Here is a 284,790-nt window from a genome sequence, read left to right on the forward strand (position 1 = left end):
TTAAAACATATGTTTATTATTCTTATTCTTAACCCAGAAATCAGATAGTTGGGGCCATGATCCAGTTAGCACCTGCAAACCTCACAGATTCCAATGGGAAACCACGGAGCTTAACTTTCTTCTATGGGCATCAATAAGACTTAAAAGTGTTTTACTTAGTTCTGCACTTATCTGTTCAGAAGCAGGTCTAACTGAGTTCAATGGGAAGCATGTAGAGAACTGCAGACTAACAGGAGCTGGATCAAGCCCCCTGACCTGCTGGGTGTCATAACGTAAATCTGAGCCAAAAACTTGTTTTGTGTTCTTTTAAGAAAAAGCTGGGTGGGAGGCAGAAAATGTCTCTGCAATGCTTTGAAGGCAAATGAATTTTTCTTAATGTGATCATTTGTATTACTGGGTTCCGTGAGGGTGTTCTAAAGGCCTTTGGGGAATATAAAAATTAATTTAACGGATAGTGCAGGAAATGGTATGCTCAGGTTGAAGAGCTGCTTAGCACATCAGCGTGCCTCAGTCGATCGCTCCACCCTCAACGGCTCACAGCTGAAGCCCTGCTCAGAGGTTTGGGTTGCCCTCCATGCCTTCAATGGGTACAGTGTGGGGCAACAGGCTCTGCTCTCCCTGCCCACATCTGCTAAATACATGGAGAAGAACCCAGATTTATGAAAAGGGCTTGGATGTGCGAGCAGTTTTCCCTTAAAAAGCAAGGGGGCATACGAATATCCTTTTCTATGGGAATTGCACTATGATGGCAAGTTGATATGCACAGGCTATGACTTCATGGTGCACTCACTGAGAAATTTGCATGCAAGTGGAAGCTGAGCCACAGTGTATGGGGGGGGCATTTCCCAACAGCAGTTCACCTTCTGCAAAATTGGGGTGGCTATTTTTGCTCAGAGAGGCTATACCAGGGGTCGGCAAGGCTTACCGGCCATGGACTGGATCACTCCCGTGGAGATCCTCCATGGGCCGGGCCGGCACAGCACGACACCGGAAATCACATCTGCACATGCCCAGATGCTGAAAATCGCACCTGCACAGAAGCGTTTTTCAGTGTCTGGGCATGTGCAGATGCGATTTCCGGTATCTGCTTGTGCGCAGATGAGATTTCCAGCACTGTTTGGCAAGTCCCCATGCTGTGCTGTGCCGGTTTAGCTCAGCGTGCAGGGGACTCACCAAGTGGGCAGCTCGGTTCGGGGGCAGCTCGTGGGCCAGTAAACGGTCTTCATGGGCCGCACGAAGCACCTCTGCCGCCGCATGGGTTTGTTTTAACGTGGTTTGCAAAGTGGAGATGCCTCTTTGCATTTTGCAAAGATCAAAGCCCGTTTCTGGTGGCTGCAGCTGCCCGGCTTGTTGGTGCTGTTGCTGCTCCGATGCACTTTTGTAAAACTGTCAAATATTGAAACTGTGGAGTCAGTCTGCACGGGAAGAGGGAAACTTTGAGCGTGAAGCCTTCTGCGTCATGTCATTTAGCACGTGGCGCTATCCGAACGAAGTGAAAGGTACGCCTCTGCCATTTGCGGCATGGGATCTGCTTCTAAGATCCAGGGCTGGCTCAAGCATTGGCCAGTGGGAGCACATGGCTTAAGCACCAACACCAGACGAGGAGGAGAAGGAGGAGGGAGCAGTTTATGGGCAAGGATCATAGGTTGGCGGTAGAGGATCTTGCTTGCATGCGGAAGGCCACAATGTAGATCTGGAAGAGATCCCTGCCTGAGACTGCAAAGTCACTGCCAGTCAGGGTATTGAGCTGCATTGAACTTTGGCCAAGTCCTATGTAACTAGCTTGGATTTTGAGTATGGGTGGAAGAAAGTTCCCTGAATGCCACAGTCGGCTACTAAGGGGAAGAGTGTCAGACCAGATCCATGGTGGAAGTTTACGCAGCCAGTGCAGGAGATGGGAAATGCCAGAGGGATGTGGTCAGTGCGCATCTTGGGTCCATGGCATCAGCTGCTGTCCCAGAAAAAATGAAAACTGTCTACTGATCAGGATCATGGCCGCAGAGGAGCCTATGAGCAGGGCATGAGGGTAGCAGCCATTTCTCGCTGTTGCTTCTCCCATTAACTGGTATTCAGAGGTAGACTGCTCCTGCTCATAGATGCTCCATTCTGTTGTTAGACCTATTCCTCGATGTATTTGCCCACACTTCTTTTAAAGCCAAGCTTTCTTTTCTTCCTTCACCTGCAAATGTCATCACCCCTTGGGCCAATTTCAAGGCATCTGTAAAGCTTCCATCTGCGTTCCTTCCATCTTTCTGCAGTTTCTTTGCTTGTTTCATAAAATGTATATGCCACTTGACTGTAGGGAAAAAGCTCAACGCAGTTGATACCTCCAAGGTGGGCCCTGACTGCTGAGGGCAGAATTGTCTTTCTGCAGATTCCCAAAGTGTAGAGAATATCGCAGTTCTGTTGAGCAGGGCTGGAAAATTCTCCAGAGCTTTTTCTGTTTCCTTGCTCATTCCGGAGTTGAGGGTGCGCGCTTGTCTGCGTCCCAATCCAGTAAGGATAAATGACCATCCATATCCCCATATTACCTTTCTATACAGCCTCCAGATTGTGAGGGGCCCCCAATCTGCGAGCTGGGAGAAATTGCAGGAGTGCAAGCATGCACCCTGGGTTTGAGCTTCCTTGGTGGTGTTTTGGTGATATAGGTAAAGGGACCCCTGACCATTAGGTCCAGTTGTGGCCGACTCTGGGGTTGCGGCGCTCATCTCGCTTTATTGGCCGAGGGAGCCGGCGTACAGCTTCTGGGTCATGTGGCCAGCATGACTAAGCCGCTTCTGGCGAACCAGAGCAGTGTACGGAAACACCGTTTACCTTCCCACCGGAGTGGTGCCTATTTATCTACTTGCACTTTGACGTGCTTTTGAACTGCTAGGTTGGCAGGAGCAGGGACCGAGCAACGGGAGCTCACCCCGTTGCGGGGATTCGAACCGCCAACCTTCTGATTGGCAACTCCTAGGCTCTGTGGTTTAACCCACAGCGCCACACGTGTCCCCAGTTTTGGTGATATAGATAGTTTTATTTGCACATATCTGTACAGACCGAGCATCAGATTAGAAGGGCTTGAAACATTAACTAACAAGAGATCTTGCTACTTCACTGGGTTCCTAAGGAAAAGCCCCCCCGAGCGATAGTGTCGGTTTCTGCGCAAAGAGCAAGTCAAGTCTCTGTCTCCCAGTTGCAGCTCAACAGGGGACAAAACATGACAGACCCCTGGCCTAATTGCTCTACTACAACCGCCAACATGGGGTGGGGAAAACATTTTATGGCAACGCACCTGCACTTGGCCAATTCTGCAGTTGTGCCAAGAGAAGCTGAACAGATTTGGACAGGGCCGCTGCCTTGTTTTATTTATTTATTTTATAAAATTTTATATAGCACTTGATTGTAAAACGAAAACGAAAACCCTCAAAGTGGTTTACCTAAATGGTAAGGCTAAGAAAAATGTGCAGTAATTGAAGGCATGAGAAAAACTGCAAAATTGCAGGCTAAAAACACCAACTTTCTAAACCTCTGAATTGGCTTGTCTGAACACACACACAAAAATGAGCAGGCACCGAAAAGAATAATAATAATACAGTGGAGCCTTGGTTGTCGAATGCTTCGGAAGCTGAAAAATTCGAAATCCAAACGCCGACAACCCGGAAGTGAATGCTTCCATTTTCAAACGTTTCTCCATTTTTTAAAAGGAATTTGCCAACCGGCAATTGTGCCTCGGTTGTCAAACCTTTCGGAAGTCGAACAGATTATGTCCAACAACCGAGGTTCCGCTCTAATAATTTATTACTTATACCTTGCCCATCTGACTGGGTTGCCCCAGCCACAAGGAAGCTTCCAACATAATAAGAGTAATTTTAAAAAGAGTACAGTGAAGGCAGCTGCCTAATATCAAGCAGCAGGGAGTTCCAAAGGGTAGGTGCTGCCACGGTAAAAGATTGAGAATGTGGAATGGGTCTTTTGTGGCCTCTGGGATACTTCCAATTCCGCTGATCCAAGTGGCTGAGTGGCATCATTGCAGGGGAAAGGTGGTCTCTTGGGCAAACTGGCCCCAAGTGGCTCAGAGCTTTGAATAGTAGCAGGAATGCCTTGAACTTGGCCCATTGTCTCTCACAAAGGTTACTGGCTTGACCACCTCAGCCGTCTCTTCCTCTACGAAATTCAACCTTAGAGATCTAATACCACAGGGCTGCAGGGGACCCAAAAGAGACGTTCTGAAAAGATGCTGTAATTTGAGTTAGGCGCCCAGGCAGCACATGTGTGATGCTGTTGGATTCTGGAGCTGATGATTTAACGGTGCTGATCCAACAAATTGTGGGGGGCTGCTTCTGTTCCCCCCACACACAGAGAGAGACACCATAGCTGCATCTCTTTAGGGGAAGGAGAGTTTTCCCCGCACAACTGTATGCAGGGCTCTCTGGAGAGTGGCATCATCTCTTTCATTGCTGCCATGGAGACATTTATTAAAAGATATGAAATCTTGTCAGCAGCAAGATCAATTGGTTGGGGTTGTCAAATCTTCTGCAGGCTTTCGGTGGCCTTTCTTCCTTAACAAAAGGGGTGGGGTGGGAAACGGATTTGCCTGTCAGCGCCATCAGATAATCCGCAGCAAAGGTGCAGAAAGAGAAACCCAGATATGTAAAGAAGATCCCTTTACACAACCTCCGCTTCAGATGAGCATTTGGCAACCGGTCTTGCCGACGTCTCAGATAAAGCAGCGGCAGGCTGTGAGAAACTGACTCTTGGAAAGTTAAAATTCTATAACCCTGCCAACTGGGTTCTGTGAGCTGCATAAATTAGGCAAATTTGCAACTGCGCCTCACGTTCCCATCCCGTGGACTTAATTCTGCGGTGTTATTATCGTGCATCATTTATTCTGGTTCCAATATCTTGTGCAAAGGACAGAGAGAGGTATTGCAAGCAGTTTGGGCCCAGACCTTGACATCGTTTTCTTGATTCTGAGAATCCATCCCAATGACCGCTCCCCACATTAAATGGGGGGCGCCCTTTGCATGGTCGCGTGCAGCCCCTGGGACCCTGTGCGGCCTCATTAGCACAGGCTTGGCTTCACCTTCCCCAGGTGGGATACCTGGAGGTCTCCACCTACCTCAGCCAGTTGCCCAATCCCACCTGCTGAGGTGTTGCCAAAGTGATCAGGCCAGGTAGAGGGAGGGACCACCCAAGATCCTCCCCCTATTGTGTGGGCAGGTGGTCCCTCCCCCTACCTGGCCTGATCACCTTGGCAACGCCTCCCCAGGTGGGATTGGGCAACTGGCTGAGGTAGGCAGAGACCTCCAGGTATCCCACCTGGGGAAGGCCAAGCCAAGCCTGGGCTAATGATGCCGCATAGGGTCCAGGGGGCTGCGCGCGACCACGCAAAGGGCGCCCCCCCATTTAATGTGGGGAGCGTCATTACGTGTTAAGCAAATCAAATAATGGATACTAACTATGCTTTCCAGGGGGCTATAAACTTGGTGTCAAAAAAAATTTAAAAGCTGAAAGTTTCAGGAAGTTGAATTCTGCACTCCATTCTGTGCTTTCTTTTGCTCCTGCAAAAATAAAAATAAAAATTAATCACAGTGTATGCACATAAATTCTATCCCTAAATATATGTCTATTTGCTCTGTCTGGCACGCCTCTCCAGCTGCTCCCGCTCCAAGCCTGTTCATCTTCCCTAAATTTGGGGGTCGAGTTGTGAATTAGGGTTTCTAGAAGGCCACCTTTGTTAAAGCTTATCTGTTTTTTGGCTTGGCGCCGCCTTTCGCCTTGTGTTCTCATGACAATGGGTTAAAAGAGCCTGCTTGCAGGAATTGCCTCAGGATCAGCCTTTCTCAACCTTGGGTCCTCAGATGTTGTTGGACTACAAGTCCCATCATCCCTAACTAGCAGGACCAGCAGTTAGGGACGATGGGATTTGTAGTCCAACAACACCTGAGGACCCAAGGTTGAGAAAGGCTACTCTGAATGGACACCATTGGTAGACAGCCTGCCAGACGAGATGGGCCATGGATCTGGCCCTGATCATCTTCCTCACAAAGCGGGGCATCCAGAGAAGGTCCAGAAAACCCAATTCCCATCTCTTCACACCAGAAGTCACACCGGATCCTCCAAACATCCTATTTATTGAGCGTTCCTCTTGATCCGCTTTGCAAAACACCTACGCAGAGGTAATATTGCATCCAGTCTTTATTGCGCATTCTGATTTGTTTGCAGAGAGGTCACACCATTATAATACAGTTATATAATGTGCATTAATCCTGATTTGCTTGCTGGGTATCTATACGTCTTCCCGTTAATCTTTCGTTTGTCCTTTTCTTAACCGCATTTCTTCATCGCTTCCCCAACTGCAAAAAGTCAGCTTCTTTTTAAACATGATTTTGGTGTGCTTGAATCCATTTTAGTGGCACATAGCTAAATTCCTGGTGGAATGAATCCATGACACTCTGGAGACACCTGTGCTCTCTTTAATCCGGAATAAATCCATTATGGCAAAGGGCACCTCCCTCCTAAGGATTTAAACCACTTCAACAGCCATGGCTTCCCTCTAAAGCAGTACTGTAGTGAGATGACTATTGGTCTGAAAACTCCCATCAGCCCTTCAAGGGACTACAGTTCCCAGGATGCCTTGAGGAAAACCAAGACAGCTGAAGTGACAGAAATCCAAAGGATAACATTATCTTTAAAATATGACCAGATGAAGTGGAAAGGGATTCTGTGGGAGCGGAACACTGATAATAGTTGAATATTGGAGCGCTAAGGAGAAATAATCCAGTTTGTTGGTGAAACAGAATCTTGAGACCCAACTTAGATGAGATCTCTTTGGCAGATTCCCAAGACAGGGGGTACGTAATGGATGGAGACCCTGGTTCTCCGGTCATTGTTGAATGCCAACTCCCCCTCTTCATCCCTGACCATTGGACATGCTGGCTGGGGCCACTGGGAGCTGGAATTCAACAACCTCTTCAGGGCCACAGATATCCCCATCTCTGATATAGGGTGCAAAAGTGTTGTCAGAATGGCAGAGAAGCGGACTTGACTCCGCCAGTGCCTCGTGAGCTTTTGGACAATCTTTGTTCACAAAATAGCTAGGAGATAAGGAGATCTTCCCCTCCGCATGCAAAAATGAAGAAGAGTCCTGCTGGGTCAGGCCAGTGGCCCATCTAGACCAGCATCCTGTTCTCACAGTGGCCCACCAGATGCTTGCTGGAAACCAGCAATCAGGATTCGAACACAAGACCACCCTGTGGTTTTCAGAAACTGGTCTTGAGAAGCATTGCTGACTCCATCTGTGGAAGCAGAGCCGAGCCATTCTGGCTAGCAACCATTGATAGCCCTCTTCTCCATGAATTTATACAATCCTTTTAATCCTGTGGGAGAGAGTTCCATAGGCTAACAATGTTTTGCATGAAGCAGGGTTTTCTTTACTGCATTATTTTGGGCCACCGAAACAACCTCATGATGGTCACGCTTTCTGGACATCCTGTTTGCATCGTTGGGTGCAGAGTGCCGCAAAAGAAGAAAAAAGGGGTTTCGAAAGCTAGCCTAGCATCTCGTTCCACCGCAATTTTCCTCCCAGAACAGGTTTTACATCCAGAATTAATTGCAACCCGTCATGGGGGGTCGAGGGCAAGGCATGAGAGGGACCCGAAGATAACCGAGGGAACCGTGTGGGGGGAACTCGTTTCTCAAAGCACTTGTGACTTTCTGCATCAATCATTATAAGAAAATGTGTTAGTGTGCCAGAAAGAAAGAAAGAAAGAAAGAAAGAAAGAAAGAAAGAGTCCAGCAATTAAGCTATTTTTTTAATTATATAAATATATGTATATTTTAGTCTTTAGAGGAAATGTACCAGTGTTCTGAGAACCAAAATGTTTGTTTCCCCCTGTGTCTCGAGACAGATCCCAAATACCAAGTGGGAAAATGGCTTTATGGGAGGGGGAAAGCTGTGAAGGGGGGGGAGAGAGGAGGGCACGGAGGGGGTGGGGGGGAGACACGACATGGCAATCAACAGGTTAAATCTCAGCCAGTTCCCTGAATGGCTGGTGGTTCTCAAACGCTGGAGTCTTTCCCTTGCAATCAAATTTTGAGCCTCGTTCAGCTAGATGCTTTCAGGATTGCGATAGGATGCTGAGGAGCGTGTGTCATTTTAGGAAGCAGGGTGTGATTTGTTTCTCGGAGTCCAAAGAGATTTCATTCCTCACAGCAAATCTGAAACATGCAGATTCAATTCTCTGCCCACCCGCCCCTCCAAAAAATCACCACCACCACCAGACTGAGTGGTGGAAGATTTCAGCACAAAATGTGGATCTCAAATTTTGGGCATCCCGCAAAATGCCAAATTTTGTCTCCAAAAATCCAGAATTTGAAAAATTCTCTTTGATTTCAGGAATATGAATTTTTGTTCCACTGCCATCAGGTTTTTCGCGTCCTGAACACCTGTACTCAGAGCCATCTCTGGGCCGTATTTCCCAAAAAGCTGCTTTCATACTACAACTCCCATCATCCCTAGCTAGCAAGGCCAGCGGTCAGGGATGATGGGGATTGTAGTCTGAAAACAGCTGGAGAAGTTTGGGAAACACCAGACCACAGCCGAGCTACTGCATTAGATCCCTTTGCTTAACTAATGCAGAACATGCTCAGGCCATGGGATGTAGCATTTGCCAGAGGAAAAGGGAGAGAGCTTTGCTGCAGCTCAGCCTGATTTTGTTTTCCACATTTGGCTAGGTGTGCAGCCATAGAATCACAGAACAGTAGATTTGGAAGAGACTCCAGAGTTCATCTATCCAGCCCCCTGCAGTGCTAAAGAATCCTACACTGGTGTTCAGAAGTGTGTGTGTGTTGCACAATCAAAATGAGGCAAAAGGTTCACAAGATGTCGAATTTGAATCTCATCTCAAACTACATCGTGGACAATATCCAGGGATGCAATCGCATTCCACGTAGAAATCGTAGCAGCCACAAAAGCATTGTTTGGGGAAAGCAAATCCTCCCCCTAAAAAAGGGGGGGAATAGAAAGTTCACACTTTCTTTTGTAGCTTCTCCAAGAGATGACGAGGACACATGCAGAGTTATTCTCAAAAAGAAAGATCCTTGTTTAAGAACCACCACAGTTCAGGAGCCTGGAGATTTGCCTGTGTGGGACTGGGAGGAAAAACCTTTGCACTGCAGACGGGAAGTTAAGTTTTCTTTCGTTATCAGCCTTGGCTCGGTTGGGGCCCATCGGACGTCCGGGACTACAAATCCCATCAGCCACAGCCAGCGCGAGCTCTTTCTATGGCTGATGGGTTTTGTAGTTCAAGATGTCCAGAGGGCCTTAGCTGGGCCAAGCCTGCACTAGAGGGTGAATTGGCAAAGGGCAAAGCAAGAACAGTGAAGCTTTAAGGTGCAGCAAGAAGATGGGAACTGAGACTGGCCGAGGGAGAGACTTGCAAACCTGCCGCCTTTACGTTAATCCCGGTGACTCTCTTGAGGCCTCTCCTCCCATCAAGAGACCGTCATACTTTTTTGTTCGACATTTGGGGGGCAGAACTGTCATCTGTAAAACGCACTTTGATGTTGTTGCTTTGAAACTTTGCCGAATGTAAACAATGCGTATTTAAAATTAAAAAACCAACAAAAACCAACTCTGTGTTCTAAGAGCTATTTTATGATTCAGTGGTGAATAAAAGTTCTTGAAATTAACAGGGCGTGATTATTTTACCCCATTCAAGGTGCCCAGTTAACAGACAGAGCCATTTCGGCTGAAAAGGGAGGAAGACACCCTCGCTTTTTCCCAACAGGATTCATGGCTTAAATAACATTTTCACACATTAAAAAAAGCAAAGCGTCCTTTCAGACCTTGAGACTCTTTACAGTGATCTCTCAAATAGGTTAAAAAGTTATTCCAGTCTTTTTTTTAAAAAAACTTGGTCTTCCTGATTTCTGACCTTTCCCATCCGTCTTGCCATTTCCGCATATTCCATCAGCTTGATCTGCCATTATTCTCTGGTCGGTAGTTCTTCTTTTCATCTCTGGGCAAGAAGCATCCTTGCTGCTGTCGTTACACACAGGTTACAATTCTGGCCATCATAGGTAAAGGTAAAGGTACCCCTGCCCGTACAGGCCAGTCTTGACAGACTCTAGGGTTGTGCGCTCATCTCACTCTATAGGCCGGGAGCCAGCGCTGTCCGCAGACACTTCCGGGTCACGTGGCCAGCGTGACGAAGCTGCTCTGGCGAACCGGCCCCAGAGCAGCATACGGAAACGCCGTTTACCTTCCCTCCAGTAAGCGACTATTTATCTACTTGCACCCGGGGGTGCTTTCGAACTGCTAGGTTGGCAGGTGCTGGAACCGAGCGACATATAAGCAAAATCACGTGGAGCCAGGTCCCCTAGAAAAACACTTTTTAAAATAATAAAAAGAGCAAATCCAGCCTCCTCTGGTGACTCTCCAAACTCCTCCACAGCTCTCTATCTGGCCTTCTCCAATCTACAGTATTTTTCACTCCATAAGACGCACCTGACCATAAGACACACCTAGTTTTTAGAGGAGGAAAACAAGAAAAAAAATATTCTGAACGAAACAGTGGATGTTTGATTTTTGTGGTTCATGCTGTGGCAGCCTCCTTTGTCGCTAGAGTCCCATATCTCCCCTCCCGATCGCTTGCTGATCAGCTGCTAAGCAGCTTTGTTTCAACACCCCCTTCCCTCTTTCTAAAAATAAAAAGCACAATCTGCTTTTCGCCCCTGGGCAATTCGGCTCCAGGGACCACGCATTCACTCCATAAGACGCACAGACATTTCCCCTTACTTTTTAGGAGGAAAAAAGTGCGTCTTATGGAGCAAAAAATACGGTGTTTCCAAAGTCCTTCAAAACTCTCCGCAACATCCTTTGCACTCTCTTCCTCCTCTCCGCCAACACTCTCCCAACGTCTGGCAGATTGCAAGCCATTTCCACACAACACACACTGCACACACACTCTCTAGTTTATACCTTTTTAATAATAATAAATTTTATTTATACCCCGCCCTCCCCGGCCAGAGCCAGGCTCAGGGCAGCTAACACCAATAAAATAAAATCACAGTAAAAACATAATAGGGGAAAAAGAGAGGGAGAAAAAAAACCCAATTTAAAATACAGGTTAAAATGCAATTTAAAATGCAGCCTCATTTTAAAGTAGCTGATAAATCAAGACCATAAGGGGAGGGAAACATGAGGGTCAGACTGAGTCCAAACCAAAGGCCAGGCGGAACAGCTCTGTCTTGCAGGCCCTGCAGAAAGATGTCAAGTCCCGCAGGGCCCTGGTCTCTTGTGACAGAGCGTTCCACCAAGTCGGGGCCAGTACTGAAAAGGCCCTGGCCCTAGTGGAGACCAATCTAACCACCTTGCGACCTGGGACCTCCAAGGTGTTGTCATTTGTGGACCTTAAGGTCCTCCACGGGGCATACCAGGAGAGGCAGTCCCGTATAAATGAAATCTGTATGAGATCGTATAAGTGAAATCTGCTGAGAAGGTGATATCTGTCAGGTTGGGCTAGATGACCTTTGGGGTCCCTCTACAACTACAACTCTATTATTCTTTTATGCTTGCTTGTATTTGCCACACCAGACACGCTGTGTTGGCTCCAAAGGTTGCCTTTTTGCGTTGCGGCGTCTTCCTTTCACCAAAGGAGCTGGAAAAGGGTTGTGACACGCCACTCCAATCTCTGAGCAGCAACAGGCTCCAGGGGTCCCAAGAGCTTCCCCCAGAATACATATCCCTTGGGACAAAGGCCAGCCGCTAAATAACTGAACCAATAACTGATAAATGGACGCACAAGGGTTTTGCGGGCAATGTTGCAGCTGGAACAAAATCTAGGTCGCAGGAGGTTGAAGGAGCTGAATCCAGTATGCAAATAATATTTCTAGGGAACTCCAGAGAACGCCTTGGGGCAGCCTCCGTTTTTAATTAACAGACCCACAAACAGGATGAAAAACAACACATGTCAAAATCTGGGCCGAATCTCTGCAATTCACCAGACTGTTTTATGTCTAATAATAATTCTTATTCTCTAGAGGCACTGTGGAATACAGTGGTACCTCGGGTTACATACACTTCAGGTTACAGACTCCGCTAACCCAGAAATAGTACCTCGGGTTAAGAACTTTGCTTCAGGATGAGAACAGAAATCGTGGAGCAGCGGCGGCAGCCGGAGGCCCCATTAGCTAAAGTGGTCTTCAGGTTAAGAACAGTTTCAGGTTAAGAACGGACCTCCAAAATGAATTACCATATTTTTCGCCCCATAAGACGCACTTTTTTCCTCCTAAAAAGTAAGGGGAAATGTCTGTGCGTCTTATGGAGCGAATGTGTGGTCGGTCGCTGGCTCCCTTGCCCAGGCCTCCATTGCTGAATGTTCTGCAGATGGAGGCTGGTTTTTTCCCCAGCGACATGTGACTGGCTGATTAAATTATCTGTCTGGAAACTGTAGAAACAGCTCCCTTTCCTTTCCTAAAGAAGCTGCAGAACTGTGAGTTGAACCCCATAAAAACAGGATTTTTTCCCTTTGCAAAGTAAGCTCAACAACTTTGAGCTGATCCTCAAAAAAACGGGGCTGTTCCCCTTTGCAAAAGAAGCTGCACAACTGTGAGCTGATTCCCCCAAAAATGGGCTTTCCCCCTTTCCTCCTCTAAAAACTAGGTGCGTCTTATGGAGAGAAAAATAAGGTAAGTTCTTAACCCGAGGTACCACTGTATCTCTCTACCAGCATCAAGTAACTTGAGAGATTTCCCCGACATCCCATGTGCTCTGTGTAGCTTGGGATCCCCCAATGCAGCCCCCAAGGGGGCCACCACCCCTAGACTCTCCCAATTATTATTATTATTATGCAATTATTTTGCTCATGGCATTTGGCAAAGGCACTTGTCTTCAGCTGCTGGGCTGCAGCCTGATCCAAAGAGGGTCTCAACAGGAATGTAAAAGGAGCTTTCAACCTGTTCTCAACAGTAGCCTTCCACATGCCGACACGGAAAAGCCTCGAGCAGGATCCAACCCCAAGAGCAAATCCCCACTCCTGCCAGGGATGATTTAGCCGTGATTCCCACATTGCAAGGGGTTCCCTTCCAGCTCTTCAGCTCTATGATTCTCTGGGAGAATCCCATCCTCACTGGGCTTGTCGGGCAAAGCCATAGGACTGCAGACCCTCCGAGTGCCCCTGTTTTCCAGGGACAGTCCCAGATTTACAGAAGCCGCCGACACAGGGAGCTTCATAAGCTTTCTTCAGCCTGAACATCACAGCGACCGATGCCAACCAACACCAGCACACTTTGGGAGCCACAGAGTCTTCGCAGCTTTGCGTAACAGACCTCAGCAACTCAGCATTTTGGCTAATCTACTTTATTTACATATAAACACACACGGAGCGCTGCAACATGGCTCCCTCTCTCTCTAGCATCAGACAGCACAGAGAAAAAACAAAGGACAATAGTCCCACTTCACGGAACACAGTAACACAAACATCCTGTCTCCGTCACTTCCCACTCTGTGGAGTCAAAACATACACCGTCATGTGACAGACAGCAATCCCATGACTGCAGTCATAGAGCAGGAATTCTAACATTTTCTGACTTGAGCCCAGAATGCCCCACATTTGCTTAAGACGCCCCTGTTTTCGTCAAAGAAATGTTGGAGAGTTTACAACCCTCGAGCCAAGGAGATAAGTTAACTATATACCATTTAAAAGACATCAGAAGGCAGCCCTGTATATCAGGCACAGGCAAACTCGGCCCTCCAGATGTTTTGGGACTACAACTCCCATCACCCCTGACCACTGGTCCTGTTAGCTAGGGATGATGGGAGTTGTAGTCCCAAAACATCTGGAGGGCAGAGTTTGCCTATGCCTGCTGTAGAGGGAAGTTTTTCAGCTTTTAATGCTTTGTTGTGGTTTTTATATATGTGGGAAGCCGCTCAGAGTGGCTGGGGCAACCATGTCAGATGGGTGGGGTATCAATAATAAAATTATTATCATGAACATTATTATAATGGAATAGGGTGTCCCTATTTTCATCGGAGAAATGTATGGGGTTGACCCAGCCCATCTGTTAAGGCAGCTCTGATCGCAGCTCCAGCTGCATGTTTGCTTTTAAGCTAGTTTAAATATTCAACAGGGGAACGGAGCGCGTGGTAAAAAAACAGCCCACAATTGAAAGGGGCGGGGGACAGGCATGCAAGATCTCCCAGTGCACAGAAAGTCCTGAGTAAGCACCAGGTTGCTCCCCGCAGGCAGAAGTCAAGCTCCGCCAAGCCTTGCCACACCATGTCAAGCGAAATCTCCCTCGCATTTTGACATGCAGATGTAGGTCAGCTGTTTCCAAGAGCAACCGGAACCGAGGAAGAGAACCCAGGCAGAAGGAAAAATTCCCCCAGGATGTGCTCCCACCCTTCTTTTCCCATCAGAAACTCCGATTGCAATTTTGAAAGTGGTTTTTTTTGGGGGGGGCAGGAAGCCTGGAGGGGTTCCCCAATAAGCTTCCTAAATCGCCTAAACAAAGTTCACTGGTGGCTTAGAGTGAAATAAAAAAATTAAAGTCATATATATATATATGTGTGTGTGTGTGTGTGTGTTCATAAATGTACCAAGCAAACACGTACATAAATATATAAACCACGTGTCTGAAGCAGCACAGGAAAACAGCCCTGAAACCATTTTGACTCCCAAACTGACCAAATGTTTTCTCTGCAAAGTCAAATGGAAAAGCCTCCCCATTGTCTTTTCCTTCACAAATCCTGTCTTAAGGGTATGTCTTTGTAGGAATAGGGTAAGCCTGTGACCTGGCTCAGGAACTAAGTATTTATCATTACAAAAGACTGGCCAGGCTCCCCAGGGTATCCAATCAAGTCAGCATTAACAGGTAACCTGCCAGACAGGAGGTAAACAACACACTCAGATTTCTGTTGTAGACTGCCTTTCAGTGATGTAGGTATGATGTTTCTGGGGGTGGTCTTGGACTCCAGGGCGGGCAAATTAAAATGTCTACATAAGGGCGGCCACACCTTGGTTCTGTGTCCTCCTCCTCTCTCCTGCGTGTGAGGGGAGCACCCTGTTGCAACAGATCAATAACGATCAGGCTTACGAGCTGCTTTGCTTCTCAATATTCTCTGGTTGGCCTCTGTTCTTTTCTCCTACCAATAGGGAACCCATGTAAGGACTCTATACGGGCTCTTGTGTCCCCCATAAGGGAATAAGGGCAGATTTTTGTTTATTACAGAGGCTTCCCGGAACATGTCCGGCATGACGGATATTCTTCATGACAACTCTGCAGGGGAGGCGTCTTGTGGCTTCATATAGGGCAGGGGAGGCCTGAGGACACGGAGAAGGGCTTTGGCTTGGGGACGCAGAAAGCATCTGCTTTGAATGCAGAAGGTGCTCATGTTCAATTCTTTGTATCTCCAGGTAAGGCACAAGAGCAACTCTGGAAAGCTCTGGCCTAAACGTCGACGAAAATGGCTTCGCCTGGTGTCAAAATGGGGGCAAGGTCAATGTCAGGCAGGCCTCCCTGGGGAGAACATTTGACATAGATAGGGAGCCACCACTAAAAAGGCCCTTTCTCTTGACACCACCCTCCAGACCTCTCTCAAAAGTGATATATAGAGATTAGCCTCAGATAAGGATATTGGGGTCGAGGCCACTTTCTATAGGGAAAGTTGTCTGTATTCACATGAAATCAATCTAGCTTTAACAAGGAAGGAAAGGGGTATCTCTCCGTTGGTCCAGACCGCTCCCAAATTTTGCTAAATTCAAAGCAAAATTGACGGTCCGTCGATGAGAATCTAAGGATTTAAATCAAGGATTCACAAACTTGGGACTCCAACTGTTTTGAACTAGAGTTCCCATCATCCCTGACCACTGGTCCTGCTAGCTAGGGAGTTGTAGTCCCAAAACAGCTGGATACCCAAGTTTGGGAAATGCTGATTTAAATCAAGAAAGAGCAGGCTGCTGCTCTGTTGGCATGGAGAGGGTGTCACAAAACCAAGCACCTCTTAGGGAAAACTAAGCTTACTTTTTAAAAGGAATGTCAAGAGAAGTATGGATTTTCTTAGCTGATGGGCCGTTCCCTTGGTTACATTCTCCCTTGGCTGAGCATCACACCACACGCACCCGAGCTGAACGGCAATCGATCTAAGTGTGCTGCTTTGGGGAGCTGTTAAAATCGCAAATGCATGCAACCACCTGCAAATGCATGCAACCAGCCATAAAGAAGGCTGATCACCGAAGAATTGATGCTTTTGAATGATGGTGCTGGAGGAGACTCTTGAGAGTCCCATGGACTGCAAGAAGATCAGATCTATCCATTCTGAAGGAAATCAACCCTGAGTGCTCACTGGAAGGACAGATCCTGAAGCTGAGGCTCCAGGACTTTGGCCACCTCATGAGAAGAGAAGACTCCCTGGAAAAGACCCTGATGTTGGGAAAGATGGAGGGCACAAGGAGAAGGGGACGACGGAGGACGAGATGGTGGGACAGTGTTCTCGAAGCTACCAGCATGAGTTTGACCAAACTGCGGGAGGCAGTGGAAGACAGGAGTGCCTGGCGTGCTCTGGTCCAGGGGGTCACAAAGAGTCGGACACGACTAAACGACTACACAACAACAAAATTGTCACTCGAGTCACCACTCTGGGTGTCCTAAAGAGTTGTTTTTACCAATAATTTTGTTCCAGTCTCTGCAAGCCTCCACATTGAGGTTGAGTTTGTTTGGGTTTTTAAGAACAAAGCAGTGTATACATTTTATGAAATAAAGTTGTTGCTGTTGTTGTTGTTTTGTTGTTGTTGTTGTTGTTTTCAACTTATACACTGCCCTGTACTCGGAGGTCTCTAGGTGGTTCACAACAAGACCACAACATATAAAATCAAACCAAAAGCAGTAATCTAATATGTTGGGATCCAAGCCATAATCAGAGGAATTGGCCACTCTCCAGGTGCCCGGCATGGATTCCTTGTTGACCTCCCCGTCAGCGACTCCCGGCAAGACAAGGCGAGGTCTCTATCGGTCGATCCTCCTCAAACGTGAGAAGAACACAACCACTCCTCCCCCATCCCCAGGGAGGGGAGAGAGACAGACAGAAATGTATTTACATGCCTTTATTTCTGTCTTTCCAGCAGTGCAGAGGAAACATGTCTGCACCCTCTTTACAGCAATAGCAGAGAGAGAATAACTCCACCCATGTACTTCTGGTACAGGGTCATGTGACACTCAGAGCTAACATCCGGTGCTCAGTGCACATAATAGACTGTTCCTTGTTCCCACGGTACAGTCCCATAACATCAACATCCTGTTTGGCTTTCCAGCCAACTGGAGCACTCAGCAGCATTGCTCCTTTTTCGTAACATAATACCCCCCCAAAGCCACATTCTAAAAGGATGTCAATAAGATCAACCAAAGGCCTGGTTATATATATATACTGAGGACCTAGAGATGTTCATGTTAAGGTATGCAAGCTTTCACGTTTACACAGAACGCTTTGCTGAGTTCTCAGTGGACAGTAAGCTTTTTCCTGGACTGGCAGGTTGGGGGTCACATAATGGAATAGTCTCCTCTGTCCCCATCCAAATTCCTGCATGTAGAAAGCCAGGCTAAAGTATTTTCCGCCAGCTAGCTTTCTACGTGTGGGGAACTGTTTCTGTATGTGTTTGAACAAACCCTGTTTGTACTCCATCATCCAAGCCCTTACCTGCCCTCTGATGCTACAGGCAGAACCTTTCATGCCTTCTTCCATTGCCCCCAGCACAAAGGTTCTCAATAAGGACTGCAACCTTTACAACACAGTCCCATCCTTTGCCACACAGCAGTCTTCGCCGTTGGCTTTAGCGAGACTCACTCCCAGGGATCTTGGTACGGGAAATTTGCCTGAAGCAATTAGACAGAAGTCTTTCCAGCCTCCCAGAAAGGCATCCCTAATTAATCTGGCAAAACGCTCTTTTAACAAAATCAGTTCTAATTATTCCTAACAGGTATGCTAATATTTATAAAATACTTTAGAAGCCTGCAGATGGCGGGCAGCGTTTCAAAGGGAAGCGAGGAGAGCAGTGCTGGATCAGGCCAGAGATTCAGGAACAGGATTTGAGATTGGGGGGATGATGATGATGATTTATTTATTATTATCCGCAGTCTTTACAACCCTGGACAGGTTTGTTTTTTCCCTGACCGTGCAACTCCCAAACCACACACAGAGACCATACTGTGGAGAGTGTATTAACTTATGGTTTGTGTGTGGTTTGGGAGCTGCACGGTCAGGGGAAAAACAATGCTGTCCAGGGTTGTAAAGACTGCAGAGAGAATAATTGGGTGCGCTCTTCCCACCTTGGATCAAATCTATGCTTCCAGGTGCCATAAGAAAGCTGCAGAGATAGCGCAGGATAGTGCGCACCCCGGAAATGATCTCTTTCAGCTTCTGCCTTCTGGAAGAAGGTACAGGGTTATAAAGACTAGGACTAGCCGCCTGAGAAACAGTTTCTATCCAAATGCGATTTTGGTTTTAAATGCAGTCAAGGTAGTCTCTGTGGGAGTATATTGTATTTAAAAATGGAGTCTCAGAGTTTTTAGGGGGCTAACCAGGCTGGGATAGCTGAGATAGCAGGCTTGTTGGTTTCTGAATGTCTGATGTAGTTTTTTCCAATTTCATTGTTCTGTATGGGACAATGACAATAAAGATTATCTTAAATCATAAATAAATTTGTAAATTATTTATACCCCGCCCATCTGGCTGGGTTTCCCCAGCTACTCTGGGTGGCTCCTAACAGAGGACTAAAAACAGAAAAAAAACTTCAAACATTAAAAACTTCCCTGTACTGGGCTGCCTTCAGATGCCTTCTAAAAGTCAGATAGTTGTTTATTTCCTTGACATCTGATGGGAGGGCGTTCCACAGGGCGGGTGCCACCACCGAGAAGGCCCTCTGCCTGGTTCCCTGTAGCTTTGCTTCTCACAATGAGGGAACCGCCAGAAGGCCCTTGGCTCTGGACCTCAGTGTCCGGGCAGAACGATGGGGGTGGAGACGCTCCTTCAGGTCTACTGCTGCCGAGGCAAAACTCAAGTTATTCTGTGTACTAGCAACTTCGTGTTGTCGTTGTTTTTAAGTATCATCACTTCAGGGAGCAAAACCTGGGCAGGGTTTTTATGGAGGACAGGTAAGGGGGGCCCGAGAGCACCTGCCGCTTTGCATCTTAGCAGGAGGGATCTCTTCTTGCGGCGCCGCAATCGTTCATCTCCTGCGCCCCTGCAGGAGTTTCACGCGCAATCACGCCCACTCCCAGGAGCCGAGGACGACAAGCCGCAAGAGCAGAATCTAAATGGAGCTTCATTAGCCGGAATGCGCAATTTTAATGACCTGCTAAATAAGCCAGGCCTTCAAAGGAACCGGGGAAAGAAGCTGGAAATGATTCGGTACAAATTGACAATTAGCACAGGCAATTTGCTTCCTGAATAATAAAAAAACAAAAAACGAGGAACAGAGGGAAAAGAACACCTCGTACCAGCTCAAGACCTAAGGCAGGTTTTCGGGGGAAAGGCATTCAGTCCGGCTGTCGAAACAGCGAGTTCCTGCAGAATACAGAAAAGCGTGCTTTGCGTTATACGTAGGGCTGCGTCTGAAGACTGTTCGGAAACTTCAGCTGGTGCAGAATTCACCAGGACAAGACGGGTTGAGTATCTTACACCAGAGGTTGGCAAGGTTTATCTTGCCTGGGCTGGTTCACTCCCACGGAGATTGTTCTGTGGGCTGGATCGTGTCTGCACAGAAGCTATTTTTGGCGCCATGGAAGCAGGTCCCTGCTCCGTGCTGCACCGATTTAGTGCAGCACACAGGGACTTACTGAGTGGGTGGCTCATGGGCCGTTTAAATGACCCCTGTGGACCGCAGGTTGCAGACCCCTGATCTTCCACCGATCCTGGTCCGACTGCACTGGCTACCAATTAGTTTCTGGGCCCAATTCAAAGTGCTGATTTTATAAAGCCTTAAATGGCTCAGGATGGCGATACCTCAAGGACTGCCTCTTTCCATGTGAACAAACCCAGACCCTGAGATCATCTTCTGAGGCCCTCCTTCGTGTGCCTCCTCCTTGAGAGGTCTGGAGGGTGGCAACACGAGAACAGGGCCTTCTCTGCAGTGGCTCCCCACCTGTGGAACACTCTCCCCAGGAAAGTTCGCCTGGCGCTTTCATTATATAACTTTAGGCGCCAGGCAAAAACGTTCCCTTTTTAACCAGGCCTTTGGTTGATCTGATTGACATCCAACACACTTTTAGAATGTGGCTTTCTTGTGGGGGGGGGGGGAGTTATTAGGTTACTGCTTTTGGTTTGATTTTTTGTTGTGAACTGCCCTGGGACTTCCGGGTATAGGGTGGTGTATAAATTGAAATAACAACTTTATTTCATAAAATGTACACACTGCTTCATTTTTAAAAACCCAAACAACCTCAACCTCAATGTGTAGGCTTACAGAGACTGGAACAATAAAATTAATGGTAAAAACGTTTAGTTGTGTCCGCCTCTTTGTGACCCCATGGACCAGAGCACGCCAGGCACTCCTGTCTTCCTCTGCCTCCTGTAGTTTGGTCAAACTCATGCTGGTAGCTTCGACAACACTGTCCAGCCATCTTGTCCTCTGTTGTCCCCTTCTCCTTGTGCCCTCCATCTTTCTCAACATCAGGGTCTTTTCCAGGGAGTCTTCTCTTCTCATGAGGTGGCCAAAGTATTGGAGCCTCAGCTTCAGGAACTGTCCTTCCAGTGAGCACTCAGGGCTGATTTCCTTCAGAATGGATTGGTTGGATCTTCTTGCAGTCCATGGGACTCTCAAGAGTCTCCTCCAGCACCATAATTCAAAAGCATCTATTCTTCGGCGATCAGCCTTCTTGATGGTCCAGCTCTCACTTCCATACATCACTACTGGGAAAACCATAGCTTTAACTATATGGACCTTTGTTGGCAAGGTGATGTCTCTGCTTTTTAAGATGCTGCCTAGGCTTGTAATGACAATTTATTGGTACTCTTTGACCCACAAGGTAAGAAGAGACCTGCAGGATCCGGCCCATGTTCCATCTACTCCAGCAGCCTGTCCTCACAGTGGCTGAACAGATGCCTGTGGGACACTGGCAGGCAGGATCCAAGCGCAAGAGCAACTCTCCCTTCCTGTGGATCCAGTGACGTGCATTCAGAAGCATTGCTGCCTTCAACTATGAGGACAAGGGCATAGCCATGATGGGAAATAGCCTTGGATAGCTCTCTCGTCCCTCACCGCCCCTCCTTAGGGGCACACTCCTGCTGCGCTTACAAACATGCTCACATCCCAGTTGTTCTTTCACCAGCTCCACCTACACAGCCAGACAAAAATAAAAATTTCGGAGGAGCAATTGCAAGTTTGGAAAATGACACACGCCCTCTTTATGCAACCCAAATCAATGTGCATGCAAACTGCTCCTGTGTACACACAGCTGTGTTATGTCGTGATTCTGTACAACACGCAGAGATTCTCTGGGGCTGGGCTGCCCGAGAAACTCCGCTTGCTTTATTTATTTGAATGCAAATGTTTCTAGTCGGAAAGATGCGCTCAGAAAACGCCAAGATCGTGGCAGCTAATGGGAGGTTTGAAATGGGAGTTTGGGAGAGCAGTCTGAAGATTTCTGAAGGAAGGGGTCAGTGCCTACCAACTCCTCTTCTTCACAGAAACTCAGAATTGTATAAAGCAGTAAAAATGGCAGAGGTAATGCGAAGTATGGAAATCTGCTAAATTTATGTGTTTTGCAGGCTGCAGAATTTAGAGTCGCGCTGCAGGAATTCATTCTTGTGTCAGCAGATGTACAGGTGAATATACTCAATGTTATGAGCTGGCTCAGTTGATACCATTATTAATCACACATCCCCTCCTTGCATGTATCCAGGAATTACACAACTTATATTTGAGATATCCCTCCACAAGCCAGTTTTCCTTCTACATGGGCTACCTTCCCAGATTAATGCAGCTGTTTGACTTCATCCCTCGAGGCACGCTCCATTGTCTCGAGACGGAAGGATGCAAACAATTTTAAAAGGACTAGCAATGAACCACACACAGGAGAATAAGCAGGGCTGGCCTAAGAGGTCGAAGACTCTGTTCCTCTTCTGAACCCCACCACCACCAGCAGCAGCAAGGCCATATGTGTAGCCATCCACTTGTCAATCATCATGAGATTGACACCTGCCCAAGTTCAAAGGAGCCTGCTGTATACCTGGCAGTACAAACTGCCCAAGCCTAGTGAGGTACATCTTCCTCCATCATTAGTAACTTTCAGGAGGGATTTAAAAGCCTTCATGTTCACCCAGGAGGTTGAAGAATACCATCCTAGCAACTGCAAGATTACCGGGTGGAAGAAAACGTAAATTTAACTGTAACTGCTTTTGGGTGAATCATGATTCAGGAACCCGGAGCCACAGAGAAGCGTTCTTGGTTCCATCTGCAGGATTTTAAACAAGCTGTCACACCAGGCAAATGCCCAGGTGTGTACTCTTTCTCTCATGGGCCACAAATTACATTTCAAAACCTCCACCTTTCGACAGTTTTCCCCAAGGAAGGTTCGAGTAACGGCAAAAGAGTGCGGTACAGAAGACAGGCAATGAACTGTGGGTTTTTTAAATTGTTTATTGTGTTCATGGCTGGGTTTGAACCCCCAGTAGAAAAAAACCCCAATAAATACAACACATTCCTAGCTCCTTTAGCAGACAAGCGCTGTGCCAGCAATGCAGAGATCCAGGGGGGCCCCTTGAGAGTAGAAGTTGAAGGATATGGAGAAACCCAGGAGGGGAGAAAGGTCTGGAACCTGAAGGATGCCTGGACCTGAATGTTGGAGGGCGCACCATCTGGGATTTCCCAGAGTTTTCTCCCGTTTCATAGACTACGGAAGGAGGAGACCCACTGGGAGCAGAGCAGAAATACTGCGAGCGCCTCACTCCCCCTTCCCCCCAGTGTGTAGGTTGTTTGAGGACTGCCAATGGGGAAAGCATTGCTCTAAGGGGTCCTGGGGCAGGGTCTTGTTAAGAGAGGGGCTCCCCGTGTCTTGCGCTGCTGGCGACGCCTGCCCCTCAGTGGTTATGGGGCCGGCCTCGCCCTCTGCCGCGACCCGGAGGAGGGGCGTCCACCGTGGAGCGGGGGTTCTTGATGGTCTCGTCCACGGACACGATAAGGCAGGCGGCCTCGGAGGCTGCGGTCAGGGCGTTGATGCGCACCACCGCCGGCTCCCACACGCAGGCCACAAAGTTGTCGGCGATGTCTTCGTTGTTCACATCCACGCCGTACCACTTGCCGCCCTGAGGGGCAGACAGAAAACACCCGGTGAGGCGGTCAAGCGGCGACCCCTTAACTCTGCCCCCACTAACCTGGCTCCCCCCTCCAGCCCAATGGCACCATAACTGTAATGTCTGTACAGGCAACTTCCCATTTATGCACATTCCCAAGGCGTTCGTGCATCGCCATGAACATAGGAGAGGCACGAAAAGGGGACGAACCAGCCCTAAAAGAGCACGGAAACACCAAAAGGGGTGCAAAAACAGCACATTGTAATCCGATTCGGATGGTCCGCCCCCGCCACTTAATGGATCCAAATGGTTTCCAGAGAGTGGTAGGGGATGCTTTATCCCATGTTGATGGCCTTTCAGCCGATTCCCTGGTGGCCCGCTGGAATGTGGAGTTAACCAGGGCTATTGACTGTTTGGCTCCGAAGCGCCCTCTCCGATTGCATGGAGCCCAGACAGCCCCGTGGTTTTCCACGGATCTGAGGGCAACGAAACAATCGTTGAGACGGCTAGAGCGCCGGTGGCGGATGACCCATTCTGAAGCTGACCGGACACGGGTTAGAGCTCAACGTCGAGCCTACCAAGTGGCGATAGCGACGGCGAAGAAGACTTTCTTCGCCGCCTCTATTGCATCTGCAGAAAACAGCAGCAGGAGACTTTTTCAGGTGGTTCACAATTTAGCAGAACCACCTGCAACATCGGGGCCCAGTACGGGCCACATGATCTCCTGCAATGATTTTGCAAAGTTTTTTGCAGATAAAATTGCTCAGATTCGGGAAGAAGTAGACTCCACTGTGGGAGCAGGGCCAGGGCGGGAGAGTGCTAGAGTCCTGTCTACTCAAGTTGTGTGGGATCAATTCCAATCTGTTACCTCCGAGGATGTGGACAGGCTGCTTGGACGAGTGAAGCCAACCACCTGTCTCCTTGATTCTTGCCCATCCTGGCTAATAAAAGCAAGCCGGGAAGGACTGGGCGATGGGCTCTGCAGGGTGGTGAATGCTTCCCTCTGTGAGGGAACATTCCCAGATCCGCTGAAAGAGGCGGTCATTAAACCGCTTCTTAAAAAACCATCTTTAGACCCGGCCAGTATGGCCAACTATCGCCCAGTCTCAAATCTTCCATTCTTGGGCAAGGTGATTGAGCGTGTGGTTGCTGAACAACTCCAGGCACGCCTGGAAGAAGCAGACCATTTGGATCCCTTCCAGTCGGGATTCAGGCCTCATCATGGGACTGAAACTGCCTTGGTCGCACTGGTTGATGATTTCCGGCGGGCTAGGGACAAAGGTGAGAGCTGTTTCCTAGTTCTGCTGGATCTCTCAGCGGCGTTTGATACCATCGACCATAACATCCTTCTGGACCGTCTTGAGGGGCTGGGAGCACTGTCATACAGTGGTTCCGCTCCTTCCTCCTGGGCCGTGTTCAGAAAGTGGTGGGGGGGATGAGTGTTCAGACCCCTGGGCTCTCACTTGTGGGGTGCCTCAGGGTTCTGTCCTCTCCCCCATGCTTTTCAACATTTACATGCAGCCACTGGGAGAGATCATCAGGAGGTTTGGGATGGGTATTCATCAGTATGCGGATGATACCCAGCTCTACCTCTTTTAAATCAGAACCAGTGAAGGCGGTGAAGGTCCTGTGTGAGTGTCTGGAGGCGGTTGGAGGATGGATGGCGGCTAACAGATTGAGGTTGAATCCTGACAAGACAGAAGTACTGTTTTTGGGGGACAGGAGGCGGGCAGGTGTGGAGGATTCCCTGGTCCTGAATGGGGTAACTGTGCCCCTGAAAGACCAGGTGAGCAGCCTGGGAGTCATTTTGGACTCACAGCTGTCCATGGAGGCACAGGTCAAATCTGTGTCCAGGGCAGCTATTTACCAGCTCCATCTGGTACGTAGGCTGAGACCCTATCTGCCTGCAGACTGTCTTGCCAGTGGTGCATGCTCTGGTTATCTCCCGCTTGGACTACTGCAATGCGCTCTACGTGGGGCTACCTTTGAAGGTGACCCGGAAACTACAACTAATCCAGAACGCGGCAGCTAGACTGGTGACTGGGAGCAGCCGCCGAGACCACGTATCACCGGTCTTGAAAGACCTACATTGGCTCCCAGTATGTTTCCGAGCACAATTCAAAGTGTTGGTGCTGACCTCTAAAGCCCTAAACGGCCTCGGTCCAGTATACCTGAAGGAGCGTCTCCTCCCGCATCGTTCTGCCCGGACACTGAGGTCCAGCTCCGAGGGCCTTCTGGCGGTTCCCTCACTGCGAGAGGCCAAGTTACAGGGAACCAGGCAGAGGGCCTTCTCGGTAGTGGCGCCCGCCCTGTGGAACGCCCTCCCATCAGATGTCAAAGCGATAAACAACTACCTGACATTCAGAAGACATCCGAAGGCAGCCCTGTTCAGGGAAGTTTTTAATATGTGGCATTTTAGTGCATTTTTCATCTTTGTTGGAAGCCGCCCAGAGTGGCTGGGGAAACCCAGATGGGCGGGGTTCAAATAAATAATAATAATAATAATAATAATAATAATAATAATTATTATTATTATTATTATTATTGTTGTTGTTGTTGTTGTTGTTGTTGTAAGGGCAACCCTGGGAGCCCTTGCACCCACCTTTGTGGCTGGTGGAGAGCTGGGAGTTTGAGCAAGGTTTGGAGGGAGAATGTGGTGTTTGCAGGCTTTTTCAAGGGTGTTCCCAATATACATGGTTTCACTTAAAACACGTGGTGCTTCGAAAAGTAACCCTCGCGTAAATGGGGAGTTGCCTATACAGTGGTAGCCCAGGTTACAGACGCTTCAGGTTACAGACTCCGCTAAACCAGAAATAGTATCTCGGGTTAAGAACTTTGCTACAGGATGAGAACAGAAATCGCGCTCCGGCCGCGCAGCAGGCCCCATTAGCTAAATTGGTGCTTCAGGTTAAGAACAGTTTCAGGTTAAGAACGGACCTCCGGAACGAATTAAGTACTTAACCCGAGGTACCACTGTATATTATACAACATATATTGTGCTATTGCTTTGTCCATATCAAGTTTTATTTCAAGTTGCTCTACACCAGTGTTTCCCAAACTTGGCTCTCCAGTTGCTCTTGGACTACAACTCCCATCATCCCTAGCTAGCAGGGATGGTGGGAATTGTAGTACAAAAACAAATTGAGACCCATGTTTAGGAAACTGGCGTAGAAATTTATATATATATATATTCCACATTCTTTGTAACCCACTGATGAGTTGAAGCAGCATGCAAATTTCATTAAGTAAATAAAAAGAAAACACTGTGGACCTTGACTTTTGTGTTTGCATGCAATGAGAAGAGGAGCAGCATGTAGTTCCTATCTATCCTGAGCAGAACCACCAAGAAGCCTGCCATGAAGATGCAGCAGTATCCAACATGCCTACTGCTGGGAAGTGATAGAAGTGGAATCTGCTGCCCTGCAAAGGCTGCAGAACCACCCCTCCAAGCCTGGCTAAGGTCGCTCACCTGGGCGTGCTTGGCTCGGAGTTTGTTGAGGATGTTGGTGGCATCAAAACCGGCGTTGTCGCAGAGCTGCCGCGGAATGATCTCCAGGGCTTTGGCATAGGCTCCAATCAGCAGCTGCTGCTTGCCTGGAATGGTCCTGGAATAGTCTCGAAGGTACTTGGAGATCTCCATCTCTATAGCTCCACCACCAGCGACAACAGAGTCATTCTGGAAACACACAATTGAGCGGGGAAAGGTCACCTATCTCTCTCTCTCTCTCTAAAAAAAAAGTCAGTTATCGCAACAGGTCTAATTTATGCTGTTCTCATAGACGCCACTGGCAGTTTGCCTCGCACGGATCTGGCTGACACCGTTTGGAAGGAGCGACGGCACGTCTGTCGAGTTCACACAAGCCAATGCTATCCACCAGCCTGCTGGCAGTGAGAGGGAGGCACAGCTGGCGTGTAATCCAAAGCTAAAGAAATCTGAAATCCATGCAGAGAATGATATGCAAAACTAGCTCACGTTTTGCATACTTTAAAAGCAGACATGGAGTATTTACTGTACTCCTTAGTACATTTAATAAACAATTCCCTAAGCCACGTACATCAAATCAAAAAACAAAACAACAAAATAACCTTCAGTAAGACTGCTAATTCAGCATGGGAAGACCTCTAAGCAAAGACTAGGGATAGATTCATGGTTAGCAATCCACAAAGATGGATTATTGCTAGCGTGTTCTAAAAATATGTGGCATTGCCAGGACTCCCTGTATATTATTTTAGCAAAGGATGTCGGATCCCAGCTGAACTTCTTGAGCTCTGGGAGCTCCCTGGACTGCAGACGTTAGGCTGCATCGAAAAGAACATGGGAAGAGCACACCTGACCCAGAGTTAAGGGAACTCTGTTAGCAGAAGTCCCTTTACAATACCACTGGAGAGTCCATTCACACACTAAGCGGCAGTCAGCGTCTTCAGGAGAAAGCTGGAATCGTGGTTCCCTCGCACGCTGTGCCTGCAGGATTTCATGTTTTTAGGTGAGTGCTGAAGTCACGCATAAAGCCTGCCCAAGACGCAGCAACAGACTGACAGCTTTGCTGCTCTCCTTAGATGAGACGTGGGGCCAACAGGCTGCGGTTCCAGCATCCTCTGGCATGTGGCAGGCACGAACAGAGAGGCTGCTTTGGGGGACGCCAGTAGCCAGAAGGCAGCCACTCTCATTGAAGGGCTCTTTGGTTGTTTGATCGCTTGGCCATGTCTCGCTTGCTTCAGCAAACAACAGACCGAGGTGCTGCTGGGAGGAGCAGATGGCTCTCAAGAAGGTCCAGGTGGCCAGACTTTCATCTGCAGAGAGCCTCGTTTTGATGCCACAGCTGGTCCTTTGGGTCCCAGCACAGGGCTCTGTGCTCCCGCCACACAGGATCCTTTGGAGTCCTGTTTCCAAGGATACGTGTTTCCAGCTCTTGAGGTAGGGATGTGTGAGAAGAGCTGTTTGCCAAAGCTCAGAGATGAGAGGAGCTATGTGTGTGTGTGGATTTCTATGCATGTCACACAACAGCTTCCCTGCAGCTCATACGCACGCACGCCTGCCTTCTCCTGCCCCATTTACAACCCCAATTCTCATGGCAATACAAAGCCCAGAAATCTACCCACCCCCAGTTACCCCAAAAAACCTTCTACCACAAATACAAGCTATTCAAAGGTTCCACATGCCACATATGCGTTAAGTGCAAGTGGCAGAATTTTGGAAGAGGCTTTCTGGAACAGCCAAGGAATCAGAGAATTGTAGAGTTGGAAGGGAACCAAGGGTCATCTAGTCCAACCCCCTGAAATGTTGAAATCTTAGCTAAAGCACCCCTGACAGATGGCCATTGATCCTCTGCTGAAAACCCTCCAAGGAAGGAGAGTCCACCACCTTCTACGGGAGACCATTCCGGAGTCCAACAGCTCTTACAGTCAGAAAGGTCTGCCTTATGTTTAGTCAGAATCATCTTTCTGGCATCTCGAATCAATTGGTTCAGGTCCAACCCTCCAGAGAAGCAGAAAACAAGTTTGCTCCATCTTCCATGGGACAGCCTTTTAGAGATTTGAAGATGGCTATCATATCTCTTCTTGGTCCCTTCTATTCCAGGCTAAACATACAGTCATACATTGGGTTACAGAAGCTTCAGGTTGCGTTTTTTCGGGTTACGGACCCGCCAAAACCCAAAGTCCCGGAACGGGTTACTTCTGGGCTTTGTGCATGCGCGGAAGCGCTAAATCGCGCTTTCTGCATGCGCCGAAGTGCCGAAGCACAACCCACACATGCACAGACACGCCGCTGTGGGTTGTGAACATGCATCCCGCATGGATCAAGTCTACTGTACCCAGCTCCTTTATCATCTTCTCCTCTGCATACATTCCAGCTTGTCAATACCCTTCTTACAACTGTGGCATCAAGAACTGGACGGTGTTCCAGGTGAGGTCCAAAAGGTAGCACTGCTGCTTGATCAGCTGCTCACACAGTGACCAAGCAGAACTCAACTCCCAGTGCATCAGCTGACATGCAGGAAATTCAATCCTGCTCTCTGGTGAATTTGACTATCTCCCGCCTCCCCCACCCGCATCACTATGATGTCAGATGATTGACAGGCAGGTGGTCCTGCACCTTAAGCTGTGGCACATCTGAACTGGGAAGGCAGAGGAGAGACACTCCCAGTTTACAGGAGCCCCTCTGGCTGGGCCATGATCTATGGTTGATCAAGACATCCAGGAGGGCTACGGACCCCGAAGTCAGCCTAGCTGCTCAACCCGCACCTTGATTGCTCTCCTAACAATCATGATGGCATCATGCAGAGAGCGCTCCGTCTCCTCCATGAACTGCTCCGCCCCTCCACGCAGGATTATCGTGCAGGTCTTGGCCTTCGGGCAGCCTGTGAAGAAGTTGTACCTGCCAGAGAAAGGGGGAAGCGTGTCTTAGTGTCAATGGGGGTCACAGCCGCGCCACGCCTTAGCTGAGATGCCCTCTGAGGAAAGGGCAGATTCAGACCCATATTTACGTCCAACCACCTCAAGAAACCCCCCAAATGTGTGTAAATTAAAAGCAAGCAAGGCAACGCCAAAGCTTGTCCCGTGCCTCCGCCATCCTGGCCAGGCTGCCTTTACCTGTCGCCTCCAATCTGAGTCTCCTCGAAGAGGTCGCAACGCCCAAGGACCTCATCGGTCAGGGAATTTACGCTGGTCTGAATGGATCCACCGCAGGCCTACAGGGCATGGGGAAAGAGCACCCTTTTAGAGAACTACTGATCTAGCTTCAAACAAGCGAAAACCGAGCTCTGTTGACTAGGTTTGCTGCTCCGCTCCCTCCACTCCCATTACGAGAATGTCATTTTCATATATAAGTATCACTACAAAACAACAGTCTGCCTATTGCGTTGACTTATTCATTCCACATCAATGGCCTGGGGTGCTTTGGGAGGAAGGTCAGGATATAAATTCAATAAATACCATATTGGCCCCAAATACAAGCCACACCCGCAAATAAGCTGCACCTTTAAAATTCAAGGGGGGAGGAGAAAAAAGACAATACCCGAATATAAGCCACTCCCTTAAAATTCCGCAGACACTCACACCTGTAAATGGCAAATGTTCCGTTTTACCATATGTCTGTTTCAGCAACGATATCGTAAAAGCCAATTTTTGTAAGGTCGCAAGTTTAAGTCGTGCTTTAAATTTTTATGGTCAGAATTTGGGGGGGAAAGTGTGGCTAATATTTGGGCCAATATGGTAATAACAAAGCACTCTTTACCCCTTTAACAAAGCAGTGTTGCAAAATTCTTTATCAGAATTAAACAGGGAGTTCCAAAGTGTTGGTGATGCCACACTAAAAGATCTATTTCTTATAAATGCAGAGCAAGTACTGTGAGGCACCTGTGAGAGCGCCAGCTCTGCAGATCGAAGCGGTCGAGTGAGCATATAGCCTGTTAAGGTGATCCTGCAAGTAAACTGGTCCCAAGCTTTATATTAAAAACGGCATCCCTCAATGTCCTAGGATTAATCAAGGCAATAAACCCTAAACAAATGGCAGGGGATAGCAAGAGCAGCCATTGCAAATTGCAATAAAGGAACAGAAATGTTGAGAGGCACGCACCCACACACACGCCCCTCACAATTTCAAGCACAAAAAATGGGCAGTGGAAGACATTCCATTCCACGGTAACAGAGAATCGCATACAGTCATACCTCATGTTACGTTTGCTTCAGGTTGAGCGTTTTCAGGTTGTGTCCCGTGGCGACCCGGATGTAACGGAACGGGTTACTTCCGGGTTTCACCGCTCGCGCATGTGCAGACATGCAAAATGACGTCACGCACATGCGCAGAAGCAGGTTGCATTCTGTTCAGGTTGCGAACGGGCCTCCAGAACGGATCCCGTTCGCAACCAGAGGTACCACTGTACAGGCATTTTGCTGCTCTCTGCAGCTGCGCTCAATGTCCAAGAACTGAGCTCAGCAACTAGCGACCTGCAAGGGGTCCAGGCCCACCTCTCTCTCTCCTGTGCTGCTTCACCAGTTCCTCTAACAGGGCTGCCCCCCAAGGCAACTGCTCAGGCTGATTGCATAGGCAGGGCAGCCCCAAGCGCTGGGAAAGCCTCAACCTGGGTAAGTGAACAGGGGAAACCTCACCATCATGGTCCTCTTGAGATCTTCTTCAGGGACTCGGCCGGCACAGAACATGTCCCGGTCAGCAAAGTACTGGGTAGCCACGTCGCCAATCGGAAGCTTGGAGAGGATGACTTTGGCCCCTGACTTGTGGAGCTTATCAAGCTTGTCGTACAAGATGTTCCACTCGGCGTCCACGATGGCCTGGTAATCCTGCAGAGGGAGATTTAGGCAAGAAGCTATCGGTGCTGTTTCTTTAGCCAAGGGGGGGGGGGACCTGTTTGGCTTAAAATAAAATAAAAACAAGGGTGGGGTACGGTGCCAATGTACCGTATTTTTCGCCCTATAGGACGCACTTTTTCCCCTCCAAAAATGAAGGGGAAATGTGTGTGCGTCCTATGGGGCGAATGCAGGCTTTCGCTGAAGCCTGGAGAGCGAGAAGGGTCGGTGCGCACCGACCCCTCTCGCTCTCCAGGCTTCAGGAAGCTCTCCGCAAGCCTTGGGAGCCCGGCGCGACTTCCCGTCGGGCTCCCAAGGCTTGCGGACAGTAGCCTATTCTGGGGGCTGGGGGCAGGGCAAGCCTATAGGTGCACCCTATAGGGCGAAAAATACGGTAGTTGTCTACTGCAAAGGGCGTTATGAGAATGACAACTCTGCCAAGACAGTAAATCTAGATATGGAAACAGGATCAGGGGCACCAATGTTCATCCAAGGTGTGCACGTTTAGAAGCGTTCCCCAACCACTGGTTTTAGATCTTCCGTCACAGAGGTGGCACCAGTTAGCTGCTGGAAGGTGGGTGCCCACATCAGCACACATGTGAAGACCACCTGGTGGAAACCCTCACACATATGGTTCTCAATTATATGCTGATCTCCGCCAGTAATTTCTAGATCAATTCTGTATCCCCAAATGGAAACCAGAGTCAGAGGTCATACATTTTCTACTACTGGGGAATGATCAGGAGCTCACCAAGTTAGTGGCTAAATATCTCTATTTGGTTTTTTGTGGTCGAAATACACTGCAGATATCTGATCTCCCTGGAGACCAAGAGATGTGACAATAGACTGCTCTGCCTCCTTTCTTTTAGCAAATGTTTTGTGCCACTGGGGAAGTGGTAATTCTGTATTGATTTGTTTTGGATGTTGTATGTGATGCCAATAAAAGGTATATCTATCTGTCTTATCTATCAATTACAGCAGCAGCCTTCTCCATTGCTCTTGCCCACCCAAGAAGCTGCCTTGTTGGACAGCTGCCACCCTATGGGGACAGGGTGAAGGCAGAAGAGAAAGGATGGGAAGGGACAAAACTCAGTGGCAGAGAGTCTGCTTTGCCTGCAAAATGCCCCAGGTTCAATCCCTGGCATCTGCAGGTGGGGCCAGGAGAAAACCCTGCCTGAAACCCTGGAGAGCAGCTGCCGGTCAGTGTAGACCGTACTGAACTAGATGGGCCAATGGTTTGATTCAGTATAAGGCAGCTTCCTTTGTCCAAGGCGGCTGCAACCATTCTGCAGTCCTCTGCTGTGCTCACATTCCCTTGAACTGAGGTGCTTCTTACAGAAGAGCTTTCCAACCTTTTCATGTTGGTGACACACTTTTTATACACGCATCATTTCATGACACAGTTTTACTAGCAAACTGCAGATTAAACCAGTCCCGGGAAGAGTGTGGGGAGCATTCGTGCAGCAAACCCTCACACTGCAGCCAACACATTAACATATCGTGACAAAGTTTGGAAAGCTCTGGGTTAGGTAATGAGGTTCCAACTGTCAACTTGGCCAAATGCCACATGGAAGTCAAAGATTACCCCGCAGGGCACACGGCTCTTTTGGCAAGACGTTACATTTTCACAGCTTCTCTCCCCAAGCGGTTCTGAGCCTTTACCTGCACAGTGTGGACTCTGACTTCAGCATTGTCCTTCTCTGCCTTCAGCTCCAGCTCAATGTTGAGCAGAGCGATCCTGGGGGACTCATACTTCTTGGGCTGCATCTCAAAGCCGGCGTAGGAGAAGGTCTTCTTGAAGGCAACTCCTGCCACCAGTTGGGAATCCTGCAGGAAAGGCAAGGTCATTTCACTCCTCACGCCCGCTCTTGGATGGCAGGGAACCCTCCATTGGTTCCTACTTAGGTCTTACTCTTATTTACTCAAGAGGAAGCCTCGCTGAGTTCAATGGGGCTTACTTTCAATTACATGCATACAGGAATGCAGCCTTAGTGCATCCAACTAAATTGCACCATAGACCCTGTCCATTAATTTCAAAGGGTGTGCTCTATGAAGCAGGCAAGGCCTTCACTGTCCTCTATCTGGTGCCTGCAAAAAAAAATTATTGTTTAGACAAGACTACCTAGATGCTTAGAAAGCTGAGGCAATTTTAATCTATTTCCGTATTTTAACTTTCATATGTTTTAAAAAGTATGACTGTGAATTTTTCTTGATTTTAGTTATAACTTTTGTAAATGACCTTTAGGTTTTTTACAATAAAGCAGTGTATAAATTCTGTGATCATTATTCTTTTTTAAGTACAACAGCCTGGCTTCTTGGAAGGAGGAAAAGATAGATAGTATTTTTGAAAGTCACATGATGTGCAATGATGGGCCTGTTAAAGAAATCTGGGGTGGGGGAGTGGGGCAGTTGTTCTTGTTTTTATTATGTATTTTGTGTTTTTAATATTCTATTTTTATGTTGTGAACCACCCTGAGATCTACAGATGAAGGATGGTATAATCATCACCATCATCATCTATTACTAACACTGGACACCACCCAAAGTGATTTTATCCTCTTTCATTTTCCTCCTCGCACTCCCATGATCTGCTTTCATTCCCTTTCTTCGCCCCTACAGTTGGGCAACCAAGACAATTGCTCTGACTTTGCCAACAGCTCCCAGTTCGCTCGCTACCCGAACAGCGGTCTTGAAGGGTCAGATTGCAGGGTTTCCCACAGACACCTGGTTGGCCAGGGCAAGAACAAGACAGGCCACCGGCCTGATCCAGCAGCCTCATCTTATGTTCTCCGCCCTTTTTAGACTTGGAAAGGAATTCCAGCCTAGATTCCTCTGAGCCAAAGGGAACTTTAGGAGGCCAGGGGCTTTACCTCCAGGGCTCCTCCCTGCACCTTCTTGATCCCAATCATTTTGATCTGCAGCAACTCGTCCAGCATCATGACGGCATCCACCACCATCTTGGCAAAGAACTCTTTCTGGTGGGAAATCAGCTTCGAGCTCAAGGCTGTGCTTGCACACTTCTCCAGCAGGCTCCGCAGCTCCCTGCAGAGAAGGAAAAGATGGAGCCATTTCTTGCCTGCTCTGGAGCAATAGCCAGCCCCGAGGCTAAAGAAGCAACACACACAGCACAAGTCTAAAATAATGAGCTCATTAGGCTACAAAAAAAGAAACGCTGCACTTAGTTAAGTGATTCTCACGATTGCTTTGGAAATGGATCGCTTTCTGTTTTTACGCATTAGGCCAGCCGCTGGCTGTAGTGCGGGGGGCACAAACAAAACAACAACTTTCCTGCTTATTGCTGCTTCTCATGAACTACTATGAACATCATATAATGCCTAAGGAAAGTAACATTTCCATCAGGCATGGTTTCTGAACGCCTGAGAAAGACAGCATGCCCGTAACAGAGGAACATTTCTTTTTTAAAAAAGAAGTCAATTATATGGAAGTGTTGTTAATTACAGTTCCTTCATTTAAAGATTAACCGGCATTTGCCTGAAGATTTAATTGCATCACCAAAACATGTATCTTCTTAGCTGGAATTTATCAGCTCAGGCAATGTCCTCCACGCAATCATTAATCATGGGGGGGGGGGGGACAGAAACGAGCCAGCAATCTAACCCAACACATCAACTGTGCCTCCTGACTGGGCACTGGAGGGGAGGAGTGAAGAGGGGAGGCTTACCCTATGCAGAGGCCTCCCTTTGATTTACAACTCTGTGCAATCGGGATTCTAAACTCCCAGGCCTTTGGGCTAATTAAAACACCTATGACCTTTAAAACTGTGGCAGGGGTGGTATGATTTTCGTTGCTACGGTACGCATTCTTGCGTTTTTATATTGCAAACTGCCTTGTGGTCCTCACATAGAAACATAATCGATAACAGCAATGATAAACCACAGGCAGAGCCCCATCAATGCAGAGAGCCCCCCCTTCTCACATCTTCCCCACACCCACCTGCACATGCATCGCAGGAGGGACAGGACCCAGACCCACCTCTCTCCCTCCGCATGATTCTAATTGCACGGAGGATAACAGTCAAAAAGGGCTGATGTCAACCAGCATTAAAGTTCTGTGCATTAAATTTTTGCTGCTGCAATTTACAAAAGGTGAGAAATTGTCAAACAGCTGTTTCTTACACAAATATTTTTTCATAGCCTGCTTTTTTCTAGGAAAGGTAACATATCCCCCCCTGTATACATAAAACAACAACTGCATAGCCCTCCACCTGCTCATGAGTTGCATCCATCAATCATGTTGGGATTAAGAATGCATGTAAAAAAAGAGAGCCCAAATAGGGCTATCCAAACATTCATTTCCAAATTTTAGGCAGCAAAACTTTTGAAAAGACTTTCCAAAGGACAACATTATCAACGGAGAGCCTGGCTGCCAACCATATCCTGAACGAAGCAAGGTGGCGAGGGGTCTATACTGGCTCTACCCATCAGCTAAGCCCCATATAAGACAAAACACAGGAAATGGGTTGCTTAAGCCCATTCCTCCCTCCATCCCACATGTAAGCTCCAATGTTTCCTTTTCTGATGGCAATTGCCTCCTGTCATGTTTGTGACTTGGCATGAGCCTTGGACTGAACATCTCACACAGAGACAAGGAAGGATTCTGGCAGGGCCTCTGTTGATGTTTGCACTGAGATGGGTGAAGGGTAAACTGCCCTTTCTCAACCTGAAACTGTATGGGGGGGAGATAAGGAGCTATACTGGAAGACTTTGGGGGAGGGCAGATTTTGCACCCAGGCTTCCAGTTACCTATTGCTACATGATAGGGACAGATGTGCACAGAAATGCAATGTTGTTTTCCATTTTGTTGCATTCCTGCTTTTTTTTTTTGCAATATATCCATCCAGAGCTTACTGCTGAATCCATGGTACTTAAATTTAACGAGCAGGATGCTTTTGATGCTTTTGAATTCTGGTGCTGGAGGAGACTTTTGAGAGTCCCATGGACTGCAAGAAGATCAAACCGATCCATTCTTAAGGAAATCAGCCCTGAGGGCTCACTGGAAGGACAGATCCTGAAGCTGAGGCTCCAAGACTTTGGCCACCTCATGAGAAGAGAAGACCCTGATGTTGGGAAAGACCCTGATGTTGGGAAAGATGGAGGGCACAAGGAGAAGGGGACGACAGAAGACGAGATGGTTGGATAGTGTTCTCGAAGCTACCAGCATGAGTTTGACCAAACTGCAGGAGGCAGTGGAAGACAGGCGTGCCTGGCATGCTCTAGTCCATGGGGTCACAAAGAGTCGGACACAACTAAACAACAACAACAAAACATGCTGCCAATGCCCCAACTGCAGAGGGGCACTGCATGCACCCAATCCATTTAAGAACCACTTGCACACACGTAGGTGCACACATTTGTGCAGAGCGTCAATAAAAACATGCACCCAACTGAGCCAGCAATGAAGGGAGGTTGTGGATTTAACCTTTCCAATTGAGGCATGAAGGAAACTTACTCTTGGTCGGTCTTCTTGATCGTAACGGCAATCTTTCTGATCTTATTCACTGCCTGCCAAAACAAAACAAGAACCAGAATTAACCTTTGCTCTCAACCCCTGCCAAGCTCCTGCGCCAGTGCGGCGATGATTCAGCCGCCATGTGCAATTATCCAGCCTGAAGTCTTCACCATTTACGGCAGACATAGGCAAACTCCAGCCCTCCAGATGTTTGGGACTACAATTCCCATCATCCCTAGCTAACAGGACCAGTGGTCAGGGATGGGAATTGTAGGTCCAAACATCTGGAGGGCTGGAGTTTGCCTATGCCTGATTTACGGCAACCCCTTTCTGTGCCAGCCTCACCAACATGGACACAAGCATAGTGTCCTATTGCCACCTTGAGTTATGTATTTTGACTTTTTTATTACTTGTTGTCAAAGCAAGAAGGAGGTGGAAGCACAGAAGTGGGACAATGATCTGCCTTAAAGGCATGTATTTGATTCCAGGCTCCACGTAAACAGGATTAGTGCGAGTCTCTGCCCCAAGCAGTGTTTGGTGTGATAGGCACCACAGCAGATGGCAGTCTTATAACACTTCTGGAGATGCAAGGGGGTTACTGGGAGGCCGGAGGGACATTGCTGGAACAACTCTTGGGTTGGGGAAACTGGCTAAAATGTCTTTAAAGGTTTTAATTTTGGTTCCCATTTTGTTTTTGTTGGATTGGTTAAATGTTTAGTTGGTGTGGTGGTGATTTTAATTTGGGTACAACTGTAAACTGATTATGATTATTAATACACTCGACTCAGAGATGCAGAACGCCCAGTGGCTGGGACTGTTTACATGAGCCTTTGCCAACATGGTGCCCTCCAGATCTTTGGAACTTCAACTCCCATGATGGGAGTTCTGGTTAAAAAAACACCTGGAGGGCACTAGCCAGGCCTGACTAGAACCCATTGGTAAATATTGTTTCTTGTTCTTTCACTCCCCAGGTATAAAAGAGCTTCCACAAAGGCAGGAAGGTTCAGCAGATTCCCTTACCAGCTGGGTTGCAGTGCGGAAGGCACGGATGATGATCTGGGGATGCAGCCCTTCTTCCACATAGGGCTTGATCTGCTTTAGGAATTCAGCAGCTAGAAGTGTAACAGAAGTGGTGCCATCACCAACCTGCAGGAAAAGAGAAGGGAAAATGACGGGTGCCTGAAAACCAGAAATCTCTGAGGAGGGAAGTTCACAAAGCAGCGGCAAGTGCCCCAACTTCCCACGGAGTAAATTGCACTCCATTCTAACCACCTCATCCTGCCATCTCTCGTCCAAAATCACAAGCGCTACAAATCCAACATCTGGCACAAAACTCTCCCTTCAAAGGAGCGGATCTGTGGATTACCACAAGATGGGGCGCTGGAAAAATCAATGGCAGCTTGCCACTATGACAGAGGAAAAGATGTTGGATCCCAGCTATAGACGTTGTAAAGCTCAGACGTTGTAAAGCTCAGGCATGAGCAGGAATACCAACATCTACCTACCACTGAAAAATATCAAACCTCCCACACCCACCTCCGCATCCTGTGACTTGGCGATGTCCACAAGTGTCTTTGCAGCAGGGTGTATCACATCAAGAAGCTTCAGGATGGTGGCGCCATCATTAGAAATGGTTGCTTTGCCTGCAAAGATTAACAGAGACAAAGTTCATCAACAAAGTTGATTCCTGCACTGCAGGGGGTTGTTCTAAGCATCCCAGCCAGATGCACCTGCAACATCTGAGCAGGTCAATCAGGACTCTGAAGTTAGGAAGAGAAAGATGAGCCCTACAGGATCAGACCAAGGAGAGTCCCACGTAGTCCAGCACTTTGTTTTGAGCCGTGCTCTGCCAGATACCCTCAGAACCTTCCTGTGGGTTTCCTAGAGGCAACAGCCCTCCCTCTTCAATAGTCTCCTCCCACAAGCCCACACATTTTGGCATGGAAGCCATCCAAATACAGTGGTACCTTGGGTTAAGAACTTAATTCGTTCTGGAGATCCCTTCTTAACCCAAAATTGTTCTTAACCTGAGGTACCACTTTAGCTAATGGGGCCTCCCGCTGCCGCCGTGCCACCACCACGCGATTTCTGTTCTCATCCTGAAGCAAAGTTCTTAACCCAAGATACTATTTCTGGGTTAGCGGAGTCTGTAACCTGAAGTGTCTGTAACCTCCAACCCATCCAGTCCCCCGAAGCGGGCAGAGAGGCTTTCCTGTGACAGCACAGTGAGCTTCAGAGGCACTCCATGCAATTCCAAGACCCAGAACAAGGTGGGAGGAAGGGGAGAAGCCACCACATAGCTTCCATTCCCACACTGGGCCTGCTAGCAAACTGGCGCCCCTAGATGTTTAAGTGCAAGCCCTTGCCCTTCTCTGGAGCTCAGAAAGTGGCAAATCTCCATGGCTTTACACTGAGCTTCAAACAGACTTTACCAGCTTATGCCTTGACAGAGTGTCATACCAAATCAGATGACAAGCTGCCCAGGAGGATGTGGCAACTCATTCCCTCGCAAACCATGAAGGGGGTGGTGATCCCGCTGCTGAAGGAGAACCACCACAAACACTTCCATTCCAACCAGGCACTCAGGTAGTTAGCATAGGTCTTTGCCTCCCATAGATGGAGGAGGCCCTGGGACTACACACACTGGTACATTTGGACTTACTAAAAATTCTGCAGTAAGTGGCAACTGAAGAGGATCCAGAAATAAAGTCACCTTGCCCTTTCATGACCAGGAGGACAGGGGCAGAGGCATTGTGGGAGCCTGGGAAGACTTCAAGGGTGCCACTGCCACACTCTGGATTCAGGGAAATTAATGTCTTTAGGGTCTTCACATTAACAAAAAAGTTAGGCAGCAAAGATGTACAGTGGTACCTTGGGTTAAGAACTTTGTTCTGGAGGTCTGTTCTTAACCTGAAACTGTTCTTAACCTGAGGTACCACTTTAGCTAATGGGGCCGCCACGCCGCCAGAGCACGATTTCTGTTCTCATCCTGAAGCAAAGTTCTTAACCCGAGGTACTATTTCTGGGTTAGCAGAGTCTGTAACCTGAAGCGTCTGTAACCCTAGGTACCACTGTACAGGAAATTTCCAAAACACCTTGATATGAAGGGTTACTCTTTCACATAGCTATCCTTGTCCAGTATTCCAGTCTCAGGTGAACAGTGGCATGGGGGGGGCGGTCTTCTGTCTTCAAAATGGACAGCGGTGCATGGACAGTTGCTCATTCCCCTCCCTTCAATGTCACCTGCCATTTCTTTGTAGGACAAAACCTCCCCAAAGAGCTGTGCCACTGACTGATTAAGATGCTTAGAGAGTAACTAGAGAAAGGTTGCCATACAGAGACACCAGAGGCAGAGCAACTCAGGTTCACAGATGGCAGCAGGCTCACCTCTGTCATCAACAATGAGCTTGTCCATGCCCCGAGGGCCGAGAGTGGTCCGGACCGCCTCTGCGATGACTTGGCAGGCATTGATGTTACTCACAAGCTGAGGGACCCCCTGGGAAGTGTCTGTGCCTTCCTTCAGTAAGATAACAGGCGTGGGCTGCAAGTAAAACAAACTGTCAGACAAAAGACCCTCCAGGACAGTGACAAAAAAAATTTGTCATAGAAAAGGCAGCGCCGAACAGCACAACACAATATTTTCACTAGAAAAATCAGCATTGTTAGCCAGACTTCCTATACACAGATGCAGAAACACTAAAGCAGGAAACAGCTGAATTGGAGAGTAGATTCCATCCTTAAATGCTTCAGGAATGCATTTGTTGGGATCCACAAGGTGCCAAGAACTATCACCTACGAGCCCACTGCAAGTTGCTGGCCAAGCTGGCATGATGTGACAGAACATTCATAGGCACTCTTTAACGGCTCAGGTGCACTCTGCACCACCTCAGAGACAGAAGCAAATGATCGGTTTGGGTTGGACACAGCATCCTGTTGTTGTTGTTATTTATTTTTTAATCAATTCTTTTTATACACTTTTAAAACTCTATTAGTATTTAACTACTTTTTAATGATTATGTTTTCTATGTTACAGGTAAGTCCTGCAAGGCAGCTTACACATTTAAGTTCTTGAATTCTGGTCTGGGGAAAAGGCAATACTGTATACAAATATAATCACCATCATTCTCTTTTGATGACCCAGACCTGCAATCCTATGTGCATGAACCTGGGAGCAAGCCATGCTGAAGGTACCATACAACTACAACAACTGCAGAAAAGGCACCGCCCCGCATGCAAGATTTATGGGGCAGCTACGAGGAAGGAAAGCAGGGTCCTTTCTGCCCTTTACAGAAACAAAAGAGGACATTGTCTCTGCCATACAGCTTAATATAACCAAGCCAGTGTTGGGGAACCTCCAGTCCCCTAATGTAAAAAGAGCTCTGTTGGATCAGGCCAATGGCCCATCTAGTCCAGTATTCTCTTCTCACAGCGGCTGACCAAATACCTGTGAGAACCCCACTGGGAGGATTCACAGACTCACAGAATCACAGAGTTGGAAGGGAGCAGTGTTCAAAACTCCCACTGTTCTTGGCGCATTTTGCGACAGAGAATTTCATTAGCGCGAGCTGTTTCTGAGCTCTGGGTGCATGATTTCAGATTAAAACTGCAGAGTGGAAGGAAAGGAGGACCTTTTTCTGCCTCCTCACTTGCATCTACTCTCTGAAGACTGGAGAAGAGACCCTCTGAAGAATATCAAGGGGGTGGGTGGGCAGGGGAGGGACTAGAGCATAATATTTTAGCTGCAGTTCATTTTCAGCTTTGCATTCTTGTTATTCAAAAAGCGCGCCTAGACATTCAGTTGTTACACCCATAACCTAGGTCTAAGGTGCCATTTATCTCCTAGCTTTCATATCTGAGTTTCTAACACTGGAAGGGACCACGTTGGTCACCAACGCCCTGAAATGTTGTTATTATTCATGCAGCTCAGAGTTCAGCTATGGAACTCCCTCCCACAGGAAGCAGTGAGAGCCACCAAGCCGGCACCCTCCCACTCATACCAGTGCCAGATTTACAGATAAGCTAAACAAGCTATAGATTTGGGCCCCAGTCTCTTGGGGGGCCCCCAAAAAAATTAACCAAAAAAAATGGATGTACATTTCCAAAATATAAAAATTGTATTTCAGTTCAACAATTACTTTGATAATATACGTATTTAGTTATGTGCAAATGGCTTTAGATACCTATTAGGTCCATAGATTACCATATATGGCGGCTAACAAATTGAGGTTGAATCCTGACAAGACAGAATTACTGTTTTTTGGGGGGGAAGGAGGTGGGCGGGTGTGGGGGGCTCCCTGGTCTTCAATGGAGTAACTGTGTCCCTGAAGGACCAGGTGCGCAGCCTGGGAGTCATTCTGGACTCACATGGAGGCACAGGTCAATTCTGTCCATGGAGGCACAGGTCAATTCTGTGTCCAGGGCAGCTGTTTACCAGCTCCAACTGGTACGCAGGATGAGACCCTACCTGCCCGCAGACTGTCTCGCCAGAGTGGTGCATGCTCTGGTTATCTCCCGCTTGGACTACTGCAACATGCTCTACGTGGGGGTACCTTGGAAGGTGACTCGGAAACTACAACTAATCCAGAATGCGGCAGCTAGACTGGTGACTGGGGGCGGCCGCCGAGACCACATAACACCGGTCTTGAAAGACCTACATTGGCTCCCAGTACGTTTCCAAGCACAATTCAAAGTGTTGGTGCTGACCTTTAAAGCCCTAAACGGCCTCGGCCCAGTATACCTGAAGGAGCGTCTCCACCTCCATCATTCAGCCCGGACGCTGAGGTTCAGTGCAGAGGGCCTTCTGGCGGTTCCCTCACTGCAAGAAGCGAGGTTACAGGGAACCAGGCAAAGAGAAGAACAACTACCAGACTTTTAGAAGACATCTGAAGGCAGCCCTCTTTAGGGAAGCTTTTAATGTTTAATAGGTTACTGTATTTTACTGTTTTGTTGGAAGCAGCCCAGAGTGGCTAGGGAAACCCAGCCATATGGGCGTGGTATAAATAATAAATTTATTATTATTATTATTATTATTATTATTATTATTATGCCCAGTGGCTAGGACTGTTTACATGAGCCTTTGCCAACCTGGTGCCCTCCAGATCTTTGGAACTCCAGCTCCCATGATGGGGGCGTTCTGGTAAAAAAACACCTGGAGGGCACTAGCCAGGCCTGACTAGAAACCATTTGTAAATATTGTTGGGGAAATATGGCTGGGGAAACCCAGCCAGATGAGCAGGGTGTAAATAATAAATTATTATTACTATATAGCATATATTCAACACAAAAAAACAGCGACGGTTTGTTGCTGACAAAGGACAGCTGGACATAGAAAGGGACCCATTACCTTCAGGAGCCGAGGGCCTCGTCAAACCTAAATCCGCCCTGGTTCATACAAAGCAACTCCTAAGGGCCGGCAAAGCGGGACAGCGCCATGCGATACGCGGGACTACAACTCCCAGAACACCCCGCGCGGACAAGGGCCTCCGCTTCGGAGGAGCCGGCTCCCGAACGGCCTGACGGGACTGGTAGTCCCAGAGGCTTCCCGCGGACTCTCGCTGCGGGAGAAAGCCCGGCCTGGCCTCACAAGCGGCGAGGAGGCCTTGGCCTTGGCCTCGCCCCCGGGCAGCTCCGGCCGCTCAGCTGCCCCGGGCCCCGCCAATACCGCCCCGTCCTCGCAGGCCAGGCTTTCCTGAGGGCCGGCGAACCGCCGCTGAGGGGAGCGGAACCGTCCTGGCGGCGGATGGCGGCGGATAAGCGCGGCTCCCCCACCCGACAAGCGTCGATTCATTCACTCACCATCATCTTGGCGGCAGCCCTGTTGCTAACGGTCCCTCCCCACAATGCACCGCGCCCGTCCAGAAGGTTCTCCCGCGCCTGCGCAGTGGGGCCAAAGGGCGGGGTTTTAATGGGATGCGAAAGGCTGTTGGTTGAAGGCTTCGTAGAGGTACGAAAAATAAAGACGCTCTCTTGCGTGCAAATTAGAAGACTTCCGGGTTTATATGGAGGGATTTGTTTATGCGGTGAGAACCGCTCGTGGGAACCGATGGGAAAACACGGGGTTTTTAGGTGCGGGGGAGAGAAAAGGCAGGGATTCCCGTTCTTTGGAACTCAGGCCTTTATCATTTTAAAAAAACAAGGTATTAAATTGGGAAAGGAGTACGACAAGGCTGTATATTGTCTCCCTGGTTATTTAACTTATATGCAGAATTCATCATGCGAAAGGCTGGGCTGGATGAATCCCAAGCCGGAATTAAGATTGCCAGAAGAAATATCAACAACCTTAGATATGCAGATGACACAACCTTGATGGCAGAAAGTGAGGAGGAATTAAATAACATTTTAATGGGGGTGAAAGAGGAAAGCACAAAATATGGTCTGAAGCTCAACATCAAAAAAACGAAGATCATGGCCACTGGTCTCATCACCTCCTGGCAAATAGAAGGGGAAGAAATGGAGGCAGTGAGAGATTTTACTTTCTTGGGCTCCATGATCACTGCAGATGGTGACAGCAGTCACGAAATTAAAAGACACCTGCTTCTTGGGAGGAAAGCAATGACAAACCTAGACAGCATCTTAAAAAGTAGAGACATCACCTTGCCAACAAAGGTCCATATAGTAAAAGCTATGGTTTTCCAGTAGTGATGTATGGAAGTGAGAGCTGGACCATAAAGAAGGCTGAGCGCCAAAGAATTGATGCTTTTGAATTGTGGTGCTGGAGGAGACTCTGGAGAGTCCCATGGACTGCAAGAAGATCAAACCTCTCCATTCTGAAGGAAATCAGCCCTGAGTCCTCACTGGAAGGACAGATTCTGAAGCTGAGGCTCCAAGACTTTGGCCACCTCATGAGAAGAGAAGACTCCCTGGAAAAGACCCTGATGTTGGGAAAGATGGAGGGCACAAGGAGAAGGGGACGACAGAGGACGAGATGGTGGGACAGTGTTCTCGAAGCTAGCAACATGAGTCTGACCAAACTACGGGAGGCAGTGGAAGACAGGAGTGCCTGGCGTGCTCTGGTCCATGGGGTCATGAAGAGGCGGACACGACTAAACGACTAAACAACAACAACAATACAGTAGATTTCTATGGGCAGTCATCATTCCACTCCCAGAAAGTGATCTAGGGTGTCCCGGAAATTCTATTATCGATGTGAATCTCTGTTATTAGGTTTATGGTTCATGTCCTGTGAGCTCTATGGAAAGAGTGGCTCCCATGAGCTGGAGCCCTTCCTCAGGGCCTTACCATAGAGAGAGGGAGGCATTCCCTAGCCAGACTGCAGGCAATCCTGTGTGCAATCCTATGAGCAGGAATGGGAGGGCCAGGTGCCCTGCAGATAGGACTCCATTTCCCAGCAGCCCCCGCCACCAGCAGCATGGTCAAGGATGATGGGACTTGTAGTACTTCAGGAACACCTGGAGGAACCACAGCTTATCCCCATCAGTGCTAAACGCGCCTTACATGTCCCGTTTAACCTAGAGCTTCTTTCTGAACCATGTAGGACAATGGTGCCTAACAGCGGGTTGGGCTAGATGACCTTTGGGGGTCCCATTCCGACTCTTCTAATTTACAATTCTAACTGGAGTTGTTTTTTCCCTTGCTAGGAACCATTGGCTTAGTAAGAAGGTTGTGCAGTTTGAGTGAAAGCCATTTCTGGAGGTCAGAACTGCCCCATTCCAGTGATGTGCAGAAATTCTTTTTTTTTTTTAAGAAATATTTATTAAGATTTTACAAAAACAAATATACAAAAACACGAAAAAATAAAAAATAAAAAGATAAATAAAACATACAGAAACAACAAGAAAAATTAAAAACAATTATTTTTCATAACATAAAACTCGTTTGCTTATTTCTTTGACTTCCTCACACCTCCCCTTCTTGTATTCCCATTTAAATAATCAAATCAGCAAATCCTTACCCTCTTTCATTTATCTTATCTCTATAACTTAACATTTTCTAACTCAGTATTTTCATACATTATCAATTCATTTTTACATCTTCTTTTTAACTTTGTTGCCAATACCACTTATTTCCAATCCAACACCATTTTAGTTATTTTTTTTTTACCTATTTATACCCTTCTTCCATATTCTTAAAGCATTACAGCTGGAAACCACTTAATTTCTATCCAACATCATTCTAACATTCATTAATTTTGCAATATTTCTGTAAATAGTCTTTAAATTTCTTCCAATCTTCTTCCACCGCCTCTTCTCCCTGGTCCCGGATTCTGCCAGTCATTTCTGCCAGTCCCATATAGTCCATCATCTTCATCTGCCATTCTTCCAAAGTGGGTAAATCTTGTGTCTTCCAATACTTTGCAATAAGTATTCTTGCTGCTGTTGTAGCGTACATAAAAAAAGTTCTGTCCTTCTTTGGCACCAATTGGCCGACAATGCCCAGGAGGAAGGCCTCTGGTTTCTTCAGGAAGGTATATTTAAATACCTTTTTCATTTCATTATAGATCATCTCCCAGAAAGCCTTAATCCTTGGGCACATCCACCAAAGGTGAAAGAATGTACCTTCAGTTTCTTTACATTTCCAACATTTATTGAAAATACATATTCCAACATTTATTTATGTGCAGAAATTCAAGAGGTGAAGCTTTTGCTGAGATGCTTCACCTGGGCAACCATCACCTGCTGAATCGCTGTTTCAGTTGCAGGGATAGTAAAGCAGGATGTTTTCCCCACCACACAGGATTTCCCCCGCAGGTTAATCTGCAGCTCTAATATATTCTCACTACTTGGGAGTAAAGCCATGCAGACTGACTTCTGTCAGGGATTTCTCTAGCTGTGATTCCTGTATTGCAGGATTTTGAACTAGATGACCATTTCCAAGGCTAGGATTATATAATACGAATCCTTGTTTTCCTGGAACGTGAACTACACTTTAATCTTTAACATCACCCCCTTGATATTCTTCAGAAAGTCTCTTTTAATTTATATTTCTCAGGCTCTGATGACTCCAAACCATAGCTGTCAATTTCCCCCTTTTCTTGCGAGGAATACTATTCAGAATAAGGGAATTTCCCTTTTAAAAAGGACAACGTTGACAGCTATGCGGATGACTCCAAACCCTCGATCTTTACAAAAAGGAAGTAAATTAACCTCTCGCTGTTCTTTTCCCCCCTATTAGGAGCTTGTTGGTAGGATCTCCCCCCCCCAAAAAAAAACACCAATATGGGTGGCAGCTGATGGATTCGAACCCTCCACCAATGGCATCATGAAGAGCTTGGTCTCCTCCAATGAGAGGAAGCTGGAGGGCGGGTTTTTCCCTTATCAGCGAATGTCAGCGTGAAGAGTGTTGCACAGCTGATGCTCAGAGAGCGCTTGCAAGAGGCGGCCCTTGGCAGGCGCTGTTGCGGCTCCCCCCCCTCCCAAGCAATGCTCCCCATTTGGCCCAGATGTTTGTGCATCTTGCTCTGCTTCGGCCCCTTCGCTCACAGTGAGTATCCCCTCGGCTTCCTAACCTGGGGCTGGCGCATTCATCGGGGCCGGTAGATTCTGGCTGACAGCTGGCATGGCAGAAACTCTCCCTCTCACCCAGGCTGCAGATGCTCAAGTCGCCCTGATCTTCCTTCCTCTTTTGACATTCATGTGTTTGCCTTGTCTAGCCTTAGTAAGTTGCATGGGTCATTTTATAAAGAGGTTCCTTTCTCAAGATCTTGCAACGCTTTTTAATAATAGTAATACAGTGGCACCTTGGGTTAAGTACTTAATTCGTTCCGGAGGTCCGTTCTTAACCTGAAACTGTTCTTAACCTGAAGCACCACTTCAGCTAATGGGGCCTCCTGCTGCTGCCGCGGCCCCGGAGCACAATTTCTGTTCTCATCCTGAAGCAAAGTTCTTAACCCAAGGTACTATTTCTGGGTTAGCGGAGTCTGTAACCTGAAGTGTCTGTAACCTGAAGCGTATGTAACCTGAGGTACCACTGTAATAATAATAATAATTTATTATTTGTACCCTGCCCATCTGGCTGGGTTTCCCCAGCCACTCTGGGCGGCTTCCAACAAAGATTAAAAATACATTAAAATGTCACACATTAAAAACTTCCCTAAACAGGGCTGCCTTCAGATGTCTTCTAAAAGTCAGATACAGTGGTACCTCGGGTTAAGTACTTAATTCATTCCGGTCCGTTCTTAACCTGAAACTCTTCTTAACCTGAAGCACCACTTTAGCTAATGGGGCCTCCAGCTGCTGCCGCGCCGCCGGAGCACAATTTCTGTTCTCATCCTGAAGCAAAGTTCTCAACCCGAGGTACTATTTCTGGGTTAGCGGAGTCTGTAACCTGAAGCATCTGTAACCTGAAGCGTATATAACCTGAAGTGTATGTAACCCGAGGTACCACTGTAGTTGTTTATCTCTTTGACATCTGATGGGAGGGTGTTCCACAGAGCGGGCGCCACCACCGAGAAGGCCCTCTGCCTGGTTCCCTGTAACCTCACTTCTCACAGGGAGGGAACTGCCAGAAGGCCCTCGGAGGTGGACCTCAGTGTCCGGGCAGAACGATGGGGGTGGAGATGCTCCTTCAGGTATACTGGGCTGAGGCTCTCCCTTCCTGCAGTTTCCAGCAACGGATATTGATAAACGTTGCTGCCTACAACTGTGACCTTGTCCATTTAAAAGCACATTATCTCCCCACCCACCCAAAGGATCCTCAGAACAGTAATTTTCTTACGGGTGCTGGGAATTGTAGTTCTGTGGGGTAAACTATAGTTCCCGAGATTTTGACGGTGAGGTTTGGGGAGGATCCAAACGATGGATTCAAATTGCAAAAGGGAAATTCCAACATCAGGAAGAACTTTCTGGCAGTAAGAGCTGTTCAACAGTGGGACAGACGTCCTCAAAAGGTGACAGACAGGTCAGGGATTATTCAGCTACGTGGCGTGGAAGGTTGACATTGGCAAGACACCGGTTTCCAGAGCAGCCCACGTGCTTCTTGCAACTGCTCCAGAGTATATGGTGTGTGGGCTTTGCAATCTCAAGCCTATTTATAATTCCTTGCTTCCCCCCCCCAACACGCCTCCTATTTGCAGCATGGCAACAGCCGGTTGCATGGAATGCGGCCAGGCAAATTGTTTCCATTCTTCCTCTTCCTCTCGCAGTTATGGGCCGGCTTGAAAAACGTGGTCTCCCAGGATTGGCATAGAACATTCCAGGGGGCCGAAAATGGAGGTGGTTATATATTCAGATATCAACTCCCCTCTTTTTTCCTCCAATAATCATCCTATCCAGTGTTTCTCCTATAGAAGTGTGAAGCACCAGGGAACGTTGCTTCCTGTCCACAGACCCTTCCTTGATTTCCAAAGCTGCTCTGAGATTCTCTTCGCAATCCCACAGACCCACAAAATCCCAGCCGCTGTCATAAATTTGTCTTGGTTGGCAGCTTCAGGTTGGCGTTTCTGCCGGAGGTGGCATTCAGCTAATTTCCTTTCGGGTTTGGACCCTGGAATGCAATTGTGGATAGGGCGATTGTGCTGGAGAAAAGTAGATAAGCCTGCCACCTGATTATACATATATATATATATATATATATATATATATACCCTTCCAGTTTAGTTAGTTCAGCCTTTGCCAGCCTGATGCCCTGCAGGTGTGTTGGACTACAAATCCCATCAGCCACAGCCAGCTGATGGGATTTGTAGTCCAAAACAACCGAAGGGCACCAAGCTGGCAAAGGCTGAGTTACTCCATGTTTCCTCCCTGATCATCATGTCAAAGGAGGAAAGGTGTTATTCCACAACAGACTTAAACTGGTTTGAAAGGCATTCCCTGTTGCTGAGGTGACCTTGGCTATGGGAAGAGCACCTCACAAAAGCACAGGTATAAAACTGATATAAGTTTGTTGTATAGCCACACCCTTAGCCCAGCAACAGCTGGAGGCAGTTTTCTTCTGGATGAAAAGGTCTCTTCACTTTAGATGTTCATTTGAACCTATCTTCAGTTCTTGCTTTTGTATTTAAAAAAACAACAACTATTGTCTAGATGTTTTGATGGTAAGTTTGCAAATCACCATGGGACAGAAATGCAAAAGCAGATTCATAAATAGGTATATGCAGTACGAACGCATTTTGTGCAGGGGTTCAGTTCCAAGGGTTCCATGTCAAACCTCGGTTCTCGAACGGTTCCGTTTTTGAACATTTTGACTCTCGAATGCTGAGAACCTTTGAAATAAAAAATTTAAGGTCTTATATATGTAATAAATGTTCATAAATGTACAGAAAATAACAGAGGTCATCCAGAGAATATTGAGAAGCAAAGCAGATCGTAAGCCTGATCTTTATTGAACTGTTGCAACAGGGTGCCCCCTTCACACACAGGAGAAGGAGGACCCCAAACAAAGGTGTGCCCCCCCCTTATATAGACATTTTAAATTGCCCGCCCTGGAGTCCAAGATGGAGGAGTGTTAACGTATATAAAATTGTACATGTGGTTGATTTGAATATGTTATTATTGATTATGTATACTCAATGTATCAGCCGCCTTGGGGGTTTCACTGTTTGTATTTGGTTGTTGGTAAAAAAAAAATTAAACTAAAAAAAAATGCACTTAAGATGCGACTGTGCTGCAATGAAAATAGTCAGTGTATCCCAGTGCTCCCTTCATCTCTGTTTTCTTCAAGACTCTTTTGGCACAATCTGCCCCAAGAGTTCATGCTCTCTTTCTCTCTTGGCACTGCAGGCTTACGTATCCAGGAATACCTCTACTTCCAGGTATTGAGCCCTGGCGATATCCGCTACATCTTCACTGCCACCCCGGCCAAGGATTTTGGAGGGGTGTTTGTAAGTATGGGAACCAGGCTCCCATCCCCTCCCAGCAGTGCCTAACATCGTTTTATTTTTTTATTTTTATTAATTACATTTATATACCGCCTTTATCTTCTGAGGATCTCAAGGTGGTGTATATGGCTCTCCTCCTCCTCCTCCTCCCCATTTCATCCTCACAACAACCTTGTGAGGTAGGGCTAGGCTAAGAGATGGTGACCGACTCCAAGGTCACCCAGTGAGCTTCATGGCCGGGTGGGGATTCGAACCCTTCTCTCCCAGGTCTGAGTCCAGCGCTCTAACCACTACGCCACACTGACTGCAAAGCAGTCTTCATTTTTTGGAGGGAGGGTTTAAAATGTAACTGAAGCGTTCCCAAAGCCAGGAAGGATTGGACTCTGATTAATAAAATACAGACGAGGCTTGACCAGCAAGACTCTAGGAGGAGTGCCAATAATAATTCCCTCCACCCCTTGGCCCAGGTCGTTTTATTCACAAAAGAACTTTTTACAGTGTTCGTAAGAACCAATCAGATTTCCTCTGAGCATTTTAAAAACCCCACGTGGGACAAAGTCAGATCAGAAGAAATTCTTTTAACTACAAAGAAACTTTTTCCTACTTGAGCATGCATATGTAGTTCAGAGTAAATAAAATAGGAATAAAAGGAGGAATGCAATCAGCAAAACCCCAGAGGTCATAAACAGGAATAAACAGGAGAGGAAGGATGGCAGTATTTACCATCTCCTTGTGAACTCTCTTCCTGGCCCTTAAGATCTATCTAAAGATTAACAAACTACATCAAAGTAACCTACTCTCTTTATGTACTGAGGATGCCTGATGAAGCAACTGGCCTGTGTTTTTAGAATGCTTATACGTGCCTGTCAGGCGTAGAGAAAGCAAATGGCAGAGGTGGAGAGGCTATGGGATTCGATCAGAAATTATTGTCAGTGAATCAAACCCAGTCAACACAATGCTTTCATTGCTGACACAATGGCTTGCTCCATATTTCATAATTCCTCATAGCAATCCCACCTGACCCCCACAGTAACAGAGAGGATAACAAATTTATTAGGACGTAAGCTTCCATTAACAATAGCTCATTTCATCCAATACCTGAAGTGTTATCCTGAGTCACTGGTACATTTTCACATGATTGGATGTGTGTAAGATGAGTCATAAGCTAATAATGGCGAAAATTGCTTTAAAAAAGAGGGATAATTTGCAAAAACAGAAACAACACACCAGTAGCTGATAACACAGGCGTCCTGGCATTGATATGCTAGTTCACCACTGTGCTACACTGGCTTCTCATGGCGCCAGAAGGAGAAAGCAAGAAGCCCTGGCGCTTCTGTCTGAGATATTCAGCAAGTTTTAATTTTGCTCTGCTTTCTTTCTGCCTCTCTTTCGCCTGCCCAAGAACACGAGGTACCAGCAGATCTACCTCGTCCCAGCAGACCCTCCGGAGGCTTGCGGGGCTCTGAACAACGGGGTCTTCATCGAAGGCCAGATCGCCTTGGTGGAGCGTGGGTGAGTTTCCTCGCATGGGAAGAGGGCCGGGCTGTTTTCAAGGGCTACGTTTTTAATTAATGGGATTGCTTTCATATGCATTTTGATTAAACTTCCCGTGAGTCGCTTGTTCGCCCGCACACTTTTTGACGCATTTCCCTGTCTCTTTCCAAAAGTCTGCACACAAAGCCCTTAACAACTCAGGACCCAGTTTGCCTGCCATAGGCCCTAACTGGTGACACCAGTCACGAGATTAAAAGACACCTGCTTCTTGGGAGAAAAGCAATGGCAAACCTAGGCAGCATCTTAAAAAGCAGTGACATCACCTTTTGAATTATGGTGCTGGAGGAGACTCTTGAGAGTCCCATGGACTGCAAGAAGATCCAACTAATCCATTCTGAAGGAAATCAGCCCTGAGAGCTCACTGGAAGGACAGATCCTGAAGCTGAGGCTCCAAGACTTTGGCCACCTCATGAGAAGAGAAGACTCCCTGATGTTGGGAGAGTCCATGGGACTCTCAAGAGTCTCCTCCAGCACCATAATTCAAAAGCATCTTCGGTGATCGGCCTTCTTTATGGTCCAGCTGTCACTTCCATACATCACTAATGGGAAAACCATAGCTTTAACTATACGAACCTTTGTTGGCAAGATGATGTCTCTGCTTTTTAAGCTGCTGTCTAGGTTTGTCATTGCTTTTCTCCCAAGAAGCAGGTGTCTTTTAACTTCGTGGCTGCTGTCACCATCTGCAGTGATCATGGAGCCCAAGAAAGTAAAACCTCTCACTGCCTCCATTTCTTCCCCTTCTATTTGCCAGGAGGTGATGGGCCCAGTGGCCATGATCTTCGTTTTTTTGATGTTGAGCTTCAGACCATATTTTGCGCTCTCCTCTTTCACCCAATGATGATGATGATACCAATCGCAATAGTACTCTTCCCATCTTACTGGGTTTCCCCAGCCACTCAGGGCGGCTTCAAACAGTTATAAAAACATAATAAAGCACCATACATTACAAACTTCCCTATACAGGGAACAATACCTGTCTAGTTTGGATCTGAGTGTCTTTGGGGGCGCAGGACTTGAAACTCTCTTGCCGCCTTTCCGGCAGGGGCTGCTCATTCCTGTCCAAGACTCGCATCGTCCAGGAACTCGGCGGCCGTGCAGTGATCATCGCGGACAACGCCTATGACAACGACAGCTCCTACGTGGAGATGATCCAGGACAGCACCAGGCGGACGGCGGACATCCCTGCTCTCTTCCTGCTCGGGAGGGACGGGTAAGTGGCTTGGAGCTGGCGTCGGCAGAGGCTTCCGGGAGCAGGCAAAATCCCCTCCGTGGCTGGATCTACACTCAGTTTTTAAACGTTATTAGAACGATATCGGAAAGATCATTCTAAAACATTGGGGCACTAAAAGTCCCTTTTGCTTTCTTTCTCTGCCGTCTCCCTGGTTTCTGGTTGCTCTCGTGTCACATTTTAATTACGCACCATGGACATTAAAACATAACGCCACGTGGCTATATGGTTAACAGAATCTTCCCTTGACTTTTTCTTAGCGTTAAAAACCATGAGTGTAGATCTGCCCTGCATCTTGTAAAAATAGAAGACAATCTTGGAAATGAAACAAAATAAAAAAAATTCCTTCCAGTAGCACCTTAGAAAGGTAAAGGGAGCCCTGACCATTAGGTGCAGTCGTGACTGACTCTGGGGTTGCGGCGCTCATCTCACATTATTGGCCGAGGGAGCCGGCGTACAGCTTCCAGGTCATGCGGCCAGCATGACTAAGCCGCTTCTGGCGAACCAGAGCAGCGCACGGAAATGCCGTTTACCTTCCCACTGGAGCGGTACCTATTTATCTACCTGCACTTTGACGTGCTTTTGAACTGCTAGGTTGGCAGGAGCAGGGATCGAGCAACGTGAGCTCACCCCGTCGCAGGGATTCAAACCGCTGACCTTCTGATTGGCAAGTCCTAGGCTCTGTGGTTTAACCCACAGCGCCACCCGCGTCCCAGTAGCACCTTAGAGACCAACTTAAGTTTGTTATTAGTATGAGCTTTCGTGTGCATGCACACTTCTTCAGATGTGAAAGCACACAAAAGCTCATACCGATAACAAACTTAGTTGGTCTCTAAGGTGCTACTGGAAGGAATTTTATAATTTTGTTTCGACTACAGCAGACCAACATGGCTACCTACCTGTAACTAGATTCTTGGAAATGGTAAAGAAATGGGGGGTTTTATCAGTGCTGGCTCTGTTGGAGGGAATCGCCCCTTGAGTACCTGTTTGCTGGAAATCACAAGTGGAGAGAGAGGACGGTTGAGCTCAGGTCCTGTTACTGGCTTCCTGTAGACACCTGGTCAGTTACTGTAAGAAACAGGAAGCTGGACAGATGTAGCCAGACCAGTTATGTGGCTTCCCTTAAGTGCATAGTATTAAATTTGAGTGCAGTAACTATTGGGTTATGGTTATGATATAAAAAGAGTGAAGATTGGGTGCAGCAATGAGATTTAAAAAAGAAAGCCACAGAAAAGGGGATGAGAAGTCGATAAAACAGAATAAACATTGGGATTTTATGTGAAATTTGTGGAAAGTTTAATAAACTATATTATAAGAAATAAATAAATTTGAGTGCAGAGAGCTGGTGTGCAAATCTGCTGGCAGCAGTAAGAACCTTTGCAACAGCAACAACAAAATCTAACAATGGGAGAATGGAGGAGAGCTTGCCAAATTTTAGGAATGCAGAAATTTACCCGTTTTAAAAGTGCATTGGCACACAGAAGCAGCAAAACCAGTTCCTTTTTTAAAAATGGAAAACTGAGTGAGTGGTTGGCAGGTTCCGGAACAGGATCAAAGCTCTGGAAAACATCAGCCCAAAACTATTGAGTGATGTGGAGATAGAACACGTTTGTTTATGTCACGAGTCCAACTTGGAATAAGGACGCTTACTGGGGATACCTGGAACGGAGTGGGCCAAAAGGGAAATTGCAGACCACTTGGAGACGGCTGGCCACTTTAGTGTGGCCCCACGGGTTTCCGCCCGACTCCTGCAAACGTTGGTCGGACCTTGACAGGCCGCTGGGATCCTGGCTGGTTGGTTGGCTTGGGGAAATGTAGATGGGGCAAAGGCAAACCCATCGCTGATCCAAAATAGAAATTGATCAGCTGTACTGTGCTGGCACTGTGGGTTAAACCACAGAGCCTAGGACTTGCCGATCAGAAGGTCGGCAGTTTGAATCCCCGCCACGGGGTGAGCTTCCCTTGCTCAGTCCCTGCTCCTGCCAACCTAGAAGTTCGAAAGCACATCAAAGTGCAAGTAGATAAATAGGTGGTGACAGTTGGGAGTCACCAATGCTTCTGAATCTCCAGAGATTCAGGAACAGGATTTGAGATCGGGGGGATGATGATGATGATTTATTTATCATTATCCGCGGTCTTTACAACCCTGGACAGGTTTGTTTTTTCCCTGACCGTGCAACTCCCAAACCACACACAGAGACCATACTGTGGAGAGTGTATTAACTTATGGTCTGTGTGTGTGGTTTGGGAGCTGCACGGTCAGGGAACAAACAATGCTGTCCAGGGTTGTAAAGACTGCAGAGAGAATAATTGGGTGCACTCTTCCCACCTTGGATCAAATCTACGCTTCCAGGTGTAACAAGAAAGCTGCAGAGATAGTGCAAGATAGTGCGCACTCCAGAAATTATCTCTTTCAGCTTCTGCCTTCTGGAAAAAGGTACAGGGTTATAGAGACTAGGATTAGCCACATGAGAAACAGTTTCTATCCAAATGCAATTTTGGTTTTAAACGCAGTGTAAGGTAGTCTCTGGGGACGCGGGTGGCGCTGTCGGTTAAACCACAGAGCCTAGGACTTGCTGATCAGAAGGTCGCCACTTCGAATCCCCGCGACAGGGTGAGCGCTCGTTGCTCAGTCCCTGCTCCTGCCAACCTAGCAGTTTGAAAGTACCTCAAAATGCAAGTAGATAAATAGGTACCGCTCCGGCGGGAAGGTAAACGGCGTTTCTATGCGCTGCTCTGGTTCACCAGAAGCGGCTTAGTCCTGCTGGCCACATGACCCAGAAGCTGTACGCTGGCTCCCTCGGCCAATAAAGCGAGATGAGCGCCGCAACCCCAGAGTCGGCCACAACTGGACCTAATGGTTAGGGGTCCCTTTACTGCGCTATGGAACATTAGGGCAACATTTGAAGAGAAAGCAGATTGTTGTTAGCTTTAATCCATCTGTATCAGGAGCAAAGAACGGCTTTTTCAGCCCCAGATCTGCACTCCCTGCAGCGCAGGAATCTCAGCTAAAGCATCTGTGGCAGGCAGCCATTCAACCTCTTTCCTCGTTTGCTGGGCAAGGTGGGCTCCGGGAGACTAGAGTTGTTCTTGCCGGAACCCAAACAGCCCTGCAAGATATTGCGAGAGCATCTCAGCGCTGTCACGCAGAGCAAGCCTCTAAAGCTCTATATGTGCTGGGTACAAAACGAATCAGGTACAAAAAGAGCTGCCCGACTCTCTGCCTTGCTTGGATTTAACTTGCACAATTTTAAGCATCCTGCCTTAAACTGTGCATGGCTGAAATTGTGCACGTTACAGGCACAAAACATGAGATTGGTGATTGTGCTGTAATACCATCGCATAATAAAACGCCTTAACCACCCAGGGGTCCTTTACCTTTTTCTTCAACTGTAATAAAAATAGGAAAGTGCTTCTATTTCTGTCTCCCCTTTTCTGTTTTCACCAAATGCCCAGTAGTGGTTGGAGCAGATACGATTCTTACCTGGCAACTTTCCAGACACCCAGAAGTCTGAGGTTTCTATGCTACTCCCACATCTCTGTAACTTCCCCTCCAGGCAAGGAAAAAGCAATGTTGCAGTTCAAGAATGCATCCCAGCCAGGCCAAAGAGCAGGGCTGGGGCAAGGAGAGTATTTTGGGCAGAGTCCCAAGGTCCAGGTAGAGAGGCCTGGACAGAGCATTACACTTCTCTTACCCCGTTCTGTATTTTGAACAGGATATTGTTTTAGTGAAAACTTACTTTGTTCAATCTGCTAGTCCATAAGAACCTCAGAAAAGCCTGCCAGATCAGGGCAATGGTTCATCCAGCCCAACATCCTGTTCTCACAATGCCCAACCAGACTGGGACAGACAGAAGTACTGTTTTGGGGGGACAGGAGGCGGGGTGTGTGTGGAGGACTCCCTGGTCCTGCATGGCGTAACTGTGCCCCTGAAGGACCAGGTGCGCAGCCTGGGAGTCATTCTGGACTCACAGCTGTCCATGGAGGCGCAGGTTAATTCTGTGTCCAGGCCAGCTGTTTACCAGCTCCATCTGGTACGCAGGCTAAGACCCTTCCTGCCTGCAGACTGTCTTGCCAGAGTGGTGCATGCTCTGGTTTTCTCCTGCTTGGACTACTGCAATGCGCTCTATGTGGGGCTACCTTTGAAGGTGACCCGGAAACTACAACTAATCCAGAATGCGGCAGCTAGACTGGTGACTGTGAGTGGCCGCCCAGACCACATAATACTGGTCTTGAAAGACCTACACTGGCTCCTAGTACGTTTCCGATTACAATTCAAAGTGTTGGTGCTGGCCTTGAAAGCCCTAAACAGCCTTGGCTCAGTATACATGAAGGAGTGTCTCCACCCCCATTGTTCTGCCCGGACACTGAGATTCAGCTCCGAGGGCCTTCTGGCGGTTCCCTCATTGCAAGAAGTGAGGTTACAGGGAACCAGGCAGAGGGCCTTCTCGGTAGTGGCGCCCACCCTGTGGAAAACCCTCCCATCAGATGTCAAGGAAATAAACAACTCTCTGACTTTTAGAAGACATCTGAAGGCAGCCCTGTTTAGGGAAGCTTTTAATGTTTTTAATGTCCCTGCTCCTGCCAACCTAGCAGTTCAAAAACTTTTAATGTTTAATAGGTTATTGTATTTTAATATTCCATTGGAAGCCGCCCAGTGGGCGGGGTATAAATAATAAATTATTATTGTTATCATAATCCCGCAAGCAGGATTCGAACACAAGAGCCCTCTCCTCTCCTATGGTTTCCAGCAACTGGGATTCAGAAGCATCGCTGCCTCAGACTGTGGAGGCAGAGCAGAGCCATTGGGCCATTGATTTCCTCCATGAGTTTGTGCCATCCTCTTTTAAAGCCAGCCACTGGCCATCACTGCCTCCTGTGGGAGTTCCGTAGTTTTACTATGCGGTGCGTCCACCGGCCAAAGTCACTATGGCTTTGCCCCCCTCTTTCCAGGTACATGATCCGCCGGTCCTTGGAGCAGCACGGCCTCCCCTGGGCAGTCATCTCCATCCCCGTAAACGTCACCAGCATCTCGACCTATGAACTGATGCAGCCTCCGTGGACCTTTTGGTAGCAGAGAGCAAGCAGGGCGAAGGATGCTGGCGAGGACGGACCACAGACTGGCTGGCCGGCCCTTCCGAAAGGAGCCGGGCTGGGGCCTTATGAACTAGAAACCTTCTGGATGTTCCATCATCTTGCCTCTTTCAAGAATTGGAGCCACCATTTTTGGGTGGCTTTCGTAGGTCGAAGGAGCTGCCTGCAGCGACTCAGCCCTATGGGCTACGTAATAAGCGTGGCACTGGCTTCCCCGCCTGGCACAACTCTCCAGGGGCGCGGCCAGAAGTCAGTCCTGGACCCGTGGGCACCAGGTACCACCCGTGGACTGTTCCAGCAAAATAACCTGTGATTCAAAAGAGGCAGTTTGCTCTTTCTTGTGCTGTTCCCACTGGGCTCAGGAGCGTGCCCCGATTTCACTGGCTGCCAGGAAGGGGCACCTGTGCTGCTTTCTGTTTGGAAGAGAGAGGCAGAGTGCGTCTCTCTTGGAGGACTGGGGCCGTGGATGATTTAGGTTACCTTTTTCCATCGATGAGGGAGCATCCCCACAGTAGTTTTGCGGTCCTGCTTCTTGTTCCGTTTTTTGTTTGGCGATGCCACGGTCTTCCACGGCACCCTCTCAGAATTTCAAATGTGCCCGTTAGCAAACTCTGTTTAAACTGGGGAAGGGAGCGCCTGATGCGGAGACCTCTGGGACGCAAATCGCGTGTGGCTCCTGCATCCCGCACGGATCACGTTCGCAACCCAAGTGTCCACTGTACCTTGGTTTTCGAACAGAATGCATTCCAGCAGTCCATTCGACTCCTGAAACCGTTCGAAAACCAAAGCATGGCTTCCGATTGGCTGCAGGAGCTTCCTGCAGCCAATCGGAAGCCGCACCGGACGTTTGGCTTCCAAAAACCGTTCAAAAACTGGAACCCTCGTTTCTGGTTTTCAATCATTCAGGAGCCGAGACGTATGAGTTCCAAGGCATTCGGCAACCAAGGTACGACTGTAGTCCTTTCATGGAAGAAAAAAACAGAGGTGCTCAGACCCTCCTGAAATAAACCTAAGACGAAAGGAAAGCAGAATTTGCCTCCAAAATTTCCCCCAAGCAAACAAAAAGCACAACCTCCATCCCCACAAAAGTAGGCAGAGCACTCTCTACCTGGTGCACAGAAGCATTTGGAAGAAATAGAGGATGGGTAGGCAAACTAAGGCCCAGGGGTCGGATCCGGCCCAATCGCCTTCTCAATCCGGCCCACGGACGGTCCAGGAATCAGCGTGTTTTTACATGAGTAGAATGCGTGCTTTTATTTAAAATGCATCTCTGGGTTATTTGTGGGGCATAGGAATTTGTTCATTACCCCCCCAAAAAATATAGTCTGGCCCACCACAAGGTCTGAGGGACAGTGGACCAGCCCCCTGCTGAAAAAGTTTGCTGACCCCTGAAATAGAGGATGGCTGGATTTTGCATTCTCGCCACTTCTGCTTGCAGAAAGAAAACCCTCAAATTTAAAGTAAATAAATGGGAAGAGGAGGAGGAGGAGGAGGAGGTTCTCCACAGCTGCCAAGGCATGGTGGTCATAGAATCTTAGTTGGAAGGGACCCCATCGGGTCATCTAGTCCAATCCTGCCGCCCGGTGCCCTCACAGTGATGTCCGAAGGCACCATATTCTCAAATCCGAGAGAATAATGGCAAGAAAGATTTGGGAAATGATATTGGCTCCACCACATCAAGAAGTGAGTGAAGGACCTGAGAAGAGACCAGTTGCCAGCTGATCACCCAGAGTTAAGGGTTATTGGAGAGGACACGGCGTAAATAATTTGTTCATGCGCTGGATCTAGCAGCTATAGGTCCTGTTGGGGGTCATGAAACTTTTCATAAAGCCCCTGACAAAGGAGACTGAAACACGGCAAGCTATGGCTTGTAACCAGATGTGCCGGAGCTTGCCTCCTTTTCTCCCTCAATGAGGACTAGAAACTTGGTTTTGAAAAGAAACGAAAATTGGGACACACCAGAATTGTCACGTCCTATCGTGGGTGGCGCTGTGGGTTAAACCACAGAGCCTAGGACTTGCCGATCCGAAGGTCGGCGGTTTGAATCCCCACGACAGGGTGAGCTCCCATTGCTCGGTCCCTGCTCCTGCCATCCTAGCAGTTTGAGAGCACTTCAAAGTGCAAGTAGATAAATAGATACCGCTCCGGCGGGAAGGTAAACAGCGTTTCCGTGCGCTGCTCTGGTTCGCCAGAAGCGGCTTAGTCATGCTGGCCACATGACCCAGAAGCTGTACGCTGGCTCCCTCGGCCAATAAAGCGAGATGAGCGCCGCAACCCGAGTCGGTCACGACTGGACCTAATGGTCAGGGGTCCCTTTACCTTTTATGAAATCACAGCGCCCCACAAATAATACGATCCATCACTCCCACAAACCTGCTTCATGGGTCTCAGTTTACCCCAGGTAGACTCATAGAATAAGAGAATTAGAAGGGACCACGAGGGTCATCTAGTCCTACCCTCCTGCAGTGCAGGAATCTTTTGTCCAACGTGGGATTCAAACCCACAACTCTTGAGATAAAGTGTCTCAGGCTGTACCCACTGAGCTATCCCAGGGGATATACTCCACCCCCCCCACCAACACACAAAAAAACCCCTTGCAAAACTAGCTTCTTATGGCTCTGTTCAAATAGCAAAGAACTATTCCCGCATTGCTGGAGGTTGGACTAGATGACCTTTGGCTCCCTCCCAACTCTAAAACTCTACGATTATTTTCCGGACTGAACATACCCAGCTCCTTCAACCATTTCTCATACGGCTTGGCTCCCCGACCCTTGATCATCTTGGTCACCTTCCTCTGCACATTTTCCACCTTGTCAACATCCTTTCTAAATTGTGGTGCCCAGAACTTAAATTGTGCAGCCCTGTTTAGGGAAGTTTTTAATGACTGATGTTTTAATGTATTTTTAATATTCTGTTGGGAGCCGCCCAGAGTGGCTGGGGAAACCCAGCCAGATGGGCAGGGTAGAAATAATAAATTATTATTATTAATAATAATAACTGGACACAGTATTCCAGGTGTGGTCTGACCAAGGCAGAATGGAGCGGTACTATTCCTTCCCTTGATGTGGACACTAGACTTCTGTTGATGCAGCCTGGAATAACATTAGCTTTTTCTGCTGTTGCATCACACTGTGGACTCATGTTCAGCTTGTGGTCCACTAAGACCCCTAGATCCTTTTCATATTTGACCACTGGTAAACCAGGTGCCTCCCATCTTATATTTGTGCATCTGGTTCTTCCCAGCTAAGTGCAGAACATGACATTTGCCCCTGTGGAAACACATTTCCTTAGTTTTAGCCCAGAACAAAAGGCAAGAACAGGGGTAGGAAAACTAAGGACCAGGGGCCGGATCTGGCCCAATCGCCTTCTAAATCCGACCTGCGGACGGTCCGGGAATCAGCGTGTTTTTACATGAGTAGATTGTGTCCTTTTATTTAAAATTCATATCTGGCTTATTTGTGGGGCCTGCCTGGTGTTTTCACATAAGTAGAATGTGTGCTTTTATTTAAAATGCATCTCTGCGCTATTTATGGGGCATAGGAATGTGTTCATTTTTTTTTTCTTTTCAAAATACAGTGGTACCTTGGGTTACAGATGCTTCAGGTTACAGACGCCGCTAACCCAGAAATATTACCTCGGGTTAAGAACTTTGCTTCAGGATGAGAACAGAAATCGTGCTCCGGCAGCGCAGCGGCAACGGGAGGCCCCATTAGCTAAAGTGGTGCTTCAGGTTAAGAACAGTTTCAGGTTAAGAACAGACCTCCGGAACAAATTAATTCCTTAACCCGAGGTACCACTATATAGTCCGGCCCCCGACAAGGTCTGAGGGACAGTGGACTGGCCCCCTGCTGAAAAAGTTTGCTGACCCCTGGGCAAGATCCTCTCCCTTATTCCCCTCTCCCATCGCTTAAACACAAAAGCCGCTCTTTGCGTTGCAAATCGTTTTACTGTACCCAGGCAAGTGGGAAAATGGTGATCAAGGGGTTTCTTCTCCCTGTGCCCCTCTGCCCCATGGGCTTGGGGGGGGGGTTGCATGTTGGGGAACTGCCCCGTGGCAATTGGCGGGGAAGATCCGGCCCTCTTTGGGGGTGGGCTAACACCTCTGATACAATGCAGAGAGGGGAGGCGTCAGTAAATGGGGCACGTTTTCCCAAAGGGACAGACTCTTCACATCGCGTCCTGGCGAAATCTCTGCCCTTCGCTCGGCTGCCGGCACTGGCCGCTCACGAGTCCACGAATCTCCTTTCCAAGCCGATGCCGCCATCTCCAGAGAGAAACCCCCAGCCCAGCCCCCAGGGTCAAACGTCCGTCATCTCGTCCTCCAGTTCTGCGTCGTCCGGCTCCCCTTCGACTTCTTCCTCCTCCTCGTCTTCCTCCTCCGACGTCACGTCCGGGTCGTTGGCTTGAGACAGGCACTTGGGGCAGGAGCAAACAAACAGGTAGTTTTCCCTGGAAGGGGGCAGAGAAGGGGGAGAAAGGGGTGGGTGGCGGTTACGACGGCGGTGATTTCAGTTTGTTATCCTCCCGACACGTAGTAATAATAATAATAATAATAATAATAATAATAATAATAATAATAACAATAAATTTTTATTTATACCCCGCCCTTCCCGGTTCAGAAAACCGGGCTCAGGGCGGCAAACAACAAATTTAAAACACTTAATTGATGCAAAAAAACCAGCATAAAATACAATATAAAACCTGAATAACAATACAGTGGTACCTCAGTTTACATATGCTTCAGGTTACAGACTCCGCTAACCCAGAAATAGTACCTCGGGTTAAGAACTTTGCTTCAGGATGAGAACAGAAATCGTGCTCCGGCGGCGCAGCAGCAGCGGGAGGCCCCATTAACTAAAGTGTTACCTCAGGTTAAGAACAGTTTCAGGTTAAGAACAGACCTCCAGAACGAATTAAGTACATAACCAGAGGTACCACTGTAAATTCAGAATTCAAAATCAATTTAGGGGGGAAATCCATCTATTAAACATTAGATGATCACCAGGGCTAGCTGGCTAAATTAGTCCTGTTTGGGCCTCTTGCTCCCCCCTGCCCAGGGCCTCTCCCAATATTATGTTGGCATCCATTGGCATCAAACTTTGCTGCCCAGGCTTACCGGAGGGTCTTGTTGCGGCTGTGGCGGCTTCGCTCCCGTTGGCAACAGTCTAAGTAGCTGATACAGATCTCCTGTTCGGGAATAAGGAATGGCACACATAGAAGGCAAACATTGACCCAAACAGAGTGTCATGCCCAACATTTCTTTTAAACCTCTGTGTATATTCCTCTACCTATTTTCTTTTTAATTTCTAAGTTTAAAAAAGAGCTTGTTTATCTTTGTAGGTTATTTCATCTTTGTTCTATCCAGCTTTAAATTAAAAACAAACAAACAAACATATACTGTGTTTTTCCGTGTATAAGACTATATTTTCCCCCAAAGTTTAAAATTGGTGGTCATCTTATACACGGAATGATGCAATTATTTATTTCTCAATTTTGGCCTCAAAAAATAGGGGTGGTCTTATACACGGAAAAATACGGTATTTATTTATAATAAAACATAACGAAACAGTTACAGATGCCAAATTAAATAAAAGCAGAAGGGAATATCTAGAACTGAGCACATAGGAACAAATTTCCCATACCAAGATAATTTAATATCACATGGTTCCAAGTAGCACAAACAGATTTGCGTTATGCTGTGCCTTATTGCTGCTGTACATAATAAAAATTATATTATAAAAATAATAATATTCTGTTTTGTTATTGTTATAGTTTGGTGGTTTCTCTTTTAATTTGTGTTTTTATCTTCTGAACCGTCCTGAGGTCTTTTGATGAAGAGCGGTATAAACTAGTAAATAATAATAATAAAAAATACACGATAAAGGTATTCTTTTGGATTGGATTCTTACAAATACTGTAATAGGTTAAGATCTGGTGAAGTACAATAACAACTTTGTAAAATATACAGTTTGGGGTTTTTTCCTCTCTCCCCTTTATTTTCCCTTCTACATGGGTTCTGTTTCTCTTTTTCCCTCTTATTTACGTCTCACCATGTTTAGTGCACATATAATTATGTACGTTTGAATTTTCAATAAAGATGTTAAACAATAATAATAATAATAAAAACGATAAAGGAATTCTCTTGCTCTCTGGTTCTCAACATACTTAACCATAAGCTTAAACATGCATATTGTCCCAGATTTTCGTTACCCATTCCTAACTTTTGGACACGTCTCAGCTCAGGAGATGCCCAATATTTTGCAACAGGGCTGAAAAACTCAGGCCCCTCTCACCCCCTGGAGGCTGGTCCTTTTAGGAGACTGAGACACCTCATTCTGGCTTAGAATCACAGAATTGTAGTTTTGGAAGGCCCCCCCCCAAAGGATCATCCAGTCCAACCCTCTGCCACACAGGAATCTTTTGCCCAACACAGGCCTCGAACCCATGGCCAACTGCAGTGGGTTGGACTAGATGACCCTCGGGGTCCCTTATGGAACTCATTCTCTCTCTCTCTTACTTAACCACCAGCCCAAGGCCCATCAGCTTCCTCCTGGTCAGGAGTGTGTGCAGGAGCCAGGCCCTGTGACCAGTGGGGCTTCGCAGGACTGGGCCTTCCTAAGTTTGTTCTGGAGAGGCAAGGCAAGGCTGCACAGGTGAGGCTGCTTGGTAACTCACAGCACCTGGTGGAAAGAGCCGGGAAGGGAAATAAGGTCAGCATTTCCCTTTGGCTCTTTGCCACAGCAACACGTTTCCTGCCTTGGGATCCTTGATTCCTGATCCTTGGACCTCGGCTTCTTGACTCCTTGCTTCTCAACCCTTGACTTCATGACTCCTTGCTTCCTGACCCTCACACCCTGACTTTGTGAGACTCCTTGTTTCTCAACCCTCGGACCCTTGACTTCGTGACTCCTTGCTTCTTGACCCTTGGACCCCTGACTTCATGACTCCTTGCTTCTCGACCCTCGGACCTCTGACTTCGTGACTCCTTGCATCCTGACCCTTGGCTTCGTGACTCCTTGCTTCTCGACCCTCGACGTTGTGACTCCTTGCTTCTCAACCCTTAACTTTATGACTCCTTGCTTCTCGACCCTTGGACCCTCGACTTTGTGACTCTTTGCTTCTCGACCCTCGGACCCTTGACTTTGTGACTCCTTGCTTCTTGACCCTCGGACCCTCGACTTTGTGACTCCTTGCTTCTCGACCCTCAGACCCTTGACTTTGTGACTCCTCACTTCTCGACCCTCGGACCCTTGACTTTGTGACTCCCTGCTTCCTAACCCTCGCACCCCTGGCTTCTGGACTGTCATTCCTGCTCCCACGCCGCCATCTTGCCCCCAGTCCCGACATCCTCCACCAGGACTTCGATCGCCCGTAGACCGGACCGTGACACTCCTCCTCCTTAAGTTTCAGCTTGTCGTTGCAGAACTCATCCGGGAAGAAGAGGCGGATGCACGTCCTCTAGCGCCACCTAGTGTTGGTCTCCTGGACCCCTGCCCTACCGGTTTCCGAAGGGCCACCCCAAACCCTCCAGGGCTCTCACCTCTCCCGGCCCGATATCCTCCAAGGCCGTCAGGTGCAGGAGGAAATTGTTATCTGGGAACGAGGTCTCGGCATTGGGGATGCAGCTGTGGTTACCTGAGGAAGGAAGCAAACAGAGCAGCCATGAGCTTCAAGGAACAATTTCCTGTGTGATATATATATATTTTGAAATATGAGAGCCATCTTCAAATATCTCAAGAGCTGCCACGTGGAGAATGGAGCAAGCTACTTTTCTCCGAGAGTAGGACTCGAACCCGTGGCTTCATGTTACAAGAAAGGAGATTCCAACTCCAGGATGAACTTTCTGCTGTTCAACAGGGGAATGTTCTCCCTCAGGAGGTTGTAGACTCTCCTTCCTTGGAGGTTTTTAAGCAGATGTCGGATGGCCATCTGTCATGGATGCTTTAGATGAGATTTCTGCATTGCAGGGGGTTGGACTAGATGACCCTCTGGTTCCCTTCCTGCTCGACAATTCTATAAAAAGTGTTTGGGCAGATTATTCCTCCCCTGATACTTACAGCAGCTCTGCAGCATGTAGAGGCCAGACCCTTCGCAATTCAGAAACTCCCCTGTCTCTAAATCGAAGAGGGAGGAAAGACGATATGAGAGGCAATTTCCGTCTCTTAATAATCCCCCTTTCCCAAAGAGAATCCTAAATGCAGGAATCAGGCACAGTTTGACCCTCACGTGGGCCATGGTATAGACTCTCCATCCTTGGAGGTTTCTAAGCAGAGGTTAGATGGCCGTCTGTCAGGGATGCTTGAGTTGCGATTCCTGCACTGAAGGGGGCTGGACTAGATGACCCCTTCCAACTCTAGGATTCTATCATTATACCTGAAGGAGCATCTCCATCCCCATCATTCAGCCTGGACATTAAGGTCCAGCTCCGAAGGCCTTCTGGCGGTTCCCTTGTTGCGAGAAGTGAAGTTGCAGGGAACCAGGCAGAGGGCCTTCTCAGTGGTGGTGCCCGCCCTGTGGAACACCCTCCCATCAGATGTCAAGGAAATAAGCAACTATCTGACTTTTAGAAGACATCTGAAGGCAGCCCTGTTTAGGGAAGCTTTTACATTTGATGAATCATTGTATTTTAATATTCTGCTGGAAGCTGCCCAAAATGGCCAGATGGGCAGGGTATAAATAATAAAATATTATTATTATTTTCATCATTATTATTATTTTCACCCAAGGGGCTCAAGGCGGTCCTCTTCCTCTCACCCATCCCTGGGCGACGTCAAGGTTCAATCCTGCTTCACCAGAGCGTTGGAGGAGATCAAGCACCCAGCCCATCAGGCAAAACAAGAAGATGGATCTTTGGCCTGATCCTGCAACGCCTGGTTTTCTGCTCTCCAAAGCAGAATGGGCCATGCACGGACCCAACACAGTTCAGCATCCTTACCAGTTATTTGGTGGTGCCAAGCAGTGGCATACCATGGGATGCCAGTGCCCAGGGCAAGACCACTATCAGAGCCGGGCAGCGGCAGTGATGGTGGAGGGGGGAGTTTATTTTATTTTATTATTTTTATTTGGTGAAATTTTTACACCGCTTGATTGTTTTTAAAGGAAACCCTCAGAGCATTTTATTTTATTTTAAAATTTTGCACAGGCTTCCCAAATTTTGCACCCGGGACCACAGTCCCTCTGGCCCCTCTCATGCTATGCCACTGACGCCAGGCACATGACGACACCACCACAAGCAGGGGCTGCTGAGTGCTGGGCGCCTCCCACCCATGAAGACATGGGCCCCCGTCGTTCGAACGCCCCCCCCATTTCCTGTTCACTGACCTCTCTCCATGTCCTTGTAGAGCTGGTTTATGAAGGCGTCCAACTGTTCTCGCTCCTGAGGGGGTAACTCCAAGGCGTCGCAGGCGTGGACCCACTGGCTCAAGGAGCTGGGTGGTGCCAGAGAGACAGATAGATGGCATCAGTTCATTCCATTTATAGAGTCTTCCTCTCTGCGGGGGCTGGCAAGGAATGGCCTTTGGGGTGCCACCACCAAAAGCGCCCTCATTTTGCTGGGCCGAAATCACACCTCCAACTCTAGGACGTCTAAAGGATTTGCGGCAATACATAGGAGACCTCCACTGAAAAAACGGGGGTAGCCAACATGGTGCCCCTATCCAGACGTTCTACAACTCCCATTGGTCCGGGTCAGCATGGCCAACGACCAGGGATTGCGGGAGTTGTGGTCCTAAGAGGGCACCACATTGGAAGTGCCTTAAAAGGTAGGCCAACACTGTTATACCCATTTTGCAGGCGGCAGGGAAGAGCGACTGAGGTGGAGGGCCAATGGTGACTTCACAGGGGCTAAAACGTGACTTCAACAGGGGAATATCCGAGCCACTGAGTTCCACTCACCGCAAGCAAGGACTGTAGCGCCAATTGGTATTTTTCATATATATATGCCGCCCAGCTGATTGGGTTGCCCCAGCTCAGTCTGTGAGTCAGTCTGTTAGCCAGTCGGTGTTACTTGTCCAACGTTACGTCTCGAATGGCTGAACTTATTTAGAGCAACAAAGACACTTTGTATGTATCTGTATCTGGAGCCTACAAGCTGTATCTATGTCCAGAACTGTTTTGCTGATCCTTATCTTCTGCAGCAGCAAACTATCTGAACCTTTCTCTGCTTCCACGTGGAGACTGGTACCGGGAGCAACTTCCGCTGCACAAGAGATTCTGAGACTCACCTGAGATTCTCATTACTACCTCAGTACTGTCTACCAGGACTGGAAGGGACTCTCCAGGGTTCAGGCAAGGGGAAGGAACCGGGGTGATCTGCCCTTGATCTACAGCCCTTCCGACTAGTTCCTCAGACCGCAAAGTTAGGTCTGGCTTTTAGATAATTTATTACAGTCAGAGACCAGCTTACAAAACGCACTCCCACAAAGAAAACAGTTAAAACAATGCAAAACAATAAATTTAAAATTTATAAATCCGATAGGTAAAGGGGACCCCTGACCATTAGGTCCAGTCATGACCGACTCTGGGGTTGCAGCGCTCATCTCGCTTTATTGGCCGAGGGAGCCGGCGTACGGCTTCCGGGTCATGTGGCCAGCATGACTAAGCTGCTTCTGGCAAGCCAGAGCAGCGCACGGAAACGCCGTTTACCTTCCCGCCAGAGCGGTACCTATTTATCTACTTGCACTTTGACGTGCTTTCGAACTGCTAGGTTGGCAGGAGCAGGGACCGAGCAACGGGAGCTCACCCCGTTGCGGGGATTCAAACCGCCGACCTTCTGATTGGCAAGTCCTAGGCTCTGTGGTTTAACCCACAGCGCCACCCACATCCTGTGATAAGCATATAGACACTTAAAACTTTAAGATAGGCTACCACATACCGTATTTTTTGCTCTATAGGACGCACTTTTTCCCCTCCAAAAATTAAGGGGAAATGTGTGTGCGTCCTATAGAGCGACTGCAGGCTGCGCGGCTAAGCCCAAAGCCAGAACAGGGAGACGGAGCGCTGCGGAGTGCTCCGTCTCACTCTTCTAGCTTGGGGTTAGCTGCGCAAAGCATCTGCAGGGCAGCGGGGTGAAGGTACCCCACTGCCCTGCAGAGGCTAGAAAGGCTGTCCCTGAAGCTAGAATAGCAAGACGGAGCGCTCCGTCTCGCTGTTCTAGCTTGGCGATGGCTGCGCAAAGCCTCCGCAGGGCAGCGGGGTACCTTCACCCCGCTGCCCTCCGGAGGCTACAAATGCTGTCCTGGAAGCCTCAAGCCTTTGGAGTGCAGCGGGAACTCGTGCTGCGCTCCAAAGGCTTTGGGTCAGCGAAAGGAACCCGAAGCCTTTGGAACGCAGCGCGATGTCCCGCTGCGCTCCAAAGGCTTCAGGGATCTTTGAGGCTGGCGGTGCAGGAAAGCAGCACTTCCCCCCACCGCCAGCCCCACAAGCTCGGGGGGCAGCGGGAAGGCGGTGTGCCGCCTCTGCACCGCTCCCCGACCTGGTTTTGAGGCTGGCGGTGGGGGAAATCAGCGCTTCCCCCCACCGCCAGCCCCGCTGCTACCAGAGCTGGGGGGAGGGGGGAATCATATTTTTTTCCTTCATTTCCCCCTCTGAAAACTAGGTGCGCCCTATGGTCAGGTGCGCCCTATGGAGCGAAAAATACAGTAGATATGACCCTGAGTCACCCATGTAACAGAGTTTGGGGATTTTCTTCATGAACTAGTTTGAGTCAGGGGACGGTCTGCACCTACAGATCTGTACACAGAATCTGGCGACCATCCGGGTCGTCTTATGATCTGTGCCTAACAGAAGGAAGTCGAAATTTTGCTTTTCTGGGAGGTCAGCGAGCCTCACCAGTAGGGGATCAATGGTCTTAATACGTGCCTCTTCATAAAAGGGACATCTAAAGAACAAGTGCTCTGGGTTTCCTATATCCCCCAATGAACAGGCGCAAAGTCTCTGAGCATATGGGACTTTTTTGAAGGACCCTTCCAGGACCGGCGAGGACAGAGCTGAGCTTCTGGTGAGTGTAAAAGCCCTTCTTGCATTTTTGGATACGAGAAGGAAGAGATATGCTGCGGGTGCGGCTAGATATCTCTTGATTTCTCCAATTTTATAGTCAGGGCACCTTGAGCAGTCCTGTTGTCTCTCAGTGTCTATGAAGTAGATGTATTCCGCTAAGTCCTAATTAACCCCCAGAGCGCCCAGGGGATTCGCAGGGAGAGGCTAAAATCCAACTGAACTTACCTGGTTCCTATCCCCTGTCCATTGGTGCCGACGAGGGCAAACAGAGACCGGAAACCTTCCGGGGAGAACCACTGCCAGGAGAAGATAGAAAAGAGAGATAAATGGAGGTGGTAAATAGCATCCCTGCCCTAGATGCTGAGTGTCCCCTGGGACTAGAGGAGTGGGATAGCAGGGCCCACCTTCTCTCGGTCCCGCCACCCTCACAGGGACACTTGGTGGGGACGGAGGACAGGGCCTTCTCAGTGGCTGCCCTCAGACAACTTTGAAACTCCCTGCCTATTGGGGTTGAATCCTGACAAAACAGAAGTACTGTTTTTGGGGGACAGGGGGCAGACAGGTGTGGGGGACTCCCTGGTCCTGAATGAGGTAACTGTGCCCCCAAAGGACCAGGTGCGCAGCCTGGGGGTCATTTTGGACTCACAGCTGTCCATGGAGGGACAGGTCAATTCTGTATCCAAAGCAGCTGTTTATCAGCTCCATCTGGTACGCAGGCGGAGACCCTACCTGCCCACAGACTGTCTCGCCAGAGTGGTGCATGCTCTGGTTATATCCCGCTTGGACTATTGCAATGCGCTCTACATGGGGTTACCTTTGAAGGTGACCCGGAAACTACAACTAATCCAGAATACGGCAGCTAGACTGGTGACTGGGGGCGGCCGCCGGGACCACATAACACTTGTCCTGAAACACCTGCTTTGGCTCCCAGTAAGTTTCCAAGCACAATTCAAAGTGTTGGTGCTGACCTTTAAAGCCCTAAACGGCCTCGGTCCAGTATACCTGAAGGAGCGTCTCCACTTCCATCGTTCTGCCTGAGATCCAGCTCCGAAGGCCTTCTGGCGGTTCCCTTGCTGACGTTACAGGGAACCAGACAGAGGGCCTTCTCGGTCGTGGCGCCCTCCCTTCAGTTGTAAAGGAAATAAGCAGCTATCTTATCTTTAAAAGACATCTGAAGGCAGCCCTGTACAGGGAAGTTTTTAATATTTAATGCTTTTAACACTCAATTGGGAGCCACCCAGAGTGGCTGGGGAAACTCAGACAGATCCAGAAAACTTCCCAAAGGGCATCTATTCCAGCCCCCGCTAAAGGAGAAACCTGGATCCTGGAACTGCTCCCAGCTACAAAAATTCTGGCTTTACCCTGCTGAGATGGTCGTCGTAAAGGGCTTCGGTGAAAAGGACGCGCAGGACTTCCAGCTGGCCCTGGAGGGGTGGAGGAGAAGATCACAAGTCATTCAACGCCAGGGATAATGGAAAGAAATCCATGCTTGATTCTGTCCCTGCAACCTTCTCGAATCTGGGGCCTTCTGGATGTTTAGGATCCTGCCCACACTTATCTCTGGAGTCCTAACAGAAATGTGCTTTTACTAAAATCTGAGATAAGAACAGGGTCAGGCCAGGAGCTCTGCATCCTGGGACTAACCAGATGCCTGAAGGAAACCCACAAGCGGGATTCGAACACAAGACCCCTCTCCCCTTCCTGTGGTTTCCAGCAACAGGTATTCAGAAGCATCGCTGCCTCCGACGGTGGGGGGCATATAGTCATTGTGGCTAGTGGCCATGAATAGCCCTCTCTTCCTCCATGGATTTGTCCAATCCTCTTTCAAAGCCATCCAGGTTTGGTGGCCAGCCTCGCCTCTGGTGGCAAGGAGTTCCATAGGCTAACCACACTGGGGGAATCAAGATAATGGAAACTGCAGGTTGGTTTCTACCGACCACTGCGCATGCACAGGGGAGGCAGGCACAGGATCAAGATTACGACGCTTCCTTTGGGTCAAAGGAGACGGGCAGATAGAAAGAACCCCAGGGTCACAGAACCAAAGAGCTGGGACTCTCAAGGGAAATCTAGTCCAACCCCGCGGCAAATGAATGGATCACCAGCCTGCAGAAGATCAACCCTTCCGTTATCGCAGGGTTCCCAACCTTAAATTTATCCCCCAGGAGTTTGTGGACGATCTCCTCTTCCTCGTTGGCTGTTTTGCTGCAGAACTGAGCGAAGAGTTTGATCCACCAGTCTTTGTCCTTTGCCTGCAAGGAAACAAAAAAATAAAATAAAATGTGGCTTTTACTTCTCTTGTTGCAGGGAGCTTCTGAGGAACAATCGAGGCAAGAAGATGCTGAAAGACCTCTCCCCTTGGTCTATACAAGGAGTGGTGAACCACCGTCCCGTGGGCCAAATGAAGTCCTTCAGGGCTCTGGCACGCTCCCCCCCTCCTCTCCCTCTCCCAGGCCCTCCACTCTGCTCTCCTTGCATGCGTCGGCCAGGCTGGGATAAATCATAATAATAATAATACAGTGGTACCTCTGGCTAAGTACTTAATTCGTCCCAGAGGTCCATTCTTAACCTGAAACTGTTCTTAACCTGAAGCACCACTTTAGCTAATGGGGCCTCCTGCTGCTGCCGTGCCACCGGAGCACGATTTCTGTTCTCATCCTGAAGCAAAGTTCTTAACCCAAGGTACTATTTCAGGGTTAGTGGAGTCTGTAACCTGAAGCGTATGTAACCCGAGGTACCACTGTAATAATAAATTTTTATTTATATCCCGCCCTCACCAGCCGAAGCCGGGCTCAGAGCAGCTAACAACTATAAAAGTAAGACAGTTTACATAAAATCACAATCAATTAATTAAAATTCATTCTAAAATCAATTCAGAATTTAATGGCAACCATTGGGCTGGAGTTCTGTGAGGATTACCAAAGGAGGGGGGTCAGACTGTGCCCTGGCCAAAGGCCAGGCGGAACAGCTCTGTCTTGCAGGCCCTGCGGAACGATGTCAAGTCCCGCAGGGCCCTAGTCTCTTGTGACAGAGCGTTCCACCAGATAGGGGCCACGGCCGAGAAGGCCCTGGCTCTGGTTGAGGCCAGCCTAACCTCTCTGTGGCTCGGGACCTCCAAGATGTTTTTGGTTGAAGACCGTAAGGTCCTCCGTGTGTGGATGCATCCCTGAACTGCAAGAATCACAGAATCTCAGCATGGTAGACTTGGAAGAGACCCCCAGCGGTCTGGAAACGATGCCTTATGAGGAACGGCTAAGGGAGCTGGGCATGTTTAGCCTGGAGAAGAGGAGGTTAAGGGGTGATATGATAGCCATGTTCAAATATATAAAAGGATGTCACATAGAGGAGGGAGAAAGGTTGTTTTCTGCTGCTCCAGAGAAGCGGACACGGAGCAATGGATCCAAACTACAAGAAAGAAGATTCCACCTAAACATTAGGAAGAACTTCCTGACAGTAAGAGCTGTTTGACAGTGGAATTTGCTGCCAAGGAGTGTGGTGGAGTCTCCTTCTTTGGAGGTCTTTAAGCAGAGGCTTGACAACCATATGTCAGGAGTGCTCTGATGGTGTTTCCTGCTTGGCAGGGGGTTGGACTCGATGGCCCTTGTGGTCTCTTCCAACTCTATGATTCTATGATTCTATTCCAACCCCCTGAACCGCAGGCATGACAGCTCGTGTCTCCTTGTCTGGGTGGAAGAGTGAGGGTCAATGTGTGTGCTCATCTCTCTGGTGTTTGCTAGAATGCGGCCGGCCGTACTAAGGCGGAAGCCACAACTCTGGCACTGCCCACTATTGCCATGCAGCCCTCAGAAGCTCGCCCAATGTGGCCCTTGGGAGCCAAAAATGCTCCCCCAGCCCAGACCTAGCCTTTCTTTAAAGCTAAATAATTTTCTTGTTTATATGCCGCCCAGATGACTCGGTTGCCCCAGCCACGCTGGGCAGCTTCCAACAAAATATTTTAAAATTTGTGTTGGATGGCAGGTTGAGTGGAGTTCCCTACCAGGACAGACTTTGCTGGTGTGCCCTAGACACCGATTCCATAAAACATATTTTGCTGCACTGTGCAAAATAAGAGCAAGCCAGGGCTGAACTGATATTACCCTTGCTGGTACCTTTCCTGGGAAATTCAGTGGCTCACTATGTCAGGTTCCTATTGGAAGACCGGACAAACGCTAGAACATTGGCAGTGGCGAAGTTTTTATCGGTGGTTGCAAGAACCAACAATCCCTATCTTTAAGTTTAAACAAAATGCTTGTTTAACTTAGTGGTAGGCTGTCTGAATTGTGCATTGCTTTGTAACAATTTGTTGGGTCTCTGGACCGTAATATTGATTGATTATTTAAACACACAAAAGAACATCAGACCTTAAAAATTTCCTGGCACAGGGCTGCCTTCAGGTGTCTTCTAAAAGTCAGATAGTTGTTTATTTCCTTGACATCTGATGGGAGGGCATTTTGCAGGGTGGGCACCACCACCGAGAAGGCCCTCTGCCTGGTTCCTTGTAACTTGGCTTCTCGCAGTGAGGGAACCGCCAGAAGGCCCTCGGCGCTGGACCTCAGCGTACGGGCAAAACGATGGGGGTGGAGATGCTCCTTCAGGTATACTGGACCGAGGCCGTTTAGGGCTTTCAAGGTCAGCACCAACACTCTGAATCGTACTCGGAAACGTACTGGGAGCCAATGTAGGTCTTTCAAGACCGGTGTTATGTGGTCTCAGCAGCCGCTCCCAGTCACCAGTCTGACTGCCGCATTCTGGATTAGTTGTAGTTTCCGGGTCACCATCAAAGGTAGCCCCACATAGAGCGTATTGCAGTAGTCCAAGCGGGATATAACCAGAGAATGCACCAAGCTGGCGAGACAGTCTGCGGGCAGGGAGGGTCTCATCCTGTGCACCAAATGGAGCTGGAAGACAGCTGCCCTGGACACAGATTTGACCTGTGCCTCCATGGACAGCTGTGAGTCCAGAATGACTCCCAGGCTGCGCACCTGGTCCTTCAGGGGCACAGTTGCCCCATTCAGGACCATACCCCATACCCCCAAAACAATACTTCTGTCTTGTCAGGATTCAACCTCAATCTGATAGCCGCCATCCATCCTCCAGACACTCGCACAAGGCCACAGATCTTGGGGTACCACAAACCCCAACACAAACCTGCTTGACAGTTGCAACCATTCTGGCCATGAGCAAGATGCTCGAAGTCTCAGGCGGGTAATGGATGTTCCTGGAGAAGAAGGAAAGCAAAGGGATTTCTTATTCACATAATCACAGACGAAACAGAGGGGGGAAGCAGAGTGCTCTAACCCTAGCAGAATCTACCTCAAATAATAATTAACTGGAGGTATTATTATTATTATTATTATCATTATTATTACAGTGGTGCCTCGCAAGACGAAAAGAATCCGTTCCGCGAGTCTCTTCGTCTTGCGGTTTTTTCGTCTTGCGAAGCAAGCCCATTAGCAGCTTAGCGGATTAGCGCTATTAGCGGCTTAGCGGGTTTAGCGGATCAGCTGATAAGCGGCTTAGCGGATCAGCTGTTAAGCGGCTTAGCGGCTTAGCGGATCAGCTGTTAAGCGGCTTAGCGGATCAGCTGATAAGAGGCTTAGCGGCTTGGGAAAAAGGGGGGGAAGGAAAAAAACCCCGCAGGAACTCGCAAGACATTTTCGTCTTGCGAAGCAAGCCCATAGGAAATTCATTTTGCGAAGCACCTCCAAAACGGAAAACCCTTTCGTCTAGCGGGTTTTCCGTCTTGCGAGGCATTCGTCTTGCGGGGCACCACTGTATTAGCTTCCCCCCCCCTCCCGCTATTCAGCCAAAACCGGCTCCCACAGCATCTTGCAAATATCTGCAAAGGAAGTCCCTGACCTTAGAATTTCCTCCTCTCTGCTTTTATTCTGTGCATTTTCTTTTGTAAGATTTTTTTTTAAAAAAAGGAAATTGCATACTGCCCTTCATCTGTAGATTTCAGAATACAAGATAATGCAAAATGCATAATAAAAAACAGCACAAACCAATAAACCCCCCTTCTTCCCACCCCAAAGCAGCTTTCAGTTGCAATGGCAAAAAGCGACCGAACAAACAAACAATAGGGTTTAATAATAATAATAATAATAGAGGTATTTAAGCTGCCTGGGCTACCTTTCAGGGGTGTTGTAGCAGCTGATTCCCTGCCTCAGCCGAGGAGGTTAGAGGCTAAGAGCAGATGACCCAAAGGTATTTTGGAGGATTCTAAAAGGTGAAGACTATATTTTGTTTTCAGATGCTGCATGTACAGTTGTAGGTTTTTCAGGAATAATAATTGTTCTTTAAAACCCTGGTGCCCCATTTATCCAGGCAACGGGGGCACACCTTTCCAGTCAGCCCAAAGGCTTCTAAACTGGCTAATCTAAGCAACTAAGCCCTGCAGCCTGATTTCAAAAAACAAAACGAAACACCCTCTTTTATAGCCCCAAGCCCTCCCTGCTGCGGACAGAAAGTCTCTTTATTATTATGTATTAAATCTCCATAGACCTGCCAAGGAAAATAAAGAACTTCTTTATGTATGCTACAAACAGCGGCAAGAGTCTTGCTAGCGCAAGGATGGAAGAACGAGGAAATCCCAACGAAAGAAAAATGGCAAGAAAAACTGATGGACTATGCGGAATTGGCTAAATTGACATACAAACTGTGTGACAAGGACAGTCATTACTTTAAGGAAGAATGGGAACTTTTTTACAAATTACCTAAAAAATCAACAAAATGATCTGGACTCCTTGGCAGGTTTTGAAGAAACATCCACAAATTTACCGGTTGAACATATGATAGATAAGGCAAGGATATGTGCCATTTTATAACATGCAGAGAACAATATGTGTAATGAAATCAGAGAGGGGAGCTGAGGGAAGTCCTGGGTTGGGGGGAGAGGGAGGGATGGGGGGGGGAAATAATGTGATTGATTATTTGGACTGATAATTTGTTATGTTGAAATTGTTTAATAAAAATATTTATATATTTTTAAAATCTGCATAGCCGCCCTTCATCCGTACGTCTCAGGGCAGTTCGTGACATCAGAACACAAGGTTAAAAAAAACCCTCAAAAATGAGAAATAAATACCTCCAGGCCTCCTGCAGTTTGCTGAGCGGGTGGTTGGGGTCCTGCCTGGACGGCCCCAGGCATAAAACCTGGTGATACTGTTCCCAGGCAAGCTGACGGCACTCTGCACTGCAATAAGCCACCTAAGGAGTAAAATTAGCAAAAAATTATAAAAAGCATCCAAATCTCTGCTGGAAGTACAAGAAAGAGGTGGGGACATTATACCCTATGTGGTGGGGGTGTAAGGTGGTAAGACAATTTGGGAATGAGATACATGAGGAGATCAAAAAGATCCTCAGGAGCTCTATTTAAAACAAAACAAAAACAAAACAAAACCAGAGTCATTGAATTTATTGACAAACGACATACCCAAGGACAAAAGGAATGTATTTTTGTATATAATCGCAGCTGAATGAATACTTACGGCAAAATACTGGAAAACAGAAAAAGTACCACAAATGACAGAATGGCAAGTTAAGATTTGTGAGTTTGCCGAGATGGCAAAAATACAGAACAACAAACCCCTGTGTTGCAAACTTAACACAACAAACACAAGCAACACGTAGACCAGTACACTGGATAGCACTGTAATTCTTATTGCATAATATACATGATTTAGTAACAAAAACAAACTGTGTGCACTTGTAAATTCTCTAATATATTTGAAATCAATTGAACACACGTCTGTCAATCTTTGAAAGTCCACAGAAATATAATAAGTCTATTGTTGAAACAAAGTAATAGATGCTATCCTGTGGGCTAAGCGGTAAAACTTTTTTAGTTGTTCATGGTGCTGAAGTAGTAGGTGAACAACAAACTAAGGAAATTTACAATGAAAAAACAATTTTCAGGTTTTTCATCAGGCAGTTTAGCACTTGCCAGACTAAAGATGTTGTATACTTAATTCAGTGTCCCTGTAACTTGTTGTTCATCGGCTCCACCACTCGTGCGGTTGGAGTAAGGATAGGGGAACATTGTTCCCGCATCCGAAATGCTGTCTTGGAAGCTCCTCTGATTGAGCATTTTATATTGCAGAATCATTCTGATAGGGATTGATTGTTCACAGTACTGTGGGTGAATCAGAAAACCATCAACAAAAGACAAAATCATGGAAAACGGCTAGAACAGAAAGAATCTCAATTCATTTTTATGTTTAAGACCATTCACCCTGCGGGACTCAATTCTGAACTGGATTTAAATTGTTTTATTTTATGTTTTTCTGTTGTTGTTATATTGCTTTGTACCTTTAAATTGAATTACTGTAATTCAGTCTCCCTGTAATGAGCGCCACCTGGGAATAGTTACCGTATTTTTCGCTCTATAAGACGCACCAGACCACAAGACGCACCTAGTTTTTGGAGGAGGAAAACAAGAAAAAAAATATTCTGAATCTCAGAAGCCAGAACAGCAAGAGGGATCGCTGCGCAGTGAAAGCAGCAATCCCTCTTGCTGTTCTGGCTTCTGGGATAGCTGCGCAGCCTGCATTCGCTCCATAAGACGCACACACACATTTCCCCTTACTTTTTAGGAGGGAAAAAGTGAGTCTTATAGAGCAAAAAATACGGTACTTATGCTTCAGGTATCATGCAACTGGTAGCAGTGGTTACATATCCACATGACCACTGCTCCTTGTGCATTTTTCTAATCTATGGGGTATGTACCTTTGTTCTTCTTATTGTAGTTGTAGCATACGGATTGTAATGTGTGAAGTTTTCATGTACACAGGTCATTGTTTCATATTTGAATTCTTTTGTAGTTGTGCTTAAGAAGATTCCAGCGAAACACTCAGATTATCTGGGATCACTGTCTATTGCTATTCACCTACTACTTCGGCCTAAAAAAAGTTTTACCGCTTAGCCCACAGGATAGCATCTATTACTTTGTTTCAACCATAGACTTATTATCCTTCTGTGGACTTTCAAAGATTGACAGATATGTGTTCAATTGATTTCAAATATACTAGAGAATTTACAAGTGCACACAGTTTGTTTTTGTTACTAAATCGTGTATATTATGCAATAAGAATTACAGTGCTATCTAGTGTACTGGTCTACGTGTTGCTTGTATTGTTTGCTGAGATGGCAAAAATGACAGCATCCATCAGGGGCTGCTCCAATCAAAAATTATACACAGAATGGGAATGCATAGGGGAATACATGAAGAAATACGGTGTTAAAGCAGAACTCTTAATAGGCAATTGTTAAGCGTGTAAGGACAAAAGAAGTAATTATAATTTATCAGTTTTCATGTTAATCTATTTTATCAAAGCAACTAGAAAAAATATATATATTATGATGGGAAGATCTCACACAGGTGAAGGGAAGCAGTGGAGAGGAGGGGAGGGTTACGCTGAATTCGGGAAATAAAATAATATATGGCACAGCAAAGGAGATAACAGATTCTTATAGAGTAGTAATATATTGTAACCAGAATAGAAGTTTAAAACAGGAAGTAAATGTACTTCTAGTATTTTCATTATTGTAATAGCTATTATTATTTCTTATCGGTAGAAGGCAATGTTAATTTAGGCTGCTTTGTTTTGCTCTGTATAAATTTTTGCAAGCCAAAAAAAAAAAGGAAGAAAAATAAAATAAAGAGGAGGGTATAAGAATAAGCCACCTAAGGAGCAATAGGAAGCAAAGCACAGCTGTCATCGAAGGGGACTCCCCCCCGCTTTGGCACAGCCCTTCGGCAGCCGGGGAAAGGCGACCGAGATTCCCAGGCCATGCGAGGGGACGCGATCCGCCTGCCTCCTACTTACCTGGCAAGCGGGGCAGTGTTGGTGGAGCTCCTTCCGAATGCTGCACTGCTCCGGGTGAGGAAGGGCTTGGGGTTTCCCCAGCAGCCTCTGCGCATTTTCTTCCGCCGTCTCCAGCGCTCGCAAGCAATGGTCGCAGGCTGGAGGGGAGATGGGGGTAAGAAGAGAGCCATGAAGAAAAGTAAGGGAAGTGCTGGGGATGTAAAACAACAGAAGGGGCATTTTTTCCTTTCCTTTCCTTTTTTTTAAAAGAATTTTTATTGCAAAGTAAATACAGTGGACGCTTGGGTTGCAAATCAGCAGCCCCGACCCGCCTCGATACAGCTGCCTGCGGAGATCATCTGTTAGGGCAACCAGAGCCGTCTAGGTCCCATGACCAGAGCGGAAGCTTACCTTACAAAATTCGGCTTTTACAATATCGCTGCTGAAACACATACGGTAAAACGGAGCAGAAAAAAAGTTTTTTGCCGATTTGCGAGCTTGAGACTGTTCATTTGCCATTTGCGGGTGTGAGAGCTTGCCGAATTGTAGCAACTGAATAGCGATTTGCGATTTTAGCAACTGCACGGTAACTTTTGCGGGCTTGCAAGACGAAAGGCTTAAATTGGTGCAGAGTTACAATTTTACCAACCGCAGCGATTTTCAGCCGGTAACCCAACTTTAAGGGAGCGGCTTATATTCGGGGATTGTCTTTTTTTCTCTCTCTCCCCCCCACTTGAATTTTAAAGGTACGGCTTATTTTTGGCTGCGGCTTATATTCAGGCCAATACAGTATGTACCGAGGCGATCCATTAAAAAAAGCAAGTGTACCAAAAGGAATTATGTCGAAAAGCAGAAGAAAAAATTGGGGGGGGGGCCTAAATTTTGTCCTTGCTCAGGGCACTAGATAACCAAAGGTATGCAACACAGGATACAGAAGTCCTTAGAGTATCTTAGGTTATCCTAAATTACCCCTGCATTGCAGGGTTTGGACTATGTGAGTATCGAAGTTGCAGCTCCAAAGGACTTCTCTGTGCACACGGGAATTTCCACTTTTCCCCCTGCCCTTTCCAGCCCCTCAGCTGCACACCCTCAGAATCAGCAGTGTGAGGTCGGTGGATCCTCTGGAGCAGATTTTGGGGGTGCACAGGGGGAGGAGATGAAATGCAAGTCCCGTGGAACCCCCTTCTGACACAGCGTGGGGTATACAGTGGTACCTCGGGTTACAGACGCTTCAGGTTACAGACTCACTAACCCAGAAATAGTACCTTGGGTTAAGAACTTTGCTTCAGGATGAGAACAGAAATTGTGCTCCAGCGGCGCGGCAGCAGCAGGAGGCCCCATTAGCTAAAGTGGTGCTTCAGGTTAAGAACAGTTTCAGGTTAAGAACGGACCTCCAGAACAAATTAAGTTCTTAACCTGAGGTACCACTGTAGTCCAATTTCTAGATAACACACACACACAGAGATATATGCACACACCCCAATGCACACCTTGTATTCAACAATGTAATGTCTTCTCCCCAAATGCAATGAGAGTGCCAGTTTGCTCACCTCTATATTTATACAGTGCATTCCAGAGGAACTGGGCAGACACCACCGGCTTCTCGACGAAAATCGTTTCCCCCTTCTTGATGTTTCTGGTGGCGAAGAGTCCTTTGCCCTTTTAACATCGACATAACAAAAGATAATACAGTCATACCTCGGGTTACAGACGCTTCGGGTTGCGTGATTTCGGGTTGCGCACCGCGCCAAGCCCAGAAGTACTGGAACAGTTACTTCCGGGTTTCGCCGCTTGCGCATGCGCATAAGTGCCAAATTGAGACCTGCACGTGCGCAGATGGGTGGGTTGTGAACGTGCCTCCCGCACGGATCACGTTCGCAACCCAAGTGTCCATAATAATAATAATAATAATAATAATAATAATAATAAGCTTGGTTTGGAGACAGGAGGGCAGCAGGAAGGAGGAAGAGAAGCGCCACATGGAACCAGCGATTGCCTGCTCGGCTGGGGCGAGCTAAGAAACAGCTCCAGGCGACCAGGTACAGACAAGAAGCTTGGATTTCTTGTTGAGGGCAGCTCCTCTTCAAAGAGGTTCAAGCACATACTCAGTTACGACACCATCTGGGTGGAGACGAATGACCGCCCTACCGTACCCAGACGAGTCGTGAAAATAATCCATAACACTGGCAGCCCAAGGATGAGAGCACCGGGGGGGAAAGGGCACACCAGGCTAAATGGGAACCTGCCCCAATTTGGTCTGATTCGGATTATCTGGGCTTGCTGTTAGCGGTCTTCACCCAGTGAACACCAGTTTTGCCCCAACAGCAGAAGTTAATCATGGTCAACACAATACACATTTTTCCCTCTGGGATAGCTCAGTCTGTAGAGCATGAGACTCTTAATCTCAGGGTCATGGATTCGAATCCCACGTTGGGCAAAGATTCCTGCATTGGAGGGGGTTGGACTAGATGACCCTCGGGTTCCCTTCCAACTCAACTGTTCAGTTATTCTAATGGGCTGTGTGCCCACTTGTGAATCCCTGCAAACAGCATTCAGAGGCACACAACCCCCACATTGCCATGGCAGCTACTAGCCACAGTTAGCCTCTTATCTTCCATGATTTGGTCTTTTCCTCTTTTAAAGACATCCAGGTTAGTCATCACCATTAAGGAGGCAGGCCTCTTCTCCCTGCTCACAGCAACTTGGCAGAGTAGGCATAATAATAATAATAATAATAATAATAATAATAATAATAATAATTTATACCCCACTCATCTGGTTGGGTTTCTCCAGCCACTCTGGGCAGCTTCCAACAAAATATTAAAATACAATAACCTATTAAACATTAAAAGCTTCCCTGAGCCTTCAGATGTCTTCTAAAAGTCTGGTAGTTGTTCTTCTCTTTGACATCTGGTGGGAGGGGTGTTCCACAGGGTAGGTGCCACTACCGAGAAGGCCCTCTGCCTGGTTCCCTGTAACTTGGCTTCTCGCAGGGAGGGAACCGCCAGAAGGCCCTCGGAGCTGGACCTCAGTGTCTGGGCAGAACTATGGGGGTGGAGACGCTCCTTCAGGTATACTGGGCCGAGGCCATTTAGGGCTTTAAAGGTCAGCACCAAAACTTTGAATTGTACTCGGAAATGTACTGGGAGCAAATGTGGGTCTTTCAAGACCGGTGTTATATGTTATATGCCTTTCAGGGGCCCTGTGGGAATGGATCAAAATAATGCAGATTTGTTTCATGTAATAAAATTGGTTTATTAAAATCGCTGGTTGGCAAAATCAAAAGCGTATTAGGAGGTAATCCACGAGGGGTCTCTGCAACAGAGTTCTGCAACTTGATCCGGCCCCAAGGGGCCCACCTAGGCCAGCACCCTGAGCTCACAGTGACCGACCAGTTGCCCATTGCAGAGAGCCAGCAAACAGGATTTGGGCGCCAGTGGCGTAGCGTGGGTTGTCAGCACCCGGGGCAAGGCAAGTAATTTGCGCCCCCTAACCCGTGGATTTGCGCCCCCTAACCCGTGGATTTGCGCCCCCTAACCCATGGATTTGCCCTAACCCCAGATGTTGCGCCCGGTGCGGCCCGCCCCCCCTGCACCCCCCACGCTACGCCACTGTTGGGCGCAAGAGCGGCTTCCAGAAACCGGGATCCCATCGCCCCATCCTGGCTTGCAGCCCAGCATGGATCCATTTGCCCCGTCCGAATTGAAAGCCACAACCTGCCCAAGAAGAACCCAAGAAAAAAGCCTTGCCAAAGCCCCTCCCGCCCCAGCCCGGCATCCCGTCCCCAACCAGGCGCCCACGATGCTCCCAACAAGCAGGACCCAGCTCTCCCCGCTTGCCAGCGCACAAGCGGGGTTACTCGTGAGCAAGTCCCGCCGATTTCACTGGAGGCTCCCTCCCACCTTTGGGCAAGCTGGCACCATCCCCAGATCGGACCGCGATCCAACGCCCCACCCCAGGATGGCAGTCTCTCAGCTGACGTGGCGGCGGCCCGGGCGTGGTTGCGCGTGGGGAAACCCGGCCGGATCCGGCCCCGGGAGCCCGTATCTCTGCAGGCACCCCGCCCTGCGCATCTTTGCTCCGAAGCCGGCCCCGCAGCCGGGCAGGCCGGCATCCTGACACCCCCGGTCCGCGCGCAACGGAGGCCGCTTTGCGCCCTGGGCGCATTGGAGGGTTTGGTCCCTTGCAAGCGCGCACAGCAGCCAGTCGCTGCAGCCTTGTGTTTCCCCGCAGGATCTGGCAGCGGGGAGAGGGAGGGAGGAAATCGCCTTCCCTGCGGCAGAGGAGGATCCACTGGATCCGCAGCAGCAGCAGGAGGAGGAGGTGGGGGGGAATCAGGGAGCGGCTCCCTCTTGCTCACCTTGACGTTGCTGATGAATCGCACCTCCAGGGCGCGGCGGGCTTGGCCGGCGGGGTCCATACAAAAGGAGAACGTGTCACTCATGGGAGCCGCCATCTTGGCCCAACTCTGACCCTGCCCGCCAGGAGGAGGAGGAGGAGCAAGAAATGCAATTGCAATCGCGGGAGGGAGGGATCGCAGCTCGGTTTGCCCGTCGGTTTGCGTTCCCGTTGCGTTGCTAGCCGGCCTTGCCCTGCAAAGCGGCGCCCGGGTTTGGCGGCCCGCAACAACAGCCCTGCGAGGTAGGGGAGGCCGGGAGGCTGCTGCTGCTGCTGCTGCCGGGCCCGAGGCCCCGCCCATAGAAAGCTGCCTGCAAAAGTGACATGCAGGCTGTCAGAATCTACCCCGCCGCGTGGGAAGCCCTTGCAGACAACCGCAGTGCTTCATCCTTAAATGCGCAGCCCTCCATTGTCTCCCCATCCATAGCCGCTGTTGCAGGAATTTATGTGTAGGTTGGGGGGTGGGAGTTGCCCCTCCAGCAGATGTCATGCACATGCAGCCCACTACCAAAATCAGCACAATCACTTTTGTGACTTTTGTGATTTGTCCCCACAAAACACTTCATCACAGTTTATTCAAAGGGCCTCTGCTGCACGATACCAAATGTAAGAATTCACTGATAAACGTATCTATGTACTGGCTCACTGGGAAAACTTCAGAAATTCATATAGACATGTGAGCTCAGCTACTCAGCAGCCCCTCTGCCTGAGTGATAATCCCTGGCATCCTGATACCTGAGTGCCAGACAGGTAGCCATTCCAGAAATAACAAACCCAGGTGAAGACAAAAGGGTGGGATTCACTTGGCTGGGAAACAGGGAAATGTAAATATCTCTTTTGTTATACTTGATGGGTGTTTGGTGGAGGGCAAGGAGAACCATGGGGCAGGGTCCAGGTTGCTCAGATTACTGCCACCAGACCTCCCCTTTCATGATGTATGAGTGATGTAGTTTGGGGGAGATGTAACATGGGGATTAGCAGCTAATAAAAGTTGGGGGGCTCTTTTGTTCGGGGCTTCCATCTTGTTCCACCTGGTGGCAGGTGGGAGTCCTGTCGCAACAGTCTTCAATAAAGACCAAGCCTACCGGCTGCTGCTTTGCTCTGGTATTCCTGGCTGGTGTCCTTGTTTTTTGTCCAAGAGAGCCCTCAGATTTCTCCATTAACACTGCCAACTCCTAGTGGCCGGGGTCCCTTCAGCCACCCCCCAATAAAATATTTGCCCCCCCTTCCCAAGTTGATGGGCATTGTCATTCAAATAATTTGCATGTGCCATGTCTTGTATTATGATGGGTCTTGCTTTCCTGCCCCCCTCAATATTTTATTCCAGTTGACACCCCCGCTGCCGAGACAGATGCCAACCAGAGCTGGAAGCAGGCGCGCCATCTGCAGGGCTGGCCTCCCAATTTTATTTTATTATTTTCGGAACACTTGATGGCAAGGGTGGGGGGAGAGAAACCTCCTTTGTCTCTTAACACTATACCCATTTCCGAAGCAAATTCTGCGCCGGGGTGATGGCGTGGGATTGGCGCCTCCTTGTGGCTGGGGACGTGGAGCAGTGCATCCAGTATCCTCGTGGGGAGAGGCGGGTGGGGCTGGTGGACTGCAAGCGTAACATAAGCAGAGCCTGCAGGATCAGGCCAATGGCATTCTGTTCTCACAGTGGCCAGCCAGATGTTTGTGAGAAGCCTGCAAGCAGGATCCGACCACAAGCATTGTGGAGGATAATCAATAATAATAAAACAGTCCACAGAATTATCCCAGTTTACCTAAAATACCATAAACGCGGGGAGGGCAGGATCAGAGCACCGCTCGAGAATGGAAGAAGCAAATGACATCACGATGTGAGCAGCTGTTGTTTATTTATACAATCCTTTCGTTCCCTCAAGATTCTTCCCACTTTACAAATTCACAAGGGGATTAAATAAAACAAAGACGGCATTATGGTTATGCAGGCAGTACCGGCGACGAACTCTTGGGCTGCGACCTCCACACAGAGAGAGAGAGGCAGTTCAGGATCCGGGCGAGCAAACTTCCTCTCCGAAAACGGAATCATCCCCCCTCTTAAACCAACAGCCCAAGAGAGAAGCCCAAGAGCCTGTTGTTTTGCAGAGCGCAATTGAAAAAGCATTTGATAAGGAAGGTTGGGAAGAGAGGGTTTGGGATTCCTTGTTCGCACGTGTGACTCCTTCTCTCCCAAACAACTGGAATCCAGGAGCATCAAATCCAGAGGAAGAAAGGAAGGAGGAAATTGCCTTGTGCGTCTGAAAACTCACCCACGGCCAACGCAAGGAGCGTGGCTCTCTTCTCCTTGCAAAAGGCTAACACTGGATGGTGCTTCTGCACCAGAGCTCGGCTGATGCCCCCCGGACAGGGAATGTCCAAAACTGACCCCCCAACCCCACTCCTTCAGCCAAGAGGGAGCTGCAAGGTGGGGGGGGGCAGGAAGGTGGGGAGCCCCCTATTTCTTTCCAAGCTGAGCTTTGGCGAGGTTGATCTTGGAAACGACAGAAGCGTCTGCGGGCGCCGTGCACTTTGAGAGGATGAGGTTCATCTCTGCCTCGTTCTTCCGTTCGATGGCGGCGTCGGAAGCCTGGCTCAAGTCCCTGCCGTTAAAAATAGGCGGAGAATAAGTAAACAAACAAACAAGGAGACGGCAGGGCGGAAATGCCTGCTAAAACGAACGGAAATGCAAGTTTTAAAATTCATTTGCTTATTTATTTCAGCAGAGTTCATAGCCTGTGCTCTTTCTGAGAAAAACGCTCCATCAAGCAGCTGAAAAGAAAATCCACATGAAAAACGCAGGCACTAAAATCCTAATTTAAACCAGAGGTTCCCAAATTGGGTGATTCTGTACCCCGGGAGGGGATGGCCTGGATGCTTGCTCAAAAGCAAGGGTGCGGTGGCAAAGGGGCACTGCGGGTGTAAATGACTATCAGACTTTGGAAAGCTGTTATCGCTGGCTCAAGTTCATCCATTTTGTTGACTTAACTAAACTTAACAGTTTCAGTTGGATCCGGATGAGCATGCAGTTAAATTGTCACTGTGTAGAATTTTATTATCTTCCTTAGGGGGCGATGCAAACTACTCTTCTGAATAATGATTTTTATAGGGTAGTGGGCACTGGGGGTGAGATCATATAACACTGGCCCTAAAGGATCTACGCTGGCTCCCAGTATGTTTCCAAGCACAATTCTGAGTGTTGGTGCTGACCTTTAGAACCCTAAACAGCTCTGGCCCTGTAGAACTAAGGAGCGTCTCCACCCCCATCGTTCAGCCCGGACACTAAGGTCCAGTGCCGAGGGCCTTCTGGCGGTTCCCTCCCTGCGAGAAGCCAAGTTACAGGGAACCAGGCAGAAGGCCTTCTCGGTGGTGGCACCCGCCCTGTGGAACGCCCACCCACCTGATGTCAAGGAAATAAGCAACTACCTGACTTTTAGAAGACACCTGAAGGCATTAGTTATTTTTCTCTTTGACATCTGGTGAGAGGGCGTTCCACAGGGCGGGTGCCACCACCGAGAAGGCCCTCTGCCTGGTTCCCTGTAACTTGGCTTCTCGCAGCAAGGGAACCGCCAGAAGGCCCTCAGAGCTGGACCTCAGATGTGGGTGGAGACCCTCCTTCAGGTATACCAGACCGAGGCCACTTAGGGCTTTAAAGGGCTTTTAAAGATGGGTCTTCAAGGCCCCTTTGGAAAATACAAATAACAATTTTTTAATTTGTGCCCTACCTATCTGACTCGGTTGCCCCAGCCACTCTGGGCCGCATCCCACAAATATAAAAGCAAACTAAAACGTCAAACATTAAAGACTTCCCTACACAGGGCTGCCTTCAGATGTCTTGGCCTGATCTCACAGTGGGTTTCATTCCGAGGGCAGTTCCCCAATTACAGGGACTTTAGACTTCCTGTTAAGTCCTAAGTGAGCCAGTGTGGCGTAATGGTTAGAGCGCTGGACTCAGACCCGGGAGACCAGGGTTCGAATCCCCACTCAGCCCAGAAGCTTGCTGGGTGACCTTGGGCCCGTCGGTCTCTCGGCCTAACCTACCTCACAGAGCTGTTGTGAGGATGAAATGAGGAGGAGGAGAGCCATATCCACCACCTTGAGATCCTTGCAAGATAACGGTGGTATATAAATGTGATAAATGGATAAAAATAAGTCTGCATGCTGTTAAAAGGGATGCTCTCCTCGTTGGCTGGACGCCTGTGCTGCGGAAGGCAGAATCTTAATAGAAACATCAAGTTGGAAAGGGTTCCAGGGGTCATCTAGTTCAACCCCCTGCATTGTGGGAATCTCAGCTAAAGCATCCATGACAGCTGGAATCTCATTCCTTGTAACTTGAAGCCATTGCTTCAAGTCCTACCCTCGTATCTACAGGACCGCCTCTCCTGGTCTGCCCCGCAGAGGACCTTAAGGTCCATGAATAATCATAGTTTAGAGGTCCTAAGGAAGTCAGACTATCCTCCACCAGGGCCAGGGCCTTCTCAGTGGTGGCTCCGACCTGGTGGAATGCTCTGTCCCATGAGACCAGGGCCCTGCTGGATTTAATCTCCTTCCGCAGGGCCTGTAAGACAGAGCTATTCTGCCTGGCTTTCCATTTGAACTTAGCCTGATCTTTTATTCCCCTTCCTTCCATTTTTCTGAAGATTACCCGCTCTGGGATCCCACAGCTAATTCTCCCCTGGTCTCCTCGCTGGCCCAAATAGGACTAATTTAGCCAGCTAGCCCTGGTGATCATCTAATGTTTATTGGATGGATTTTCCCCCTAAACTGATTTTTGAATTCTGAATTTATTGTTAGTCATGTTTTATACTGTATTTAATGCCGTTTTTTGTTGCATCAATTAAGTGTTAGCCGCCCTGAGCCCGGTTTTCTGAACTGGGTATAAAGAAAAAAATATTATTATTTATTATTACTCTCTGGAGCAGGAGAAAACCAGCTTGTTCCCTCTTCCATGTGACAGCCCTTGAGATATTTGACGATATCTCCTCTCAGTCTCTTCTCTCCCAGGCTAAACATCCCCAGCTCCTTCAACCGTTCCTCATACAGCTGGGTTTCCAGACCCCGGATCATCTTTGGTTGCCCTCCTCTCTGCCTCCAGCCCAAAAGGTGCCCAGAACAAGTGAGCCAAGCCCACTCCTATGGGGCAGAGACATTCCCCACCAGACCAGATACGTACCCTACCAGAAGGAAGGCTTTCACCCTCTGCTCTGGGGCAACGCGGGGGGCGTACTTCTTCGCTTCGTGGCGGTTGTGGTGCTTCATGCTGATCTCGACAAAAGGCTGCCAAAAAAACAACAACCCCACACCGTCAACACAATGCAAGTGTCCCAAAGCGAGCAGGGGACCCGAGGGCCACACTCCTTTTCTAGGCAGCCTCTGGAGGGCCGTGTGCTCTCTGTATCCATTCTTATGGTACAGCTGTAAGAGGCTCGTTCATAATTATATTTTGGGAGTGGTTCCTGTTCTCGTGTAGGTGCATCATTTTATCCTTTCTTTACGCATTCAAGGTTCACAGAATCATACAGTTGGCAGGGACCCCGTGGGTTTGTTGTAGTGATCAGATGGGATTACTCTGAGGAATTATAAAATATGCATCAAGCCATTGTGTCCGCTCTGAAAGCATGGCGTTGACTGGGTTCAATTCTTTGTCAATAATTTCTGATCAAATCCCACAAGCCTCTGCATCTCTGATTTCTCTACACCTGACAGACAGGTACAGCATTCTGAAACACAGCCCAGTTGCTTCATCAGGCATCCTCAGTACATAAAGATAGTAGGCTACTTTGATGTACCCTTCCTTGGTTTTGTTAATCTTAGGGCCTGGAAATAGTTCCACATGAAGGTGATAAAGACACCTATCTCCTTTGCATCCTACCTCTCGTGTTTATTGCTTGTTTATGACCTCCGGGGTTGCTGAATGTATTCCTACTTTTTAGTCCTGTTTTATTTACCGTATTTTTCACTCTATAAGACACACTTTTCGTCTCCTAAAAAGTAAGGGGAAATGTGTGTGCGTCTTATGGAGCGAATGCAGGTGGGAGGCTCTGCTCAGCCTCCCCGAGGAGGGAAAAGCCCCCAAGAGCCGCACAAACACTCCGCGCGCTCTTTAAAGGGAGTGCGGCTCTTGGGGGAGCCTTCATCCCCCTGCCCGGGAGAAGATGCCCACGGCTATCCCATAAGCCAGGACAGCAAGCGGGATCGCAGCGCAGCGATCCCGCTTGCTGTCCTGGCTTCTGCCTTAGCCGCTCGCAGCCTCTTCCGGGCAGGGGGAGCCTTCATCCTGCTGCCTGGGAGAGGCTTCGCGCAGCTATCCCAGAAGCCAGAACAGCAAGAGGCTATCCCAGAAGCCAGATCCCTCTTACTGTTCTGGCTTCTGGGATTCAGAATATTTTTTTTCTTGTTTTCCTCCTCCAAAAACTAGGTGCGTCTTATGGTCTGGTGTGTCTTATAGGGCGAAAAAATATGGCACTCTAAGATATATATGCATGCTCTTTGTAGTTAAAAGAATTTCTTTTGATCTGACTTTGTTCCACGTGCGGCTTTTGAAATGCTCAGAGGAAATCTGATTGGTTCTTACAAACACTGTGTAAAAAGTTCTTTTGTGAATAAAACGACCTGGGCCGATTATTATACGCACCCCTCCCAGAATCTTGCTGGTCAAGCGTCGTGTGTATTCTATTAATCAGAGTCCAATCCTTCCTTTGCTTTGGGAACACTTCATTTGTCTAGCACAATCCCTGGCGATGCAGGGATCTCAACTAAAACACCCCCAAGGCTGGTGCCCAGGAAATCACTGAGCAAGACTGGGCTCCCGTGCCTGGACAGTTTCCTGCCCCCGCCAAGGTCCTTCCTTACCAGGTATCCAATGGGGGACTTCTTGGACTTGGAGAACTTCTCCAGCTCTTCCCAGTCTCCTTGCTCAGCCAAGGCACTGATCTTCAGCCACCAGAACCTAACAGTGCAAGAAGGGGACAGCGTCACAACTGCCATGCTGGCCAGACCAAGAAAAGTGTGTCTGTATTGGGGGAGGGCGGTCCTCAAGGATCTGAGAAAAGTTGGACCTCCAGTCTGTGGGATGTGATACATAAGTAGCAGTCAAGTACAACATTCCTTGTTTTCCTAGAGTGGACTTGCAGAAGGATGTTTGCTCCAGTCAGTAGAAAACTTCCTTACCCCCGGGCCCAGAATACCCCCAGGCAAGGAGGAGGTGGGACCAGCATTCAAGGGCCCAGCCCAGCCCAGCTAAAACACTCCAGGGGGGCCAGCAAGGGGTGTGGCCTGGAGAGAACGCCCTGGGGGAAGGCCGGTTCCCCAAATCCCTGCCCCAGATTATGGGGCTTGGCTGTACGGTGGAGGAGTGGGGAACCGGGCCGAGTGTATTTGGGGCGCTTTCCCCACTCAACCATCCCGTGTGACTCTAGATCTCTGGGGCAGGGAATCCCCGCTCCTTCCTGGCCACTCCTCACGCCGCCCTGACCGTTTGTCGGGGATCTTGAAGTCGCGGTAGAACTGCTCCGCTCGCTTGTGGTTCCCCTCTAGGATGAGGTTGTAGACGGTGTCGTGGAGGGACTCATCGAGGTAGGGCTTGTCAAAGTCAGCCTGGAGGCGCCGCTGGCTGCGGAGGAGCTTGATCTGGTCTTCGGTGGCCTGGAAAGGGAAGGCGAGAAGAGAGAGGAAGACTTAGAGGACGCTGCAGGTGGACAGACAAAGGGACACCCAAGCCTTTTTCAGTTTGAGGGCTGCATTCCCTTCAGGGGCAACAGGAGAGAGCCAGCAGTCAAACATAGGAAGCAAGTGGAATTACCGTATTTTTTGCTCTATAGGACGCACTTTTTCCCCTCCAAAAATTAAGGGGAAATGTGTGTGTGTCCTATGGAGCGAATGCAGGCTCCTTGGCTTCAGCGATAGCAACGCGAAGCCTCCGAAGTGCTCCGGAGGCTTCGCGTTGCTTTCGCTGAAGCCTGGAGAGCGAGAGGGGTTGCTGCGCATTGACCCCTCTCGCTCTCCAGGCTTCAGGGATAGCCGCATGAAGCCTGTGGAGAGCAGCGCGAGTTCCCGCTGCACTCTGCAAGCTTCGGGTTCCTTTCGCTGAAGCCAGGAGAGCAAGACTCTCCTGGATTCAGCAGAGAGGGAGAGCTGCGCAGTGCCCCTTCAGCCAAACGGAAGGAGAAATGGAAGGGGCTCCGTTTCTCCTGCGGCTTTGCTGAAGGGACGCTGAGCAGAGAGGGGGAGAATTTTTTTTCTTGTTCTCCCCCTCTAAAACAAGGTGCGTCCTATGGTCCGGTGCGTCCTATAGAGCGAAAAATACTCTATTAGGATCTTGAGTGCCAAGCCTAAGGAGCACGGGAACTCATCTCTGGTGGGTCTTGTCCCCACGAAGCAGTTGCTGAGACTGAAGGTCCCCGGTGCCCCACAGCTGGCTAAGTCCCCTCCTCTCCAGGGTGTTCTCCAAACAATATGAGACTGTGCCTCCATGCAGTCAACCTCTCCTCCGCCCTTTTCATTCATTTTATAGCAGGGTTTCCCACACTTGGGTCTCCAGCTGTTTCTTGACTACAACTCCCATGATCAGCGGTCAGGGATGCTGGGAACTGTAGTCCAAAAAGAGTTGGGAGACCCAAGTGTGGGAAACCCTGGTTTAGAGAAAAGGAGAGTAAGGGGACATTTGTGAATTGTGCATGGCATGGAGGGAGCGCAAAGAGAAAAGCTTTTCTTCCTCTGCCTTGACACCAGAACTCACGAAGCTGAGTGCTGGAAGATTCAGGATGGATAAAAGAAAGTATTTGTGCAGTGCAGAGTTAGACTACGGGAGTCATGTATAAAATCAACAGAAATAGCCTCTATGGATCTAAGACTAAGACTAATTCAACAGAAAATAATATTCAGAGCCCAGCAAAACTATACCAGAAGAAAATAACAAGTGCAGACAACTGCTGGAGATGTGGGAGTAAAAATGTGGACTTAGTACATATGATGATTAACTGCCCAGTGATAAGATCATTTTGGTGCGAGGTGAGGATATTTATAGCATGAGCAATAAAAATAAATTGTTATTTAGAGGAACTGAATTTAATTCTAAATTATATTCCGGAAACGTGGGAGATTAAAAGGAGTCAAAAAAATGGATGTACCATGCCATATTAGAAGCAAAAAAACTTGTTTTGATGAATTGGAAGAGCCGTAAAAAGATTCCATTGAGCACATGGATTGATAATATGGACAGATTAGCTACATACGAGCGAATTGCATGCTGACGCAAATTAAGAATGGATAAATATGAAGAAATCTGGAAGGAATTTTTAAGCGATAAGGCGGACAGTGGTGGGAAGTAGGGGGAGGAGAGATGGGGAAATACTGTTAAAAGGGTGTAGTCATAGGTATAAAGGTAAAGGTAAAGGGACCCCTGACCATTAGGTCCAGTTGCGGACGACTCTGGGGTTGCGGCACTCCTCTCGCTTTACTGGCTGAGGGAGCCGGCGTACAGCTTCCGGGTCATGTGGCCAGCAGGACTAAGCCACTTCTGGCGAACCAGAGCAGAAAACCAAACGCCGTTTACCTTCCCGCCGGAGCGGTACCTATTTATCTACTTTTGACATGCTTTCAAATTGCTAGGTTGGCAGGAGCAGGGACCGAGCAACAGGAGCTCACCCCGTCGCGGGGATTCGAACCGCCGACCTTCTGATCAGCAAGTCCTAGGCTCTGTGGTTTAACCCACAGCGCCACCCGCGTCCCAGTAGTCATAGGTATATCAGTATTCAAATCTGAATTGTCAAATTGTGTTATTAGTGTTATTATGGTTTTTGTTGTATGTGTCGTTTGCGGTTGTTGTTTGTATTGAAAAAATGATTTAAAAAATTAAAAAACAACAACTATGGAACTCCCTGCCACAGGAGGCAAAGTGGCCACTGAGTCAGGTAGCTTTGAAAGAGGACTGGACAAATTCAGGGAAAAGAAGAGGACTATTGATGGCTACTAGTCAGGATGGCTGTGCTCAAGCTCTTGTCCTCAGATCCTTCTAGCTGGTTTCCCACAGGCAATCTGGTCAACCCCTATGAAAACAGGATGCTGGACAGGACATGGGCCACTGGCTTGACCCAGCAGCTTCTTCTGATGGTCATGACACACAAGGGATGCTTCTTCACGCACTCACCTTGGCCGCAAATTCGTTCTTGGCTTTGTAGTACTCATCCACTGCGTTCTGCAAACTGGCCACCCGCCCATCAATCTGCTGTGGAAGAAAAAAGAACCCCTTGCGCGTTTTAATACAGGCTAAGAAAAATGGCCCATGTCCGCTCCGGGATATACAGCAGTTGGGCTAGGAACAATAACAGAAGCTGTTGCTTCCTTGCTGAGGTTTGGACCTGTATGAATAATCTGCCTTTTCCCTGCAATCTCAGAGCTCTGGAGACTGAAAGATTTATGTAGGACAGTTCTGCACAGAGAAACGAGTCCTGCGACCCGAGTTAACTGCGTGCAAACTTCCTTAATTGGCATACATTTCCCTGTTTTATTTTCACATGGGCGACCACTGGCTTAAATTCAACACCGACTTCCCTCCCAGAATCCCACTACGCCCGTTGCTCACAGCAGCCTTATTATGGGCCAGAAAGTTGGAACGCATGGGGCAGCGTTTTCGGCTTCCAAAACGAAAGCCGAAAGGTTCTCGGGTTGCACATTTCTGCACAGTTTATTGAGCCCACCAGGCGCCACACAAACGTGGAGGAGACGCTGCCCCAACTACTGTATTTTCTGGCGTATCAGACTACTTTTTAACCCAGGAAAATATTCTCTAAAGTCGGGGGTCGTCTTAAATGCCGGCTACAGCAGCAGCTCCTGCGGCAACTCCCCACCAAAGGACAAAACGACAGCAAATTAAATCAGAGGACACCAAGCTCTCTAGATGAAGCAGAAATATGCTTGAAAATTGGCCCCAGAAGCCCCCCCCCCAATCACCAGCAACAGGAATCAACAACAGCATTAAGCGCACCCCCGGCCACTGGGAAGTGCAGTGGATTTCCGAGCCGGACTGGAGACTGTTTTTTTTAAATTTTTATTTGGTGTGCGTTGAAAGTGGGGTAGTTTTATACAGTGAGTATATCCCAAACTCTTATATTTTAACTGGAAAAGTTGGGGGTAGTCTTATACGCCAAGTCGTCTTATACGCCGGAAAATATGGTATATATCCTGCCGCAACCTCCTAAATCTAGATTTGCCATCCTCCCTGGACACCCTTTTCTCCCCGCCAGTCTCCCGGGAGCTCCTTACCTTATCGCTGGCATAGCTGGCACGCACGTGGAAGTTGCCCAACTCCTGGTGGTCGTCGTCTTGGTTGTAGAGGTCTTTGAGCGTATCTAGCTCTTGGTATTTGCAGAACTGGGGACGAGCAAGCCAAGGGTTAAATATCTATCATCTATCTATTTATTTAAGTCCTATACCGGCCTTCATCCGAGGGTCACAGGGCGGTTTACAATATAAAAAGCACATAAACGCACAACAGAAACAAGAGAAACATGCACAGTTTAAAAGGCAATGGATATGTGAATCCAGGGCCCGCCTCGCAGGGGTGGTGGGAGGATCCAATGAGAAACAATCTGAGTAACACAGAGCAAGGTGGCAATTGAGGGGAAGAGACCATCCTTCCGGGTGCAAGCGCTCCGAATTCAATTCCTAGGCTCTCCAGCATCTTCACTTCAAGCAACCATAGGGGTTTCACTTTTTTAAAAAAATAAATCAATTCATTCGACTTTTAATTAGCACACCGCTTTTCTATACTACTTTACAGAAGGCAGTTTACAGCAACAAAATACAGTGGTACCTCAGGTTACAGACGCTTCAGGTTACAGACGCTTCAGGTTACAGACTCCGTTAACCCAGAAATAGTACCTCAGGTTAAGAACTTTGCTTCAGGATGAGAACAGAAATCGCGCGGTGGCAGCGCAGCAGCAGTGGGAGGCCCCATTAGCTAAAGTGGCGTCTCAGATTAAGAACAGTTTCAGGTTAAGAATGGACCTTCAGAATGAATTAAGTACTTAACCCAAGGTACCACCGTATACAACAAAGAACTCACACCTTATAATCATCTGTTCCAATACAACAGGTCATAATAAAACACAACTTTAAAATGGAACGACTTATGTCAAATATAGTAATATTCAATAATCTATTAGAATAGAATAGTACACAATAAAATTAACTCTCAAAACATCAGCAAAAAATAATTAAACAGAAATTCACTCTTAACCATTACAATAAATAATTACTAAACTATGATCAATGAAAATAACTGCAAGCTGCAATGCATAAAATACCGTATTGGCCTGAATATAAGCCTCACTTTTTTTCCAAATTCCGACTGTGAAAAGTTAAAGTGCAGCTGAAATTCGCGACCTTACAAAAATTGGCTTTTACGATATCGCTGCTGAAACAGACATATGGTAAAACGGAATGGTTGTGAGTGCCTGCAGAATTTTGAGGGAGTGGCTTTTTTTCTCTCCCGAATTTTAAAGGTGTGGCATATATTCAGGCCACTGCGGTACCACAACACATACAAAACCATGTAAAGGGATCAAACTGAGAAACCAACACACACAATTTATAAAATTATTATTTTTTAAACCCCTGAACTTCTTTTCTTCCTTCCCAGCTGTTCCAACACTGTGTCTCTTATCCTTGTCATGACTTACTGTTACAATTTTCACTCATCAATTATCATTGTCATCAACAATTTACACCCCAATTTTCATTATGAAAATGAAAAGTGGGTCGAAATTTGTAAACTGCCTTGCTGTTGAAGCCTCAAGTTGTCCGGCAAGGACAAGAAAAAACACTACAATATTAAAACAACAAACTCTCTGAAAATCAAAGTAGCTCTGCATGTTTTTTCCTGCTATCATCATCCTCAACATTAAGACGACCCATAATATTTTTATTATGTTTTCAGGTATGCTGTAAGCTGCCTAGAGTGGCTTGGGAAACCCAGCCAGATGGGTGGAGTATAAATAATAAATTATTATTATTATTAACGTCTTCCTAGATCTGAAAACCCGACAGGGGTGGCCAGCGTATCCGGCCCCTCACAGGCTTCTTCTGGCCCTCACGTTTAAATGCAGAGCCCGGGGGTTGAATCCTGCACTGTCAATTCCTGCAAATTCTGTGCTCTGCCCCTAACCTGCGGCACCGATCCTTCTCGGCTTCCAGACCTCTCCCTTTCCTTGGTCTCGCAGCAGGGCCTGGGATGTGTCTCGCAGCTGAATTCAGCCCTCCAGGCACACCTGCAATGCATCCGCATTGCTACCACCCCCTACAACAGGTGTGCCTCAAAACCTCACCTGGCGATAGAGGCTCAAAGCCACCGGCTGGTTCTGCAGAGTCATGAAGAAGGTGCCGCGGTTCAGCTCGTTCTTCAGGTGCAGGACGACCGTGTAAACTGGGAATGAAGAAGAGAGAGGTGAAGAATGTTAATTGCTCAGATAAGCCTTGGCGTCCAGCCCGCTTCGGCTGCGCAGTTCTGCTAGGCCTCCGGACTTCAAAGGCCACATTCCAAAGGCTCTGAGCAAACGCAGAGTTTAACACAGCGGCAAGAGAAAGCTGCAAGCTCCAATGCGTTCTTCAGTGTGCTTAAATAAAATCCACTCAGGATCTTAGCAGCTAGAAGCAGTTTTTATTTACAGCAGACTATCCATTGTCTATCACAGCGAACAGCATCGTGAAAACACGTCCTCTCTCCTCAAAAGCGAAAGTAGAGAAAAAGAACAAAGGCTGGAGACTCTCGGATATGACGTGTCTCCCCCCTCCTCCCAATTTGTAGGCAGGGCGTACACTCTGAGCTGTTTAACACTGTAAGCTCAGGTTCTCCTCACACCCCCTCTCGCCCTGCACTACTGTGGGGAAAGTATGTACAGAACTTACCCCCAACTCCAAACCACCACAAAACTCCCCATGACGCTGGAAGCTTAAAGGTTTGGTAAATCCATCGGCCAAGTTAATGTGACTGGCACAATACTTCAGCTGAATCAAACCTGACTGAACACTCTGGCACACATTTTGGAAACGTATGTCCAGATGCTTGGTTCTGGCCTTAAATTGCGCAGATTCAGCCAATTTCAAACAAGGTTGATTGTCTTCCCAAACCGTGATGGGCAAGCTACAATCCCCATTGATCTCTTGCACCAAGCATCTATAGAACTCTAGTTCCCGGCACAAATCAGACAGTGCACTGAATTCAGCCTCAGTAGAAGACAGCGCAATGAGACTTTGCTTCCGGGACTTCCACCCAATTAGTGACTTCCCAAACTTTACCACTAACCCAGACACAGACTTGCGGTCCTGCAAATTCGCCCAGTCACTGTCCGCATAGCATGTGAGCTTTGCCTCACCTTTAGCTGGCAGCTTAAGACAGAAGTCTTTGGTATGCTGCAGGTAGCGCAGTACCCGCTTGATACCGTGCCAAGCACTCACACTGGGCTTTGACGCTTCCCTACTTAGCAGGTTGGTAGCAAAGGCAATGTCTGGTCTGCTCCACTGGGACAGATACAACAGACTACCTAGAGCTGACTGAAAGAGCTCAGCATTCTCAAACTCGGCACTTTCTGCTTGCTGGTTATCTTTCACGAAGTTCATCTCCATGGGCGTCCGAACTCCTGCACAATCGGACATTCTGAACTTCTCAAGCAACTGCTCAATCTTGCCTTTCTGACTGAGCAAGAAGCTACCATCCTCAGTTCTCGCTATCTGCACGCCTAGGTAGATCTTTACTGCACCCAGGTTCTTGAGCTGAAACCGTTTCCCAAGCTCTTTGGCAAACTTCTGCACCTGTTTGTCTGCCTTTCCAATGTGGATGATGTCATCAACGAAAAATAACACCAATTACTGTGTGTCTCCTGATCTTCTAAGAAATAGGCAACTGTCAGCAAGACTCTTCCTGAAACCTAGCTTCTCCAAAGCTTCATTCAGGCACAAGTTCCAATTCCTGGCCGACTGCTTCAGGCCGTAAATTGACTTGTGAAGTTTCCACACAGTACCTTGCTCATTGCCCTCAAACCCTGGAGGAGGAAGCATGTACAAATCCTCCTGGAGGTCTGAGTTCAAGTAAGCAACGTCCACATCAAAATGATGCACCAGCAACCCTCTCTGTGCAGCAATGGCCAAGAGCAAACGTAGAGATTCACTCCTACAGGTGGGAGCATACGTTTCCGTATAATGCAACCCCCTGCGCTGCGTGAATCCTCTCGCCACTAATCTGGCCTTATACTGCGGTTCTCCTGTCACTGTGGGCTTAAGACGGTAAACCCAACGGCTACCCACGGCCCGGTTTCCCACCGGCAACTTCGTGAGGGAGAACACACCTAGAGACTCCATTGAGTTCATTTCCTTCTGCATCGCCTCATGCCATTTCCTGGCTTCTTCCTGAGGCAGTTTCTGAACATCCTCAAAACTCTCGGGTTCACACTGTGCCATTCCGACCCACACGCTAGTGACAGCAAACCTTTCAGGAGGTTTCCCCTTGGTCGTCCGAGCTGAACGGCGCAGCACTACTTCAGGAACCCCCTCTGACCCACTGGGGCCAGCCAGAACGTCCTTGGCATCAGAGAGCTCCCCCTCTGACTTACTGCGCCTTGTGGACTTCTCAGCCGAACCTGTGGGGGAAGATGGAGCACTGCGTTGCTCAATCTTCACAGCCTTGGGAGAAGTTCTCCCTTCTGCCTGCACTGGGTCTGAACTCTGAGCCTCAGTAGCAGGTTCAACCTCTTCCTCTCCTTCATCGGCAGAGTCAAGCAGACTCTCTGACAGGATGTCAGGGTTCCCATGTATCCTTGTCCAGCCACTCTGCTCACAGAATTCAGCACTGTTGCTGAGCAGAATCCTGGACTGATTCCCTGACGGATAAGCAAACCTCCACCCCTTAGTCCCTGGCTCATACCCTCAAAAAATCAACTTTTGCGACTTGGGTTCACCTTTCTTGCGTTTGGCCTTTGGTATGAGGACCTAAGCCTCACAGCCAAAAATGCGGAAGTAGTGCACTTTCGGCTTCTTTCCATGCAGCAAGAAGTACGGTGTGTCACCTACCACTGAATTGAACGACCTGTTCAGAATAAAGTTGGCCGTTCGCCAAGCCTCCCCCCAAAAGCGCTGTAGGAGCCCGGCATCAAACAAAAGAGCTGCGGACATCTCCCCTAGACTCCTGTTCTGTCTTTCTGCAATCCCGTTCTGTTGGGGAGAGTGCGGAGAGGACAATCTGTGTTGAATCCCCTTTTTGCGGAAGAAACTTTGCAGTGCAGACCCGGTGAACTCCCCACCGTGATCGCTCTGAAAGTTTTGCACCCGTGTGGAAAACTGCAGTTCCACAGCTGCAATCCAGTCTTTGATTAGCGGCGCAGCTTCATTCTTGTGTCGGATCGTGAAGGTCCAGGAATTTCGTGTATGGTCATCAATCAGAACCAGCGCATAATTGGCTCCGCCCATACTGGTCACAGACATCAGACCTGACAAATCTGCATGAATTAATTGAAAAGCCCTAGTGGTCACCCTCTCAGACCTTGGGTATGTGCACGTTTTCACCTTTGCGGACTTGCACGCTCTGCAATCTAGAAACTTAGCACATGATTTCATTTTGCACCCTTGCGTACACTCTGGGATCTTCTTCACTGACCCCCAGGATACGTGACCCATGCGTCGGTGCCATAAGTGAGCACACGCATCATGAACTGGAACGTTGGCACACTGTGCTCGAGCCACCTCCGTGTCACCTGTACCTGCAAAAGAAGCATCTATCACAAACAACCTGTCCTTACATTCAACACTGACTAGTTGCTGTCCATTCTTAGAAATAGAACACTTATTGTTCCCAAAACACACTTTGTAGTTCTCAGCAAGAAGGGCGCTGACAGACAGCAACGCGCACGACAGTCCTGGAACAACAAAAGCTTGGATCGAATCCTGTAAGAAAGAACAAAACAGTGAGCCAGTCTGCGTGAGTGGGTGTCGAGTCCCATCTGCTAAACAGACAGTCTTCCCAGAAGTTACAGAGGTGCAGTTCTCCAGGAATCCTGCAGATGGCACTAAAATATGGGAAGCTCCACTATGACAAAAGTCAGCACAGCATCCTGTTGACAACTCTTGACTACAGCCATGGAGGCTGCCAAATGTTTATGTTCAGTGTCTCTGCCAGCTGCCTTCGGCTTGCCTTTCCCACGCTTTGAAGAAGAGCCCTTTATCTGGTTGCTACGGGAGACGGCCTTCGGCTGTTCCTGTGCCTCCACTGGACATTCTCTCACCAGATGGGAGGGGGAGCCACAGCGATAACAGCAGCGATGCGTAGCAACAGCACTCACAGCTCCCTCTTCAGCCATTTCTGCGTTCCCAGCACCCCCAGCTTTGGGTGCACACCCTGGGCCTGCACGCTCCCCAGCACTCTGGTTGTAGGCCTCAACATCACACGGCCCCTCGGAGACAAAGCAGCTACTCCCAGCTGTAACTTCAGGAACATGGCCAGCAGCCCCCTCTGGGCTCTCAGCTTCCTCCCTGCTCTCGCTTTCTCCCGGCCCTGGGCTCCTGCTGAGCTTTCACACAGACTCCTCAGCACCTGCCAGGCGGCCTGAGCCGACTCAACGCCCTCCAGGTGGGGCAACAGCAAAGCGTCCACGCTTGCTCTCAACATGCAGAGCTCTCTGTGCATTCTTTGCTCTCTATCTTCCAGCAAAGCAGCCTCCAAGTCTGCTGCGCCATCTTCAGTAGCAATTGGCATGGGTGGGGCCGGCTCCTTCTGGGCTATACTCCAGAGCCCTGTGGCCAAAAAGCACCCCCTTACTCTTCTAACCAAGATATCCCAGGACTGGGTTGTGAGCTTTTCAAACGGGACATCATAAAAGTCCTGGAACTCAGCCATCTCCTCCCCCAGTGCTCCCATGGGGCTTTGGAGTACTCACACGTACCAAACCGGCTCCGAGGATAGGCCTCCGGTGTCCCTTTGCAGCACACAGCTTGCAGCCAGCCTCCCTGCTTTCTCCCAGGCAAAGCCTCAAAGCAGGACTTTTTTCTTCTGGCAGCAAAAACAGCAGCTTCTCTAATTGCAGTTACTGTCTCCCATAACCTGAATAATGTTAATTGCTCAGATAAGCCTTGGCGTCCAGCCCGCTTTGGCTGGGCCTCCGGACTTCAAAGGCCACATTCCAAAGACTCTGAGCAAACGCAGAGTTTAACACAGCGGCAAGAGAAAGCTGCAAGCTCCAATGCGTTCTTCAGTGTGCTTAAATAAAATCCACTCAGGATCTTAGCAGCTAGAAGCAGTTTTTATTTACAGCAGACTATCCATTGTCTATCACAGCGAACAGCATCGTGAAAACACGTCCTCTCTCCTCAAAAGCGAAAGTAGAGAAAAAGAACAAAGGCTGGAGACTCTCGGATATGACGTGTCTCCCCCCTCCTCCCAATTTGTAGGCAGGGCGTACACTCTGAGCTGTTTAACCCTGTAAGCTCAGGTTCTCCTCACAAGAGGCTGGTTAGATGGAGAGCAATGAGCCCTGAAGCAAAGACCGCCTTGAACAATATTGTACCCAATTCACAGAACCTAACCAAGGGACTCTCTGCGCACGCTTCTAGGAGCCACAGGTGCAGGATGAGGACCAAAGATGGACAAACCTTTGAAGGTCATCTGGAAACTGCAACTAATCCAGAATGCGGCAGCTAGATTGGTGACTGGGAGTGGCCGCCGAGACCATATAACACCGGTCCTGAAAGACCTACATTGACTCCCAGTACATTTCCAAGGACAATTCAAAGTGTTGGTGCTGACCTTTAAAGCCCCTTAAAGCCCAGTATACCTGAAGGAGCGTCTCCACCCCCATCGTTCAGCCCGGACGCTGAGGTCCAGCTCTGAGGGCCTTCTGGCAGTTCCCTCACTGTGAGAAGCCAAGTTACAGGGAACCAGGCAGAGGGCCTTCTCTGTGGAACGCCCTCCCAGCAGATGTCAAGGAAATAAACAACTATCTGACTTTTAGAAGACATCTGAAGGCAGCCCTGTTTAGGGAAGTTTTAAATGTTTGATGTTTTATTGTGTTTTTAATATTCTGTTGGGAGCTGCTCAGAGTGGCTGGGGAGGTCCGGCCAGATGGGCAGGGTATAATATGTTGTTGTTGTTGTTGTTGTTGCTGTCACTGTTATTGTTAATTAGCCTGGAAGGAGCACAAAGTGTCCCTTGCCACAGGTACAGTGGTACCTCAGGTTACAGATGCTTCAGGTTACAGACTCCGCTAACCCAGAAATAGTACCTCGGGTTAAGAACTTTACTGCAGGATGAGAACAGAAATCGCGTGGCGGCGGCAGCGGGAGGCCCCATTAGCTAAAGTGGTACCTCAGGTTAAGAACAGTTTCAGGTTAATAACGGACCACCAGAATGAATTAAGTTCTTAACCCAAGGTACTACTACTACTACTAATAATAATAATAAAATTAATTTATACCCCGCCCTCCCCAGCCAAGACCAGGCTCAGGGCGGCTAACAACCGATATAAAAACCAATTGATTGAAATACAACTTAAAAACAAGATTAAGATACAACATTAAAACATTAAAATGCAGCCTCGTTTCAATGGAAACTCAAATCAAAAACTTTTTTGGGGATGAAAACATCAGGTGCAGGGGTGCCACTGTACTGCCCCTCGCGGGGAGGCAGGGAGGCAGGCAAGACAGGGAAAGTGCGTCTCTGCTTTACCCAAGTCGGTGTCTCCGCTCTCGATGGCCTTGCTAAGCGCCAGCTGACTGCTCTTCATCTTCAGCAGCAGAGGAACCTGCTTCCCCGACCGGGGTTCGTACTCCAGCAGCTGCAAGCAAACACAATGGTCAACGGGTGTTGCACTGCATTGCAATATTATTTCATAAACTTCGTAGGAAGGGACCCCCAAAGTCAATCTAGTCCAGCCCCGGAGAATGCAGGAATCTCAGCTAAAGGCAACTAACATTTAGGGGACCAGAATGGCTACTAGCAGTTGCAAAAGGCAGAAATGGCGTGGAGGCAACCAGCCCCACCTGCCAGTGTGCCGTGGAGGTTACAGTATCGGCCTAAAAAAAAGAACTGGGATTAGTATTGTTTAAGTTATAAAATTTAAAAAGTTGATTGGAAAAAAAGGTGTTAGTTAAAAGGAATGTTAAGAGATTAGGATTTGCTGGATTAACAATTTGAACTAGAAAACAAGAAGGGGAGGTATGAGGAAGTCAAAGAAACATGTTATTGAAAAATTGATATTGAAATTGATTTGTTTTTAATATTTTTCCTTTTTTTTCTTTTTGTGTTTGTATAAAATTGGAAAATTGAATAAATATTTATAATAAAATAAAATACAGTATCGGACTAGGACCCAGGAGAGAGCTGGGTTTGAATCCTCGCTCGGCCATGAAGTTCACTGGGTGGCCTTGAGCCTCTCAGCCTAACTGACCTCACAGGGAACAGGACTTGATTTTCCATGCATGTGTAAAGCTAAGGCGAAGGAATGCATCTATATAATAAGCCTGTAAGTATACGAGGAGAGCCTGCGGGATCAGGCCAATGGCCCACCTAGTCCAGCATCCTATTCTCACAGGGCCTGAACAGTTTTCTGTGGGAAACCAGCAAGCAGGATCTGACCACAAGAGCAACTCTCACAAAAGCAATGCGGCAGCTAGACTGGTGACTAGGAGCGGCTGCCGAGACCACATAACACCAGTCCTGAAAGACCTACATTGGCTCCCAGTACGTTTCCGAGCACAATTCAAAGTGCTGGTGCTGATCTTTAAAGTCGGAAATGGCCTTGGCCCTGTATGCTTGAAGGAGCATCTCCACCCCCATCGTCTAGCCAGGACACTGAGGTCCAGCACCGAGGGCCTTCTGGCGATTCCCCTCTCTGTGAGAAGTGAGGTTACAGGGAACCAGGCGGAGGGCCTTCTCAGTAGTGGCACCCGCCCTGTGGAATGCCCTCCCATCAGGTGTCAAGGAGATAAATAACTACAGTGGTACCTTGGGTTACAGATGTTTCAGGTTACAGACTCCGCTAACCCAGAAATAGTACCTCAAGTTAAGAACTTTGCCCCAGAATGAGAACAGAAATCGTGCGGCAGCAGTGGGAGGCCCCATTAACTAAAGTGGTACCTCAGGTTAAGAACAGTTTCAGGTTAAGAACGGACCTCCAGAATGAATTAAGTTCTTAAACCGAGGTAACACTGTATTTTAGAAGACATCTGAAGGCAGCCCTGTTTAGTAAAGTTTTTAATGTCTGATCTTTTGTCGTGTTTTTAATATTCGGTTGGGAGCCGCCCAGAGTGGCTGGGGAAACCCAGCCAGATGGGCGGAGTATAAATAATAAATTATTTTTATTATTATATATCCCTTCCTGCCGTTTCCAGAAACCGGCATTAGGCAGACAACAGCCAAGGTGCCGAACAGCCGCCTAATCAATAGGCCCGCGGACTCCACTTTTGTGGGTTCCTCGGGGGCGTCTGTCATTCTGACCAGGGAAAACTGTCTTGAACATGTTACAGGTAGGTAGCCGTGTTTGTCTGCCGTAGTTGTAATTTTCTGAGAATCCTCCAGAAAAATAATCTCTCAAAGGACCTGTTGATGGCATTTTACCATTGTACTGTTGAGAGTGTATTAACTTATGGTCTGTGTGTGTGGTTTGGGAGCTGCATGGTCAGGGGAAAAACAATGCTGTCCAGGGTTGTAAAGACTGCGGAGGGAATAATTGGGTGCACTCTTCCCACCTTGGATCAAATCTATGTTTCCAGGTGTCATAAGAAAGCTGCAGAGATAGTGCAGGATAGTGCGCACCCCGGAAATGATCTCTTTCCGCTTCTGCCTTCTGGAAGAAGGTACAGGGTTATAAAGACCAGGACTAGCCGCCTGAGAAACAGTTTCTACCCAAATGCAATTCTGGTTTTAAACGCAGTATAAGGAGTCTCTATGGGAGTATATTGTATTCAATTATGGGGTATCAGAGTTTTTAGGGGCTAGCCAGGCTGGGATAGTTGGGATAGCAGGCTTGTGGGTTTTTGAATCTCTGATGTAGCTTTTTTCAATTTTGTTGTTCTGTATGGGACAATGAAAGGGACGCAGGTGGCGCTGTGGTCTAAACCACAGAGCCTAGGACTTGCCGATCAGAAGGTCGGCGGTTTGAATCCCCGCGACGGAGTGAGCTCCCGTTGCTCGGTCCCTGCTCCTGCCAACCTAGCAGTTTGAAAGCATGTCAAAGTGCAAGTAGATAAACAGGTACAACTCCGGCGGGAAGGTAAACGGTGTTTCAGTGCGCTGCTCTGGTTCGCCAGAAGCGGCTTAGTCATGCTGGCCACATGACCCGGACGCCGTACGCTGGCTCCCTCGACCAATAAAGCGAGATGAGCGCCGCAACCCCAGAGTCGGCCACGACTGGACCTAATGGTCAGGGGTCCCTTTACCTTTTTATGGGACATGGACAATAAAGATTATCGTATCGTAAAATTAAAAAATTCCTTCCAGTAGCACCTTAGAGACCAACTAAGTTTGTTATTGGTATGAGCTTTCGTGTGCATGCACACTTCTTCAGATACCACTGTGATGTCTTGAACATCACAGTGGTGTGGCTGTTGAGAGAGATCCAAGATGCTGAGATTCCTGTCTTGTGGGGGGTGGGACTAGATTACTCGCTGGGGGTCCCTTCCAACTGTACGGTTCTGTGAATGCTAAGAGACGAGTCAGCACCCAGAGCAGATCTTACAAATCCAACACTGGCCTCTCACTTGGTTAGAATCATAGAATAGAATCATGGAATCCTAGAGTTGGAAGAGACCACAAGGGCCATCGAGTCCAACCCCCTGCCAAGCAGGAAACACCATCAGAGCACTCCTGACATATGGTTGTCAAGCCTCTGCTTAAAGACCTCCAAAGAAGGAGACTCCACCACACTCCTTGGCAGCAAATTCCACTGTCGAACAGCTCTTACTGTCAGGAAGTTCTTCCTAATGTTTAGGTGGAATCTTCTTTCTTGTAGTTTGGATCCATTGCTCCGTGTCCGCTTCTCTGGAGCAGCAGAAAACAACCTTTCTCCCTCCTCTATGTGACATCCTTTTATATATTTGAACATGGCTATCATATCACCCCTTAACCTCCTCTTCTCCAGGCTAAACATGCCCAGCTCCCTTAGCCGTTCCTCATAAGGCATCATTTCCAGGCCTTTGACCATTTTGGTTGCCCTCCTCTGGACACGTTCCAGTTTGTCAGTGTCCTTCTTGAACTGTGGTGCCCAGAACTGGACACAGTACTCCAGGTGAGGTCTGACCAGAGCAGAATACAGTGGCACTATTACTTCCTTTGATCTAGATGCTATACTCCTATTGATGCAGCCCAGAATTGCATTGGCTTTTTTAGCTGCCGCATCACACTGTTGGCTCATGTCAAGTTTGTGGTCAACCAAGACTCCTAGATCCTTTTCACATGTACTGCTCTCAAGCCAGGTGTCACCCATCTTGTATTTGTGCCTCTCATTTTTTTTTTGCCCAAGTGCAATACTTTACATTTCTCCCTGTTAAAATTCATCTTGTTTGTTTTGGCCCAGTTCTCTAATCTGTCAAGGTCGTTTTGAAGTGTGATCCTGTCCTCTGGGATGTTAGCCACCCCTCCCAGTTTGGTGTCATCTGCAAATTTGATCAGGATGCCCTTGAGTCCATCATCCAAGTCGTTGATAAAGATGTTGAATAAGACCGGGCCCAAGACAGAACCCTGTGGCACCCCACTGGTCACTCTTCTAAATCGGTTCCTATTCCACAATGCACCACGGTTTACCAAGGTGTAGCTGAGCCTCAGTAAAGCAAGGAAAGGAGGATTACCCTTATGCTATTCATATAATCAGTCATCAGTTATCAATATATTCACATATGCACACATATAATCAGGGCTTACAATGATTTTTATAATCCATTTGAATCAAAAAAAGCCTTTTGCCTAGGCTAACTGCAAAACTGCTTGAAACCGCAAGTCAGAAACCAACCTTTCCCCCAGTGCATTTTACACCCTAGAGAAAGGGGAAGCCATAAATCAGAAGACGCTGGTACAAATCTCCCCCTCAGCTCCAGACTAATTCTGTACACAAAACAGGAAGGGCTGACCACAGTACTCCCTACATGAACAGATGCCCAGGGGAGTTAGCGCCAGGAGATCCCCTCCTCTTTTCCCTGTTCCATCCACTAGGGAAAAGGTTAGACGGTACAGACAAGAAAGCAGAAGTTGGGAGTGAACTCTATGCACGGCCAGGAGCATGGCAGAAAGCGCGCTAATTGGTTATTTTTCGCTGCCGTTCGTGATTGTCTCATGATTGTCTCATGATCTGTGATGCGCACAGGTATTTACCCTCAGAACATGAATGCTTCGGGGTCCCAGTCTTTTGGAAAGGATTCCAACTGGGTCGATTATTGCTCAGCAATAAACCTCACCTTCATTTTCTCCAAGTTGCTGCGTCTGTCTATCCTTTATTTCATTTTAAGTGGGTACCATTTAAAATTTTACTTGCTTCATCAGGACTCACCCAACCTCAGCCCAGCCCACCTGCTCTCGTACCTTAATGGCCAGCTCTGCCCGGCCGCATTCGTACGCCCGGGCAGCGATCTCCGAGTACGAGATGCCCGGGGTATCGCCCAGTTTCTGGTTGATGGCCTGAGCTACCTCCTCATCAGATTTGTCTTTCTGCTGTACCTGGGAATTTGGAAAACACACAGTGTATTATTACCATTATTATTATTGTGAAGGATGGGCTGCAATAACGCAAGAAACAGTTTTAAAGCAACATGCAGTCTCAGAAAGAAGGGGGAAATATACATCCCAAGTCTGGGAAAAGAGCTGCGTCTTCAGTATTCTCCAAATGTTGCAGAGTGAAAGTTGGGAAAACGGCCTGGGGGTGAGCATGCAATCCTCCACAACACTGAGCATCCTCCAGTGCGCTCAGCAACATAAACCAGCTGGTATTATGCACATTAATCTTCTAGGAAAACACAGCAAGAAGAGCAAGATATTGTAGACAATAATAATAATAATAATTTATTATTTATACCCCGCCCATCTGGCTGGGTTTCCCCAGCCACTCTGGGCGGCTTCCAACAGAATATTAAAATACAATAATCTATTAAACATTGAAAGCTTCCCTAAACAGGGCTGCCCTCAGATGTCTTCCAAAAGTCTGGTAGTTGTTTTTCTCTTTGACATCTGGTGGGAGGGTGTTCCACAGGGCGTTCCGGTTTTCGAACGTTTTTCAGAAGCCGAACGTCCGAACCGGCTGTCGGCTATTGTTTCCGGGGCCCCTGCACCAATCAGAAGCTGCGTCTTGGTTTTCAAACATTTTGGAAGTCAAACAGACTTCTGGAACGGATTAAGTTTGGCGCTTTTGTTTTTGCTATTTCTTTTGCGTTTTTGTTTTTGAGTCTTTTTTGGTTAATTTGTTTTTTTTGACTGTGTGGAACCCAGTTCAGCTACTGATTGATTGATTGTGTGACTGCGAAAATGGATAAAAGGCCCCCATCAATGACTGTCATCAGTGCAGGTAAGAAAAAAATATAATTTTAATTTTTATCATCTACAATACTGTCTTCTTTATTTTATAGTACAGTACATTGATTATTGCTTAAATTTTATGGATCAATGGTCTTGTTAGATAGTGAAATTCATGTTAAATTGCTGTTTTAGGGGTTGTTTTTAAAAGTCTGGAATGGATTAATCCATTTTGCATTACTTTTTATGGGAAAGCGCGCCTTGGTTTTGGAACGTTTTGGTTTTGGAATGGGTCTTCCAAAACGGATTAGTTTTGAGAACCAAGGTACCACTGTACCTGGTTCTCAAACGGAATCTGTTCTACAAGTCTGTTCGACTTCCGAAAACATTCGGAAACCAAGGCACGGCTTCCGATTGGCTGCAGGAGCTACCAGCACTCAATCGGAAGCTGTGTTGGACATCTGGCTTCCAAAAAAGTTTGCAAACTGGAAAACACTCACTTCCGGGTTTGCAGCATTTGGGAGCCAAAGCATTCGAGTCGCAAGGTGTTCGAGAACCAAGGTACGACTGTATGTGGAAATTGTTCAGTTTGGTTTTGTATTTTTTTGTGTGTTTAGTATTGGTGGCTACTTTTGTGATGTTGTAGTGATGTATTTTCTCATGATGTGTTCCGCCTTGAGTATGGCTTGAACTGTGGAAAAGCAGCATACAGATAAAATTATGCAAGTTTGTATGTATGTGAGACGCTGCTGGAAGATTTCAGGCAGATGATGGCGGCGGAGGGAACACAGCGATCCGGATTTACGGGTGAAACGTTCTTACCTTGTAGCAGGCCCAGTGCGCCAAGATGCGGCTAATCCCTTGGAACTCGGAGAGACGCAGGTACTCGCAGATCTTGATAGCGATGGGGTAAAGTCTCCGCAGAACCAGCCTTACGGTGCAAAAGACAGGAGAATTAGTCACACCTCTGTATTCCTTATGGAGGAGAGTTCTGTCCATGAGCCAAAATAAAGCCTCCATCGTCAGGAGTAGTATACCTTTGGCCCTAAGATATTCTCCATCTTTGACCGCTAAGGGAAGCAGCTCCTGCCCATCACGCCCTGATTTTGGGCAGGGAACACCTTTATCCATTATTCCCAAGCCGCCCTGGTTGAAGAAACTGAGCAAAAAAACAAACATACCCACCCCACTTTGGAATAAGCAACAACCAGCTTGGCAAAGCCCAGGACCTGAACCCAGATCCACGACTAGATTTTTCATGCACTGGATCGCAGATGCCTCCCTTGCTCTCCAAGCTCTTCGGCTCCCATCTCGGACCCACACACCCAGAATCGTGTCCACAACTCCGTGTTTGGTCTGTTGGCCTAACTTGTGTTGTTTTATTTGGGTCAAAGAGAAGCATCCTAGAATCTTTCTCTTCTCCCACCTAGCTTTCCCTCCCAAACAGCCCAAGAGATGCAGCTCAGCCAAGCAAGGAAGCGGGGGGGGGGGGGGTTCTTTACCTGTCCAGCAAAACTTCCGTGGTGACCTGTGTGTATCTGCAGCAGCCGTCAAGGAAAAGGCCCTTGTGCATGCGCCAACCGCGACAAAATTTGCAGTTTAGAATCACAGAATTGTAGGATTGTAAGGGACGCGGGTGGCTCTGTGGGTAAAACCTCAGTGCCTAGGACTTGCTGATCATAATGTCGGCGGTTCGAATCCCCGCGGCGGGGTGAGCTCCCGTCGTTTGGTCCCAGCTCCTCCCCACCTAGCAGCTCGAAAGCACCCCCAAGTGCAAGTAGATAAATAGGTACTGCTTTATAGCGGGAAGGTAAACGGCGTTTCCGTGTGCGGCGCTGGTGCTGCCTCGCCAGCGCAGCTTCGTCACGCTGGCCACGTGACCCGGAAGTGTCTTCGGACGGCGCCGGCCCCCGGCCTCTTAAGTGAGATGGGCGCGCAACCCTAGAGTCGGTCACAACTGGCCCGTACGGGCAGGGGTACCTTTACCTTTACCTTTAAGGGACCACCAGGGACGTCGGTGGTGCTGTGGGTTAAACCACAGAGCCTCTTGGGCTTGCCAATCAGAAGGTCGGCGGTTCGAATTCCCGCGACGGGGTGAGCTCCCATTGCTCGGTCCCTGCTCCTGCCAACCTAGCAGTTTGAAAGCACGCCAAAAAGTGCAAGTAGATAAATAGGTACCGCTCCGGCAGGAAGGTAAATGGCGTTTCCGTGCGCTGCTCTGGTTCGCCAGAAGCGGCTTAGTCCTGCTGGCCACATGACCCGGAAGCTGCACGCCGGCTCCCTCGGCCAATAAAGCGAGATGAGCGCCACAACCCCAGAGTCATTCGTGACTGGACCTAATGGTCAGGGGTCCCTTTACCTTTACCTAAGGGACCACAAGGGTCGTCCAACAACCTGCAATGCAGGAATCTTTTGCTCAGAGTGGGGCTCAAACCCATAACCCCGAGATTAAGAGCCTCATGCTATCCCCACTGAGCTGATGTTGTAGACTTGCCTTGTTCCGATATATGCAATACGCTCCCAACCCCCCAACCCCATTTTACAGCTGTGTGATTTGTGTTCACATTGAATTGTGACGGCCATTGGCTACAAACAATAAAATTGATTGCTTGATACCGACTGAGCTACTACTATGTCTCTAGGATACTGGTCAAAGCTGAGGGGGATCCCGATCTGGTAATCCCGGATGGCGTTGAGCACTCGCAGATCCCTGCAGGTCTCCACGAAACGCTCGGGCGGGAACTTGTCAATGAAGCATTTCCCAAAGGAGGCCGCCTGGAGGCATGGGGCATGAGAGAGAGAAAGGGTTAAATATATAATTTATAATTTAATGCTGTATTGCTTTTAACACTCGATTGGGAGTGGCCCAGGGTGGCTGGGGAAACACAGCCAGATGGGCGGGGTAAGAAGAATAAATTATTATTATTATTATTATTATTATTATTATTATTATTATTATTATTAATCATCCCAGGGACAGTCTACAGGATATCTAACAATCCGGGATAGCAGCGGGAAATGTCGCTGGAATAAGGGAATTTCCCACAAAAAAAAGGGAAGGTTGACAGCTACGGTCTTGGCTGGGGAGGGCAGGGTATAAATAAAAAAAATTATTATTATCATTCATTTATTCATTCATTCGCAGAGAGTCTCCTGTGGGCAGAAAGGCAAGGGTTTTTTTTTAGTAGCTCAGGTGTGTTTAACCTCTTACAGCACACAGCTCAGGAATCGGCCACTCCTGATCTGCCACACCTGAGCTCTCTTTGCAAGGCCATGCCCACCCCCAAAACAAGCAGCAGGTTCTGCCCCTTCAATACTCACCCGAAGGAGAGATTTCTGGATCTCGGGCTCATGCTCATAGCTGGCCGCCCTGATGCATTGTTCCACGGCCTCCGGGAGCAGATTCTGGTCCTTGATCTCCCGCAGGTATTCGTCGGCCTTCTGGCTCTCTTTCTGAGGAAGGCGAAGGAGGAGGAAGGGGGGGGGGGACGAGAAGCCTTAAAGCCCTTGCAAGCTGTGGGTACCAGATCTCTTCAAGAGTGCCTCCTTCGCCCATGACCATTGTTTATTAAACTTATATGCCACCCATCCTTCCGAGGGTGACCGGAACGGCAAGCTTAGCAGTAATAAGCCCTTTGTGGCTTAGGGTCCTCGTATTTACGGGACCGCCTCTCCTGATATGCCCTGCAGAGGACCTTAAGGTCCATGAATAATCATAGTTTATTCATGCCAGTGTGGTGTAGTGGTTAAGAGCAGTAGTCTCGTAATCTGGTGAACCGGGTTCGCGTCTCCGCTCCTCCACATGCAGCTGCTGGGTGACCTTGGGCTAGTCCACTTCTCTGAAGTCTCTCAGCCCCACTCACCTCACAGAGTGTTTGTTGTGGGGCAGGAAGGGAAAGGAGAATGTTGGCCGCGTTGAGACTCCTGAAGGGGAGTGATAAAGCGGGATATCAAATCCAAACTCTTCTTCTTCTTCTAGTTTAGAGGCCCTAAGGAAGTCAGACTATCCTCCACCAGGGCCAGGGCCTTCTCAGTGATGGCTCCGACCTGGTGGAATGCTCTGTCCCAGGAGACCAGGGCCCTGCTGGATTTAATCTCCTTCCGCAGGGCCTGTAAGACAGAGCTATTCCGCCTGGCTTTCCATTTGAACTTAGCCTGATCTTTTATTCCCCTTCCTTCCCTCCCCCTGCCCTTTTATGAAGATTACCCTCTCTGGGATCCCAGAGCTAATTCTCCCCTGGTCTCCTTGCTGGCCCAAGTAGGACCAATTCAGCCAGCTAGCCCTGGGGATCATCTAATGTTTATTGGATGGGTTTTCCCCCTAAATTGATTTTTGAATTCTGAATTTATTGCTATTCACGTTTTATACTGTATTTTATGCTGTTTTTTGTTGCACCAATTAAGTGTTTTAAATTTGTTGTTAGCCGCCCTGAGCCTGGTTTTCTGAACCGGGAAGGGCGGGGTATAAATAAAAATTTATTATTATTATTATTAAGCAACAGGATTGAAACTATTACCATTTTGGGAAATGATATATAACCAATTGAAATAAATGATTAAAATAACTTTTTCTAAAAAAAAACCGGAAGACTTTCTTTTAGGAATTTTAGGTGCCGAAATCCTAATGGGCAGTGCTTTTTTTTTCTGTGGGGATGCAGGGCTACGCACACCACTAAACATTTTGTGAAACTTTGTAGTTTTGTCCATTTACTGTATTTATTTTTTCCAATTTGAACTATAAAATGCTGATTTTCTTGAGTCAAAGTTAGAATCTTTTGCTTAGGCTTGAACCCGTAACCCTGAGATTAAGCGTCTCATGCTTGGAAGATGCAAGTGATATATAAATGTAACTAATAATAATAATAATAATAATAATAAATTTTATTTATATCCCGCCCTCCCCAGCCAAAGCCGGGCTCAGGGCGGCTAAGAACAATAAAACAGTACAACACAACACAACACTCTAAAATCATTCATTATAAAATTATTTCAACTCAAACCAATGGCAACCATTGGGCCGGAGCTCCGCGAAGATTGCCAAAGGAGGGGGTCAGACTGTGCCTTGGCCAAAGGCCTGGTGGAACAGCTCTGTCTTGCAGGCCTTGCGGAAAGATGTCAAGTCCCGCAGGGCCCTAGTCTCTTGTGAATTAAAATGAATAAAATGAAATAAAATGTGCAAATAAAATGAAATTCCCCAGGTTATGCACAGTTACACCTCAGGCTGCCAGCTGGTCCTGGCTGTTCTTCCAGCCAGTCGGTCCTACACCAAAGTAGGGGATCAGGGCTGCCCCTTCCTCCTCCCCACCCGCCTAGCGTCCCTCACCTCATACTCCTTCTGAGCTTCCAGCAGCAATGCTCCTGGCGCCATGGACGCAATCTTGAAGACTTCCTGGCTGGCCTCTGAAACGGAAGCAAGAAGTGAGAATCTCGGCCAGGATGCTCAAACCCGGCGAGGGGTCCTGAAAAAAACAACCCAGGCTCCCCTTTTCAAACAGGAGGCGGCAGGTTTCTAGTCCTCTCTGCTTGCCCAGTACTGCAGGGGAGACTCACCTGGGATCTCGTGGAGGAATTCGTGGGTGGAACGGGAGAAGATCCTCACGCCATCGAGCTCCGGCACGAGGTACGAATCCTCATCCAGGGGGTACCTGCGGTCAGCATTAAGGAATCCAAGGAGGACGCAGGGGGGCGTTGGATGGGGAACTCCGTGGGGCACCCCAGATGCTCCTGGACTCCAACCCCCAACAGCCAAGATGGCCAGGGATGCTCGGAGTCGAGCCACAGCACGTCCCCCCATCCCTCGTCTAAACAACCAGCAGAACCAGACGGTGTAAAAAAGACCTGTGTTGGATCACAGGCTCACCTCGCCCAGTACCTGTGTTAGAAATTAGCCAGGTGCCAGGCACGTTTTGAACCCTGATCTCCCAGGTCCTAGCCCGGCGCTCTAAACGCTAAACAGCAATGGCTCCCTAGAGCCCTTCTGCCACAGGGCAGCCCTAAAAATTAAGCAGGCAAATAAATATGGAGGAAGCCAATGTTACCTTAGAGAAGGTTCTGAAATATTTCCCCTGAATAATAAGCCCACCAGTCCCACCCCGCCTCTCCCCGCAAGGATGCTGAATGCACTGCTCTGCGTCCCCAGCCACGAGGAGGCGCCGTTCCCATGCCATCACCACGGCGCGCTGCTTGCTTCGAGAGCGGGTGCACCTACCACATAAAAGAAAAAGGAGAGGGGTTTTCCTTACCATCAAGCGGTACATAAATGGTATGACAATAATATAAGATTGTGCGAGGCTGGGAAGTCCCCCAGCCTCGCACAAAAGGGGAGGAGACATGCTGAACTCACCAGACCATCTGCTTGGGCGGAGCTCGAAATTCGCAGATGGACTCGCCCAGTTTTTCCTGCAGAGGGAAGAGGCAGAGGGGCGATGAGGGGCAGGAGAAAGAAAAGGGGTCAGCTGTCCCTCTCTGTGGGGCTACGTGCAGGAAAGGGCTGTGGAAATGGAACCACACCATAACCACTGGAAAGATAGGCCAGCAGCATCACTGTATTTCCCCGATTTCAGGAGAGCCCTCTTTTACACATTTGTGCCCTGTGCGTTGCGTGCGAGACACTTCCTCAAACACGCCAGAAAATTACAAAAGAGGATTCCGACAACTTACTAAAGCAAGTTAAAATCCACTTATATGATTTGAGGCTGTTCTACTGATGAAGCCTAGGATGGTGAAACAAGGCTAATATTCCAGAAATCCTTGTCTTAGACTCTGTGAAAGGATTCTGTGGAACTGTAACAACCCAACTGTAACAACTAAAAACAATTATTGGACTCTATGAACAGACAGGTGGAACAGACATTTATACATGTTTGGACCTTATGCATGAGCTGACTAGAGAATGAACTGATCCACTGGGTCTTCTGCTTTTTTCGTTGAAGTTTATGAGACTTCCGTTGAAATCTACAATTCGATACAATGAATAGTATACTTTATTTACTCAAAAGTACAGCCGGTTACGTCTTGTGTGTTTATTGAGTATGTTTCACGTAACCATAAGTTTGTTGTTGTTGTTTTGCTAATGTTAATAGCATGGCTGAGTTTTCTAAGAGGTTTGGATGCAGAATTTAGGCTGCTGTGATGCAGAATCCCCTTTTGGAAAACAAGGAGTAGACGCAGGCCTGCCAACAGGCAAATGCCCTCCTTCGAATTGTGCAGACCCGCGGGGCTGTGTGCATGCCACAGAATCTCAGCTTTCAGATGCAGAATCTCAGCTCCTGTTTAAAACTGAAAGAGCGACTTTCTAGCCCTTAGGAAATCCGTTCCCTTTCTTTTTAGGTCGATTCTCTTTCAGAAAAGGGAGAAGGAATCACGGAACTGGCACAAGGTGTTATCCTGGACCGCCCTTTATCTGAATCCAGCCCTACCCCAACTTGGTGCCCCTGCAGATGTTCAAACTACAACTCCCATCAGCAGCAGGCGCTATGCTCCAAAACACCCAGAAGACGCCCTGTTGCGGGGGAGGCTAGCTTAATCCCTCTGGAGAAGACCAAGGTGGACTCCTGCAGTGAGGCCCACAGAGAAGTGCCTTTCAATCTGACAGATCTCTCTGCATCCAAGGCGAATCTGGACATGGCGCTCACCTTAAGGTTGGACTTCCCCATCCAGATGTATCCTGTGTCGGTGAAGAGAGCCAGGAAGCGATAGTTGAAGGATACTGCCATCCTCAGAAAGGAGCCGGCGTGAGGACTCAGCCCAGGCAAGGTCTGCGGTGAAGAAAGGGAGACACAGTCAACAGGGCCACGAAGGGCTGCTGATTTACTCCTTACATGCAATGCCCAGAGGGGAAAGTGTCATTGCCTATTCATATGTGGTTCTCAAGCCGATTCCACCCAGGAATCTGATCTCTTTCAGCTTCTGCCTTCTGGAAGAAGGTCCAGGGTTATAAAGACTAGGACTAGCCGCCTGAGAAACAGTTTCTATCCAAATGCGATTTTGGTTTTAAACGCAGTGTAAGGTAGTCTCTATGGGAGTATATTGTATTTAATTATGGGTTATCAGAGTTTTTAGGGGGTTAACCAGGCTGGGATAGCTGGGATAGCAGGCTTGTTGGTTTTTGAATGTTTGATGTAGATTTTTTCAGTTTCATTGTTCTGTATGGGACAATGACAATAAAGATTATCGTATCAGCAGTTGAACTCTTAGCTGATAAAGATCTACCAATTGCACACCTGATAGCCAAATTTGCTAGGGCTGAGCTAAGAAACTCTGTTCCAGCTTTCCGCTAATGCTTTCCAGTTTTGAAACTTTATGCAAACTTTATGCATAATCTCTTCTATAATATTTATTAAATTTTCTGTTTTACATTTTAGAGTATTCACTCAAACAACCTTAAAGTGACTTCCTTTCTTCTCTTTCCATGGTTCATTTTGCATATCATAAATCCCTGCATATTTTACACAAACCGAACCGTTCAATATTCCATTATTACATCCATCAAAACTTATTTACACTGTTGAATTTATCTTAATGCTGCCCACGTTTTCAGATAAACACAATTTAACCCCATATATTCAATAAACATTTTCCAATCTTCTTTAAATGCATGTTCTCCTTGTTCTCTTATTCTATATGTTAGGTCTTCAAGCTGCACATATTCCACCAGTTTAAGTTGCAGTTCTTCTTTATAATACCAATATAATAATAATAATAATAATAATTTATTATTTATACCCTGCCCATCTGGCTGGGTTTCCCCAGCCACTCTGGGCAGCTTCCAACCAAATATTAAAAACAATACAGCATCAGACATTAAAAACTTCCCTAAACAGGGCCGCCTTCAGTTGTCTTTTAAAAGTAAAATAGTTGTTTGCTGCCTTGACATCTGCTGGGAGGGCGTTCCACAGGACAGGCGCCACTACCAAGAAGGCCCTCTGCCTGGTTCCCTGTAACTTGGCTTCTCACAGTGAGGGAACTGCCAGAAGGCCCTTGGCGCTGGATCTCAGTGTCCGGGCTGAACGATGGGGGTGGAGATGCTCCTTCGGGTATACAGGACCTTTGGCCATTTAGGGCTTTCAAGGTCAGCATTGAATTGTGCTCAGAAACATACTGGGAGCCGGTGAAGATCTTTCAGGACTGGTGTTATATGGTCTCGGCAGCCACTCCCAGTCTCCAGTCTAGCTGCCGCATTCTGCATTAATTGCAGTTTCCGAGTCACCTTCAAAGGTAGCCCCACAGAGAGCGCACTGCTCCACATAGAGCGCACTAGTCCAAGCATTGGGCTCTCGCTTGATTTCCATTTTGGGGCTAACAAAACATGAGCCATTTCATGCTGTAAATTACTTTTTTGGTAAACTTTGATAGGTTATGTTGTGTGATTTCAGAGGAAAGCCTTGCTCTTTTCCTCTGCTGTTCATTGTAATGGTATTTGTAAAGGCTATGCACAATAAATTGATTGATTGATTGAGGAAGCAGAGCACAGCCATTGTGGCTAGTAGCCACAGATAGCTCTGCGGCAATGCAGCAGGCTACGAATTGGTCCAGCAGGAGCAAATGTCCAGGGGGCTCCCACAAGAGGTGTCCCACCCAGCCCTGCATCCCCCTCACTCACCACCGGGGAGCAGGTCGTGTTGTCCAGCAGGTACAGCTCTTGGCCAACGGCAACGAGGAGAACAGTCACTCGCTCTTGGCACAGGACGGCCCAGCAGGAGGGGGGCTTCTGGACACCTGCAAGAGAGACAGGAGGGATGCAGGCAAAAAAAACTTCAGGCAGAGGACACTTTGCACAAAGCTGAAGTTCATAGGCAGCAGCAGATCTGTCTGCTTGGGGCAGGGACTATATTACAAACGGGAAGCAGGCTGGAGCCTCTATAAACACCAACAATTATGAAACACTGGCCTGCGAGCGCTCCAATTGGAGAACAGCCTTTACCATAGTTGTCCACGGCTTTGAAGACACTCAAACTCAGGACGCAAGGGAGAAACGCACTAAGAGGAAGGCACGCTTGGCAAATCCACACCGTAATCAACTCCCGCCCGGAAACCTATGTCTGTGGAAGGACGTGTGGATCCAGAATTGGCCTTCACAGTCACTTACGGACTCACTTTTAAAACTGTGTTCATGGAAGACAATCTTACTCGGCTACGAGTGATCACCAAAGAAGAAGAAGAATTAATGGGAAGGAGGCTGGAGCCCCTAACTCAGGGGGATGTTTGCTGCTTGCAGGTGTGTCCTGCATCTACCCACCAAGCAGCACAGTCCAGGAAGCAGGAGTGGGGAGACGAGGGATTGTTTTAGGGGAACGGCCAAAGCTTGCATGCAAACAGTCCCAGGCCCAGCCCCCAATGGCATCTGCAGGTAGAGCTGGACACGCAAAGGTTGCAGGTTTGTTCCCCGTACAGGACAGCTGCTCCCCCGCCCCCAATATAATTTTCCATTAAGTTTCCAAAATTTCTCAAAGAGTTTCGGATTAGATAATTAGAACTTTGTTTCATGGATTTCTACCTCCACTGTGTTTTTATTCAACCCCTTGTCTGTTGAATTATATAACAAATACATTACAGTGGTGCCCCGCAAGACGAATGCCTCGCTAAACGAAAAACCTGCAAGACGAAAGGGTTTTCCGATTTTTAGCGGCTTCGCAAGATGAATTTCCCTATGGGCTTGCTTCGCAAGACGAAAACCCATAGGGAAATCTCCGGGGACAGCGGGGAAGCGCAGCGCGCCTTCTCCTCTGTTCCCGGACCTGTCCTGAAGGCTTGCGGTGGGAGGTCCGGGAACAGAGGAGAAGGCGCACTGCGCTTCTCCTCTGTTCCCGGGGCTTGCGGTGGGAGGAGGGTTTTTCCTCCCCACCGCCAACATTCAGAACAGCATTCTGAATGTTGGCGGTGGGGAGGAAAGCCCTCCTCCCACCGCAAGCCTTCAGGACAGGTCCAGGAACAGAGGGGAAGGCGTGCAGCGCTTCTCCTCTGTTCCCGGACCTGTCTTGAAGACTTGCGGTGGGAGGAAGGTTTTCCTCCCCACCGCCAACATTCAGAAGGCTGTTCTGAAGGCTGGCGGTGGGAAGAAAAGCCCTTCTCCCCCCGCCAGCCTTCAGAAGAGGTCCGGGGACAGACTGTCCCCGGACCTGGTCTGAAGGCGGTCTCCATAGGAACGCATTAATTGATTTTCAATGCATTCCTATGGGAAACCGTGCTTCGCAAGACGAAAAACTCGCAAGAAGAAAAAACTTGCGGAACGAATTAATTTCGTCTTGCGAGGCACCACTGTATCTTTTACCAACCCCCCCACCCTCTAATAGAGTTAGTTTTATCATTTTACTTCCGCTGCTCGTATTTCGAATTCCGCCCGTGATTTCATCTCGCTACAATGCTTTTTCAGACAGCCCCCCAAAATGCCTCCACTCTTCTATAAAAAGTTCGTCATTTTGGTCTCTTAAGTTTTGCCATTTCCGCACAGTCCGATAACTGCTTATTTCTTTCTTTGCTTGCTTATTAAATTTGTATACTGCCGTTTATCTGAAAATCACAGGGCAGTTCACAACACTTTAAAAAGTAATATCTGTAACGTCTCTAAGTATGGATATTGTCCTGGATTGCAAGGAGTTGGACTAGATATCCTCAGGCTCCCCTTCCAACCCTACGATTCTAGGATTCTAAGCTGCCTGAAAGTGCTGGAGAGCTGCTGCCAGCCAGTGGAGGCAGCACTAAGCTACATGGACAAGTGGTCTGACTCCGCTTAAGCTGTTTTTTTAAAACTCCCATCCTCTACCCCTACTTAAGAAGACAAAGTAAATGAAAATAAAAGCTGTACACACAATCTGTTCTATTGGGCATTTAGTGTTTTCATTTTGCATTCCTACGTGGTGAACCGCCTTGTGGTCTTCGAGTGGAATACAAATTCAATAAATAAATAAATTCATATCCGTGGAAGGATCTGACAGATCAAAGGATCTACACAAAGCCTCGGTCTAGACCTGGTGGCAGAATCCTGAGCGAGACAGGGAGCAGACCCAAACGGCAATTGGAGGGTTAACGTGGCAGATCCAAAGGATCTATACAAAGCCTCTGTCTAGACCTGGTGGCAGAATCCTGAGCGAGACGGGGAGTGGACCCAAACGGCAATTGGAGGGTTAACGTGGCAGATCCAAAGGATCTACACAAAGCCTTGGTCTAGACCTGGTGGCAGAATCTTGAGAGAGATGGGGAGTGGACCTAAACAGCAATTGAAGCCTTAACGTGGCTCCAGCTCAAGAACCGTGAGAAACCTAGAAACTTGGGAGAAGATGGCGATGGCTTAGCAAGCAGGCTTCGGAGCTCCGCAGATAACAGGACTGTAATTAGCGTTGATTGCTACCCAGGGAAGTAATTTCTCCTTTTTCTTACTTCTCTACTTTTAAACTTACCAACCTACTGAGATTCTAACAGCACCTTGTCTATGCTATGAGAAACATCTTGGGCAAATTCTGTGAAGCATCCTGGGCAGGTCGCCAGTTGCTAGCTATTAACCGCAAGCTCCCTTCTATACTTGGCAGTCACCACACAAAGAAGCTGTTAAATTGAACAAACCCAGCACTTTCTATTTTTCTCTCTCTTCTTTGGTTAAGGAAACCTCTCCTTGTTTGCTTTCCACCGTTATACTATGCCTGCTAGTAAACGCTACAGGGACCCAGAGGATGCAGCTGTCTCGCTGGTTTCCAAATAATCTACAAAAATTTTAACAGATCTGCTTTTATAGTTCCAACAAAAAACCGGTTTTCTCCCCTTGAAGATGATTGTGAGTGTGGGAAGAATATTCAAGGTGTGAGCGTAGAACTGGATCCAACAATGGGGCAAGATGATCCTGTGCCACTAAGAGAGGAAGGAATAACAAGAAGGGAGAGCACCCAATAGTCTACTATAGTCTATAGTATATTGTATTTTAAAATGGGGTTTCAGAGTTTTTAGGGTTTTTTGAATGTCTTATGTAGATTTTCAAATTCATTTTTCTGTATGGGACAATGAAATATGGTCTGAAGCTCAACACCAAAAAAAAACGAAGATCCTGGCCACTGGGCCCATCACCTCCTGGCAAATAGAAGGGGAAGAAATGGAGGCAGGGAGAGATTTTACTTTCTTGGGCTCCATGATCATTGCAGATGGTGACAGCAGTCACAAAATTAAAAGACACCTGCTTCTTGGGAGAAAAGCAATGACAAACCTAGACAGCATCTTGAAAAGCAGAGACATCACCTTGCCAACAAAGGTCCGTATAGTTAAAGCTATGGTTTTCCCAGTAGCGATGTATGGAAGTGAGAGCTGGACCATAAAGAAAGCTGATCGCCAAAGAATGGATGCTTTTGAATTCTGGTGCTGGGGGAGACTCTTGAGAGTCCCATGGACTGCAAGCAGATCAAACCTCTCCATTCTGAAGGAAATCAGCCCTGAGTGCTCACTGGAAGGACAGATCGTGAAGCTGAGGCTCCAATCCTTTGGCCACCTCATGAGAAGAGAAGACTCCCTGGAAAAGACCCTGATGTTGGGAAAGATTGAGGGCACAAGGAGAAGGGGATGACAGAGGACGAGATGGTTGAATGGTGTTCTCGAAGCTACCAACATGAGTTTGACCAAACTGCGGGAGGCAGTGGAAGACAGGAGTGCCTGGCGTGCTCTGGTCCAGGGGGTCACGAAGAGGCGGACACGACTAAACGACTCAACAACAACAACATTTGTATTCGTATTAACTCTAATTGCAAGAATGGCTGAGCATATCTTCCAACAAATTAGAGGTATTGCCTCTCAGATAACCCAGTGATCCAAATAGGTCCACAGTTTATCAGTTAATAACAAGCAGGCATTAACAGAACACCAAAGCACCAAAGTGAAAAGGCGACAACAAGAGCAGACCCCTAAGTGCGACATAGAACGTGCAGAGGCTCTTAAAACAAACTCTAGAAACTTGGGGTGCGATTTTTGCTTTTCAAAACCTTGGGTTCCAGGGAGCGCACATGCAGAAACAGAAGAGTGCGTCTGGGGCAGTGCGAGTTGAAGGGCAAAGGTGGGCAGGAGGCAGATTTACCTGGCACCTGAGGCAGCCTACGCAGTTTCAAGTCTTCGACGTTGGTGGCTATGGTGAAGCGGTGAGCCCCAGTGAGGATGGCCACCCCCGTGCCGTATTCCGTGTGGAACACCTTGGCCTCCAGCACGTGGTTCTGAAGCACTTCCTGGGGGTTAGAGAGGAAAGCAAGGAAGCACCGGGCGGGTCAGGTGGTGTAGTGGTTAGAGCAGTGGTTCTCAAAAAAACAGTCCCAGCAGTGTTTGATTTATAACACAGAACACAACTACTTTATAACATGATCGTGCAGAACCCAGAATTGCAGCTTCAGAAGATCATGAATCATTTCCAAAATATCATTATGAACGAGCCTCTTACATATATACCTTAGGTATGTCTACAAACTCAATGAAAGGTGCAAGCTGGCTTTTGCCAGGTAATCTCAATGATATTCGGTTGAATTTGAGACAAACAAATTCTCCTCTCCTCAATCCACACAAAGAAGCCTTTCTCTTTTCTGATATTTCATTGAAAACCCCTGTTTGCAACAGTATGTTATAGAGAACTGTGGCAGAATAACCAATGCTCTTGCTCTCATTTTGAAAAGACAAATTTAATTTTTTTTTTTTTTGAAAAAAAGTGATATATTATATTTTCTATACTACACTGAAATGTTTGAATGTTTCTTCAAGCAAGAAGTGAGCCTACAGTTATGAATAACGTCCTATGGAACATTTCTAAGTGTTTTCATTATACAATAAAAACTGGGTGGCTTACAGCACATGTAAAAAAATTGTAAACCATCAAACTTTTAAAATTTCCCAATACAGGGCTGCCTTCAGATGTCTTCTAAAAGTCAGATGGTTGTTTATTTCCTTGACATCTGATGGGAGGGCGTTCCACAGGGCGGGCGCCACTACTGAGAAGGCCCTCTGCCTGGTTCCCTGCAACCTCACTTCTCACAATGAGGGAACCGCCAGGAGGCCCTCGGCGCTGGACCTCAGTGTCCGGGCAGAACGATGGGGATGGAGACGCTCCTTCAGGTCTACTGGGCCGAAACCCCAGCTCCCAAAAGCCGCCGGTTCCAGTAAACCCTCCTCTCCAAGGTCACTTACGTTGCCCATGCTGAAGCGCCGCTTGAACTCACAGAAGAGGCTGTAGACGAGGACCGAGCCATCCTCCTGGATGCAAAGGAGGTCCTCACTGGTCGTCCAGCCAAGGTGCACGGCCGGACAGTTCTTCCACTGGAGGGGAGACAAAAGCCAAGGGTTAGAAATTAGCCAGGCCCCAGATGCACCTATTTAGCAACCTTGACATTCTGAATCAGCAGGTACTTCTTGGTAGGCCCCAAAGGTAGCCCTGCGTATGACCTATTAAAATATCAGGGGTATTTGCCTACTGCACTCAGGAAGCAATCCTGTCCACTCTCCGGTAAGAGATACGGCCAGCGGCCCTTCTTCTCCTGTATCCTGTTCTTGTCAGGAATTCAGCCTACACTCGAGTAGGACCCTGGCAGAGACACATGCCCGACTGGCATGTTCTCTCCCTCCTGGTCGATCGTTCGGGAGCTTCGAAGCTTTCTTCAGCCCGAACATCACAGCGACCGATGCCAACAGAAATCAGCACACTTAGGGATCCGCAGAGTTTGCGCAGCTTGCGTAACAGAACTCAGCAACTCAGCATTTTGGCTAATCTACTTTATTTACATATAAACACACACAGAGCACTGCAACATGGCTCCCTCTCTCTCTAGCATCAGACAGCAAAGAGAGAAAGGACAAAGGACAATAGTCCCACTTCACGGAACACAGGAACACAAACATCCTGTCTCCATCACTTCCCACTCTGTGGAGTCAAAACATACACCGTCATGTGAAAGACAACAATCCCATGACTGCAATCATGGAGCAAGAATTCTAACAGTTCTCACAGGGGCCAAGCAGATGCCTGTGGGAAACCAGCAAGCAAGATTTGAACACAAGAGCCCCCTTACTCTCCTGTGGTTTCCAACAACTGGTATTCAGAAGCACTGCTGCCTCTAATTGTGGAGGCACAGCATAGCCAACCTGGCTAGTAGCCATCGATAGTCCTCTCTTCCATGGAATTTCCTAAGCCTCTTTCAAAGTCATCCAGGTTGGCGGCCACGTCGCGACTCGAACCCAGCCCCTCTGTCGCTGAACCCCCAAAACCCTCATTCTCAGCTGAAAAAAAGAGCTCAGTGCACGCAGCACAATTTGACAGTATTCGTTCAGAGTTTGCCCTTGCTTTTCCCCATCCTCCTCATTTCCCTCTGTTGCCTTCTCCACTGCAAGTGTAACCTCCTTGGGGCAGAGAACTGACCTGCCTTCTCCCTCCTTTTTTTGTTGTTGCTAATGTTACTATGAAGATAGAAGTGCCTGGCGTGCTCTGGTCCATGGAGTCACGAAGAGTCGGACGCAACTAAATGACTAAACAACAACAACAATGCTACTATGCAGGGCTGGATTTAGGTTTGATGAGGCCCTAAGCTACTGAAGGTAATGGGGCCCTTTATATGTCCAGCTGTCCTTTGTCAACAACAAATTGTCACTTTTTTGTGTTAAATATATGCTGTATGGTAATTTATGGACCTAATAGGTATCTAACCAGTGATATTTTAGGGAGCAGGCTACTTACATCATAGGAGCCTACACAACACAAAACACTGTTACTGTAAGCAGGTTTTATTTTATTTGTTTTTTATCTTTATTTTGGAAATGTACATCCAGGTTTTTTCCCCTTTCATTTTTTGGGGGGCCCCAAGAGAGTGGGGCCCTAAGCTATAGCTTGTTTAGCTTATACGTAAATCCGGCACTGTTACTATGCCACGCACAGTGACCACTGATAACACAATTCGCTCACCGGAATGCTAGCCAAGAGGACTCCTGAGGCTGTGTAGATTTCCAGAGGTGGCCGGGAACTGGGAGATTTCTCTTTCTTGTTTTTCAGCAAAGCTAAAACGATAGAGGCTTTTTTTAAAATCACAATACAAAACAATGCTGAGAAGTCAAGCCCCTGACAATCGCCGTTCTCACCTCCTATTTTAATTCTTTGTGAGCGTTTCTTTAATTATGTCATTACTAGCAGCCTTGTAACAACAGTAGCTCAGAAATTCTAAGAAACCAAAAAACAACAACAAACCAGCGTCGTTTTGAGCTAGTAGTCAAAACCAAAAAAGTTCAGTCTGCCATCTCAATTCAAAATGATTCAAAATTCAGGAACCAGAAGACAAAAAATTTGGTTACGGTCCAAATAGACAGCCAAAATATAGAGCTATTATTATTATTGCCCATATGTGCCAACTCAACTGCTTAGGATTTACTAGTGGCTATTCTGGCAGCTAGCGACGCAGGTGGCGCTGTGGGTTAAACCACAGAGCCTAGGACTTGCCGATCAGAAGGTCGGCGGTTCGAATCCCTGCGATGGGGTGAACTCCCTTTGCTCGGTCCCTGCTCCTGCCAACCTAGCAGTTCAAAAGCATGAAGTGCAAGTAGATAAATAGGTACCGCTCCAGCGGGAAGGTAAACGGCGTTTCCGTGCGCTGCTCTGGTTAGCCAGAAGCGGCTTAGTCATGCTGGCCACATGACCCGAAAGCTGTACGCCGGCTCCCTCGGCCAATAAAGCGAGATGAGCACCGCAACCCCAGAGTCGGCCACGACTGGACCTAATGGGCAGGGGTCCCTTTTCCTTTATTCTGGGAGTTAGTGCCAGTGCCAGCCCTCTTTCCTTGCCCTGATTTATTTCGTTCGGGTCCCGCCCTTCCTCCAGGAACCTCAAGGCGTCCTCACAACAGCCCTGTAGGGCAGGCTAGGCAGAGCCAGAGAGAGAGTGACTGCATCATGCAGGCCCTACCCCTTGGCAAATTCCCCGACTGCACCAGCGAATGAGACTGGGCCGAGAGAGGAAACCTCCCAGCTGCAAAGGAACAGCTGGCGCGAGAAAGAGGAGCTGGCTCTTGCCGTACCAATGGGGCCTCCGTAGGGCGCGGCAGCGACCAAGCAATCCCGTAGGTCTTCTCTCAGGTTCCAGCCCATGCTGTACAAATCCAGTTTCCTGCAGGAAGAAAACGTTAGCGGAAAGTATCAGGGGGGAGAAATGTCAGGTTAAATAAAAGCAGAGCCCCAAAGCGTTGGCAAAACCCAGCATTCTGTTCCCAAGGCTGGTCAGCTCTGCGCTTTGGGAAGCCCCCAAGCAGGGCATCGAGGCAGCTGGCCTTCCTAGTCCTTTGCCCTCACCGGGCAAGAGACACTCAGAGATGGGGAGCAGGGAGAGAAGTAGGGTCCTGGAGGGATGTGGGGAAGGAGGATGGGGATGGAGGAGAAGATTATGGAGTCAGCAGATCAGCTGGGAACCAGGGTGTCCTCTGTTTGAATTTTGCCGCTGCCACAAACTCACCTGGCGACCTTAGCTCAGCCCCAGCTCCCCTCCCCGTTTGCAATGTGGGGTTAGCAACAGCAGCCCCACTTGCAGGTCTGTTGTAAAGGTTACTGGGACAGGGGTTTGTGCAGTGGTCTGAACACAGAAAAGTACATAGTTCCTGGGCTCCAACTCCCATCAACCCTGAGTCCATTGGGAGATGGAGTCCAGGAGAATCCCTGACGTTCACCAATCACATCTGTTATATTAAGTGACAAATGCTGTCCCTAAAATAAAATAATAGTAATAATCAGTGCTTTTTTTCTTAAAAAAATGTTTAGGGGTACTCTCATTTTGACTGAAGAAAATCACCATTTTATAGTTCAAATCAGGAGTAATAAATACAGCAAACAGACAAAAGGTTCACAAAATGTTTAGGGGTATGCGTAACCCCCCCCCCCCGAGAAAAAAAGCACTGATCATAATAATAATGAACACCTTGCCGCAGCAGGAGGTGCCTAAGCAAAATTTTCCGCAATCTATTTATTGGATAGCTGCCTTTCCCACTTACACCAAAAACAAACTTAGTTGGTCTCTAACGTGCTACTAAGGACACGGGCGGCGTTGTGGAAGGACGCGGGTGGCACTGTGGTCTAAACCACTGAGCCCCTAGGACTTGCCGATCAGAAGGTCGGCGGTTCGAATCCCCATGACGGGGTGAGCTCCCGTTGCTCAGTCCCTGCTCCTGCCCACCTAGCAGTTTGAAAGCACGTCAAAGTGCAAGTAGATAAATAGGTACCGCTCTGGCGGGAAAGTAAACGGTGTTTCCGTGCGCTGCTCTGGTTCGCCAGAAGCGGCTTAGTCATGCTGGCCACATGACCCGGAAGCTGTACGCCGGCTCCCTCGGCCAGTAAAGCGAGATGAGCGCCGCAACCCCAGAGTCGTCCGCGACTGGACCTAACGGTCAGGGGTACCTTTACCTTTAAGGTGCTACTGGACAATTTTATTTTTTATATATTTCATGCTCAAACCAGTTCGCAACCCAGCCAGATGGGTGGCATATCAATCATGAAAAAGTTAATTGTAAGTTAGGCTGCCCCTGTCCAGATAGGGGTACTTCTGGGCCACCAGCTGAATTGAATGGAAGGCACTCTGTGCCACTGAGTCCACCTGAGCCTCAAGCGACAGCAGGGGACCCAAAAGCACCCCCAAACTGCACACCCGGCTCCTTCAGAGGGCGTGCAACTCCATCGAGAGCAGGCAGCTCTTGATGGGGTGGTTTCATCCACCCCATCTAGGGAACCATCACCTGACAGCACCTCAGCAGATAATGGAGTGCGGAAAGCACATTCAATGCACATTTAAAGCGCATCTCTTCCCCTGCAGAATCCTGGGGACTGAGACTGGGAATTCTGCTGGGAACTGCAGCCTTGTGAGGGGGGCAAGTACAGTTCTCAGGATACTTTTTTTGTGGTGGTGGTGGGGAGGAAGCTACATGTTCTACATGTGCCCTGGCTGTGCTTTAAATGGATGGAGTGGGTGTGACCACAGGGAGAAGAGAAATACCATATTTCTCTTCATGGACCCCCATGAAGGAAGAAGCCACCGCTAAAGATGATTGGCAAAATAAATTAATGAACTATGCAGGACATATTAGATCATTTGAAACCCAAGAAAGAAAGGACGTTGATTTTTTTAAAAGGGGTAAATGTATACTTTGCAAGCTTTGTGCATGGGTTTCAACATATGCTGAACTCTAAAAGTCACTTGCAATAAGACGAATACGGTGTTAAAATTGGATTGTGAAGAATGTAAGATTTTACGGACGTGCGTGAATAAGTATAAAATAATGGAAGCAGGAGGGGGAGTGGAGGGAAGTCAATCAAGATTTATGGTTTACATTTTTGATTGTGGTGAGTGGTTTTTTGCGGGGTGGGGGTTGTTATCATAAAATTAATAAATTGTATTTAATTTTTTTAAAAAGGACGCGCCCCCCCCAGGATCCCCTAGTCCAACCACCCGCAATGCAGGAATCTTTTGCCCCACGTGGATCTCGAACCCACGACCCTGAGATGAAGAGCCTCTTGCTCTCCCGACGGAGGCCAATAATAATGATAATAATAATAATAATAATAATAATAATAATAATAATAATGGTGCATGCTCGTCTGATCAGTTGCAAGCCCCCCCCCACCCCCCCACCCCGGATCCGGCTGGTGCCCTCCCAGTGCAAAATGCTTTGCAGGAGCTGCGCCCCTGCGGAGGGGGTGAGGACCCCTCCCCCATCAATATAAAGCATTTTTTTGGGGGGAGTGGGGTTGTTCCAGGGAGTGGCAAAATAGGGGGAGGGTCAGAGAGGGGGGAGAGTCTCATGGGGGGCGTTGGGGAGGCGGGAGGGGCGCCCACTGACCGGTAATAGGCCGCTTCCCCGAGGGGGTCCCAGTTTGCCGTGTAGCAGTCCATGCCTTGCGCCCCTGGACCCAGCAGAGATGCTCTTCTCCCCGGGACGCTTCCGCCCTCAGCGCCCATCCCCGGCAAGCGGACGAAGGGAAGCCGAGGCCGCCATCTTGAGCGAGGGCACGGCGCTGCTTCCGGGGCCTGGCTCTCCGCTGTCCCTAGAGGAGGAGGAGCCTCCGCTACCGCCCTTCTGTCAATCACTCTGCAAGACACGCCTCGATTAAAGGGCCCGTGTTGACGTCATTCATTCATTTTTATCTTATTTTTATGCTTCTACTTTTTTATTTTCTTGGGTGGCAGTGGTAAATATTTGTTATTTGTATTTTTACTTCTTTTTGGGGGGGAAATATTTGTCACTGCTGCTATTTAATCTTAAAAACAGAGAGGGTCGGTTGCAAAAAGCAAGTGAAGATTTTAGAAAGGTGCAAAAACGGTAAAAGCAGGCACATTGAATTGCAGCTGCCAGAGGGATTGACAAATAACAAAATTCCGGGTAAAGAATATCCTCATTATCCGATTGCCCAAGTACAGTTCCTGGTTTGTCGCCTTGAAAACGATGGCTCTGTTGCATACGTAATAAACGAGTGCCAAATCATATTTGCTGTCAGAAATATCTGGAGGTTCTAGTCCTTGTTGAGATGTCAAATTGTGCATATGAGATCACTTCTGAGCAGGCATGCAGAACAGGACTGAGGTGCAAATAAATAACTCCCCGCTGCCTCTGGCCCTCATTTGCAGTGCAACAGCCAGGACAAGGTTGTACAGTTATAATTTAGCTTATGGTATCCATCATCTCTGACCATTACCGTATTTATTTATTTATTGCATTGCTATCCCACTTTTTCCAAGGTGGCCCACAGGACCACTTTATTGTCACAACAACCCTGCAAGGCGGGTTAGGCTAAGAGGCCCAAATGGCTGACCCAAGATTCATGGTTGACATAGGACTAGTAACTAGTCGAAATCCAGCATCGTCTGAGCTCTGTGAGTGCAGATTTCTTCTGATTGAAGTGCAGAGTGTTTGAGGACCAGGACATTCGCAGGGAAACCAAAATGCTTGTTTACAAAGCTATTGTACTACCAACCTTACTGTATGCTTGTGAAACGTGGACGACTTATAAATGCCATCTCCAACTCCTTGAAAAATTCCATCAACGGTTTGTCCAAAAAATTTTACACATCACTTCGGAAAACAGGCAGACTAATACCAGTGTACCGGAAGAAGCAAAGATCACCAGTGTTGAAGCTATGATTCTTCAACATCAACTTTGTTGGACTGGTCATGTTGTGCGGATGCCTGATTATCCTCTTCCAATAGATTTTCTCTTTCCGGTACTTCCGAGTTCAGCACGGTGCGCAACCCAAAAATGCACAACCTGAAGCATCTGTAACCCAACGTACCACTGTATTTTGAATTCGGTATGTATGGGGGTGCCAAAATCTTTTAAGTGCTTAGGACCTCTAAAGGTCTTAATCCAGACCTGGTGAGAAGGCTAAAAAGCTGCCCCTTCGTGCTGGTTTGGTGACTCTGGGCCACTGGATAGAGGGACCATGCAGCAGAAATAGTAAGGGTATTTGACCACTACCACCACCATCCCCAGACCACTAGACCTCTGCTAAAAATGTGCGGGCCCCCTCCAGTTCCAATGTACATGTCTTTTCCAACCTCTACGTCTCTTTGTTGCCGATTTTATCTTTGCTCAGCTGGGACTTTGCAGCAATCCAAAAACTTTTTAACAGATGCAGACCCAGGGCAGGGTTACGCACGACCCCAGCAGCGATCTTCCTTTCAGACCATATTTAACTCCCTGGAGAGTGTAATAATAAAATTTAAGGTCTTTTATATATAATAAATATTCATAAATGTACCAACCAAGCACATACATAGATCAGCGCAGGAAGACCGACCTGAAACCATTTTGACTCCCAAACTGACCAAATGTTTTCTCTGCAAGGAGGTGAGGGACCCTCCCCATTGTCTCAGGAATTGGGAAATCACCATCTCAAAGGAAGGGCCAGACTACCAGGAAAGGTAATCAGATAAGGCATCGTCAGATAACCTGGCAGACAGGAAAAACAACAACACTCAAATTTCTGTTGTAGACCGCCTTTTCTGTGATGTAGTTATGATGTTTGTGGGGGGTGGTCTTGGGTTACACCCCTTCTGTGACGTATGTATGATGTATGGGGAGTGGTCTTGAGCTCCAGGGCAGGGAATTAAAAATGTCTATATCAGGCCTTGCACGCCATTGTTCTGGGTTCCTCCTCCTTTCCTGCATGTGAGGGGAACACCCTGTTGAAACAGATCAATAAAGATCAGGATTACTAGCTGCTTTGATTCTCAATATTCTCTGGTTGGTCTCTGTTATTTTCGTCTACCAATAGGGAACCCACGTAAGGACTCTATACAGGCTCTTGGATACCCCATCAGGGGAAAAGGGCAGATTTATTTTGTTTACAACAAGAGCAACCACCAGCTCTCTCCAGGCGAGTCTCACAAGTTGTACTAAAACAGTGTGTGATGCTCTGCCACGACTCCCTCCTCACTGCCACCTGCGTGTCACAGGTACTGAAAAGCAAGGTGGTTCTCCCGAGAGAAAAGTAAATGGAACATCCAAGGATGCTTTGCCGCAATATTCAAAGCCCATCCTTTACAGAAACCTCCGACGACGACACAAACCACAGGTGCAACAGGGGCTTCTGCAGTTTCTTTTAATTAGGAGTTGTATAAAACAAAACAAAACACAAAAATACCCCGCCCTGGTTTCAAAGTGTTACAGCACACCCACAAAACAACCTTCCCAGCATGGCGCAACACTGGCCGACTCCTGCAAGCGGGATTATTGGGGAAGGGGAGGCTTCTCGTGGCATGATTCCTTCTGTGCTTCCAGGAGGAAATTTAAATGTGGGGGGAGCGGGGAAACAGAGGAGAAGCCCCCAGATCCAGGTACCTGGCTGGCTCTCTGAGCAATGCACTGCGGGGACAAGAACTCACCTTCCCCGGGCAAAAAAGACGAAGTCCGTAGGTGGGATCAGTGCTATAAACGTACAAACCAGCCGAGGCGCTGGCAACAGGAGCACATCGTCACATGCCCTCTGAATCTCCATGTCTCAAAGAAGGACATTGCGTCAACGTGTAAAAAAATTAAGGCACCACAAAACACAAAAAAGGACCAACAGCTGCCTGGGTCAAACCTCTTGGTTATAGACAGACATGATGGAAACAAAGCCCACGGACACCAAAGACCAGCTCTGTCTGAGAATCCACATGTTGCAAGTCCTTTGCCAGACCCCAGAAGAATTTCAATAGCGCTGGGAACGGACGGGACAGAACCTCCGGTAGGGGGTCTCGTCTCTCGGGTAGAAGCAAGGACGGCGCATGACATAGCTGCCATGGTGCCCACCGATGCGGCTCCTCCTGCGCTGGCGCCAGGAGCGCGGGGGGTCGTTCTCCTCGTCGTGGGAGGGGTAAGCAGGGAAGGGGCCCGGGACGGGTGCGGAGCTGCCGCCCAGGTGGCGGAAGTCGTGAAGTGCTGCGGCTGGCGATGAAAAAGAAAGCGGGAGAATGAAGGAATAAGGCCGTCGCAAGAGGCTGGCTAAATCAGGGCTGTCGAGCTCAGCATCCTTGGGGGGGGGGGCCAACCAGATGCCTAAATGGGAAGCCGGCAAACAGGATCCCACCACAAGAGCACTTTCCCTTCCTGTTGTTTCCAGCAACTTAGAATTGGCATTTAGAAGCATGTAACATGGTCCGAAAATTACTTTATCCATCTACTTCCTGCCCTCCCAATTCCATAGTTTCCATATTTACCCTTGCATATTTCACATATAGGGATGCGGGTGGCGCTGTGGGTTAAACCACAGAGCCTAGGGCTTGCCGATCAAAAGGTCGGTGGTTCGAATGCTCGCGACGGGGTGAGCTCCCATTGCTCGGTCCCTGCTCCTGCTGGCCACATGACCCGGAAGCTGTACGTCGGCTCCCTCGGCCAATAGAGCGAGATGAGCGCCGCAACTCCCGAGCTGGCCACGACTGGACCTAATGGTCAGGGGTCCCTTTACTATTTCACATATACTGCTCAATGCATCCATTTTAACCTACTCATCTTAATAATGAACCTTGTTGCTCGTATTTCAAGTCCTGCTCGCATTTTCATCTTGCTATAGCAGTTCTTGAAATACTCAAGGCTATTTTTTTGTCCTTTTGGTCTCTAACCTTTGCTGTTAATCTTGCCAATTCCCCATACTCCATCCTTTTTGATGCCCAATTGCCCCGTCTTCTTTTAAAGCCATCTAAAGTCGGTGGCTGTCGCTGTGGGAGGGAGTTCCACAGATTAACTGTGAACTCCGCAAGGAGGGCCTTTCTATTTAACCTCCCCTGAATCTTCCAACACTCTCCTCCGTTGGACGCCCACCAGTTCCAATGTCAGGAAAGTGAAAGGAAAAACCTTTTCTGGGTCCGTGGGTAACTATAAGAACGTCCATGCCTCTCACTTGCCTTTTCTCTGCACTAAAAAGTCCCGGACACTGTAACTTTTCCTCAGTCCCTCCATCGCCCTGATCCGTTTCAGCAGCCCTTTTCTGAATCCTGCCTTCCTGTCCTATGGCCAAAATTGTACCAGCTGCTCTGCATCCCTGCCCAAATTCAGTGGTGAGGGCAGGTAGGTCTAATGTCAAGTCCACCTTGGGTGGGTACGGTGCCAGAACCCCAAAGGATTCTGGGAAGGGTGGGAGAAAGAGCTGGATTGAGGACATACCATCCATGTGGGGCGTCAGGAAGTGGGGGTCCTCAAAGCTACGAAATCCACAGACGGGTTCGGAGGGCCCCCAGTTGCTGGGAACGAGGACTGAGTCGTCGTAAAACTGCGGGACACAGGGGTAAGGCGGTGGGTGGGAGTCACGAGGGCCGGGGAGCAGTTGGGCAGCGCCAAGACGGGGAGGCAATGGCGGCAAAGGTGTCCCTGGCATATTCCACGCAGGCTCTGCGGAACGAAGGGAGAGGGCCGTTCAAAGCTGTCATTGAAAGTCTACTCAGTATTGATCCAGAGTAGATTCCAACGTATAGTTATACATACACGTTGCAGGATTCCCCAAAAATAGACCAGAGGCAATTAATATTCCATCCAGCAGAGCTTGACTACTACTGAAGGCAAATGAGCATAATGGTCACAAATCCAATACATCCAGGATTGGCACTGCCCATAAGAAGTCCAGTTGCAGCAGACTTAACTTACAATAACATATAATAAGACTAAAACCTTAACAGTGGTACCTTGCTTGTCAAACTTAATCCGTTCAACTCCTGGAACCATTCGGAAACCAAGGCACGGCTTCTGATTGGCTGCAGGGTTTGCGGTGTTTGGGAGCCGATTTGTTCGGGAGCCAAGACGTTCGACAACCAAGGTACCACCGTATACAGAACACCACACCAGAAGGAAAGAGAGACAAAAAGAAAAAGTGAAACCCAGGCTCCTTCTAGCCTTATTATTATAGTCAATAAACACACAAGACTTAACCGGCTGTACGATTGAAAAAATAAGATATAATATCCATTGTATTGAATTGTAGATTTCAACAGAAGTAGTTCATAAAGTTCAACAAAAAAAGTAGAAGACCCAGTGGATCAGTTCATTCTCTAATCAGTTTATGCATAAGGTCCATATATGTGAAAGTGTCTATTCCACCTGTCTGTTCATAGAGTCCAACAATCCACATGAAAGGTTGTTGCAGTTCCACAAAATCCTTTCACAGAGCCTAAGACAAGGATTTCCGGAATATTAGCCTTGTTTCACCATCCTGGGCTTCATCAGTTGTACAAACTCTAGGTAATGCAAATAAATACAGTATTGTAATCTCACACATTTTTACAGCAAAAATAATATTAAAATATATACTTTTTTGTTGAACTTTATAGGCTACTGTTGAAATCTACAATTCAATTCAATGAATAGTATATCTTATTTTTTCAAACGTACAGCCAGTTACGTCTTTTGTGTTTATTGAATATGTTTCACGTAACCAGAGGTTTGTTGTTGTTTTGTGTTTATTATTATAGTCAGCATGACCTTGACAGAAGAGATAACAGAACAGTTTAAGCTGGCTGTACTCAGCTTCTCTGAAGGAATAACCCGAACATCACGAACCTTCTGCTTGCTTCTTTCACACAGAGAAGCTCCCAGAACCCTCTTGAATTAATTAGAATAGGTAAGATCTCTACACATCAGATCAATGCTTTCTGCACTAAGCAATGCAAACTGAAAATTGCATCCCGGACTCCTTGCCAACCTTCCTTCCCTGCAGTGGAAAGAATGAGAAGCGAGCTGGGACCCTGCCCACTCACCATCCGGGCTCCGGTGCCTGCTGGGCACCACCACGCGCCAGGCATCCGCCACGTGCGTCAGAAGCAGGTTGGTGATCCTGCGATGCACCACATTGTTCCAGTGGACGCCATCCTTGACGCGGTTCCGCAGGTCGAAGCGGAAGTGGAAGTGGAGGTCCAGGACGTCGAAGAGGTGGAAGCCGGCCAAAGTGGCGCCGTAGAAGTTGCCCTCGATTATGTCATTGCGGAGGGTCTTGCTTAAGTGCTGCAGCTGGGAACAGAGTGAAAAATGTAAAGGTAAAGGGACCCCTGACAGTTATGTCCAGTCGCAGACGACTCTGGGGTTGCAGCGCTCATCTTGCTTTACTGGCCAAGGGAGCCGGCGTAAGGGCTTCTGGGTCATGTGGCCAGCATGACTAAGCTGCTTCTGGCGAACCAGAGCAGCGCACGGAAACGCTGTTTACCTTCCCACCGGAGCGGTACTTATTTATCTACTTGCACTTTTGGGCATGCTTTTGAACTGCTAGGTTGGCAGGAGCAGGGACCGAGCAACGGGAGCTCACCCCATCGCAGGGATTTGAACCGCCAACCTTCTGATCGGCCAGCCCAAGAGGATCAGTGGTTTATATAATTATAATAATAATAGTATTTTTTTATTTATACCCCGCCCTTCCCGGTTCAGAAAACTGGGCTCAGGGTGGCTAACAACAAATTTAAAACACTTAATTGTAATACAACATAGAAGCAGCATAAAATACAGTATAAAAGCATGGATAACAATAAAATTCAAAGTTCAAAATCAATTTGGGGGGAAGTCCATCCAATAAACATTAGATAATCCCCAGGGCTAGCTGGCTGAATTAGTCCTACTTGGGCCAGCGAGGAGGCCAGGGGAGAATTAGCTGTGGGATCCCAGAGCGGGTGATCTCCATAAAAGGGGAGGGGGGGGGGAGAGAAGGGAAATAAAAGATCAGGCTGAATTCAAATTAAAGGCCAGGCGGAATAGCTCTGTCTTACAGGCCCTGCGGAAGGAGGTTAAATCCTGCAGGGCCCTAGTCTCCCATAGAGACTACCTTACACCGCTTTAAAAACCAAAATCGCATTTGGGTAGAAACTGTTTCTCGGGTGGCTAGTCCTAGTCTTTATAACCCTGGACCTTCTTCCAGAAGGCAGAAGCTGAAAGAGATCATTTCCGGGGTGCGCACTATCCTGCGCTATCTCTGCAGCTTTCTTATGACACCTGGAAGCATAGTTTTGATCCAAGGTGGGAAGAGGGCACCCAATTATTCTCTCCGCAGTCTTTACAACCCTGGACAGCATTGTTTTTCCCCTGACCGTGGGAGCAGATCGTAGCCATCATAGTCTGCTCTCACACCACAGTGGACCCCATCCCAGAACCCAGAAGCGCATTCCCGCCTCCCCTCACCTCTGGAATAAGGAACCCCCCTGTCACTCTGGGCCCTAGAGGCATGGTCATGTTCCAGATGACCAAACAGGAGGCTGGGAGGACGGCGTCCAGCCGGTTGAAGACCGTCTCCAGGTTCTTGCGATATGCCTTCATGGAAGACGGGCCGTACCTGCTCAGAGAGGAGAGGAAAGCACCAGTGTCAGGCCACAGCGGAGACCCCTTGGCCGAGCCAGGAGATTTCAGGGATCAGGCTGGGGAGTAAAACGTTTATCTATCTATCTATCTATCTATCTATCTATCTATCTATCATCTATCTATCTATCTATCTATCATCTATCATCTATCATCTATCATCTATCTATCTATATCTATCTATCTATCTATCTATCTATCTATCTATCTTTCTATCTATCTATCTATCATCTATCATCTATCTATCTATCTATCTATCTATCATCTATCTATCTATCATCTATCTATCTATCTATCTATATCTATCTATCATCTATCTATATCTATCTATCATCTATCTATCTATCATCTATCTATCTATCTATCTATCTATATCTATCTATCATCTATCTATCTATCTATCATCTATCTATCTATCTATCTATCTATCTATCTATCTTTCTATCTTTCTATCTTTCTATCTTTCTATCTATCATCTATCTATCTATCTATCTATCATCTATCTATCTATCATCTATCTATCTATCTATCATCTATCTATCTATCTATCTATCTATCTATCTATCTATCATCTCTATCTATCATCTATCTATCTATCTATCATCTATCTATCTATCTATCTATCTATCTACCTATCTATCTATCATCTATCTATCTATCATCTATCTATCTATCTATATCTATCTATCTATCTATCTATCTATCTATCTTCTATCTATCTATCTATCTATAATTTTTTATTGCTTTTTCAATTTTTTACAATTATATAACATCTTCCCTCCCTCCTCCTCCTGGTTTTCTTATACCAGGGGTCAACAAACTTTTTCAGCAGGGGGCCGGTTCATTGTCCCTCAGACCTTGTTGGGGGCCAGACTATATTTTTTTGGGGGGGGGGGAAGGAACGAATTCCTATGCCCCACAAATAACCCAGAGATGCATTTTAAATAAAAGCACACATTCTACTCATGTAAAAACACCAGGCAAGCCCCACAAATATGTTCTATGCCGTGTACTTTGATTTTTTATTTTTAAGTTTCTTTTAGCTTTTTCCATTATTATTATTATTAAGGATTTTTCTTTTGCGATTTTGGTTGTTTATATTTATCTGTATTTATTTAAAGCAAAATAAAAGTATTAAAATAAATAAATAAATAAACAAATAAATAAGGAGGAATAGGAAGAGACCGCTTCGTCCCTGCTGTTACTGCCAGCAATTGCTATTCAGCGATTCCCCCCATGTTTCTAAAGAACTGCGCTATTTTATGGATTTTCGCCCATCTGCCTTCTTGGAAAATGCCCAGTGGCTTATAGGGAAAGGGAGGAATATACACAATAGAATTGTGGAATCCCAGAGTTGGAAGGGACCTCAAGGGTCATCTATTCCAACCCCCTGCAAAGCAGGAACATAGCTGTCAACTTTTCCCTTTTCTTGCGAGGAATCCTATTCGGAATAAGGGAATTTCCCTTTAAAAAAAGGGGAACGTTGACAGCTATGCGCAGGAATCTTCTGTCCAACGTAGGGCTCGAACCCACAACCTGGAGATTAAGATTCTCAAGCTCTACCGACTGAGCTATCCCAGCATGCACCACCTACAATAACATAGCAATACACGCGACTCTGCCGGTGGTCCACAGGCCTACCTAGAAACGTCCCAGACGCAGGAGTTGAGGACCAATACGTCCGGTTGCGGTCCGGCTTGGAAATCTTCCAGAATGCTCTCCACATACTCTGAGTAGACGCGCGTGAGGAAATAGAAGCGGACAAGGTGGTGGCCGGTGCGATACTGGCGCACCTCGCGGTAACGGGTGCCGTTGTGGAGGGAGCCCAGCACTCCTCCTTCCACCAAGTGGTCGTCTTCAAAGCGCAGCTCCCCCTGCAGATGGGGGTGAAGGGGAGACAGAACGCAGTCAGAAGATTGTGGGGCAAGTTGGATATAACATACAGTGGTGCCTCGCAAGACGAAAAGAATCCGTTCCGCGAGTCTCTTCGTCTTGCGGTTTTTTCGTCTTGCGAAGCAAGCCCATCAGCAGATTAGCAGATGAGCGCTATTAGAGGCTTAGTGGGCTTAGCGGATCAGCTGATAAGCGGCTTAGTGGCTTAGCGGATCAGCTGACAAGCGGCTTAGCGGATCAGCTGTTAAGCGGCTTAGCGGATCAGCTGTTAAGAGGCTTAGCGGATCAGCTGATAAGCGGCTTAGCGATCAGCTGTTAAGCGGCTTAGCAGATCAGCTGTTAAGCGGCTTAGCGGATCAGCTGATAAGCGGCTTAGTGGCTTAGCGGATCAGCTGACAAGCGGCTTAGCGGATCAGCTGTTAAGCAGCTTAGCGGATCAGCTGATAAGCGGCTTAGCGGATCAGCTGTTAAGCGGCTTAGCGGATCAGCTGATAAGCGGCTTAGTGGCTTGGGAAAGGGGGGGGGGAGGAAAAAAACCCCGCAGGAACTCGCAAGACATTTTCGTCTTGCGAAGCAAGCCCATAGGAAATTCGTTTTGCGAAGCACCTCCAAAACGGAAAACCCTTTCGTCTAGCGGGTTTTCCGTCTTGCGAGGCATTCGTCTTGCGGGGCACCACTGTACAGCTTAAAGAATGGGAGAGGTTCGCGCTGGGAATTGTAGCTCCATAAGGGACAAGCTAGGGACGCGGGTGGCGCTGTGGGTTAAACCACAGAGCCTAGGGCTTGCCGATCGGAAGGTCGGCGGTTCGAATCCCCGCGACAGGGTGAGCTCCCGTTGCTCAGTCCCTGCTCCTGCCAACCTAGCAGTTCGAAAGCACATCAAAGTGCAAGTAGATAAACAGGTACCACTTCAGCAGGAAGGTAAACGGCGTTTCCGTGCGCTGCTCTGGTTCGCCAGAAGCGGCTTAGTCATGCTGGCCACATGACCCGGAAGCTGTACCCCGGCTCCCTCGGCCAGTAAAGCGAGATGAGCGTCGCAGCCCCAGAGTCGGCCGCAACTGGACCTAATGGTCGGGGGTCCCTTTAGCTTTAAGGGACAAGCTATAGTTCCCAGGATTCTTTACAGAAAGTAATGTGCTTTAAATGTGTGGGTGCGATCTTTGTCTGGATTCCAGTATTTCTTGGTGGTGTTTAACTGGAGAAGTAAGGATGGCAACTGAGGGATTTCTCGGGGAGCTTACTGATGCAATGACTTGTCCCATCTGCCTGGGATATTTCAAAGATCCAGTCGGTCCAGTATACCTGAAGGAGTGTCTCCATCTCCATCGTTCTGCCCGGACACTGAGGTCCAGCGCCGAGGGCCTTCTGGCGGTTCCCTCACTACGAAAAGTGAGGTTACAGGGAACCAGGCAAAGGGTCTTCTCAGTGGTGGCACTTGCCCAGTGGAACGCCCTCCCACCAGATGTCAAAGAGAAAAAGTAACTACCAAATTTTTAGAAGACATCTGAAGGCAGCCCTGTTTAGGGAAGCTTTTAATGTTTAATAGGTTACTGTATTGTAGTGTTTTGTTGGAAGCCGCCCAGAGTGGCTGGGGAAATGCAGCCAGATGGGTGGGGTATAAATAATAAATTATTATTATTATTATTATTATTATCCTGTGATGTTGGACTGCAGGCATAATTTCTGCAGAGCTTGCCTTGTCCACTCCTGGCCTGAATCTGAGGGAGCCTTTGCTTGCCCCGAGTGCAGGAGACTCTTTCAGCCAATGGACAGCAGGCCAAACTGGCAACTGGCAAAAGTGGTCCAGTGTGTCCAGCTGTGGGTGGAGAGACGCCCAGAAAGGAGAAGAGGTGGTGTGTAAAAGGCATCGGAAGCCCCCGAAGTTCTTCTGTAAGGATGATGAAGCCCCCCTCTGTATGGTGTGTAAACGGACTGTTATGTACTGAGTTGAATAGGATCCAGAATGCAGCAGTCTGATTGGCCCTAGAATAATAGGATCCAGAATGCAGCAGTCTGATTGGCCCTAGAACAATAGAATCCAGAATGCAGCAGCCTGATTGGCCCCAGAACAATAGGATCCAGAATGCAGCAGTCTGATTGGCCCCAGAACAATAGGATCCAGAATGCAGCAGTCTGATTGGCCCCAGAATAGGATCCAGAATGCAGCAGTCTGATTGGTCCGAGAACAACAGGATTCAGAATGCAGCAGTCCGATTGGTCCATAGGAGCCACCCAATCCAGCTCCAGGTGGAAGTGAATCTGCAACCCGTTTGGCCTACAGGAGAATCCTGTAATTAGCCAATCACGTGGGGCCCATTGTGTAAATAACGTATATAAAGCAGACATTCTGGGAGAACTTCCATTCCTCCTCACCACTATGAGCTGAATAAAGAGCATGAAATCCACTCTGGACTCAGAGTATATTTCACAGACCAAGGTAGCCCTGTTGGAGGAGGTTGCCTGAGAGCTCACAACAGCAGCAAGAATACTTATCGCAAAGCATTGGAAGACACAAGATTTACCCACCTGGGAAGAATGGTAGATGAAGCTGATGGACTACATGGAACTGGTGGAAATGACTGGCAGAATCCGAGACCAGGGAGATGAGTAAGTGGAAGAAGATTGGAAAAAAATTAAAGTTTATTTACAGAAATACTGTAAAATTAATGAATGTTAGAAGGATGCTGGAATGAAGTTATATGGCTTTAGCAGAAATGTTATAAAGAATTAAGTAAAAATAGATTGTTAATGGGCCAAAGTCGAAAAATTAAGGTTAGATTGTGTTAAGATAAACTATAGAACAAAAATTGAGAAAGATGGAAAGGATTTGCTGAAATAGCTAATTGAACTAGAATACAAAAAAGGGAGGTGTGAGGGGGTCGATGAAACAAGTAAATGAAAGATAAAGATATGGAAATATTGGATGTGTTTTTAATTGTTTTTGTTTTTCTTTTTGCTTTGCTGTATTGTTTTTTGTTTTTTTCTATGTATTGTAATGTATTGATTTGTCTTGTTTAACTTTTCTTTTCTTCTTTCTGTAATCTTTAAACTTTTAATAAATATTTTTTTTTAAAAAAAAAAAGAGCTCAAGGAGAAAACCAAAACCCAGCTGAAGGCTATGGACGAAGAGAAGAAGAACCTTGAGGGCTGCATAATTACTCAAAAGCCAGGAAAATCAGAATGGCTGAAAATGTGACTGGACCCAGGCATAGCACCCAATCCCCTGTCAATCTATCTGAGGACCCTAAGGGTGTGAGACACAAGGCGTAAAAGATTTGGAACCTGCTTCTCCACCCTCTGATGTTGTACAAAACACAAAGCAATCCAACTCGCATGAACATCCCTCTGAAGACAGAGTGTGAGTCCTGGGAAACTTTAGCCCCATCCCATAATTCAAGGTGCATATTCAGTCATGGCAGGCTCCACCTCCCCACCTGTAAACTTGCATTTGAACTCCCATGTAAAATTCCCACGTAGAGGGATCTGTTCAGGAATTCAAATGTACATTGTTATTGTTGTTTAGTCATTTAGTCGTGTCCGACTCTTCGTGACCCCCTGGACCAGAGCATGCCAGGCACTCCTGTCTTCCACTGCCTCCCGCAGTTTGGTCAAACTCATGCTGGTCGCTTCGAGAACACTATCCAACCATCTCGTCCTCTGTTGTCCCCTTCTCCTTGTGCCCTCCATCTTTCCCAACATCAGGGTCTTTTCCAGGGAGTCTTCTCTTCTCATGAGGTGGCCAAAGTATTGGAGCCTCAGCTTCATGATCTGTCCTTCAAGTGAGCACTCAGGGCTGATTTCCTTCAGAATGGAGAGGTTGGATCTTCTTGCAGTCCATGGGACTCTCAAGAGTCTCCTCCAGCACCAGAATTCAAAAGCATCAATTCTTCGGCAATCAGCCTTCTTTATGGTCCAGCTCTCACTTCCATACATCACTACTGGGAAAACTATAGCTTTAACTATACGGACCTGCTTCTGTTGAAGAAGAAGTTAATACTCATCTTTACCTAGTTGATTCTAGGTTCTCAAATTCCTTCTAAACTAACACTTTTGCCCAGGGAGAAGACTGTTTTTTTCTGGACTTTGAGTGGATCTGTTGTTGTTTAGTCGTTTAGTCGTGTCCGACTCTTCGTGACCCCATGGACCTTGAGTGGATCTATTAGAACTTTAATTTCAGCCTTGTTTTGTGAGGTTTGGATTAATTCCTAAAATAAATTGTTGGGAACATACCTCGGGCAGGGAGTAAATATACACCTGAGGTACCAGACTCCTTGACTTACAATGGTTCCTTGAGTGAACTGATAAGTGTTACAATGCCATCTCATCCATCTTGCATTTTTATGTGCTCATCAGATATTCTGATCAAGTGGCATCTCTTTGCTGAGGTTTGTTCTTATATTTTTTTGGGGGGGGTGGGCTGGGGGTTGGTTACATATGAGCATTGGAAAAATAAAAATAAAGCTTTTAACAAAAAAAAGGGGAGAGGTTGTGGAAAGAATAAAATTTACAGCTTGTAATGCCTTGAAAGGGAATATGATGAAAATGATGTATAGATGGTATATTACACCTGTGAAATTAGCTAAAATGTATAAGATAAATAAATAATAATAATAATAATAATAATAATAATAATAATAATAAAATAATAAATGTTGGAAATGTAAAGAAAAAGAAAAAACATTTTATCATATGTGGTGGGAACGTACGAAAGTAAAAAACTTCTGGGAAATGATATATAATGAGTCGAAAAAGATGTTGAAATATACATTTAAAAAAAAAAAAAACCAGAAGCATTTTTACTTGGTATTATAGGTGAGGATATTAATAGACAAGACATTAAATTGTTTTTGTATGCAACAACAGTGGCAAGAGTATTGTTAGCCCAGAAATGGAAGCAAGAAGAAATTCAGACGAAAGAAGAATGGGAGACAAAATTAATGGACTACGCAGAATTACCGGTAGCTAAAATGACAGGAAGGATTCAAAACCTGCGGGACCAGAGATTTACAGAAGATTGGAAGAAATATACGAACTATTTGAAGAGCAACTGTAATCAACAAATTATGCTAGTAGGACTACAATAGTTTTTGTAAAGAGAAATATATGAAACATTGCAAAATAGAGAGAGATTAGAGATATTAGTTATGAGATTTAAATGTAATAGTGAAAGTAAGAAATGTAAATGTAAGAAATGTAAATTAAGTGAATAGATTGGAAAATTTTCAGATGTGATTGATGGAAGTCAGAAAACTGTATAAGATATAAAAGTATGTTTAATTTTTGTTGAAAATGATTAGTTTTTAGTTAGTTTATATATATATATATATATATATATATATATATATATATATATATATGAATGGAGATTGTGGGGCTGGGGCGCAAGATGGCGGTGGCGGCGGTGCTACAGGTGGCGTCTCGTCAGATCTTCCACATACCACATGTTGGACAAGTAAGGGGTTATTATGTTGACTGGAGGATGGTACATCTTGGTTTTTGAACATTTCGGAAGTCAAATGAACTTCCAGAACAGAGTAAGTTTGGCACTTTTGTTTTTGCTATCTATTTTGCGCTTTTGCTTTTTGAGGCTTTCTCGGTTCATTTGTTTTTGTGATGGTGTGGAACCCAGTTCAGCTAATAATCATCAGGCCAATGACCCACCTGGTCCAGCATCCTGTTCTTGAAGCGGCTGACCAGATGCCCCAATGCAGGCATAGGCAAACTCAGCCCTCCAGATGTTTTGGGACTACAACTCCCATCATCCCTAGCTAACAGGACCAGTGGTCAGGGATGATGGGAGTAGTAGTCCCAAAACAGCTGGAAGGCAGAGTTCGCCTATGCCTGCCCCAATGCAGATAATTACAATAAGAACAGCACCATTCAGTAGAAGCAGTCAGTTCCCTGTTGGAACAAAGTCTTTGCCTGATGGCGGAGGGACGACGAGGAGGGAGCCAGTCTGGCTTCTCTAGGGAAAGAGTTCCAAAGACTGGAAGGAGCCACTACAGAGAAGGCCCTGCCCCGTGTCTCCACCAAGCCTGCCTGTGAAGGTGGAAGGACCGAGAGAAGGGCCTCCCTCGAAGATCTCCAGACCTGGGCGAGGGGATACGGTCTCTCAGAGAGCTTGGACCCAAGCCAGGTATTTCGGACACGGCAGGCGTCACTTCCTCACCCCCAACCCTTGGCGTGTAACAGCCTCCATCGGCTACCTTGGACTTCAGCTGGGAGGCCGTGAGCAAGGAGTCGCTCTGCAGCAGCTGGACCAGATCCTTGTACACACATCGCTGGACTGCAAGAGGAGGAGGAAACACAACAAGGAGAATTAGCCTTCTCCTTCCCCTCTGATCCAAGTACAGTGGACGCTCAGGTTGCGAACGTGATCTGTGCGGGAGGCACGTCTGCAACCCGCAGCGCCGCTTCTGCGCAAAGCTGGATTTAGCGGTTCTGCACATGCGTGAGTGCTGAAACTCAGAAGTAACCTGTTCCGCTACTTCCAGGTTTTGGCGCGTCCATAACCCAAAAATGCGCAACCTGAAGCGTCTGTAACCCGAGGTATGACTGTACAGGAGAGGTGATGTAAATGCAAACATAAGATGCACCTCCTGGATCAGGCCCATGGCCCATCTAGTCCAGCATTCTGTTCTCACAGCCGCCAAAACCCCTGAGCAGGATCCGAACACAAGATCCCTCTCCCCTCCTGTGGTTTCAAGCAATTGAAATTCAGAAGCATCGCTGCCTCCGACTGTGGACGGCAGAGCGTAGCCATCCTGGCTAATAGCCACATATAGTTCTCTCCTCCTCCATGAATTTGCCCAATCCTCTTCCTCCCTCTTGTGGCAGGGAGTTCCAGAGTTTAATCACGTGCCGCGCAACAGACTGTCTTTTTCATCCGTCCTGAATCCGCTTCGCTGGATGTCCACCAGCGTTATGAGAGAGGGAGAGAAGATTTCCTCTCTCTCCCCCTTTCTCCATTCCACCCTTCCTGGCAGAAGTTGAACGGGGTCCCCAGAGTTCATCTAGCCCAACCCTCCTGCCTCACCTCCTCCAGAAGAACTGACTCACTCACTTGAGTCGCCCAGGATGACCACAAACTTGTTGTGCAGGAGCTGGTGAGCCTCTTTCGAACTGAACGTCGGCATGGTTCGAGTCTTGCGGCCGAGAGTAGCCTTGCGCTTGCTGGAGAAGAGAAGAGGAAGACTCGCCCGCCCAGATTGCAGTGGTACAATCTACCAGCTCCACCTGGCAGCTTCTGATGTCCCAGCGATCGTAATATGTGGCTGGAGGGCTGCGTTTGACCTGGCAGGTTATGAGAAGTGCAGGCCTGTGTGAATCAAAGGGGAAGGGAGGGGGATTATTGGAGTCATAGAATTGTAGAGTTGGATGGGACCATGGGGCCACCTAGCCCAACCCCCTGGAGTGAAGAAGGTTGTTGTTTTTATTCTGTCTTTTATCAGGGGGTTTGGGCTGGGTGTTCATCAGTATGCGGATGATACCCAGCTCTACCTCTCCTTCAAATCAGAACCAGTGAAGGCAGTGAAGGTCCTGTGTGAGTGTCTGGAGGCGGTTGGAGGATGGATGGCGGCTAACAGATTGAGGCTGAATCCTGACAAGACAGAAGTACTGTTTTGGGAGGACAGGGGGAGGGTGGGTGTGGAGGACTCCCTGGTCCTGAATGAGGAAACTGTGTCCCTGAAGGACCAGGTGTGCAGCCTGGGAGTCATTCTGGACTCACAGCTGTCCATGGAGGCACAGGTCAATTCTGTGTCCAGGGCAGCTGTCTACCAGCTCCATCTGGTACGCAGGATGAGACCCTCCCTGCCCGCAGACTGTCTCACCAGAGTGGTGCATGCTCTAGTTATCTCCCGCTTGGACTACTGCAATGCGCTATATGTGGGGCTACCTTTGAAGGTGACCCAGAAACTGAAACTAATCCAGAATGCGGCAGCTGGACTGGTGACTGGGAGCGGCCGCCGAGACCACAACACCGGTCCTGAGAGATCTGCCTTGGCTCCCAGTATGTTTTTGAGCACAATTCAAAATGTTGGGGCTGAGCTTTAAAGTCCTAAACGGCCTCAGTCCTGTATACCTGAAGGAGCGTCTCCACCCCCATCGTTCAGCCCAGACACTGAGGTCCAGCTCCGAGGGCCTTCTGGCGGTTCCCTCTCTGCGAGAAGTGAGGTTACAGGGAACCAGGCATAGGGCCTTCTCAGTGGTGGCGCCCAGCCTGTGGAACGCCCTCCCTTCAGATGTGAAGGAAATAAGCAGCTATCCTATCTTTAGAAGACATCTGAAGGCAGCCCTGTTCAGGGAAATTTTTAATATTTAATGCTGTATTGTTTTTAACACTCGATTGGAAGCCGCCCAGAGTGGCTGGGGAAACTCAGCCAGATGGGTGGGGTATAAATAATAAATTATTATTTTATTATTATTACAATCCCCCACCCCAAAGTCCCTGGAAGGCCACAGAAACAAAACTCCGTGGTGGGGAAAGGAAGGGGGAATCGGCGCAGCCAGAGAGGGCCTGCCCAACGGAAGCTGCCGAACCGTGGATCTGAGGCCACACCAATTTGGCTCACGCGGTTTTGCACCCTGAAAATCACGTGAAAGAACTAGGGAACTTACCTTCAGGCCTGGGTTCAACCGGGAGTACGTGGAGATTTCTGGGCCACCGTTTAAAAACCTCTGCCTTGGTCCATCGTTAATTCCCTTTCCATTGTGAACGTTCTGCTTCTTGCATACTGGGACGAGCGAATTTTTTTAAGTGAAAGTTACAGTCAAGCAACGTAGTTGAGATCATAGAATGGCAGCGTTGGGAGGGACCTCCGAAGGCCATCTGGTCCAACTGCGAGAACCCCACAGTCGAAATGCCTTTTACGAAAACCCACGAAACATGCAGACAAAATGCAGCTATAGAAATGCAAACCAACCTGGGGAGGTCACCCCCTCTCTGCCAGCAGCTCCTCCAAAAAAGCTCAGGGTGGGAAATGTAAGGATGTCCTAATTTTGCATGCACAACAACCCTGTGAAGTAGGTCAGGCTGCGAGACAGAGGCTCATCAAGGTCTTTTCTTTTTAAATGCAAGGTCTACACCATGGGTGGGCAAACTAAGGCCCAGGGGCCGGATCCGGCCCAATTGCCTTCTAAATCCAGCCCGCGGAGGGTCTATTAATCAGCATGTTTTTATATGAGTAGAATGTCTTCTTTTATTTTAAATGCATCTCTGGGTTATTTGTGGGGCATAGGAATTTGTCCCCCCCCAAAAAAAAATATAGTCCGGCCCCCCACAAGGTCTGAGGGACAGTGGACCAGCCCCCTGCTGAAAAAGTTTGCTGACCCTACACCCTAACAGCCAAGGAAGGCTTTTACGCTTATTTGCTGGGATTTTACGCTCAAATCTCAGATCCAGGAAATGCACCTGACAATTTGAAGTGCCTCTGCCCTCTCTTTCTCATCCACTCTTTCTCAACTGGGGTCAGAGCCCAGCAAGCACTCAGGAGAGTGCTGCAAGTACTTACTTGAGGTGCATGAAAAGGAGGCCCCAATCCACTGGAATCCAAAGAGCCAAACAGCAGGAAAAGTTTGGGGAGCAATTGCTTGCATTTAAAAGCAGCCGGTGAGCAAGCAGAATTGGCTCCTCAGCTTTATCCCAAGTGGGATATAAATGCCCCGCCCTTCATTTGCAGTGAAAAGGGGCAGATCCGAGACACCGAAAATGGCCGCAACACACAAGGCACTTGTTCAGGAGTAACCCAATTCGTCTTGTTGGGGCTTCTCCCGGGGAGAGCAAACTGAGCCAAAAATCACTGAAGCCACAATCTTCTGTTTGTTTACTGGAGAGTAAGCCCCCTCCCAAACTCAGCGGGTCTTACTTCTGAGTAGGTCAGATCCACACCAAACATTTAAAATAATCTTAGCCGACAGACAGTAGCAATACATGAAGCAACCCAATTCTTATAACTAACATCCTTTGTACTCCCAGTGATGTGAACGATGGTAAAACAAGAAATTAAAAATGACTTCCAATTAGTCTCGCTATACTTTATCTGTTATCTTATACCGCACAGTTACATATTTCTTATATAGTTTCTGTTAACTTCCCTACAAACTTATATTTATACAATGCAAGGTTCAGTCTAATTCTGCCAAGAAGCTTCATTTTATACTGTAATTTTTATACTGCACTGTATTCTGTTTGTTTGTCAATTTATAGTTTGTTTATAGTTTATTTAATTGTATGTTTGTCTGTTGGTTTGTTTGCTTCCCTGGAATAAATGTATCTATTTTAAAACAATAAAGGTTTTTTTAAAAACTTAGCCATGACTTCCCCCACAGAGTACCGGAACTATGGTTTACGTAAGAATCCTTGACCTCACAGAGCTACAATTTCACCTCTTTTACTGTTAATTATCCTTAAAACGTTTAAAACTGCTTTTAACAGTTAATTTTAATAGTCCTTGTAATCCGACCAGTGGTTTTATTACAATCAAGCGGTGTCTATTTTTTTGTTAAATCGGTTTTTTAAAAATGCGTGTGTTGGAGAACTTTAATAAGAGGTTCCTAGACTGGAGGGATTTCTCCCAGAAACTTTTAAAGGATGGGGGCTTCAAGGGAAAAGATAGGATTTGCTGAAATGCAAATGGGCAAACTCAAAAACAAGGAGGCTGCAAAGAACTACATCCAAAGCAATGTTTCTTGTACACTTCCAGATTACAGTGGTACCTCGGGTTAAGTACTTAATTCGTTCTGGAGGTCCGTTCTTAACCTGAAACTGTTCTTAACCTGAAGCACCACTTTAGCTAATGGGGCCTCCCGCTGCCGCTGCGCCGCCGGAGCCTGATTTCTGTTCTTATCCTGAAGCAAAGTTCTTAACCTGCAGCACTATTTCTGGGTTAGCGGAGTCTGTAACCTGAAGCGTATGTAACCTGAAGCGTATGTAACCTGAAGCGTATGTAACCCGAGGTACCACTGTATATGTGCCATTTCATTCCACCAATCAGAGGATCACAAGGTTTTTTTTAGCTTTGCCCAAAGTTGTTTGTCCTTTTTGAGCTAGGAATCAGCAAAAACAACACAGCCAACGTCCTAAGTCCAGATTTTCCCGGAGATTTAGCCAATTTCCACCTGGCTAGGATGCCATTTAAAAGACAATATGCGTAACATATTGAATATAATTGAATACTTAGAGACCAAGATAAATAAACAAGCTGCATTAATTTTTATAGATGCGGAGAAGGCGTTTGATCATGTGTCTTGGTTCTTTATGAGAAAGAATCTAGAAAATGGGTCTAGGGAAATGACTGGCAGAATCTGAGACCTGGGAGAAGAGTTGGTGGAAGAAGACTGGAAGAAATTTAAAGACTATCTTCAGAAATACTGTAAAATTAATGAATGTTAAAATGATGTTGGATTGAAAATAAGTGGCATTAGCAACAAAGTTAATAAGAATATGCAAAAATGAATTGATATGGATGAAAATATAGAGTTATAATATGTTAAGATACAGAGTTAAGATAAATGAAAGAGGGTAAGGATTTGCTGATTTGATTATTTAAATGGGAATATAAAAAGGGGAGGTGTGAGGAGGCCAAGGAAATAAGCTAATGAGTTCAAAGTTACAAAAAACGGATTTGTTTTTAATTCTTTTTTTAGCTATTTGTCTTTTGTATTTTGTATTTTTATTCATCTTTTTTCTTTTTCATGTATTTCTCTATGTTCTTTTTTTTTTGTATCTTTTTCTTAATATATGACCTTTTTTCATTTTGTAAACTTATGTTTTTGTGAAACGTCAATAAATATCTTTTAAAAAAAATAGAAAATGGGTCTAGGCATAAACTTTTTGAGAAGTATAGAGGCAATTTATAAAAATCAAAATGCGAAACTTATAGTAAATAACAGATTGACAGAGTTTTCAAATCACAAAGGGCACAAGACAGGGGTGACCACTCTGTTGTTCATATCAACACTTGAAGTGCTATTACAAAACATAAGAGAGACAGAAAAAGTTACAGGAATAAAATGTGGGGTAAAAGAAGAATATAAAGTCAAAGTGTTCGCTGATGATATAGTCTTAACATTACAGGAACCATAATCCTCAACCGTGGAAGTGTTAAAAGTAATTGAAGAATTCGGATCAATGGCAGGATTTAAAATTAATAAAAACAAAACAAAACAAAAATGATGGTTTAAAAATATGAAGGTGGAACAATCGGATCAGTTACAAAGTAAAACAGAAATAACAGTGGTAAAGAAAAGAAAATACTTGGGTGTCTGGCTGTCCCCGAAAAATACTAACCTATTTAAGGATAACTACACAATAACATGGAAAGAAGTAAAAACAAATTTCCACCTGGACGGTTCTCTGGATTCTAACAGTTTAATATTTACAGTACGGTAACGAAAAGCAGATAGTTCTGTACTGCAAAAGGCAGTTGCAGGGCCTTTGAGCTTGGCTAGGCCACACAGACTCGAAATAAAACGGAATCATTCCCCCCCAAAAAGAGTTTTATGAAATGATTATTTCCTCCAACACATGCAAGGATTGCAACCTGTTAAGCAAGCAACTGCACAGGCTCCCTGCAGGAGGAGCACAGCAACCCTATTCGTGCTACTCTGAAAGTAACAAGGCAACCCCATTCATAAGGTTTTCCTTCCAGAATAATGGCTCAGAGGTTCATTTTGCTGCAACGTTTAGCTTATTTGTCTTAGCTGCTTTGTTAACAAGAGTTTTATGGGTTGCAATTGTTCTATTGCTGATCTGTTAATGTTTTCGTATTGAGTTATTGTTATTTACTGTTTGTAAGTCGCTTTGGGATTCATTCAATCAATCAATCAATCAATCAATCACCCCACCGACCATATTTCCTCTCTCTCCCCCTGCTTCGCAAAGAATCCCCTCCGGCTCTTACAGGTCACTTACCGATGTTGGCAGCCCTTGCAATTGCAGCCTGCAGCTCCTGAGCACGTGCAAAGGGCAAACCGCTCCCCCCAAAACGCCCCCATTGGAACTTCAGCGCCCCCTGCTGGCCGCGTTTATTATGGCACGCTTTGGGCATCTCCAGCTGCTCGTGGTCTTAAAGAGCCGCGCTCCGGGTCAAGGTCAAAGAAATGGGTCCATTTACAAATAAAAGTGTATTCGACGGATGAAAGGACATATGAGTTTTGACATGATTGAGAATCGCATAGCCAGGGACGGAGAACTTTAAAGCGTTAAGACCAGAAGGCGGAAAATATGAAAACAATGAAAGAGGCAGGAACGAAGATTTGGAGATATGCTTCAGAGGTCCAGACTACGGGGAGCCTGGAAAAATTAATAATTACAATTTGGACTACAATTTGGACTTTTAAAAATTTTTAGTTTCTTGATTTTAATTGGGTTATGATGTGGATATGTTGATTGGCTGTTTTTATTGGAAAATCAATAGAAATGATTTTAAATAATAAATAATAATAATAATAATAATAATAATAATAATAATAATAATAATAATAGGAAATGGGTCCATGGAGCCCAGAGTCCTGCTCTCCGGCAAGGGCTTCCAAGGATCCTGCAAAAGGACACGAAGGCATAAGAACCCCACGTTCGCCAGCTCTGGCCCCAGCTTCTGGAACATGAAGAGGTAGACTGCCTCTGAAGCTGGAAGCTCCATTTAAACCAACAGATTTTTCTGGACTACAACTCCCATCAAGGACCTGGAAGCTGAGCCTTATGAGGAATGGTTGAAGGAGCTGGGCATGTTTAACCTGGGGAAGAGGAGACTGAGGGGAAACAGGGAGCACCACCTTAAAATATCTCCAATGCAAGATGGAGCAAGCTTGTGTTCTGCCAAAGCAATAATAATAATAATAATAATAATAATAATAATAATAATTTATTTATACCCCGCCCATCTGGCTGGGTTTCCCCAGACACTCTGGGCGGCTTCCAACAGAAGACTAAAATACAATAACCTATTAAACATTAAAAGCTTCCCTAAACAGGGCTGCCTTCAGATGTCTTCTAAAAGTTTGGTAGTTGTTTGACATCTGGTGGGAGGGCATTCCACAGGGCGGGTGCCACCACTGAAAAGGCCCTCTGCCTGGTTCCCTGTAACTTGGCTTCTCGCAGTGAGGGAACCGCCAGAAGGCCCTCGGCACTGGACCTCAGTGTCTGGGCAGAACGAAGGGGGTGGAGATGCTCCCTCAGGTATACTGGACTGAGGCCGTTTAGGGCTTTAAAGGTCAGCACCAGCCCTTTGAATTGTGCTCGGAAATGTACTGGGAGCCAATGTAGGTCTCTCAGGACCGGTGTTATATGGTCTTGGCAGCTGCTCCCAGTCACCAGTCTAGCTGCCGCATTCTGGATTAGTAGTAGCTTCCGGGTAGCCTTCAAAGGTAGCCCCACATAGAACGCATTGCAGTAGTCCAAGCAGGAGACAACCAGAGCATGCACCACTCTGGCAAGACAGTCTGCGGGCAGGGAGGGTCTCATCCTGCGTACCAGATGGAGCTGATAAACAGCTGCCCTGGACACAGAATTGACCTGTGCCTCCATGGACAGCCGTGAGTCCAGAATGACTCCCAGGCTGCGCACCTGGTCCTTCAGGGGCACAGTTACCCCATTCAGGACCAGGGAGTCCTCCACACCTGTCCGCCTCCTGTCCTCCAAACACAGTACTTCTGTCTTGTCAGGATTCAGCCTCAATCTGTTAGCCGCCATCCATCCTCCAACTGCCTCCAGACACTCACACAGGACCTTCACCGCCTTCACTGGTTCTGATTTGAAGGAAAGGTAGAGCTGGGTATCATCTGCATACTTAATGGATTCGGATTGCAGGAAAGGAGATTCCAACTGACATCGGGAAGAACTTTCTGAGTGCAAGAGCCGTTTGAGAAGGGAACGAACAACCTCAGAAGGTGGTGGTCTCTCCTTTCCATGAGTTTTTTTTTTTAAACAGAGGTTAGATGGTCATCTGTCAGGGATTCTTTAGCTGCGAGGAGTTCGGCTGGATGACCTTTGGGGTTCCCGATTCCAAGCCTGCAATTCTACAATGCTGCGAAAGACTTGATAGGAAGATGAATAAATGGGGTTTGCGGGCCTTGAAGCACCCCTCACCCTTCACTTTTGCAAATAAGGCTCTCAAACCTGTGGCCAAAAAAGGGGGGGTTTAGATATTTGGGAGCCTGGCTTTGATTCTCCATCTTTGGCACAGACTTATTTCTGCTTCCTCAGTTTCTGTACCTGTAAAGTGAGGAGAGGTTTTTTGCAAGGGCACGCAAGCCACCACAAAACGAAACAGACAAAAGGCCTCAAAGATTAAAAACAAACTTTATCCTTTAAGGATAATATTTAAAGATTAAAAACAAACTTTATCCTTTAACATCCAGACAGAGAAACGTGTCCCCCCCCCCCCAGCTCAGTAATGACTCCAAGGAAAACAAATCAAAACTTCCTCCCTTCCACAGAACTCGGCTGGCTTATGTGATAAGGACATATTTTTCCTCCATGGGAAAGCTTTTACAAATTTGTTTCTGCTTTGTTTCAGACCAAAAGACTCTCTCTCTGCCTAGCAGTCATTTCAGGCAGCATGCATAACCTAGTTCAAAGGTCTCTGGTGCGAATTCTGCCCTGTTTCCATTTATTGATTGCATTTTTATTCCACCTTTTTTCTCCTGGAAACTCAAATCATTCTCCCTCTCCTCATTTAACCCCCACAACAACCCTGTGAGGTAGGTCAGGCTGAGAGGCCACACCTGGTGAACTTCAAGGTCGAGTGGGGATTCGAACCCGGTTCAACCCTCTAACCACTACACCATACTGCCTCCTATCTCAGTGGGAGGGATTTTCAGGGGCTCATGTCCAGGAACTGATCTGAGCTCTACAAAATACCCATTTCACAGAACGAAAGCTGGCAACGTACAGAAACCAGCCCACTACCAGAGATTTAAAAGACCTAAACCCTCAGCCATAAAACACCCCACATTTTAAAAAAAATGGGAAGGGGCTGCATGGTGGCAAAAAACAGGTTCCATGTAAAGTACAAATGAGGATATCACTTATTTGTGTAGCCAAAGCCACTACAAAAATACATAGAAACAATATACAGTGGTACCTTGGGTTAAGTACTTAATTCGTTCCGGAGGTCTGTTCTTAACCTGAAACTGTTCTTAACCTGAAGCACCACTTTAGCTAATGGGGCCTCCTGCTTCTGCAGCGCCGCTGGAGCACGATTTCTGTTCTCATCCTGAAGCAAAGTTCTTAACCTGAAGCACTATTGCTGGGTTAGCGGAGTCTGTAACCTGAAGCGTATGTAACCTGAAGCGTATGTAACCCGAGGTACCACTGTACACAAAAAATACACAAAGCAGAATATAAGACATTACACAATTAAAATAATTTAAATCAGGCGTTCTTTCAGATAAGTTTTCTCCCCTGGAGAATTTAGCTTATCATCCACACAGAATTTTCTCCTTAAAACTGCTACTCTGAAGGCAAAAAAGGCCACTTTTTCGGAGGCTTATGGGAGACCTAATTTTAAAAAGTTAATCTGGTACCCAAAAGATCTCTCTACTGGGAGATTTCTCCTTACAAAACTTCTTGTAGTCCTACTAGCATTATTTGTTGATTACAGCTGCTCTTCAAATAATTCATATACTTCTTCCAATCTTGTGTAAATCTCTTGTCCCGCAGGCTTTGAATCCTTCCTGTCATTTTGTCCAATTCTGCATAGTCCATTAATTTTGTCTGCCATTCTTCTTTCGTCGGAATTTCTTCTTGCTTCCATTTGATGAAGTGAGCATGCGTGAGGGCCGACAAAATTGTTGACCTTTTTTTAGGATTGAAGTTGTTGAGCTTCTTTTAGGAAATAAACTGCCACAGGGACCGGATTAAACCAACCAGCGGGCCAGACTTTGGACATGCCTGATGTAAGCAAAAGGCATGATCCTGTTCCAGGAGCGCAGGACTGGCCTGAGGGAAGCCACAAGGAGCCTGATAGAGGCGTGCGGAGGGCCACATTTGTTAAATATAGACATCTAATTCACTGGAATTGTAAGTGCTTGTATGCATTAAAAGTAAAGGGACCCCTGACCATTAGGTCCAGTCGTGACCGACTCTGGGGTTGCAGTGCTCATCTCGCTTTATTGGCCGAGGGAGCCGACGTACAGCTTCCAGGTCATGTGGCCAGCAGGACTAAGCCGCTTCTGGTGAACCAGAGCAGCGCATGGAAACGCCGTTTACCTTCCCGCCAGAGCGATACCTATTTATCTACTTGCACTTTGACGTGCTTTCAAACTGCTAGGTTGGCAGGAGGCTTGTATGCATTACTGTGTGTAAATTTGAACCCCTCATGGGTTCAAACCTCACCTTGGGTGAAAGATTTCTGCCTTGCACGGGGTTAGACTAGATGACCCTTGTGGCCGCTCCCAACTCTGCAATTCTGGGATTGGTTGCTAACTGGATTCTAGAGAGATCTCTAGTAGTTCTCATGTGATTGGCTAATCTACTGTGAAGACTGCTAGGTTGAATAGAGTGATGGAGTGATTCTTCTTGGGTTTTTTAATAGGCAAAAAACAAAAACAAAACAAGTGGTGTGCAACTTTTATGGAATAAATACGTGGAATATGCAAAAGGCTGTGGAACAGAAGAAATCTTCATTCTAGAATTGCGGCGCATAAGCAGACTGCCTGCTGCAAAGGCGGCCAGATATTTATCTTGACCTGACCCTCGTGTTCCCCCCAGATGGGATGGAAGGCAGGCCAACGGCAAAGAAGGCGGCAAGGTCCGTAGTGAGTATGGTGCTTTAGAAGACATGAGAGGAAGATGCCAATGTTACAACCAGAGGGAAGCCAACTTAAACAAGTGAGGCACAGTATAGGGAAAAGCAGAAAAGCCTCGGAGGTCTCCAGCCAGTCGGATGGGATGGCAGGGAAGGATGTTCACATAAATTTGTAAGGACAAGCTCAACACATCCACCAAATAATCTTTGTGGGACAGACGAAACTGAACTTGAAAGTCAGAAATTTTGGCTTTTAAGCAACAAGGCTGCTGTTAGCAACGGTCGCAAATCTGGATTAAAGGTAAAGGTAAAGGTACCCCTGACCATTAGGTCCAGTCGCAGACGATTCTGGGGTTGCACGCTCATCTCGCTCTATAGGCCGAGGGAACCGGCGTTTGTACGCAGTCAGTTTTTCTGGGTCATGTGGCCAGCAGGACTAAGCCGCTTCTGGCGAACCAGAGCAGCGCACGGAAACGCCGTTTACCTTCCCGCCGGAGCGGTACCTATTTATCTACTTGCACTTTGATGTGCTTTCGAACTGCTAGGTGGGCAGGAACAGGGACTGAGCAACGGGAGCTCACCCCATCGTGGGGATTCGAACCACCGACCTTCTGATCAGCCAGCTCTAGGCTCTGTGGTTTAGACCACAGCGCCAACCGTGTCCCATAAATCTGGAATACAGATGTAAATGCGGATTACAGAGATACAGTTGAGAAGATTGCTGGCACGATGAGGATTATCCAAAACGGAGCTTTGTTTGAGAGGCTCATGCAAGGTTATTTGCAACACCTTGTCCTTCAGCACTTCCCAGGTGAGCAGCTGGTCTGCCTGCAGGATGGAGATCAGGTCTTTATAGATCGACCGGTAAACTGCAAAGGGAAAAAGACACATATTGGCAAAGAGGACTCTGAGGCGGCCACAAAGGACATCCGCTGCCAAGGAAATGCCTGCGGGACCCCCCCCCCCCAGCTTTCCCAAATGCCTGGTCCTCAAATGTACCGGTGGGATAAAACGGGGGAAGTGTTGGGTGGGCACAAAGTGATTTTCTGAAGCCCCACAAAAGTCCAACTTCCAGCTCTAAAATGCTATGATTCTATGATCTGGACATTGGCAAGGGCAACAAAAGGCTGGTCTTTCCTTGGGTTGGCAAAACTCCTTAGACAACAAGAAATGGAGTCTTTTAGTGGTTTTGGTCCAGTATTGTGGAAATCTCTTTCAGTAGAGATTCAGCAGTGCCTTCTGATGGCTCCCTCCCTGCGAGAAGCCAAGTTACAGGGAACCAGGCAGAGGGCCTTCTCGGTGGTGGCACCCGCCCTGTGGAACGCCCTCCCACCAGATGTCAAAGAGAAGAACAACTACCAGACTTTTAGAAGACATCTGAAGGGAGCCCTGTTTAGGGAGGCTTTTAATGTTTAATAGGTTATTGTATTTTAATATTCTGTTGGAAGCCGCCCAGAGTGTCTGGGGAAACCCAGCCAGATGGGCAGGGTATAAATAATAAATTATTATTATTATTATTATTATTATTATTATTATTATTATTATTTCAACTCATAAACCCCTGCTGCTGAAAACTTTTATATTCCATTAAGCTTATTGCAAGCAATTAAGACTACCTCTTTCCTTCCATAGCAGTTAGCTCATTTCTGACTTTAACTTTTTAATGTTTTTTATTGTGTGGTTTTATGCACAATTGTTGTAAACTGCTCTGATATTTTTAACGAATTATTATTATTATTATTATCATTATCATCATCATCATATATTTATTTATACCCTGCCTTTTTCCCTGAGATGGACTCAAAGCGGCTTACAGATAAACTAGAGACATAGGAAAAAAATATTGTGGTATGTAATTATTATTTTTAGGGGGGGGGTTTAAGAAGGTGTGGGGAGGGGGGAGAGAATGTGAGTCAACATCCCTATTCTCTTCATTTATATAAACTTTCTTCCAGAAAACCTCAACTTTCTATACTTTTCAAGTGGTCTTTCAGCCAGCGTGGTGTAGTGGTTAAGAGCGGTAGTCTTGTAATCTGGGGAACCGGGTTCGCGTCTCCGCTCCTCCACATGCAGCTGCTGGGTGACCTTGGGCCAGTCACACTTCTCTGAAGTCTCTCAGCCCCACTCACCTCACAGAGTGTTTGTTGTGGGGGAGGAAGGGAAAGGAGAATGTGAGCCGCTTTGAGACTCCTGAAGGGGAGTGAAAGGCAGGATATCAAGTGCAAACTCTTCTTCTTCTTCTTCTACTACTTGGCCATTGATCATTACAGAGCTGGTTTGTTTTTGTTTTTTTTAGAATTGGCACCATGATGCTAGCAATTCTAAAAAAAACAAAAACAAACCAGCTCTGTAATGATCAATGGCCAAGTCACAATCAATCAATCAATCAATCAATCAATCTTTATTGTGGTCAAAGACCAGACAACAGAAATAACATCAGTAACATGTACTACATCAGCATAAAGGGGCGGATGCGGTGGACAAAATTAAAAATTCCCTATATACTTTTTTACATTAAAAAATAACACTCCTTCTGCTAAAATCTATGACCCAGAGTTTAAAAGCAGTATTTATTCACCGACCATCGCTGTCATCACAGCCTGTCTTGTCCTTGTTGCCATAAACCAGAATATTCAGACGGCCAAGTCACAAAAACTTTGCGATAATCCCATTGCAATAACTTCAGGAAAGAAAGAAATGTCTCATTTTTTTTGCAATGTAGGGAAAGAGGGGAGTTTGGAGCTGCAAAGATTACACGCGCTCTATTTGTTCAACCTTTCTTCCTGGAAATTCCCAATTTCCTCTCTTTCTCCCTGTGTATGGCTTGTTAGTATCCATAAATCTGTCTCTGTCCCACACACATTCCAGCACCAAGGACACGCATCTCTGCTCTTAAGGATGCTCATGAACCCAACTTTGGCTTTGGAGTTTCCTCCGTTCTGGCCAATGGTTCCAGCAGCCCTTCTCCCAGGACACCTGGGTTCAGGTAGGACCGGACTAACAAACCCGCTGAATTGCAATTCAGGGAGGCGGGGACTTAGGGGGTCGGCCCCCTTTCCATGCAGCGCCGCAAAGTTTGCAGTGTTTTCTTGCAAAGCGCGCAGAAGGAAAAAGCAGCGCGTGGGAAGCAGGCGCGCGCGCGCTTGCTTTCCCTTTGGAGATACTCCTGGAGAGCCTTGGTGCACTTTGGGAATTTCCCGTAACTGGTGTCCAGTTTTCAGAAAAGCCTTTCCCGGAAATCGTTTCATCCATAAGCAGACACTGCCGACGCACCCCCAAAAAAACTTGCTGTGAAACGAAACCGACTCCTGGGCTATGAAAAGGGCATCCGCCGTCGGAGGCTTTCGAGGAAACGAAAGCGAAGGGAGGCGCCGGTCGCGTTTCCACGGTTTGGACGCGAGTTTCGCCTAATCCGGTCTTCGCCAAATCCGAATCCAGAGGCGCTCGCAGGGTGCAAAGAAAGGAGTCCTTTCTGGGATGTGGCCCTCGACTTTACGCACACATTTGTGTCATCGTGCCTCTCCGAAATGGTAGCTGCTCATGGCCCTAGGCGGGGGGAGGGGCACTTGCCCCCCCCAAGAATTCACTCAAACCCCAATATTCTTAAGAGGGTCTCTTCTCCAGTCTTCAGAGAGTAGCTGGAAATGGGGAGGCAGAAAAAGGTCCTCCTTTCCTTCCACTCTGCAGTTTTAATCTGAAATCTTAGGCGCAGTACTGCGCTCAGAGCTCAGAAGCTGCTTACGCTAATGAAATTCCCTGTCGCAAAATGCGCCAAGAACAGTGGGAGTTTTGAACACTGGTACCAACCAAGGAAGGGACGTAGGTGGCGCTGTGGTCTAAACCACTGAGCCACTTGGGCGTGAAGGGGTGAGCTCCCGTTGCTCAGTCCCTGCTCCTGCCAACCTAGCAGTTCGAAAGTACGCCAGTGCAAGTAGATAAATAGGTACCGCTCCGGCGGGAAGATAAATGACATTTCCGTGCACTGCTCTGGTTCGCCAGAAGCGGCTTAGTCATGCTGGCCACATGACCCTGAAGCTGTACGCCGGCTCCCTCGGCCAATAAAGCAAGATGAGCGCCGCAACCCCAGAGTTGGCCACGACTGGACCTAACGGTCAGGGGTCCCTTTACCAACCAAGGAGAAGTGGCAGAATAAATTTATGGACTATGCCGAAATGGCAAAACTAACGGGAGCAATAAGGAATCAAGAGGAGAAAAACTTTATCAGAGACTGGGGGGAAATGGTAGATCATTTGAAATGTTATTGCGCACACATAAATTCATTAGCAGGACTAATTTAAACTAAACAGGTAAAATATAACTTAAAGGGAAACCAAGGGGTAATTAATACTTGGAATAATGAAGAAAATGCAAGGTTATAAATTAAAATAAAATTAGAAACCCCGAAAGGGATGGGAGTGGGGAAAGTCAGAATATTTTTCTTTATTGTAATATTGGATTTGTATTGTTGTCGAAATATTTTTTTAAAACTGAAAAATAATATTTTAAAAATGCATATAATCCTAGCAAATGTTAGCATATACTGTACTGTAAACCAAGCTACTTCTTGTGTTGAGGTCATTGCTTGAGTGATGGGCCATTAAGGAAGGCAAAGAGACAGGGCTCTGTGTGAGACATCAAGTGCCCCTCAATTTGCACAAAAGGTAGAATTTAGAGTTGAAAAGTGTGCATAACAGTGACCTAGAAAAAGCAACAGGCTGGGAAGCCAGAGAGCCAGGGCAGGAAGTTTGTGCTCCTCCTTCTGCTGCTGTTGTTGTTTAGTCCTGTCCGACTCTTCATGACCCCCTGGACCAGAGCACGCCAGGCCCTCCTGTCTTCCACTGCCTCCCACAGTTTCGTCAAACTCATGCTGGTACCTTCAAGAACACTCCCACCATCTCGTCCTCTGTCATCCCCTTCTCCTTGTGCCCTCCATCTTTCCCAGCATCAGGGTCTTTCCCAGGGCGTCTTCTCTTCTCATGAGGTGGCCAAAGTCTTGGAGCCTCAGCTTCAGGATCTGTCCTTCCAATGAGCACTCACCTCCTTCTGTTGCTCCTTCATATAGCCAAAGACACCACAGCCTCCACTTTGCCTCGTTCACAAAAGGAACCACAAATTAAGCACCTGGAATCAGAGGCTGGGATGGGGTAGAACACTTATTTAAAAGCCTGTCTGTGTCTGTCCCGGTTCCTTATTTCCTGCAGCCAGTGCTTTTTTCCCTAAAAAAATGTTGAGGGGTACTCTCATTTTCCTACTCCTATTGAAATACTGCTCCTCAATGAGGCCAAACTTAAGATTCACAAAATGTTTAGGGGTATGCATCCCCCCCCAGAAAAAAGCACTGCCTGCAGTTGTTTTTTTATTTAGTGCATTCAAGAAAGTTTGATGTACGAGTGAAAACCTGACATCAATGCAATTATTTTTTTTTATTTTTTTAAGGAAGGATCATACAGAGTAGCATGTTTGAGCTGTGAATTTGGAGCACTGAGACTTTAACTCCTTTTATGAGAGATGGTTTGTTTTTGTTATGCTCCCTTACCCACACCCACCCCAACAGCCGGTAGCATAAACAGGTAGCTTACTATTTATTGCAGTCAATTGGAAGCCGCGCCTTGGTTTCCAAACATTTTGGAATTCGAACTGTACTAAACGGAAATCTGCCCTTATTCCTTTATGGGGGACACAAGAGCCCTTAAAGAGTCCTTTGCAGGTTCTCCATCGGTCAGAGAAAACAACAGAGGCCAACCAGAGAATATTGAGAAGCAAAACAGCTAGTAAGCCTGACCTTTATTGAACTGTTGCAACAGGGTGCTCCCCTCACACGCAGGAGAAGGAGGAGGACCCAGAACCAAGGTGTGCCTGCCCTTATATAGACATTTTAAATTGCCCGCCCTGTAGTCCAAGACCACCCCCAGATACATCATAACTGCATCACAGAAAGGGCGGTCTACAGCAGAAATCTGAGTGCATTGTTTACCTCCTGTCTGGCAGGTTACCTGTTAATGCTTACTTGATTGGATACCCTGGGGAGCCTGGCCAGTCTTTTGTAATGATAAATACTTAGTTCCTGAGCCAGGTCACAGGCTCACCCTATTCCCACACAGACTTACCCTTAAGACAGGATTTGTGAAGGAAAAGACAATGGGGAGGCTTTTCTATTTTCCTTTGACTTTGAAGAAAACATTTGGTCAGTTTGGGAGCCAAAATGGTTTCAGGGCTGTTTTCTTGTGCTGCTTCAGACATGTGGTTTATATATTTATGTACGTGTTTGCTTGGTACATTTATGAACATTTATTATATATATAAGACCTTAATTTTTTTATTTCCGTATAAAATACTCTGTGATCATAGAATTGTAGAGTCGGAAGAGGGACCCCATGGGTCATGTAGTCTAACCCCCTGCAATGCAAGCGAATGGGGAAGCTCTGTTTTCTTGTTTTATCTGAATTCGTTTTGCAGCTTAGCTATATGCCCCTGAACTTCAGCTAGCCCTTTTCAGTAGACTGATGTTTATAGATAGCGACTATAGCAACCAGATTTCCCATGCTCTGGCAGAAAGCAAGGAATTCAGCGGGTTAGAACGACTATATCAATCGTAAGTCAATATAGAAGAATGGAGTCAGCCACGGAGAACCGCTGCAATTAATCATTAGTTAATTAATGAGGATGTTGAGGAATAGCGGCATTTAACCAAAAGTTAATGAATAAAGGAAGGATGTGAAGGCTTTGTGAAAAATCCCTGATTGGCTTTGCCTTGCCTGTGTGTGTTGTAATGGTTATGCAGTGGTACTTCGGGTTAAGAACTTAATTCGTTCTGAAGGTCCGTTCTTAACCTGAAACTGTTCTTAACCTCAGGTACTTTAGCTAAGGGGGCCTCCCGCTGCCGCCGCGTGATTTCTGTTCTCATTCTGAAGCAAAGTTCTTAACCTGAGGTACTGTGTCTGGGTTAGCGGAGTGTGTAACCTGAAGCATCTGTAACCTGAGGTACCACTGTAAAATGTTTTGTTCTAACCATATCATGGGCTGATAGGAGACACATGTGTACCATAGACATGCATAAGAACAGGGGTCAGCAAACTTTTTCAGCAGGGGGCTGGTCCACTGTCCCTCAGACCTTGTGGGGGGCCAGACTATATATATGTTTTGTGGGGGGGAAATGAACGAATTCCTATGCCCCACAAATAACGCAGAGATGCATTTTAGATAAAAGCACACATTCTACCCATGTAAACAGTTACAGATAGGTAGCCGTGTTGGTCTGCCATAGTCAAAACAAAAAAAAAAAAATTCCTTCCAGTAGCACCTTAAAGACCAACTAAGTTAGTTCTTGGTATGAGCTTTCGTGTGCATGCACACTTCTTCAGATACACATCTGAAGAATCTGAAGTATCTGAAACATCTGAAGTATCTGAAGAAGTGTGCATGCACACGAAAGCTCATACCAAGAACTAACTTACTTGGTCTTTAAGGTGCTACTGGAAGGAAATTTTTTTTTTGTTTTTACTCATGTAAAAACACGCTGATTCCTGGACCGTCTGTGGGCTGGATTTAGAAGGCGATTGGGCCAGATCCGGCCCCCGGGCCTTAGGTTGCCTATTCATGCATAAGAATGTTCTTCACTTATAAAGGTAAAAAGCACATCGGAGTCCTCCTGTGGCTTCTTCAGAGACTTGTCCCTGCGTGAGCTTGTTTCAATAATAGGCTTTGTTTTTGCTCAGAGTTTGTATCTGTCTGCCATTCCTTTGGGGATCCCGGCCAACAGACACCTTAAAATTAATCACAGGAGTCACAGCTCAGGGAAATCTCTGTTGTACGGCCATCTGCATCTTTCTTTTTTCAAATTGTTTTTATTAGAATATTTTCTTGGGTCCATCTGCATCTTTCTGATGCAGCTGACCAACTCAGCAACCCCACTGGAGTTTAGATTATTACATACATACATACATACATACATAATTTTATTAGTATGCGACCTTTCCACACAGTCAAGACCGCTTCCAAAATGAAAAATGAGAGTCGTCATTGCAATCCATAGTTAAATGTAAAGGTAAAGGACCCCTGACAGTTAAGTCCAGTTGCGAACGACTCTGGGGTTGCGGCGCTCATCTCACTTTACTGGCTGAGGGAGCTGACATTTGTCCACAATTTTTCTGGGTCATGTGCCCAGCATGACTAAGCCACTTCTCGCAAAACAAGAGCAGTGCACAGGAACGCCATTTACCTTCCCACCGGAGCGGTACCTATTTATCTACTTGCACTTTGATGTGCTTTCGAACTGCTAGGTTGGCAGGAGCAGGGACCGAGCAACGGGAGCTCACCCCGTCGCGGGGATTCGAACCGCGACCTTCTGATCGGCAAGCCCAAGAGGCTCAGTGGTTTACACCACAGCGCCACCCGTGTCCCATAGTTAAAAGTAGAAATCGACAAATGTGTCCTCATTTTTGCTCTCTTCAAAATATGGCAACCCTAATTTATTTGTATTTTTAATTATTAGATCAAAGCAATTAATGTATGTTTTAACCAAGTCAGCCTGGTTGAGCTAACCACATTTTCTGGTTCCAAATGACAGAACAGAATAATTTAGTCTTTGGGGTTTGTAGTTAATTGTTTCCTTGGAGTGAAACGACTCCTCACAATTGAATTTAAATGCAAGCAACCGATTCTTATCTGCAAAGAGATTGATCACTTCTGGACAATGCTGGGATAGTGTCTTTCCTTAGCTTCTTGACTATGTCCAATCACCAGCATGCTTTAAAAAAACACCACCAGCTAGCCAATAAATAGCCTTGCGGCACCTTGAAGACTGAGGAATGGCGCAAGCTTTTATGGACTGCTTTAATTGTTATGCTGGGTCACAGGAATATATGTGCATGGTTTTCCTTTTTTTTTGCAAAGTGTGAGGTCGCTGGGAATGAAGTGCAGAAAAAAACACAGCTGACAGCTGCAATTCGCAAAACAGTTATTGGAAGCATAGATATCCTGGCATTTGTTGTTTAGTCGTTTAGTCGTGTCTGACTCTTCGTGACCCCCTGGACCAGAGCACGCCAGGCACTCCTGTCTTCCACTGCCTCCCGCAGTTTGGTCAAACTTGTGCTGCTAGCTTCGAGAACACTGTCCCACCATCTCTTCCTCTGTCGTCCCCTTCTCCTTGTGTCATCCCCATCTTTCCCAACATCAGGGTCTTTCCCAGGGAGTCTTCTCTTCTCATGAGGTGGCCAAAGTATTGGAGCCTCAGCTTCACGATCTGTCCTTCAAGTGAGCACTCAGGGCTGATTTCCTTCAGAATGGAGAGGTTTGATCTTAACCTGGCATAGGTATGCCAATTAAAACATAATGTGCTGAAAATAATTTAATCCACAAGTGTTAGCACTGAACTGCTTGATACATTTCAGTTCAGCGGTTTCTATTTACAGTCTCCTTTTGATGCTGCATGGCTCCAGGAAAGCCACTATTGAGGACCAGGGACATTTCAGCTGCTCAGAACACTCTGCAAATGACCTTAAAGCCCAAGATGAAACCATGCATCCTCTTAATACAAGATCTTGTGCATCCTAAAGAAGCTTGCAATTTCTGTCATGTTCTCCCTCATCTGCTTGGCTTTGGTGTGCAAGGTGTAAAAACACTTCTGCTCAGACAGGCCACATCTTGAAAAAGAGGGGAAAGAGGAGACCCGGATAACAATTGACTGATGAGCTTGATGTTTATACCAGTGTTATAAGAAAAAACTGCTCCTTTCTCCCTTATGGGGTATCCAAGAGCCCGTATAGAGTCCTTATGTAGGTTTTTAATCAGTAGAAAATAACAGAGACCGACCAGAGAATATTGAGAAACAAAGCAGCTAGTAAGCATGATCTTTATTAGACTGTTGCAACAGGGTCCCCCGCTCACCCCACGCAGGGGGGGAGGAGAGGAACCCAGAACATTGGTGTGCAAGCTCTTATATACTTTGAAATTGCCTCCCCTGTAGTTCACGACCACCCCCAAAAACATCATACATGCATCACAGAAGGAGGTGGTCCCCAGCAGAAATTTGAGTGTGTTGCTTCTCTCCTGTCTGCCAGGATACCTGATAATGCCTTATCTGATTGCCTTTTCTGGGTAGCCTGGCCATTCCTTTGAGATGGTAAATACTTAGTTCCTGAATCTCTTACGCATATTGAGAGTGCTCAGCTTAACAGATACTTGCCAGGCTATATTCGAAAAGGGAGGTGTAAGCCCCTACAATCCAAAAACAATTGGAAAGCTTTTCACATTTCCTTCCTCCTTGCAGAGAAATATTTGAGGTCAATTTGGGAGAGCCAAAATGGCTTCAGGAGGAAATGTCCTGTTGTTGTTTAGTAGTTTAGTCATGTCCGACTCTTCGTGACCCCATGGACCAGAGCACGCCAGGCACTCCGGTCTTCCACTGCCTCCCACAGTTTGGTCAAACTCATGCTGGTAGCTTTGAGAACACTGTCCAACCATCTCCTCCTCTGTCGTCCCCTTCTCCTTGTGCCCTCCATTTTCCCCAACATCAGGGTCTTTTCCAGGGAGTCTTCTCTTCTCATGAGGTGGCCAAAGTATTGGAGCCTCAGCTTCAGGATCTGTCCTTCCAGTGAGCACTCAGAGCTGATTTCCTTCAGAATGGAGAGGTTTGATCTTCTTGCAGTCCATGGGACTCTCAAGAGTCTCCTCCAGCACCAGAATTCAAAAGCATCAATTCTTCGGTGATCAGCCTTTTTTATGGTCCAGCTCTTACTTCCATACATCACTACTGGGAAAACCATAGCTTTAACTATAAGGACCTTTGTCGGCAAAGTGATGTCTCTCCTTTTTAAGATTCTGTCTAGGTTTGTCCTAGAACAGATAATTAAAAAGTCGGTTTGTGAGCACATAAAAAGGATGCTGTGATCACTAAGACCTAGCATGGGTTTCTTAAAAAGAAGTCATGACAGAGGAATCTCTCTTTTTTTATGAGTCAAAATGAATGAAGGAACTGAGAGGAAGCTCATCAAATTTGCAGATGACACCAAACTGGGAGGGGTAGCTAATGCTACAGAAGACAGAATCAGGATTCAAGATGACCCGATGAACAGATTGGAGACCTGGGCCCAAACTAATACAGTGGTACCTCAGGTTACAAACTCTTCAGGTTACATACGCTTCAGGTTACAGACTCCGCTAACCCAGAAATAGTACCTCAGGTTAAGAACTTTGCTTCAGGATGAGAACAGAAATCGCACAATGGCAGCGCGGCGACAGCAGGAGGCCCCATTAGCTAAAGTAGTACCTCAGGTTAAGAACAGTTTCAGGTTAAGAACAGCCCTCCAGAACAAATTAAGTTCTTAACCTGAGATACCACTATAAAATGAATTGCAATAGGGACAAATGTAAGGTTCTGCACTTAGGCAGGAAGAACCAGCTGCACAAATAGAGGATGGGGGACACCTGGCTTCCTAGCAGTATGTGTGAAAAGGATCTAGGGGTCTTGGTGGACCACAAACTTAACACGAGTCCAGAGTGTGATGCAGCAGCAAAAAAAGCTAATGCTATTCCAAGATGCATCAACAGAAGTATAGTGACCAGATCAAGGGAAGTAATAGTCCCACTCTGTTCTGCCTTGGCCAGACCACACCTGGAATACTGTGTCCAGTTCTGGGCACCACAATTTAAGAAGGATGTTGAGAAGCTGGAAGGCAGGCAGAGGAGGGCAGCCAAGATGATAAAGGGGATTCCAACAGCTTTCTGGTGATAAGAGTTGTTTTGACAGTGGAATGGACTCCTTCGGAGAAGGTGGACACTCCTTCCTTGGAGGTTTTTAAGCAGAGGCTGGATGGTCAACTGTCATGGATGCTGTAGCTGAGATTCCTGCACTGTAGGATGTTCCTTCCAACTCTACAATTCTGTGATTCTGTGTCTCTTAATTTTAACCCAGTGTTCTCCTGTGGCACTTGTGTTACAAGTTGTACAGCTAGTATCTCTGGCCTGAACCTTGTGTAGAAATTAATTCTCTCCACCGGCAGAATGAGTTTCAAGCTTTACTACAGAACAGTCTTAAATACCGAGTTACAAAATAACAAAGTAATACACTGCAAAAACAAGCGAGTTTCAGTTCCATAAAGTTCCTCTCTACTCCCAGAGTAAGATACAGTATTAAGCATCTTTATTAAAACGGAGTTTCTCTGTATCTCTCCAATATTGTAATACACTGCTTCCGTGGTTTGCAAGCGTCCTCTAGGGGTAAATTCACTTATACTGTACAAGTTCTCAGGTTACATCCCGTGATGGCTCATGGGATTAGTTTTGCTCATGCACAATGGAAAAACACTAGATTTGTGTTTAAAGAAAGAACTTTTTATGCAGCATTTCTAAATACAACGCTGTTAAACACAGCCTTTTATGTACAGTACATTAAACTTAAAACCTCAACAAGCTTTGTGCGCGCGCGCGTTTCTTCTACTATTTGGTTTCAGCCCTGTCCCCTTAGAAACCCCCTGCAAAGAATTATTCCGGACAGACAGGGCACTGCGTAAAATCCACGGGAAGGTCCTAAGAGGGAATCCTGCTTTCTCTCTGCCGGGGAGAGCTGCGTCCAGTCGCGTCTCTGCTTTCATAGGATGACTCAGATCTGGCAGAGTCCGGATTGGGCAAAACTGTGGAAACGCAGCAGGAGCCTCTCTCCGCTTTCGGTTTCCTTTCCCTTTGCTGAGGCAAAAACCTCCCGGATTTCTGACTTGCTTTTTTTTCTTTCAAGGCGGGAACAAACAGTGGCTGGGAAAGGCTTTGCTGAAAACGGGCACCAGTTGCTGGAAATTCCCAAAGTGCCCGGAGCTCTCCAGGAGCATCTCCAAACGGAAAGTAAGCGCGCGCACCTGCTACCCACGCGTTGCTTTTTCGTTTTGCGCGCTTTGCAAGAAAACTCCGCGAAGTTTGCGGAGCTGCATGGAAAGGGGACCGACCTCCGAAGTCCTCGCCTCCCTGGCCCTCAGGCCGTCCAACCCAGCTGGGGCTGGCCCGGAGTGGCGTCTCGGGGAGTGAATGAAGGGGCGGCTTGGCGCTTTGCTCGTCTTCCTCGGGGAAAAGCTCTCCTCCTGCGGCTCCCGGGCGCATCTCTCTCTGTCCGCCTGCGGGGCTTGGGCGCACCGCGCGCGGGGCGTGCTACTGCTGCCTGCCTGCGTGCGGACGCGCGCTCTTGTCGCTGCTGGAGCGCCTCCTGCCAGCTCGGGCAGGCAGCCTGTGAGCGGTGAGAAGGGCTTGGAGGGGAAGCGTCGTCTTGGCCGGGAAGAGCTGGGCGTTGCAGAGCTCTGGGTTCGAGTGTTGCGCTCCGGGCCGCTGAGGCGCAGGGTGGCCAAAGGGAAGGGGGGTTCCGTCGCGGGGAGAGCGGCCTCGGGACTTGTAGAACGAGAGAATGGTAGCGTTGGAAGGAACCCCCATAGTCCAACCCCTGCCGCCACTTTCCGAGGGCGACCCTGGAACTCCCTGAGACTGGAGCGGCCGCCGCTCGGGATGGCTGCCTGGGTCTGTTCTGCGCATCCAAGGGGACATGGCAGGGGCTGGTCTAACCTTGCGGGGTTCGCGTTTTGGCTTTCAAGGAGGTCGTAGGCGGGCAGTGTCCGGAACATGCCCAGGCGACTCCCGAAGCATTGCGGGAAACGAGTTCTCTTATTTGGAGATGGGGGAAAGGACGTTGTGGGTTGGAAAAGCGGTGGTTTTGCGGGGTGGGGTTTGCGAAATTTAAGAGCAGCGGAACGACGCGGTGCAAATCCTGTGAAGGCGAGAGGAGAGGTCCTCTTTGGTACCAGGAATTGGTGAAGTTGCAGGAAGGAAATGGTAGGGACAAGTGAAGAGCTCTCCAAATGGAGAGATGAGTTAAAAGGTGGAAAAAGTAAAGGAGCAGTGGACGGTTAAGTCCAGTCAAAGGCGACTATGGGGTGCGGCGCCCATCTCGCTTTCAGGCGGAGGGAGACAGCGTTTTCCCACGGTTTGGGGGGGCACGCGCTGTGCTTTTAAACTTGCTCTTAAATGATACAGAGTTCTATGTGAGCAGTGAAGTGGCCAGGTTTGCTGATGATGCTAAACTGTACTGCGTCCTTACAACATACCTTACTGCGTCCCTACCTTTCCCGCCTGGACCTGGCCACAGTGATCCATGCGATGGTCACCTCCAGGCTTGACTACTGTAATTCGCTCTATGCGGGGCTGCCCTTGAAACTGTCCCTCAAACTCCAGCAGGTGCAGAATGCTGCAGCGAGGCTCCTCACGGGGTCTCTGCCATGGGAGCATATTCACCCAGTGCTTTTCAAGCTGCACTGGCTCCCGGTGGAGTATAGGGTCAGGTTCAAGGTGCTGGTCTTGACCTTTAAAGCCCTTTGTGGCTCAGGGGGCCCTCGTATTTACAGGACTGCCTCTCCTGGTCTGCCCCGCAGAGGACCTTAAGGTCCATGAATAACTATAGTTTAGAGGTCCCGGGCCCTAAGGAAGTCAGACTATCCTCCACCAGGGCCAGGGCCTTTTCAGTGATGGCTCCGACCTGGTGGAACGCTCTGTCCCATGAGACCAGGGCCCTGCAGGATTTAACCTCCTTCCTTCAGGCCTGTAAGACAGAGCTATTCCGCCTGGCCTTTAATTTGAATTCAGCCTGATCTTTTGTTTCCCTTCTCTTCCCTCCCCCTTCCCTTTGATGAAGATTACCCGCTCTGAGACCCCACAGCTAATTCTCCCCTGGCCTCCTCGCTGGCCCAAGCAGGACCAATTCAGCCAGCCAGCCCTGGGGATTATCTAAAGCTTATTTCCCCTAAATTGATTTTTGAATTTTATTGTTATTCATGTTTTTATATTGCTTTTATGCTGCTTTTATAATTAAGTGTTTTAAATTTGTTGTTAGCTGCCCTGAGCCTGGTTTTTGAACCGGGAAGAGCGGGGTACAAATAAAAATTTATTATTATTATTATAGCAAAAAAAGATTGTGAAGAACTCCGAAAGGACATCTCCAAACTGGAGTGAATGGGTGGTAAAAGAACAAATACAATTCAATGTAAACAAGGACCCTTGGGTTCCCTTCCAACTATGAATTCTATGAATCTCTCCAGATCTGCTATAGTTTCTCTGCTGGATAGGCTTCAGGAGTAAAGCGGCTTCCTACCAGGGCTGACCTTCTGGCACATGGTTTTCCACATGGGACAGACCACATTGCCAATACGAATCCAGACGTATTTCTGGCAAAGCGGTTCAGAGAGCTGTTATAGGGCTGCCATACGCCTGGAATTTCCTGGAGCCATCTGAAACACTCTTCTTTGCCAACATCTGCTCTTTGATTCTGGTTTTTGCCTGTACTCTGGCGCAGTTGCCCCTCTCTCTCTCGCCACCCTGCCAGAGTTCCCTGTCACCGAGCAGGACCTGTTGAATTTCCACCTGTCATAAGTCCCTGGGTGGGGAATATTCACAAGTGGGTGCCAGAGGCAAAGTACAGTCATACCTCTTGTTACGTTCGGTTCAGGTTACGTCTTTTCAGGTTGCATCCCGCGGTGACCCGGAAGTACCGGAAAGGGTTACTTCCGGGTTTCGCTGCTCACGCATTCACAGACGCGCAAAATGACATCATGCGCAGAAGTGGCAGATCACAACCTGCACGTGCGCAGATGCACAGACGTGGGTTGCGTTCATCTCAGGTTGCTAACGAGGCTCCGGAATGGATCCCTTTCGCAACCAGAGGTACCACTGTATAGCCAAATATTAACTCTCCTTCTGTATGGGCAATCTATCTGGAAGATAAATTGTTAGTGATCTGACATGGTTACGCTCCCTGCCTCTGTTCCTTCCTGCTCCCTGTCTCTTGTTAAGTTCTTTGATGGCATGAAGAACAGCTTTTAATGTCTTAATTAGTTGGGAGGAAGTGATAGTGCTGGGTATCTTCTTTGATGCTGGACATTGTTTTGAGAAAGTGAGGCATTGGGAGGGGGCGGCTAAGGAATAATCTGCACGTAGCCAGTAATGAATGATCATCTGCACGTAGCCAGTGGGGCTGGCCACACAGGCTAGCTATCTACAAATTGGATGGTTTGGGGCAGAATTGGGAGAAGTTCGTGCAAGGACTGATGGCCACAGGGCCATGCAAACTGTGGCAAACTTCGCTTCTTCTTCAGGGCTTCCAAGTGGCAAATTGAGGTCTTGCTTGCTTGCTATGTATATTTTGCTTGCTGTTTAGAATACAGTGGTACCTCGGGTGACATACGCTTCAGGTTACATACGCTTCAGGTTACAGACTCCGCTAACCCAGAAATAGTACCTCGCGTTAAGAACTTTGCTTCAGGATGAGAACAGAAAAGCGTGCGGCGGCAGCGGGAGGCACCATTAGCTAAAGTGGTGCTTCAGGTTAAGAACGGACCTCCGGAATGAATTAAGTACAGTGGTACCTCTGGTTGCGAACGGGCCCGTTCGCAACATGAAAAGAGCACAACCCGTAGTGGCACGCACGGGTTGCGATTCGCCACTTCTGCGCATGCGCGCGACGTCATTTTGCCCTTCTGTGCATGCGCGAGTGGCGAAACCCGGAAGTAACCCTTTCCCGGTTGCCACGGGACGTAACCTGAAAGAACGTAACATGAAGCGGACGTAACATGAGGTGTGCCTGTACAGGAAAATCTTTAATCATCTCGCTCACTTGTGCTTTGTATTGCTTCCGAATCTCATTTTAAAAGAACCACCTTGCGTTTGGCAAGACCCCTTCCTTGGAGGTTTTTGAGCAGAGTTTGGGTGGCCATCCGCCCTGAATGCTTTAGCTGAGACCCCTGAATTGCAGGGGGTTGGACTAGATGACCCTTGGGGTCCCCACCAGCTCTGCAATTCTATGATTCCATTATCATTATGGTAAGAGCTACTGTGTCATTTACAGCTGCGTGACAGCTTTTGCAAAAAGGGCTTGAAACCTCCTTTCTTTGCTCACATCCCTTGCTGTGGAGGTTGTCCAAGAGAGCTTCTGGTTTAGTTGTGTGCTGGTTGTTTGGGTCTGTGGTTTTGAGCCTTCAAGTGGCTCCTTGTTTCCTCCTTTTGCTTGCATTTTCCTTGAGTGCCTCTACCTTTCTGCATTTTTCTTTTAACCTTGCTGTGACTGTATAACAAAAGGCTTCCGAATTCCTTATTTCTGTAATTCTGACTGGAAGCAAAAGTTCGTGGCGGACGAACCCAACTTCTCTGCTAAGCATGCTAAAGAAGTACCGTATTTTTCGCTCTATAAGACGCACCAGACCACAAGACACACCTAGTTTTTGGAGGAGGAAAACAAGAAAAAAAATATTCTGAATCTCAGGCTGCGCAGTGAAAGCAGCAATCCCTCTTGCTGTTCTTGCTTCTGTGATAGCTGCGCAGCCTGCACTCGCTCCATAAGACGCATACACATTTCCCCTTACTTTTTAGGAGGGAAAAAGTGAGTCTTATAGAGCAAAAAATACAGTATTTATATTTCAGCGCTGGGTTGAGGGGTATGCAGTGCCTTGCAGAGGGAGGCGCAGAACTACTAAGTCCCTGCCCTCAAGGCGCCTGCAATCGAAAACACATATTTATTTCTTAGGATTTATATGCGGCTCGATTGGAACAAAACTTCAAAGCTGCTCATGAAAAGAATAAAACAATAAATAACCTGTTTTAAAAGAAAGAGTTAGAGGATTGGAGGATGAGAGGTAGGCAAATACAGCATCTCCACCAAAGGATTTGAGGGGAATAAGCCAGAGGTCACAGATGTTTGGAAAGTTGATCTGTCTTTAACGGTAAAGGGACCCCTGACCATTAGGTCCAGTCGTGGCCGACTCTGGGGTTGCGGCGCTCATCTCGCTTTACTGGCCGAGGTAGCCGGCGTACAGCTTCCGGGTCATGTCGCCAGCATGACTAAGCCACTTCTGGCTAACCAGAGCAGTGCACGGAAACGCCGTTTACCTTCCCGCCAGAGTGGTACCTATTTATCTACTTGCACATTGATGTGCTTTCGAACTGCTAGGTTGGCAGGAGCTGGGACCCAGCAATGGGAGCTCACCCTGCCGCAGGATTCGAACCGCCGACCTTCTGATCGGCAAGTCCTAGGCTCTGTGGTTTAACCCACAGATGTTATTTTAGCTTTTTGGAAGACTTGAGTTATTGTTTCTTAGGGATAATTTAAATTGCTTAATCTTTTCTTGTGAACTGCTTTGAGGTTTTTGTTTTTACAGTCAGGCATTGCATAATTTTTTATGAAATTAATAATGTAAGTTTTCTGGGAATGTGTTTCAGACCAAAGTCACAGATGGATCTATCTATCCTCATGCATAATCTTGTATGCCTCTGCCGTATATATCGTTACCTGCCTTTTCTTTAAACTAGAAAGCCCCCAAATATTGCCATTTTTCCTTACAGGAGTTTCTGTCCATTTCCAACTTTACTACGTCCCTTTTGAAGGTCAGTGAGCATTGAACAGTATTGCATATGTGGTGGAGCTATATATTTGCATTGCAATATTGGCATGTTTGTTTTCGGTTCCTTTTACTAACGATCAGTAACCTTTTTCACAGCTGCTATAAACTGGGCTATCAGTCTCATTCATCTGCCCACCATAATATATCCTCAAGTTCCTTTTGCTGGTCATTTGCTGGCAACTGGGAGCCATCAGTGTACATGTGAAGTCAGGATTTATGTATTCAGTCATTCATTTATTCCAAAAATCTGCACCTCTTTAGGCTTGCTTAAACAATGAGCCATGTTTGGCAGGTTTAAAGCCAATTCTCTCTCCCCCTCAAAAAACAAACAAACGGTTTAGAGAGATCCTTGGGCATCTGTTTGTTTCCCTTTTTTATCAAATTATTCAAGATTGTTTCCTTTGTGATATTGGCTGCTTTGCTGCTAAACCCCTATCTTCAGCAAATTTCCAGTGTTAAAAAGCACTCGGCAGTCCTAGAGACATATAAACACTTGGCTTTTGTTCTGGTACTTATTTTCGGTGCCGGAAGTTTTCAGTTTTGTCTGCTGTTGTGGTTGCTGCCCTCTGCAGATGACACACTCTGCGGAGGAGCGTGGGTGTTGCTCTGTTCAACTCTGCCTTTAAGGCAGATAACGGTTTTGGATTCCGGCTTGCAAAACAAGAGACGAGTGAGCGGCGGTAATCCTGGACGCTGCTGATCTGATTTGTTAAGGATTTGACTCTTAGGTGAACTAACTGCCTCACCTGTTCTTTCAGTCCCACACCCAACTTGCTTTTTGGGGGGATAAAAATGCTCCCCGCCCCATGCATTACAGCAGAACATGAGTCTGCTTCGTTCCTGATGGTGACGTAACAATGGAGTGAAACATCTAAAGTCGACTTCATCGCATTCTTTGTCTCTCCATTGATGGTTCAGTCTGGAGGGTTTGTTGTTCCAAGTGTTGTAAGAATTCTAAGGTCTCAAATATAGAATAAATGTTCATGCACACATATCTAAATGCATGACCCATGTGTCTGAAACAGTATGGGAGAGCAATCCTGGAGCCATTTTGACTCTCCCAATGACCTCAAATATTCCTCTACAGTCAGGGAGGCAAATGGGAAAAGCCTTCCCATTGTCTTTATGCTTGCAAATCCTGTCTTAAGGACATATTTGTGTATGAATAGGGTGAGCTTGTGACCTGGATTCAGGAACTGAAGTATTAACCATCACAAAAGAATGGCCAGGCTTCCCAGGTACAGCAATCAGTGACCATTATCAGGTATCCTGGCAGGCAGGATTTCTGCTGTAGACCGCCTCCTTCTGTGATGTATGTATGATGTTTTGAGGGTGGTCTTGGGCTACAGGGTGGGCAATTTCAAAAGTCTATATAAGGGCTTGCACACCATTGTTCAGGGTTCTCCTGTGTGGTTAGGGGGGACCCTGTTGCAACAGTTCCTTTAATAAAGATCAGGCTTACTAGCCGCTTTGCTTCTCAATATACCCTGCTTGGCCTCTGTTTTCTCCTACCAATAGGGAACCCATTTAAGGACTCTATGTGGGCTCCGGAATACCCCATAAGGCAGGTATAGGCAAACTCGGCCCTCCAGATGTTTTGGGACTACAATTCCCATCATCCCTGACCACTGGTCCTTTTTCTTTTTATTTAACATAATTATTACAAAATATAAGCAAAATATTGCAAATACATACATACATACATACATACATATTTCAGATAAGTACACATATATAAAAAAGAACAAAAAAGGAAAAAGGAAGAAAAGAAAAACGAAAAAGAAAAAATAAGAAGAAAAAGAAAAGTTGGAAGGATTTCTTCCAAATTTATTCTACAGATATCTCAATAATAAAATTTCATTGATTGACTTCCATCGCTTACACTGCACTTCTATAAGCAAAACTGTATCTGTTATTCCGTATTTTTCCCATACGATCTCATACAAATATTCTAATCAATAAATTTTCTAAATCTTTCATAAATCTATTCTAAACACAACCAATACCTTACATTTAATCTTTGTCTACATAAATAATCATTTAAACATTTCCATTGTTTCTGGATTATATTTTTTGGTTTTTGCCCATGAACATCCAGACTCCCCACCCCTTGGGTTGACATCAATCTAAATGCAAACTTGTGTTATAAGAAAAACTGCTCCTTTTCCCTAATGGGGTATTCCGGACACCTTGTGTCGTGTTGGCAATCCTTGGGGGGGGGGCACATTGCTCAATCGTCTTTGCTCCTTCTAGTAGTGGCTACCTGAGCTTTTGGGTAGTGGAGACCCTTACCCAGGGGGAGACTACCCAAGATCGTAGAGCTGGACTAGGGGCTGTGATCTTCCACCCTGCCAGCTGAATTAGACCCAGAAGGGGTCCCAATTTGGGACTTCCGGAGGCGGCGCCAACGGCAATGGCAGTCTCCTTCTAGCTCGGAGGGAGAAGCTCCGCGGAAATCGGGTCTGTCCGCTACGGCGAAGCGGAGACCCTTGTGAAAATCACAGGCAGGAGAAGCCTGTGACCGTGGGACTCGGCGGGCACCTGTAGCGCCCCCCGGATTAGCGAAGGGACCCCGTAAGGGGCTCCGGAGCGCAACGGGAGTTTGGCGCGGTGCTGAGAGTCGATCGCTTTTTCCATGGGGTGAAGCCGCACAGCTGTTGCTGGAGAGCGCTGACCTTTTTCCTGTGACAATTCGGCTGCTAAACAACTACCCGTGAGTAGGTGAAGTTTAAGAATTGGGACTTAAAGGAGGAAAAAAGGATTAATTCGGCACTGAAGCGGGAAGGTGTAAACAGGAAGTCCGCCTTTCCATTTTCTGTACACAGTTCAAAGCAAAGACTCTTTAAGCTAAAGACCTAGAGAGCGGTGTTTCAAAAGCTCCAAATCCGAACATCAAAGTAAAAGAACTCCCCCCTCCAGGCTATTGGGGGGGGGGGAGAGGGAAAAGTGACTTTTTTACTTGTGGAAAAAATAGAGACAATTATCTAACTCCTGGGAACGGACTGCCAGGTCCACTAGAATTGTTGCACTGAGAGTCGCACTATTTATAGACAATGTAACTTTTTAATGGTTAACTCTGCAAAGGAGATACTTGTTGAAGGTCTTCTCTGGATTTGAAACTGTTGCCTGTTCTTTTGAGGGGGACTTAGGAAAGCTGGAAAAGACTTTTTATTGTAACTTTAATGACTGCTACAGTGTCCCCCTAGAGGAACATTGAAATTGCACACCCAGCTGGGGGATTTTTCCATTCTTGACTCTGGGGATTTTGCACGGTAAGACTTGACCGTGGGATCGACCTTGATTCATAGACAAAAGTGTGATGACTGATAGGACAACAAGATCGGGCAAGGCTAGAGTGCAGCAGCCCAGCACAGTTTCCCAGCAACGTAGATCATCTGTTCCCGGCCCTCCTGTGACACAGGGGGAAGATTTTGCACAAGCTGGGTCAAAAGGAATGGCTTCAGAAGGGGATTTTACTTCTGTGTTAAATAAAATTTATGAAAAATTGGAAGGCTTAAGCAAACAAGTTATGGAACAATCAACTAAAATAGACAGGAATACTGCCAGCATTAATAATTTGGGACAGAAGGTGAATTCCAATACAGAATCTATTGTAAAATTGCTGGAAGAATCTGCGTCTAATCGAAAAATAGCTGAGGAAGCAAAAGAAAAAGCAGTGGCTGTAGAGGAAGAAATAAAACCAATGCGCAAGCAGATTGGGGACCGTCAGTCACTTCTGTCTATGATTGAACTGAAGGAGAAAGAGACTAATCTGAGGATCAGGGCAGTACCGGAATTTGAAAAAGATAACCTAAGTGACTACCTTATGCAGGAATTTGGAAAATTTTGGAATTTGGAGGTGGAGCAAGACTTTAAGATAGTAAGTGCGTTCAGACTTGGAAGAGGAGGGAGAAAAAACAGGGTGAGAGACTGTTTGGTTACCCTCCGAATGAAAGAAGAGAGAGACAAAATACTGAGTGCGCACTTCCAGAAGACTTTGGAGATCAACGATTCGAGAGTGGAGATTTTTAAGGATATTCCGAAACATCTATTGGATCTTAGAACCAACTACGGAGATCTGGTGGCCCTACTGAGAAGAAACAGAATTGTTTTTAGGTGGGAATTCCCCCAGGGATTATCTTTTACCTTTAAAGGGAAAAAGTTCAAAATAAGATCAGTGGAAGACAAGGGAAATTTTTTGAGAGACCACGAAGAAGACCTGCAAAAAGAAGTTCTAGAAGAGCTAAGAGCTTTAAGATCAGGAGTACTAGACATAGTACTACCACCTTTGGGACTGGACAAACTAAAAAAAGTGATACCACCGTCAGAACAAGAAGAACTTTTGGGAGCAGTTGGAGGAGAATAGAATAACCACACCATGTCTCTAAAATTATTAAGTTGGAACATTCATGGATTTAACTCCCCGGAGAAGAGGAAGAAAGTCTTTCATTTATTGAAAAAGGAACAATGGGACTTAATTTGTTTACAGGAAACACATGTGATAAGGCTTCACAGGAAAGTACTGATTAATAAAAGATTGGGTCAAGAGTTTATCTCATCGGACAAGGTTAAAAAGAGAGGAGTTGTTATTTACGCCAAAGAGAGCCTATCACCGAAATTTGTTTTTAAAGATGAACAAGGAAGATTTGTGGCAATTGAGATTCAATCACAAGGAGAAAAATTTCTGATTGTAGGAGTTTATGCACCAAATGAGGGGAAATCTGAATTCTTCAAGAAATTGCATGAGACATTGCTTGACTATATGGACTACAACATTATTATGATGGGAGATATGAATGGAGTGGTATCTACAAATATGGACAAGTCGCAGAGAGAGGTTGTAACTAAAGATGGCAGACTACCAAAAACTTTTTTTTGAATTGACTGACAATATGGACTTGATTGACATCTGGAGAACTAAGAACCCCCTTGGAAGAGAGGGAACATTCTTCTCTGAAGCCAAAATGACATGGACAAGAATTGACCAAATATGGATAACTAGAGGACTGGCACCTAAGACTCGAAAAGTGGAAATTTGCCCAAAAACTTGCTCCGACCATAATGCGGTGAAGATGGAGATGAAACTAACACCAATCGGTTCCTTCAGATGGAGGATGAATGACACCTTATTTAGAGATCAAGAGGTTACCAAGAAGGCCCAAAAAATCTTGAGAGATTATTTTGAGATAAATTTGAATACCACGGTTGAAAAAAGAGTAATCTGGGACGCAAGCAAAGCGGTCATGAGAGGGTTTCTGATTCAACAGAACGCAATAAAGAAGAGAATTCAAAATGAGAAAAAAGATAAAATCTTGGAAAAAATAAAAGAAGGAGAGAAGAAATTAAGAGCGCAACCAAAGTCGCAAGAGATTCTGAGAGAAATAAAGCTATATCAAGTACAATACATGAAAATGATAAATCAGGAAGTAGAATGGAAAATTAAGCAGATGAGACAAAAGACATTTGAATCGGCTAATAAATGCGGGAAACTGCTAGCTTGGCAGATGAAAAAAAGACAAAAATTAAACACTATCACAAATCTGGATGTGGAAGGAAAGAACATACAGAATCCATTGGAGATTAGAAAGTGTTTCCAGAGATATTTTAAACAACTATATACACAAGGGCCACAGAAAGAGACTGATTTAGACCAATTTTTAAGAACAAATTGATTACAAAAAATCTCTCAAGAAAATAAGATAACGTTGAACCACAAAATTACAGAACAGGAGGTAGAAGGTGCCATTCAGAACATGCAGTTGGGTAAATCTCCAGGGCCGGATGGTCTAACCTCCAAATACTATAGATCTTTGAAAGACTGGTTAATTCAGCCACTAAAGGAGGTCTGTAATGAAATTTTGGAGGGGGAAAAGGCGCCAGAGTCGTGGAAGGAAGCTTACGTTACACTTATACCGAAAACTGAGTCTGAAAAGACACAACTCAAGAACTACCGCCCCATATCCCTGCTTAATGTGGATTACAAAATTTTTGCTGATATCTTGGCTAACAGATTAAAAAAGGTATTAGTTGAAGAGATACATAAAGACCAAGCCGGCTTTCTCCCAGGTAGACATCTGTCTGACAATACGAGGAATATAATTAACATTTTGGAGAAGCTGCAAGTGAACATCAATACCAAAGCAGTTTTAATTTTTATAGATGCGGAAAAAGCCTTTGATAATATTTCTTGGAATTTTATGAAGAAAAATCTTCAGGGAATGGGGGTGGGCCAAGGGTTTGAAAATGGTATAAGTGCAATTTACTCAGAACAAAAGGCTAAGTTAATAGTCAATAATGTGATGACAGAGGAATTTAAGATAGAGAAAGGGACACGACAAGGCTGCCCAATTTCCCCATTGCTTTTTATTTTGGTTCTGGAGGTTTTGCTGAATATGATTAGAAGGGACCGTCTGATTAAAGGTATTCAGGTCGGAGCCAAACAATACAAATTGAAAGCTTTTGCAGATGACCTAGTTTTGACGTTACAGGAGCCAGAATCTAGTACGAAAAGAGTATTAGAATTGATTCAAGAATTTGGTCATCTGGCAGGATTTAAGTTGAACAAGTCAAAAACTAAAGTGCTTGAGAAAAATTTTACACCAATTGAGAAAGAGAGGTTTCAGAAGGAGACAGGTTTAACATTAGTTAAGAAAGTAAAATATTTGGGGGTTAATCTGACTGCTAAGAATTTAAATTTATTTAAAGATAACTATGAGATATGTTGGATAGAAGTGAAAAAAGATTTGGAAATATGGTCAAATTTGAAGCTTTCCTTGTTGGGTTGAATTGCAGCTATAAAGATGAATGTATTGCCAAAAATGTTATTTCTGTTTCAATCATTGCAAATTTTGGACAAGATAGACTGTTTCAAGAAGTGGCAGAGAGACATTTCTAGATTTGTCTGGCAGGGCAAGAAGCCTAGAATAAAATTTAAAATATTAACTGACGTAAAGGAAAGAGGCGGATTTTCCCTGCCAGACCTTCAACTTTACTATGAATCAGCAGCATTCTGCTGGTTGAAAGACTGGCTGCTTCTTGAGAACACAGACATTTTGGACCTGGAAGGTTTTAACAACGTTTTTGGATGGCATGCATATTTGTGGTACGACAAGGTTAAAGCACATAAAGCATTTAAAAACCATATTGTCAGGAAAGCATTGTTCAATGTCTGGATAAGATACAAAGATTTACTGGAAAATAAAACCCCAAGGTGGTTGTCGCCAATGGAAGCGAATGCTCAGAAAAAGCTCAATATGGAGGCCAAATGGCCGAAATATTGGGAAATATTGGAACAAGAAGGAGACAAATTGAAATTGCAGAGTTTTGAGAAATTAAAAGATAAAGTGCGAGACTGGCTTCATTACTATCAAATAAGAGAGGCCTATAATTTGGATAAAAAAATTGGCTTCCAGGTGGGAAAATCAAAATTGGAAACAGAACTGTTAGATCCCAAAACTAAGATACTTTCAAGAATGTATAACTTGCTGTTAAAATGGAATACGCAGGATGAAACGGTTAAATCTGCTATGATCAAATGGGCACAAGATATTGGTCATAACATTATGTTTGCTGACTGGGAACAGCTGTGGACCACAGGTATGAAATTTACGGCATGTAATGCCTTAAGAGAGAATATTATAAAAATGATATACAGGTGGTACATGACACCAGTCAAGCTTGCAAAAATATATCATTTGCCCGATAACAAATGTTGGAAATGTAAAGAAAATGAAGGTACATTCTTTCACCTTTGGTGGACGTGCCCAAAGATTAAGGCTTTCTGGGAGATGATCTATAATGAAATGAAAAAGGTATTTAAATATATCTTTCTGAAGAAACCAGAGGCCTTTCTCCTGGGCATGGTTGGCCAATTGGTGCCAAAGAAGGATAGAACTTTCTTTATGTATGCAACAACAGCAGCAAGAATACTCATTGCAAAGTATTGGAAGACACAAGATTTACCCACCCTGGAAGAGTGGCAGATGAAGGTGATGGACTATATGGAATTGGCGGAAATGACTGGCAGAATCCGAGACCAGGGAGAAGAGTTGGTGGAAGAAGATTGGAAGAAATTTAAAGACTATCTGCAGAAACACTGTAAAATTAATGAATGTTAAAATGATGTTGGATTGAAAATAAGTGGCATTAGCAACAAAGTTAATAAGAATATGCAAAAATGAATTGATAATGGATGAAAATATAGAGTTATAATATGCTAAGATATAGAGTTAAGATAAATGAAAGAGGGGAAGGATTTGCTGATTTGATTATTTAAATGGGAATACAAAAAGAGCAGGTCGAAAGGAACCTTCCAAGGTAGCCGCCTGAACGCACCTTAAACGGCACCTTGTTTTAGAGCGGGAAAACAAGAGGGGGAAAATTCTACCACTCTCTGCGCAGCGCCTCCTGCCGCTTCGCTGAAGGGGCGCTGGGCAGAGAGCGGATGAATTTTTTTCCCTTGTTCTCCCCCCTCTAAAACAAGGTACGTCCTATTGTCCGGTGCGTCCTATGGTGCGAAAAATACGGTAAGTAATAAAAGACATCCTGTGCTTCTACTGGACCGGGATAAATTCCAGTTGTGGCTGGGGGCTTAAAACACCCCTCCCTTTAAAAAAATGCAATCGGGGAAATTTGCATGGGGGAATTCTTCGCAGGGATTTAATTTCACGTTGGTGAGTAATAACCTGATTAGCCAATATTCCGGGTGCCACGTTGGGGACACTGATTCAAAATCGGGACTGGGGATTGTATTGGGAAGGGCACTGAGAGTGGAAACTCTCTCTGGAAATACTTGCAGTGTAAAAAAAATTAAAAAATTTGTTTAAGGTGGTCTAGGGATACAGACACCCACCAGACAAGTCTGGGCTTGCCCAGGGCTTAGTTTCATTGTAGACAGACTGCTGTTGGGCTGGATAGGTGCCCAGGCTCCTGCAGGTCTTTAAAAAGTGCAAACTCTGGTATCTTGTCCAAACAGACTTGAAAACACTACCAAGCCCAGCGGTTCCCTTCGGTTGCAGTAAACTCATTCTCAGTGCCCCCTGCCCTACCGAAAGCACTGTTCAGAAAAGTGGTTTGCACGATCCACTAAGTAAGGTAAGGAGACTGCAAAATTAAAAGCAGAGGCTACTCTAATCAAAAAATTCCATCTGTTTACAGTTGGTCTCCAAGATAAATTATAAATTTCTCCTATTCCTTATTGAAGCTTTGGTCTTCTGGCCAGTTTTGCCATTTCAGCATAGTCCAATAATTCAATTTGCCATTCTTCTCTGGTAGGGACTTATCTTCTTTCCATCTCTGGGTCAGAATATGGTTTATGTACCCTTGTGTGTGTGCCCACTCTGTGTATTTATGAACATTTTTGGGTTTTGACACCTTAGAATTACGGGGGGGACGGGGACGCGGCAGGGATGCTTTGGTCATTTCTCGGGGAAAGTGGGATATGCATGGCACCCGACGGCAAAAGCTGATGGGACCACTGGACCTTTTTAATGGTTGTATAGAAGAGGAGATTTCAGCGAGTGCATCTTGACATGCCTGAAATTGCCCTCTGTTTGCATGGCCATCTTTGGGGGGCCTGTTTAGGGAAGCGTTTAATGTTTGATGCATTACTGTATTTTAATATTTTGTTGGAAGCTGCCCAGAGTGGCTGGGGAAGCCCAGCCAGATGGGCGGGGTATAAATAATAAATTTATACTGCAAGGCGCTCTACGTGGGGCTACCTTTGAAGGTGACCCAGAAACTACAACTAATCCAGAATGCGGCAGCCAGACTGGTGACTGGGAGTGGCCGCCGAGACCACATAACACTGGTCTTGAAAGACCTACACTGGCTCCCAGTACGTTTCCAAGCACAATTCAAAGTGTTGGTGCTGACCTTTAAAGCCCTAAACGGTCTCAGCCCAGTATACCTGAAGGAGCGTCTCCACTCCCATCGTTCAGCCCGGACACTGATATCCAGCGCCGAGGGCCTTCCCTCACTGTGAGAAGCAAAGCTACAGGGAACCAGGCAGAGGGCCTTCTCGGTGGTGGCACCTGCCCTGTGGAACGCCCTCCCACCAGATGTCAAAGAGAAAATAACTACCAAACTTTTAGAAGACATCTGAAGCCAGCCCTGTTTAGGGAAGCTTTTAGTGTTTAATAGGTTATTGTATTTTAGTGTCTTGTTGGAAGCCACCCAGAGTGGCTGGGGAAACCCAGCTAGATGGGAGGGGTATAAATAATAAATTATTTATTATTATTATTATTATTATTATTATTATTATTATTATTATTATTGCTCAGGGTGGAAGATACCCACTGCATGTCCAAACCTCTGGTTCTGTCCCTGGAATGCCCAGTTAAAACAACAAAGAAACAGATAATGATATGATTTATATATCTATGCTGCTATTTTGTGAATGAAAAGCAGCTCATCTGTCTGTCTCAAACATCTCTCGAGACGGATGGATGACAACAGTGGTTTCTAAACAATAAATAGCAATAAAATTCTAGAACATCACAATGACGACGTAAAGCATATAGAACAATTAACAAATCATCAGTTAAAACAACTGAAATCTGTGACAAAACAACTAAAACAATAAGCTAATCAGCACAATTGCAACATTGTAATGTAAGGGTCACAAAGTACTACAGCATTCCTAATCTATGAAATAATATTAACAGCATTAACTCAACATAATCTAAGCACAGTTGATTTCTAAGCAGAGCACACTTTTTATTGTTTGTACCTTTTAGTGCAAAGAGGCGTTTGTGTATGTATTTGGACCTTAAGTATTTTGAGATCTGAATTAACGTACCATTTGTTAAGGCCTGTGGCCTGGGGGAAGCAATTCAGGTAATCAGATTCCTTTAGTGGTTAACTTGAGCATTTAGTCTCCCTCCCCACCCTGCTGGCAACCTGAAAGTTATTTGAAGTTACTGGACTCAAAATAGATCAGCCAGCTTTGATTCAGTTCAGTCGAGAGTTCATCGAGCTGTAGAGTTGGAAAGATTAGCAATACTGAAAATGCTACTATTATCAACTGGTCACTGCAAAAAATGTGTGTGTGTGTGTCTATATTTGTATATATTCAAACTTTGCATAGAGGCGATACAGGGTGTGTCATTTACATTCTGGGGCCTTTCAGCTGATGCACACGCCCTCCTGCTCTGTACGTTCCTATGCAATACTACTAACCATAGCTGTCAACTTATAGATTTGAAAATAAGGGACCAGCAGCCTCGAAAATAAGGGATCAGCAGCCAAAATAAGAGATTTTGCTTGGCTCATGAGTTCCATCGGCCCTTTTCCGCCCGAGAGGGAAGGAGGGAGATTCTCACCCATGCCGCCTGCGAACCTGGCATGAGGTGGTTGCGGTGCCGTGGTGGCCACTGAAGCGCCGCCCTTCTGCGTCCCTCCCCATCCCCTCCTCTTCCTCCTCCCTCAGGCCACTACCTCAGCCACCGCCGCTGCCTCTGGCTTCCCCTGGCAGCGTGGTGGAAGTCTTGCAAGAGAGGGGCTGCCTGCCCGCCCGCCACCACCCGTCTCCTCACGACGCGCCCCTGAGGGGGGAAAGGGAGAGACAGAGACGTGGCAGCTTGTGCGTGCTCTGTCTCTCGAGGCGGAGGACCCCGAGCCGCTGCTTCCCTCCCAAGCCGGGCGAGCATGAAACCCCGGGAGATTTAAGGGACATCATCAATCCGGGACAGCAGCGGGACACGGCGCTGGGATAAGAGAGTTTCCCGCCAAATAAGGGACAGTTGACAGCTGTGCTACTAACTCTTCCTGCATTTCCAGTGGGCTCTGATAAGAAAAAGTCCTGGGGTGTGGATTTACTCCGTCGGCGTGCCACTCCCTGCGTCGAGTTTCTCTGGTCAGCAAAAGTAGGATTCTGCAGGCAAGTTGAAGAAGCAAACAGCAGTCAGTAGACCTGATCTTTGTTGCAACAAGGTTCAAATACACAAAGAGTAGGAACCCCAAGCAGTTTTAAGACCTCTCCCCATTTCCCATAATACGTTTTTCAACAGCATCATTGATCACAAATATGTCAAAAAGTAGGAGTGTTTGGCATGTAGAAACATGAGCCCATCACCCACCACTGTCAATAACCCCAGTTCCTCTTCCCCAAGGAACAATAAAGATATTTACACATCCCTCTAGCTCTAAGGCTTTCCTGTGCTTCTCCTTTGGAAGTATCAGGATTCAATCCACCATCCTGATGGGTTTCTGCCTGGGGTATGTGCTGCCCTTGATGGCCTCCTGCTAAATTCACACCTTATGGAGGGTGTTAATGGAGAAATCTGAGGGCTCCCTTGGACAAAAAACAAGGACACCAGCCAGGAATACCAGAGCAAAATAGCAGCCGGTAGGCTTGGTCTTGATTGAAGACTGTTGTGACAGGACTCCCACCTGCCACCAGGTGGAACAAGATGGAAGCCCCGAACAAAAGAGCCCCCAAACTTTTATTAGCTGCTAATCCCCATGTCTTACCCCCAAACTACATCACTAATACATCATGGTTACATCATGAAAGGGGAGGTCTGGTGGCAGGAATCTGAGCATCCTGGACCCTGCCCCATGGTTCTCCTTGCCCTCCACCAAACACCCATCAAGTGTAACAAAAGAGATATTTACATTTCCCTGTTTCCCATCCAAATTAATCCCACCCTTTTGTCTTCATCTGGGTTTTTTATTTCTGGAATGGCTACCTGTCTGGCACTCAGGTATCAGGATGCCAGGGATTATCACCCAGGCAGAGGGGCTGCTGAGGAGCTGAGCTCACAGGTCTATATGAATTTCTGAAGTTTTCCCTGTGAGCCGATACATTGATCAGTGAACTCTTACATTTGGTATTGTGCAGCAGAGGCCCTTTGAATAGATAGGAAGAAACTGTGATGAAGTGTTTTGGGGTGATTGTGCTGGTTTTGGTAGTGGGCTGCATGTGCATGATATCTGCTGGAGGGGCAACCCCCCCCAACCTATACATAAATTCCTGCAACAAGGGGTGACCCTATCCTTAAGGGATTATGGATTCCCCTCTTCCAGAGGAGTCATTAGCCCTTGGAACCAGGGAAATCGGACAAACTGGTGAATTTTGGCAATTGTTTGATTCTGTACTGGATAGTCAGAGGAAACAGTATGAAACATGGGATCCGCTTATTGCTACAATTTTATAGACTGCTTTTCTGAGCCTCTGTTGTGGTGTATGTAAGGTGCCTGTGTCAACAGTCATTGTCCTGGCCTTCGTTAGAGGCTGTGCTGGGGACTTGGGATTTTGGGAGTCATTTAACTGTCTTTTTGTGGGACTCTTTCCCACAAAACCTTCCAAGACAACAATCATAGAATCGGAAGGCAACCCAGCCAGATTGGCGGAGTATGAATAAATATGATGGTGGTGATGATGACTGCCATACTGTGTGTGCCTTGCAAGGAGCCTAACCCATTGAAGGCAGGGGCACTTTGGGTGGGAATCAATAAAATTTCACTCTGAGTAGACCCAGTGAAATCAATGAACGTTGCTAAGTTGATTTCAACAGGTCTACTCCATATTGCAGATTTGCCACTTGTCAAATCACCTGACGTCACAGTGAGAGCAGGGGATTTCTTTTGCCTGCAGTGGCCTTGCAGGGTGCTTTGCAAAGTAGTAGTAGTAGTAGTAATAATAATTTATTATTTATACCCCGCTCATCTGGCTGGGTTTCCCCAGCCACTCTGGGCGGCTTCCAACTGAATATTAAAAACAATACAGCATCAAACATAAAAAACTTCCCTAAACAGGGCTGCCTTCAGATGTCTTTTAAAAGTAAAATAGTTGTTTATTTCCTTGACATCCGATGGGAGGGTGTTCCACAGGGCAGGAGCCACTACCGAGAAGGCCCTCTGCCTGGTTCCCTGTAACCTCACATCTCGCAGGGAGGGAACTGCCAGAAGGTTCTCGGTGCTGGACCTCGGTGTCTGGGCAGAACGATGGTGGCTTAGCTGGTGATATGTCACAAAGTTCCAAACCAGCTCAGACGCTGTGATATATCAGTATATTTCAATGTTTAGTTGGTGGCATATCACAGTGTTGAAAGCCTGTGTAGTCAGAGGTATTGCAGAGCCCTACTCGAGAGTTACAGCTGAACCTTGGGTTGTGCTTTATCTTCCCCAGACAAACCATGAGTGCTAAACTGAGATGTGAGACCTGGGTTTGGGGATAACATCTTAGCAGCCAAGACAGAGGTGCCACCAGCTGTGCTATAGAGAAAGGGAAGTGAGCTCAAAACAGCTGACTTCCTGCTGATTTGCAGCTTCGGTGCTAAATGTTTACTCAAACCTTCCACCAAATTTGGTTGGGGGTGGGCAGTGTTAGTGAGCTGCCACTGTGCAGAAGTGTGCAGGGCCAGAAGGAACATTTTGGCAGCAACAACAGAGGTTATCAGCTGGGTTATCAAGACAGAACGCCTTCTCTGTGGAAGGCTGTTTAATGCTTTGTGCAGACTCACCAGACCAGTGTTTCTTAATCTCTGGTTTCCCCAGCTTTTGTTGGACTACAACTCCCATCTTCCCTGACCACCGGTGTGGCGAAGTTGGGAAATCTTGGTATGTCAAACGTTGGTTCACGCAGGAGTGAGGCGTTGCGGGAGAGTTAAAACTGTGGACTTCTGGTGAATGGGTATCTGGTCTCTAATTCTAAAACTCCCTGTCTTTAGAAGGGTGAGTCCTGACTCTAGGCAGGATGAGATGTTATCTGATCTGCGGCTCCTGGCACAGCTGGGGGCTTGCTGGGTGTGAAAAGGTTCAGGAGGCTATCAAAGTAATTTACAACTCTAGAGCCTGGTACGTGTCAGAGCAGCCTGAGAAGGGAGAGGAGGTCTTTTGATCTCAAGGTCTCTGAGCCTAAACAAAATTCAGCTGTGCTGGTCTCTTGGCAATCGGGAGATAGTTTCTCAGCATACAGCCATTGGTGTGGTGGGAGCTGTACTCTTGACAACGGCTGGGAACCCAAGTGGGAGACACACTACAGAGTCTATCTACCTGCTCCAGTGTGTGCACCTTTTACTGGGTGGGGAGAAAAGTCAGGGATGCTGGAGAAGATGCTCACCCAGTGGTGAGCCAGTCCCAGTTGTTGTTGCCCTGAAGGAGAGACCCCCAAAGGGGTAATAAACCCTTTAATATGGTCCTTCCTGTGGCCGATAGGTGACGGAAAGCCGAGACATTTCACAAGCTGAGACATTTCGCTGCAGGGCTAATAGTTTTATGCCTTCTGAAGGGCACGGGAGGTTTTTTTTAATATAATATTTTTATTCATTTTCAAATACAAATTTATATAACCAATATCAGAATTTATCACATAATCTTTTTTTTTTACTTCCCCCAGTTTCTCTGCCAATCTTCCGTTTTGTTTATTTATTCACACATTTTCTAATTTTAATATTGCCTTTGATATATAACCTCCCCAATCTTATTCCCTTTTTTACAATATTCCTCATATTTTCACAGAACCTCTTGAAAGCCTACAAGCGTTGTCTGTTCATCACATATACTTTTCAGGGAGGTTTCTTTTTTTTGTTCCTTGTTTGTCTTCCCTGTCCTTATTTGTCTCCTTTTTGCAGGAGAAAACGCCGGCCGGGTTGAGGTGTTCTGCCGCGAATGCAACCATGACAAGTCACCCTTTGGTAGAAACCCACAGTTTCTCCTCGAAAGAAGCCCAGCAGCTGCTCCACAACAAGTTTGTTGTGATCATGGGCGATTCCAGTGAGTATCTTCTCGATGTGGCAATTAGGATGTGGTTTGTTCCTCAGCTGCAACAATTCCTGGCCTTCGAAACACAGGCTGGGTGCCTTTTCTCTTGCTGGGAGAATGAAAACAATTCTCTGCCCTTGTCCTTCGGCGCGTCCCTCCCTCCTCTCTCTGCCTCTCCATCTCTCGAGCGCAGCCTCACTTCCTCTTTCAAACTGCCTCTCTGTATATTTCTATCTTGATAAATTGGAAACATGATCTGCGGAAACTCTGTGGGTTGCAGATCTCGATGCTTAGCGTGTGGTTGAATGCTGATGTGCTTCTTAACTGCTTATCGTGCTCAATCCATCTGCTTGCTAAAACCTTAAAGCTTTTTTGTTGTTGAGGATATGCAACCCATCATTTGCCACTCTGCATGTTATTACCAGCAAATGCTTCCCAACAACAGAGATCTTTAAAATAGTAATAGTAATAATAATAATAATAAATAATAATAATAATAATAATAAATTTATACCCTGCCCATCTGGCTGGGTTTCCCCAGCAACTCTGGGCGGCTTCCAACAAAAGATTAGAAGAAGAAAAAGAAGAAGAGTGTGGATTTGATATCCCGCTTTATCACTACCCGAAGGAGTCTCAAAGCGGCTGACAATCTCCTTTCCCTTCCTCCCCCACAACAAACACTCTGTGAGGTGAGCGGGGCTGAGAGACTTCAAAGAAGTGTGACTGGCCCAAGGTCACCCAGCAGCTGCATGTGGAGGAGCAGGGAATCGAGATTATGAGATTACAAGTCCACCACTCTTAACCACTGCACCACCAGTACAGTGGTACCTCGGGTTACATACGCTTCAGGTTACAGACTCTGCTAACCCAGAAATAGTGCTTCAGGTTAAGAACTTTGCTTCAGGATGAGAACAGAAATTGTGCTCCGGCGGCGCGGCAGCAGAGGGAGGCCCCATTAGCTAAAGTGGTGCTTCAGGTTAAGAACAGTTTCAGGTTAAGTATGGACCTCTGGAACGAATTAAGTACTTCACCTGAGGTACCACTGTACATTAAAACATCAGTCATTAAAAGCTTCCCTAAACAGGGCTGCCTTCAGATGTCTTCGAAATGTCAGGTAGTTGTTTATCTCTTTGACATCTGGTAGGAGGGCGTTCCACAGGGTGGGTGCCACCACCAAGAAGGCCCTCTGCCTGGTTCCCTGTAACTTGGCTTCTTGCAATGAGGGAACCGCCAGAAGGCCCTTGGCGCTGGACCTTAGTGTCTGGGCTGAACGGCGAGGGCAGAGACGCTCCTTCAAGTCTATAGGACCGAGGCCATTTAGGCCTTTAAATGGCAGCACCAACACTTTGAATTGTGCTCGGAAATGTACTGGGAACCAGTGTAGGTGTTTCAAGATCGGTGTTATGTGGTCTCGGCGGCTGCTCCCAGTCAGCATTCTACCTTTCGCATTCTGGATTAGTTGTAGTTTCCGGGTCACCTTCAAAGGTAGCCCCATGTAGAGCGCATTGCAGTAGTCCAAGCGGGAGATAACCAGAGCATGCACCACTCTGGTGAGACAGTCTGCGGGCAGGGAGGGTCTCAGCCTGCGTACCAGATGGAGCTGGTAAACAGCTGCCCTGGACACAGAATTGACCTGCACCTCCATGGACAGCTGTGAGTCCAAAATGACCCCCGGGCTGTGCACCTGGTCCTTCAGGGGCTCAATTACCCCATTCAGGATTAGGGAGTCCCCACACCTGCCCGCCCCCTGTCCCCCTGTCTCATAATCTGGTGAGGGAGCCAGTGTGGTGTAGTGGTTAAGAGCGGTGGATTCGTAATCTGGTGAACCGGGTTCGCTTCCCTGCTCCTCCACATGCAGCTGCTGGGTGACCTTGGGCTAGTCACATTCTCTGAAGTCTCTCAGCCCCACTCACCTCACAGAGTGTTTGTTGTGGGAGAGGAAGGGAAAGGAGAATGTTAGCCGCTTTGAGACTCCTTCGGGTAGTGATAAAGCGGGATATCAAATCCAAACTCTTCTTCTTCCCCCAAAAACGATACTTCCGTCTTCTCAGGATTCAACCTCAATCCATTAGCTGCCATCCATCCTCCAACCGCCTCCAGACACTCACACAGGACATTCATCCCCATCACATATTTGGGAGATGTGGGTAATTGTGCCTCCTTCAACTTAGCATCGCCCCGTTTGCACCGATGAATGATCCCAAGGGATCCTTTTGGACTGGTGCAGATGTGATTTGGGGTCAAGAGTGGGTCTGTCCTTGCAAGAAAAACCTATTGCGCTTGCCTCCATAGTGGGCATTTATCGTGGAAGTGCAACACTAACTCACTTGCTACAGGGCATCTGTACCAAATGGTGCCGAAACAACCCCTCTCATCTTTCCCTTGTTCGGAATCTATTTATTTAAACAATGCAGCTACGTGAGATCACAAATCATTCCCAAAATAAAATTGTAAATGTGCTTCTCTGCCTGGATAGCTCAGCTGGTTAGAGCGTGGTGCCGATAACACCATGGTTGGAGGTTTGATCCCCGTCTGGGACAGCTGCATATTTCTGCATTGCTGGGGCTTCGGCTAGATCAGGGGCAGCAACCTTTTTCAGCCATGGACCAGTCCACCATCCGTCGGATCATGTGATTGGCTGGACTATATTTTGAAAGAAAAATATATTTTAAAATGAATGAATCCCTATGCCCCACAAATAACCCAGAGATGCATTTTAAATAAAAGGACACATTCTACTTATGTAAAAACGCACTGATTCCTGGACCGTCCGCGGGCCGGATTGAGAAGGCGATTGAGCCGCATCCAGCCCATGGGCCTTAGGTTGCGTATCCCTGGGCTAGATAGTCCTGGGTAAAGGTAAAGGTAAAGGGACCCCGGACCATTAGGTCCAGTCGTGGCCAACTCTGTGGTTGCAGCACTCATCTCGCTTTATTGGCCAAGGGAGCTGGCGTACAGCTTCTGGGTCATTTGGCCAGCAGGACGAAGCCGCTTCTGGCGAACAGAGCAGCGCATGGAAACTCCGTTTACCTTCCCTCCGGAGAGGTACCTATTTATCTACTTGCACTTTGACGTGCTTTCGAACTGCCAGGCTAGCAGGAGCAGGGACTGAGCAACGGGAGCTCACCCTGTCACGGGGATTTGAACTGCCAGCCTTCTTATCAGTAAGTCCTAGGCTCTATGGTTTAACCCACAGCGCCACCCGCGTCCCAGTCCTGGGTAATCTTGGTCTAATTTGAGACCATCAAACTCCCCTCGACACAAAGAAGCTTTTCTCTTTTCTGATCTTTCATCATGGTTGAAAATAGGGATTTGCCACAAGATGTTTGCATATTGTTTGCAACAATATGTTGTGGAGAACTGTAGAAGAATAGCCAGTGCCCTTGAAGAGACGTGGGGATATTGCTTCTGGTTGCATATCACCCCCAGAAAGTTTTTATTTTGATACCATACTGTACTGAAATGTTTAAATGTTTCTTTGTTTGCCATTGAATCTTCCCATGACACTTGCTGTGCTCTCCTGCCAGACCAGTGTGATGCATGCCCCAAACCCTTTGCAGTGCAGAAATCTGTTTCCTCCCCACTCCAGAACAGTTTGTGCTCAATATGTTCCTTTCACTCTCGGTTGACTCTAGATCCTGCTTTCTAGGAGAGTGGTTGTGCCTGCTTGAGACACTTTAAAAGCCCGTTAGGATATCCAAACCGTTCCCTGCCTGCATGGGGCCACAGGTCGACGAGATTACAATGCCCCCCTCCATTTCTTTTTCTTTTACAGTGGTACCTCTGGTTGCGAACGGGATCTGTTCCGGAGCCCTGTTCGCAACCTGAGCAGAATGCAACCCACATCTGCGCGTGTCGCGATTTGCTGCGCCTGCGCATGCACGTGACGTCATTGTCAGTGTTTGAAAAAAAAAAGGGGGGGAGGTTCTGACCTCCCTTTGTCCCCTTAGCCTGGTCCTCGGACTCTTGTTGGCATAAAAGAGTCCACGAGAAGAGTATCCTTGCAGAGTACTTTTTGCTTTTATTCTTAAAAGACTTTGTGCAAAAACGACTGACCAACTGTACACATCAACACTACCAGCTTTCACTAACCAACCAACCAACCCAAACAAAAACTAACATTTCTCACTCTATATATACAACCCGGTGCAGGCCGCTGACTCATGCTGACCCAGCTTTTTTAAGCATTAAAGAAACAGCAGCCAATTTTTTAGCTGTGACAGTCATTTTGCTCTTCTGCACATGCGAGAGCGATGAAACCCGGAAGTAACCCTTTCCGGTACTTCCGGGTCGCTGCGGGACGCAACCTGAAAAGATTTAACCTGAAGCAAACATAACAAGAGGTATGACACTATTTCAAGATTCAGAGTCACCATTTATCAACAGTTATAATTCTATAATTCGAATGAGTTCCTGCTCATCCATCCTCAATGTTTATAAACACAATTGCATACAGTTGCTTCTTAAAATTCCATCATGTCCCATTTCACCCTCTTAAATAGGTTTCTTAATATATTCTATTCCCCCCCCCTTAAATTTCGCATTTGGAAAATTATTTTTTTAGTAGACCAGAGAGAGTTTCCAGTCCTCCTTGAAAGATTTTAGATTTGTGTCTCTTATCAGAGCTGCCAGTTTTAACATATTCTGTATATTCCATGGTTTTCATCATCCATTCTTCATTTGTCAGTATTCCATGCCACTTTGGTTACATGCAGAAACACAGCTGAAGTTTCCTTTGCAATCTACATCTTTGTCAATCTGTTTTCAAATGGATTCTGCAGGGTAATGCAGAATCACACCAGAAGGGCGTTTCGTTTTTGGAACGAGCCCAGTTTCTCCAGAAGTGCTTCTTGGAGGGGGAAAATATGCAATAGCTCTAGATCATGGGTAGGCAAAGTAAAGCCCGGGGGCCAGATCCGGCCCAATCGCCTTCTAAATCTGGCCCACAGACAGTCCGGGAATCAGTATGTTTTTACATGAGTAGAATGTGTGCTTTTATTTAAAATGCATCTCTGGGTTATTTGTGGGGCCTGCCTGGTGTTTTTACATGAGTAGAATGCGTGCTTTTATTTAAAATGCATCTCTGGGTTATTTGTGGGGCATAGGAATTCGTTCATCCCCCCCAAAAAAATATATAGTCCGGCCCCCGACAAGGTCTGAGGGACAGTTGACCGGCCCCCTGCTGAAAAAGTTTGCTGACCCCTGCTCTAGATTGTGTGCGGACTACATAAAAAAACACTCCTCATATTTGGTCTCCATAGATTCTAGAATAAAATGTTTGTATGCAGCCTTAGTCGACAAGACATGTTTTCTTCCTTTCTAGTTTACCGATCGATATACAAAGACCTGATCTCCATCCTGCAGGCCGACCAGCTGCTCACTCTTGATCAGCTGAAGAAAAAGGTGGTTTTTTCTTTAAAGTATTTTCATAGAATCCTAGAATTTTAGAGTTGGAAGGGACCACAACAGTCAAACCTAGATGTCTCAAGGATACAGCTGCTGCACAAGCAATAATTGTGCAACTTGTGCTTGGCGACCCCAGTTCAGGGCAGAACTGGATCCGTATTCCTTGATCATTAACTTTTCCTTCGGGGCAACTCCTTTTATTCAGGCACAGCAGGTCTTATACTTAGAGGGGGGTGTCTGACTGGTTGGACAGTTCTGTTCGGCAGTAGGATGGAAACAGGGGGGTTAGGTGGCTGTTGACCAACTGAGACCCCCTCATTCTGTGGTTCTCTGGACTGAGACTTCTAGGAGTAGTAGTAAAGTAAATAGTAAATTTTATTTATACCCTGCCCTCCCTGCCCAGAGCCGGGCTCAGGGCAGCTAACACCAATAAAATCACAGTAAAAACATAATGCGGGGGGGGGGGGACCCAATTTAAAATACAGGTTAAAATGCAATTTAAAATTCAGCCTCATTTTAAAAGTAGCCGATAGATCAAGACCATAAGGGGAGGGAAACATAAGGGTCAGACTGAGTCCAAACCAAATGCCAAGCGGAACAGCTCTGTTTTGCAGGCCCTGCAGAAAAATGTCAAGTCCCACAGGGCCCTGGTCTCTTGTGACAGAGCGTTCCACCAAGTCGGGGCCAGTGCTGAAAAGGCCCTGGCCCTAGTTGAGGCCAATCTAACCACCTTGCGACCTGGGACCTCCAAGGTGTTGTCATTTGTGGACCTTAAGGCCCTCCGCGGGGCATACCAGGAGAGGTGGTCCCGCAGTATTGGGTTGGCTGCAAGGGGCTTGCGGAAGAGGCCTTGTGTACGATCCTGATCTCTGCTTGCAGGGAGAGCCGACTTTTGCCAACGATAAACTGGTGAAATATAGTGGGTTAGGCTGCGGGAACAGATACCAGGAGGTGCGCGAGTTCCGCTCGGATCACCACCTGGTGCGATGCTACTTCGTTTCCCGCGTTTATTCGGACTACGTGGAGGAAATCTTGGACGACCTCCAAAGAGAGCCGAAACCGGACGTGGTCATCTTCAATTCCTGCCTCTGGGACCTCAACAGGTAAGGGGGACTTACCTGTGGCACCAGGGCCCTCTGCTTCCATGTGTGGGCTTCTCTGAGATATCTGGCTGACCTACGCTTGGAAACTGGGTGCTGGGCTCTTGCTGTCCAGATGGACCGACCTTGCTGTGATCCTGCGGCCTCTTGCCTTGTGTTATCCAACCCTTCGTTGCTGATCCCTGACCAGAAACGTCATATGTCTCTGCATCAGCTGAGATTTGGGATGCTTTTGTTGCTGCTTTTTGCAGGGACTCAGCAGAAAAACTGTGCTTCCCTCTCCTTAAAAAATAACCGCTGGAGCAGTTAGTCATGCAGAGATGTGGTGGGCAGACTCCTCCATGGGTGGTCTCCAAAACAGCCTTTTTATTTCTTTGATTACCAAAGATGATCCCATGTTGGAGGATGGAGAATTGGGAAAATACCCTTTTGTTTATACTCACATCTGTCCAGGTTTGAAAATCAAGGGAACATGAGACCAGGTGTGTGTGTGTGTGTGTGTGCGTGGTTGTTGTTACCTTGTAAGATATTTTATAGTAACTTTCATAAGGATTCAGTATCTGACGTTTTAGTTAAACAAATTGCTTAAATTTTTATTAAGGAAATGATTATTTTCCTCCTTCCAATAAAGCACAGCAGAAAAGTTGTCCAAATATAAACAGTGAAACCTCACAACAATTTCATAATTACCTGTCTGTGTATTTCTAATAGTTATAACCAAATCGGTAACTTTTGATATAACTGTAAAAACTACTCTGAAAATTTTATTATTCCAAAAACGAAACCTTCCATCTGGTTGTAAATATTAAGGTTATACCAGCAAGAATGAGTCTTTCTGTAAAAAAGAATAATGATTTAAATCAAGTCTTACTGACTCACGATTTAAATCAATTTGATTTAAATCAAATCCACCCCAGCACCCCTCAGCTTTCTTGGCCAAGACCAGTGCTGTTATCCTTTTGTGTCTTCCCACCAAGATCCTGATGGTCTCCCTTCTTCCATGCAGGTACCAAGAGAAGGTGGCCAGGAAGTTTCGGCTGCCGAAGGCCATCAGGCAGTACAAGCTCAACCTGGAGAAGCTCTTTGAGAGGCTGGATCAGGTCCTTCCGCAGACCTGCCTTGCCATCTGGAACACGGCCCTCCCCATTCGGAAAGAGCCTTCTGGAGCCCTCTACAAAGAGATGGAGGGAGACTACTGCTCAGCTGAGGTGACTGGGGGGCCAGCTCTCACCCAGAGCGGGGCGGGGTGGGGTGCCAACCTGTCCCAGAGCCCATAGCTCTCAACTTTTCCCTTTTCTTGCGAGGAATCCTATTCGGAATAAGGGAATTTGCCTTTAAAAAAGGGAAACGTTGACAGCTATGCCCTCGCTCTCCCTCCAACAAGTGGGAATGTTAAAGATTGTAAAGGTAAAGGGACCTCTGACCGTTAGGTCCAGTCGCGGACGACTCTGGGGTTGCGTCGCTCATCAGGATATTGACAAGCCAGGAGGTGTGCTGAGGAGGGCAACCATGATGATCAAGGGTCTGGAAACTAAGCCTTATGAGGAATGGTTGAAGGAGTTGGGCATGTTTAGCCTGGAGAAGAGGAGACTGAGAGGGAGATATGATAAAGGTAAAGGGACCCCTGACCGTTAGGTCCAGTTGTGACCGTCTCTGGGGTTGCGGCGCACATCTCACTTTACTGGCCGAGGGAGCCGGCATTTGACCACAGACAGTTTTTCCGGGTCATGTGGCCAGCATTACTAAGCCGCTTCTGGTGAACCAGAGCAGCGCACGGAAACGCCGTTTACCTTCCCGCCGGAGCGGAACCTATTTATCGACTTGCACTTTGACGTGCTTTCGGACTGCTAGGTGGGCAGGAGCAGGGACCGAGCAATGGGAGCTCACCCCGTCGTGGGGATTCGAACCGCCGACCTTCTGATCAGCAAGCCCTAGGCTCTGTGGTTTAAGATTGTAGGAAAGGATATATTGAATAAGTATTATCCTTCTTTCACTCATGCAAGTAAGTGATGCAGCAGAGCAGATTCTCCTCACTCTAGTTGGAAGCTAGTTTGCAGATTCGTTTGAATCTCTTAGTTAATATTATTTCCTGGTGTCCCCCTTTTGATCCTTCTTAAAATAATAATAATAATAATAATAATAATAATAATAATAATAATAATAATAATAATAATATTTTTTTACCCCGCCCTCCCTGGCCAAGACCGGGTTCAGGGCGGCTAACACCGAATATAAATACAGTAAAAACATTAAAAACAAACAAACAAACCAAACAAACAGTTGATTAAAATATAAGTTAGAATAGTGTAAAATGCAGCTTAAAATACAGCCTCCTTTTAGTGGTAGCCTATAGATCAAAACCATAAGGGGAGAAAACACCAAATATTCACCGGGGCCAACTATCCATGCTGGTCCTCATGGGCCAGCAAAAAGAGCCGAGGGAAAATGTATATGCAAAATCCCTTATAAGGCGTTCCATAAATAAATAAATGGGGGGGGGGTTGTTGAGTGCATCCCCAAAGGCCAGGCGGAACAGCTGCATCTTGTAGGCCCTGCGGAAAGATGTTGAATCCCGCAGGGCCCTAGTCTCTTGTGGCAAGAGTGTTCCACCAAGTCGGGGCCAGTGCTGAAAAGGCCCTGGCCCTGGTTGAGGCCAATCTAGCCTCCTTGGGACTCGGGACCTCCAAAGTGTTATTTATGGGATGTCCCTATTTTCATGGGAGAAATGTTGAAGGGTATACCATTAGTACTTCTTCTGCATTTGTAAGAACTCGATCTTTTAATGTGGCACTTTGGAACTCCCTGCCTATTGATCCCAGGCCGATGACATACCCATATTCTTTTCAGCCACCTGCCTGATATCAATAGGCAGGCACCTATTGCTTACCCAGATGCTTAGAAAATTGATGTGAATTTTAACCTTTTTTTTTTTTTTTTTTAGTCTTTCGCATCTAACTTTTTGAAAGTCTTGCATTACTGTGGTTAATTTTTTCCTATTGATGAATTTTATTTTATCTTTTTTGTAGACGGTTTGGGACTTTTTTTTTTTTTACGCAATCAAGCATTGTATGCATGCTATGAAATAAAATAAATAAATAAATAAATGCAGGATGTAGAAAAAGCGACTCCCGTGGACGTGATTGAAGCCAACTTCTATGGCGCCATCCTCGCCCGCAGCTACGGGTTCGACGTCCTGGATCTTCATTTCTTCTTCCGCTCTGTGGACCATCTCCGCATTAAAGACGGGGTACACTGGAACTTCTTGGCGCACCGGTTTATTACCAGATGCCTGCTGACCTACATTGCTGATTCCTGGGGAGTCGAGCTTGAGAAGAGGAAGTCTGTCACAGGTGAGCGTGTGGCTCAAGAACAGGTGAAGAGCTGGAGGGAAGGCAGAGATTTCAGAAGGTCCGGAAGACTATAGCTGTAAAAGAGTTTTTGAGAAGGAGGATTTGGGGCTTCACTCTGCTTCTTTGGCGATCGCTCGTAGCCGTGTAAGACTGTAAAAAGTAAGATTTTTTAAAAGTGAGTCTGTAGGTGACTGTGGAGGCCAATTCTGGACCCACACGTCCTTCCACACTGGGGACATTGGTTTCCGGGCAGGAGTTGATCACGGTGTGGATTTGCTAAGCATGCCTTCCTCTTAGCACGTTTCTCCCTTGCGTCCTGAGTTCAAGTGTCTTCAAAGCCCATGACACCTTTGGTAAAGACTGTTCTCCAACTGGAGCGCTCGCAGGCCAGTGTTTCCCAATTGTTGGTGTTTATACTTTTTTTTTATTTTAATGAATTTTATTAGTAGTTTCCACACAACAACAACATGAAAGATATCAAAAGATATCAAGAGATAACAATACACAACACACAAAAATCAAATCTAGTTTATTCTAGATTTGCCTTGAGTCTTTAAACCTCTTTTGTTGACCACCAGCATTACACTTTCCATTTTTAAGTTCAGAATAGAGGAGTTGCTTTGGAAGACGGTAATCAGGCATCCGCACAACATGACCAGTCCAGCGAAATTGATGTTGAAGAATCATTGCTTCAACACTGCTGATCTTTGCTTCTTCTAGTACACTGGCATTAGCTTGCCTGTCTTCCAAAGTGATGTGTAAATTTTTTTGGACAAACCAATTTTTTTTGGGAATCTTTCGAGGAGTATACTCACTAACAGAGCACCGTATTTTTCGCTCTATAAGACGCACCAGACCACAAGACGCACCTAGTTTTTGGAGGAGGAAAACAAGAAAAAAAAATATTCTGAATCTCAGAAGCCAGAACAGCAAGAGGGATTGCTGCTTTCACTGCGCAGCGATCCCTCTTTCTCTTCTGGCTTCTGTGATAGCTGCGCAGCCTGCATTCGCTCCATAAGACGCACACACATTTCCCCTTACTTTTTAGGAGGGAAAAAGTGAGTCTTATAGAGCAAAAAGTACAGTAGTTAATATGCGAAATTGTGTGTGTGGATTTGGACATTCTCTTGGAGAAATGCAGCCGCCCCACCAGGGACTCATGAGAGTTGCTTTCGGGGGGGGTTGTGTGTGAGTGGGTGACCAGGAAATCGTCCTTTGTGCGCCTTGGGATAATGGCTCTAGAATCCTAGAATTGCAGCATTGGAAGGGACCACTTGGGTCATCTAGACCAACCCCGTGCAATGCAAGATTCCTTTGCCCAAATTGGGGCTTAGAACCCATGACCTTGAGATTAAGAGAGAGGGAGGGCAAAAAGAGAGGGGCTGCCCCCATCCGACAGAGCCTGCTGCTGGTGCTGAGCTTCTTGCGAAGAACGACTGGTGTGGTTTCCCCCTCCCCAGAATAATGGCCTCTTGCTTTGCAGGGATTGGTTGGAATGGGACTGAAACACATCACCCAGCTTCCCCTCAGCTGCCCTCCACACCCCCGTTGTGCCGTGACTTCTTCCGGGCTGGTGACGCTCCTATCATGCAGCTCCGTGTGGACAGAGAAGCCCCTGACAGCTATGGCGCTCCCTATGGCAACAGACCTGTGGCTGGATTCGAATACAATCCCCAGGACCCCTTGGCCCACCATGGCCAGCTCCTTCCTGCCTACCCGCCGTTTGAACACCACAGCAATCCGTACGACGACGGGCCAGGGGGCGGATTGGACTGTCACGACTCTCCACCCGACGATGGACAGCTCACTCCTGACCTTCAGTTCAGTGACCATTGGAATGGTTCCTTCGGCCGCAGGGGTGGGGTTTCGAACGGCCCCTTTTTCCCAGGTATGTCCCTGCAAACCACTGTTGTCCCTCTGAGATACGTTTAGGAGCCCACTGTTGGGATGCATCCAAGGAAACAGGGGCAATTTGCAAGCCCCCAGCTGGCTGCAGCCCACCGGCCGGTAAGCTGGGCGATCTCCAGTCCTTGGCTCAGCATGAAACAGCGACCCACAGCTTCAGAAGCTGGAGCACGCTCTACTCAGCCAAGTAAATAACACTGCGCAAGCAGAAGTGGCAGGAGATGACTGTGAGAGCATATTTACCCGCACCCGCACAAGCACCCGCTGTTTACCTTCCCGCCGGTGTGGTACCTATTTATCTACTTGCACTTTGATGTGCTTTGAAACTGCTAGGTTGGCAGGAGCTGGGACCAAACAATGGGAGCTCACCCCATCGCGGGGATTTGAACCGCCGACCTTCTGATCGGCAAGCCCTAGGCTCTGTGGTTTACACCACAGCGCCACCCGCGTCCCATAAAAATACAGTTAGCATTCCATAAATATAAGAGGAGGGGGTTAAGCAGATAAAGCAACTTAGACAGAGTTTTAGCGCACATGAAAAACTTAAATCCTTATTTCCCGATGTATAGCCTTTGGACTATACTGTAACTTAAATAGAAAATTAGCTTTAGAAAGATTTTCCCTACAAAGCATTTTATTATTTTTTAAAAAATCCGATTTAAATCAAAAAAATCCTTTTTAAAACACACACAAAACCATTGATTTTTATCCACCCTGCCTAGAACAGAGACTGGTAACCGGTTCAGCTGCTGAAAGTGGTACATACATTTCCTAAGCCTCCAGAGGGCTGCATCCTGAGCTCACATGTCTCAATTGTGCAGCTGATTCTGGGAGATCCTGCTGCTTTTACTTTCTGTGCCCGCTCTGCTTCCCTACTCTGACCCCTTTCTCGCTTTCCTCCAGAAACCCACCCCTACGGCTCCCCTATTCCCACACTGGTCGGGTGCTCCAGGCGAAGGCGGCGCCCCGAGTTCATACAGTACCACCCCCACGAGCAACGCGAAGGAGCCCACCCCTATGCCAGGCCGTGGCGGGGGCGCGGTGGAAGCACTTGGCATCGCCACCAAAGGTCAAGATACGTCTGGAGACGCCCCTCTCGCCCTTAGCAGGGGCTCCGACAGCCTTGAATGTTCTTCTCTTGCAGGCAGCAGCCTAACATGTCAGGAGTGGGGATGGGTTTTTTTTTGGGGGGGTTGCCTGTGGGTGTCAAGGGCTTCTGTGCACATGGTGGAGGCCCGCGTCGCTTGATCTCCAGCCTGCTATTGGACACCTTTTGGTCACATGCTCGCAAATGGAGGCTGGACCGTCTTTCTGAACCCGGGGTTGGCCCTCACCCAGTCCGGACGCTTCTACTTTTTCACCTCGACTGCCCGTCCCGTGGAAAAAGGGTGTCTTCGCAACCGGCTCTGAAAAGCAAGCTCAGTAGTCCAATCTCAGACACACACCAGGCATTCAAAGCGCATTCTGCCCACGTTTTAAAGCTCCCCCCTCCAAAAGACCCATGGGAACTGTAGTTGCCCTGCTCACAGACCTACAGGGCGCTTAAACTACAGTTCCCAGAATGCTTTTGGGACAGTCATGTGCTTCAAAGGTGTGTTAGGGATCTGCCCCTAGTCGTGGGATGAGGTGCAGGTGATCTGTTGATATCGGCACAAACCGCCTGGGTTTTGGCCAGGATTTTTAATTTCCCCATGAAATTCATTCCGTCCCGCCCAGGGCAGTAGCAAGGCTGGGTGGAAACTCATCTTTCCCAAAGCCCCCTGCTATCTCCCCGCCGTGGAAGGTGGGACAGACTGCCTTTGAAGCAGTGGGGAGCGGGAGCCAAATGTGGCCCTCTGCACGTTCCTATTGGACCCTCTGGACTTTCCCCAGGGAGTTGAGTTCGGGCTGTGCTCCCATCTGTCTTTGAGAACGTGGCTGTTTATGGGCATTTTCATTCAGCAAGCACAGGAAGCCCATTTCCACATTGCACCCGTAGGGTGGGCAGGTGGGTGGGTAGGCAGACACTGGGTTTGGGGGGGGGGGCAAAATGTGCCACGTCTTTGCATTTTCCAACCTGCGACGCACCTGCCCAGGTGAGCCCCGCTTGTGGATCCACAAAGGATGGATACTAGAAGTATCTTCATTTCCCCTCCCAACACAGTTGACTCCACTTCTTCCTCTCCATGGGAACGTGACTGTATACAGAAAATAGTCTTTTGCACTAGGGTCTCGGGAGCATGGCCTAGTGGGAAGGTCTCCTACATAAGCCCCACTAAGATAGACTGAAGCTATGCAAGAACTCGCTCCAGAGACCTCCCCACAGGGTCAGGCAAGCTGCCCAAAATGACTCCAAAGAGAGCTTTTTCCAGTCTAAATGTATAATGTTTTTTAAAAGCCTCAAGGTGAGGCAGTGTGTGTTTGTGTATGGGGAATCCTTATCTCCTAACCCAGCTGGGGTCTGTTGGAGCGAAATGCATTTCCTGAAAGGAGAACACGTTTTTGAGGAGAAAAAGCTGTTTCGCAAAAGCAGGATTTTCCTCTCTGAAAGGAAATAATAAAAGTGTGGTTGGTAATCGTCTTTTTGTCTTTCTGTTCAGAGGAGGGCTGTTTGCCTTTGCAGTGAAAATGTCCCCATTTTACAGGTGGAGAACCGAGAGTGGTGTGAAACAAGTTCATAGGAGAAGAGGGACTCAAAAGCCGAGAGTTAAAATGCCTTTGGGGTGGGGGTTGTTATTACCATATTTTTTGCTCTATAAGACTCACTTTTTCCCTCCTAAAAAGTAAGGGGAAATGTGTGTGCGTCTTATGGAGTGAATGCAGGCTGCGCAGCTATCCCAGAAGCCAGAACTGCAAGAGGGATTGCTGCTTTCACTGCGCAGCGATCCCTCTTGCTGTTCTGGCTTCTGAGATTGAGAATATTTTTTTTCTTGTTTTCCTCCTCCAAAAACTAGGTGCGTCTTGTGGTCTGGTGCGTCTTATAGAGCAAAAAATACGGGTACATTTTTTTAATGCATCCCATCTTTTTTTGCGAGACGGTTTGCACAAATTGAAACGACACAGAGGAACTGCAAAAAGCCAAGAACATATAAAAAAGACAGTCAGGGAACCGAGAAATTGTACAATACAAATGAAATACAGTGAAAATCCCTGAAACGAGAAGTAATCGACTAGAAATATTATCTTATGAAAATAAACTAAATAATAAAAATCAAAAAGTTTAAGGAAAAAATTAGAAAAACCTGAAATTGAACAAAGCCTTAATGGGATGGTGGCTACAAACCTCGTTTCACTGAAATATTCAGTTTCCTCAGAAGGAAATAGAAAAATCATAAACCTTAAATGACCAAAATTCAAAAAAAGGGGGTTAAAACTCCCCAAAATTCTGAAGTATTATAATCCTAGCTTGACCTAGGTGAAGCAAAGCGCAGTAATAAAGGATTAAGGACTCAAAGGTACAGCTTCTAATACTGAATTTAGAAAAAAGGTTTGAAAACCTAAATGGCAAGTTTTAGACAAAGCCCAGCTTAAAGGAAGCAAAGCACAGTAATAAGGAGTTGAGGACTCAGCTGTGAAAAGTCTCGTGTTCCCTTTACAAAAAGGTTTTAAAAACCTAAATGGCACAAATTCAAAGAAAGGAAAACAAGATAAGCTGTTTTAGATTTTAAACAAACTCAAGAGCAGAGCTGAAACATTCCCATGGTCTAGATGTTACCGCTGATGTTAAAGACTGATACTGGGTGTTTCCAATCACAGGTTTATATACCATAGGGTGATTTTTTTTTTTAAAGGGACAAGCCATCTTATTCAATCAATGGGCGGGATTGTAAGGGTTTGTAAAAATAGTCAAATTAAAACAATGTAAAATACAGATCTCTTAAAAGTACGGATAACCCCCCCCCCATTAATAGCCCTTTCATTAAAAAAACCAAGTCAGTTCCCCAAAGCTTGTTGGAACAATAAAGTCTCCACCTGCCAGTGGAAGGACAATATGGAGGGAGCCAGTCTAGCATCTCTATGGAGGAAGTTCTAAAGTTTGGGAGCCACCACCGAGAAGGCCCTCTCCTGCGTCCCCACCATTGCATTTGCATAGGGGAGAGTGAAAGGGCAGAGCAAAAAGTGTGTGGTGCACAGACACGCCTGTTCACACAAGCACGCGCCTTCTTGGTCCCACCCGTCTTTCATCCATCTTCCACCCAATCTCCAGGCTTGTGGGCGTTGTGAGCCGCACTGGAGGAAGTGGAAGCCCTGTGTGGCGTTAACTTGCCAGCGTGGGACCTGAAGGCTATTTTCCACACAGTAGCTCGAGCCTGGGGGGCCCCTGCACTGCCCCCCATTCAAGGAAGACCAGACATTATGGAGAAGGGTTTCTGTTCCAGAGCATGGCCAGGGAAGGACCCAGGTAAAATCCCTGGCAGGGTCCCAGGTAAAATCCCTGGCAGCGTCGCCAGCTAAAAATGATCTTGCAGCAGGCTGCATGAGGAACCCCCTTTTGGAAGTGTGCCAGCCCCAAAATACCAGCTTTACAGTGGGCTACTGGCTGGGTCCTGCCTCAGACCAGGCTGCCCCATCAAACTGTGCAGAGAGCCAGACAGGTGGTCTGCATTTGGGTTTAACACATCTGGTCCCCCCCCCCCCCGTTCAAAATCTCCTTCCAAGAATCTTACACCGGAGCATAGCTGTGAACTTACAGATTTGAAAATAAGGGACCAGCAGCCTCGAAAATAAGGGATCAGCAGCCAAAATAAGGGATTTTCCAAGCACAGGTATGTTCAACTTCTGAGCCCCTCTGAGCCAAAGGCAGAAAGCCCAGGCAGCAGCCAAACGAAGCCTCAAGCGGTGGTTCCCACAGCGCAGCAACCCGGCAAAGGGGATGCAGCAAGGAAAACCACCATCACCTCTCCGCTGGGAAGCGCTGAGCAAAGGCGATTCCCCAGGCAACACGGCCAATTTGATCGGCACAAGGCATGCAAGCTCCACCCCCCCGTCGTTCTTAGACTCCTTATTGGGTGAGCAACGCAGCCAAGCAACACAGTTGGAGCCTCCCTCCTCCCTGGCCAGCAGGGAGGGAGGGAGAGGAGCTGCTTCCTTTGAAACCCGGGAAATTTAAGGGACATCATCAATAAGGGACAGCAGCAGGACACAGTGCTGGGATAAGGGACTTTCCCGCCAAATAAGGGATGGTTGACAGCTATGCACTGGAGGCCCCCAGAGACTCACGGGCAAGCAGGACTTTTTTCAGTTTGGCCTGCTTTTTTCAGTTTTCTAAAAATCGATTTGAACAAAGAATAGAGGAGAAAAACAGAAGGCAGGTGGGGAGTTTAGAGAGGGCTGGAACTTACCAGCCAGGTTAAAAATACTATAAGCATCAACACCCCACCTTAACTGAAACATACACATTGGTGTAAAGCAGGCATAGGCAACCTAAGGCCCCGGGGGCAGGATGCGGCCCAATCGCCTTCTCAATCTGCACCGCGGACGGTCTAGGAATCAGTGTGTTTTTACATGAGTAGAATGTGCCCTTTTATTTAAAATGCATCTCTGGGTTATTTGTGGGGCATAGAAATTCGTTCATCCCCACCCCCCAAAATATAGTCTGGCCCACCACATGGTCTGAGGGACTGTGGACCGGCCCCCTGCTGAAAAAGGTTGCTGACTCCTGGTGTAAAGCGTCCAAGTTGGTATCCACATGAGATTGCATTTATAGGAAAAATGTTCAAATGAGATTCCTGCATTGTAGGGGGGTTGGACTAGATGACCCTCGGGGTCCCTTCCACCTCTAAAGTTCTGTGATTCTGTAGGAAGGGCAGCAGGGTCTTCTGACCATTGCACAGCCGGTGGGGTGTTTCTCCTTCCAGACTTGAGGTCTCTTAGCAACCTTAAGGGCTTGCAAAACCCACTTTGGTTGTGGAATTCATGACCTGTGATGAAGATGATAACTTTCGTTTTGCTCTTCTTGCAGGCCTGCAGCTCAGGCTAATGGGTGGCTTAACCGGGAAGGGAAGAGTGGAAGGATCTCTGACGAGGTTTTAACTTAGCTGCTAGCTGATAAGAGAATCCAGCTCTGCTTAAGTGAGGCCAATGCAGCTTCTATAAGTGCCGGCCTTGACTCTGAAAAAAGCAAACTGAGCAATTGGGAGTTAATACTTTATTAGCAAAAACGGGATCTGCGCAGGAGTGTCAGACCTAATGAGCACCGCAACTCGTCTCCAAGAAGTCTTGCTCCCATGAAGCAATTGCTGAGACTGAAGGGCCCCACCATAGCTGTCAACTTTTTCCTTTCCTTGCGAGTAATCCTATTCGGAATAAGGGAATTTCCCTTTTAAAAAAAGAAAACATTGACAGCTATGGTCCCCACCTCCCCACGGCTGCCTGTTTCTCTTGGCCTCCCTCCTCCCCTGGCCTGCTTCAGCTTCTGCCACTGAGTCTGGTCTTCTCTCTGCCACGGACTCTCCCCGCTCACTAAGCCCTGTTGCCTCCTCAGCTTCCGACACCACCTCTTCCCCCCATCCTCTCCCTCTGACCACTTACGGTCTTCCCATTGCCAATCCCTGGGCTCTGAGCCCTCTTCCCTTGGGGGTTCCCCGGCTGGTTTCTCCCACTATTCCTGTGTGTCCAACCAGTCCATGAAATATGTCAGTTTGAGTCTAATATCTACATGGTGCCTAGGGAACAACTTGCATCTTAATATCAGCAAGACAAAGGAGACGGTGTTGGACTTTCTGAGGAAGAGAGGAGAACTAGCCCTGCTGTACATCGGGGAGGGCTGTGTGGAGAGAGTCTCTTCCTTTAAATTCCTAGGAGTTTATCTCAGTGAAGACCTTACTTGGAAAATCAATACAACCCAGGTGGTTAAGAAAGCCCAACAGACACTCCATCTCCTCAGAGTATTGTGGAAGAACGATGTCAGTCAACGTCTGATGATCTCCTCCTACCAGTCAACAATAGAAAGTGTCCTTTCATACTGCATCACGGTGTGGTACACTGGTTTGACATCATCTGATAGGAAGTGCCTACAGAGGGTGGTGAATATAGCACAAGATATTATGGGCTGTCCCGTGAATCTACTGGATGAAATAGCAGAAGAACGTTGCCTCGGGAGAGTGAGGAAAATTCTCAGGCATGATTCACACCCTGGCCGGCACTTTCTTGATCTCCTGCCCTCGGGCAGAAGATATAGAAGCATGATTAATTGTAAAGAACAGCTTCTATCCGTGGGCTGTTAGGCTATCTGTTAGGCTGCTGAATGAAAAGATAACAAGAGGGCAACTGACTTTCAGGTTTGGTGGGTGTGCGTCAGTAAATGAGGGGAATTAAGACTAAGAGAGCTGAGTGGGGGGTGCTCGTGTAATCTCACTGTATACAAGTTGTACAAGTGACAATAAAGTATTTCATTTCATTTCCCTAGTCATCAGTTCTCGGCATATCCAGTTTGCATATTCATTCATTCATTGTGAAATCCTCTTGAAAAGTCACTAGCATTCTGCTGCGAATCTCTCCCTAATATACACATTTTTGGCAAAGCAAAATCGGAAGGCATTTCTGTATGGTTTTCTTCAGTGCTATTATTCTGGAAAAAGAGGTGCCGGAACTCACCATGAACTCTTTGTTCTCTTGTAATGGAAATGGCATCCACCTGAGAGGTGCCAGAGCTGAGTTCTGGCGAGTTCCAGCTGAGAAAAACCCCTGGTTATTTTTGCTAACAGTTGCTAGTATGTGCATGTTTGGCAAATCAGTGCACATTAGTAGGCTCACTTTTAAGGCTCATCGGATCAACTTTCTTTCTCCCTCCTCCCTAGTTGGCACCTGTCTGTAGCACCCTGCTTGTGGTTAACGCTTAGCTGGAATGAAATATTCAACGCAGCAATAGAGAAATTAAAATAATATTTTATTTGTCAGACAAATAAATGTGAGGCACAGTGGTATATGGTTACCAAGCTCTGGCCTGCCCTCCTGCCATTATGGCCAGCACTTATATTCCCTCAGCCCAGCCCCCTTGCTCCTCCTTTGGCTGCCTCTGTCCAATCAGCCTGGTTAAAATTCCTATTGGCTGTTCGCTAGAACCAATCATAAAAGATACACCCATTTCCTATTACCTTTTATGGGAGACAAAGAGCTATATTTCCTTCTATTTATAATTGGCAAACAGCCATTAACCTCTACAAGGCACCTTAATTACCAGATAACCTTTTGCCCTAGACTAGGCGCCTTAACTAACATTTCATCTTTTGCCCTATTGCCCTATTCACTCCAAAACAGATCTTTTGTTCATCTTCCCACACATTATCAATGAAAGATCTCCTTCTTTGGAGGTCATTAAGCAGAGACTTGACAACCATATGTCAGGAGTGCTCCGATGGCGTCTCTCTGTCTGGCAGGGGTCCGGACCCAATGGCCCTCATGGTCTATTCCAACTCTTCTATGATTCTATGATTCTTACTTTCTAAATCCTTTGCATAATTACATTTAAGCCAATATATTTCATACATATATAGATTTTTTAGAAGAAAGGGAACTTAGTAAAAGCTAAGCTAAGTTTTCTAAATTCTCTGAAGCTTTAAAGCAGCTCCAAAGAGAGAGAGGCCTCTTCCTTAGCCAGCTCTGTTTGTATTAGCTCTTGCTTTTTTTTTTTAACCTTAGGAAGATGTAGCTCAAGTTTAATGGGAGGCACAGTGTTTTTGCAACCTTGATTGATTGTATTCTATCATTTGTATGGTCAGTGTGACCTTTTGCTCCCAGCCTGTTTTATGACCGCAATAAACCAAAGGGGCCTCTGACAAAGACCTTGCCTGCGACAAAGGCAAGAAACATGTGAATTTAAGCTCATTTTTGGAATACAGGAATCTGATCAAAATATAAGCCTTGATTAAAAATGCAGGCTATGATCAGATGCCTCATTCCCCCCTTTCAAGCTCAAGGACCTTCCCAAGTGTCCTTGATAGCTTGACCTTCATCATATTCCTGAGGTAAAGCTCTGTATAGGGCCATGATATGAGGTAGAGTTTCATTTGAAATCATCTTGCTAATTGTACTTCTAAAACATGAAATGATACATGGCACCATACACAAAACCATTACTACTACCGTCAAGAAAAACAAGCAAGACAATAGTATCCCTTTGAGTCCCGTGACATTGGGTAACCAGTTGGTCAGCCATCCCATATCCCATCCTTCCCATGTTTGTACTGGGACATGTGCTATATTCTCCATCTTTGTGGCCAACACACGGATCGCCTCACCATTATCAGAAATGTTAAAGCAACAGGCATTCCCTGTCAAGTTCAAGACTCCACATAGGCCTCCCTGCCTGGCAAGTACATAATCCATTCCCATTTTCAGCTGCAAAATGGCGGCTCTACTTTCATCCAACTGTTGTGCAATAAGTCTCAAACTCTGGGCCGTTGCATTGGTTACAAGTTCCACTACTGCTTGCAATCGAATTATTCTGTTTAGATTATAAATAGGATCTCGAGCCCCTTGTATGAGCTCATCAGGATTCCAGGAGGCAGGTTCATAATAGGCTATAATGCGCTCTGGTGGCCAATCATCAGTATCGCTCCAACTTTGGGTACTTCCTCCTGCTATATGAGAAATATCAGCGTTTCTTCGTGTACGCTTGGCCGAACTAGTGGGCATAATCCACATTGGTGGTAATACCCATCCCAGGAAACAAGTCCCACTCCATTTGGAAGGGAGTTTCTTGTATGCCCATTCTCCACATATCCACCACAACCATCGGGTCTGAGGTCTTTGGTACGTGGAGTGCATAAGGCGAAATATCAAAAGGGGCATAGAGCTCACAGTGCAGTATGTTAGATTGCCTTTTTCTGTCATAGTTATGTTCCACACCATTTTCCATGCATGAATAAAAGGAGGTGCACAGGGCAAGGTATTCCGAGTTCGATAGGTAGTACCGTTTGCCCAGGTTTGACTATTCTTAATATAATCCCAAGTATAGTGGCAATGAGAAGAGCCTATCATGGTAGAATCAGCTGCCTCTGATGATTTATGTACACAGAATTCCCCTTGTACAGGTATAACTCGTATTGGTTTAGTTGAGTTCCATCCGGGGAAATTCTGTACTTCTGTTTGGTGTGGCATTTCGCTTACCATACCAATGGCATTTAATGGTATTGGTAATAAGGGCATACCTCCCTCTGAATCATCTGGCCCAAGAGAGCAAACAAGGCAATTGGTCCTATTTGCAACATTGGCTACCATCTCAGCTAAGCCTACCCACATATTGTGGTTTTGACTGAATCCATATTTAGCAAATTTGCTCAAATTCAAGGACCCTTCCCCTTCCCAAGGGATCAGGATTAATAATAAAATCATGTTGATGTCTAGTATATGCATTCCTTCCACAAAAGATTACCTTATTGTGATAACAAAAAAATATTAGTCCCAATATAATTCCTCCAGTGACAAAAATGGGGAACCACCAAGACCAAAACATATGTCCCAAGGATCCCCAATGAGTAATATCTCTGATAATTGTTCCACAGGGGGGGGGGCAGTCAATCAATTGTATAAGAGAATCTTCCCGTTCACAATCGCTGGTTCAGATGCTCCTCAAGCTTCAGGCGTGCGCAGGTCAGCCAGCTTCCAGGTTGTGGCTGCAGCAGGCCGGTCGTCTAATGTTGCCCGTGACCTAGCCCGTTCCCCGTAGGGCTAGATACAGGGGTTTTTGGAGAGAGTCAGTTTTAAAGGATTAGAGGGGTCACCTTTGCACGTCCAACTGCCTTCGGACTTCTTCAAACGGGAGTGATGAATCCAGGGGGTCACCTCAGCTACCTTCACCGCTGTTGGAGTAGAGAGCAAGACGGTGTAAGGTCCACGCCACTTAGGTGCAAGTGGATCGCGTTTCCACTCTTTCACCCATACGCTATCGCCAGCCTGGAACTGATGAATCGGCTCGGCAATGCTGCACGGCGTGCGCTCGAGGGCCCACCTGTTAAGAGAAACAAAAACACGGGAGAGAGATTGCACTTGTCCCTGTGTCACATAGTCTCCTATTTGTTTGAGGTCAGCTGGAATATCCTGAACAAAGGAGGGCGGCCTCCCATACAGGAGCTCAAAAGGTGACAACTTAAGTCTTTTTGTGGGTGCGCACCGAACACGAAACAGTGTTATGGGTAACACATCTACCCATCCCAATCCTGTTTCCTGGGTTAATTTTGCCAATTGGGTTTTCAGAGTCCGATTCATTCTTTCAGTTTTCCCTGAACTCTGAGGCCTATATGCTGCATGCAGTCTCCATTTCACTTGTAGGACTCGACATACTTCTTGTACTACTTGATCAATGAACGCTGGCCCATTATCACTTCCAATGCATCTAGGTAATCCAAACCTTGGGATCAATTCGGTGAGGAGTTTCTTAGTTACCTCTCGTGCCTTTTCAGTTCTGGTGGGAAAAGCTTCAACCCATCCAGTAAGAGTATCTACAAACACAAGGAGATACTTGAATCCCTTAGAAGGGACCAGCTCTGTGAAGTCCACAATTAGGCTTTCCATGGGGACGTATCCCACATGTTGGATTCCAGGAGGTTGTACCGGTCCCTGCCTGGGATTGTTTTTAGCACAAAGAACACATTTCTGGGAAATGCAAGTTGCTAATTGTGATAGGTTAATAATATACAACTTCCGACTGAGACTCTCTCTGGTTGCAGTACCGCCAAGGTGAGTAGATTCATGATAATTTCTTACAATTGTGCCTGCTAAGTGATGAGGTACATAAATCCTATTGTCTGGCAGGATCATCCAACCGTCCTTCACAATCGCCCCTTCCTGTTCAGCCCACTTCCTCTCTTCTGGGGTATAGTGAGGTTTAACTTCTTCTGGAACTACCTCTGGTATGAGGGCTGCTATAAATCCTCCCACAGGCTTTTGGGCTGCCTCTCGGGCTGCTTTGTCAGCAGCATGATTTCCTCTGGTTATTGGATCCCTTCCACGTCCATGACCTTTGCAGTGCATTACAGCAATCTGTTCTGGAGCCCATACTGCTTCCAACAGGATTTCTACTTCAGGTCCATATTTCAAGGCCTTCCCGTGGGCTCCGATTAGACCTCTTTCTTTCCATAGAGCTCCATGTGCATGCAGGGTTAAGAAGGCATATTTAGAATCAGTATAGATGTTTGCCTTACATCCGGCTGCCAATTGCAGAGCTCTAGTTAAACCTATAAGTTCAGCTTTTTGTGCTGAGGTGCCAGCAGGCAAAGCTTCAGCTTCCACAACTTCCTCATTGGTGACCACAGCATATCCTGCTCGTCTGGCACCCTCATGCAGGTAACTGCTACCATCAGTATAATATACAACATCTGGATTTTTCAATGGTTCATCTTTCAGATCGGGTCTACTGGAATAAACTTCATCCATTATTTGGAGACAATCATGTGATTCTTCATCATCTACCTCTGGTAGGGGCAGCAAAGTTGCTGGATTGAGCATATTCACTACTCGTAGATGAATCCTGGGATTTTCACACAATAGGCCTTGGTATCTAGCCATCCTTGGGTTTGTTAGCCAATAACTACCCTTATATTCCATAAGTGTCAGAACAGCATGAGGTACATTCACATACATTGTCTGGCCAAAGGTAAATTTATCAGCTTCTTTGACAAGGCTTGCAGTGGCCACTACTGCCCTTAGGCATGGAGGCCATCCTTTTGCTACTGAGTCCAATTGTTTTGACAAATAAGCTACTGGACGGTTCCAACTTCCTAATCTCTGGGTCAGGACTGCCGCTGCAATCCCATTCTGTTCATGTACATACAGCTGAAAGGGTTTTTCCGAATTAGGCAGTCCAAGGGCTGGGGCCTCCATAAGTCGTTGTTTGATAGCTAAAAAGGCTTGTTGCTGCTCAGGTCCCCATACGAATGGGTCCTTTTCTGCACCTCGAGTGCTTTCATGTAAGGGCTTGGCCAGACTGCTGAAATCAGGTATCCATAGTCTACAAAACCCTGCTGTTCCCAGGAATCCTCTGAGTTGTTTCCTTGTGGTAGGTTCCTTAATAAGGCAAATAGCTTCTTTCCTCTCTGGTCTCAATGCTCGTTGTTGGTGTGAGATGTCAAAGCCCAAATATTTGACCTTTTCTAAACATAACTGTGCCTTTTTCTGGGAAACTCGGTAGCCAGCTTCCCAGAGCAAGTGGAGCAGTTCCTCTGTCCCTTCTTTACAGGTATCAAAATCCTTTGCCGCTAGTATAAGGTCATCTACATATTGCAGAACCACCTTTTCTCCAGGTATTGAGGGGTAACTTGTTAAATCTTTCGCCAAGGCAGTACCAAATAAAGTTGGGGAATTTTTGAATCCCTGGGGCAATCTTGTCCAGGTTAGCTGGCCTTTTGTTCCTGTCAAAGGGTCTTCCCACTGGAAGGCAAATATAGGTTGGCTCTGTGGTGCCAGCCGGCAACAGAAGAATGCATCTTTCAAGTCCAATACAGTAAAAAATGTTGCTTCTGGTGGGATCAAACTCAGCAGGGTATATGGGTTTGGTACATTTGGGTGCAAGGTCTCGATAGCCTGGTTTACGAGCCTCAAGTCCTGTACTGGCCTGTATTCATCTGTCCCAGGTTTCCGAACAGGCAAAAGGGGTGTGTTCCATTCTGATTGGCAGGGCTTAAGCAGACCATATTTTAATAGGCGGTCCAAATGTTTCTGGATGCCCTCTGCTGCTCGCCGGGGTAAAGGATATTGCTTTACAGATACAGGGGTAGCCATAGGTTTTAGGGTTACTACAATTGGAGCTATATTCTTAGCCATTCCTGGTGGGCTATTTTCGGCCCATACTCCTGGTGGCACCTGTAGGGTTTGGAGGAGCTTGTTTAATCCTGTATCCAATGTGGGTTGGACTTGCAGGGCTGACATTAGGCGCCATGATTGTTCCTTAGGTACTGAGAGGGTAATTATTCCTGCTGCCTTTGATGGCAGTTTCATTTCTGGACCTTGAGGAGTGAAGGTGATTTGGGCCTGCAATTTGGACAGCATATCTCTACCTAAGAGAGGTATTGGACACTCAGGTATATACAAAAACTGATGGGTTAAACGATGTCCCCCAATCTGGCATTCCAAAGGTTGAAGGAAAGACCTCTTAGCTGACTGACCAGTGGCACTTTTAATGACTACACTTTTGGATGCCTTTTTCTGCAATAGTTCTGGGAGTACTGAGTATTCAGCCCCAGTATCAATCATAAAGTCTATTAAATGGCTCCCTAATTGAATCGTGACCGTGGGCTCCTGGAAGCCTAACTTTATGGAGTCCGGTCGTTCCTAGTCTTGGGTAAAATCCTCCTCTGCCAGTCCAATGAAATTGTCTCTACTCTGTCCTTGTCCAGGTCTCTGATATCTTCCATTTCGGATCATTCCCCGTCCCCGTCCCTGGTTTCTTGGGCCGGAGCCTGGGCCTGGGCCTGGGCCTGGGCGTACTTCTTCCAACCTCAGGGGTTCAGGACACTCCCGCTTCCAATGACCCTCCTTCTTGCAATTCGCACATTGATTCCTTCCCAGTGGTGGATTCCTTCCCCGCCCTCTCCCTCCGTTTAAAGGGCGGTAGTCTTGCTTCACTGCTGTGGCTAGCATCACCATCTTTTCCTTCTGCCACTTCTTCTTCTCTTGTTTCTCAGCCTCATCCCTATTCCGATAAACTCGGCGTGCAATGGCCATAATTTGGCTCATCAGCATCCCTTCCCATCCTTCTGATTTCTGAATTTTCTTACGAATGTCAGAAGCACACTGGGCCACAAATGTAGCAGTAATCATTCTGCTGTTTTCAGGGGCTTCAGGGTCAAAAGGAGTCCATATACGATAGGCTTCCTGCAGCCTCTCTAAAAAATCTCCCGGACTCTCATTTGGTTTCTGTTCTACTTCTGAGACTTTAGACATATTAGTGGGCTTCTGGCATGCCCTGCGGATACCTTGCACAAGCGTCTGGCGGTAGGTGGTAAGCCTGGCCAGGTGAATTGCATTGTTTGGATCCCAATTAGGATCTTCCAAAGGAAAGTTATCCTGGAGATGACGGTCAATATTAAAAATATTTCCCACTCTGGCCTGCTCACGCAAATATCTGTGCCTTTTCAATTATGTCTCTTCTTTCCTCAGTGGTGAACAGAGTATTCAGGAGTTGGCGGCAATCTGTCCAAGTAGGACTATGAGTATTTACTATTGAAGTCACCAAGTCCATCATAGCCTGAGGTTTTTCTGCGAAAGATGGGGTGTGTGTTTTCCAATTCATCAGATCCGTAGTTGTGAATGGAATGTACTGGAGGGTCGAAGTTCGAGGTGGCCGTGGTCCGGGTTGCCCGTTAACCAGCACAGGCTCCTCAAGTGCATCAAATACTCTTCTAAGAGGGGCTACTACGTGACCTTTCTCTTCGCTTTGCTCTAGGGGCCTCAAATCATAGGGGATGGTATCTGTCCCAAGGCGTTCTTTTAGCAGCTTTATACGCCTGGCTGTATTGCTTGCTGACCGATCAAGGTCTTCCTGTAACTTCTGTAATAGTTCTCTAGGATTTGGATGTACAGGGGTTTGGGGTGGGCAATTGGTTGTTCCACTAAAGGAGACTGTAGATGGAGTTCTACTGGGACTCACAGGTGGAATAACCACTTCTGCTTGGGCTTTCTTATAGGACTCCAATGCCTCCTGAAGATATTTATCATAATCTATCAAGGAATCAAGTTCTGTGACTCCACCCCCATTATTCGTTCCACTTTCTTGCCTTGGGGTTACAACTGGTGGAGTATTTGGATTAGGCTCCCTTCGATGTGGAGCATAGGGTGGAGGTGGAAGCACCTCTTCCTCTGGTCCCTCAAAAATGGGCTTGAGTTTATTTGGCAAGATTCCTTTCCTAGCTTCGGCTTTTACAGCCAATAATTTGCATCGTTGGACTTTGCATTCCCTTATCCATGGAGGATTTTTATTTAATGTGCTCAGCCAAGAATCTATATATGAAAATTGTTCTGGGCACCCTCCCGTTTCTTTGGCGATATTAGTCCAAAGTTTGCTTACTAAATTTATATCAAAAGTTCCCTGAGATGGCCATTCAGTATTTTGTTTCGGCCACTCTAATTCACATAACGTTCTCAAGCGCTCTGGCGTCATTTTGACTCCATATGCTCCTGAGAAGGCTTTCTTAAAATTATTTAACATACATTCAAGAGGTGTATTTTCCCCCTTTGAACCCCCAACTCCCATTGTATGGCCCTGTGAAGTATCCACTCAGTCACTCACACACTCGCTTCGTGGGGTTCCTTGCCCAGTGAAGTCGCCTTACTGGGAAACGAAGTACTACCCACTCCACACTCAGGTCAGCTACAGATTGTACTTTCTCACACATACAATGCGCTGGATACTTCACCACACTCTACTTCCCAACCTTTCCCTTTTCCTCCACCAGACCACCGTCTGATGTACCCAACCACCTAGCGTACTCAGTTTCCCCCTTACTGAGACGCAGAAGTTTGATCAAGACTTCTCTTCCTCCCAATTAATTGGAGGGCCAAAACCCCTTTGTGCACTTACCCTTAGCGGATCCCTCTTTATTTCTCTGGTTCCCCCCGGTCCGTCGCCGTCGGTGAGCAGGGTATCAGACAGACGAGACTTCTGCGTTCCCCTGGAAAAATGTTCCAGTGCGCGCTGGGTAAGCAGTTAGTGGTCCTCCCTCTTGTACCCTGCCCAGTAAGGCGAAGGGGCTGCGTTCCAGCAGACCACTTATCCGAGTCACAGAGGCACCATAAAATGTAGCACCCTGCTTGTGGTTAACGCTTAGCTGGAATGAAATATTCAACGCAGCAATAGAGAAATTAAAATAATATTTTATTTGTCAGACAAATAAATGTGAGGCACAGTGGTATATGGTTACCAAGCTCTGGCCTGCCCTCCTGCCATTATGGCCAGCACTTATATTCCCTCAGCCCAGCCCCCTTGCTCCTCCTTTGGCTGCCTCTGTCCAATCAGCCTGGTTAAAATTCCTATTGGCTGTTCGCTAGAACCAATCATAAAAGATACACCCATTTCCTATTACCTTTTATGGGAGACAAAGAGCTATATTTCCTTCTATTTATAATTGGCAAACAGCCATTAACCTCTACAAGGCACCTTAATTACCAGATAACCTTTTGCCCTAGACTAGGCGCCTTAACTAACATTTCATCTTTTGCCCTATTGCCCTATTCACTCCAAAACAGATCTTTTGTTCATCTTCCCACACATTATCAATGAAAGATCTCCTTCTTTGGAGGTCATTAAGCAGAGACTTGACAACCATATGTCAGGAGTGCTCCGATGGCGTCTCTCTGTCTGGCAGGGGTCCGGACCCAATGGCCCTCATGGTCTATTCCAACTCTTCTATGATTCTATGATTCTTACTTTCTAAATCCTTTGCATAATTACATTTAAGCCAATATATTTCATACATATATAGATTTTTTAGAAGAAAGGGAACTTAGTAAAAGCTAAGCTAAGTTTTCTAAATTCTCTGAAGCTTTAAAGCAGCTCCAAAGAGAGAGAGGCCTCTTCCTTAGCCAGCTCTGTTTGTATTAGCTCTTGCTTTTTTTTTTTAACCTTAGGAAGATGTAGCTCAAGTTTAATGGGAGGCACAGTGTTTTTGCAACCTTGATTGATTGTATTCTATCATTTGTATGGTCAGTGTGACCTTTTGCTCCCAGCCTGTTTTATGACCGCAATAAACCAAAGGGGCCTCTGACAAAGACCTTGCCTGCGACAAAGGCAAGAAACATGTGAATTTAAGCTCATTTTTGGAATACAGGAATCTGATCAAAATATAAGCCTTGATTAAAAATGCAGGCTATGATCAGATGCCTCATGTCTACAAACAGGCCACAATCTCTTCCTCCGTGAAACGAGGCAGCTCCCCTCTGGTCCCCGAGTTGCCGGTGTCAGCGAGATCCTCCGATCTCGTAGCGGTAGATGTAGATGTAGAACCTCAGCAGCTTACAGAGGGTATTGGGGCATATCTCTTTGACTTTGCGGAAGCCCATCCCCTCGTACGTCCGATGGGCCGCCACCTGCACCATGGAGGTGCCCAGGACCACCTCCTTGTACCCGTGCTCCTGGGCGAAGAGGAGGACTGTCCTGGTGAGAGCCTTGCCAAGTCCGTGGCCCCGGTGCTCCTTTGCCACAGACATGCGCTTCAGCTCCAGTGCCCTGCCACGCAGAGAAGGGTTTTCTGGGTGGGTGGCGGCGACGATGCCCGCCACTTCGCCTCCGGCCTCCGCCACCCAGAAGCTGCAGTCTTGGGGCACCAGGTAGGTCTGGCGGATGTCCTTCATGTCTGTGGCGAGGGCCTCGTGAACATAGTCCGCCCAGAGGCGCTTTGTGAAAATCCAGCCCACGGCCAACAGGGCAGCCACGGCACCGAGGGAAAGGAGAAGGGAAGAGGTGCCCAGGTAGGTTGCGAGGAGCGCGCCCAGGAGCAACAGGTGGGTCTGGGGGCAAGAGAGAACATGCCGGAAACCCGCAGGAGCATGTTCGTTGATCCCCCGGGAGAATATCGTGCGGGCGGCTTCGTAGTCCCGATCTTCATACCTGCGAATGTGGTACTCGCCCATCTTGAATTTGCCTTCCTCGTCTCCCTGGAAAACAGAACAAATGGCTTGTCGGATTTCCTGGGGTGGGACTAATTGCTCCTTTCAAGCGGATAGGGGGAGCCTCTAAATTGGCAGCCCCTCTTGGGGGCAGTGGGACTACTGTAATCGCTCTCCACGGGGCTGCCCTTGAAGCTGTCCCAGAAACTCCAGCGGGTGCAGAATGCTGCAGCGAGGCTCCTCACGGGGTCCCTGCCATGGGAGCATATTCACTCAGTGCTTTTCTAGCTGCACTGGCTCCCGGTGGAGTACAGGATCAGGTTCAAGGTGGTGGTTTTGACCTTTAAAGCTCTTCACGGCCTAGGACCCTCGTACCTATGGGACCGCCTCTCCTGGTATGCCCCACAGAGGACCTTAAGGTCCATAAATAGCAACACCCTAGAGGTCCTGGGCCCTAAGGAAGTCAGATTAGCCTCAACCAGAGGCAGGGCCTTTTCAACACTGGCCCCGGCCTGGTGGAATGCACTGTCTCATGAGACCAAGGCCCTGAGGGATCTGATTTCTTTCCTCAGGGCCTGTAAGACAGAGTTGTTCCGCCTGGCCTTTGGCTTGGAATCAACTTGATCCCCTCCCCCTCTTTCCTTTCTCCTTTCTCCTTCTGTGATGGAACTCCTATTTGGGGACTTCCCTGGCTTTTTTCTGGCCCATGTAGGACCAGTCTGGATAGTTGGCCTTGGTGAAGATTTGACGTTTTCATCCCCAAAAGTTTTTGATTTGAGTTTCTACTGAAATGAGGCTGCATTTTAATGTTGTACTTTAATCTTGTTTTCAAGTTGTATTTTAATCAATTGTTTTTATACTTGGTGTTAGCCACCCTGAGCCCGGTCTTGGCTGGGTAGGGCGGGGGTATAAATAAATATTATTATTATTATTATTATTATTATTATTATTATTATTATTATTATTACCGGGGGGGGGGGCAGAAAGAGACACGGGGGATGTCGGAGGCATAAATTACTTTTTTCAATTGTATTTTATTAAGTTTCAACATTTTTAGCACAAACGGTCATAACACAATTTCGTCTTTTATTTTTGTCAACTTCCCACGCCTTTTCCCAGAGTTGCTGTTTCTCCCCTTCTGCACCCTATTTTCAATCTACCGAATCATAACCACAGTTTTATAATCTAATTACTTCTGTTGCTCATAGCTCAAATCCTCCTCACGAGTTCATTATACTATTGTAATTCTTTAAAATAGTCCGAAAAAGCAATCAATTCTTCCATAAAACACTCATCATTAGGTTCTCTTAATTTTTCTGTTAATTTCGCCAGTTCTACATATCTTACTTATCCATTTTGGTTGGAACTTCTTCTGCACCATTTCTGCACGTATAAAATCCTAGCTGCTGTTGTTACATACATAAATAACTTCAACATTTTTTTATTTTGATGGGGGTGGGATTTCTGCCTCTATAACCCCTAACAGAAATGCTTTGGGCTTTTTTGATAAACTCATTTTAAACATCTTTTTTATCTTGTCATGTATCATGGAGGCATAAATGACTATCAGACTTTGAAAAGCTGGCATCCCTGGATCAAGTTCATCAGTTTTGTTGAACTAATTAAACTAATGAGCTTCAATTGGATTTTGAACAAAGGAAGGGCTGCCATATTTCAAAAAGTGAAAAAATCCGGACACAAGCGTTGTTGAGCTATTTCCCCCCCCCCCCCAAAGTTTAAATGAACTTCAAAAAATTGGCAGCAAATACGACACTGCAGACATGGGTTGCCATACATCCAGATTTCCCCGGACATTTAACTGATTTCTGCCCAGACACTGCTTCCGACTGCAGTATTCCGTGTATGTCTGGGAAATTCTGGATGTATGGCAACCCTAACACAGGTGTAATTAGCTGTGACAGCTTTGAACTTTATTGGGTTATTCTCTTAGTGGGCTGTGCAAGCTGCTATTCAGAATAATGCTTTTGACAGGGTCGGGTGGGAGGCCAGCGGGAGTGGGTTTTAGTATTCCCAAATACATTGAGAAGCACGGCTCTAAAGCCAGATATCTAAAAACAGCACACTCCTCCATCATCACCCACAACAGACAGATGCCAATAGGACAGTCTATTCAGGGAGTGGGTAGACTTTTGGGGGCTTGGGACCACCAAGACCCATGGCAAACTCTTGAGTGGGGGGCAGATTCATGTCAAAGTAGTCCCAAGTGGTGAGCAAAACTGGGTAGGGCAAAAACTCCAGTTCTTAAAGTTGCTTTGCAAAAGACCTTCCAGTCACCTCCAGTATTTTCAATCCCTTAAAAGAAAAAGGGGTGGGGGGAGAGGACACACACATTTTGGGTGGTGTCACAAAACTCATTTTTTACGGATACATTTTGGTGAGGGGGGGGGGACCGCTAAAAAGTTTTTGGTGGGGTAGCAGTCGGAGCCTGACCCCCCTCCCTAAAAGCAAACTATTAATTTTAAAATAGATGATTATTTGAAACGGAAACAAACTGGAGGTGCTTTGAGAGCGGTCAACAAGAAACCTTTTGACACAGCCCAGAAAGAGACCCAGAGGAGCAGTTGGTTAAATATTAAACTTTATTTATTGGTGGGGGGAGCACCCAAAGTAACTTGGTGGTGGTATGCAAGGCAAGAAACCCCCCTTCCCTCTCACCCTCCCCCCCTTCATCCCCATCAAAAACAGATTACTCTTGCATTCCACTGCAGCAACAAGACTTTGCCCCTTACGCTCTCCCCTCCCCCATTTGCCAGGATTAGGCTGGGGGGCTCTGAGTCATCTTGTGGTTGGGGGAAGGGAAGTCCAAACACTGCTGGGTCATTTGCAATTGCAGAGGCTTCCCCCCTTTGTGCAGTGGAGGCCAGGCTGTGCTGCAGCCAAGTTTCTTTCGCTTGGGGTGCCACAGGGTTTCCTGCGCATGAAACAAGGGACCCTAAGCATGCAAAGCATGTCTCTGGTCATTGTATTGCATTTATATCTCGCCTTTTTAATAGGAGACTCAGGATTTGAACCTGAGGCCGCCTCAGGGTTTCCTACCCCTCCTACGGGCATCTGGTTGGCCACCTAGGATGCTGGCCTCGGTGGGATACTGGCCCATAGCTGTCAACTTTCAGATTTGAAAATAAGGGACCAGCAGCCTCGAAAATTGAGGGACGTGGGTGGCGCTGTGGGTTAAATCAGAGCCTAGGACTTGCCAATCAGAAGGTCGGGGGTTCAAATCCCCGCGATGGGGTGAGCTCCAGTTGCTCGGTCCCTGCTCCTGCCAACCTAGCAGTTTGAAAGCATATCAAAGTGCAAGTAGATAAATAGGTACCGCTCCGGCAGGAAGGTAAACGGCATTTCCATGCGCTGCTCTGGTTTGCCAGAAGCGGCTTAGTCATGCTGCCACATGACCCGGAAGCTGTACGCCGGCTCCCTCGGCCAGTAAAGCGATTTGAACGCCGCAACCCCAGAGTCGGCCACGACTGGACCTAATGGTCAGGGGTCCCTTTACCTTTAAACTCGAAAATAAGGGATCAGTAGCCTCACCTGTCCCTACGGGACAGTCTACGGGATATCTAACAATCCAGGATAGCAGTGGGAAGCAGCGGGAAACGGCGCTGGAATAAGGGAATTTCCCGCAAAAAAAGGGAAGGTTGACAGCTATGTGCTGGCCTGGTCCAGCAGGCTTTGCTTATGTGGAACACTCTCAGCCCTGATAACTCCAGTGCACACCTCTCTCTCTCTCTCTCTCTCTCTCTCTCTCTCTTACCTGCTGCCAGGTGTGTGAGCAGTCCTGATCGTAGGACCTCCAATCCGCCTTCTCCCTTAACCTGCCTGCAGCTTGGTTTTGCAAGCTGGGCAGCTGCCAGTGAGCGATTCTCCTCCTCCTCTTCCTCCTCCTCCGGGAGCAGCCAACCAGAAAGCAGGCTGCACGCAAGCTCAAAGCAGAGATCCAGCCTTCTCCTCCAGGCAAGCAGGGATCCTTCCCCGCACATCAGCCCTGATGCCAGATCCCACCCACTGCACACATCACAGCCTCCCTGCCTCCATTGCAATCAGTGAGAAGGGCAGCTGAGCAGCAAAGCTGATGCATTTTTAAGAGGATGTGGAAGTTCCTCCCTTGAAGCTTTTAAGGAGGAAAAAGCCCATCTGGGTGCCTTCGTTTGCTCAAAGCTCACAGAGCTCTGCACTGATGGTCTGTCTGTTTGCTACCTGGCCAAGCTCAAGGTGTTACAACTGTTGCAGGAATTTATGTACAGGTTGGGGGGGGGGGGTTGCCCCTCCAGCAGATATCATGCACATGCAGCCCACTACCAAAATCAGCACAATCACTTTTGTGGCTCTTGTGATTTGTCCCCACAAAACACTTCATCACAGTTTATTCAAAGGGCCTCTGCTGCACGATACCAAATGTAAGAATTCACTGATAAACGTATCTATGTACTGGCTCACTGGGAAAACTTCAGAAATTCATATAGACATGTGAGCTCAGCTACTCAGCAGCCCCTCTGCCTGAGTGATAATCCCTGGCATCCTGATACCTGAGTGCCAGACAGGTAGCCATTCCAGAAATAACAAACCCAGATGAAGACAAAAGGGTGTGATTAACTTGGCTGGGAAACAGGGAAATGTAAATATCTCTTTTGTTACACTTGATGGGTGTTTGGTGGAGGGCAAGGAGAACCATGGGGCAGGGTCCAGGTTGCTCAGATTACTTCCACCAGACCTCCCCTTTCATGATGTAACCGTGATGTATTAGTGATGTAGTTTGGAGGGGGTGTAACATGGGGATTAGCAGCTAATAAAAGTTTGGGGACTCTTTTGTTCAGGGCTTCCATCTTGTTCCACCTGGTGGCAGGTGGGAGTCCTGTCACTGTTAGTTCTGTTGGTGCAAAATGTAAGTGTATAGAAAGGAGAATTCCTGGATGGCAAGAACAAGGTTTGGCGGAAGTATTCGCTGGTGAGAGAAGCCCAGCAGATTTAGAATCACAAAACATACAGCAAAATGTAGAAATATGGGCTCTTAGATCTTTAAAATACAGGTGGCGACCATTTTACTTGCGTCTGATTGATGCACAACACATCTCTCTCTCTCTCTTACACACACACATACATACAGCCTTCCTCTTGCCCCAAAACACAGTTATGACAAGGAAGGCACTTGGCTCAGTGGTGGAACATCTGCATTTCATGCAAAAGGTTCCGGCGTCATCTCTAGGTAGGGCTAGGCAAGGCTCCTTTCTGAAATCATGAAGAACCCCTGCCAGTCAGTGTAGACTGTATTGAGATAAAGGGACCACATAGTAGAGGGATCAAGCTTGTTTTCTCCTGCTCTGGAGGGTAAGACTTGGACCAACGGCTTCAAGAAACAAAGAGATTCCGACTAAACATAAGGAAGAACATTCTAACAGCAAGAGCTGCTTGACAGTAGAATGGACTCCCTCTCCTTCCTTGGAGGTTTTTAAGCAGAGGTTGGCTGGCCATCTGCAGTGGATGCTTTAGGTGAGATTCCTGCACTGCAGGGGGTTGGTCTAGATGACCCTTGGGGTCCCTTCCAACTCTACAGTTCATGTTTCTTGCCCTTTTTCTAGAGCAACCACAAGGCTAACAGAAGTGTCTTGCTTTTTCGAGAATTCACTGCGCTCTACATGGGGCTACCTTTGAAGGCGACTACAACTAATACAGAATGTGGCAGCTAGACTGGTGACTTGGAGCACCCGCAGGAACTATATAACACCTGTCCTAAAAGAACTACATTGGCTCCTAGTGTGTTTCCAAGCACAAACTGAAGTGTTGGTGCTGACCTTTATAGCCCTAAATGGCTTTGGCCATGTATACCTAAAAGAGCATCTCCACCCCAATTGTCCAGCCTGGACACTGAGATCCAGCTCCAAGGGCCTTCTGGTAGTTCCCTCTTTGCAAGAGATGAGGTTACAGGGAACCAGGCAAAGGGCCTTTTCGTTAGTTGCATCTGCCGTGTGGAACACCCTCTCTGCAGATGTGAAACAGATAAACAGCTATGGGATTTTTAGAAGACATCTGGAGGCAGCCCTGTTCAGAGAAGTTTTTAGTGCGTAATGTTGTACAGTGCTACCTTGGTTCTCAAATGCCTTGGTACTCAAACAACTTGGAACCCAAACACTGCAAACCCAGTAGTAAGTGTTCCGGTTTGCAAGTCTTTTTCGGAAGCCAAACGTGTTCAGTTTTGAGTGTTACACTTCTGATCTGAGTGCACACTTCCGTTTTGTGTGTTACAGTAACCCTGACCCTAACCCTAGTGCTTTTGTTATTTATTTTGCATTTTTGTTTTTGCCTGGAGCCCGGTTTTTGTTCTGTGTGGAACCCAGTTCAGCTGCTGATTGTGTGACTGCAGTACATTGTTTATTGTTTTCATTTTATGAACCAGTAGTCTTGTTAGATAGGTTTTGGAACGGAATGGATTAAGTTTGAGAACCAAGGTACCACTGTATTGTGCTTTTACTGTTTTTTCGTTGGAAGCCACCCAGAGTGGCTGGGGCAACCCAGTCAGATGGGCAGCATATAAATGATAAATTGCTGCTATTATTGTTTTGGCAGAAAAACTTGCGAGAACATTCCCCTGTACAAATGTATCGGAGAGATTTATTCTTGGCCCTTGGTTTATAGAAACAGTAGTCATAATTTTGCGACCATAATGTAGGGAACGCAAAGAAGGAAAAGCATTATCTCCTCAGGTAGGATCACATCTCAAAGGACACACCAGAGACACAGATCTCTGCCAAAGACAACTGCTGGAGTTATTAAGCTAGTTCAAATGAATGTAGTTAAGAGGTTATGTTCCATCTGAAAACAGCAGCATTTGGGTTGCATTGAAGAGCACGGAGAATGAATTTCCTGCACATTTAGTCAGACGCAGAGCTCAATGTGCTGTATGCCCTGAGGAAACAAACAGAAATCTTTGCATCAAGGTGATGTGATGGAAGGGCCTCTGAGGCCTGAGCCCATCCCAGAAGGCAAAAAAGAAAAGAACAAAGGCCCTTGTGACAGCAGCAATAGTCTCTTCTGGCACTCTGGCTCTTCGGTCGCTTGCCACTTGGGCCAGCAACAGTCCTCTCAAGGAACAAGGCAAAGAGCGGCTTCTGTGCAAGTTCAGAAGTGCTGAGATGAGGCCACCAGAGAAGCCCACTTTCTCCAGCAATGAAAACTCAGTCCTGTAAAGCCACACACCCCTTCCAAACCAGGACTCCCATTTTCTTACAAGCACCTTGGAAGCAAAAAGGAAAGGATCCTTCTGGAAATATTACTAGTTACGGTTTCCTTCATTACTAGAATTCCTTGAAACTTGGCTGTCAAGTGCCCTCTGCAGCAAACTGGAAAAGTCCGAAAGGAGACACCCTTTTTCTCAGCACCAGAACAAATCACTTCCAATTCTCTTGGCACCACGTAATCAACAGCACCAAATGCCCAAGGGACAAATGGGATGAAAGACCAGACCCAGGCAGACACCATGACCACTCCCCGGTTTCCTTCCTCAGTCCACGGAGGGGATATCATAGCGATACTTGGAAACGGTGCAGTTAGCCAACCTGCCATAGATGGTGGGCAGGACATAGTGGTGATACATGCGGAAGCCAACGCCCTCGTACATGGCGCGGGCCTCATGCTGCACCATGAGGGTGTTCAGCACCACAGACCGGTAGCCATGCTCTCGGGCAAAGGAGATCACTGTCCTGCAGAGGGCTTTGGCAATGCCAAGGCCGCGATAGTCCTTCCGAACCGACATGCGCTTCAACATGAGCTCTCCCAGGTGCTCCTCAGAGGGCCTGGCACCCACAATGGCCACCACACACTCATCTGCCTCGGCCACCCAGAAACAGGAGCCCTTGTCTCCCAGGTAAGCAGCCTTGATGTCCAGCAGGTCCTCCTGCAAGCAGTGGTCGATGTACATGGACCAGATGTAGCCTAGGAGTTGCCGGCCGACGGCCAGGAGCAGGGTGACGGCCAGGATGGGCAGCAAGAGCGATTTGGAGCTGGTCAGCAGCAAGCAGAAGGTGCAGGCCAGGAGCAGGATTAGCCAGGGCTGCTTCAGCATGTGCACGCACAGGGTGGGCACATATTCGCTCATCCCTGTGGCAAACAAGTCGCGCGCCGTCTCGTAGTCCTCGGGGCGGTACTCGCGGATGTGGTAACGCGCCATGGTGCACCGGCCAGAGATGGGCACCACTGGAGGAGGCAGGCTAGTGGGAGAACACTAGAATCAACAAACAGAAAGGAAAGGTTGTTACCACACAAACACACATATGAGAGAGAGATATGTGAGTGTTGGACAAGGACCTGGAAGAGAACAGCACTGGAATCCCCACTTGGCCACAAAGCTCACTGGGTGACCCTGGGAGCTGGTTGTTGCCTCTCAGCCTAACCTACCAAACAGTCAACAATTTATTTGTATGCCTCCTTTCCAAAGTTCAAACCTTGCTCAAGGCAGCTTACAATATAAAATGTTAGTAAAGGTAAAGGGACCATTAGGTGCAGTCATGGCCGACTCTGGGGTTGCGGCGCTCATCTCGCCTTATTGGCCGAGGGAGCCAGCGTACAGCTTCCGGGTCATGTGGCAGCATGACTAAGCCGCTTCTGGCGAACCAGAGCAGCGCACGGAAATGCCGTTTACCTTCCCGCTGGAGCGGTACCTATTTATCTACTTGCACTTTAACGTGCTTTTGAACTACTAGGTTGGCAGGAGCAGGGACCGAGCAACGGGAGCTCACTCTGTCGTGGGGATTCAAACCGCCAACCTTCTGATCAGCAAGTACTAGGCTCTGTGGTTTAACCCACAGCGCCACCGGCATCCCTAATATAAAGCATCTAGATCAGGAGTTGTCAGCCTGGTCCTTACCACGCACTTAAGGATTCTAGGTGGGCTGAAGGGGGTTCTACGGCACAAGCTGAATCCTCCTTCCATTGAGCGCTGGTGGGCGGTAAGGAAATTTTACCATCAAGTAAGATGCATTAGTGGCCGGTAGGTATAAAAAGGTTGACTACCCCTGATCTAGATAGATGAATGGTCTTACGAAGTGCCTCAAGCAAGTGCCAGCATTAGGGTGTGGTCCTACTGCTGGTTTTTTGTTTTGTTTTGTTGGCACAATCATCATTAGGTTATCCATGTCAATCCTGCAGTTCCCATTTGGAATAGCAACAAATCACATGAAGCTTACAGGTGAAAGATGTGCTGATGGACACCAGTTTGGGATAGCTTTAGAAGAGGACTGGACAAACTGAGGGAGCGCATAACCCCAACACTTTTTGCATTTTTTACTTTAGTCAGCTTGCTTTTAATTAATTCACATACCGCCCTTTACCCTTACCTCTCAGGGCAGTTCGCAACATAAAAACCCATTTTTTAAAAACACACACACCACAAAACACATAACAAGAGCAAGAACAAAAAACCCCCAATAATCCCCACTTCCCCTCCCACAAACACATTTAAAAGCAGCGCTGCCTTTGTTTTTTTGTGTTGTCCATTTTTTAAAATAAAAAACCTAGTTTTAATATATGCATGCGTTTGCTTGTTTAAAATACTGCAAGTCATGCACAAGGCGTGGCTAATAACTATAATGCAATAACAAACAAACAAATAAAATAGAAATAGTGATAGTAATAATAATATTATATAATGTGATTTTGGTTTTAAACGCAGTGTAAGGTAGTCTCTGCGGGAATATATTGTATTTAATTATGGGGTATCAGAGTTTTTAGGGGGCTAACCAGGCTGGGATAGCTGGCTTGTTGGTTTTTGAATGTCTGATGTAGATTTTTTTCAGTTTCGTTGTTCTGTATGGGACAATGACAATAAAGATTATCATATCGTATAATAATAATAATAATAATAATAATAATAATAATAATAATAATGGCAGCAGCCAGGAAGGCTATGCTGTGTTTCCACTTTTGGAGTCGAACACTTTTGGGAATGGGAAGAGGGGGCAGCGCTGCTGTTGCTGCTGCTCTCAGGCCCTGCCTTTTGGGGGGTCTCCCCATTATTTTGGGGGTCCACCTGGCCGGCCACTGCATGGGCCGGGCTGGCTTCGCTGCCTGGGGGGCTGCCTCCAGCCTGACCCTCCAGGCCGCCTCCCTCGCCCACCCCAGAGGGCGACGGGCCTCCCCCCCCCCACCCCCGTCGCCATAGCAACCCCCGCGGCCCCGCCGCCTCACCTTCTCCCCCGGCAGCGACGCCCCACGCCACCCTGCGCCTGGCGATGACGTCGCTTCCGGAGACGGGCCTCCCCGCACCACGTGACCTTAGGGGGCGGGGAGAAACACCCGACCACAGAACGGCGCCGGGAGACGGAGGCTTATAAGGAGGGGGAAGGGGAGGAGCCTCGTCTCTCCGCGCGGTGGGCGGGCTCTCCCGACTCCGCCGCCAATCAGCGCGCAATTGGCGGGGGAAGGAAGGGCTCGGCCCTCTCTATGGTGGGAACCATAGAGTTTAAGAGACCTACTGTATTATATATCTTTATATATGAAGTGTGCATATCTCTATCTATATAGATATGAACTATAAATATATCTGGAAGTATACATACAAATATTTATGAGGATTTTTTTATATATATATAGTGCATGTATATTGTGTGTTTATGTGTATATATATATATATATATATATATGAAATATATTGTTGTTGTTGTTGTTGTTGTTTAGTCATTTAGTCGTTCCCGGCTCTTCGTGACCCCAAGGACCAGAGCACACCAGAGCATGAAATATCTGGTCCACCCCATGGACCAGAGCATGAAATATATATATATATATATATATATATATATATATATATATATATATGAGATATATAAATGCAGATATAGATTTGTCTGAAATGAGCTATAAATCTATATAGAAATATATATATATATATATATATATATATATATGTCATATGTATGTGTGTGTGTATATGTGTATATGTGATATAAATAACTTTGAAATATATAGATTCAGATATATAGTTCGTGTGTGTATATATATATATATATATACACACACACACACACACACATACATACACACAATATATGTTTGTGTGTGTGTGTGTGTATATATATATATATATATATATATATATATATATAAAATACAGGATTGAAAGCAAGCTGAACATGCAGCACATATCTCTCTGTGTGTGTGTGAGTGAAGTGTGTTTGTGTGCACACAAAATCTATTTAAGTGCCTTGGCAGGAAAGCCATGACTCCAGAGTAGACCTATAGAACCTAGTGGACTTTGAGCCGCAGCTGAAGGGGAACAGTTAGGGTTCCCCCCCAAAAAAACCTAAAAACTGTTTGTGAATCCCCCCCCCCCCCAGCCAGGCCTCGCCTTAAGCATTTTAAAACTGCATTTTCCTCTAAGACAAAAAGCATTAGCTAAGCATTCCGCCGCTTGCTGTAACTAAAAAAGATTGCAACAAGGTAGAGAACAGAGCCCATTGTCTTCTCAGGCCTTTCTCAGAGCCTTTGGCCTTGCTAAGAACCACATTGCAACTTGCTTTCTGTCCGGGAACCATGCCAAAGCACAAGAATGAAACAACTGGAACACACTGAAACCCTCTCACCCCCTTTCTGGGAAGGGTCCAAAAATGGTCCCAAGACAGGAGCTTTCTGTTCATGCTCAGAGGAACTCATGGGCAGGACTCTTGAAGAAGGGGGAGGGAACTGGAAGGGGATATAAAAACTATGTGCAATGGCTGTGAACTTTGTGCTTGTTTTGTGACTTATCACACTTGCTCCTCTGCCCACCCGGGTCAAAACTCTTTCTCTGGATTTAACCCCTTGGTGTTGTTTGGCTCCTTTTGTCTCTGCTTGGGTGCAACATTTTTCCTACCCATGGTTTAAAGGGCCTAGAGAGGCTACACAGCCATGGCGAGCTCGGTGTCCCATTCATCTCAACATTCATCTGCTCCAAGAAGGAGGAAGGTTTTACTCCGGTGTTGATTTAGCAGGGCATATAGTGGGATGAAGAGCTCCCTCTTTCGCCTCCCTCAGCTCCCTCACCTGTCACCCTTAAATCCTTTCCTGTGAGGCCGAAACACCTTCTTCAAGCCCTACCTTAAGGGCAGCCCTGGGCACCCTTACCTGAACTTGGCCGCTTTACATCTGAGTAGACCAGCGCAGGAGGAGACTGCATGGCCATGGTATAAACTATTATTTGCATCGCTGCTCTTTGAAATATCCGGTCATTTCTGTAGTCCGCTCTCTCCCCATTCAAAGCGCTCTTAGAAGTCCTTGTTGTTGTTGTTTGTTGTTTTTTAAAATGTATTTTTCTTAAAGATTTTCTTGGTTTACAAAAGTACTGTATGTGCAATGTCTCTCTCTCTCATTTCCCCCCCTCCAAGTAACATTTTTTACAGGTCAGTTTCATTTGTTGAGACATTAGGAAGTTTTTATGTCAGTTGCTTAAGTTGCTTTTATTCTGCTTTTAAAAAGCAAAAAGAAAAGAAAAGGGGGAAAAAGCCAAATGTGGAGAAGACCAACTGCGGAAAAGAATGAAAGCTTGGAGAAGACTTAAGCAGCAGGAATCCCCAGAGGCTCTTCCTTCTGTCTGGCAGAATCTTTCCCCCACTTTTGCAGGATTCTAAGGACCTCTAGCCTGAGTCTCTTGCATGTGTGAATATCCCCCATCCTTGGTTTGTGTGTGCATTGGGGTTAATCCTGCCAGGTGGAATAATTCCTTCAGCTTCTATTCCACTTTTGCAGGGTGGCTCTTCATTAGAGAGAAAACGGCCTTGTTGTCGCATTTGGTTGGGAAACATCGTTTCAAGCCATCAGTTTTGATCCAGTTTTTAAAATCCTGGTATCCTTGTATTCGCTTATGCAAAGAAAAGATCCTGCACTGCGTGTCTCAGGCCTGATCGATCAACTTTGGCAGACGCAGCAAGGCTGTTGTTTAAAGAGAAAGTAAGCAGAGAAGCAACTCCACACGAGGCAGGCTTTGGAAGGTTAAATAGCAAAAGGTTTATTTGGTAACGCTCTGTCAGAATGCCACTTGACTCGCAAGGGCACGTCAATGCCAGCATTTTCGTTTTAAACAGTTCTCTCAAAGTGAGGCTCCGCTTTCCCAAATGCCCCTGCGAGGCAAGGACAACCACCCACCCACCCACCAGCCTGGGGAAACCAAGGCTACGGACCACAACATGTTCTGGTCAGGGCCTGCCTGTCAGAGCCAGCGTCACATGCCATTGGTTTGCCTGGGTGTCGAGGAAATACCCATCCATCTGCAGCCCTTGTATGCAAGAAAATGACTCAGGTGATAGAGAAAATTCTCAGGGAGAAATATCCATTGTTCAAGGCACAACCTGCCTGCATCCTTCACTTCCCTAACTTTGCCTATGGGGGCCGCCATTTTCAAGGGTTGCCCAACTGAGTCGCTGAGCAGAGATGAGTCGGAATGCTTGGTGGTCTCTGTTTCAAAACATAGAATGATAGAATTTTAGAGTTGGAAGGGACCATTAGAGTCATCTAGTCAAACCCCCTGAAATGCAGGAATCTTGCCCAACATGAGGCTCGAACCCATGACCTGAGATTAAGGGTCTCATGCTCTACCAACTGGGCTTTGAAGACACTCGAACTCGGGATGCAAGGGAGAAACATGGTAAGAGGAAAGCATGCTTGGCAAATCCACACCGTGATCAACTCCCGCCCGGAAACCTACATCCCCACTGTGGAAGGATGTGTGGATCCAGAATTGGCCTCCACAGTCACTTACAGACTCATTGTTAAAACCATGTTTATGGAAGACAAGAAGAAGAAGAAGAGTTTGGATTTGATATCCCGCTTTATCACTACCCTAGGGAGTCTCAAAGCGGCTAACAATCTCCTTTTCCCTTCCTCCCCCACAACAAACACTCTGTGAGGTGAGTGAGGCTGAGAGACTTCAGAGAAGTGTGACTAGCCCAAGGTCACCCAGCAGCTGCATGTGGAGGAGCAGGGAATCGAACCCAGTTCACCAGATTACGAGTCCACCACTCTTACCCACTACACCACACTGGCTCTCTTACTCGGCTACGAGTGATCGCCAAAGAAGAAGAAATTTTGGGGCTGGCGGTCCTTCAGTCTTGATTACCTAAGTCAGCTTTCCCCAACTTAGTGCCCTCCAGACTCCAGCTCCCATCTTCTTCCCAAAGTTCAGGGATGGTGGGAGTTGCAACCCAAAACATCTGGAAGGCAACAAGGTTGAGGAAGGCTGTTCTTGAAGGGAAGCCAGCACTGTTTGTGTGAATCTGGTCCTTAGAATGAAGACAACGCCCACAGCAGCAAGGCACCCACTGAGCTCAGAAGCTAGGAGCCCAGATAACAACATTTATTTATTGTGGTGCTGGGCTGTCAAGAAACCATTTTGTTAGCACCAATGTGGTGAACCTTTCGCCCTCCAGACATTGATGAACCACAACTCCCATCAGCCCCAGGAAGCAGAGCCAGTGACCAGGGATGATGGGCGTTGTAGTGCAGTAACATGAGGAGGTTCCCCATTCCTGAGTTCAGGGATGTTCTTGATGGATTTCATCATTTTATTAAGGGGTGTCCTTGTGGGGTGTCAGGGAATTGCCATTGGAACTAGAGGAGGAGGCGAGGCCCCACAACGATGCTGGAGAGGGGCCAAGCAGGGAGAGAGGCAAGTCTCCTGTTGGGGAAGAAAATCAGCGCTACACCAGGGATAGAGGGGGGCCAATGGGGGAAGCAGAGAGCAGGCTCCGGGACTCTTCACTGGACACCAGCGGGGAGAGCACAGGTCCTCCGCTACCCACGCCCTCCCTGCGCAGAAGACTTCCGCGCAGGGAGAGTAAGAGGAGACTGGGCGTCAAACAACTTTTATGTTGGAAAAGGTTTAAGAAACGCCCACTGACGGATTCTGCCAGCGACTGAACAGCCACGGAGTGGATGGCTGTCCAGCGAGAAATGGTTTAACCAGCCAACCTAGCCCAGAGCGGTGGCTATTTACGCACAAGCAACCCCTAAAGCCATTACATGGGGTTTTCTCTTGCTTGCTGTTTTTGGATCCCTTGACTAGCTTGTCAGTCCTTGAGAGTGTTCCTGCCCTTTTAAGAGTTCTATGGAAGGAAGTTTTCTTTCCTGGGATAGGTGAGGCTTTACCCAGAAGAATGCTGCATTCATGGAAGAAGCCACAGCTAATGGCCTGGCTTCTTCCATGTCCATCATAAAGGGACAGCAGCTCTCTAAAGTTCTGGCCCTATTGATGGGATTTATCCCCACCCCTATGTTCAGCTTTCCTTCAACTGACACCAACTCCTGACAAATCATGGAAAATCCACATGCAGGTTAGTCCTTTGGTAACTCAATTCATACACTAAATATTGGCTGATAATCAAGAGGAAGGAAAAACCGACTTGCTCGCCTCTGGGCAGATGGCATTGCTTTGAACCGTGATTTCATGTGACTTCAGGACTCAGCCAGAACCATTTTTTTCAGTGTCAGGGTTTGACCCTGGGACATGTGAAGGAATGAGGAACGAGTGTTTCTTTGTGCATGAGCAGAGTGCTGAATGGCTGCAACCAGCCTCTGCACATCTGTGCTTAAAGGGAACGGCTTCCATGAGAGGCATGTACAGGTGCGCTTAAACCCAAAGAGGTTGCTTTAGAAATTCAGCACCATTTCTGACATGTTCATAGTAAGTAGAACTTAAAAAATATATGGATCTTGATGAGTGCCAAGATGGCAAACATTGTGCTGAAACAATGATGACGATGATAATATTGTCACGATTGCTTGAGGGGCTGGGAACAAATTCTGGGCCTGATTTATATCTAATCTCCCCAAAAGCCAGAAATCACAAGATAGTTTGAAGGCCAACGGCGCGGACGTCTGTGTCTAGAAACTCAAAACGTTCAGGCTGAAGAAAGTATCCACTAAGATCAGAAGAAGAAGGCAATGGGAGTCTGAGAAGCAGCTTTCCGTCCAGGAAGAGGTCAAAGGGTCCCCCTCACTGAGCCCGTTTCTGGGACCGCAGTTTGTGCAGCCGCAGCTGGCGAAGGCGCAAGGCGAGGTCCTTGGGAACCTTGCCCCCTTTGGCCAGGATCTCCCTCAGCCGTTGCTTGGGTGTCTTTGTCAGGCGGAATTCACACAGGGTGGGGTTGTCCTCGTAAGAGACGCGGCAACTCCGGGTGACGGAATGGTAGCCCTCGGCAGCAGCGGTGACCTCGTACTCACCAGGGTTTAGCAGGCGCCAGTAGTCCCCGTCAAAAGCTAATGGGGTGAGAAGAAAAGGGGAGTTAAGGGAAGCATTGAGCTTCAGGTTGATAACGCGGTGGTTCCCAATTTTTTTGGACAACCCCCATCCCCTTCCATAAACTCATCCCCAGTGCCCCTGTGGGATGTAGCATCACTGAGACTTCCGGGTTAGCGCCAGCGGCGAATGGCGGAGTTCCTCCGACCGGAGGAACGGGCTCCGTGGAAATTGGGTCTTCCCGCCACGGCGAAGGCAGGGACCCGCTAGAAATCCTAGGCGGAGGAGCCTGGGAACGTGGGGTTCGGCAGAGCACCAAGAGCGCCTCCCCTACTCGCAGGGAAACTGTTGGGATATTTCCGTTCCACCTTAAAAGGGAGCAGGATGTTTATGCTATATGTTCCTTTCGATTTAGTCTGTCTTGCCTGAGCAGTCGGAGGAGACGGTCATGATTTCTTTGTTCTGACCTACGCTGAATAAAACTGTAAATATGCAGTTCTGCTCTCATGCTGTGCAACTTCTGTTGTGTGAATTCTGCTGAAAGAGTGTGCTCTAAGCCAGAGGCTTAGTGTCGCTATAAATAGCTGATGCTGCCTGACTACGGGAGGTCGATGGATCGTCCGGCACCGAGATGTTTTCAGATGGACCTTATCTCCCTGGCAGTATCCCAACAACAGGTTTCGGGCCCAGATTCACGGCACTTGCAGGACAGTAAGACAGCGACAGACTGCTGAAAGGTATGTGGGAAAAGCGAAAGTAAAGGCTTTTCGTTGCCGCGGAAGAAGTCTTTGATGTCCGGCACAATTAATTGGCCTGGGAGCCGAGCCAGAGGCATCGTGATTTATGAGCTGCCAAGATAAGGAGTCTCTGAAGTGAAGAAGACTCACGGCTGACGTTAAGAGGTGGAATGGAGTTTTTCCAAGCCTCTGAAGCTGCTGAGTGTCCAAAGTTAAATCGGGACAATTATGAGACCTGGGCAAGATGGTGTGAGAGTTTGCTGCGTCAGTTTGGAGTCTGGCATACTATATCAGAAGCCACTCCAGTTCCTCGGACAGAGAAATGGCAGAGCCAGAATTTGAGAGCCATAGACGTAATAGTCTTATCCGTCTCTCTGGAGGAAATAAAGACGCTTGCTGGAAATCTCACGGCACGTGACATGTGGGATGCTTTGAAAAAGGCCCACCAGCCAATAATCCCAGCCCAGTGTTTGAATGCATCGGAGGTCCTGGCTGTTTCCCAGAATGCGAGTGAATGCAGAGATGCCGAGGGCACCGGTTGCAAGCTGCAGGGGGAGCTGACTGTGATGTCATCCCAGGCAGCATTCCAGCCTCCAGGGGGAGCCAAGGAGTCGGCAGCTGAGAGCTCTGTTTCTCGTGGGAACCAAGGTCAGAGCCTTTGCAGAGGCCGGAAGACCAGACGTAAACAGAGCAAGATGCTTGCAGGTGGCCAGGAGCAGGGGGGCAAGTTGCAAAAGCCCACGCCAGTGGAAAACAAGGCTATGTTTGCTGGCACAGCTTCACCAAAGGCTAAAGGCAAGCTGCAAAAGGCCACGCTGGTGGAAAACAAGGTTTTGTTTGCCAGCAAATCTGCTTCGAAGGGGAAGGCCAGGTTTATTGTTGACTCTGCGGCGACGCGCCATCTCAGCAAAGACCGCCATCTGTTTATCTCCTTCACACCTCAAGATGGAGAGGTCCAGCTGGCTGATGGAAGGACTTTGCAAGCTGCAGGAGTTGGGACTGTGAAACTTGCAAGTTTGCATACTACCATCAGAGATGTACTTTTTGTTCCAGGAGCTGCGGACAATTTGCTTAGTGTCCCACAGCTCAATGGGCGTGGTTTTGAAATTACCTTCAAGAGGACTGTCTGTGTCATCAGAAAAGGCAAAGAGGACATTTTGCATGCAAAGTTGTTGGATGGTTTGTTCTGTCTAACTTATGATGACGATGTTGCTGTGTCTAATGCTGATTCTTGTTGTGTTGCACAAACTAACAAGGTTCTTCATGCAGGTTGCATTCATGATGCACATCGAAGATTTTGTCACCTCTCTTGGCAAGCGCTAGCCAAGATGCCTGGGTTGGTTGAAGGTTTGGACATCAAACCTTGCAAATTTCACATGAAATGTGTATCTTGTGCAGAGAACAAGGTGAAGGTTGCTCCAAAAGGCAAGGAGTCTAGCAGGCAGGCTTCCAAACCCTACCAGCTAGTTCATGCAGACCTGGTAGGTCCTCTAGCGCCCTCTTTGGGAGGAGCAAGGTACTTCATGGTTCTAATTGATTCTTTTTCCAGGTACATTCATGTGTTTATGCTCGAGCAGAAATCGCAAGCATTTCCTAAGTTCAAGGCATTCTGTGCTTGGTTGGAGAATGCTCACGGTAAACGTATTAGTTGTCTGTTTACTGATCGAGGCGGGGAGTTCACTTCTCAGCAGTTTGAAGCTTTCCTGACTGAGAAGGGAATCCAGCATGACTTGTCAACGCCTAGATCGCCATGGATGAATGGGCTTGCGGAGAGAGCAAATCAAACGTTGCTGCAAGGAATAAAAACCTTGTTGCATGATGCCAACCTCCCTGAGAAGTTTTGGGGGGAAGCTCTCTCGAATTTTGTTTACACTTTTAATCGCAGACTGTCATCACCTATTGGCTGCACTCCCTATGAGAAAATGTTTGGTAAGAAACCTAACACCAAACACTTGAGAATCTTTGGTTCTGACATGTGGGTACACACCCCACAAAGCAACAAGCTTGGGAAGCGTGGGGCACATGGTTTGTTCATGGGGTACGATAAAGGTGCATACAGAGTATGGATGACTAACTCAAAGTCCATAAAGTTCACAAGGAGTGTTGAGTACAATCCTAAGTGGGGGGAAAATGTGGGAATTTTCCAGAGTTACCCAGAGGAGGATGAAGGTGATGTGAAGAAAGCAGATCATGCTGAGAAAGCTGAGGAAACTGAGGATGATGATGATGATGATGATGATGATGATGATGATCAGAGTTCGGATTCCAGTTCAGTGGGCGGCGCTGCTGCTGCTGTCAGTGACAGTGATGACACAGCAGACTACAAGAGCGCAAAGGCCTCAGTCAGACCATCTGATGCGTCTGACAATGAACTGGAAGAACCACTGTTCACCATTGGTCACTTTTCTCCTAAGAAGGAGGAGATGAGTCCAGAAGACTTGCGTCTAGTTCGCAGGTCTGAAAGGGCGACCAAAGGCAGACCTCCAAAGAGATTTGCTGATGAGTTTGCTAAGACGGCAACAGCTGTTCTTAGTAGCTCAGAGAAGGTGTGGGAACCTTCAAGCTTCAAAGAGGTCCAGGAGCTAACCTCTAAAGATGCTGAGCCTTGGCTTAATGCCATGAAGGCTGAAGTTGATTCCTTGAACAGGAACCAAACTTGGGAGCTGGTACCGGTAGTCCCAGGGATGAGACTGGTTGGCAGCAAATGGGTCTTCAAGGCCAAGAAAGACCAGAATGGCAAGGTTGTCAGACACAAAGCCAGATTGGTTGCCAGAGGTTTTTCACAGGTACCAGGGCAGGATTACCACGAGACCTACTCGCCCACCGTCAAATATGAGAGCATTCGGCTGATGCTCAAGATCGCTGCGGAGGAGAAACTGCATGTTTCCCATCATGACATAAATACAGCTTTTTTGTACGGGATTTTGGGGGAGGAGCTGTACATGCTTCCACCTGACGGGATGCAGATACAGAAGGGAATGGTCTGTAAACTGCGGAAATCCTTGTATGGTCTCAAGCAGAGTGCCAGGTGTTGGAACACAAAACTCACTGAAACGTTGCTTTCTCTAGGTTTTCACCAGGGCAAAGCTGATCCGTGTGTGTTTGTCAAGGAGGAGGGGCAAAACAAACTGTATTGTTTATGTTTTGTTGATGATCTTCTGATGTTTTGGAAGAATCAGGCTTTCTACCAAAGCACCCTAGCTCAGCTGAAGGAGCACTTTGACATGAAGGATCTTGGTGAGGTATCCAACTATCTTTCTCTGCAGGTGGAGAGGGACCAAGCAGGTAATTTTCTGGTACACCAAACACAGAAAATTGCTGATGTATTAACCAGGTTGAATTTGGTTGATGCAAACCCAGCAGACACACCGATGGTGACAGGTTACCAGGTAGACAGTACTGCTGAAGCGTTTTCTGACACAACGCTGTACAGATGCATTCTAGGCAAGTTGAATTTCATTGCTAGATGTTCAAGACCTGACATTGCTGTAAGCACTAACCTGCTTAGCAGACATGCTAACAATCCTACTGTTCAGGATTGGAAAGCTCTGAAGCGCATAGCCCGGTATTTGAAAGGGACTATGCACTACAGGCTGAGGTTCACCAGTCAGAAGACTGGAGGTCTTGAAATCTTTGCAGATGCAAGTTTTGGAAGTGACACCACGGATGGTACAAGCACTTCTGGAGTATGCTACATGTACAACCACTGCCTGTTTGACTGGTTGTGCAAAAAGCAGACGACAGTTAGCCTAAGTTCCTGTGAAGCAGAACTCAATGCTCTGTCATTTTCACTCATGGATTGTGAATGGTTGATGCAACTGTTTAAGGACATTGGGGTTTCTGTGAAATGTTCTATACAAGTGTATCAAGACAATAGATCTTGTTTGGCTTTGCTGAACTCGGAGAGTTGCAAGCAAAGGACCAAGTACTTGCAGATTAAGCTACATCGTGCAAGAGAGTGTATTCAGAAAGGACTTATTCAGGTGTCCTACATGCCAGGAAATGAAATTCCTGCTGATCTGTTGTCTAAGGTTGTTAACAGAGAACAACTGAAGGTTTACGCACAAAAGTTGCAATTGGGTTGAACCACAGGTACTACAGGTTACACGGAAAGGGGGAGGATGTTGGGATATTTCCGTTCCACCTTGGAGGGGTGCAGGATGTTTGTATGGCACCCTGCGTAAGTTCCTGTCTCACAGGATGTTTATGCTATATGTTCCTTTCGATTTAGTCTGTCTTGCCTGAGCAGTCGGAGGAGACGGTCATGATTTCTTTGTTCTGACCTACGCTGAATAAAACTGTAAATATGCAGTTCTGCTCTCATGCTGTGCAACTTCTGTTGTGTGAATTCTGCTGAAAGAGTGTGCTCTAAGCCAGAGGCTTAGTGTCGCTATAAATAGCTGATGCTGCCTGACTACGGGAGGTCGATGGATCGTCCGGCACCGAGATGTTTTCAGATGGACCTTATCTCCCTGGCAGTATCCCAACAGAAACCCCCTTTTTGGGGCTCCGGAGTGAAGTGGGGTGAGCAGTGCGGTGCAGCGAACCGATTGCTACTTTCACGGAGGGAAGCCGCACAGCCATCGCCGGAGAGCGCTGACTTTTTCCTGATGACAATTGGACTCTAAACAAAGTACCCGTGAGTAAAAACGGAAAATTGGATTAAGAAATTTGTGAATTAGGCACCGAAGCGGGAAGGTCTAAACAGGAAGTCCGCCTTCCGCTTTTTGTAAATAAACTGAAGCAAAAACCCTGCAACCTAATAGCCTGGAAAGTTGTTTTAAAGATTGAAATTTCCTGCATCTACAACCAACAAAACCCCCTTGGAAGCAGGAGAAAAAGGGGGGGGGGATTGACTGTTTAAACCTGCAGGAGAGAGAGTAAAGGAATATAAGTTTCCATCGTCCCAAACCTGGGAACGGTGTGTCAGGACAGAAATCGTTGGAGACGTCCATTGATTAAAAGTGGAGCACTTTGACAGATAGTTAAAAAAGAGAAACAAATTAACTTCAACGCTGCTTTCTGCATTTCTGCATTTTAAAGAAACAAAGTATTTGAAAATCAAAAGTAATCTTCCTTTGTTGGATACGTTTTTTAAAGATGGATACAAATAGAAATTGTGTCCCCTAGAGGGAGCCTGTCAGTTTGTTGTTGCAGTTTACTCGGAGACTTCACAGCTGTGAGATTGAGATCGTGGGACCAGTCGTTCGACCTTGAACAGAAATGTGTTGGGAGAAAGTTTTGGTGTCTGCCCTTGGCAAGACAAATGCTTTGCTGGAGCAGTTGCATGAGAAGATGAACTTGATGAATGAAAAGTTGGACTTGATGACTGCTGTAGCCAGTGAATATGAATTAACAGGAAACAAGGATAAAGAAATTATACAGCGACCAACCCAGGAAACTGGCGTGACAGGGCAAGTCCAAGGGCAGATGAAGACGGAAGAGGTTGCGTCTTCATCCCAAGCAATACAAATGGCGAGACCTAAAGTCCTGCAGGAGCAAAAGCTGTGGCATTGGAAGACTGAACTTGGAGTGTGTCTGGATGTGTCTGGAGTTAAGGAAGCTCTCAATTCTGGTGGGACTATGAAACAGGTTGACAATTACCTTTTGGATAACTACTTTGTGGATTACAATGACGATGACGGGGAGTGGGACTCTGGGGAATGGGCTAGCTTGATGAAGGAAAATGGAGATTATCACCGGTTGGAATTCCCCGGAGACCCACTCCTCAAGGAGAAAGGAAAGAAACTACGAAAGAAACCAACAAAGGATAAAGAAGAGCGTAAACACAAACAAGAACAAGAAAATCTGCAGAAGGGGCATAGAAGAGACTTAAGGGCCTCAGACATAAGATCACCAGATTGATGGACTGGATGCAATGGTCAGAAAGGACTGACGTAACCTGAGACCAGGAAGAAGGGACGTTGGATAAAAACTAGAGAAAGAGGAAAAGTTTATAAAAAGAAAAATTTCTTTCTATTTTGGGAATTAGTGTAACACTAATGAAATATCAGGGATTATGCTGGAAAGGAACTAATTGGCTTTAGTAGAAAGGATTTAAGGAATTATGTAGAAATATGGTTTAAATTTTGAATTTTAAGGTTTCTAAGGTAAGATAAGGTTAAAGAAATTAAGGCAAATTGAATAATAGAATATAGTAAAATATGGAAAGGATATGTTGAGTTAAATAAACAAGATAGACTGTTAAGGTAAATTATTTAAACAAAAATTGAGAAATATGGGAAGAATTTGCTGAAATAACGAATTAAGCTAGAATACAAAAAGGGAGGTGTGAGGAGGTCCAAGAAACAAGCAAATGAAAAGATGCAATATGGGATTTGTATTTTTCTTTTTTTCTTTTTCTTTTTCTGTTGTATTTTTCTGTTCTTTTTTGTATACTTATGTATTTTTGAAACTTTGAATAAATATCATTAAAAAAAAAAAGGGATGTAGCATCACTGAAGCAGTCAAATACAACAGTTCCTGCTTGCCCAGAGTGGACACAGAGGGGAATGTTGCTCCAGCCAGGAGGACTTCCTGGCACACCTGGTCTGGAGCATCCTTTCCCTGTTTATGACCGGGTAGATTGGCATGACCCTGGCAGGCCCTATAAAAGGTGTCAGGGAACTGCCGTCGGAGCCAAGAGTGGAGGTAAGGCTCCCCAACGATGCAGGAGAAGGGACCAGCAGGGAGAGAGAGAACACTTCCTTTGGGGAAGGAAATCGGCGTGACACCAGGAAGAAAGGGGAGCAGGGAAGGACTTCGGAGAGATGGCTCCAAGACTCTTCCACAGAGACCAGCGGGAAGAGCCCAGGACCTCCGCTGGCCACGCCCACTCTGCACAGAAGACTTCCACGCAGGGAAGCTAGGCGGAGACTTGGCGTCAAGGAGCTTTTATGTTGGAAGAAGTTCAGGAAACACCCACTGACGGATTCTGCCAGTGACTGACACAGCCACGGAGAAAGGGCTGTCCAGCCAGGGAAAGGTTTAGCCAGACAACGTTGCCTAGAGCAGCAGCCCCCTTACGCACAAGCAACCCCTAATTCCCTTTACAAAAGGGCCAGTCATGCAGCCATCTTCCTCTTGACTCTCTTGATCCCATCTCTTCTTGATGCCTTTTGCTATCTGCTGGCTCTCAGCCAGCAGCACATGGGCTCATCCCTCACAGAGGATGAACCCACACTTTTCCCTGTAACTGTAACTACAAGCTAAAGCCTGCCTTCAGGACCATACAGTGGTACCTCGGGTTACATACACTTCAGGTTACAAACGCTTCAGGTTACAGACTCCGCTAACCCAGAAATAGTACGTCGGGTTAAGAACTTTGCTTCAGGATGAGAACAGAAATCGTGCTCCGGCGGCGTGGCGGCAGCAGGAGGCCCCATTAGCTAAAGTGGTGCTTCAGGTCAAGAACAGTTTCAGGTTAAGAACAGACCTCTGGAACGAATTAAGTTCTTAACCCAAGGTACCACTGTACTGTGAACTGAATGCAAATAAACCTTATAATTACTCTTAAAAGAAGACTGTTGTGTCATTATTGTTTTTAAGAGGGGACTAAAGGGGATTTACCAGAAACAATCCAATCTGGACAAGCCAGACTGGATTGCTTTACTGAAATGATTCTCATGAAACCATCTATTAGCTTCCAGCAATGTGCAAAGGAATGTGCTCTGCTCCAAGCTCACTACCGTGAGTGAGGAAGGATAATATTTAATCAAAATATCCTCTCATGCTTTCCTTAACATTTCCACCCTGGCCCAGGCATGACCAAAGTCCGTTTTGGGGGCCTAATCTGGTTGGTTTAATCTTGCCCTGTGGCAATTTATTTCCTGCGGTAAAATCCTAAAAAAGCCCTCAACAACTTCAGTCCTAAAAAAAACTCAACAACTTTGGTCGGCACTTTGGTCAGCCCTCATGGCCCTTCACTTCACTTCACTTCACTTCATCAAATCTGGCCCTCTTTGGAAAAAGTTTGGACACCACTGAATGAGAAGCATTATCCAGAATAGCAGTTTGCATGACCCGCTAAAGAAGATAACAGCACAATAAAATTCAAAAGAGTAACAATTAATTGCACATTTCTGCAAAAGCCATTTAATACTATTTCATTTGACTGCTTGGAACACCCTAAGGGAGTCCACCGCTCGAACCTTGACATGCAACTAGAGCTGGAAGGACCATAGGAAGCCAACTCATCAGTGAATTTTAGAGCTGGAAAAGACCCCAAGGGTCATCTAGCTGAACCCCCTGAACCAGACCTTTGCTCCCTTCAACTCAGTACGGTCTGCACTGCCCTCAGCAGCTGTCCAAGGTTTCAGGCCAAAGACATTTCCTGCCCCAAATTGGAGATGCGGTTGAGGATTGAACCTTCTGAATGCCAAGCAGGTGCTCTACCACAGCTACACCCCTTCACCAAGGGATCCATCAGTTTTGGTCCTCTCATTTTCTCATCCCTCCCCCTGCCCCTCAAGTTAGATTCTGTTCTCCACATTTCTGCAGCGATCTGCACATTTTTTAAATCGTGGAAATTCTTGCGCATTTCAATGCAAATTTCTCTCAATGAGAGCATTTGTGTATGCAGTTTTAACTAACGTGCACCATTCTGAAAGCAGTTTCTCGTAATGTTGTACAATTTTGTATGCTCATTTCACTAATGTACTCATTTTTTTTGGACGCTTTCTCCTGCCACTTGCATTTCCGTAAACATCCTTTGGTTGGAGAGGTTGCATGGCACATTTCGGCTAAGTGCGGGTTTCAAAGGATGTTTTGGTCCTCGTGCTGTTTTGGAAAGTGTGATTTTGTTATGGTTCTGGACTGTCAGGGGTTAACACTCCAGGAGTGTTCTTATCGACTGGGTGCACTGCCCACATGATTCATGCTTGTTCCTTTGATCTGTGCTTTTTGTGGGGGTTGAGCTCTCTCGGGAGAGCAGTTTGTCTGGGAACGCTAGCAAGGTCGTTTCATTTTTTTTAAGAGGCAGGGAGCTGCAAACATGCAGCTAGACTCTGCAGGTTTTCTTTTCTGTTTTGAGTGCTACTAAATAAAGAGTTTTGGATGAGAAGCAACGGTGTCGAGCTGCATTATTAAGGACACCACGTTGACACAGACAAGCCATCTGCTGCTGCGTGTGAACTTTGCTATTACCCGGCAACTGAGAGAGGGGCAGCATGCGGAGTGGAAGTGTGTGGGCACCACTGGAAGTTTGTTGGAGTGGCAATAAATCAAATTTATTGCAGAGCTGTTGCAGCAGACTCAGTGGGTCAATAGATATACAATAGATATTTTTTTGGGGGGGGGGGAAATGAGAGGCACAAATACAAGATGGGTGACACCTGGCTTGAGAGCAGTACATGTGAAAAGGATCTAGGAGTCTTGGTTGACCACAAACATGACATGAGCCAACAGTGTGACGCAGCAGCTAAAAAAGCCAATGCAATTCTGGGCTGCATCAATAGGAGTATAGCATCTAGATCAAGGGAAGTAATAGTGCCACTGTATTCTGCTCTGGTGAGACCTCACCTGGAGTACTGTGTCCAGTTCTGGGCACCACAGTTCAAGAAGGACACTGACAAACTGGAACGTGTCCAGAGGAGGGCAACCAAAATGGTCAAAGGCCTGGAAATGATGCCTTATGAGGAACGGCTAAGGGAGCTGGGCATGTTTAGCCTGGAGAAGAGGAGGTTAAGGGGTGATATGATGGCCATGTTCAAATATATAAAAGGATGTCACATAGAGGAGGGAGAAAGGTTGTTTTCTGCTGCTCCAGAGAAGCGGACACGGAGCAATGGATCCAAACTACAAGAAAGAAGATTCCACCTAAACATTAAGAAGAACTTCCTGACAGTAAGAGCTGTTCGACAGTGGAATTTGCTGCCAGGGAGTGTGGTGGAGTCTCCTTCTTTGGAGGTCTTTAAGCAGAGGCTTGACAACGCTATGTCAGGAGTGCTCTGATGGTGTTTCCTGCTTGGCAGGGGGTTGGACTCGATGGCCCTTGTGGTCTCTTCCAACTCTATGATTCTATGATTCTATTCTATGACCCAAAAAACTTTCACAGATTTGGGTGGTTCTCCCTTCAGATGTGAACTGTACCTGTCCGAATGTCATGGTTGATGCCATCCACCGAAATGATGGCGTCCGCGATGCCCTGCTCCGTGTCTTTGTCTCGGACGATGCCTTTGATGCCCCTTCGGGTCTGTAATGAGACGCCTGGTTAGCACCACATCTACTGAAAGGACCTGGCCTTTGAGACTGAGCAACCCATGTGCCCAGCAGCAAAGCGCAAAGAAAGAAATCAGTGGGGCGCCACCTGGTCCTGCCTTCCCCCGTGGCAGACGCCTTCTTCTTACCTGCTCCATGTAGACTAGTAAGGACTCCTTGTTGTTCTCCCATTCCCGGGGCAGCTCCGACTCGTGTGGGAACTTGTCACAGGACAGTTCGATGGTGATCTCAAAGCAGTTGGTGTGAAGGTAACTGAAGTCGTTCATACCTGCAGGTGGAAAGATGTAAGGCCAGAGGGCTTTTTTTATTTTATTAACATATAAAACACATACTGTCAGAGCTGCCCGAGGTCCCAGCTCACAAAGGACCAATGCCACTTCGTTGTTAAATACAAAAGTCTTTATTGAAGTTCAGTTTCACTTCCAGAGCCGCAGCGTGCAGCTCTACGTCTCAACCTTTAGACCGCTGATGCTCCGTCTGAGTCTCCTCCCCCCAGACACCAGTTTAAGACTCTAGCCTTACTCCACCTCTTCCTCTGTTCTTTCCGCCTCTGGTTCCGCCTGTCCGTCGGGGTCTCGCCCTTTCTAGACTCTTCTGACGCTGAGTCCCCTGAGCCTTCCCCCTCCCTCCGGCGGGCTTTAGGAGCTGGTTCCCAATCCGGGTCTCCTGCTGTCCCCCGCGCCTGTACATTTGAACTTGGCGCGCGCGCCCAGCCAGCAACTTTCCTCCTGACCGTTTCACTGCTGCTACCACTGCTTCCCCCTTCGGGGAGGCTAGCTGCAACTGACCTCCCCTCCGTTCCCCCACTCTCCGATGGAGGCGTGGTCAGCCCTGACTCACCTTCTCTCCCCGCTGGAGGAGACGCTGGCCCTGACACATGTGACTTTCCCCCCCCACTACGCTCTGGTGGGGAAACTGGTCCTGATCCCCCGCTGCTGCTTCGGGGTTCCCCGCTGGCTCCTTGTTTCTGGTGCGTCCCCCCTGGGACCCCCCTTGCCCTGACCATCGGCGCCCCCTTCTGGGAATCTTCTGATTCGCTGGAAAAGCTCATGGAATCTCTCGGGTCACTGTCATACTCCCCTACGCTGCCCTCGGATTCTTCCCCTTCGCTCTCCATTTCCTCTCTCCCCTGTGCTCCTGCTCCTGAGCCCCTGACACATACATATACACAACACACTACCTTCTTTTCATAACATAAAACATACCTACATTACTCTATATAATACCTACCTATACTGTACATAATGGGACGCGGGTGGCACTGTGGGTTAAACCACAGAGCCTAGGACTTGCCGATCAGAAGGTCGGCAGTTCGAATCCCCATGATGGAGTGAGCTCCTGTTGCTCGGTCCCTGCTCCTGCCCACCTAGCAGTTTGAAAGCACCTCAAAGTGCAAGTAGATAAATAGGTACCGCTCCGGCGGGAAGGTAAATGGCGTTTCTGTGCGCTGCTCTGGTTCGCCAGAAGCGGCTTAGACCTGCTGGCCACATCACTCGGAAGCTGTACGCCGGCTCCCTCAGCCAATAAAGCGAGATGAGCGTCGCAACCCCAGAGTCAGCCATGACTGGACCTAATGGTCAGGGGTCCCTTTACCTTTTTATATTGTACATATTGGACAGAGAAGGGTCTGGTGTCTGGCGGCCTTTACGACTCCCACTTGGGCTGCAGGCCATAGCCTGATTCCCACCTCTGGCAATCTGCACAGAATTTTGCTTAACGGTTGCCATCAATTTGATTTTAATTAATTTTTATAATGAAATGTTTTTAGAATGGTGGATTATTTGATTGTTGTTAGTCGCCCTGAGCCTGGCTTCGGCTGGGGAGGGCGGGATATAAATAAAATTTATTATTATTATTATTATTATTATTATTATTATTATTATTATTATTATCAACATACGGACACACCTACCCCACATGGAAACCCACCAAGTGACTTGAGTTTCAGCTGTTCTTGTTACGCTACTTTATTTTTCCAACTAGCTGAAAGGCATTTTATTATTTCTTTAATATCTTCTTCTATCTTGACTTTACTCTCCTTTCACTTTAACCATTTTCTGGATTCACTCAATATCTGTCAGAAGTTCTACTTTTCCCACATAAATTTTGATGTATCCCTTAAAGATAGCTCACTCCTTATTCACTTTTTGCACCATGCTCCTCTTATCCTCCCTGTTAGTTCAGCAATATGGAAGTACAGTGGTACCTCGGGTTACAGACGCTTCAGGTTACAGACTCTGCTAACCCAGAAATAGTACCTCGAGTTAAGAACTTTGCTTCAGGATGAGAACAGAAATCGTGCTCCGATGGCGCGGCGGCAGCAGGAGGCCCCATTAGCTAAAGTGGTGCTTCAGGTTAAGAACAGTTTCAGGTTAAGAACGGACCTACAGAACAGATTAAGTACGTAACCAGAGGTACCACTGTATACACAATTCTATGATTCTATGGGAAAATAAACTGAAATATAGCACACTGGTGTCCATGAACAATCCCATCCCACTGGGGACAGTGGGGTTCTGACATGTGGGATCCCTGCCCCCAATCCACTCACTTCCAGGCACCGTGTGCCAGTTCGCCCCGTTGATGATGTTGCCTTCCCTCATGAAGTCATCGTAGTGGCAGAGGCGCCGGTCGTCATCCACCATGGCCAAGTTGGAGGTGGCGTAGACTGTTGCCAGCCACCGGAAGACGGCGTCATCGGCTGTGGGCGTCAGCTCCTGGGCCTTCCAGTAGGTGCGCGTCATGTCGAAGGGGTAGGTGACCACAAGCTCCCCTCCGTGCAGGTTGGCGCTGAGCATGAAAGGGTAGCGCTGCATCCAGTTGATGACTGCCCGAGTCTCTGGGGCCACCTGTTGTGGCAGAAACAGGGTTAGTATGCTTGGCGCTGTGGGTTAAACCACAGAGCCTAGGACTTGCCAATCAGAAGGTCGGCGGTTCGAATCCCCTCAATGGGGTGAGCTCCTGTTGCTCGGTCCCTGCTCCTGCCAACCTAGCAGTTCAAAAGCACGTCAAAGTGCAAGTAGATAAATAGGTACCACTCCAGTGGGAAGGTAAATGGCGTTTCTGTGCACTGCTCTGGTTTGCCAGAAGCAGCTTAGTCATGCTGGCCACATGACCCAGAAGCTGTACGCCGGCTCCCTCGGCCAATAAAGCGAGATGAGCGCCGCAACCCCAGAGCCGGCCACGACTTGACCTAATGGTCAGGGGTCCCTTTACCTTTACCTTTTACCTCATGTTGCGTCCGCTTCAGGTTGCATTTTTTTGGGTTGCGGACTGCCGAAACCCGGAAGTACCAGAACGGGTTACTTCCGGGTTTTGGCAGTTGCGCATGCGCAGAAACGCTAAATCACGCTTTGCGCATGTGCAGAAGCACCGAATCGCAAGGCGCGGGTTGCGAATGCTGCGGTTTGCAAACATGTATCCCGCACGGATCACGTTCGTAACCCGAGCATCCACTATACGTCCCTGGTTACAGGTAGCCCGGTCACAGGGATTCATGCATGGTGTTTGCAAGCGCGCCGATGCTGCTTGTGCACGATGGGGTTTCATGCCTGAGGGGGTGCGTGTGGGATGCCTGAGGAGCGGTGCAAGGACGGCCCTACTATGAGGCAGAGTGAAGCAGCTGCCTCGGGCGGCAGGTGCTGAAGTGCAGGGAGGAGATAGAGGCAGGAGTGCCCTGTACCCGCTTTGCTTTTCTGCTGAAGAATGCAATGAAATTGATGAACTCTTTCAGAAGACCATGGAGGGTTATGTTATCCACAGACTCCAAAGGATTCAGAATCCTTCTCTCTGGCAAGTCTTCCAGTGGTTCATACAGAGGAACCTCGGTTGTCAAATGTACAGTGGTACCTCTGGATGCGAACGGGATCCGTTCCGGAGTGCCATTCGCATCCTGAGTATAATGTAACATGCAACTGCGCATGCGCGGGTCGCGTTTTGCCGCTACTGCGCATGCACGTGATGTCATTTTGAGCGCATAGGAAGTTCCTACAGAGGCTGGTGAATACAGCACAAGATATTATGGGCTGTCCCATGAATCCGCTGGATGAAATAGCAGAAGAACGTTGCCTCGGGAGAGTGAGGAAAATTCTCAGGGATGATTTACACCCTGGCCAGCACTTTCTTGATCTCCTGCCCTCGGGCAGAAGATACAAGCATGATTAGCCGCACCAACAGGGTAAAGAACAGCTTCTATCCTGGGCTGTTAGGCTGCTGAATGAAAAGATAACAACTGGGCAACTGACTTTTGGGTTTGGTGGGTGTGCGTCAGTAAACGAGGGGAATTAAGACAAAGAGAGCTGAGTGGGGGGTGCTCGTGTAATCTCACTGTATACAAGTTGTACAAGTGACAATAAAGTATTTCATTTCATTTCCCCAGTCATCAGTTCTCGGCATATCCAGTTTGCACATTCATTCATTCATTTATTGTGAAAGTCCGCTTGAAAATTCACTAACATCCTGTTGCGAATCTCTCCCTAATATACACATTTTTGGCAAAGCAAAATTGGAAGGCATTTCTGTACAAGTGACAATAAAGTATTTCAATTTCTGTATGTGCCTTGGCCTTCACCTCTAGCAGCGAAATCTCTTGAGCCGGTCCTGAGAGGGCATCACTGCTGCCACTGAAGGCTTGGAGAAGGCATGCAGGCCGATGTGGGGCAGATGTGAGCTGTGCTGGCCTTAAATATGACGCCAACCAGGACTCATCTGCCCATACCCGAGGGTCAGAGGGATGGGGCCAGATCCGTGATGAGGCTCACCGTGGCATTGGGGAAAGTGTAATACTCTGGGATGGGGATGTAGTGGTTGGGGAACTTGTGTGGCACCATCTCGTTGTCCTCTGCATCCCACAGGGCCGTGTTGAGGTCAGCAAAGTTGTGGTTGAGGTCAAAGCCTTCGTATGTCCACCGGCCCATCGCCCAGCCGGAGAGCTCAGAGCCCTACGCGGGAAGGAAGGGAAGAACGTCAGGGCATGGCTTTGAGTGGTAACCCTTTTCTGCCTTCTCTACTCGGCTTCTAGGGACACGGGTGGCGCTGTGCTCTAAACCACCGAGCCTCCTGGGCTTGCCGATCAGAAGGTCGGCGGTTCAAATCCCTGCGATGGGGTGAGCTCCCGTTGTTCGGTCCCTGCTCCTGCCAACCTAGCAATTCGAAAGCATGCCAGTGCAAGTAGATAAATAGGTACCACTGCGGCAGGAAGGTAACCTTCCCGCCGGAGCGGTACTTACTTAACTACTTGCACCTATTTATCTACTTGCACTTTGATGTGCTTTTGAACTGCTAGGTTGGCAGGAGCTGGGACTGAGCAACGGGAGCTCACCCCGTCGCGGGGATTCGAACCGCCGACCTTCTGATCGGTAAGTCTTAGGCTCTGTGGTTTAACCCACAGCTCCACCCACGTCCCACCTTCCATCTTAGCCAGGTTTTAAACTGCCCCGCAAGTGACATCCCAGATGTCCTTGGAGCTCCAGTGGAGAACCCAGAGGTCAAGCTGACTGAGAGAGGCACACCATGCCACGCCCGTAGGTTGACCATAGCGTTTTCCTGTGCTCTCCTGCCAACATCCCTGCACCAGTGCCTCTGCTCCACCCACCAGTTTGTAGGCCGTCTCGTAGCCGTCCGGGTTCATGGAGGGCAGCAGGTGGATTCGGGTCTCTGTGACCAGGCGTACGATGCGAGGGTTGCCCTGTTTGTACTCATGGCAGAGGTATTCCATCAGGTTGAGCAGCAGCTCCCGGCCCAGAGCCTCGTTGCCGTGCATGCCAGCGACGTAGCGGAACTCAGGCTCCCCTGGAGAAGAGCGCAAGAGAGCATGTCAAGAAGGCTTTCCAGAAGGGGATATTGAAATCAGAAGAGAGCGGGTCGTGATGGCTTTTCAGGAAGGGTATACTGAATTGAGAAGAGCTTTCCCCCACCCCCCTAGATTTTATTAAAGTTTGAAAAAGGGTATTCAAAAGCTTGGGATTGAAGGGCGCATGGATGTTGCGTCCGCCTCATGCCACCCTGCCACAACGGGCTGAAAGTGCGCCCTGAGGAGGTGCAGTGGACGCTCAGGTTGTGAACATGATCCATTTGTGATGCATGTTCTCAACCTGCAGCGTTCACAACCCGCAGCGGCGCGTATGTGCATGCGTGGGTTGCGATTTGGCGCTTCTGTGCATGCGCACCGCCGAAACCTGGAAGTAACCTGTTCCGGTACTTCCAGGTTTCGGCGGGTCCGTAACCCAAAAAAACACAACCTGAAGCATCTGTAACCCAAGGTATGACTGTATATGGACAATCTTTCTGGAAAATATTTGTATTTTGTGGTGTTAGTGATCTGACATGGTTATCCTTCCTTTCCCCTATCTTTTATTAAGCTCTTTGACAGCATCAGAACAGCCTCTAACGTCCTAATCTGTAGGAAGGGATAGTGATGAGTACCCTTTCTGATGTTGGACATTGTTTTGAGAAAGTGAGGCATTGGGAGAAGGTAGTTAATGAATAATCTGCACGGAGCTAGTGATCTGCAAGCCACACAGGTTTGCTATCTGAGGTCCAGTGCTGAGGGCCTTCTGGCGGTTCCCTCACTGCGAGAAGCCAAGTTACAGGGAACCAGGCAGAGGGCCTTCTCGGTAGTGGCACCCGCCCTGTGGAACACCCTCCCATCAGATGTCAAAGAGAACAACAACTACCAGACTTTTAGAAGACATCTGAAGGCAGCCCTGTTCAGGGAAGCTTTTAATGTTTAATGTTGTTGTTTAGTCGTTTAGTTGTGTCCGACTCTTTGTGACCCCATGGACCAGAGCACGCCAGGCACTCCTGCCTTCCACTGCCTCCCGCAGTTTGGTCAAACTCATGTTCATAGCATCGAGAACACTGTCCAACCATCTCATCCTCTGTCGTCCCCTTCTCCTTGTGCCCTCCATCTTTCCCAACATCAGGGTCTTTTCCAGGGAGTCTTCTCTTCTCATGAGGTGGCCAAAGTATTGGAGCCTCAGCTTCAGGATCTGTCCTTCCAGTGAGCACTCAGGGCTGATTTCCTTCAGAATGGAGAGGTTGGATCTTCTTGCAGTCCACGGGACTCTCAAGAGTCTCCTCCAGCACCATAATTCAAAAGCATCAATTCTTAATTCTTAATGTTTAATTGAGTATTCTATTTTAATATTCTGTTGGAAGCCACCCAGAGTGGCTGGGGAAACACAGCCAGATGGGCGGGGCGGGGTGTAAATAAGAAATTTGAAGGGTGTATGTCTGTTATGTCCTCCTCATGCTACCCAGCTGGTGCCCCCCCCAATAAATGTGCCCAGGGCCATCGCTCCAGCAGAGCCCCAAGCTACACCCCTGCCTTGAAGTTCCAGACAAGTCAGGTAAGAGTGGCAGATCAGGATGCTTGCAAAGGCTTGTCTGAACCCAGAGTCATTCCAAGCTGCTATGAAATTGGCACCGATGAGGCTCAGCTCCTTCACTCACCAACTTCATGCTGTCCGGGATTGTCGGAAATCTCCATGACATACATTTTCAGTCCCAGGTAGCTCTTCCCGATGCTGTATACCCGGGTGATGTTGGGACATGCGTCGTTCACCTTCTTCATCAGCTGCGCGGGGGGAAATTTCATATGTCATTCTCCCAGTTCTGGTTGCCGCCATCAAGGCCAGCACAAGACATTTTGCTGCCTGAGGCAAAGGGCAAAATGGCGCCCACAACAGCCCACACCCATTCCACATACTGTAATGGATTGCAACGGCGCTGGATTTAGGACGGTGCAGGCAATTACCCCAAACAGGGCACCAATCTGAGGGGGTGCATAATTATAATGATAATATGGCAAAAGTATCATTAGCCCAGAAATGGAAACAAGAAGAAATTCTGACGAAAGAAGAATGGCAGATGAAATTAATGGACTATGCAGAATTGGACAAAATGACAGGAATGATTTGAAACCTGTGGGACCAGAGATTTACAGAAGATTGGAAGAAGTATATGAATTATTTGAAGAGCAACTGTAATCAACAAATTACGCTAGTAGGACTACAAGAAGTTTTGCAAGGAGAAATATACGAAGTGTTACAACGTTGGAAAAGTTACAGATAGGTAGCCGTGTTGGTCTGCCATAGTCAAAACAAAAAAAAAATTTTTTCCCTTCCAGTAAGGTGCTACTGGAAGGAAAAATGTTGGAAAAGATAGAGATATTGGTTATGAGTTTGAAATCTAATAGGGAAAATAAGAAATGCATACTAAGAGATTAGATTGGAAACTTTTCATACAGGATTGATGGAAGTAAAAAAAACTGAATAAGATGAAAAAGTATGTTTAATTACTGTTGAAAACGATATGTTTAAAAACTAATAAAAATTTATATAATAATAAAAAAACATAATTATAATGATAATGTCAGGGAACTGACATCGGAGCCAGAGGCGGAGGCAAGGCTCCCAAGCGATGCTGGAGAAGGGCCCAGCAGGGAGAGAGGCAGCTCATCTGCTGGGGAAGGAAATCAGCGTAACACCAGGGATAAAGGGGGGCAGATGGGGGAATCCAGGACTCCTCACCGGAGACCAGCGGGGAGAGCACAGGTCCTCCGCTACCCACACCCACCCTGCGCAGAAGACTTCCGCGCAGGGAAAGTAGGCGTAGACTTGGCGTCAAAGAACTTCTTTGCTGGAAGAAGTTCAAGAAACGCCCACTGACGGATTCTGCTAGCGACTGAACAGCCACGAAGTGAATGGCTGTCCAGACAGAAAAGGTTGAACCAGGCAACCTAGCCCAGAGTGGCGGTAACTTACGCACGAGCAACCCCTAAAACCATTACAGATAATAATACCTACCTTTATACAGGTACCTACTCAAAGTTAGGCCCCTGGTCAGACAAGTGATTGGGTTGTAGCTTCCAGATCAAGTTACAGGGAACCAGGCAGAGGGCCTTCTCGGTAGTGGCGCCCTCCCTGTGGAACGCCCTCCCACCAGATGTCAAAGAGAACAACAACTACCAAACTTTTAGAAGACATCTGAAGGCAGCCCTGTTCAGGGAAGCTTTTAATGTTTGATGTATTACAGTATTTTAATATTTTTTGGAAGCCGCCCAGAGTGGCTGGGGAAGCCCAGCCAGATGGGCAGGGTATACATAATAAATTATTATTATTATTATTAGTAGTAGTAGTACATGGGAAGCCCCACACAGAGTGCATTGCAAGCTTTTCACAGCCCTAGAGATGTTTCTTTCTCTGCGTCTTGCAACCCACCTTCCTCATGTCCTTGTAGTTGTGGTGTCTGAAGTCCAATTTGTCTGTGGTCACAGGCGCCGCGTCCCACGAGTAGATGTTGTTGGGGTCTGGAAAGACAAGAGGGAGGAGGATGACAAAGCTTTGGGTAACACATATCACTGGCTGCCCAGCTGTTTTGGCAACAGGGTGGGGGCCACTAGAGCGGTTGGTTGGATGGGAGAAAGGAAGGAAGCACTTTTTGGTAAAGTGAGCAACTCGGCCCCAACCAATCAATACAGTTGTATGCAGGTCCCAGGACATAGGGGGGAAATTGGTTGCCTTTGCTTTTCGAGGCGAACCTCACTTGCTTTTCCTAAACAAATATGCAAAGCAATCAAAGAGCTATCTTTATTATTTTTTTTAATAATATTTTATTAAATTTTACAAGAAAAAAGGAAAAAACCATACAAAAAAGAACAATACATATTAAAACACCAACAAATACCAACAATTAAAAAGAAAAAGGGTATTAAAAAATTTAACAAAAAAAGAAAAAAAGAAAGAAGAAAAAAAAGAAGAAAAAGACCTCTTTTCAAATTCTTATCATTCATTACCTTATTTTCCTGACTTCCACCCGCCTCCCTTTCTTGTATTCCACTTTAAAATTGATCAGCAAATTCATTCTTATTAATTTTATCCTTAGATAATATCCCTCACGTATTATACTTTCCCAATCCTTATTTACTAGAACCCCTTCATTTCATTTCAATGTCATCAGCATTCAAAGATTTTACAGTGTTTTTGTAAATAGATTTTAAACTTCATCCAGTCCTCCTCCACCCGCTCTTCTCCTTGATCTCGTATTCTGCCGGTCATTTCTGCCACAAAGAGCTATCTTTAACTCTGCAAACTCTGTTCATTCCTCCTCTTGCTCTGGGCACCATAAGGATGTAAGAAGAGGCTGCTGGATCAGACCAACGTCCCGTCCAGTCCAGCGTCCTGTTCTCGCAGTGGCCAGCCGGATGCCTGTGGCAACCCATAAGAAGGATTCAAATGCTTCTGCCTCCAGCTGTGGAGGGCAGAGCGTACAGTGGTACCTCAGGTTTAGAACTTAATTTGTTCCGGAGGTCTGTTTTTAACCTGAAACTGTTTTTAACCTGAAGCACCACTTTAGCTAATGGGGCCTCCCGCTGCCGCCGCACCGCTGCTGTGCGATTTCTGTTCTCATCCTGAAGCAAAGTTCTTAACCCGAGGTACTATTTCTGGGTTAGCGGAGTCTGTAACTGGAAGCGTATGTAACCTGAAGCGTCTGTAACCCGAGGTACCACTGTAGTTACTGTGGCTAGCAGCCTTTGATAGCCCTCTCCTCTGTGAATTTCTCTACTTTTCTTTTAAAGCCATCTAATCCAGAAAACAGCAGCTAGACTGGTGACTGGGAGTGGCCGCCAAGACCATATAACACCGGTCCTGAAAGACCTTCATTGGCTCCCAGTACGTTTCCGAGCACAATTCAAAGTGCTGACTTTTAAAGCCCTAAATGGCCTCGGGCCAGTATACCTGAAGGAGCGTCTCCACCCCCATCATTCAGCCCAGACACTGAGGTCCAGCTCCAAGTCTGGAGCCAGGAGTGCCCACAAGATTCGAACACAGGACCCTCACCTGGCACTACGCAACCCAGGACCTCCAGCCTCAGGCAGATGGTCCCATTCTCAAACCACGTTTGGGGGTTGATGCGGATGTATCGGGCCACCACTGAAGTGGGGAAGAGGCCGAGGACCGGTGTCTCGGGGTCCTTGTTTCCGGCGAAGACCTGGAGCGGGTGAGAGAGAGGGAGTCATTTTGAGGCTACCCATCCAGCAAAATAGAATCATAGCATTGTAGCGTTGGAAGGGATCCTAAGGGTCATCTAGTCCAACCCCCCACAATGAAGGAATCTCAAGCATCCCTGACAGATGGCCACCCAACCTTTGCTTAAAAGCCTCCAAGGAAGGAGAATCTGAACAGCTCTTGCTGTCAGAAAGTTCTTCCTGGTGTTTAGTTGGAATCTCCTTCCTTGTAACTTGAAGCCATGGGTTCGAGTCCTACCCTCCGGGGCAGGAGAAAACAAACTTGCTCCATCTTCCATATGACAGCCCTTCAGATATTTGATGATGCCTCCCATATCTCCTCTCAGTCTCCTCTTTTCACTGGCTCCCGGTGGAGTACAGGGTCAGGTTTAAGGTGTTGCTTTTGACCTTTAAAACCCTATGCGGCCTGGGACCCACGTACCTATGGGACCGCCTCTCCTGGTATGCCCCGCGGAGGACTTTAAGGTCCACAAATAACAACACTTTGGAGGTTCTGAGCCTCAAGGAGGTTAGATTGGTTTCAACTAGGGCCAGGGCCTTTTCTGCACTGGCCCCGACTCGGTGGAACGCTCTGTCACAAGAGACTAGGGCCCTGCGGGATTTGACATCTTTCTGCAGGGCCTGCAAGGCAGAGCTGTTCTGCCTGGCCTTTGGTTTGGACTCGGTCTGACCCTTCTGTTTCCCTCCCCTTATGGTCTTGATTTATCAGCTACTTTAAAATGAGGCTGCATTTTAAATTGCATTTTAACCTGTATTTTAAATTGGTTCCCCCCTCTCTTTCCCCCCTATTATGTTTTTACTGTGATTTTATTGGTGTTAGCCGCCCTGAGCCCGGCTCTGGCCGGGGAGGGCGGGGTATAAATATAATTTATTATTATTATTATTTTCCAGGTTAAACATACCCAGGTCCTTCAACTGTTCCTCATAAGGCTTGGTTTCCAGACCTTTGTTCCAGACTTCTGTTGATGCAACCTAGAATAGCATTAGGTTTTTTTGTTGCTGCATCACACTGTGGACTCATATTAAGCCTGTGGTCTGACTAAGGCCCCTAGAAATTAAGCAATGAGTCTGGTTCTCTGGAACAGCTTTGTAGTTTGACACAGCTGGAGGGCACCAGGTCAGTGAAAGCAGAAATGCGTGGTCGTATCTTGAACCCGGGACCTTGTGCATACAAGGGGAGGTGCTCCTGCACATTTCCAGGGCTTCAGCCAGGTGTCCCTGTAATACAGCATTTCCTACACTGACTGGCAGCAGCTCTCCAAGATTTCGGACAGGACTCTCTCTGCCGAAGATGCCAGTGGGCAATGAACTTGAGATGTTCTGCATGCCAAGCAGATGTTCTGCTGCAGAGCTACAGCTCCCTCCCTAAAGGGAGGCAGTGAGGCCCCTGGTTTCCTTTGGCAAAAGGGCACAGAGGCCCTTGATTCCCCTTTGGTTGGCTTGGCACATCCTCCTGGCACAAGACCCAAGTTTGGATCTCTGCTGCTGCCCTGGTGCCAAGATCCAGCTCAGTCAAATTATTGTTCATTTGCTTATTAAGGATGGAGGGTAGCTCTTAATGCTGAAAAGGCCACATGGAACACTTCAGGTTATGTGTACACGACGATGTGTGCATTGCCAGCCTTGCAGAAGAAGTGCCAGAATTTGGACAGGGTAAGGGATTCTGAGAATCGCAGCTCCCACTGCAATTATAAGAAGAAGAAAAGGAGTTTCTATGTCTTATGACCTCCAAGGAAAGCTTGACAAAGTTCAGGCAGTGCCCTAAGGGCATCTTGGTTAGAAAGAGAAGACATAGAACCGGAAGCAACCACGAGGGTCATCTAGTCCAACCCGCTGCAATGCGGGACTCTTGTCCAACTTGGGACTTGAACCCATGACTCTAGGAGTCTCATGCTGTACTATTAAAACAACACACAAGAACTAAGATAGCAAGCAAGCAGATCCTTAACTCAGAGCCCCACCAATTTAATCAACCAAAGCTTTTGAGTTGATTAATCTACTGATTCAGACTCACAGTTTTTCTGGCTTGGGAGCAGGGTTTCTCAAGGCTGCCTGCTCCTAGGCCAGTCTGCCGATTTATGAGGGTTGTAATCTATAAAGCGCATTCTTTGGCTGCTCACTGCTCTCTGCAGTTAAAGTGGGTGATGGTGGCTGAGAGCCAGGTCTTCTTTGTGGTGGCACCCCAACTCTTGGATACTCAACTGATACCAGAGAAACTGGCATCGTAAGTCCAGCCAATCGAAGAGCCCAGCACCCAAAGTCCAGCCAACTGGAGAGCCTGGCACCCCAAGTCCGGCCAATCAGAGACCCCGGCACCCCAAGTCCAGCCAATTAGAGAGCCTGGCATCACCAAGTCCAGCCCATCAGAGAGAGACAGGGATTCTAGGCCCAGGCAATCGGAGAACCTGGAATCTCATCCAGGACCCCTGAGGACTCGCATGGACTCACCATCTCCTCACTCCCATTCATGCATGGCTGCCAGCTGTGAGTGTCGTTGCTGAACTGGATCTTATACGACGTCACCCAGTCATATCTGATGGAAGAAAAGCAGACTGAACAGGCGAATGCACAAAGGTAAACCAATTAGGGGCTGGGAAATCTAATGAACCCCTAGGAATCCCTTTCAGCCCATGGTCCACATTCGCTCATGGGGAAACATCCCGGAGCTTACGTCCAAATGGAGTTCAGGCCTTGTGTGATGACCCCGGTGAAACGGGTCGGCTGGCGGGCATCCACCTCCAGCCATTGGTTCTTGTTTTCATGCCCAGCGCACCAGCCGCCGTCGTAGAAATCGCCATCGTTGATGCCGGACTAGAGCAGAGGAAAGCAGAGAGGAGTTGGGGTTTTGGCTGACGATGCAGGATGCTGAGAGCAGAGATTGGGTTCTAGTAGCTGAATCATCAGGGAGGTGAATGTGTGACAGGGGCCAGCCATACAATTGCAACAACACATTTAGTGGCACCACTGGAACTGAGAGGTGCACTCTGGGTTCCTCTGCAATCTTGCAAGCAATGTTGCAAATGCACACAGTCTGTGTTGCGAGCCAGGATGCTCTAGACCGGTGCAATATTCCTGGGTTGCGCTAGCTTACCCTGAGTCATCCCATGGGTTCATCTGGCTTGGCATCATCTATAAGTAACCAAACAGTTAAACCCCTGTGTTGCAAACAATTATCAGTAATATCCAAGGCAACACAATGACCAAGTACAACTATGCAATATCAATATAAACTCTTTATATAATCTATACGGAACATTGAACAATATGAAAAACCAAATAAACAGAAATCTTATAAATCTCTGAAAGTCACAATGTGCACTCTTGATGGATTCTTTTGAAAACATAGAACCAAATAAACATAAGTCTTATAAGTTTTTGAAAGTCTTTGTAGACTATGCAAGCCTCTGAAAGAAGCAATGGGTCAGATTCTTATCTGATGAAAACAAGCCGTAAAGCTTTGTTTTATGATGTCCAACGCTGCCGAAGTGGTCCGCAAACAGACGTAGTGAACAGTGATTCCAGATATACCCACTGTTTCGTAGAATTCTTCTTCAGCACAGCAGGATACAGAAATGCTTCATAAACCCATCTATGCTATGGAGCAGTGGTCATAAAGTTATGTAACCACTTGGGTCATCATATTGCCTTGGATATTACTAATAAATGTTTGCAACACAGGGGTTTAATTGTTTGGAATCATCTATGGCAGTGGTCCCCAAACTTTCTCGGGCCACCGCCCCCTTGGTTCCACAAACTCGTCCCCAATGCCCCCGACCCTATAAAAAGCATTCTTCAAAATTGCAGTATGCACAACCCACTAAGGAAAATAACACCAGGGGTCCGTGGGAAGCTCGGAAGCAGGACCCAAAACAGTGGCATAGCATTGTTTGCTGGCACCCGGGGTGGGTGCACAAGCACTGGGCAGCGAGGGGCGCCAGTCCATCCCTCTCTGCCAATGTGGCCCCACCCCCATGGGAGCAAAGCAGAGCCATGCTGGGAGAGATCATCAGGGGTTTGGGTTGGGTGTTCATCAATATGCAGATGATACCCAGCTCTACCTCTCTTTCAAATCAGAACCAGTGAAGGCCGTGAAGGTCCTGTGTGAGTGTCTGGAGGCGGTTGGAGGATGGATGGCGGCTAACAGATTGAGGTTGACAAGACAGAAGTACTGTTTTGGGGGGACAGGAGGCGGGTGGGTGTGGAGGACTCCCTGGTCCTGAATGGGGTAACTGCCCCTGAAGGACCAGGTGCGCAGCCTGGGAGTCATTCTGGACTCACAGCTGTCCATGGAGGCGCAGGTTAATTCTGTGTCCAGGGCAGCTGTTTACCAGCTCTATTTGGTACACAGGCTGAGACCCTACCTGGCCACAGACTCTCTTGCGAGAGTGGTGCATGCTCTGGTTGTCTCCCGCTTGGACTACTGCAATGCACTCTACATGGGGCTACCTTTGAAGGTGACCTGGAAACTACAACTAATCCAGAATGTGGCAGCTAGACTGGTGACTGGGAGCGGCCGCCAAGACCACATAACACCGGTCTTGAAAGACCTACATTGGGTCCCAGTACGTTTCTGAGCACAATTCAAAATGTTGGTGCTGACCTTGAAAGCCCTAAACGGCCTCGGCCCAGTATACCTGAAGGAGCGTCTCCACCCCCATCATTCTGCCCAGACACTGAGATCCAGCGCCGAGGGCCTTCTGGCGGTTCCCTCGCTGCGAGAAACCAAGTTACACGGAACCAGGCAGAGGGCCTTCTCAGTAGTGGCACCCACCCTGTGGAACGCCCTCCCACCAGATGTCAAAGAGAAGAACAACTACCAGATTTTTAGAAGACATCTGAAGGCATTCTTTAGGGAAGCTTTTAATGTTTAACAGACTACTGTATTTTAATACTTTGTTGGAAGCTGCCCAGAGTGGCTGGGGAAACCTAGCCACATGGGCAGGGTATAAATAATAAATTTTGTTCTATTTTTTTCTATTTTTCCTGCCTGCCTGCACAAGAGGAAGCCCGGCTGGCTGACACGGCCCTTGGTGGGTGGGAAGGAGCACTAGGTGTGTGTGGACACCTGGTTTGTGCCCGCTCAAAAATTGTGCGCCCAGGGCCATGCTACACCCCTGTCCCAAACACAAGAGCAACTCTGCCCTCCTGCGATCAGTGATGTCACAAGCCAGAGTCCTGCACCCAGCCCACCTTGCTCTCCCCCAACTGCTCCTCCTGTTGGTGGATGAGGGCACTGCAAGCTGTGTGTGTTCACCTGTATGTTGAGTCTCCCACGATGGGGTCCGAGGCCCATTCGCTTGTAGCTAGAAGCCCGGAGCTGGAAGTCCTTCACTCTCAGAGACTCGAGGCCCAGCGGGGGGCATTCTGGTTAGAAATGGGAGAGGAAGAGGAGGAGGAGAGTGAGATGGGAGACAGAGAGAGAGAGGAGGAAAAAAAATCAACAAAATTCTCAAGATATGAGGATTTCTTCCCAAATGATCCCCCATTGCTGGTGCCTGCTAGATGCCAAACATATCTTGGGGACTGTGGTCTGTTGGTGGTGCTAGGAATGGTCACTGTGTGAAGAGTTCTCCACAGTTCCCAGGATTCTTTGTGGGAGGGCATTGATGTGCTATAAATGTTTGGTGTGTCGTCTTCTTCTTCTTTGGCGATCACTCATAGCCAAGTAAGATTGTCTTCCATAGAGTATTGTTAGCCCAGAAATGGAAGCAAGAAGAAATTCCGATGAAAGAAGAATGGGAGACGAAATGAATGGACTACAGTGGTACCTCAGGTTACATACGCTTCAGGTTACATATGCTTCAGGTTACAGACTCCATTAACCCAGAAATAGTACCTCGGGTTAAGAACTTTGCCACAAGATGAGAACAGAAATCGTGCTCCGGCGGTGTGGCAGCAACAGGAGGCCCCATTAACTAAAGTGGTGCTTCAGGTTAAGAACAGTTTCAGGTTAAGAACAGACCTCCAGAACGAATTAACCTGAGGTACCACTGAATGCAGAATTGGACAAAATGACAACAAGGATTTGAAACCTGCAGGACCAGAAATTTACAGAAGATTGGAAGAAGTATATGAATTATTTGAAGAGCAACTGCAATCAACAAATTACGCTAGTAGGACTACAAGAAGTGTTGTAAGGAGAAATATACAAAGTGTTACGAAGTAGAAAAAGATAGAGATATTGGTTATGAGTTTGAAATGCATACTAAGAGAGTAGGTTGGAAAATTTTCAGACAGGAATGATGGAAGTCAAAGAAATTGAATAAGATGTAAAAATATGTTTAATTACTGTTGAAAATGATATGTTAAAAAACTAATAAATTTATATGTGTGTGTGTGTATCTATCTATCATCTATCTATCTATCTATCTATGTATCTATCTATCTATCTATCTATCTATCTATCTATCTATCTATCATCTATCTATCTATCATCTGTAATGACTTTAGGGGTTGCTCGTGCGTAAGTTGCCGCCACTCCTGGCTAGGTTACCTGGTTGAACCCTTTCTGTCTGGACAGCCCTTCACTTTGTGACTGTCTCAGTCGCTGGCAGAATCTGTCAGTGGGCGTTTCTTGAACCTCTTCCAGCAAAGAAGTTCTTTGACGCCAAATCTCCTCCTACTCTCCCTGCGCAGAAGTCTTCTGCGCAGGGAGGGTGTGGGCAGCGGAGCACCCGTGCTCTCTCCGCTGGTCTCCGGTGAAGAGTCCTGGAGCCTCCTCTCCGATTCCCCCATCTGCCCCCCTTCTCCACTGGTGTTATGCTGATTTCCTTCCCCAGCAGATGGGCTGCCTCTCTGCCTGCTGGGACCCTCTCCGGCATCCCTCTGGAGCCTTCCCTCCGCCTCTGGCTCCGATGGCAGTTCCCTGACACTATCTATCTATCTATCTATCTATCTATCTATCTATCTATCTATCTCTATCTATCTATCTATCTATCTATCTATCTATCATCTATCTATCTATCTATCTATCTATCTATCTATCATCCATCATCTATCATCTATCATCTATCATCTATCATCTATCTATCTATCTATCTATCTATCTATCTATCTATCTATCTATCTATCTTGTCTTCCATAAACATGGTCTTAACAGTGAGTCCGTAAGTGACTGTGGAGGCCAATTCTGGATCCACACGTCCTTCCACAGTGGGGACATAGGTTTCCGGGCGGGAGTTGATCATGGCGAGGGTTTGCCAAGCGTGCCTTCCTTTTAGCACGTTTCTCCCTTTCGTCCTGAGTTCGAGTGTCTTCAAAACCCATGACACCTTTGGTAACAGCTGTTCTCCAATTGGAGCGCTCGCAGGCCAGTGTCTGCAGTTGGTAAATTTGATGTCTCTCCACGGGGAAGAGAAATAAGTTGAAATCCAAGCCCATGTGAAAGAAATTGAGTAGAGGGGTTTGCTCCTGCCTGTCTCTGTGGGAGCCTGCAATTGTAAGGGGCCGTCAAAACCGCACTGCTGTTTCTTCTACGAGTCTCTTGGATGAGTCAAAAGCACCAGAGCACAGCCTAGGCTTAAGCCGATGAGAAGTCTGACCGCACTCTTTGAAAGTGGGTCTCTCCCCCCTCCTTGCGCTTCTCCACAGCAGCCAGGAGATTATTTGTGCAGAACAAGCAGGCTGAAGCAATCAAGAGGCACGTGGGGGCCAGGACTTGGGGTGTGAGTGTGCATGGATGTGTTATAGAAAAAAACCTCTCCATTTTCCTTATGGGTTATCCAAGAGCCCGTATAGAGTCCTTAAGTGGGTTCTCTATTGGTAGGAGAAAATAACAGAGGCCAATCAGAGAATATTGAGAAGCAAAGCAGTTAGTAAGCCTGATCTTTATTAAACTGTTGCAACAGGGTCCCCTGCTCACCCCATGCAGGGAGGGAGCAGAGGAACCCCGAACAATGCTGTGCAAGCCCTTATATAGACTTTTGAAATTGCCCACCCTGTAGCCCAAGACCACCCCCTCAAAACATCATACATACATCACAGAAGGAGGCAGTCTACAACAGAAATCCTGCCTGCCAGGATACCTGATAATGGTCACTGTTTGCATTACCAGGGCAGCCTGGCCAAGATGCTAAATACTCACACAAATACACCCTTGAGACAGGATTTGTGAGCAAAAAGACAATGGGAAGGCTTTCCCCATTTGCAGTGGTGTCCAAACTTTTTTTAAAGAGGGCCAGATTGAAGTTGTTGAGGGATTGTTGTAGTTGTTTAGTTGTGTACCCCATAGACCAGATTACGCCAGCACTCTTTTCCAGGGAGTCTTCTCTTCTCATGAGGTGGCCAAAGTCTTGATTTTCCAATTTTTTTATTTATTTTCCAAATATAAAAAAATGAAGAAGAAGAAAAACTGGGGTGGGGGGGATCATAACCAAATTAAACCATAATTTTTTGGTCGACTTCCCTCCACTCACCCTCTTGGTTCCATTACTATATACTTGCTCATGCACGTCCCTAAAACCTTATATACTTAACAATCCAATTTTAAAATCTTTTTCATCTTATTACAAATGACTTTTAAAAGTTGAATGAATTTTATTGTTTTATTATTTCGGTCACAGACCAGTTCCAGCCCACATACAATTTCAAGGAAGTCATAAAACACGATAGGGATACATTTGAATTTGCAATTAGGTATAACAGGGACACTACAGATATAGCAACAGTTAAAAAAATATATAAATTGAAACTTAGTCACTAACATATAACCTAAAATTATCATTTAAAACCTTTTTTTCATTATGATAGCACAGCTTGCTAAGTTTTATGGCGATTGCACAGAATTTGGCTACCCTTAATGTGATCTCAGGATCCTTGTCTACTACCAGGGATTTTAGACATTGAAGTTCGGATGCATAGCAGGGGTAATAAATACTGAGCGTAGATCCCCGTAGAAACAGCAGCGTAAGAAGGCATGAGAGACAGTTTCTACCTCCATCAAACCGCAGGGGCAGACTCGTTCTGCGTACGGTTTACCCTCAAATCTGCCCTGCAATAAGGCAGATGGCAGCACGTTGAATCTAGCGAGGGTAAATGACCGTCTGTATTTAGGTAGGTATTCGTAATTTTGACAAATAATTTGCTGGGTTAAATCATCTCCCATTATCTTTTATTGCTGGGTGTTTATTCGTCTCGCTCACGTGGCACTTTTAAAAGTTATAGTAACTTTTCTCTTATTCTATTTCACCTCTCACTCTCCAAACTGAAAAGCCTCAAAATGTTGAAACTTTCCCCCTTTTCTGAAACTCTTCCAAATGCCAAAACCGGAGGGGAATTAGCTTCACACACCCCTCTCGCCTCCCCCATTCCCTGTCTGCCTCCGCCACCAATAAAATGAAATCCAAATTCTGCCGCACAGTCTGCGCTCAGAGCCAATTGTGCAGTCAGCTGACCTTCCCAGCTGGCAGGGAATCCTGCACCCTGACCAGCCCAGTCACATGAGCAGATGTTCCTTGGTCAAAGCCATGCACAGCTCTGGGTGTTGCACAACTCTTAAAGGTGCAGAAGCCTTGTCCTCCGTCCCCCACAATCTGTTATAGGAATTCTAAGGTCTCATATATATAAATCATATGTTCATAAAGTTACAAGGCAAACACATACATAAGTATATAAACCACGTGTCTGAAATAGTACAGCAGAGCAATCCTGAAGCCATTTTGACTCTTCCAGTGACTTCAAATATTCCTCTGCAGAAGGCGTATCCAAAGTCTGTTTCGGGGGCCTATTTATGGTCCAGCTCTCACTTCCATACATCACTACTGGGAAAACCATAGCTTTAACTATACGGACCTTTGTTGGCAAGGTGATGTCTTAAAAAGCAGAGACATCACCTTGCCGACAAAGGTCCGTATAGTTAAAGCTATGGTTTTCCCAGTAGTGATGTATGGAAGTGAGAGCTGGATCATAAGGAAGGCTGATCGTCAAAGAATGGATGCTTTTGAATTCTGGTGCTGGAGGAGACTCTTGAGAGTCCCATGGACTGCAAGAAGATCAAACCTCTCCATTCTGAAGGAAATCAGCCCTGAGTGCTCACTGGAAGGACAGATCCTGAAGCTGAGGCTCCAATACTTTGGCCACCTCATGAGAAGAGAATACTCCCTGGAAAAGACCCTGATGTTGGGAAAGATGGAGGGCACAAGGAGAAGGGGACGACAGAGGACGAGATGGTGGGACAGTGTTCTCGAAGCTACCAGCATGAGTTTGACCAAACTGTGGGAGGCAGTGGAAGACAGGAGTGCCTGGCGTGCTCTGGTCCATGGAGTCACGAAGAGTCGGACACGACTAAACGACTAAACAACAACAACAAATTTCTACCCTGACATGGGTGTCTTGGGGTTGTGTGAATGGCCCCTTTTCTCTTTGCTCCTAACTTCAGCAAGAACCCTTCCTCTTTCCCAGCCAACTTGGCATGTGCACATCTGTGGAAGTGATGCCAGGGAGCAGGGAGGGTGAAATTCCTGCCAGCGCTTTGCCTGGCAAGCTCAGCACGGCCCAAAACACACGAGCTCTCAAATGCCAAACGAAGCCTCCAAACTTCCCCGAGGCAAAGAATAACAGAGCCGGATTTCCAAGGATAACTGGAGGGAGCCTGAGCCGGCCGGCCTCCGGAACTTAAGAAATCCAAAGCCACCTTTATGTAAGAAGTTTTAAAGTCAGGGCGAATGCATTTGCCAGAGTGCCTCAAAGGGACGGCTGCTGTTTTCTATGGATGTGTGTTGCGTGTGTTCAGGTGGGAGTCTGTTTGCCTGACCTATATGCGCAGGATTTGTGTTGCGTGAGGTTCTGGGCTCCACCAACAAGCTGCAGCCGATGGCCTTGTGGCTGCTCTGGAAAAAGGGCTAGAAATTATGTTGCAGGAATTTATGTATAGGCTGGGGGGGGGGGTTGCCCCTCCAGCAGATATAATGCACATGCAGCCCACTACCAAAATCAGCACAATCACTTTTGTGACTCTTGTGATTTGTCGCCACAAAACACTTCATCACAGTTTCTTCCTATCTATTCAAAGGGCCTTTGCTGCACGATACCAAATGTAAGAGTTCACTGATCAATGTATCTATGTACTGGCTCACTGGGAAAACTTCAGAAATTCATCTAGACATGTGAGTTCAGCTACTCAGCAGCCCCTCTGCCTGAGTGATAATCCCTGCCATCCTGATACCTGAGTGCCAGACAGGTAGCCATTCCAGAAATAACAAACCCAGATGAAGACAAAAGGGTATGATTAACTTGGCTGGGAAACAGGGAAATGTAAATATCTCTTTTGTTACACTTGACAGGCGTTTGGTGGAGGGCAAGGAGAACCATGGGGCAGGGTCCAGGTTGCTCAGATTCCTGCCACCAGACCTCCCCTTTCATGATGTAACCATGATGTATTAGTGATGTAGTTTGGGGGGGTGTAACATGGGGATTAAGGTAAAGGGACCCCTGACCATTAGGTCCAGTCGTGACCGACTCTGGCGTACAGCTTCCGAGTCATGTGGCCAGCATGACTAAGCTGCTTCTGGCGAACCAGAGCAGCGCATGGAAACGCCGTTTACCTTCCCGCCGGAGAGGTACATATTTATCTACTTGCACTTTGACGTGCTTTCGAACTGCTAAGTTGGCAGGAGCAGGGACTGAGCAATGGGAGCTCACCCCGTGGCGGGGATTCGAACCGCCGACCTTCTGATCGGCAAGTCCTAGGCTCTGTGGTTTAACCCACAGCGCCACCCGCATCCCAACATGGGGATTAGCAGCTAATAAAAGTTTGGGGGCTCTTTTGTTCGGGGCTTCCATCTTGTTCCACCTGGTGGCAGGTGGGAGTCCTGTGGCGACAGTCTTCAATAAAGGCCAAGCCTACTGGCTGCTGTTTTGCTCTGGTATTCCTGGCTGGTGTCCTTGTTTTTGTCCAAGGGAGCCCTCAGATTTCTCTGCTAGCAATCTAGTCTAACCCCCTGCAATAGAAGAATCTCAACTAAAGCATCCATGGCAGAGGGCATACCTGAGGCTTCTCTGGCAGCTCTTTCCTGGGGGGAAAGTTTGACTTTCTTCTTCACCACCTTCTTCTTCACCACCTTCTTCACAACTGGAGAAAGACAAAGCCATACGTTTGTTTGTTTAGTTTTATGCTGTTTTTAAGTCACATTTTAATCAGTGTTTTATATTTGCTGTTAGCCACACTGAGCCCAGTTTTTAAACCAGGAAGGGCGGGGTATAAATATTTTTTTTTAATTATTATTATTAGTAGTAGTTCAAAATATTTATGCACCGCTTCATTGTAGAAAAAGAAGAAAAAAGACAGAAACCATCTCTCAGAACAGTTTACAAAAAAGGATAAAACAACATTATCAATAAGAAGAAAAATAGGAGCAGTAATTTAAGTTGAAATAACAACGGGCTAAAAAGAGTTTAAAAGTCACACCGACTTTTTAAACATCTGGACTGGTTTGCCGAAATAAGGATGTATTTAGCAGGCACCGAAAAGGATACAGTGAAGGTACCTGCCTGATATCAAGTGGCAGTGAGTTCCCTAGGTGCTGCCATGCTTTAAAGTATCGAGTTCTTGCCAATGTGGAATGGGTAGGAAGTGGCTCCTTTTGGTGATTGGAGTGGCACTGTGGGCACATGCGGGGCAAAGCAATCACACAGGTTGTTAAGGGCTTCATATACAGTGGTATCTTGGTACTCAAACGCCTTGGTTCTTAAACACCAAAAACACGGAAGTAAGTGTTCTGGTTTTCGAACGTTTTTCAGAAGCCGAACGTCCGATGTGGTTATCTGCTATTGTTTCTGGGGAGCCTGCACCAATCAGAACCTGCACCTTGGTTTTCGAACATGTCAGAAGTCAAACAGACTTCTGGAACAGACTGCAAGAAGATCAAACCTCTCCATTCTGAAGGGACTCAGCCCTGAGTGCTCACTAGAAGGACAGATCCTGAAGCTGAGGCTCCAGTACTTTGGCCACCTCATGAGAAGAGAAGACTCCCTGGAAAAGACCCTGGTGTTGGGAAAGATGGAGGGCACAAGGAGAAGGGGACGACAGAGGATGAGATGGTTGGAGAGTGTTCTCGAAGCTACCAGCATGAGTTTGACCAAACTGTGGGTGGCAGTGGAAGACAGGAGTGCCTGGCGTGCTCTGGTCTAGGGGGTCATGAAGAGAAGGACATGACTAAACAACCAAACAACAACATTACTCCCCTTGATCTGGACCCTAAACTTCTGTTGATGCTGTCTAGAATACCATTAGCTTTTTGTGCTGCTGCATCACACAGCTGACTCATGTTTAGCTTGTGGTCTACTCAAACCCCTCGATCCTTTTCCCATGTCCTGCTGTCAAGCCAGGAGTGTCCTGTCCCCCCAAAATACTATATATTTTTGCAGCTGATTCTTCCTGCGTAAGTGTGGAACCTTGAAATCCTGCGCAGGAAGTTTCCCCCCTTGCATGCATGCGAATGAAAAGGGTTTCCTTTCTTGCTTTGGCAACACCTTCCCTCCCACACCCCCAGCAGCCCTGCAGCCCCACGCTGTGGAACAGGATGCAAGAGGCCCCCACAAACAGTGCCTGCTCTGTGCAAGATCAGCTCTCTGGCTCAGCTCCATCAGATCCAGCCGCTTTCCTTCAACCAACCCCCTTTGGAGAGGCGAAGCGAAGCGAGGAAGCCAGCTTGCATCCGCAGCACCAGGCGTGGCGTGGGAGCCTGGAGCGGAGAGAGCCAGCCAGCCAGCCAGCTATCAGGCAGGGAAGAAAACCTTTCGAGGAATGCAGGCTCTCTTCTGAGACACAGCTGGTCAGTTAGTTACCCAAAAAATCACGCATCCACTGTTTCGTGGAGCTGCAATGACGCAAAAGCGTGGTTACAAAGCACGGATCCACATGGATTCTCAGGATTTTTGCATTGGGTCAACCCAGATTCGCCATCAGATCACATTGCAGGTCCATGGCTATAGCCTGCACCAGAGAGCCAGTGTGGTGTAGTGGTTAAGAGCAGTAGTCTCGTAATCTGGTGAACCGGGTTCGCGTCTCCGCTCCTCCACATGCAGCTGCTGGGTGACCTTGGGCCAGTCACGCTTCTCTGAAGTCTCTCAGCCCCACTCACCTCACAGAGTGTTTGTTGTGGGGGAGGAAGGGAAAGGAGATTGTTAGCCGCTTTGAGACTCCCTAGGGTAGTGATAAAGTGGGATATCAAATCCAAAAAATCACGCATCCACTGTTTTGTGGGGCTGCGATGGTGCAAAAACGTGGTTACAAAGCACGGATCCACATGGATCCTTGGGACTTTTGCATTGGGCTACCCCAAACTCACCGTCAAATCACATATCATGTCTGTGGCCACAGCATGAACCACAAAAATCACACATCCACTGTTTCGTTCAGAATATTTTTCTTCTTGTTTTCCTCCTCTAAAAACTAGGTGCGTCTTATGGTCAGGTGTGTCTTATGGAGCGAAAAATACGGAAGTATTTTTATTTATTTATTTGATTTGGGGAAGGCAGCTGCCCCCCCCCCCGCTCCCAGCTATGCCCATGTCTGCTTTGCATATGAAAAAAAAATATTTATGATCATATATATGGGATCAAGTCAGAAACCGGGATGGCTTCTGTAATTCCTGGAAAATGGGGGCACTCAGAGGGTACGTCAGTGGTAGATCATCTGCTCTGCATGCAGAAGGTGCCAGGTTCAATGCCCGATATCTCCCTGTCTCAAAAACCACTGCCAGTCAGTGTAGACATTATTGGGCTAGATAGGCCAATGGTTCAGTGTAAGGCAGCTTGCAGGCGTGGAGGGTAGCAGCTGCTACATCAGAAGCCTCCTTGTGGCAGATTCGCCTTCTGTTCTCATGCCAAGTTTGCAAATGCAGAGTCAGCAGAAGGGTGGCATCCCCTGGCACCGTGATGCCTGCAGCTCTTGGCGGTCTGTGCAGCCTGGCAGCCTGCCATGACCCCCCCTCCTAGCAGCGCCAGGAATTGCAAAGCGGGCAGCAGGTAGGTCAGCTCGAAACACTGCAAAACCGCCTGTGGTTTGTGCAAAGGTGCCCCACATAACACGGAGACCCCTTGCGTAACACCATAAAGGCATGCTGGTCATGCCAATACATTAGCATCATTGGTGAGGCTCGTTTGACAACACCGAAAAACGAGGGCTTTGGTGCAATTGACCCAGTCCTGTGGAACTCTCTGCCACTGGAGATTCAGCGGACAACTTCTGCGCCCAATTTTAAACACCACTGAAAACGCTTCTGTTCCTCCAGGCAATTCAGAAGACATCCTTCCCCAATGGTGAATTTAATGTTTGTTTATAACTCTTCAATATATGGCATGGCTTATGGCTTTTTTTCCACAGAAGAGCGGGCTGTAAATATCCTTGTAAATATAGATGAATGAAGTGCAAACGGTGTCACGGAGGTCTATAAAGCGCAGGACGCACTGAAACGGTTAGCGGTTGAACGCAAATGTATGTGAATGGCGCTGCAAAACAACACTGGCCAGTGTGTTTACACTGCCAAAACAAACCACATGGCACGTGTCATGACCCAGAATTGCAAAATGCCCAACTCAGGTCTGCAAAACTCAACACTGGTTTTGCACACCACAGTTCCCTCCCGGTAGCAAAGTACCATCCAGACAACACGTTGACCCCCACAACAAGCCACATGGTAACAATGCAAAGCTCTCATCATGTGAGGAACTCTTTATATAAAGAAACTTCTGGTCAGTTATTGTGATGACTGAATCCATTGTGTTCTATGTTCCATGTTTCCGGTACACAAGAATATGGTATGTAAATTTATTGTTTAATGTTTATGTTATGTTACTTGGTTTTGCATAAAATTACATTACATTATGTTCATTTATATAATCCAGTTGACGAAGCCCGGTTGGGCGAAACAAGGAATTATCCTGGAATCCTTGTCTTATTTTCTGCATGTGCCATACTTTCAAGTTTTTCATCTGATACCTACTTACAAGGAACACTAGAATTCTCAAAAGCATCGACACGTGGAACACTACAAGGCTGATATAAGCATTCCACATCATGGTTATTGCTAATATAAGAACTGAATAGACTGTATTTCCTGATCAGTCCGCTGGAATATGTTCCACTCATATGTGACATGATATGTTGAATTGTTTCTTGAAATAGAGGTTATACTGTTACATACAGCCTGTTACGTTGTGTGTGTCATTACCAGAACTGGAACTATTTGCATCAAATGGCAGTACGTTCCGTGCTTGAAATAAGTAAGTAAATGTGATTGCCTAGCGCTGCACAATGTAAGCCTCCCAGTGCCTCACCCTCGTAGGACTGACGTCCAGCCCTGCAGAGCTTGCGCATGAGGCCTCCTAAGGATGCATTCCCCCTTCTCCCAAGCACAATGCGCACCACAAAAAAGGCACACCGGGAGCCAGGCGAAAGGTGACAATCCACACAGACACAGAGCGATAATCATACAGTTGAAAGGGACCCGAGGGTCATCTAACTCAACTCCCTGCAATGCAGGAATCTTTCGCCCAACGTGGGATTCGAACCCACAACCCTGAGATTAAGAGTCTCCTGCTCTACCGACTGGGCCATCTCAGCTGAAGTACACGCACATAGTCATTTGCTTCACACTTTTGACATTGGGACGGACTCCCTATGAAGGTGGCAAACTCTCCTTCACCGGAGGTTTTTGAACGAGATGAGATGGCCATCTGCCAGGGATTCTTTGATTCCTGCACTGTGTTCCTTCCAACTCTACAATTCTATGGTTCTGTGCCTCTTAATTTTAACCCAGTGTTCTCCTGTGGCACTGGTGTGACAAGCTGTACAGCTAGTATCTCTGGCCTGAACCCTGTGTAGAAATTAATTCTCGCAGGGGGTTGGACTAGAGAATCCTTGGGGGTCCGTCCCCCCCCCCCCAGCTCTACAGTTCTAGGATGTTGTTTCCCAACACGGAGCTCAACATAGGTAAATCCTAACCTGCGAACGACCCTACCCTTGCATTTGCAAAGAGATCATCTGACACGGCCAGGGGGACCCTTTCTGACACCCAAACAGCCATTCACACGTTCTCTGGGCTCCTCCCGGATGTTGCGGCAGAGTGATGATAATTCCAGAAAGCTGGATTCTAACCAGCTTTTCATTTTCCTTGCTGGGGGCGGCTCACGAACAAAGACCGGACCAGTTACATAAATCTCCCAAGAGGAAGCTCTGCACCCCCAAACTGTCCGCTGGACTTTGAGAAAACACCGGTGTCTTTGCAAAATCCTTGCAGTGGAACGCTCCATCGCCTGACTTTTCCCTCTTCCAAACCTTGCACCCAACAAACTTCTCTGCGCATCCAGAATCTCCCTTTCAGAAAGACCCCCCCTCCTGTGCGTAAAGAGGCAATGAATACCCGTACCTTTCTTCCCAAGAACCGGCTTCTCCGTGGCCACCGTGGTCTTCTTGGCGTGGCTGGTGGTAGCAAAGGGCGCTTCCTTGCCCTGTCTGCCAGGTGCGACTGTGGTCCTGAGGTTAGCGGGCGAGGTGAGCTCCGGGCGGGCTGTCCCCCTCACCTGCTTGCTCCTGGAGGGCGCAGGTGAGGTGGAAGGTGGCCTGGGGAGCGCTGCTGTCACCTGGCTTGCCGCGGTGGGGCTCTTGCTGGGCTTCCGTTGCAGGAGGGTGGGGGTGACCGTGCGGGGGGCCCCATCCACCAGGCTGGGGGCCCAAGCTGCCAGGCAGATGGCGAGGAGAGGCAGAGAGAGACGCATCATTTCCCCCCTGCAAACTACACACTTCCCAGACTTATAATCTCCAAGCTCTGTCTCTCCTTCTCTCTTTTGATGCTGCTCCCCTCTTTCCCTTTTGTCAGATTCCGCCCCCCCTCTGCACATTCCTTTTTATTTCCATACATGTACCGCATTGTCAGGAATAGCCGGGACCCGCAAAAAACCCTCGGCACTCCACGCCCCCTCCTCCCCCTCCGCTCCTCCAAATTTTCCAATTCACTGGGGCTTGGCATTCCTCTCTGGGTTTCCTCCTTCATGCAACGGTGTAGTTAAGACTATGGAACTGGCTCCCACAAGAGGCCACTAACTGATGGCCACCGACTTGGAAAGAGAATTAGACAGATTCTTGGAGGAGAGGACTGTCAAACCAGGTTGACTCTCCTCTGCCCTGCACATTTATTATTAAAGATTTTCTTGATTTACGAAAGTGTGTGCAATGTCTCTCTCTCGTATTCCCCCCCCCCTCATGTAACATTTTTACAAGCCAGTTTCATTTGTTGAGACATTAGTAAGAAAAGGGGGAAAGAGGTGGTTTGTTGTTTAGTCGTTTAGTCATGTCCGACTCTTCTTGACCCCATGGACCAGAGCACGCCAGGCACTCCTGTCTTCCACTGCCTCCCACAGTTTGGTCAAACTCATATTAGTAGCTTCGAGAACACTGTCCCACCATCTTGTCCTCTGTCGTCCCCTTCTCCTTGTGCCCTCCATCTTTCCCAACATCAGGGTCTTTTCCAGCGAGTCTTCTCTTCTCATGAGGTGGCCAAAGTCTTGGAGTCTCAGCCTCAGGATCTGTCCTTCCAGTGAGCACTCAGGGCTGATTTCCTTCAGAATGGAGAGGTTGGATCTTCTTGCAGTCTATGGGACTCTCAAGAGTCTCCTCCAGCACCAGAATTCAAAAGCATCAATTCTTCGGCGTTCAGCCTTCTTTATGGTCCAGCTCTCACTTCCATACATCACAACTGGGAAAACCATAGCTTTAGAAAGAGGTGGAGTGGGGGGGAAATGATGGGTCGGGTGGTGATGTTTCTATTTTACTTAATATATGTGGGGTTTTGTGTCAGCGTTGCTTGTGCAGGTTCTCTGCTGTTCACTTGTGTTCCTTTGGTGGTGAGAGAGGTTGGGGTTGGCCTAGGGTGTGGTTGTTCATTTGTGGTTGGCTGTGGTGGTCTTTGTTTTCGTGTGTGAGTGGGGTGGGTGGGTGTTTTGGATCAGGTTAGCCATATTGATTTGTATGCTGTTGGTGGATTTTTGTCATTGTCTTGTTGGGCTGTGTATGTGATGAAGGGGAGCCATACCAGGGTGAAGGCGTCTTCTTCTATTTGTCCCCGTGTCAGTTTCAGTTTATTGGTTAATTTTTCTAGTAGGGCTGTTTCCCATTCTATTTGGTACCATTGGTCCATGCTTACTCCTGACAGGTCTCTCCAGTGTCTGGCTATGATGCTTCTGGCTGTGGAAAGTAGGTGGGATGTGAGTTCTTTGTGGTATAAATGGGCATTATTGTCTTGGAAGATGTTTAGTAAGGCTGATTCTGGGGTGATTTCTAATACTTGCTTGGTTATTTTACATAGTTCTCGTATGGCTGTTGTCCAGAATAGTTGGATTTTGGGCACTCCCACCACATGTGGAGGTATGTGCCTGTGGAGGTGCATCCTCTCCAGCATTTTGGTGCGGTTCCTGGGTGTATTAGCGCTAGTTTTCTTGGTGTTAGGTACCACCTGTAGGTGAGTTTCAGAGCGAGTTCTTTTCTTTTCGTTGATATGGATTTAAAGAGGGGTTTAGCCCACACTCTGGTGCATTGAGTGGGGTTAATCTCATAGCCTAGGTCATCCTCCCATTGTTTTTTGATTGCGCCTAGGGAGTTCGAGGGATTTTGTAGTAGTATTTTGTTTATTGCGGATAGCATCCCTCTACCATGTTGGAGGCAGCAGTGCTTCTGAGTGGCAGTTGCTGGAAACCGCGGGAGGGGAGAGATGCTTTTGTGTTTGCAGGTTTCTCAGAAGAGGCATACAGGTTACAGTGGCGTAGTGTCCGGACAAGGGGGACATGGCCCCGGGCGCAGCAATGCGCTTCCAAGCATGTTTCTGTGGGGATACCTGTCAGGGGGCAGTTGGAGCTCATCAATCTGGGAAGGGAGCTCATCTAGGAGAAGGAAAACTCTGACCCTAAACCTCTACTGCCTTGTGGCTGAACTTTCATGGGAGGAAACCCCAAAGGAACAATCTGTACCCGCTGCCTTGTGGGATATCTTCGGCAGACGGAAAGGCTAAACCCTACACAGATCCGGAGTCCCTAAGATGCTCGGATGGTGCCATGCATGCCTCCTTCTTGTATCGTATCGTAAAACCTTTTACTGGCATCACATACAGCATCCAAAACAAATCAATACAGAATTCCCACTTCCCCAGTGGCACAAAACATTTGCTAAAAGAAAGGAGACAGAGCAGTCTATCGTCACATCTCTTGGTCTCCAGGGAGATCAGATGTCTGCAGTGTATTTCGACAACAAAAAAACAAATAGAGATATTTAGCCACTAACTTGGTGAGCTCCTGATCATTCCCCAGTAATAGAAAATGTATGACCTCTGACTCTGGTTTCCATTTGGGGATACAGAGTTGATCTAGAAATTGCTGACGGAGATCAGCATATAGTTTACAATTGAGAACCATATGTGTGAGGGTTTCCACCAGGTGGTCTTCACCTGGGCAAGTTCTTTCTCCTTCCACCCTGCCTGAGAACCTTCCCCAAAGGAGGTTTGATGGGTTTGAATGAAACCTGGCCAGCAAAAATGCCCTTCTTTCTTGAGGGTTAAGCAGAGGTTCAAGGTAATTGTGGTTAGTTTCATGTGCCCAAGAAAGTTGAAAATAAAGTGGGGAACATGTTTTCTCTGCTGCTACTGTTAGTTCTTGGCGTTCAATGTCCCACAACCTAGTTTTTATCATAGCCTTGGCAGATGGAGGGACATCGATTGCAAAAGTTCCACTGACAGCCCGAGTTGCTGTACCTTCTTGTTAAACTGTTGTAGCCCTGGGGAAAGAAAGGGGTGTAACAAAACTTCACTGAGGAGAGGATCTTTATCTGATGTAAGGCAGATGTTTAACCAGCATAGAAAAAATCTTGCCCAGGCAATAGTCTTTACCTTGTGTTGACCTCCCTCTAGACACAAGGCCATATGCTTCCTTCTGGCAACCCCTGCAGCCAAGCTGGTGACCAACATATTGTTTTGCTTTCCTTCAGACGGTGCCTTCTCTGCAGTGGCTCCCCATTGTGGATACTCTCCCCAGGGAGGTTCAGCTGGGGCCTTCAAAAATGCACCAGGGAAAAATGCTCCAAAGGTTTGGTTGATATCCAATGCCCTTTTAAATATGTTTGTGGGAGAGGGGAACTATCGGTTTGTTTTTGTTTTATGATGCATTTTATGTTCTTATTTTGCATTCCCCCCCCTGTCGTGGGCTATCCTGTGAACTTTGGATGAAGGGCAGCACACCAATTAAAACAAACAAACAAACAAACAAACAAACAAACAAATAAATACAGTCATATCTCATGTTGTGTCCGCTTCAGGTTGCGTTTTTTCGGGTTGCGGACTGCCGAAACCCAGAAGTACAGGAACGGGTTACTTCCAGGTTTCGGCAGTCGCGCATGCTCAGAAGCGTTAAATTGCACTTTGCACATGCGCAGAAGCGCCAAATCGCAACTCGCACGTGCACAGACGTGGGTTGCGAATGCTGCGGGTTGCGAGCGTGCATCCCGCACAGATCACGTTCGCAACCCGAGTGTCCACTGTAGACAATACTGCCTATGATTGGAACTGTGTAGTTTACATCTCACTGTACTACAATTCCCAGCACCCTCAACAAAGTGCAACCAACTCCCAGGATTCCTTGGGGGCAAGTCATGTGCTTGCAATGTAAGGCATATACAGTACACAGCTGCAGCTTCCAGGCCTGTCCATCTCACTTCCTGTTCAAACCAGCAGATGGTGACAAGGAGGCAAGCATCTTCTTCGCCCAAGGAATTCTCACTTCTTGTTCTTCCAAGGAATTCTCACTTCTTTGGGGAAGGACTTTCCTATCTGACAATGTGAACATGGAAAGCCTCTTAAAAAGCAAGCTGTAAAATAAGGACCATGCCTCTGGCGACTTATGGGGCGTTTGGAAAATGAGGTCATCTTAGGTCTGTCTCGGCTCCAGGAACAGATCTGGGTTATTGGGTTCTTTGTGCTCTTATTAAGAGTTTTCTTTTAGCTCTGCGGTTTTAGCTGTTAAAGGGATCGAGCCAGTTCTTAAGAACTGGAAGATTGTCTCAAGTTGACTTGCTAGAAAAGAAAATTGTAGGGGAATTCTGGAACTTTTTGAGATTCAGGAAGGAAGACGGTGTGGTGAGAGGGAAATGCTAAAATATTCTGCGTTGCATAAGGGGAGAGAAAAGGATATTGTTTTGCATGGCGAAGGGAGGGCAAGGAAACAGGAAGGCTCAACACCAAATGACTTCCAGATGCCTCTTCTGTTATCTGCTTGGAGGAGAGCGGAAATAACCCTCTCCTTGCTGCATATCTGCCCTGAAACCATATCCCAACTCCGTGACAGCTAGAATCTGAGTCCTCCTTGGTGCTCAGCAATGTAGATTCATTCACCACCCAGCGAATCCTTCAAAAGTTAGGAACACAGGAAGCTCCCTTATAAACAGGCAGGGAATCAGTTCATTTAGCTCCATGTTGTCTAAACTGACTGGCAGCCCTTCTCCAACATTCCAGGCATGAGTCCCACCAAGTCCTACCTGGAGATGCCATTGGGCATTGAACCTGGCACTTTCTGGTAGGGAATCACAGAATCATAGAATTGTAGAGTTGAAAGGGACCCTGAGGGTCATCCAATCCAACCCGCTGCAATGAAGAAATCTCAACTAAAGCATCCCTGACTGATGACCATCCAACCTCTGCTTAAAAACCTCCAAGGAAGGAGAGCCCACAACCTTCCGAGAGAGACCATTCCCCTGCTGAACAGCTCTTACTGTAAAAAAGTTCTTCCTGATGTTTAGTTAGAATCTCCTCTCTTGTAACTTGAAGCCATGGGTTCGAGTCCTACCCTCTAGAGCAGGAGAAAACAAGCTTGCTCCATCTTCCTTATGACAGCCCTTCAGATATTTGAAGACGCCTCTCATATCTCCACTCAGTCTCTTTTCCAGACTAAACATTCCCAGCTCCTTCAACCGTTCCTCATAAGGCTTGGTTTCCTTGATCATCTTGGTTGCCCTCCTTTACACACCTTCCAGCTTGTCAATATCCTTCTTAAATTGTGGTGCCCAGAACTGGACACAGGACTCCAGGTATGGTTTGACCAAGGTGGGACTATTTCTTCTCTTGATCTGGACACTACACTTCTGTTGATGCAACCTAGAATAACATTAGCTTTTTTTGTTGATGTATCACACTGTGGACTCACGTTAAGCCTGTGGTCCGACTAAGACCCCTGGATCCTTTTCACATGTACTACTGGCCAGCCAGGTATCCCCATGTTGTTTTTGTGCATCTGATTCTTCCTGCCTAAGTGTGGAACCTGTTGAAATTCGTTTTGTCACTTAGTCTCCTCTTTTCCAGTTTTCCCCAGCCCCACCAGGAGATGCTGGGGATCAACCTAAGACCTTCTGCATGCAAAGCAGATGTTCTACCCTTCCCCTTAGCT

General features: G+C 47.2%; 9 protein-coding genes across 18 annotated transcripts; 2 read left to right on the forward strand and 7 right to left on the reverse strand.

Moving 5' to 3' along the window:
* Positions 1–22,984: 22,984 nt before the first annotated feature.
* On the reverse strand, positions 22,985–44,060 carry CCT7 (chaperonin containing TCP1 subunit 7). Its single transcript, XM_083571432.1, has 12 exons — positions 43,841–44,060; positions 40,433–40,586; positions 38,582–38,688; positions 38,066–38,191; positions 37,046–37,098; positions 34,447–34,618; positions 33,239–33,403; positions 31,382–31,570; positions 29,864–29,961; positions 29,516–29,648; positions 26,742–26,948; positions 22,985–23,284 (listed from the first exon to the last, which is right to left on the reverse strand). Exons 1-12 carry the CDS (start codon positions 43,844–43,846, stop codon positions 23,060–23,062), a joined length of 1,635 nt encoding a protein of 544 aa, XP_083427558.1. The 5' UTR covers positions 43,847–44,060; the 3' UTR covers positions 22,985–23,059.
* A 3,277-nt stretch (positions 44,061–47,337) lies between these two features.
* On the forward strand, positions 47,338–59,364 carry PRADC1 (protease associated domain containing 1). Of its 2 annotated transcripts, none has more exons than XM_083571956.1 (5): positions 47,338–47,485; positions 50,722–50,822; positions 52,222–52,331; positions 53,416–53,583; positions 58,555–59,364. In XM_083571956.1, the coding sequence occupies exons 1-5, from the start codon at positions 47,356–47,358 to the stop codon at positions 58,673–58,675; spliced, it is 630 nt and encodes a 209-aa protein (XP_083428082.1). In that variant the 5' UTR covers positions 47,338–47,355; the 3' UTR covers positions 58,676–59,364. The 2 variants fall into 2 exon arrangements, with proteins under 2 accessions (XP_083428082.1, XP_083428083.1); XM_083571957.1 differs by lacking the exon at positions 47,338–47,485 and adding an exon at positions 47,978–48,297.
* Positions 59,365–62,621: 3,257 nt separating this feature from the next.
* On the reverse strand, positions 62,622–85,053 carry SMYD5 (SMYD family member 5). Its single transcript, XM_083571571.1, has 13 exons — positions 84,856–85,053; positions 82,046–82,154; positions 80,517–80,653; positions 77,777–77,898; positions 75,838–75,907; positions 72,837–72,941; positions 72,054–72,116; positions 70,918–70,988; positions 68,017–68,123; positions 66,753–66,809; positions 66,236–66,330; positions 63,812–63,882; positions 62,622–63,144 (listed from the first exon to the last, which is right to left on the reverse strand). Exons 1-13 carry the CDS (start codon positions 84,949–84,951, stop codon positions 62,994–62,996), a joined length of 1,254 nt encoding a protein of 417 aa, XP_083427697.1. The 5' UTR covers positions 84,952–85,053; the 3' UTR covers positions 62,622–62,993.
* A 1,680-nt stretch (positions 85,054–86,733) lies between these two features.
* VPS16 (VPS16 core subunit of CORVET and HOPS complexes) lies at positions 86,734–131,395 on the reverse strand. The gene is made up of 24 exons (XM_083571213.1): positions 131,175–131,395; positions 128,373–128,461; positions 127,271–127,362; positions 125,506–125,634; positions 124,415–124,559; positions 119,969–120,084; positions 118,002–118,124; positions 116,711–116,766; positions 116,482–116,571; positions 115,918–116,012; positions 115,691–115,767; positions 113,689–113,820; positions 113,015–113,142; positions 111,870–111,905; positions 111,190–111,298; positions 109,444–109,578; positions 104,599–104,707; positions 98,219–98,316; positions 96,156–96,263; positions 95,041–95,118; positions 92,368–92,537; positions 91,746–91,842; positions 90,067–90,170; positions 86,734–87,496 (listed from the first exon to the last, which is right to left on the reverse strand). The coding sequence occupies exons 1-24, from the start codon at positions 131,291–131,293 to the stop codon at positions 87,352–87,354; spliced, it is 2,580 nt and encodes an 859-aa protein (XP_083427339.1). The 5' UTR covers positions 131,294–131,395; the 3' UTR covers positions 86,734–87,351.
* Positions 131,396–133,919: 2,524 nt separating this feature from the next.
* On the reverse strand, positions 133,920–154,011 carry PCED1A (PC-esterase domain containing 1A). 2 transcript variants are annotated; one of them, XM_083571572.1, is made up of 8 exons: positions 153,944–154,011; positions 148,094–148,312; positions 147,237–147,316; positions 140,779–141,011; positions 138,964–139,114; positions 137,559–137,808; positions 135,976–136,200; positions 133,920–134,760 (listed from the first exon to the last, which is right to left on the reverse strand). In XM_083571572.1, exons 2-8 carry the CDS (start codon positions 148,164–148,166, stop codon positions 134,525–134,527), a joined length of 1,248 nt encoding a protein of 415 aa, XP_083427698.1. In that variant the 5' UTR covers positions 148,167–148,312; positions 153,944–154,011; the 3' UTR covers positions 133,920–134,524. The 2 variants fall into 2 exon arrangements, with proteins under 2 accessions (XP_083427698.1, XP_083427699.1); XM_083571573.1 differs by lacking the exon at positions 153,944–154,011 and adding an exon at positions 150,543–150,728.
* A 7,690-nt stretch (positions 154,012–161,701) lies between these two features.
* LOC310742278 (PC-esterase domain-containing protein 1A-like) lies at positions 161,702–207,217 on the forward strand. Of its 8 annotated transcripts, none has more exons than XM_083571489.1 (9): positions 170,945–170,996; positions 171,511–171,614; positions 192,772–192,913; positions 198,225–198,304; positions 199,187–199,410; positions 200,414–200,615; positions 202,517–202,757; positions 204,241–204,645; positions 205,566–207,217. In XM_083571489.1, the coding sequence occupies exons 3-9, from the start codon at positions 192,817–192,819 to the stop codon at positions 205,766–205,768; spliced, it is 1,452 nt and encodes a 483-aa protein (XP_083427615.1). In that variant the 5' UTR covers positions 170,945–170,996; positions 171,511–171,614; positions 192,772–192,816; the 3' UTR covers positions 205,769–207,217. The 8 variants fall into 8 exon arrangements, with proteins under 8 accessions (XP_083427620.1, XP_083427615.1, XP_083427622.1 ...); XM_083571496.1 differs by lacking the exon at positions 170,945–170,996 and adding an exon at positions 171,129–171,157; XM_083571494.1 differs by lacking the exons at positions 170,945–170,996; positions 171,511–171,614 and adding an exon at positions 161,702–161,766.
* Positions 207,218–210,774: 3,557 nt separating this feature from the next.
* On the reverse strand, positions 210,775–227,110 carry NAT8 (N-acetyltransferase 8 (putative)). Its single transcript, XM_083571943.1, has 3 exons — positions 226,954–227,110; positions 222,468–223,229; positions 210,775–212,461 (listed from the first exon to the last, which is right to left on the reverse strand). The coding sequence occupies exon 2, from the start codon at positions 223,203–223,205 to the stop codon at positions 222,534–222,536; it is 672 nt and encodes a 223-aa protein (XP_083428069.1). The 5' UTR covers positions 223,206–223,229; positions 226,954–227,110; the 3' UTR covers positions 210,775–212,461; positions 222,468–222,533.
* Positions 227,111–229,785: 2,675 nt separating this feature from the next.
* On the reverse strand, positions 229,786–233,480 carry LOC310742436 (putative N-acetyltransferase camello). The gene is made up of 2 exons (XM_083571945.1): positions 233,376–233,480; positions 229,786–231,414 (listed from the first exon to the last, which is right to left on the reverse strand). Exon 2 carries the CDS (start codon positions 231,358–231,360, stop codon positions 230,695–230,697), a length of 666 nt encoding a protein of 221 aa, XP_083428071.1. The 5' UTR covers positions 231,361–231,414; positions 233,376–233,480; the 3' UTR covers positions 229,786–230,694.
* A 5,463-nt stretch (positions 233,481–238,943) lies between these two features.
* On the reverse strand, positions 238,944–279,200 carry CPXM1 (carboxypeptidase X, M14 family member 1). The gene is made up of 14 exons (XM_083571232.1): positions 278,742–279,200; positions 273,359–273,442; positions 266,630–266,739; positions 264,047–264,186; positions 263,824–263,908; positions 261,188–261,338; positions 259,568–259,656; positions 257,799–257,922; positions 255,940–256,136; positions 255,107–255,286; positions 252,898–253,195; positions 250,475–250,614; positions 250,218–250,320; positions 238,944–239,411 (listed from the first exon to the last, which is right to left on the reverse strand). Exons 1-14 carry the CDS (start codon positions 279,091–279,093, stop codon positions 239,149–239,151), a joined length of 2,316 nt encoding a protein of 771 aa, XP_083427358.1. The 5' UTR covers positions 279,094–279,200; the 3' UTR covers positions 238,944–239,148.
* Positions 279,201–284,790: the final 5,590 nt, after the last annotated feature.

This window comes from Podarcis filfolensis (genome assembly GCF_964270895.1).
Source record: "Podarcis filfolensis genome assembly, chromosome: 9".
NCBI lineage: Eukaryota > Metazoa > Chordata > Lepidosauria > Squamata > Lacertidae > Podarcis > Podarcis filfolensis.

Coding starts and splice junctions, on each gene's coding strand:
- NAT8 (XM_083571943.1), bottom strand. CDS start 223,205: ATGGGCGAGTACCACATTCGCAGGTATGAAGATCGGGACTACGAAGCC.
- VPS16 (XM_083571213.1), bottom strand. CDS start 131,293: ATGGGCGCTGAGGGCGGAAGCGTCCCGGGGAGAAGAGCATCTCTGCTG. Junction 125,635..127,270: donor TCCTCTTGGCTAGCATTCCG/GTGAGCGAATTG, acceptor TCTCCCCTCCAG/TGGAAGAACTGTCCGGCCGT. Junction 120,085..124,414: donor TAGGCTGCCTCAGGTGCCAG/GTAAATCTGCCT, acceptor TCTCTCTTGCAG/GTGTCCAGAAGCCCCCCTCC.
- CCT7 (XM_083571432.1), bottom strand. Junction 38,192..38,581: donor CCAAGTCACAGGATGCGGAG/GTGGGTGTGGGA, acceptor CTTTTCCTGCAG/GTTGGTGATGGCACCACTTC. Junction 26,949..29,515: donor TTGTTAGGAGAGCAATCAAG/GTGCGGGTTGAG, acceptor GTGTGTTTCCAG/AATGACTCTGTTGTCGCTGG.
- CPXM1 (XM_083571232.1), bottom strand. CDS start 279,093: ATGATGCGTCTCTCTCTGCCTCTCCTCGCCATCTGCCTGGCAGCTTGG. Junction 261,339..263,823: donor TGAATGGGAGTGAGGAGATG/GTGAGTCCATGC, acceptor CACCCGCTCCAG/GTCTTCGCCGGAAACAAGGA. Junction 256,137..257,798: donor TCCCGGACAGCATGAAGTTG/GTGAGTGAAGGA, acceptor GCTCTTCTCCAG/GGGAGCCTGAGTTCCGCTAC.
- PCED1A (XM_083571572.1), bottom strand. CDS start 148,166: ATGCCGACGTTCAGTTCGAAAGAGGCTCACCAGCTCCTGCACAACAAG. Junction 139,115..140,778: donor TGCGTCTGGGACGTTTCTAG/GTAGGCCTGTGG, acceptor CTCTCTGAGCAG/GTACGGCCCGTCTTCCATGA. Junction 137,809..138,963: donor GGGGGTTCCTTATTCCAGAG/GTGAGGGGAGGC, acceptor CTCTGTTCCCAG/CTGCAGCACTTAAGCAAGAC.
- SMYD5 (XM_083571571.1), bottom strand. CDS start 84,951: ATGGCGGCTCCCATGAGTGACACGTTCTCCTTTTGTATGGACCCCGCC. Junction 72,942..75,837: donor TGGTTGCAACTGTCAAGCAG/GTTTGTGTTGGG, acceptor GTTTCCTTGCAG/GCAAAGGACAAAGACTGGTG. Junction 72,117..72,836: donor TCCTGGGGGATAAATTTAAG/GTTGGGAACCCT, acceptor CCACCCCTCCAG/GGCCAGCTGGAAGTCCTGCG.
- LOC310742278 (XM_083571494.1), top strand. CDS start 192,817: ATGACAAGTCACCCTTTGGTAGAAACCCACAGTTTCTCCTCGAAAGAA. Junction 192,914..198,224: donor TGTGATCATGGGCGATTCCA/GTGAGTATCTTC, acceptor CTTCCTTTCTAG/TTTACCGATCGATATACAAA. Junction 198,305..199,186: donor TTGATCAGCTGAAGAAAAAG/GTGGTTTTTTCT, acceptor CTCTGCTTGCAG/GGAGAGCCGACTTTTGCCAA.
- LOC310742436 (XM_083571945.1), bottom strand. CDS start 231,360: ATGGCGCGTTACCACATCCGCGAGTACCGCCCCGAGGACTACGAGACG.
- PRADC1 (XM_083571956.1), top strand. CDS start 47,356: ATGCTCAGAGAGCGCTTGCAAGAGGCGGCCCTTGGCAGGCGCTGTTGC. Junction 52,332..53,415: donor ATCGCCTTGGTGGAGCGTGG/GTGAGTTTCCTC, acceptor CCTTTCCGGCAG/GGGCTGCTCATTCCTGTCCA. Junction 53,584..58,554: donor TTCCTGCTCGGGAGGGACGG/GTAAGTGGCTTG, acceptor CCCTCTTTCCAG/GTACATGATCCGCCGGTCCT.